Source organism: Oryctolagus cuniculus, chromosome 17, assembly GCF_964237555.1.
Source record: "Oryctolagus cuniculus chromosome 17, mOryCun1.1, whole genome shotgun sequence".
Taxonomy (NCBI): domain Eukaryota; kingdom Metazoa; phylum Chordata; class Mammalia; order Lagomorpha; family Leporidae; genus Oryctolagus; species Oryctolagus cuniculus.
In genome coordinates this window covers 43,977,146-44,211,798 of record NC_091448.1, presented here as the reverse complement: position 1 = coordinate 44,211,798, position 234,653 = coordinate 43,977,146, and the positions used below count along the sequence as shown (strand labels likewise).

The following is a 234,653-nucleotide window of genomic DNA, read 5'->3' as shown; positions in this document are numbered from 1 at the left end:
GTGTTGGTTGCTTTGGGGTTCACCAGGTGGCCCAGGAGGGGCAGGGTCCCTGGCTCTTATTCAGAAGCTGTGCTTTGAGCTAGGAGGACCTGTGTTTGACAGGAATAGCAAGAGCTCAAGGACCGGAAGTGCCCTGACTGGTCACTGATAGATGTGGAACCGTGACCGAGACCTTGGCTCCCTGTTGACACCTGACTCGGAGACATAGATTGGCCGGAAGTACCTCAGATATCTGGGCCAAAAAAGATGAACGCATGTGGTCTCCTGCCATCTGGGGAGTCCGTGGAGGACCACGATTAGGAGTGACCTGTCTGGTGCGTGCTTGGTTCCATCCTCACTCGGCCACCCCGTGCAGGAGGGCTTGGCTTTTTGCACACCTCGCTGCGGCTTCCCCTGCCTGGAGTTCCTACAGTCTACAATGCTGGGGGGGATTCAGGCAGTGGCGGGGTCTGGAGAAGAGGAAGGTTGGCATCATGGCAGCCGCGGCGGCCCCAGCAGCAAGTGTCCTCGATGGCCACACCCTTTCTCTTCTCTGTTCTTTGAGGCATGGCCGTGGCTTTGGAATCCAGCGCCAAGAGGAGCTGGGATGCCAGTGACGTGGCTGTAACTTTTTCACTATTGTTCCCATCTCTGTACCCTCACCCTGGTGTGCCCCTGGGAAGCCTGCTGTGTGGAGTGCTTGTGCTGCACGGGTGCAGGGGCCAGTGTCAGTGCCGCCAGTCATTCTGTGCGCTGTGCCCACGAGTGCATGTTGTCCTGGATCCCCGGGTGCTGGGTAGATCTTTTTGTAGTGACTTGCAACGCGCGTGCGCGGTGTTTCTCCTGTGGTTAAGGTGAAGGGTGTACTACGTACGGGGTGCCCTCTGGACAGACGGGGTGCCCTCTGGACAGACGGCACAAGCCTATGGAAACGCAAATGGACTCTTGACTGGGCACGCTTGTCTCCCGGACTGGGTGCCCCCTGAGGACTCGGGGAACCGTGGGAAGGTCGCGCAGGGGCTGCTGCCCCAGAGTGGGTGGGAGCCGGCATCACGTCCTCATCCGAGAATTCGGCCTTGGACTCCCGTGGAGAGGCCCGAGGACCGGGAGCAGGAGAGCCGGACCTCCTGCCCGAACCCGAGGGGCAGTCGGGATGGCGGCGGCGCTCCGAGGGGGTCGCTCCCGCGGGCCCGCGGCCGGGTTCGGAAGCGAAGCGAAGGGCAGCGCGGGTTAGAGAACGTGGGGTGGGCCCGCGCGGCTGGGGGCGGGGGCGGGCGTGGGACCCGGCGTGGCGGCGCGGTCCAGGGTCGGGTGCGGGCCTGGGGGTTGGACGAAGCGCCGGGTCTGGAGAGAACTAGGGATGGGAGTGAGGGCCGGGCCCATAAGGTAAAGGGGAGGCACTGGGCTCAGAAGGTGGGACGACAGGGACCTGGGACGAGCGGGGAGGCCCCGGATGAAGAACGCGGCTGACGCTTAGATCCTGCGGGAGACCACGCAGCCTAGAGCGGGGCGGGGGGCGCGGGCGGAGGCGGGCACCATGAGGCGGGGCTAGGGGCCAGCCCGGGCGGAGCCGACGGTGGAGCTGGACTTGTGCGGGGCCGAGGTTGGACTTGTGCGAGGCGGAGTCCTGTAGGAGAACTGGGCCGAGAGCGATGTGGGTCAGGACGACGCTAAGGATTGAAAGGTGGACGAAGGAAAAGACCGGGTGCAAGGCCGACGACTGGGAGGAGAGCGAGAGCGGCGGTAAGGCGGGCCCGGGGCGGAGCCGGGGCTGGGGGCGGGCTCGCCCGGGGCCGTGGGCCAATGGTTGAGGACGGGGGCCCGAGTCCACTCTGTCTGTGGGGTCAGTCCGGCTGGGGGCTGAAAGGGCCCCGCTGGGCCGCAGCCGCGGGCTCAGGCCCTCGCCCAGGAGGCGCTGGGCTTCACTGGAGCCGCGAGGGCCGGTTCCATTGACCCTGAGGGCGGGAAGGGGTCCGGGGGTTCCACGCCGTGACGTCACAATTGTCTCTAGATGGGGCAGGGGCGGATCGCCCCTCCCTCACTTCCTCCCTCCTTCCTTCCCTTCCTCGGTTCTCACCCCCTTCCTCCCTCCCTCCCTCCTCCCTCCCCTCCCTTCCTCGCGTTCGGCTACTTTGGTGCCCGCCCCTTGTGCCTTAAGGGCTGGGGGAGCTCCTTGGGCCGCGGGACGGAGAGGATCCTGTGCAAATGAGCATCACCTGTGAGTTTTGAGTTAGGCGTCCGTGCTCCGGTTAATGCCTTTACCGGGGAAAAGCCTCTCTCTTCCTTTCAAGCTGTCACCCCTCAGTCATTACGAAATGCCCACCGTGTCCAGTTTCGATCACTCCTGCCTCAGGCGCTCTGGGCTGCTGTGTGGGGAGGGGCGGGCTGCCTTTCTCAGAGCTGAGTTACTAAATCCTTGAGTTTCCCGGCTCCCCTTACAAACAGCTGATGGGCGCGGGGTTACTGAAGAATGCCAGGCTCTCACACTGCTGGGTGACACCGGAGACAGGGGTTCGGTGGAGGCGGGCAGAGCAGAGTTGGATTGCTTTCCCCGACTCAAGCCCCTGTGGAGTGACCTCAGCGTCCAGGCTGGATAAGGGAGGCTGTAGGGGCAGGGTGAGGTGAAGCCAGAGTGGGTGGAATTGAAAAGCTTGTGTAGTGGGAGGTAACGTCTGTGGCGCTCCTGACACGTGGAGGGACCTTTTCTGGGGCGCGTGTAAGCAGCACAGCCCATGGGACAAGGGAGACCCACCCCTGCCAGCCATCAGCGTGTCTTCAGGCAAGCTCTTCCCCTGAGCCCCTGTGTTCCCGTCCGTAGGACAGTGAGGGCTGTGCAGGAGCCTGGCACAGTGGCAGGTGTGACAGGCACATTCTGGGTCAGTCCTTCCCCAGAGAAGCCCCCAGGCTCGGACCCTGGCCTTGTTCAGTGACATAGCCTCTTGGTGGCTCTCATGTCTTCTCTCAGTCAACAGACACGGGCTGAGCACTCCGATGTTGCAGGCTCTGCGGATGCAGACGCACATGAGATCTGGTATTTGCTGTAAATACGTGGATGTCATGGGTCCCAGGGTAAATGTCACGGGGCAGGGTAAAGGGACACACGACAGTGCAGCCACTTCTGCTTGGATGACGTTATTTTCCAGACAAGCAGGGGTTTCTTGGGAGTGGGGGTCAGGTGAGAGGAATGGAGGCAGGAGGGGTTTGAGCAACTGACACCTGGAGGAGGAACCAGATTTTTTTTTTGACAGAGTGGACAGTGAGAGAGAGAGACAGAGAGAAAGGTCTTCCTTTGCCGTTGGTTCACCCTCCGATGGCCGCAGTGGCTGGAGCACCGCGCTGATCCGATGGCAGGAGCCAGGTACTTCTCCTGGTCTCCCATGGGGTGCAGGGCCCAAGCACCCGGGCCACCCCCCACTGCACTCCCTGGCCACAGCAGAGAGCTGGCCTGGAAGAGGGGCAACCGGGGCAGAATCCAGCGCTCCGACCAGGACCAGAACCCGGTGTGCCGGCGCCACTAGGCGGAGGATTATCCTATTGAGCCGCGGCGCCGGCCAGGAGCTTGTATTTCATCATGAAGGCAGTGGGCTGCTAATAAAAAGGATCTGTGTGGTAAACCAACTGCATTCTAGAAAACTCATTCTGGCTGCCTTGTGAGGACTGGATGAGGTTGTGAGATAGAAGGCAGGAAGGGGCAGGCGGCAGCTTTACTCACTACGCCACAACGCTGGTATCCCATATGGCCACGAGTTCGAGTCACGGCTGCTCCACTTCAGCTCCCTGCTAATGTGCCTGGGAGAGCAGCAGCAGATGGCTCAAGTCCTTGGGCCCTGCTCCCATGTAGGAGACCCAGAAGCTCCAGGCTCCTGATCGGCCCAGCTCCAGCTGTTGAGGCCATTTTGGGGAGTGAACCAGCAGATGGAAGACTCTCTCTCTGCCTTTCAAATAAATCTTTAAAGGGGGCGGGGGGGGGGGGGAAGCCAGGCAGAGGCTACTACAGCTGTCTAGGTCATAGACAGTTGGTAAAGGTCTGAACCAAGACCTAGGCACATGCTGGGCGGCAGGTGGCCACGGTCAGACTTGCTCAGCAAGTGGGTGTGGGAGGAGAAAGAGGAGCCTGCATTTCCAGCTGTGGTGTCAGTTGCTGTATGAAATGGAAGACACAAGAGCATGAGGTTCATGGGGTTGAGTAGGAAAAAGATGCAGATTCACACAGGACATGTTGATCTTAAGATGTTTGGAACCATCCAAGAGAATACAGGCTACTTGCTTGGGAAAGCAGTCTGTAATTACACACCCAGATGTACGCCATTTTATTAGTGGATGGTGAAACCATGGAAGTAGATGACATAATTTAGGGCAAGTGTGTGTCTTAATCCCTGATTTAAAGGGGTTTGGCAGAAGAGCAAAGGTGGCAGGAGAGAACCGAGGAGTTATGCAGAGGAAGGGTGAGATGAGGTCTGTGCTGGAAGGCCCAGGAGCACAGTGTACAGTAAGCCAAGACGGGTGGGATGAGAGGAACCGGCACAGCTTTTAGGGAACTGCTGGCGGCCTTTGCCGAGACTGTTCTCATAGAGGGCTGCCGTGTGGCAGGTGGCTTGCTAGAAGAAAGGCGGGGACCCAGAGCTCGCTGCAAGAGGCTGGGTCTCCTTCCCCTGCGCCTAGTGGAGCTGTCCAGGCAATGAGCAGGTAACCTTGGAAAGGAAAGGGGGGCTGTGCAGTGACAGAGGGGGGAACGGGGCTGAGTGCTTTGTTTCAAGATGTTTGTAGCCTGTAGGAAGCGGAAAAGCCAGTAAGAGGGAGAGGTGACAATTCTGGCCTGGACCTGATGTTAGATTTTTTTTTTTTTTTTTTTTTTGACAGGCAGAGTGGACAGTGAGAGAGAGAGACAGAGAGAAAGGTCTTCCTTTGCCGTTGGTTCACTCTCCAATGGCCGCCGCGGCCGGCGCGCTGCGGCCGGCGCACCGCACTGATCCGATGGCAGGAGCCAGGAACCAGGTGCTTTTCCTGGTCTCCCATGGGGTGCAGGGCCCAAGCACCTGGGCCATCCTCCACTGCACTCCCTGGCCAGAGAGCTGGCCTGGAAGAGGGGCAACCGGGACAGATTTTTTTTTAATAAGAATTTGTTTTAAAAAAAATATTTATTTACTTGAAGCCGGCGCCGCGGCTCAATAGGCTAATCCTCCGCTTAGTGGCGCCGGCATACCAGGTTCTAGTCCCGGTCGGGGCACCAGATTCTGTCCCGGTTGCCCCTCTTCCAGGCCAGCTCTCTGCTGTGGCCTGGGAGTACAGTGGAGGATGGTCCAAGTGCTTGGGCCCTGCACCCCATGGGAGACCAGGAGAAGCACCTGGCTCCTGCCATCGGATCAGCGGGGTGTGCCGGCCGCGGCCGCCATTGGAGGGTGAACCAACGGCAAAGGAAGACCTTTCTCTCTGTTTCTCTCACTGTCCACTCTGCCTGTTAAAAAAAAAAAAAAATTATTTACTTGAAAGGCCAAGAGGCAGAGGCAGAGAGAGAGAGAGAGAGAGAGGTCTTCCATCCGGTGGTTTATTTCCCAGTTGGCCACAATGGCTGGAGCTGGGCTGATCGGAAGCCAGGAGCTTCTTCCAGGTCTCCCACGTGGGTGCAGGGGCCCAAGGACTTGGGCCATCCTCCACTGCTTTCCCAGGCCATAGCAGAGAGCTAGATTGGAAATGGAGCAGCCGGGACAGGAACCAGTGCCCATATGGGCTGCCAGCACTGCAGGCGGCGGTTTTACCTGTATGCCACAGCGCCTGCCTCAAGTGTTACAGATTCTTTTGGCCACTGCTTCTCCAGGATGGAGGAGTTGGTGAGGACAGAGTATTCAGACAGAGCTGGTGAAGTGATCTGCCAGGAGGGACAGGAGCAGCAGCACAGGGGTTTCCAGGAAGTACTTGGAGTCACTCATATGAATATTACTGTGCTGTGGAAAAGAGGAGCAGGCACTGACCAGGGACTTGTGGGAGGAGGCTTGGGGTCCATTGAAGACCCTAGCAATTTAAGCAAGGCTCAAATTCAGTGCCTCAAAGGAAAGTGGCAGATTCTCCCCTGTGGGTGCTGATGGCTGGGGAGCTGCCCACCCAGTTGGAGATGTTACCCCAGGGCCACCCTCTGACCAGGTTCCACATCCCTGGGGTAATTGCTGGAACTACCCCTCCTGGCCTAGACCTAGCTCACTCAAGTTCATCAGCCCAGGTCCCATGGTGCTCCTCCCAAAAAGTCCTCCCTGCTCCCCTGTCTCCGCCCTCCCCAGTCTTGGCAGGTGGTCCTTGCCTTTACCTCCATTTCCTGAGTGTGCTGCACACTTCTGTCAAGACCTTCCCTGTATCCGCCCCCACCCCTCTCCCCAGCCACAAGAGCAGGGTCTGTTTCTTAATTCTTGGCATCTCCAGGACCTGCTGCACAGGCTCCTAGGGGAAACGTTAGGTGAATGAGTGGAGGGGCTGCTGCCCACTGCCCTCTATGCTCTCTCAGATATAAACAGGTTACCCAGCTGGGAGAGAGGACGTCCGCTGGCTGGTGTGGCATCCAGCACTGATGCGTCCATCTTCTCATCTGAAGGTGGGTCTCGGGGGGCTCTGGCCCCAGGATACCCCACCCATCTCTTGGGAGACCTGCCACGTGGTGTGAAGGAAGGAAACACGTTTGGTCCTGGGGGGCTACCCTACCGCTCCTGCCGCCACGCCTGCCAGGGAGGGAGGGCCCTTCACACCATCCTGACACCCATGAACGGAGTCCTCTCGGCACCCCTGCTGAATACATCACCACCATCCCATCTCGTGCATGAGCAAACAAAGGCTCAGTGAACGACTCCCTCTCAGGCCTGCCCCTCATCTCTGGCCACTCATCACTCTGCTGAAGAACCCCGAGGTGGTGGTGATGTCCCCGGGCCATGCTACCAGGCCGTATTTCTTCTAGGGGTAGAGAAAGGGCACAGGATGAGGAAGCAGAATCCAAAGGGGCTGGGGATGTGGTGGGGCTCTGGGCACCTCCCAGCCTTGCACTGGGGTGGGGGGAAGACAGGAGGGAGGGAGGGAGAGCCTCGGACCATGCTGCTGTCTTGTTTCTCATGTGCCTTAAGTCCTGACTGGTGGCCAGCAGAGGCTGGCCCGTGTTCCACCCTCCCTGGGCACTGGATCAAGGCATGGTCTTTGTAGCCTGTTAGAGCCCCTGCCAGGTTGCCCTGGAACTCCTCGGTGCCTGCCCACCTCCTCCCCAAGGTCCAGGGGAAGCTGTAGACGGGACCCTGTCCTCTGCCTGGGTGTGAGACCTTGGGCTCCTCACTTCAAAGAGGCTTGTGGCATCACCTATGCTGATGGGCTCACCTTTTAAAGATGGTGGCCTGGAGGGAGAGACAGTGGTGGCCAGGGACCTGAGGTTTAGAGGTTAGGCAGTGGGGGTGGACCTGGGATACTTGGCAAGAGGCTGGGGTGGGAGGCTTTCTCCAAGGCATTTACCCCACCCCCAGCAGCTTGTCCTTGTGCCTGAGGGAAGGGGATGGAAGGGAACAGTGTCTAGGCTGCTGGCAAGGAGGTAGAGGGGTGCAGGCTGCAGGAGCCCAAGTCTTTCGCTCTAGGGACTGGGGAGCGGGGAAGGGAGGGAACTGGATGAGTAGAGAGGGAGAGAACCAAGGAGGGCATGGGAAAGGGGAAACAGTGCCAAGAGGGAGAGGCAGAGGGGGAACAGTCAGAAGGAGCAACCCAGAGCATGCTGGGGGTGGGTGAGGCATCGGCTCCTCTCTAGGTCTGGGCCACTCCACACCGGGTTTGGGGTGCTTCACACGCTGTGGGGGTCAGATGGGAGCCTTCTGGGCCTATGTAGGGGTTCCTGGGGCTCCATTCTGCCAGGCCATGGGGCCTTCCAACCTAGTACCTTGTATAGTACGGTAGCTGTAGCAGGAGTCAGAGGGACTTGGGAGAAGTGGCTAGGTGTCACAGGCCAGCAAGGGGACTGAGGACCAGTAGCAGACGCTGTCCAAGGAGTGTGCAGGCATTTGAGGCAGTGGGAAGGGCAGTGCCAGGCCCTGCAGTTACTGCTGGGCTGAGCTGAAGTAGAACAGTTTGGGGAGGGGCAGGTGGCAGTGGCAGGCAGGTCAATGTGAGGCCTGACTGAGCTCTGAGGGAGACAGAGGTGGGACTCGGAACACCTCCCCACCCCCCAGGTGAGTGCAAGGAGACGGACACGTGCTGCTGCAAACACAAGCAGTGCACGGCGCACATCATCCACCCCTTCTCTGAGTACGGCCACTGCAACCTGCACCTGCACACCATCAGCCACTGTGACTGTGATTCCAGGTGAGGATCCCTCCCCAGGGACCCAGGGCAGAGCCAAAGGCCAACTGTCACTGAGGGGTCCCCCTTCAGCTTTGACCTGGCACTGTCAGGCCTCAGCTCAAAGCCTTCCTCACCCTAGAGCAGTGGGGAGGTCTCTGGGCAGCCCAGGCCCACCCCAGCAGAAGCCTGCTGTCTCAGGTTTCCGGTTGTGGGCCCTGGTGGCACCTGGGGTACAGGAGTCAGGCTGAGTCCCCTTTGTGGCAGGGTGAAGGACGGCTCAGAAAAGGCCAACAGCAGCAGTAGCAGCAGCTCCCGAGACCCAGGCCCAGCCTGTTCCCGCAGCTCGGGCTCGGGCTCGGGCCCGGGTCCAGGCTTGGGTTCGGGCTCTACCTGCTGTAACATCATCCAGACCCCTTGCTTTGAGCTCATCCCAGAGGAGGCGAGTGTGGAGAGGATCTGGTATGGCTGGTGAGTGCGGGCAGGCTGACATGGGTTTTTCTACATGAAGCATCTCCCCTCACGCCCAGTGAGCCTTCTCTGTGCCCCTGTGCCTAGGTGCAAAAGCTACAGGCCTGTGTCCGTGGCAGTGATCCACCACCCCATACACCATGAGTGTGCAGCAGATGATCTAAATGGAGAGGAAGAGGAGGAGGAGGAGGAGGAAGAAAGCAAGCCCCCCATCCCAACCCAGGTGGGGCCCACCACCACCACGCCCACTGACACGTGCACTGTCACAGTCACCGGTGCCCCGGACACGCCAGCACCCATCACCATCTGGCGGTCAGACAGCCCGACCGGGAAGAGCCTGGGAGGCAAGGTAATCAAGAAGGTAAAGAAGAAGAAAGACAAGGAGGAGGAGACGATGGACGAGAAGACGAAGTTGAAGAAAAAACCCAAGAAAGGCAAGCTGACTAAGAAGAAAAGCCCAGTGAAGTCGGAGTCTTCGCCTCCAGATCTGACGCGATCTTTAAGCCCAAGAGAATTGGCCAGGATGTCAGAGTCCAGCCCAGAGAGCCGGGAAGACCTGGAGAGTGAGGACAGTTACAACGACCGGGGCCAGGGTGAGCCCTCCAGTGAGGACGTGCTGGAGTCGTCATCGCCTAAGAAGAAAGAGAAGAACGGCACCCAGACCAGGAAGACCGGGGTGAAGACCACACAAGCCAGGAAGGTGACCAAAAGGAAATCCCCCCCTGTGTCCAACCCCAATCTTAGCTGAAGTCAGCGCAACCAGGGTGACGAATAAATGCCGTCAAGCCTGTAGCCGACCCCTGGTGCTGTCCTGTCCCTCCGAATAGGCCATCTGGGGGGATGGGGTAGGTTCTGGGCACAGCCAGAGCAAGGAGTGGCAGGGTCACCAGGGGAAGGTAGTGGTGGTAGTGGTGGTGGGGAAGGGCTACACATTTCTGTGTAGCATCTAGGACCAGGATTGGGGTGCAAGGGCTCACTGCTCCTGGAAGCCTGGTCTAACTTCTGGGACAGGCAATACCCCCAATAAACCTGAACCTTTAAGCTACTCTGCCTGGCCTTTCCCTCCTCTCAGTGGCCCTGGGGAAGGTGCTGTGCACTCTGCTGGGACACCCCAGCTGGTGCAGTCCTGCTCCTTCTAGACTCTCGCAGGCCTTCTGTGAACGGGGTGCAGCTGAGCTCCTGGCAATGGAATAGGCCCTTCCCCCAGCTCCTGCCAACACATGGCCAGTCTGGGGTGCAGTGGCCTTTTCTTTCAGTAGAGGAAAGGGAAGGGAAGCCTCCCTTTCCCCGCACTGAGCCCCCATGAAGAAGCAGGCAGATCAGGAGTCAGGGGCTGGCTGCTCCCAAGCCAGGGTGGGAAGGATATGGGAGCAGGTGAGTGTGGGGCCCACCCTGGGGCAGAAACATGATTTGCTTAGAGGTTGTCAGAGGCCAAAGCCCAGCTGGGAAAGGGGGGTGGTGCCAGGACTCACGGTGAGAAAGCCAGATGTCCCTGTGGAACCGCTTCCAGTGTGCCACAGTGACAAGTGACAGGCACTGGACTAAGCAGTTCACACGCTCCTGTCTTACCCCTTGCAGAGGCAGGCCTGGCTTGCAGATGAGAAAGCTGGCCTTAGGGCAACAGGTGCTTACAAAAGGTTAAAGGCCTGGGCTGAAGTAGAACAGGGGCGTCACTTGTGGCCGCTGTGGAGTGGAGGCGGGCAGCCCTGCAGGGTCGCACGCTGGAGAGAGGCTTCGGGGAGTGCTCTGTAGAAACACTGTTTATTCAAATGACAGGCAGGGAGCGCAGCAGCAGGCGGGTGAGGATGGCCAGGCAGGGGCTGGGCAAGTGAGCACTGTTCCCCCGCGGCCCTGCTCTGACAGTCACCCACGCTGTTGGCATCAGGGCTAGAAATACTTCCCTTCCTCTCCCTCCTGCCCCAAACTGAATAAATAGCATCCCTCTCCCCACCAGCGCCGGGGAGACACGCGTGCTGAGCTTGGTGCCTCTCGCAGCTCAGTCAGCTGAGGGCAGAAGCTCACATGGCTTGTAGGGAGTAAAATACAAAACTGCTCCCCTCTCCTTCTCTTCCCTGCCACACTTCCCCAGCCTGGTCCCTGGACAGGTGGTCAGTAAGGGTCTGGAGTGGGAGAATTGCTGCCTAGCATTTGCTGAGCTCAAGTTCACAAGGCCATCCAGCCTGTCACCCATCCAGGCTGACCATCCTGCCATACCACCTTATGGACAGAAAAGGAGGGGCAGGGAGTGAGGCAGTAGGTGGCCAGGCTCCTCTCAGCCTTGGAGGTCATCAGAGTCCAAGGAGCAGCCCCTACCGATCCATCTCATCCAGGAGCGGGGTGGCGTCGCCAGCGATGGACATGGGCGTGCTTTCGATCATGGGGCTGGGGGAGGGCCGAGGTGTCAGCCGCTGCTTCTGTTTCCTCCGTTCTGCCTCCTTCTCCTGTAGCCACTGCTCCGCCATCTTCCCCCAGTCGATGGCTGCATGGCTGTTGGACCTGAGAGGAGAAATGAACGGCCTTGGAGGCAGGCACTCTCCAGGGGCTTGCGAGACGGCAGCCTTCCCAGTGATCCCTGGTGAGTGCCCACCCTAACAGAAAGGGACCCCGCCCCAGCGGGCTGTAGCCCCTCTGCTGTGGTAGGGCAGTGTACAGAGCTCTTGGCTGACAGAGGTGGCGGAGCATCTGCCTGTGCCCAGTGTGCTAAGCCCCTCCTGCTGCCCTGCCCAGTCTGCTGTCCTGACACTTACTTTGGCTGCTGCTGCCTTTGCCGGGAGCTGGAAGAGGGCTGGGGCTGGGCCTGTGCAGTCTGTGGGGTGGTGCTGGCCTGAAGCTGGTGGTACTGTGGGGTGGTGATTGGCTGGCTTGGGGTTGTGTAGGAATAGCTGGGGGTCATTAGTGGTGTGGCCACTGGTTGCTGAGCTGGCGTTGGGAATACCTGCAAAGGATAAAACAGTTAAGTGGGGCTGGGTTTGGCTGGCCTGATCCTGTGGACTTCTGGCACATGGTAAGGGGTAGCTCAGCACTAAGTGGTTCTGAGAGCTGAGGGGAGCTGACAGAATGGTACTTGGCACACAGCAGAGCCCACCAGTCCTGACCACTGCTGCTTTCTGTGGCTTGCGGGGATCAAAGGTTCCCAAAGGACACTGAGGAGCTCAGCTCCCGAAAAATAGGCCTGAGGAAAGGGACCACATGTTGGGGACAGTTCCTGAGGCCTATCTGTAGGACGTGGTTGGTAAAGGATGCCTGTTCCCTTTGACCCCTCCACACCCTGCACAGGGAGCCCCGCCCCAGGCCACATACGTGGTAAGCGCTGCTGCCCCCTCCACTGCCGCCATAGCCATACTGGCTGGAGGCCCACTGGGCTGGGGTGGCATTAGGATTCTGTCCTTGGCCTGTCACAGCAGCAATGGCACTGAACATCTGTGAAGTCATGTTCTGGGGCAGGGCGTTCACAGCTCGCGTCAGATCTGTAAGCACGCAGAAGTGGGGATGGCATGTTATAGGCCAAAGTCCATCCAGCTTCATCCCCGCCACCCCCAGGCCCAGGCCCAAGCGCCTAACCTGCGAGGTTGATGTTGGCTGGGGTAGCGTTGATGGAGGCAGGTGTCCGGGTCCTGCTGCTGCTGCTGGGAGTGATACCTGAGGGGATGGCTATAGTTAGTTGCGTCCCTCCAGCAACCGAGTCCTGGCTTCCTGGATCAGGACTTTGGGAAGAGCTGCTGAGCTAGGTGGAGAAGGAAGCACTGCACACCAGCACACTGCGTGGAGCGCCTGCCTGAGGCAAGGCCGTGGTGGGAGCAACAAGACTGCTTAGTCAGGGCCAGTGACCACCCTTGCATGGTCCTCCAACCACAGCCTGAAAGTCAGGCGACAGTGGGGCTCACCTGGTACAGGATCCTGGTAATGATCCTTAAACCACCTGAAGAGTCCATTCACAGTGGGGAAGATCTGGCCTCGGTACCGGAATCCCTCTGGAGTCACCGTTACATACTCTATCCTGGGATTTTTAGAAGGAAACATTCATCAGACCCCACTTTGAGGCAGCTGTGAGGGTGCGACCAGAACAGATGTCCAACGTGTGCGACAGTCATACTGGGTGCTGGGGAAGCAGAGATGACAGCACCAGTCCCCAGCCCTGTGAGGGGAGGCTGCACTGAGTGGGGAGGGAAGGCGTGCATGGTCATGAGCTCAAGGCCAAGGATTCTTCGGCCCACTGGGAGCCGCACACAAGTTCCAGAGGAAGGCTTGCTGGAGGCCGCATCACAGAACAGGGCTGCAGAATGAGGGCCACACAGCAGCTGACGGGGAGGCCAGGGAGGAAGGGGCCTCCTGGGGGCAGCAAAGGCCAAGTCTAAGCAAGAGACTTCTGCAGTGGCCTTGGCAGGGGGTTAGTCTGCCCTTAATCACTTCTGAGATCAGCAGACAGTGCTTAAGAGGTTGGGATCCAGCGCAGACCTGGTTCCAGGTCTGCCATTTACCACACCAAGTTACTAAACCTGTCTTGGCTTCATTTGTAAAATGAGGAAAACCGGACCTAAACCTCCAGGGTGGTTGTGAGTATTAACTGAGACAGTGTGCACAATGCACTCCTCCCCACACCTCAGACAGGGATGTGCACAGTTAAGGACAGCTCTCAGCAGCCAACAGACAATGCAAGGTGTCTGCCACGCTCAGCCAAAACTTCCTTCCTAGAAGTCCTCTGCTCCTTCCCCCAGGAAGCTCTCGTGCTGAGTCTGCTCCTGGTTCTGGCCAACTGTTTCCCATGGAACAGGGTTTCCAGACCACATGCAACTCTGGCTGCCATCCTCTGGAAGCATTTTGGGGAGTCAGAAACAAGTACCATACTCCAGATGTGCACAGGACAGTGCAGTGTCCCCAGGGTCCACGGCTTCTTGCCGTCTGCCACTGACCCCACCGACAGTGTAGGCCATGCAGCGTGTACAGGCAGTATAGCGATGAAAACAGAAATGCAGACCTGTGGCCAAGGGCCCGGGTGAGGGTGGGGTGGGGCTTGGGCTGAGAAGGCTGGTGTGCTGATCAGTCTGTACAACAGATACAAAGAAGGCCAGCCAGCCAGTCCCACACAGAAGGGAGTACCCACCCATTTCAGCGCAGAGAGCACTGGGGCCACTTGGCAGCAGAAGCTAGCTGTCCTGGGCTGGGGGAAGCAGAGGGTGGAGTCAGCTATCCATGTGCTGACCCCTGACCTCTGGGCATGTGAAGTAGGGCAGTGCCAGGTGATTTCTGTCATGTCTGGGAGGGAGACGGAGTGCAGGGAGCTCCTCACAGGGCTGATGCAAGCACACCTCTCATGTGAACCTTTGCCTCTCAATCACCCTCTCCCCACCTCCAACCTCCACCTCTGTTCTTAACAGAGAAGAGGAGCAAGGCAATCAAGCAGACAGGATTTGGCTCCCTTCCAGCCTGGCTGTGGACCCCAGCGGCAGCACCTTGTCAGCACCAGTGCTCACCTGGGTTTACCCCGGGGCTGGTATCCCAGTAGGAACTTGCCGGGCAGTTCCTTGCAGGCACAGATGAAATAGGGGATGAAGGTGGGCTTCTCCTTCTTAGTTTTGATGAGCAGCTCCTCTAATTTCTGGGGGTAGAACGAGGGTGAGAGGTTGGGAGAGCAGCACGCCTGGTACACCATGTCTGGCATACACGATGTACACGTCCTTGACCACCTGCACGTCCCCTACACTGAATGGAAAGCATACATCCTTAAGTGACCGGATGCTGTCATTCTCAGAAGGCCCTGGGCTCACCTTGCGGTCCCCACCACTGCAGTCCTGATAATACTTGTGGTTCAGAAGGTCCCGGGCGAAGGAGGCCATCGGCTGCACATAGCGGGCAACAATCTCATCCAAGTCTTCAAATTCCTGCGGGCAGAAGGCAAAGGCCTCCGCATGTCACAGCCACAGCCAAGTGTCTGTCCCTGCCCTTTGTCAAATCCACCCTAAAGAGAAGCCATGGCTGAAGACCCTCGATGTATCTTATCTATTTGAGTCAGGCTTATAGAGTACAACTTTGATTCAACCCTGGTGCTTGTGAACACTAGGGAACTTCACTAGATTTCTCTTTACTAAAAATAGGAAGTAGAAGCTTTGTGTGTGTGTGTGTGTGTGTGTGTGTGTGTGTGTGTGTGTGCAGGCACACAGGTACATATTTATCTTCTCTTCCCCCACTGGCTTTCTAGGCTGTGTTTTTTTTTTCCCCGACAGGCAGAGTTAGAGACAGACAGAAAGGTCTTCCTTCCGTTGGTTCACTCCCCAAATGGCCGCTGCAGCCAGCGCTGTGCCGATCCAAAGCCAGGAGCCAGGTGCTTCTCCTGGTCTCCCATGCGGGTGCAGGGCCCAAGCACTTGGGCCATCCTCCACTGTACTCCCGGGCCACAGCAGAGAGCTGGCCTGGAAGAGGGGCAACGGGGACAGAATCTGGCACCCCAAGTGGGACTAGAACCTGGTGTGCCGGCGCCGCAGGTGGAGGAGCCGCAGCCCGGCCTAGGCTGTGTATTTTAAAAATTTGAGGACAGGGAAAGAGGTCAAAATACACAAAATCAGTATCAAATGATTCATTCTACCAGCAACTTTTTTGTTCTGCACAGCCACAGTACGCATGGTGCCTTGTGAGTTACTCTTCAGTGAAGAGGCAGCAGGGCCCGCCTCTGGGAACAGCAGGGCTGGCAGTGGGGAAGGCACAGGCTCTCACCTCGCTATTGATCCACAGCGTGGCTCCCAGGCTGAAGGCATTTTCCTTGCCTTCCTCCCGCACATCCACGTGCTGGTAGATGCCGTCACTGACTTTCCACGTTACGGTCAAGTGGTTCTCACCCTTGCTGCTGGGCCGGATGATCACATCACCCTGGTCCATGGTCTCCATCATCTTTTCTGCTTGTTTGAAATTGATATTATGGAAAGATGGGTGTGCGATCACTCGCTTGATGTATGCTGACAATGGGAAAAGAAAAGGCAAGACCAGGTTACGAGGTGAGAGGCAGACAGCCATGGGACATATGAGGGCTTAGTTTTTGATCTACTGGGGTTGTGAGACTCTCACGTTCCCTGGGTCTGGATTCCCTGACATGAAGGACTTGTTTGCCTGGGCTCTCAAGTCGATGAGAGAATGAGGCTTTAAGAGTCAGAATGCAATAGCCAAGTAATGACCCAGAAGGTTCTGGATTTCAGACTTCCTTTCAGGAGAGTGTCACACATACACATCCTGTGGCGTAAGTCCCGCAGCAGGAGAGCTGCCAAGACTCAGGGGGCACGGGAATGGCTGGCGGCACACTCACTGGTCCGCTGCTGCTTCCGCTTCATGTCCTCCTCCTGCTTGTGGTCTGCTGCCTCGGCATCAAAGTCATAGTAGGTGTCCTTGGGCAGTTTCCACTCGTTGTTCCGGTCCATGAGGTCTGAGGTGCGGCAGGTCAGGTCTGCACTAAACTTCTCAATGTCAATCTTCATGATGCGGCAGTGCACGGTCATTCCCACCTAGATCCATAGAACATTTGAGCTGCAAGGGACAAAGATGCTCTAGCCCGATGCCCTGCTTCACATATGGAGAAAACCAAAGTCCGGGCAGAAAGGTAGAGTGACTAGCCCAGAGCAAGCCAGCTACTGACTAGCATAGCAAGTTCAGGGTTAGGTCTGCTCTGGGGGCCATGGGCTGTGCCTTGCACCGATGCCTCCAACTCTGGGAGGGATAAGTGGCTGGTGCCTGCTGTGATCTATCTTGTCACTGGCACTCTTCCCTCTTCCTCTAGTTTCCTGGTTACGGCTTCCAGGGTACAATTGAACGCTGGCTGCCCTTTCTGGAGGGGAAGCAAAATAATAGCTGTTTTCTGTACTCCTGACTGCAGACCTTCTGTCTAATGTAATGGCAAAAGCCACTGCACGGCTCTCCTCTTTGTGAAAATCTCCCTAGGTTCATTTACCCAGGAATGTCTCTCCCCAGCCTTCCTAAGGCCCCGGCTCTCAGGGGCCTTAGAACAAGAGTTAGGCAGATTTGCTATCAGCAATGTCACTAACCGAATCATCTTGGAAGACATTTAGGTTTTTCTAAAAAAAAAAAAACCAAACAAAAAACCAAAAACCAAAAAACAACAAAAAAAGCAAACACCAAACTAAACAGGTATTTCCTTCCCCATCGGGCCTGAGAGTAGGCACAACATTTATCAGTGTCAAGTGTGCCATCAAAGGCAGCTGTGGGTGAACATGAAAACAGGAATGGAGCTTAGAGATTTACTCTCAACCTTTTCCAGAGAACAGCGAAGGTTCCTTCTGTTGTTGTCTGGTTCTGCCTATAGCTCCTGTGCACAGGGCTGGCTGTATATACTTTTGTAACTCCCACAGCAGTACCGCCTGACCTTGGAAAAACAGGGAGAGCCTTTCTGTTTCACAGCATGAACGCTAAACCCTGCTTCCTGCCCTAAACTACACCACAGGACGAGACAGCCCACCATCAAAGGGCTGGCAACTTGCTGAAATCTCACAAAGGCCGTGAATAAATGCTGCCACTCATTCAGACACTCCCGCCCCCAGCTGTGCCACTAGGAACAGAGCCTGACTTGCGATGGGAACAGCCCCAGGTTCCAGAGAGCCTGGTCTGGGCGGCTGGAAACTGTACTCCAACCGTAGGCAGTCATCCATCTACCTTCACTCGTTCCTCTGGCCGCTTGACCACTTTGTCACTGAGGAATTTGGTGGGGATGAAGCCGGTGACACCATTGTCTAGCCGTGTTTTGACACCGATGGCCTGGCCCGGGCATGAACCACTATCGAAGTGGTTCCAGACCTGAAGAAGCCAAGAGAAGAGGTTGACTATTAAGATCTTGGAGGTCCTCCTGGACAAGCATAAAGAGCTGGTTGCCAGCAGTGTTGTAATTTATTTTGTCACTGACACTTGGCACTGTGATCTGGAAACACAATGACTTAGCTAAGAGACTCCAAATATCTGCAACGTTCCCTGACTCATGGCTCACGTCTGCAGCACTGGCTATCACATGAATCTTTTGCTTACATCTGTGACCTCGTAGCTGCATCTGACACTCCTCCCCTTTTGGTCTGACCCAATGAGTACAGAAGCATCTCCATGAACCTTCTCAGAACTCATCACAGGGGCTCATCAGCACCTGACTTTCTTGGAGCCCAGGCAATGGGTGAAATGGAAAAATCATCTCTTCTACCATGTGTAGAACAAAAAAAAAAAAAAAACCGAGAGACCAAAAACCTCTTGGGGGGGGGGGGGTGTCGTCAATGATTTTTACCATCAGAAAGGCAGATGGTGTGAAAGTGGGAAATTACAAAGTATAGGGAATAGGGCAGGTGTTTGGCAGTAGTTAAGATGCCACATTCCATATAACAATGCCTGGTTCAAATGACTCTGCTTCCAATGTAGCTTCCTGCTAATGCACACGCTGTAAGGCAGCAGATGATGGCTTAAGTACTTGGGCTCCTGGCTGTTACAGGCATTTGGGGAGTAAACTGTCTTTCAAAAAATATGGGGAGAAAAAAGTGTAAGGAGAAATGTGAAAACTGAAGGGAGGTTGTGGCATAGTGGGTAAAGCCTGCAATACCAGTGTCCCATACGGGCACCAGTTCAAGTCCTGGCTGCTCCACTTCTGATCCAGCTCCCTACTAATGCACATGGGAAAGCAGTGGGAGATGGCCCAAGTGCTTGGGTCCCTATATAACGTGGGAGACTCAGATGGAGTTCCAGGCTCCTGGCTTTGGCCTGTCCAGCCCTGGTCGTTGCAGCCATTTGGGAAGTGAATCAGTAGTGAACTCTGTCTCTGTCCCTCCCTCTCTCTGTAACTCTCCCTTTCAAATAAATAGATCTTAGATAAAAAAAAAAAAAAAAATTGAAGGGAGGCTACAGGTAACTTCTAACAAGCGTGTGTAAGGACCTTGGGCCTACTCTGTAAGTAAGAAATCATGTCCCCCTTTCCCTAATCTGGTGAGGCCAGGTATCCAGATAATGGGGCACAAGGGTTAAGGCTAAGGTGACTGAGCTGGAATAAAAGCAAGCACACAGGTAACTTCTAAGTGGCATACAGGGTTACTTCACTGTATGTGTTTTATCCATCTAAATTGTCCCTGTTGCTGCTTCCTTTTTTGAAAAATACATTTTATAATAAAATAGTTACGAGTTTTTACTATGTGCTTGGTGCTACAATACATCTTTTACATACCTGTTTTACTTGATTCTCACAAGCTTATGAAGCAGGCATACATTTATTTGAAAATCAGGGAGAGAGAGAGAGAGAAAGAATCTTCCATCCTCTGGTTGCCTTCCCAAATGGCTACAAAGGCCATTATTGGGACAGGCTGAAGCCAGGAGCTGCATTTATTGAGGCTCCCATATGGGTGGCAGTGTGTCCAAGCACTTGGGCCATAGTCCACTGCTTTTTCCAGGCCATTCAGCAGGGAACTGGATTGGAAGTAGAGCAGCCAGGACATGAACTGGCACTCATATGTGGTGCTGGTATTACCTGATGCCCCAACGCCCCAACACCAGTATCTAAGTCCATTTATAAAACCGTTAAAGAGACTGTGGCTCAGGAACTCTCCCACTGCAACTAAAACCTTGTATCCCAGAGCCTATTATCTGCCTGAAGCCTATGATCTTTTCCACTGTGTTCTTTTGCTTTCTCTGATTGTAACTGGGAAACATTTACTGGGGTGGGGGGCAGAGGGAGGCTAATATGAGATCTAAAAATCTAGTCTTTAATTTAAAAAGGTCATTAAATAAAAATTACAGAAAGGCATTGTTGTGGACGAGGTTCTGCAATGGGCCCCAAAAGACCAGATTAAAAATCAGAAGGGAGGGGTGGGCATTGTGCCACAGTGGCTTAGGCCACCACGTGCGACACCTGTACCCTCTGTGGGGGAGGTCCAGTTCAAGTGCCAGCTACTATGCTTCTGGTCCAGCTTACTGCTAATATGCACCCTCTGGGGCAGCAGATGATGGCTTGGGTTCCTGCTATCCACATGGAAGATCTGGATGGAGTTCCTGGCTCCTGGCTCCAGCCTGGCCCAGCCCCAGCTGTTGTGGGCATTTGGGAAGTGAATCAGCAATGGAAGATCTTTCAATCTCAGTCTCTCCCCCCTCTCTCTGTCACTCTTTAAAATAAATGAATCTTTAAAAAATCAGACTCGAGTCGGTCACAGAGGTTCCATGTCACCAAACCAAAGCTAAGCTATTATCAGGCCTTCTAAGATATATTACAGCCAAATTTCCTAAACATGGTAGCTTCAATTGGCCTAATTCTGCTTCCTTTGGACAGAGACCATTCAATCAAGGAAACTGACTGAATACTGTAGCACATACCTCACTTAGTTCAGGAAAATTGTCTTGTTGGCAGAAGGGGCACTGCCACAGCCCTGTCTCATCGTTGCGGATCGCCTGGTCATAGCTCTCACCCTGTGGACGCCTGTGGGCAATGCCGGTGACGCTGCAGATGATGAGCTTTCCTACAGGAAGGGCAGAGAACAGGAGGGGTGACTCCCACCGGCCTTCAGTGATGAGCATCTCCACTGACCCCTCCCCAGCCCTGACTGCTGACGAGGGAAAGCGAGGCTCCAAGGAGTGAGTCCGTGGAGAGCCCACAGCAGCTTTAGAGGCACAATTTCACCTTGAACTCAGTTTTGACTTCCAACCCAGAGTCCTGCCATCTTTTGAAAAGTTCCCTTGTTTTCCCCACTGACAGTACCAAGTTGCCTTGTTCTGTTGGATCACTGTTTGGCTGGAATATAATAAATGCACCCACCCCAGCATATCCTCCTCCAGCTAAATACACAGGCCCAGTATTTACCAATATAGAAAGTCTCCGGTGTTTCTTTGGTTAACATATTGAAGATCTCCTCTGTGTTCGGAGAACGGTAGGCTGTCCGGAGGTCCTTATACCGACAGCTCAGCTCTGCCCGGATGTCATAAAGTGTGATGTGTTTGTCACCATAGCCCTGGGGAAGAAGTCCATCAAAAAGAGCCTTGCAACTGCTCCCCAACCCAAATGGGGTCGGGGTCGGGGGTCTCAATGAAAGGAGGAGGCCAGCTGGCTGCGGTCAGGGTTTCTTTTTTCTCCTTCATTTTCCAAAAGTGGCTTCTCATCTATGAACACTGTTCCATGAGAACATGCTTCACAGAACCCCGACATGCACAACAGAGAAATGCAAAGCTGCGCTGTTAGAGGGGAGCCAAGGGCGCCCAGAGGGGACTCTCCCTCGCTGTCACTGACACTCCCTCACCCTCACAGTTACAGTCGTACTCTGAGACTTGCCTGGCTCTGTAACAAGCACCCTGAACACTTCCCCATGAAACCCAGCCAAACGTGGGCGCTTGCTGCCCCCTCCTAACCAGGCCATGGGGGCTAAGATTTCCTGTCCAGCTTTGCACACTGTCACCTACCTGCCTCTCCAGCTCTTCTGCAAAGGCATCCAGGTCCAGGTCCTTGAGACGCTCTGGGTTTTCTAAGATTTCTTCGAGAGCTCCTGCAGGATTGGCATCCTCAGCTGACTCATCATATTCTAAGGCATCCACTGCCATCTTCCTGGCCCATTCATAGGTTTCCGGGTGGACACGAGAACCATCGAGCACTTCAATGTATGAGTCAGTGCTAGAGGAAAGGAAGGGGCAGATATAGAACAAGAAGCTTCTAGTAACAACCCAAATGTTCACCAATGGGGAACTGGTTAAATAAATCAGGGCACCTCCATATGATGGAATACTATACAGCCATTAAAAAGAATGAGGTAGGTCTATGTGTGCTGACATGAAAAGATGGCCACGATATACTGATACGTGAAAAATGCACTGCAAAACACTATGAACCGTATGATCCCATTTTTGCAATAAATGGGTAGTTAGTAAATGCATAGCAAAAATAAAATTTAGAAAAATTGTAGTATACATAAAATTGTTATGGTAGTTATCTCTGGGGGGTGGGATTATGGGGGACTTCCACTTTCTGCATAATATTTCTACATGTTGAATTTTATATAATGAGCTAATATGAATCTTATAATAAGATGAAACAAAGAAGGGGGAAGAAGACCTCTGAGAATTGGCTGCCAGCTGTTTTCCCCCATAAAGCCTTCCCAGGCTGGTCTTGCCCGTGCACTCACATGGACCTATGTTATTCGTGGAGTGTTACAGCAAAGCTGAGTGGAAAATGAAGTTTTAGAACTTGAAGCCTATTTCCCCACTGATTTCCATTACTGAATGAGGAGCTATGAGCCCGTGGAAAAGATCCTCCAAAGACTGAGTTGATAACTTCTGGAGAGGAAGAGGTCAATAGTGAAGTCCAAAGTCCAAATGAATAGAACTTTCTCTCAAAAAACATCATCTCAAAACAGAACAAATCTCTCCCCCTGCCTTATCTCTTCATACCCCCACACTCCTTTTCCATTGCCCCAGCCATTCCCACCCTTATCTGGCCACAGCAAATCACAGCTACAGTTGTAGTAAGTTTGTGTTCACTGAACAAAATCTGCGTTTTCTGTGCTTAATTTATAAACCAAGTTGGTTCTTTTTGTGTTTTGCTCACATGAAAAAAGCTTCACATAATTGAGCTGATCCTTTCCATAGGTCAGGGGCTTTTGATTAAACAAGGGTTCCAAACCATTTCTTTAAAACACTCCTAATTTAAGTGACTTGTGGCCCTTTGTAGCCTTGATTCCCTGATACCCCAAAGCAAAACCCCAGGGAATTCCTCCTGGCTTATCCAGGCAGAGGGCATCACCTGTCCCCCAGGGAAGCCGTGTCAATCTTGAGGAAGCCAGCACAATTCATGAAGACTTTGGGACCCATGTGACACATGGTGACCAGCTGGGTCCGGCTCTCGAGTCGGGTGTTGTTCTGCTTCAGGATCTAGGGGAGAGAGCTGGGGTGAGCCAGAGCAGTCGGCAAGTACCACCTCCCCTGTCTGCTTTCAGGTCTCTGCTACCCACCCACAACAGGAACTGCACTCCTCCCCAATATCTAACTGAGCACTGTACCACAGTATCTACCACTCAAGTAAGTTTAAAAATAAAAAAATTATTGACATGTAAAGAGAGAGAGAGACACCTTCAATTCCCTGGTTCACTCTCCAAATGCCTACAACAGTTGAGCCAGACTGAAGCCAGGAACACAGAACTCAATCTAGGTCTCTCTTGTGGGTGGCAGGGAACCAAGTATTCTTGAGCCATCCCCTGCTACCTCCCAGAGTGCACCAACAGGAAGCTGGATTGGAAGTGGAGCCAAGATGAGCTCAGGCACTCCAGTGTGAGATGCAGGTATCCCAAGTGCCATTGTAACTGACTGCTGTGCTGAAACTGCCAAATAAATTTTTCAAAAACTATTTTTATTTATTTATTTTTTTTTTTTCAAAAGAAAACCAGACATCTTATATCTGCTGGCTCACTCCCCACATGTCTGCAAGAGCCAGGGCCGTGCCAGGCCAAAGCCAGGATTCTGGAGCTTAATCTGTGTCCCACACATGGGTGGCAAGGACCCAATTACTTGAGCCATCATCTGCTGCCTCAGCACTCTAGTAGGAAGCTAAATTGGAAGCAGAGTAACAGGGACTTGAACGAGGCACTCTGATTTAGGATGCAGGAGTCCCAAGGAGGCACTTAATGGCTTGCCAAGTGCCTGGCTCCCCAATTTCTTTTTAATGAACTACATTATACTCACCAAACATTGCATTATGGCCTAAAAGTTAATGATAAGATATACACTTCTGCACTCATCTTCAAGAAGAGCATCACTGACACATCCGAAGCCCCCTGCATGCTCTTTCTCCATGAAATCCTTTTCCTTCCCATTGGAAAAAACCCCACTGTCCTTAACTCTGCACTGAACACTGCCTTGTTGTGTTCCCCAGTTTTCAGTCATGGCTGTGGGTATCTTCTTCCGAGCCCTAGACCACAGCAGTGAGGAGCACGGCCTCGGCCTAGGGGGTCTGATGCTGGATTCCTCTCACTAGTACGGTTATTCTGGACCAGCCACTCTACCTCTCTAACCTTGCTCTTCCCCATCAGTCAACCACACACTGACCAAATGTATATACAGATGCAATGAAATGGGCACATTTTTAATTTTTAGACTGAACGAAAGCCTACCTTCAGGAGGTGGGTCCCTTTTCGAGGTCCCAGGCCACAGACATACTGGATCAAGGCCTGGCTGTAAGGGTGGGCAATGGCACGGTTGACATCAACCCCGACCTCATTGACTCGGTTGATGAACTCACAGTATAAGGCGTTGAGTAGCTCTTCTTTCACAACATGCTCCTGTTGACATACAGCAGGCAGGAGTAAGGTTACTGTGCCTCTCTGCCCACCAAGGCCGAACAGTCAAATGCTACTCACCTGCAAGGGGTGAAACTTGAGACAGAGGATGTCTTCATCACTGCTGCACACTTGGGCAAATTCAATCAGAGGGTCCTGGATGCGCCGGGCCAAGGAGACTGCCTGCCGCAGGACTGGAGGGTAATCCCGGAACTCTGCCTAGAGTCAAGCAAGGGTCAGCAGGGCCTTAAAGAACCCTCAGCGCCAACATCAAGAGGAAATCCAATTCATTCTGGCTTGAAGCTATATTCTCTTTTCTGGGACCCCTTTTCCTGGAACCAAGCTAATCTCTGGGGCTCCCAACGTAAATCATAACTGGCGACATCGAAGACTTCTGCATGAGTAATGAACAGGTGCAGTCCTGAGCCCCTAATAATGTTTGTTCCCTATTAAATCTCTCTGGGATATATATAGCACTTCCTGGGCAGGCCCTCAGGGCCCCAGTATTACCTCTGATTTTTTGCTGTTCATATAAAGAATTGCCAACTCGTTGTCAACTAGCTCCACTCCAATAGAAGACAGCTGCTGGCCCTGGTCCAGCTCATGCACAATGCGCTTCACATCTTCAATCAACATCTGGGCGTCCCTGAGGGATGAGGAGTCTTGGTTAATGGATATATTTTCTTAAGGATGGGCAGTCTCATGACTGGGATGGGGGTAGGGAGGAAAGGGCTTTAAAAAAAAAAATTCTTAAAGTTTATATGAAAGGCAGAATTAGAGAGAGAGGAGGAGAGACAGAGAGATTTTTCATATGCTGATCACTCCCTAAATGGCCGCCAATGGCCAGGACTGGGCCAGGCCAAAGCCAGGAATCTAGAGCTTCTTCTGGGTCTCCCACGTTCATGCAGGGGCCCAAGCACTTGGGTCATCCTCTGCTGATTTCCCAGGCGCATTTTTTTTTAGCAGGGAGATGGAATATAAGTAGAGCAGCTGCGTCTCGAACTGGCACCCATATGGGATGCTGGTGTCACAGGCAGAGACTTAACCCGCTGTGCCACAACACTGGCCTCAGCAAAGGGCTTTAAAGACAAGGAGGAAAAACATCCTCATGGATACCCCCTGGGAATAACATCAAAATGCTACATGGGTACATGCCTGTTACAATGGGCACATGCCAGATTCAACAGTAAGACACAAGTGATTTTGGGGTCAGAGCTTTGAACCAGGCCTGGATCAATCCCCTGCCCCCCTACCTGTTCTCTCCTGCAACTGTCACCACATGAGGCTTCTTGTTCAGAAGAAATTTCTTTAGTGTTTCAATGTCTTGAGCCTGGATTGAAAGAAAATTAAAGCTGAATGGCTCTGAGGATGAGGAAGTTTTAAGCGGTTAGTGAGCTATACCCTAAGCAGCTTCAGCTCCTGCAAGACCAGAGGACAGTAAAAACTGCAAGGGTCTTAAGATACTACCTAGTCCAAGCTGCCACCAAGGACCCATTCCCCTCTGCTCTTGGACAGCTGGCTGGCCACCTTGCCTCTGCTCTGTCACTCTACTAGAGCCTCACTCCACACTACCAGCCAGCTGTGGTCTGACAGGAAACTGGTCCCTTTTACTGTGAATCAGAATATGTCTCCCTCTAATATTTAGCCACAAATCCTAGTTTTGAACAAGCAAAATAAGGAATTGGTGCCTGCCCTCTTTGGGTGAGGGCCCTTTGAAAAGGTCAACGTGCTGAGTATGTTTCCCAAAGACTTCAGCTTACGGCTTAATTTCCAGCACCTCACATCTGGACATCTGGACACCCTCACAGATTTTGTGGATGTCTATTCTCACAATAGAGTTGAGTTCTGCAGAAGACCTGAGTACAGCAAAATGAGGGAGGCAGTGGTATCACAAAAGAGTACGGCAATCAATGTATTAAGATCGAAAATCAGCCTCATCTGGGCCCAAGGGAACTTCTCACCATGGACATTCCTATAAACTTCGTGATCTCCATCCATAGTGCTGTTATGTTCTGCTTTCCCAGAAATGCTGCATATCGTTTTGCTTCTTGGGCTGTCTCCAACTTTCAAGTACTCTTAATTTTCTAAGTAGAAGGATTCAATACTTCTGTTATTCTCCTAAATCTGGCTGAGCTATGAGTAAGTGGTCTCTTGCAAAACCATATGCCCAGTGGAGTATGTACCTCAACAAAGCCTTCTCTCCTTTTCAAATATAAAGCTCAGCATTGGACACGATACAGCGCATGCTATCTAAGCAGAACACAAATCAAGGAGCCCAGCCCTCTGACATGGATATAAACACATGTCAATATTTTCTAAGATAATCTTACTTGCAGCTTACACTTAGACTGTGGTCAACCAAATACTTTGGGTCTCATTTATACAAACCATTGCCTGATAGCCCTATTCTGAGATCGTCATCTCCATTTCAAGATTTAAAAAAACTAGATGTTTGTTAAAAAGTTTTTTGGGGCTCTGCCAACAAAATTGTAAAATCCCATTAGAATAATAACATGAATCCTAACTCCTTTTCCTTGGAGAAAGAGATACAGAAAGGCCACTGCAGGCAAAAAGCTGGCGTCACGCCTCAGTGGCTTTCAGCTCCTGGAACAGTCTGACCCAGATGCTGGTAATAACAGAGGCAATAAAGGCAGGTCCAGAAGCACACAAGGCCTAGGGACTGGCCTCAATCCACAAGTAAATTCTGCACCAGATGACTTGAGCGCCACCTACTGCCCACAGTAGGGATGAGAAGTCAGTGACCACAGCAGAGATGACCAGTCTTGCATGAGACACTGCTTAGACCATAACTTTATTTCTGCTGAATAACGTGTACTCCAGATGTACACTTGGTAGCTTGTGCCAGGCACTTGCCTTTTTTTCCCGCTCTTCCTCTCTCCATGCAGTTCGCCGTTTGGTGAAATGGGGCAGCCGGAGAAAGTCTGTCACTTCTCCTTCACCATTGACCAGAGCACAAAAAACAGGGTGATCTCTGCCAGCCAGACAGAAAAAGAACAGAGCGATAATCAGCAACAGGACTGTGAATAAGAAAAGAATGAAATGAGGAAGACAGAGAAGAGATGGTGCCGGGCAGGCCAGAACAGGCAGTCTACCTGGCAGAGGAGAAAGCAATGCCTAGGACTCGGATGCCCTTCCCTTGGTTCTCATCCATGAAGTCATCATCTTCTTCTACATGCTGATCCGGTCGGTAGGGCGCCACCCTCAACCAGTTGTAGAGCTTTCGGCTGCAGGCCTAGGGAAGCAACACATCAGACACCACGGTTATCAGGCTCACCAACTATGCTAAGGAAATGCAGGCACACAGGTGCAAGGGCGTCCATTCACATGTGTACGTTCCTAGCCCCTGGCAGGCTTACAACCTGAGGGTAGCCCTTGCTTCTGAAACTGAAGAGTACACAGAAGTAAAGACCGCTTGGACGAGCAGGGGGGAAGGGGCCGGTGGAGTGAAGGCCATGGAGGCGGTCCCCGCGGCCTTGTTCGCACTGCCTCTCACATTACGCTCCTCTTCCCCCTGAGATTCTCTACTAGCTGAGATGATTCCTTAGGAATTCTTTCACTCTAGTCTGGGAAAATCACACAACTAGAGGCAACCAATCTGTTCTCACCTTTATGACATATTCCTTGGCTTCAGACAGCAGCTTGTTCTTGAGCTCCTTGGCCATCTGCACATAGAGAAACTGCTGTAAAGCTCGCTCGATGGCCATGGTGCGCTGTCTGTTCCACTCCTGCACCTGGTGGCTGAACTCATCTCGGTAGTAAAACTGTTTGATCTCTTCAAAATACGTCTGGTCACTGCCATAGCTGAGAAAAGACACAAAGCTGTGATGTCAAGGATGGAGAACAAGTGACAACCAAACGTCCATGAACACTTCAAATAAGCCAGGGACAGTGGCTTGCTCAATTCTGAAACTTGGGTTCACATTCCTGAGGAGCCTTCCCTACAGCAAGTTCCTCAACCAAGCCTTCCCCAAAGATGCCCTGGGCCAGGGCTTTCCTTACCCTTCTACTCCCTTCATATCTATGCTGATGTCGATGGTCAGCAGCCCTTCATCTTCAGCCAGGCCTATCTTGAGGAACTGGTCATCTCTCAGTTCCTTAACAGGCTTGTTCTTTAAGTACTTGAAGGAGTAAGCGTAGTGGGCCTCATCCACATCCTGTGGGCATCAAGAAGGAATTATGAGCCTATGCCCAGGCTGCACTCAGCCCTGGGGAGAAAAGCCTGCCTCTCAGCTAAGCAGAAAGCAAGAGACTCAGTTCAGAGAGCTGGGCCACACCTGGAATCCAAGCCCTTCACCCGGCTCACCTTTCTACCTTTCTTGGTGGGGGTTATATTGAGCTTGGCTCTTTCTTGGAAGGTTTGCCTTAGGACCTGCCGGACAAGGGGTTCACGGGCAATCTGTAGGGCTACCATGTAGCGGGCCCCTTCCAGCACAGCTTCTGGAGTAGGGAACTGGCTGTGGGGAAAATGGTGCAGCTGCAGGATGAGGGAGTCTTCTCAGGACCCCTCTGCCACCAGCCACCAGCTGCATGCCTACCTGCACACGTAATCCTTGGCCAGCTCGAGGGGCTCGGCAGGGAACTGCTCTGTCTCATGTCGCTGGTAGCTGTCCCGGAGGTTCTCCCCAAATTGCTCGGGAGTAAGCCCAAACTTTTTGGCTAAACCATCTAACAAAAACAGGAGAGTGAAAGGTAAGACAAGCTGGGCTGACCCACACCTCTTGGCTTTCAGAGTCTAGAGCAGCAATTTTTGGGCACTAGACTAAAGGGACCACACATGAGCGAGACCAGACTGCAGATGAGTAAGAATGGCCAACACTGTGGCCTTGTGGGGTTAAGCTGCCCTTCGCAGTTTAGCATCCCATATGGGATTACTGGCTCGAGTCCCAGTTGCTCCGCTTTCAGTCCAGCTTCCTGCTAATGTGCTTGGGAAAATAAGATAGACCAAGTATGTGAGTCCCTGCCACCCATGTGAGATATCATAAAGTGCCTGGCTCCTGGTTTCAGCTTGGCTCAACCTGGCTGTTGGGGCATGTAGGCAATAAACCCAGAAGACAGAAGATCTTGCTCTGTTTCTCCCTTCCTTTGTTGCTCTAGCTTACAAATAAGTAAATAAATTTTTTAAAAAACAAAAGCAGGGTTTACTGACTGTAAACCCCTGATGGGCTGTTACAAGGCAGAAGAAATAGGATGATTCTCTTTCCGAGCCCAAATTTTTCATTACTCCAGATATTTGGGGAAAGGCTAGACTGTTACGATGGGGCAGGGTTGAGTGGAAGAAGCACATGTGTACGAAGATCATGTATTAGGTGGTTCAGCATTGAACTGGTAATGGATCCAGACATCCTTCTGTCTTCCTATCCACAGTCCTCTTCTTGGATAACAACTCCCCTTGCTGAAGTCTAGAATGCCCAGGTTCCAAAGAAGCTGACTTTTTTTTTACCTAGCCCAGCGCTCTGGCAGATGGTGTACATGTCTCGGCGGGAGGCCTGCTTGAGCTCTGGGCCCCTCTGCTCCTCATCTTCTGCCTCCTCACCTTCACCTGAGGAGAAACCAAGTTGTGCTCTAGTTTCCACTCTCTCTCAAGCATCTGACAGAGAGGCAGCCCCAAAGGAAACCCAGCCAAGGGCATCCTGAGCAATGCCACGGCCACCAGCCTCCTGCACTTTCCCAGCACTCACCTTCTTCATCTCCCTCTTCCCTTACACGCTTCAGCTTCTTGCGGCTAGCCTTGGCAGCATTCTGCATCTTGGGGATGTCGCGGCCATAATAAAGCAGGAAGTGGTTGTAGACATCTTTCAATTCATCCATTGACTGTACATCCTTGAGTCTGAAGGAAGGGACATAAGATCTAAGTTGTCACTGGGGAAGGAGTGGACCCCAGTGTTGCCACAAGAGGTCCCAATTCCCAGGAGGCAAGATCCCAACTAAGATGGGTGCCTATATGAGAGAACTTGGAAATGTTTGTGGAGAAAAGGGTAAGTTTATTTGGGAGCCAAAAAAAATTCTTGAAATCTATGCTTAGTTTTTTCTTAAAAAAAAAAAAAAAAAAAAAAAGTATTAAAGGTTGGGGCTGGGGGCTCACTTGGTTAATCCGCCTGTGGTGCTGGCATCCCATATGGGCATGGGGTTCTAGTCCTGGTTGCTCCTCTTCCAGTCCAGCTCTCTGCTGTGGCCAGGAGGGCAGTGGAGGATGGCCCAAGTGCTTGGGTGCCTGCACCCACGTGGGAGACCAGGAAGAAGCACCTGGCTCCTGGCTTCGGATCGGCACAGCGCCGGCATAGCAGAAATTTAGGGGGTGAACCAACAGAAAGAAGACCTTTCTCTCTGTCTCCCTCATTGTCTAACTCTGTCTGTCAAATAAATAAATAAAAGAATAAAAAGGTTGGGGCTGGTGCTGTGGCATAGTGGGTAAAGATGCCACCTGCAGTGGCAGCATCCCATATGGGCTCCGGTTCAAGTCCTGGCTGCTCCATTTCTGATCCAGCTCTCAGCTCTGGCCTGGGAAAGCAGTAAAAGATGGCCCAATTCCTGGCCATTGCAGGAATTTAGGGAGTGAAACAGTAGATAGAAGACCTCTTTCTCTCTCTGCCTCTGCCTCTCTGTAACCCTACCTTTCCAATAAATCTTTTTTTTTTTTAGATTTTTAAAAATTATTTATTTATTTGAGAGGTAGAGTTACAGACATTGAGAGGGAGAGACAGACAGAAAGGTCTTCCATCCGCTGGTTCACTCCCCAAATGGCCACAACGGCTGGAGCTATGCTGATCCGAAGCCAGGAGCCAGGAGCTTCTTCCCGGTTTCCCATGTGGGTGCAGGGGCCCAAGGGCTCAGGCCATCTTCTATTGCTTTCCCAGAGAGCTGGACTGGAAGAGGAGCAGCCGGGACTAGAACCTGGCACCCATATGGGATGCAAGCACCAAAGGCAGAGGATTAACCTAGTGTGCCACGGCGCCGGCCCCTTTTAATTCATATTTTCATGACCTTTTTGAGTACCCTTGTGTTCTCCAATTACAGACATACAACAGTTCCAGACCATAAATTAACTGAAACCAAGGGATCTTAAAGCAAAGAAGGAATATGTCAAACAAAAATGGTGACTGGTGGCTGTTAGAAATGGAAGCAAAAAGGGAGAAGCCAAGGCAGCAGTTAAGTTCAAAGTCTTGAGATAATCCTTATCCCTCCTCCTCAGCTTCACCTCTCTGACCACTAAAACCCTGTGCTCCTCCCCCCGCCCCCACCTCACTGCAGGCCTACCTGATTCTAATTTTAATTTGGTTTCCCATGTAGCTTTACTACGCGGAATAAACGTATAGACCAGCAGATATGAATATCCAATCCTTTTAACAGTTAATTTCTTGTTAAATAAATCAGTGTTTGTCTTCCATAGAACAATACAGATAACTAAGGTGCATTTGTATCAGAAAAAAATTCCATTTGATGGGTTGACAAGACAGATATCTAAGGGATGAGGCCTGTGCTAACTTTGCAAGGTAGCACTGGACCTGAGGGGCCTGCCTTGGTCTGAGGGCTCCTTGTGATGGAATAAACCCTGCATGGCATGTGCTACCTACCTTTCCATGTCTGTGGTGTCCAGAGCTCGGATGCCATCAGCAAGAGGTTTGTCGGGGTCTGCAGAGATTTGCTCATACTGGTAGGCCTGCATTTTCTCAAACAGCCGTGTTAGGTTCTCTTTACGGATCCTCAGCTGGGTCCACTAGGGCAGGGTAGGGCAGGTGTGAGGCTGGCGTTCAGCTCTGGAGACCCAAGCCTGCTGTTCCTCACCAAGTGAGGAGACCAAGTGTGTAGCTGTGGTGCCCAACTCAGCCCCAGGGCCAAGGAGGCACATTACCTTTTCATCCCATTGCCACACCCTCCAGAGGTCATTGATATGCAACTCAGGCTCCACATACTCCTTTCGGTAGAAGGCTATAAAAGGCACCTAGGGTGGCAAGGAGACTACAGTCACCAGAAGAAAGATATGCACGGGTGTCCTCTGCCAGAGGCTAATAACTTCTTGGATAAAGAACTCCAGAAAATTCAATGGTCAGAAGCTCAGCCTCTCTCATGCACCTATCCAGGGCATAGTGCTGGTTCCGATAACAGATAACAATGCTGCAGCCATGGTTATATTGTCCCCTTGATTACCAGGGTTTCTTTCTGTTGCTAACACCTTGAGTAATGCTAACACCCTGAGTAATTTCTGCAGACAGGGGAAGGGATCTCCTGACCTGACTTAGGTAGCTATCTTTTCCTCCATCTCCTAAGTGAATTTGTAGTCAATGGGATACTAGAGCTCCAGGTACTACCTCAAAATGCTGATTTCGCATGAAGCCTAGGGCTTCTTTGATCTTCTGAATTGTGCTGGGCCCCTTTCGACTGAAGCTGCTGGTTGGCTGTCCTCGATCTAGGTAATCACAGCTTTCCTATGGTAGGAAAAGGACAAAGAAATGGCCACAGTGAGCTTGCTTTGTCTTACCAAACAAAACTGCTTAATACAAGAGGACTAGAAATCTAGAAAGAGTTCTCAGTCCCCCACACTCCCATTCTCTCTCTCTCTCTCTCTCACACACACACACACCCACACACACACAGTATAGGGCAGAAGATGAGTGGATCCCCATCTTGATGAGGTGGATTTATGGTTCATTTTAAAAACCAAGGATCTCTTTTGGGTACCTGTAAAGAAATGGTTGGTGTAGCAAAGGCATTCCTGTAGATCCAGTCAGCTTCTTCTTCAAGCTCATCATCTTCAGCCCCCTTGACTGGGATGGAGCGGAGCTGCAGTAGATAACACAATAGGGTTAGACTGACCTTATATCCTATCCCACTTAGGGTAAATATATACCACTTTTGGACAGAAACAGGCACTTTTTTTTTTTTTTTTTTTTGGACAGGCAGAGTTAGACAGTGAGAGAGAGAGACAGAGAGAAAGGTCCTCCTATCCGTTGGTTCACCCCCCCCAGTGGCTGGCACGGCCGGTGCCGATCCAAAGCCAGGAGCCAAACGCCTCCTCCCGGTGCAGGGCCCAAGGACCTGGGCCATCCTCCACTGCACTCCCGGGCCACAGCAGAGAGCTGGACTGGAAGAGGAGCAACCGGGACTAGAACCCGGGGTGCTGTCGCCACAGGCGGAGGATTAGCCTAGTGAGCCGCGGCGCTGGCCAGGCACACATTTCTAGTATCTAGCCATCATGCTGTGCTGGCATGAAATAATCATTTCATAGATTTGAAGTATACCATTCAAAATACTGTAAGCAACGTGGGCCCTGAGTCAAACAGAATTCAAAGCCCATCCTGGAACCGACTCCATGTCAGATTGCTGCTAGGCTGTTTTCCAGTTCCCCGATGACAGACTGGCAGAAGGCAGAGGCTGCTGTTTCTTACCTGAAACCTCTCAGGCAGGTCAGTGGCTCGGATTTCATTGTCTTGATCTGTGAGGTGGCTGCTTTCCAGCTCACTGGGTTCATACATCTCAAAGATGCTCCTGCGGCTCACCCGCTTCTTGGTGGTTTTCTTGGGGCGTACTCGGATTTCACCCTCGGCCTCGTCATCCTCATACTCATACTCTTCCTCCAGCTCTTCATCATACTCATTGTATTTCTCAAATTCGTCATAGTCAAAGTCCACGCCGAAGATCTCCTGGGCTTCTTGCAGGGCTCTGTGAGGAGAACAGGCAGTTTGGCCCACTTCAAGTGGAGAGAGAAACACAGCCCCTGCAGAGATCCTTCACTTGGCTCAGGGAAACTAAGAAGGTTTGGAGAAATAAATAAAAGTACCACCATGGAGGAAATGGCTTAGCTGGGGGATATTTCTGGGAAAACTAGTGTCTATCAGAGGCTTAAAAGCCCATCTTTGGACTTGCTGGTGACAGGACTCAAAGATGGGCCTATATCCTGCTCGGTGGATCCATCTTGGGTAAAGGCATTAGAGTTTTCCGTTTCAGAGAAAGCAGCCATTGCTTAGTACAAGTTATTTGCAACATGAAGAACAAGAACTGAAAACTGGCAATGTCCCATCTTTGGCAGAGGCCGCTGATACCCTTGACAGCCCAGTCGATGCCTTTACCACTACCGTGTAAGAGACCCCACTCACGCATCTGTGTATCCAGGAAGCTTTTTCCGCCACTTAGGTTTCTTCAGAGGCTGACCATCATCATCCACAATGAAGTCGTCGATATCTGGGAAGGGAAGAAAGGGGTTAATGCTCAGGTGTCAGGAGGCTCCTGAAAAGGTACCTCTTTGGGTCAGACGGCTGGTGGTCATAGCTGAGGGTTGGCTTCTGAGCCTGCTCCTAGGGATCAGGGAATCCCGACACCCATTAAACACTGGCTTCCCTGCCCCGCGCCACATACCTGACTCCTCATCATCTTCTTCCTCCTCCTCTGGAGGAGCCATGGGAGCCTCCACTGCCTCCTGCCCTTCTTCCCCTTCCCCATCCTGGAAGATTTCCTCAGCAATCGCCTCTTTTTCATGTTCCTCCTTTCCATACTCCTCTTCGTCATCGTCCTCATCATCTGACATTTTTTTGACACGCCGGTACTTTTGCTAGGGATGGGAAAAGCTGCCTCATCAGGGTCTGGAGGGATCTGGCACAAGGAGGCCTACTTTCCAGTCTCATTCTCGTCTTCCCAGCAAAACAATGCCAGTCAAGGGAGGGGGGAAAGAACTTGCTGAGTTCAAGGTCCACCCTTGAAACCTGACAAGCTTTCCTCTAACAGGCACCCAGATCTGGGATGCAAATTAAACCTCAATAACACAATGACACTGAACATCGCTGTTTCCAATGCTCCCCAAACTATTCTTTTGTGATGTTACTCCTCTCCCAATGAGACCATTTCAAAGGCTTCTGTTTCACCCCCAGGAACAATGAACACACTTACTCCTCGTTTAACTTTGACACCCAAATTCTCTTCAATGAGGTCGAAATCATCATCCTCCAGGCGGTCGTCAAAAGATGCTGAAGAAAACAAAGTGTTACCCATGGTAACAAGGAGGTCCTTCCCACACTCTAACTTCCACACAGCAGCCTCACCCAGGCAGAGGACAGATCACTCACTGCGTTTTCTCTTCTTATGTCCAACGTCATCTTCGGAATCACCGGAGTCACTACCCTCATCTTCCTCCCCTTCCTCTTCATCATCATCATCATTGATAAAACCTTTCAGGTTGCCTTGCTCGTCCTGATCATCTAGGTTCTCCTCTTCTTCCTCCTCATCTGGAAAACATGCAAATGTGAGACATAGAGACTGGGGAACAGGCTGGGGGTAGGGCAGAGCCACCTGTTGAACCGGCATTATCCAACTGTTATGTTCTTAATGACCTGGATGCCACATGAACTCTTCTACCTCATGGAAAGGTGCAAAATATGGCCACAACTTAGAGCAGCAGCATCTGGAAAGGATGGTTTCTTTCCTACATTCACCATCTCTCCTTAGGTAAGATGATCTTCCTAATTACTCTGGCTCCTCAAAATCATTACCAGAGGCTTCACAGCCACCGATAACCTTGCTTTCCTCAGTTTATAAACTTAGCAGCTATATTTCCTCTTTCATTGACATATTTGACTTTTTTGAGAGACAGCATCTGCTGGTTCACCTTCCAAATGCCCACAACAGTTGGGGGAACTGAAGCTGGGAGCCAGAAACTCAATCTAGGTCTCTCATGTGGGCGGCAGGAACCTAGCTACTGGATTCATCAGTGCTGCCTCCCAAGGAGTATATATTTAGTAGGAAGCTGGAATAAGAAACAGGGACTGAACCAGGCACTCTGCTGTGAAATGTGGGCCTCTTAACCAGCGGGTTAACCGCTAGACCCAACGCCTGCCCTACACCAATTCTTTTGATAAAATACACATTCCCCTTCCCTCCTTTAAAGTCAGTTCATGGTTTTACTCTGCTCATGATTCATTTTTTTTCTTAAAGATTTGGGGCCAATGCTGTGGCTCAGCGGGTTAACTCCCTGGCCTGAAGCGCCGGCATTCCACATGGAGAACGATTCGAGTCCTGGCTGCTCCTCTTTCGATCCAGCTCAATGCTATGGCCTGGGAAAGCAGTGGAAGATGGCCCATATCCTTGGGCCCCTGCACCTGCGTGGGAGACCTGGAAGAAGCTCCTGGCTTTGGATCGGTGCAGCTCCAGCCATTGCGGCCAATTGGGGAGTGAACCTTCGGACGGAAGAACTCTCTCTCTCTCTGCCTCTCTTCTTTGTGTAACTATGACTTTCAAATAAAAAAAAAGTCTTTACAAAAAAAAAAAAAAAAAGATTTATGTATTTATTTGAAAGGCAGAGAGAGAGAGAGGAAGGGAGGGAACGAGGGAGGGAGGAGGGTCTTCTATTTGCCAGTTCACTCCCCAAATTGCTGCAATGGCCAGAACTGGGACGATCTGAAGCCAGGAGCTAGGAGCCTCCTTTGGGTCTTCCACACAGGTACAGGGGCCCAAGGACTTGGGCCATCTTCTACTGCCTTCCCAGGCACATTAGCAGAGAGCTGGATTGGAAGTAGAGCAGCCAGTTGAACTGATGCCCATTTGGGATGCCAGCACTGCAGGCTGTGGCTTTACCCACTATGCTATAGCACCAACCCCTGTATTTATGATCGTAAAGGGCAGCCTTGGTAGAGAAGTTGGAAAGTAGGAGTATAAATACCAACACTGCTACGTCTGAAAGTGGGAAGCAACACATGTGGATTCCGATTTACTGTTTGTCTCCTCCACTATTGTAAATACCACAATAGCTGGGTGTCCTATTCTTAGTTCCAGGCACAGTGCCGAGCAGACAGGTGCTCAGTATTTTCAAGCTGGTGTCTCACGTGTGAGAACGTCAGTACTCAGCCTGAGCCTTTTATCAACAAAAACCCCGTCATCCAAAGCCTAGCAATAGTGGAGTGAAGCTTCAAGTTCAGGCCTCCTCACCATCATCTTCCTCTTCCACGAATTTCTTGGTGACTCGGGGCACCACTTCGCCGTCATCATTGTATTCTTCCTCTGATTCCTCAGCCTCGCTTTCCACAAAATCAGACATTGTTGCAGCTTCTCAGTCTGCCTGAAGACGACTAGGGAAAAGAGGGAGGTAGAGATAAAAAATAAGACTCATGTTTTTACAGAGGGCTCATTTTTAAACCTGCCCACAAAGAGCTTCTTAGCCATCCGCCATGGCTCTGTCCTCTCAATCATTTCCAATTTGGGAAGAGAGAAGATGGCTCCATCTCTTCCATTTTCCATCCCCTCCAGGGTTGCTCCTCCCATGTATACATACTTTTAAAAAGACGACAACTGCAGTAGACTTACAGACCTTTCAACTTTCTTTCCCAAAGAGTTTGACCTTACTTACCATGTGAGGGCAGGAATGGACAGATGAGGAAAGAAACTAATGTCGGGATAATGGTAAAGGCGGGAGTATGATAGCAGAGTAAGATTATATGACTTGCTTATAGGACATTTGGGATACAATAAATGCCAAATTTATGAAAAGTGCTTTCAAATACAATGTGTTGGGGCCGGCGCTGAGGTACAGGTTAATGCCCTGGTCTGAAGCGCCGGCATCCCCTATGGGCACTGCTTCGAGACCCGGCTGCTCCACTTCCGAACAAGTTCTCTGCTATGGCCTGGGAAAGCAGTAGAAGATGGCCCAAGTCCTTGGGGCCCTGACTCGCATGGGAGACCCAGAAGGAGCTCCTGGCTCCTGGCTTCAGACTGGCGCAGCTCCGGCCGTTGCAGCCAAATGGGGAGTGAACCAGTGGATGGAAGACCTCTCTCTCTCTGTGCCTCTCCTCTCTCTGTGTAACTCTTTCAAATAAATAAATCTTTAAAAATAATACAATGTGTCTGGTTATTAGCAGAATCAAAAGGAAAATTCCTTTTGAACGAATTCAACAATATTCATGAACTTCAGCCTGCTTGTGTGAGTATACTGCCTGGGAACCTCTGGGTGGAAAGTCGGCATCTTAGACCACGATGCTATTTTTATCATTTACCTCCTCTGCAAAAAACTCTGAAAGGCTTCCATGGCCTACACAATAAAGGCAACATAGTCAAATGCAAAGATTGCTGGGCTGGAGAGTAGAAATCAAGTCTTGGACTCATTACTGACTGGCTATGTGAAGTCAAGCCAATTACTGGATGTGTCTAACAAGTCTGCATAGTAGTTTCTTCATCTGGAAAATGGCAATAATACTACCCACCTCACAGGGCAGCTGAGAATAATACAGGACTTAGAGGAAAGAACCTACTTTTACAGTGTTGATCAAGTTTCAATTTGAATACCAGGGCTAATACTCCTTAGCATTTTGTAATTTTGTATCAACCATCTCAACCCCAACTTTATGTGTGTGTGTGTGTGTGTGTGTGTTAAGATTTAATTATTTATTTGAAAGGCAGAGTTTGAGAGAGACAGGGAGGGACGGAGAGAGTGAGAGAGGTCTTCTATCTGCTCGTTCACTCCCAGATGGCCAAGAGTCAGGAGCTTCTTCCAGGTCTCCCATGTGAATGACAGGGACCCAAGTACGCGGGCCATCTTTCGCTGCCTTCACAGGCCATTAGCAGGGAACTTGATAGAAAGTGGAAAAGCAGGGACATGAATCAGCACCTACATGGGATGCCGGTGTTGCATGCAGGACTTACCCTGCTGTGCCACAACAGTTCCCGCCTCCCAACTTTATCTTTTATTTCCTTGCTCTCAGACTCATCCAAAGCTTGGAAATGACAGTGGATAACTCCAATTATAACACAGAGTTTGATGGTCCTTGAACAGGACTTTTAAAATAAATAGCACACAGCACAACTCCATTATGGAACCTGAAGCTGGCTGCTGAATAACTCTCAGCCCTACTTCTCACTCTGTGCTTCATGATGGTCTAACGTGTTTATGTTCCCCTCTTCCATATGAGTAAAAGCTCCTGAAAGACAGAGGCCACATTCCAACTGAAGGACTAATAAAAGCCAGGAAAACACAAATGCTCAATTGGGAGGCATTATAAGGCATTTTATGTTTCTGTTCTAAAAAGGAGCATCATCCCTCTAGGTGCTCTGCACAAATTAGAAATTACTAAGTGTTAAATAAATTAAATTACCTTTTCATATTGTTACCATCTTCCCAGTTAAAGACAGCAGTGGGAGAAGAGAGGAGGGTAGCTAATGGCCCCCTGAAATGGTTTAAACTCTAGTAGGAACCCTTAAGATCTATGGCTCTCATTCTCTTGAAAATTACCCTTCCTGATATCACTCAATACCATAACTAATTAACCGAAGATTAACTGAGCGGCGCTGTGGCATAGCGGGTAAAGCTGCCACCTGTAGTACTGGCATCCCATATGGGCCCAGGGTCAAGTCCCAGCTGCACCACTTCCGGTCCCGCTCTCTGCTCTGGCAAAATAGTAGAAGATGGCCCAAGTCCATGCTCCGCACTTGCATGGGAGACCCGAAAGAAGCTCCTGGTTTAAGATTGGTGCAGCTCCAGCCGTTGTGGCCATCTGGGGAGTGAACCAGCGTATGGAAGACTCTCTCTCTCTGCCTCTGCCTCTCTGTGACTCTGTCTTATAAATAAATAAATCCTTAAAAAAAGAAAACAAAACTGAAGGTACTAGGTTATGATGGAAAGGGAGGAACAATGTTCAATTCTGGGCTGAGGTTTCAAATGTCTTTCTTTTCACAAACTCTTCTGAATGCCACCAGGTAAAAGCACTCTGCTGGGATCAGGAAATTTGAAGAGAAGCAGGTCTGTTCTCATATAGGCAACTGTCCAGCAGAGGGAGAAAGATAACTAAGGAACATAAATGAGTTTTACTCATTTTCAGAGGCATATAGAGAGGGCACATAAAGAAAAGTAGAAAAAACCACACAACACACACACAAAACCCAATCCAAACTAGTACAGATCTCTCCTGGGTACTTTAGTTTTTAAGAAAGTACCTTAAGAATGCTGATTATTGGGGCTGGCCCTGTGGCACAGCAGGTTAACGCCTGGCCTGAAGCACCAGCATCCCATATGGGCGCCGGTTCTAGTCCTGGCTGCTCCTCTTCCAATCCAGCTCTCTCTACTATGGCCTGGGAAGGCAGTAGAAGATGGCCCAAGTCCTTGGGCCCCTGGACCTTGGGAGACCCGGAAGAAGCTCCTGGCTCCAGATTGGCACAGCTCCGGCCGTTGCGGCCAACTGGGGAGTGAACCATTGGATGGAAGACCTCTCTCTACCTCTCTCTCTCTGTGTAACTCTGACTTTCAAATAAATAAATAAATCTTTAAAAAGAATGCTGATTATTACACACCTATCACATGCCAGACACTTAACCAATACTCTATTAATCCCTGCCCTGTGCTATAAGTTACAAGATGTCCCTTGCCAGTAAAGCAAGAAACAGACTGAGATATAGTCATCTGTTGAAGTCTTCCATCAACTCGAAGTGGTGAGACATCAGCTAAGATCTGACGCCAATGCCACTGCGGACGGCACTAGATCAGCAATTCTCAGGTGCTCCTTCTTCCTCTCATGAGTGTGCAGTGGAGTCTCCCAGAGCTGCATGATGTGTGGTATCACAGCAGACTGAATGCAGAAACAGATACGAGAATACAGCTATAGTCTACGAAGGCAGACATTAAAAAGTTTTGGGGGGAATAAAAACAGGAAAAGAATGCTACTAAACTATTTTTGAAAACTACCGTTTCTCATAAAAACTGTTATTTTATTAAGATGTAGGGGTTTACTATTTTAAAATTAACAATTACTTTAAAGTGTCTATTATAACTTCTCATCTGATCAGTATCAATAGATATAACTCACATAAACAGAATATCTTTGGAGTCCTAAACAATTTTTTAAGGGTAGAAAATGGATCCTGAGACCAAAATGTTTGAAAGCCACTGTAAAGGCTGTGTAGGGCTATGACACCGGAAGCTTTGGGGTCAGACTGATGCCCTTTTTATGCCAAGATCTATATCCTTAAGATCATTTAGCCTGAGCATTACCAAAAGCAAATCTGTAAATTTTTGCCACCTGAATCTGGGGATCTAACTTGACTTTTGACATTGCTCCCCCTTGGCTGGCACTGCGGCTCACTAGGCTAATCCTCTGCCTTGCGGTGCCGGCACACCGGGTTCTAGTTATGGTCGGGGCGCCGGATTCTGTCCCGGTTGCCTCTCTTCCAGGCCAGCTCTCTGCTGTGGCCAGGGAGTGCAGTGGAGGATGGCCCAAGTACTTGGGCCCTGCACCCCATGAGAGACCAGGAGAAGCACCTGGCTCCTGCCTTTGGATCAGCGTGGTGCGCCAGCTGCGCGGCCATTGGAGGGTGAACCAACGACAAAGGAAGACCTTTCTCTCTGTCTCTCTCACTATCCACTCTGCCTGTCAAACAAACAAACAAAAAACAGACATTGCTCCCCCTCAGTCCTAAATGGAACCATTAAAAATAGATATGGGGTTGGCGCCACGGCTCAACAGGCTAATCTTCTGCCTGTGGCGCCGGCACAATGGGTTCTAGTCCCGGTTGGGGCGCCGGATTCTGTCCCAGTTGCCCCTCTTCCAGTCCAGCTCTCTGCTGTGGCCCAGGAGTGCAGTGGAGGATGGCCCAAGTGCTTGGGTCCTGCACCCCATGGTAGACCAGGAGAGGCACCTGACTCCTGGCTTCGGATTAGCGCGGTGCGCCGGCTGCAGTGGCCATTGGGGAGTGAACCAATGGAAGAGGAAGACCTTTCTCTCTTGTCTCTCTCTCTCTCTGTCCACTCTACCTGTCAAAAAAAAAAAAAAATAAATATGGGCAGAGCCATCCCATGCACAGCTGGTTTTAATTAGGCTATCAGACCCATGAATTCAGTCTTCCAAGGCCTCAAGACCTTCCACTTAAGTGCCAGTCCCTGCAGCCCAAGTCACAAGACAGAAACAGCCTACTTGCTGAAAGTGACAGCCTTCTTTTGTCCCAGGGCAGCTGGCGCTCTGGGCTGCAGGCAGCTTGGGAGGAGAGCTGTTGAGCTCCATTCCCTCCCAATGCCTAGGCTGGCAAGAAGGCACACGCTGTGTGCTATGGCTGGGGAGTGCCTCCAACCTAGCTCCAAGCCAAGACTTCCAGCTGAAGGAGGTGTGCCAGGGCATCCTGACTGGCTGCAACTCGCAGGCACTTGATGTGCACAGTGTGCACAGAGGTACTGCAGCAGCACTGCAGGCTGAGGCTGACAAGCAACAGCCACTCCAGAACACCGGCACTAGCGCTTCCTTCCTCGTGATTAGTGCTAACAGATGACATTTGGGTTGAGCCTCATGGGGTCTGGGTTTCATATTTAGTATTATGCTCTTCAAATTCTCCCCATGTTCAGACTAAGTTAAATTTGCAAATGGAAGAAGTCTAGAAGGGGAGTGCGGTGGTGGAGGGAGAAGGTTTCTCCAGGAAGCAGCACAGCTGCAGTGCAAGATGCAGCTCAAAGGGAGAGGCCCGTGGTTACCATGACATTCTCAGGAAGAGGAATGGAGTCAGGATCAGACTGCCACAGGGGAGGCCCTCAGCCGGCTCTCCCTTTGAACAAGTTAAAGGAGGCAATTAAGTGGAGACTACCCGGTAAAAGACCTAGAGTCGCTTAATTCCCCTCACTTGGCAGCTGCAATTAACAATTGCTTTTTTTTTTTTTTTTGCCAGTGTGGGGGGATGGGGAGGTGTCATGCTCCATGCTGGGATTTGGGTATATAAAAATAAGTAAAATACACTTTCTACCCTGGTGAAGTTCACACCACACTTCAAGAAAACTTGTAAATAAAGCATAACTATGACAAAGGCATAACTAATATTGTATTACGTTACATACCAGGATTATGAACAATACAAAGAGGCCAAAGACCTTAGAAAAGGTGAAGCCAGAATGAAGATGCAACATGAGCAAAAGCCTGGGCTCAACAGGGCCTGGGTCCAGGAATATCCTCAGGAGTCTGGTGTGGAGATTCAACCATATGATACTCCACTGGGGCCAGCACTGTGGCACAGCTGGTTAAGCCGCTGCCTGTGACACCTGCACCCCATATCAAAGTGCTGGCTGGAGTCCCGACTGCTCCTTTTCCAATCCAGCTCCCCAGTAATGTTCCTGGGAAAGCAGCAAATAATGCCCCAAGTGTTTGGGCCTCTGCCACCCATGTGGGAGACCTGGATGGAGTTCCAGGCTCCTGAGTGTACCCTGGCCCAGAACTGGCCTTTGTGGCCATTTGGGGAATGTATCAGTGGATGAAAGATCTATCACTCTCTCTGTAGCTTTCTCAAATAAATAAATATATATGTATATATTCCAAAATGTACATCTGATAATGTTGGAATCTTAATAAACAACACTGTTAATAACTGCTCTTAATAAAATAAATAAAATGGGTAAAGCCGCTGCCTGCAGTGCCGGCATCCTATATGGGCACTGGTTTGGGTCCTGGCTGCTCCACTTCTGCTCCAGCTCTCTGCCATAGCCTAGGAAAGCAGTAGAAGATGGCCCAAGTTGCTGGATCCCTATACTCATGTAGGAGACCTAGAAGAAGCTCCTGGCTTTGGATTGGCCCAGCTCTGGCCATAGCGGCCATTTGGGGAGTGAACCAGAAGATGAAAGACTTTTCTCTCTCTGCCTTTCAAATAAATAAATACATAAATCTTAAAAAATAATTAAAACACATTGTTCATTTTCACATTTCCTTGGGGGACAAGGGCAAAAGAAGAGCAGGAACAAGTGAATTATGTAGCTAAATTCAGAACCCCCATGACACAAAGAGGTAATAACAGTTACTGAGCCCTGTACAGCACACAGAGTTGCTGCTCTAACATAGGGGTTGGTCAACTTTTTTTCTATAGGGCCTAAGTTGCCACCGTAGCATGCATGAAAGCATAGCAGGGGTTGGTGCTATGGCATAGTGGGCAAAGCCACTGCCTGCAGTGCAGGCATCCCATATGGGCACCGGTTCAAGTCCTGGCTTCTCCACTTCCGATCCAGCTCTCTGCTATGGCCTGGGAAAGCAGAAGATGGCCCAGGTCCTTTGGCCCTTGCACCCATGGGGGAGACCTGGAAGAAGCTCCAGGCTTCAGATTAGTACAGCTCCGGCTGTTGCAGTCAATGGGGATTGAACCAGCAGATGGAAGACCCGCCCACCTTCTCTGTGTAACTCTTTCAAATAAATAAATAAATTTTTTTAAAAAAAGACAACATGCAGATGAGTGAGAATGGCTTGATTCGACCACAGCTTGATAGGCTGCTTAGTGACACGCTGATAGATGCGTATAGAAGATCTTTAAAAACCTGATGACGAGGGTACCACAGGATTCCCCTAAGAAGCCAGTCTAACCTGGTTTTGAGGATGTGACCTTAAGGAACAGAGTTATGTGCAGGAGCTGCCCTCTTTGGAGGTGGAGGAGAGTGGTGGACGGGGAACAGTACAGAAGAAGCTTCCAGCACAAAGCTTGCACTGTGGCAGTACACAGAGTGTTAGTTTGGAGAGAGGGAGAACAGTTCTTAAGTAGTAGGAAAAAAAGTCATAAAGATCTTTGTAGGGTAAATGAAGCATCTGGGACTCTGTGCTAAAGGTACTGGAAAACCATTACAGCTAAAGAGCTTAATATACTTGTTAATTCAACAAATACGGATTTAATTAGTGCCTGCCACATACCAAACATACATAAGACAAAGTTCCTGCCCCTAGGACACCTGTATTCTGGTGCTCAGACAAACCACAAACAATAAAATAAAGTGCAAGGAAGGAAATGCACACCCTCACTTCGGAGAGCGTGAATTTAGTTAGAGTAAGAGGTCAAGAATGGAAAGATGTGACATGCACAGCTGGGGAGAGAGGTTCTGGTAGAAAAAGTAGACAAGAGATATGTAAGTGATGTCCTTAGGCCAATGTGACTGGAGCAACGTGAAGGCAGCAGATATGAGAGGCTAGGCTTGTTCTTCAGAGCATGAAGGCCACAGACATGATCTGACTTGACGTGATCCTGCCACGTGGAAAACAGACTATCAAGGATTTGAGAGGTAATGGGGAAAACAGAGGATACTGCTCTGGTAGTACAGGCAAAAGATGACAGTGGCTTGGAATAGGGTGGAGGCACTGGAAATGGAGAAGACAGATTCTAAATAGATTTTGAGGGTAGAAGTGGGAGGACTTACTGAGACCGAGGAATGGGGCTAGTAAGGGACAAGAGTCAAACATGACACTCAGAGGGCTGGCTTTGGTAATCACATGGATGGGTCTACCAGTGAGTTGGGGAAGATCAGGTTTGCAGTGATGGGAACATCAAAATTTTCTTTTGATTATGTTGGCTTGGGGTGCTTACGTGATATTTAGGAAGACAACATCCTGTGGCAGAGTGCCAGTTTGAGTTCCAGCTACTCTGCTCTGATTCTGCTTCCTGTTAATATGCCTGGGAAGGCAGTGGGAGTACTTGGGCCCACACCACTCACGTGGGAGATCTGTTGGAGTTCCTGGGTCCTGGCTTCAGTATAGCCTAGGCCTGGCTGTTGCAGCCATTTTGCAAGTGAACTGACAGATGTTAAGATCTCTATCTCTTCCTCTCTCTCTGTATGACTTTGCTTTTCATATAAATAAAGCTTTTTTATTAAAAAAAAAAAAAAGATACCTACATGGAGGTAACTGAATAGGCATTCTGAAGTATGATTTTGGAACTGAGAGAAAAGAGGGTTGGGCTAGAGATTTAAACTTGGGAGTTACCAGATTTCTAATGGTAATTAAAGATGGGGGACTGGATCAGCTAAAGGACGCATGTAGAATACTCAGGACTAAACTGAGAGAATCCAACATTTAGAAGTTAGGTTGGGAGCAAATGTGGTTAGCCAAGCACAGTGGGAAGGAACAGCCAGATAAATGGAGAAAACCTACCAGCTAGCAGCGAGGCCTTAGGAAAGCCAAGAGTTTCAAGAGCAACTGTGTTGAACATCCAGAAACTGAGGAAGAACAAAGTAACCACTGGATTTGGCAACACACAAATCACTGTTAACCTTGACAAGATCAAGAGAGGTCAGTCTGGTGTAGGTAGAAAACAGTAGAGGCCGGCGCTGTGGCTCACTAGGCTAATCCTCTGCCTGCAGCACCAGCATCCTGGGTTCTAGCCCCGGTTGAGGCGCCGGATTCTGTCCCAGTTGCTCTTCTTCCAGTCTAGCTCTCTGCTGTGGCCTGGGAAGGCAGTGGAGGATGGCCCAAGTACTTGGGCCCTGCACCCGCATGGGAGACCAGGAGGAAGCACCTGGCTCCTGGCTTCGGATCAGCGCAGCGTGCCAGCCATAGTGGCCATTTAGGGGGTGAACCAACGGAAAAGGAAAACCTTTCTCTCTGTCTCTCTCTCTCTCTCACTGTCTAACTCTGCCTGTCAGAAAGAAAAAAAAAAAAAAGATGAAAAAAAGAAAAAAAAGACAGAAGTCGAGTTGGCACAGGGAGAAATTTGGTTATGAAGGAAATTAAAAAAAAAATTGAGACGTAGTTTAAAGGGATATGAGGAATAACAGAACATAAATTTATATGCTCATGGGACCAGAGTTTTACAGAGATAGGATTTGGGGGCCAGCGTTGTGGTACAGCAGGGTAAGCAGCTACCTGCAACGCTGGCATCACATAGGGGCACTGGTTCAAGTCCCAGCTGCTCCACTCTCAATCCAGCTCCCTCTTCTGCCTAGAAAAGCACTGGAAGAAGGCCCAAGCACTTAGGCCCCTGCCACCCATGCAGGAGACCCAGATGGAGTTCCGGGTTCCTGGCTTCAGCTAGTTGTGGCCATTTGGGGAATGAATCAGCAGACAGACATCTCTTTCTCTAACTTTCCTTTCAAACAAATAAAATTAATCCATAAAAAAAATTAAAGAGGGAGAGTTAGGATTTGGTGATTATATTGGGGATAATGGAGAGGGGAAGGAAGCCAAGGATTATATACAGTATTGATGGTGGTGCCACTGATGTGACCGAGAACACAGAACCAAGGGCAATTTACCTCTAAAGATCTTATGTGTCCACGCCATCAGGCAGATTTTTGTTTCTTATGAAAGTGGCCTTCGGAGTAAATGTAAATGCAAAATGTGACAGAGCCTCTCCAGACCTCACCACGCGCTGACAGGATTAATTGTTTGATGAGTTTAAGACGTCTTAGAGTAATGCTGCCATGATAAACTAATCCAGCAAGCCAACTGAATATAAACGGACTTGTACTGGTAGAAGGGATGGAGTTTAGAAAGAAACCCTAAACTCACAACTGACAGGAGAGCAATCACGCGCTTGTAATCAAAATGCTCAGGACTTACACACTGGTAACCTTCAGACCAACAGTGGAACTAGGCTTTTTTCCCAGGAAATTAATCAAACCCAATACTGTCTACATTCTCCATGTCTGTTAACAGCACTGTAGCTTAATATTCCCTTATTGCTTCCAATATTACAGTGAATTTTCATCAAAGTATTTTTGAAGACTTTAGGCCATCTCCCAAAGAAAAATAAGCGTCAGTTCTTGCAAAAAGGGAAATGAACGGCTCCAGTCGATTCAAGCGAGCGCCTAGAAAGGCAGAAACCGGCAGCAAATAAAGTTTTGATTTAACCTTTTCTGATGTGCATGACAGACGTTCGGCAATGTTTGAAAAAAAAATCTACGGAAAATGAACCGCACCTCAACAAGACCTTTGATCTTTAGTAAGGGCTGAAGGATGTGACCATCTACCAAAAGTTCTAATTGTGTTACTCAACAATATGGAAAGAGCTGGAATTGGGCATAGCCCTCTAGCCTAATGGCCGAGCTGCCGAAAGCGCCACACGATTCGCATCCTCAGACCTGATCAGGCTGAGAAGCCCGGGTCCCTTCCTCCCAACCCTTTGGCGTGGCCCAGTTTTCGGAAGCTGCTGGGAGAAGGACCGGATCCCAGCAAAGCCTGTTGATTCACCAGACCAGCTGGTTCACGGGTTCTGGGTGCCACCGGGCTGGGAAAGGCCTTGAGACTCCCCAACTCCCCTGCTTTCCTGCCCCCTCCCCCTCAGAGAGCAGGGAAGGCCGGGGCCCCCTTCTTCCCGCAGACGGCTCCCCAGTGCCTCCTCTCTTAAGGGACCAGGCCCTAGCAGCCTGGTTCCCTCCTGACCTAGAGCGAGAAACACGCGCTCCACGCCGAACTTTACCTGTCCGACGGCCGCCGCTTCTCCGGTGCGCTAAGCCCCCGCTGAGGAAAATGGAGTCGGCGAACCGAGACTGGGAAAGGATAGTCCGGACCCACCGCACGGCCCCTCCGCCTCCGCCGCCGCCGCCGCCGCCGCCGCTGCGTCAACGTGCTGCGTCACTTCCGGCTCCCTGTCACCGGGAGTGGGCGGGCTGTGTCTCGCTCTCTACTCCCACCGTTCCCGGGAGTTTCGTCCCCGGGGCGCGAGGGCTGTCGGAATCGGTTCAGGAAGGTAGCTATCACACAGCCGCCGAGACAGAGCGAGAGTTGGAAGTAACCACGCCCAGAGCGTTCCGCAGGCCGCTCTAGCCAAAGGCACCATAAAGACCAGCCTAGGGCTTCTTCACTTCCTTCTCTCTGTGGTTCCTCCCCCAGCTTCCGGTTCCGGGGAGGTACCGGGGTTTCCTCAATAGGGGCTGCGCGGTCCGGCGAGGATGGCTGTCGCGTCGCTGCTGGTGTTCGGGGGTTTGTGGAGCGCTGTGGGAGCCTCCAATCTGGCTGTGGTTACTTGCGGTTCTGTGGTGAAGCTACTCAACACGCGTCACAACGTGCGGCTGCACTCCCACGACGTGCGCTACGGATCAGGTACTGCGGGCGACCCGGTTCGGGTGGGCCGGGGGCGGGGCCTGCGAAGGTTGGGGGCGCTCTGGGGAGGTTCCTGAGGGCTGGAGCAGGGCAGCTGAGGTTCTCCCTAGCGAACTAGGCAGTGCGCCCATCTTTAACGTTTTTGTGAAGTAGGTACTCTTAGTATCCTCATATTTTATAAACGAGAAAACAAATGAAGTGGCTTGCTGACAGCCTTGCAACTGGTGACTGGGAGACGGGGTTCTGTCTAATCTGTTTAGTCTTTAAGCTGCTGCGGGAGAGAAAGGCGTGTAGAAAATCTCAGTAAGTGGTGCCTCTCTGAATTCTTAAGCTCAGAGTCCACACCCCTCTGTATACCAGCTCTTTTACATCTTGTTCTTCACTTCGTATCTTTTGTCACCTCTTAAATCAAACCTTAACCTAGATCTGGCAAAGAACTTAAACTACAGCAGTCACAGGTATTGCAGAGGAGACTTCTTTTTTACCTTTTTGAAATTAAAATACTTGGGGTTCAATCATTCAGCGTAGATTTTTCTTTTTTAAGGTTTATTTATTTATTTGAAAGGCAGAGATGCAGAGAGAGAGGGAGAGAGATTTCCATCTGCTAGTTAACTCCCCAAATACCTTCAACAAGCTAGGGCCCAACAGCCTCATCAAGGCCTCCTGCTGGGTCATCACTCCCCCTCCTTGCCCAGGTGTTTCTGGATTGTATGGAGGTGGTGGCCTAACCTGCTAGGCTACAATGTGGGCCCCTCAGCATAGATTTAATGAGTTGCTGCTGTGTGCCTGGTGTTTTTCTAGATACGGGAGATGCAGTAGTGAATCCGTCAAGCAAGTTACAAGACAATAAACACAGACAAGAAAAGAGAGAAGGAAGCAAGATGAAGGCGGGATCTAAGAAAAAACTGGGATAACTGATGAGGTCTCTCAGATGGGCCAGGTGGTGCCTGAGTCCCAAAACCTGTTGGACCAGTTACACTGGGAAAGGAACTAAGTTATCATTGGGATGTTTTAATTCTAGTGACCATTAACATACTTGTGTCAAGCTGCTTTCTTTTTCATTCGACCTTGTTTCCTACTTTGGATCTACTGAATTAGAATAGAACTGGAAGGAGGCTTAGCACTGAGACTCTGTAGGTCTCAAAAACTAAAGTGGTTCTGATGGGCAGCCAGATTTGGGAACCAGGTTCAGTCTGGAACTCAGAATAGCTGTGCTGAGCCTGAGAAAGTTAAGTGCAAGACAATTAGAGATGGAATTGTTCAGAATGAACTGTGATTCTTGATCTAGGGTCAGTTGGAATCACTTGAGAAACTTGTGGGGGCCAGTATTGTGGTGTAATGGGTTAAGCTGCTGCCTGCAACACTGGCCTCCCATATGGGCGCTGGTGTGAGCCCTGGCTGCTCCACTTCTGACAGTTTTCCTGCTAATGTGCCTGGAAAGCAGTGGGCCCTTGGGCCCCTGTAACCACATGGGGAACCCAGATGGAGCTCCTGGATATAGCCCCAGCCAGCAAATGGACGATCTATCTCTCTCCTCTCTGTAACTCTGCCTTTCAAATAAATCTTTAAAAAAAAAAAAAAAAAAATGCAGGGCCAGCTTTGTGGCACGGTGGGTTAAGCCGCTGTCTGCAGGTCCTGTATCCCATAAGAACACCAGTTTTAGTCCCTGCTGCTCCACTTCCAATGTAGTTCCCTGCTAATGCACCTGGGAAGGCAGCAGAAGATGGTCCAAGAGCTTGGGTCCCTGCCACCTTCATAGTAGACCTGCATGGAGTTCCAGGCTCCTGGCTCCAGCAGCCATTTGGGGAGTGAACCAGCAGATGGAAGATCGCTCTCTTTCCCCCTCTCCCTATAACTCTGCCTTTCAAATAAATAAATACATCTTTTTGAAAAACCTACATACACAAATACTTTTGTTGTGACTCCTAATAAATATCTAAGAAGTACTCATAGAAGTAAGTAGATGAGGACCAGGTATGGAACCCTACCTCAATAGATGGCATTAAAACAAGGATGAGCATTTTGTTCAGTGGATTAAGCTGCTGGTTGGGATGCTTGCATCTCATGTTAGAGTGCCTGGTTCAAGTTCTGGATGTCTCGTTTCTGATCCAGCTTCCTGCTAATAAGCCTGGGAGGCAGCAGATGATAGCTTGAATACTTGGGTTACTGCCACTCATGTGGGAAGCCCAGATAGAATTCTTGACTCCAGGCTTTGCCCTGGCTTAGCCTTGGCTGTTGAGTATTCTGCCTTTCAAACAAAGAAATGAGTAAATTTTTTAAAGAATATTCAAATGAAGAGCTTGAATCAATGTGTGATACCTGGCTCAATGCAAATTAGCTAACAATTATTAATTGATAGCTTGTATTTTTGCATGGATTTTAATTTTTTTGCATAAAAATAATCTTTTAATTTTGCTTTCCATGAAGTCTTTTATTTTTTTAAGATATATTTATTTATTTGAAATTCAGAGTTACACAGATAGGAGAGGCAGAGAGAGAGATAAAAGGTCTTCCATCTGCTGGTTCACTTCCCAATTGGCCGCAACAGCCGGAGCTGCGCCCATCTGAAGCCAGGAGCCAGGAGCTTCTTCCAGGTCTCCCATGTGGGTGCAGGGGCCCAAGGACCTGGGCCATCTTCTGCTTTCCCAGACCATAACAGAGAGCTGGATTGGAAGTGGAACAGCCTGGTCTTGAACCGGCGCCCATATGGGATGCTTTATTTATTTATTTATTTATTTTTTGACAGGCAGAGTGGACAGTGAGAGAGAGAGACAGAGAGAAAGGTCTTCCTTTTGCCGTTGGTTCACCCTCCAATGGCCGCCGCGGCCAGGGCACTGCGGCTGGCGCACCGCGCTGATCTGATGGCAGGAGCCAGGTGCTTTTCCTGGTCTCCCATGGGGTGCAGGGCCCAAGCACCTGGGCCATCCTCCACTGCACTCCCTGGCCACAGCAGAGAGCTGGCCTGGAAGAGGGGCAACCGGGACAGAATCCGGCGCCCCAACCGGGACTAGAACCCGGTGTGCTGGCGCCGCTAGGTGGAGGATTAGCCTAGTGAGCCGCGGCGCCGGCTGGGATGCTTTATTTTTTTTATTTGACAGAGAGAAAGGTCTTCCTTCCATTGGTTCACCCCCCAGATGGCCGCTACGGCCGGCGCTGTGCCAATCTGAAGCCAGGAGCCAGCTCCTTCCTCCTGGTCTCCCAAGCGGGTGCAGGGGCCCAAGAACTGGGGCCATCCTCCACTGCCCTCCTGGTACACAGCAGATAGCTGGACTGGAAGAGGAGCAACCGGGACTAGAACCCAGTGCCCATATGGGATGCCGGCGCCGCAGGTGAGGATTAGCCAAGTGAGCCACGGTGCTGGCCCCTCCAGGAAGTCTTAAAACATGTGTTTTTGGCCGGCGCCGCGGCTCACTAGGCTAATCCTCCACCTAGCGGCACCGGCACACCGGGTTCTAGTCCCGGTCGGGGCGCCGGATTCTGTCCCGGTTGCCCCTCTTCCAGGCCAGCTCTCTGCTGTGGCCCGGGAGTGCAGTGGAGGATGGCGCAGGTGCTTGGGCCTGCACCCCATGGGAGACCAGGAGAAGCACCTGGCTCCTGGCTCCTGCCATCGGATCAGCGCGGTGCGCCGGCCGCAGCGCGCTGGCCGCGGCGGCCATTGGAGAGTGAACCAACGGCAAAGGAAGACCTTTCTCTCTGTCTCTCTCTCTCTCACTGTCCACTCTGCCTGTCAAAAAAAAAAAAAAAAACAAAAAAACAAAAAAAACATGTGTTTTTAAAGATGTATCTGTTTTAAAGGCAGTTACAGAAACAGAGATCTTCCATCTGCTAGTCACTCCAGATTGCCACAACAGCTGAGGCTGGGTTAAGCCAAAGCCAGCAGCCAGGTACTCCATCTGATCTCATGGATGACAGGGGTCCAAGCACTTGGGCCATCATCTTCTGTTTTCCTAAGTACATTAGCAGGAGCTGGATCAGAAGTGGAGCAGCCAGGATTCCCAACTGGCTTTGCTTCTGTATAGGATGCTGCCTGTGCAAGCAGTGGCTTAACCTACCAAGCCACAACATGGCACCTCCATGAAGTTTTTAAAGAACCCTCATATAATTATACACCTGACATATTCTAGGGGCTGCCCAGGCTAGTAATTCTTGATCTGTGTATGTGTAGGTAAACACTGCCTGTGCTTCAAAACACCATGTACATCTAGTGCCCTTTGATACAAATTCTTGGAATTTTCTGATATGGCACACACTCTATTATATAATAACTAATACTAGATACTAAAAGAGTATTTTTCATTAATCTTTTAATGTAAAAGAGAAAATATTGCCTTAAGTTTAGTGTTTCCTGGATACTTCTCCATACATTTTATGACACAGGGCACATTATCGGCCGCAGGAGAGAGAGGGGTCAGATGGCACTCACTGTTTTTGTTACTGCAGGTAGTGGGCAGCAGTCAGTGACAGGTGTGACCTCTGTGGATGACAGCAACAGTTACTGGAGAGTTCGGGGGAAGACTGCCACAGTGTGTGAGAGGGGAACCCCCATCAAATGTGGCCAGCTCATCCGGCTGACACATGTCAACACTGGCCGGAACCTCCACAGTCACCACTTCACTTCACCTCTTTCTGGAAACCAGGTGAGATGGCATCCAGGGCACTGTTGCTGCTCAGCATTATTCCGTTGGGTGGTTGTTCGTCGCTTGGTTCTTACACCTTTTCCCGGTGTAGATGTTCTCTTTTGTGCAGACCTGGAGAAGTGATTCTGTCTCCATGGTGTGAAGAAAATTGTTTCGGGTCCAGATGGAGAAATGGAGACTTTACATCCAGACCAAGTCAAGAAATAGGGAATGAGTACAGCACAGCTGTATGTTAGCTTACAATAAGTTCTCCTAATTCCTGCAACAAATCAAATTATTTTCCACTCTTGCAGGAGAAATGCTAATTCTCATTTTTTGAATGCTGCTAACCGTATCAGGCAAGTGAGTTGACTATTATAACACTTTTCATGGCCTTGAGCTTTCAGGCGACATAGACATCTTACTGACTCCTTCCCAGTGTGCCTGCAGTTTTCCCTGTCCTCATCTGACATGAGTAGGGTACATTTGCCAGTTATTGAAGCACTATCGGTAACATTATCAACCAAAGTCTCTCGTTTCCTTAGCTTTTACCTGATGTCCTTTTTTGCTTTCATATTACATTTAGTTGTCTTGTTTCATTTTAGACTCTTGGCTGTTGAAAGTTTTTCAGACTTTAATTGTTTTTGATGGCCTTGGCAGATTTTTTTGTTTGTTTGTTTGTTTTAAGATTTATTTATTTTTTGAAAGGCAGAGTTGCAGAAAGAGAGAGAGACAGAGATCGATCTTCCATCCACTGGTTCACTCCCCAAATGGCTGCGACAGCCAGGGCTGGGCCAGGGCAAAGCCAGGAGCCTGGAACTCCATCTGTGTCTCCCACATGGGTGCAGGGTCCTAAGCACTTGAGCCATCTTCTGTTGCCTTCCCAGGTGCATTAGCAGGCAGCTGGATTGGAAGTGGATCAGCCAGAATTTGAACTTGGACTCAGGGATGCTCATATGGGCTGCTGGTATTTCAGGCAGTGGCTTCACGTGCTGTGCCAGAATGCAAGACCCTGACTGACAGTTTTGAGGAGTGCTGGTCCAGGTGTCTTGTAGGATCCTTGCTTTGTTTGGATGTGATTTGAGTGTCCCTAAACGTTCATGTGATGGAAGCTTGGTTCCCCATGTAATAGTACTGAAATGATGGGGCCTTTAAGAGATACTTAGGTCATAGGGAGGCTGCTCCTGGAGAGGATTAATGTAGCTTCCCCAGAAGTATGTTCTCATAAGGGCAGGTTGTTATGAAAGAGTGGGTATGGCCCCTCTGCACTCTCCCTTGCCCTTACTCACACACATGCTCCCTCCTCACTCTGCCATGTTGTGATGCAGCAAAGAGGTCCTTGCCAGCTGTTGGTGCCGTGCTGTTTGGACTTTCTAGCTTTCAGAATTGTGAGCCAAGTAAACCTCTTCTTTTTTTTTTTTTTTTTTTTTTTGGACAGGCAGAGTGGACAGCGAGAGAGAGAGAGACAGAGAGAAGGGTCTTCCTTTGCCGTTGGTTCACCCTCCAATGGCTGCCACGGCCAGCGCACCGCGCTGATCCGATGGCAGGAGCCAGGAGCCAGGTGCTTCTCCTGGTCTCCCATGGGGTGCAGGGCCCAAGTACTTGGGCCATCCTCCACTGCACTCCCGGGCCACAGCAGAGAGCTGGCCTGGAAGAGTGGCACCGGGACAGAATCCGGCGCCCTGACTGGGACTAGAACCTGGTGTGCCGGCGCCACAAGGCGGAGGATTAGCCTAGTGAGCTGCAGTGCCGGCCCTAAACCTCTTTTCATTATACTTTACCAACCGGGTATTTTGTTATGAAAACACAAAGTGGACTAATACCCCTCTATTTTTTTCATGATTAGATTGGGTTTATAAAGCGTTGGGAGGAAGATTACAGTTGTAGAGCGCCATGTTTATCACATCATATCAGGGGTACTTGGTATCTACAGGATTTATGACTGTTGAGATTGATATATTTTTTTAAAGATTTATTTATTTGAAAGTCAGTTATATAGAGGAGAGGCAGAGAGAGAGAGAGGTCTTCCATTCACTGGTTCACTCCCCAATTGGCCACAATGGCCGTAGCTGCACCGATCTGAAGCCAGGAGACAGCAGCTTCTTCTGGGTCTCCCACGTGGGTGCAGGGCCAAAGGACTTGGGCCATCTTCTACCACTTTCCCAGGCCATAACAGAGAGCTAGATCGGGAGTGGAGCAGCCAGGACTTGAACTGGTGCCCCTATGGGATGCAGGCACTGCAGGCGGCGGCTTTATCCACTACGCCACAGTGCTGGTCCCAATATTGATCTTGATTACCAAAGTGAAACGGTGTGTGTTGGATTTCTCCTCTAAAGTTACTTTTTTCATTTTCCTGTTTTCCAACTGTACCATTTTGAAGGAACCGATTACATGCAGGCCACACTTACTGAGCAGGAAGTTATGTTTCTCCTACTTTAAGGTGGACTATCTACATAATTTAGGATTTTTTTGTATAAAAGATTTGTCTCAGGGCTGGTACTGTGGTGGAGTATGTTAAATTGCTGGCATCCACATGGGCACCAGTTCCAGTCCTGGCTGCTCCATTTCCAATTCAGTTCCCTGCTAACGTACCTGGGAAAAGCAGTGGAAGATGGCCCAAGTTTTTGGGTTTCTGTACCCATGTGTGAGACCCAGATGAAGTGCCTGTATTCAGCCTGGCCTAGCTCTAGCCACTAAGGCCATTTGGGGAGTGAACCAGCAGATGGAAGATTCTCTAAGTCTGCCTTTCAAATAAATAAATCTTTAAAAATGAAAAGATTTGTTTTCCCTAATTTATTTATTCATTTTTATCAGTCTGAATACCATGGGTATTGATTTTGTACTTTGAGTTCTAACCCAGTACCACTCTCCATATTTTGTTGCTTGAATTGTTCACATTTTGGCCATTGGGAGTTTTCATTTGTCTATGGTGTTCATTTGACAGAATCCCATTGTACATGTATTTTATTATATATTTGAAAGACGAGATAAAGACAGAGCTCTCCCATCTGCTAGTTCACTCTACAAAATGCCTGCAATAGCTTTAGTTGGGCCAGGCCAAAGGCAGGAACTGAGAACTCAACCTGGGGTTTCCCATGTGAGTGTCAGGGACCCAACTATTTGAGCCATCACCTGTTGCCTCCCAGGGTACTCTTTAGCAGAAAGCTGGAGTCGGAAGTGGAGCCTGAACTCAACCCTAGGCACTCCGATATGAGATACAGGCATCTCGAGTGGCATCTTAACTGCTGCACAACATGCCTGCACCAGAGTGTATGTGGGGGTGTGTGTTCACGCACTTCCTTCCTTTCTGTACTGAAAGGTAGATGATCCTGGTTCCATCTTGCTGTTTCTTGCCCCGTCCTAGAGTTGGCCATTTCTCCAAGGAGCTCGATGTCCTTCTGTTGGGAATAGTATTAGAACCAAGTTGTAGACCCTACAGAGCTTGTTGCTGTTAGGATGCTGTTTGTTTTAGGCTGTCTCACCTGACAGAACAAAGAAATGTAGTGTGTATTCTAACTCAAGTGTACATGCATATCTATAAATATTTGTAATTTTCTGTACCTGTATTAAATTACATCTGGGTTCTTACTGATGTTTTCAACTCTAATCCATTACCAGAAGGAACATTCTAGGTTCCTCACTGTTTATTTGTAAATTTCTGCTGCAGCAGTGGGTTACTTGCTTCTCACCATCCACCCATTTACTTACTTGTACAGCTGCAGTAAACAAATGTAGCAATGTAAGAATTATTAGTGGGTAACTCCATGGGAAACAAATTTATGATACAGAGTACTATGCTTATGTAGAGTTGTTTTGGCCTTTAGTTTTACAGACTACATTTCCAAATGATTTATCATTTAAAATTATATAGTTACTAGGATGTATTTAAATTATACTCTTACAAAATAATCAGTAATTTTTTGATTGCTATTGTATAGAACCTGGTTATTTTGGGACTGGCATTGTGGCACAATGGGTTGAGCCACTGCCTGTGATGCTGGCATCCCACATGAGTGCTGGTATGAGTCCTGGCTGTTCCACTTCCAATCCAGCTCCCTGCTAATGTGCCTTGAAAAGCAGCAGGTGATGGCCCAAGTACTAGGGACCCTGCCACCCATGTGGGAGACCCAGATGGAGTTCCAGGTTCCTGGCCTTGGCCTGGCAGATAAGGGCCTCTCTTTCTAACTCTGCCTTTCAAATCAATCAATCAGTCTTTGTTTTTAAACATTTTTTATTTAGTTAGTTGAAAGGGAGAGAGAGAGAAATCTTCCATCTGTTGGTTCACTCCCCAGATGGCTGCAACAGCCAGGGCTGGGTCTCACACTGGTGCCCATATGGGACACCAGCACTATAAGCAGCAGCTTAACTCTCTGCGCCACAGTGCTGGCCCTAGAATAAATCAATTTTTAAGAAAAGAAAGAAACTGAATATTTGGCATTTAAGGGCAATGGTAGGGGCTGGTGCTGTGGCATAGCAAGTAAAGCCTCCACCTGCAGTGCCGGTATCCCATATGGGCCCTGATTCAAGTCCTGGCTGCTCCACTTCTGATCCAGCTCTCTGCTATGGTCTGGGAAAGCAATAGATGGCCCAAGTTATTGAGCCCCTGCACCCACGTGGGAGACCCAGAAGAAGCTCTTGGCTTCAGATGGGCGCAGCTCCGGCCGTTGCAGCCAATTGGCAGTGAACCAGCAAATGGAAGACCTCTCTGCCTCTCCTTCTCTCTCTGTGTAACTCTGAGTTTCAAATAAATAAATCTTTTAAAAAATTTTGGAAAAAAAAAAAGGGCTATGGTATTTATGAGGAGTGGAATACAGAAAATATGTTTTGCTCAGTTAATATTTACCATCACATTTGATTCTCACAGTTGCTCTGTAAGGTAATAGGACATTATTTTATAGAGGAGAAAAGGAAGGCTCAAAGGAGGTACAAGGAAGGGACTACGCCAAGATTCAAGATCTGCCTGATTCCAGAGCCCATCTCCTTTCTCTGTTTTATTTTTTAAATGTTTTTTGTTTGAAAGGCAGAGTGACAGAGACACAGTGACTCAATGGCTGCAGTAGCTAGAGCTTAGACAGTCCAAAACCAGAAGCCAGGAATTCCATCTAAGCTTGGGTCATCATCTGCAGCCTCCCAGGGTATATACTAGCAGGAAGCTGGATTGGGAGCAGAGGGGACTTGAACCAGGTGCTTCTGGGATGTGGGCATCCCAAGTACTGCCTTAACCTGCTTGGCTACAGTGCCCAATCCAGCCTTATTTTTCTTCCCGTTACTTCTTTCCCTTTCCTGATCTGTGTGTCAGCCATGTTAACATTGTCCCTTTTGTGTTTCCAGGAAGTGAGTGCTTTTGGTGAGGAAGGTGAAGGTGATTATTTGGATGACTGGACAGTGCTCTGTAACGGGCCCTACTGGGTGAGAGACAGTGAGGTGAGGTTCAAACATTCCTCCACAGAAGTATTGCTGTCTGTCACGGGAGAACAATATGGTCGACCCATCAGTGGGCAAAAAGAAGTGCACGGCATGGCCCAGCCAAGCCAGAACAACTACTGGAAAGCCATGGAAGGCGTCTTCATGAAGCCCAGCGAGCTGCTGAGAGCAGAAGCCCACCATGCGGAGCTCTGAGTCCGGAGGCACCGAGCCACTCTCACCACACAGTGTTCATGGACACCTGCAGCCACCCCGTCTGGAATTCTGGACACAGTTCCCTGGACTGTGGCCGTGTCCCCTCTGAGATGAAGACGTTTCACAGAAAACAGCGGCTGTGCTGGGAAGCTTCAGCCCTGCACAGTTGAACTGGTCACTCGCAGACTTGGGTTGGTTCTTTCTGAGGACTTGATGGAGGGGCAGATGCTTTTTCTTCATATTGATAAAACCAAGGGGACTGTCCCTCTGGGTTGGGAAGTTTTTACTCTTCAGGAGTTGGCATCGTGTGACTTTTCCCATTTTCCTTTCCCAAAAGTGATAAAGTAAGAAATGTATTGTTAGTCACGTTGTTGTCATTTATCAGGTGTGCTGCTTCGGGCCCTGCTTAGACCTCGAGTCCCAGGAGTCTTCCACGATGCAGGGGCCTTCAGCGCGGGTCCTGCGGAAGAGCTTTCCCCTCCCACCAGGCACCTCATCTTCCTATTGTGGACTAATTATGGCTACAGACTTGAAGAACACAGCACAGTAAAGAGCTAAGGATCTGGATCTGTTACTGCAGATGAGGAGAACGGGAAGGGTAGAAGGAAGAGCTAATATTTACTGAATGCTGAGTACTAGGCCCCATGTTTCACCAATGGATAACAGAAAAGTTGAGTAACTGCCTAAATTCTTTTTTTTTTTTTTTTTTTAAGATTTATTTGTTAATTTGAGAGGCAGAGTTAGAGATAGAGAAAGGTCTTCTATCTGTTGGTTCACTCCTCAAATGGCTGCAAAGGCCAGAGCTGTGTTAATCCGGAGCCAGGAGCTTCTTCCGGATCTCCCACAAGTGTGCAGGGCCCAAGCACTTGGGCCATCTTCCACTGCTTTCCCAGGCCACAGCAGAGAGCTGGGTTGGAAGTGGAGCAGCTGCTACACAAATGGGCACCATATGGGATGCTGGCGCCAAAGGTGGAGGCTTAGCCTACTATGCCACAGTGCCAGCTCCTGCCTAAAATCTTAGACTAGTAAATTTTGAGATAGCAACCCAGCTGTGTTTGACTCACTCTTACTACAGTACGCTTCTTTTTAGCTCTTGGAAGACAACATGTTTTTCTGGACAAATGTAGGGATATTGTTTGTTGAAAACGTGGGTAGGAAACTTCTTTTGCCTCTCTGACCACATTCCTGTTCCAATCAACTGGAGAAAGTTTGCTTATATCCTTGAGCCTGGTACTGGGGAATGGGGTGACTGCCATCTGGTGGAATTTTAGTGACTACCAAGCTCTTCATTGTTGCTGTATGTATTTGTGTATTTGCTTTAATGTTGAATATTTAGAAATAACCAGTTCGGTGCCAGACATGGTCCGTGACATTAAGACTTGGTCTCTTTTATAAAGGACTTGTGATCTCAGTAAACTGAAACCACCAATGAGTTGAGCTCCATCTCTGCTTCTGCTCCCTGTATTCCAGTTCATTTGCTTGGTTTCTTGAGATCTCTCCAGAAAGAAGTAGACAGATGAGTAAAACCCACAGTTCAGACTAAGATGGTCAGGAGTAGGGGTGGTGACAGTGTAGGGAGAAGGAAGGAAGTGACAGGACTCTTAGTTGAATAAAGGAGATGGGACAAGATAAGTGAAAGTAAAGAGATGTGCTGCTGGGCTTTGCCTGGAGGTTTGGAGGACGCACACTGATGGAAGGGTTCAAGCTGTAAGAAATGAACTGCTGAACGCAGCAGTGGGGGAGGGAGGGGAGACCTGCAATAACAAGAGGGCTAGCTACTGAGGGCGACCAGTTGGAAGAGTAAACCTGGAGCAGCACACAGGTGAAAGCTGAAATTGTACTTTACAAAAGGCAGCCAAAGAGAGGGGCTCTGATTAGAATCTCGAAGGATGTTTATGCGGGTTACCACGGGACAGCCAAGGGACAAGAAGTACTCCACGAATACTGATTTTGTAATCCTCACCATTTCTTTAGCGAGTATTGTAAAGGTATTAGAGCCTTCAGATTTTAATCCACAGCATCATAGCAATTCTAAGGGACCTGTCTGGCCAGTTCCCTTGAGTTACAGAGAAGGAAGCCAGCAAAATGGACCCTGACCTGAATTGACCCTGAAGTCTCTATTTCCTGTAATTATGTTTGCGTCCCAGATAACATTGTTTGGTTGCTTCTGCAACACCTCCCCCACTCCGGTTCGTGATACATGTAATAAAACCGTTAAACCTCTCCAGTGAAGTGCCCAGAACGGTGCTGCCCCCACAGCAGGTCAGTGCGTCTTAACTGACAGAAGACTATTCATACGGTAAATAAATGAAAAACTCACAGGCTTCTCTTGTGAATGCAGCAAGCTGGGATTTTCGAGATCTGAAAATTACTTCTTGGGCCTCAATTTTCAGACTGGATCTTGAAACATGGCAATGCCGCTCAGTCTGACTCGAATCCTCAATTCCGGCCCTCAGCAGCCAGGCAGCCCGTAAACCCGCCCCCACCCCGGGAAGTGTGCTTAGAAGCCGAAATAAGCTCGGCAACCGAAGAGAGCCAGCCGGGTCTCCCTCGAGTCCAAGGAGCTGGCTCGGACTCCGACCTTTCGGGAAGTCCCAGGCTCCGCAGTTCCGGACACTGTAGGGTGCGCCCAAGGCGGGGCGTGCGTGTCAGCACGTGGTCTGCTCCCCCGCACCCCTCTCCGGCGCCACGCCCTTCCTTTGCGCAAGCAGCCAGTCGGCCCTCGGGTATTGCGGACGCCGGGCGGGGCGCCGGAGACGGACAGCTGGCTGGCTGGCGGGCTATGGGGGGGCGGGGCGCGCGCGCGTACCAACGCTTCCTCGCACAGCGTTTCCCTGCGCGCGCGGCTGGTCGGCCCGCGGCAGCCCTGCGCGGTTCCGGCGTCGGGGCCCGGCATGGCGGGGGCCGGGACCGGACCGGGCCGGGCCGGACCCGGACCTAAATGACTCTACTCTTCTCCGCGCTGCTGGTCTTGTTGCTGGTTGCGCTTAGCGCCCTCTTTCTAGGCCGGTGAGGGGCTCCCGGCCGCGGTGGAGGGAGGGGGAGAGGAAGAGAGACGGAGGAGGGGGCGCGCGCAGGACAGGGGCGCGGGAGGGGGCCGAGGAGGGGGCGCGCGACTAGGTTAGGGGGTGGTACCAGGGCCTGCGGGGAGCTGCCGGGGCGGGGGTGGGCTGTGTGTCTGGGGATGCAGGGAGAGCGGGCGGGGCCTGAGGAAATGCTGAGGCCGGAATCTGATAGATGTCTGTGAGAAAGGAGGCTGGCTCGTGGTCTCCGTTTTACCCTTCACGCGCCCCTGTGTGTCCCTTTCACCGAGCGCTAAGGGCACCTGCCGCCTCGCTCTGGGCCGCGGGGACAGGAAGAGTGGTTGTCAGAGGAGATCGGCATTTGACCTGGCCGGGTGTGACCCCGCAGTGCCTTCTCGGGGACACCTATCTGGAGGTGGGAGCGGAGGCAGAGGCCTCAGGGGAGTGTGAGATGGCCCATCTGGCAGAGGGGTTTTGGCTTCTGTTGGGGCCTCTTTTCCACCAATGACGTTCCTGACGAATTGAGAGATGGCTTCTTCGTGCCGGTCGTGGGAGGGTGGAGGTGATCACTTGGAGGCTAGGGTCCTGATCAGTGTGTGTGTGTCAGACAGAGGTACTTCGGGAGACAGGAGAGTTGTCCCGAAGATCCAGCTGCCAGATATGAACCTTTGCGATACTTTCCGTGTTCGACTATGAGGGAAGCCATAATTGGGGGAGGGTCCTGTGAACACACAGGTTTTTTTGCAGGTGGCTGGTGGTCCGATTGGCCACAAGGTGGTGTCAGAGGAAGCTGCAGGCGGAGCTAAAGATCGGCTCCTTCCGCTTTTTTTGGATCCAGAATGTCAGTCTTAAGTTTCAGCAGCACCAGCAAACAGTGGTGAGTTTTGAGAAACTCCATGTTTCTCAAAAAAAAAAAAAACAAAAAAACTCCATGTGTGTAGGTTTAATCCAGCTGAATTGTAACTTTTAATTTACTTTTTAGTATATGTGCTGCCGAAGCAAGCACAACTTTTAATTTACTTTTTAAAAAACAAATCCTAGGTAGCTTTTTCTAGTTAACCCCGAACAGATGGGTGTGAAGAAGGGGCTTTGCCATGTCTATGCCAAGATGATTACAGCCAGTTGGGAAACACTGGAATTAATGCAGCTTGTTCGGCTGAAAATGTTTATGGGGCACAGAGTGTCCAGGGTATACAAGAATGACCCAGGAGTAAAGCCCAGAAGAAAGATAACAGGACATGTAAGAGCTTAGTGTTCTAATTCAAGAGGAAGAAACAGGGCAACACAGCCATAAAAGACCATAAAAGAGAAATACTGAAGTTCAGCTAAGGTCATTGTGACAAGCAAGATAGGGAGTACTGAGCAGAGAAGCTGTGGAAATGGAATGGGGTGTGTTTAGTGGACAGGCCCACAGCACTTCTCTTCTGTGAGCCAGAACCTCTTCTGGCTTGTCAGGCTGCTCATTGCTCACTTAGAGGAGTGTTTGAAGCTTTCTTCCATACTGTTTTAGGAAATTGATAACCTGTGGATTTCCAGTAAGCTGCTTAGCCATGATCTGCCGTGAGTATCCTATATCCTTATTTCTCCTCTCGGAGAATATTTTGGGGTTGGGATTTGCAGATTGATACTCTTCTACAGAGGCCTCACAGCCCAAAGATTCTTGCTGTAATCTCCCTGTTAGCCTAGGTGCTGTTATCTTGTGAGACACTGATTACTGCTATGAGACTAGCCTGCATTTCCAGGAAGGTTGGGAGAATGACTGTGAGGGAGGGAGGAGACTGCTATGGGCAGGGTAGACTTGGTGGTAATGAGGTTTCTCTTCTGGGCAGACACTATGTGGCGTTGTGCTTTGGAGAAGTGCGAATCAGAACAGACCTACAGAAGGTTTCTGGCCTGTCTGCCCCATTCTCGCAGAGGACTGGGGTGGATCAAGAGGAGATGTCATTCAGCCCATCCTTACTAAAGATCTTCTGCCAAGTGAGACTACTTACTCCACTGTCCTTGATTGTATTCTGGGGATAGTTGGCTTTGGAGTTGTGGGTGGATTTTTCTATTTTGGGCATAATGCTAAGATCTGCCTCTCACTCTCAGCCTGAAAGGAAGGGTGATGCCTTGACATTAATTATTGTTCATCCTCGTTCCTTGCAGCTATTCTCCATTCATGTAGATGCTATAAACATCATGGTTCTCAAGGTGGCTACCTCTGAGTCTTTGTGGCATATTCAGATCAGTAGAAGCAAATTTCTGTTGGACAGTGATGGGAAAAGGTAAGCATTGGATAGAAGAGGGTTTTTGTAGTCTAATTCTTTCCTTGGAGTTGCTTTAGGATAGGTGGATGTCAAGGCCTGTTTATTAAAGTATCAAGTTCTCATCTGTGCAATTTAAGAAGAGGCTAAGATGGGGCATTTCCACTTGTCTTGTTCCTTTTAGCTAACAGAGCTTGATTGGAGGTAAATGGTAAGGAAATGGTCCAAGTGCACTTAATTTTTTTCCTTTCCCAGATTAATTTGCGAAGTGAGCTTATCTAAGATCAACAGCAAAGTTCTGAAGAGTGGTCAGCTGGTGAGTAGGCCATGGTCCTTCAAATGCGTCCTTTCCTCATGGACATAAGGTCTGAAGGGGCTCAAGATTTTGTGTCCTTTTTGGGTTACCTCAAGGCAACACTTAGTGTTCCAGATCACTACAGTTTGACTTCAAACTCCCTATATACTTCTTAGAAGTTTATTCTCCCTGCAGGAGGATACCTGCCTAGTGGAGCTCTCACTGGCCTTGGACCTATGTCTGAAGGTGGGTATCAGCAGTCGGCATCTGAAAGCGATCTCCGTGGATGTGTGGACACTGCATGCCGAACTGCATGAAGGCCTCTTCCATAGTCAGCTGCTGTGCCAGGGGTCCAGTGTGTCATCCAAGCCTGTTCTCAGTTCAGGTAAAGCCCTAGTCTTTGGGCTTCTTGGCTGCATCATTCTCTGGGGTTATTTCAGAAGCAGAAAAACAGTGATCTCACTGCTCCTTTAGGTGTAAGTTGTTAGTCACCATGGTCTTTGAACCCGAGGACAGAAGTAATAATCCTGAAGGAGTGAAAGAGGACTAATATTTAATCAGTACCTATCAAGAACTGGACCTGTATTATGTATTTTATATATGTTCTGTCACTGAATCCTCAGCATTTCACAAATAAGAAGCTGAAGCCTAAGAAAATTAGGTAACTTCACTAAAGTTGTATGCTAGACCTAATGTCTGCATTCTTTTCATTATAAAAGCCTGCTCCTACTATTTATGTTTTTAGAATCTGAGGAAGGAAGTGTAGTAGGTGCCTGGACTTCTGGGGGTATTTCCCTCCTGGCCTAAATTTGGCATGTGATTAGCCTACTTTATGTGGGAGAATTTGGCCAAAGAGGGCAGGGCACCTTGGAGGAATGAACGAGGATTGATGGCTCTCATGTTATTCATTCATGTTTCAGAGGTGACAGAGAACTTGGCTGAGCCAACTCTACCTGGCCTATACCTGCTCCAGCAGCTTCCAGATCAGGTCAAGGTGAAGATGGAAAACACAAGTGTGGTGCTGTCCATGAATAGTCAAAAGAGGTGAGGTCTCTCCTGACAATAGTGTGGAGAGTGATAAGAGCTTTATACTGGAATCTGCATAAGCAGCCTAATAGCTGTTCTGAGCTTATCCTTGGGGAAACAGGAAGAGGGAATGGTGTTCCATGTCTTTCTGAGCCATAGTCTGTCTCTGGTCCAGGCACCTGACTTGGACACTGAAGCTGCTGCATTTCCTATACCACCGAGATGAGGATCAGCTGCCACTTCGAAGCTTCACATCCAACTCTGATATGGCACAGATGAGCACTGAACTACTGCTGGAAGGTTCATGGGTGGGGGAACTGGTGCTGAGAGAGAATGAGAGGCCCAGACTCTGTGGCACATATGGTCTAAATTTAATATCAGTGTGACTGGGGAGGGGGAGGGGGAAATATACTGAGGAAATTGCCCCGACTCACACTATTGCTAACAATCTGTTCATCTCTGCCTGCCTCCGACCCTGTCCTCATTTTACCTCTTGCCCTTCCAGCGCTCTCTGATCCATCCTCTGGCCTCTTACAGATGGACTGTTGCTATCACAGAGTCGCCAGCGTATCGTCTGCCTCAACTCCCTCAAGGCTAGTGTGCAGGTGTGTGATGACCATGGGCTGCCACGGATTGTGCTTCTCTGCTCTCTCTACATCACTCTACACGAAGTTCAGGTCTACAGGTCTGGTCTTCTCATTTCTAGGTGACCACCATAGACCTCTCAGCCTCCCTGATTCTGAATACTTGTATCATTCACTACCGGCACCGGGAGTTCTCTCACTGGCTGCACATGCTTGCACTGGAGACCCAAGGGTCCAGTTTACCTGTTCAGAAGCAAAGGAAAGAAAGGTCAGTTCAGTCTTTTCTAGTCACATATTAGGGTGATTCTCTTTTGGTCTGAAGTGGCATCTCGTGTTAAATATGTGTTTGATTGTTTGCTCTTCCCAAATCGTAGTCTCAGTAGCAATTCTGTTTTATCTGTCTTCCCCATTAGATTAGATTCCTTGATGGCAGAATCGTGTTCTCTTCGTTACTGTATCCTCAGTGCCCAGCACTTGCCTTATACTAAGTAAACATTTGTTGAACTGAACTTAAAGGGTAAAGAATGTCTTGTCTGTGTTGTATTGTAAGGTTGCAGTGCCACTTCTGGTTTTGAGTGCTTGCATGTGTGGCACTGAGACCTGAAGGTTAATGCTTTGGAACTGATGCCTCTTGGTTATTAGGTTGAATCAAATGATATTTCTGATAGTCACCATATTTGATTATGAAGGTGGTAATTTCATGTTTTTACCTAGTATGTTTCTGAGGTTTCTGCACATTGTTATGGGAGTAGCAGCAAGCTGATGAGTTGAGCGTTTTTTTTCCTAGTTGTATCCCATCCTAAGAATTACAACAAAACTCTAAATTCTCACCTTGATTTTGAGAGCTTCAGGAATCTTCCATGATAGGAAGCTGCAGCAGTTTCCTTGCCAAACAATGATGTCTTATCTCTGTGCAGAACCTTTCCCCAAATCCTGGCTCCCATCATCTTTAGCACTTCCATCTCCAATGTCAACATTTCCATTCAACTTGGAGATACGCCACCTTTTGCCTTGGGATTCAATTCCATCTCTCTGGGTAAGGCTTTGTGATAGTAGAGGAACAAGAATCTTATCCATTAGTGGAACTAGGCCCAGTTAATGGCCACAGTGGCTCCATAAAACTTCCATTTCCCACCTTCATTCAGATTACCAGCACCTCAGACCACAGAGCATCCATCAGCGGGGCGTCCTAACTGTGGACCATCTCTGCTGGCGTGTGGGCAGTGACTCCCACATTCAGCGGGCACCACACCCACCTAATATGCATGTTTGGGGCGAGGCGCTTGTCCTGGACTCCTTCACATTGCAGGTAGGAGGGGACTTTGGTGAGTAGGGACCTGTACATCTTCTTTGTTTTGTCGTGCTTCCAAGCACTGAGTTCCTTGTTGGCAGCAGGTGATGCATCAGGGAGTTCTAGAGCTGCATCTGCTTGCTTCCAGTGAATCCATCTGCTTCTTTTCTAGGGTAGCTATAATCAGCCTCTGGGCCTGTCCAGCACCCAGTCAGATACCCTCTTTCTGGACTGTACTATTCGAGGACTTCAGGTAGAAACATCCGATACCTGTGCCCAATGTCTATCTCGTATCTTATCCTTGATGAGTCCGCAGTCTGGGAAGTCAGCTGTCTCTAAGGAATCTTCATTTGGGGAATCCGTGTCATTACTATGGAAGGTGGACTTGAAGGTGGAAGACATGAACTTGTTCACTCTTTCTGCTTTGGTTGGTAAGTGGGGTTAGAGGGTCTATACTGAAGTGGATAATGTTTAACTAAAGCAGATTATTCTGATTTAGTTTGTTAGTCCTCATTTAATGAAGCTGATTATCTGGGATTTTTTTAGACTTAGAGGCAAAAGGGTAGGCATTTAGCCTAGTAGTTGAGATGCCAGTTAAGATGCCCATGTTCCATATCAGAGTGTTTGGGTTTGAGACCTAGCTCTGACTCCTGAATCCAGTTTCCTGCTAATGCAGACTCAGGGAAACTCTGGTGATGGTTCAGGTGTTGGGCCCCTGTAGGTGGAGTTCCCAGCCCCTGTCTTCAGCTCAGACCAGTCCTGGTCATTGCAGGCATTTGGGGATTGAACTAGCGAGCTCTCATCTATCTAAATCTCTCTCCCTCTCAAGAAATTAAGAATATGAGATGCTGAAAAATCTTGCATAACTATTGGGCTTCTTGACATTTCTTAACAGTTTATGAAAGGCAGGTGTTAACCAAGGTAAGAAAAAAGCTTAGCTTTGATATAGTTGAGAAAATGAGATCTATTTAGCTTTCTATTTTCTGTGTGTACAGTTCTAGAGAGTAAATGATATAGCTCTGGGCAATTTGTAGGAGTTTGTTGACGTTTTTGGCTCTGCTAGATCTAGTTAGGTTCAGATGGGAAAGGAAAATTTCCTTAATACATGAGGGATAAACTTGAAGCATGGAGATTAAAGATAGCTAGTGTAAAGGGAATAAGTAAGAGGAAAGAGAGGACTTTGTTGCCATTTGAGATCTGGGGACCAATGCTGACATGACTTTTGGGTGTCAGGTGCTTCAGAGGTGCGACTGGACACGCTGACAGTCCTGGGCAGTGCCGAGACCTCCACCGTGGGGATTCAAGGGCTTGTGCTTGCACTGGTGAAGTCGGTTACAGAGAAGATGCAGCCCTGCTGCAAAGCCCCGAACATCCCCACTCCAGTGCTCAGCCTCTCCATGCTCTCTCTCACCTATCACAGCAGCGTCCGTTCTCTAGAGGTAATAAGCCTGTGGATGGCTGGACGGGGCTGAGTTTTTCCTGGCTTCCCACCTTTCTTGGTCTTTTTAACTCAGGTTGTGAACTTCATTTCATGGGAACTGTGACACCTGATTTTTTGGTTTGTTTTGGACATTTTTAACTTTTTACAGTGAAATTTAAAATACATGTAAAACTGGAGAGAAAATGTATGAGCTTCCATGTACCCAGCTTCAGTAATTATCAGTGCATGACCAACTTATTTAAGTTATACTTCATCTAATTCCCAGTCTCTAGAATTATTTTGAAGAAAACAGATATTTATTATAATTTTAGTTATAAACATTTCAGGGGGTGAGTGTTTAGCCTAGCAGTTAATACATATGCATTCTGTGTCCGAATATTACCTGGGTTCATTACTTGACTCTGGTTGCAGCTCCTGATTTCAGCTTCCTGCCAAAGCAGACTTTGCAGTGATGGCTCAATAATTGAGTTCATGCCACCTATGTGGGAGACTTGAATAGAGTTCCTGGCTTCCAGCTTAACCCTTCTCAGCCCTGGTGATTGTGAACATTTGCGGAGTGAACTAGCAAATGGGAGCTCACTTTCTCTCCCCCCCCACCAAAAAATAATTTCAATATGTATCTGAAAAATTAGGGCTTTTTTTTTTTCTAAATAATGATCTGGTATTTTTGTTCCTTTTTTTAAAGGATTTATTTATTTGAAAGGCAGAGTTAGAGAGCGTGAAAGAGAGAGAGGGAAAGGAGTCTTCCATCTGCTGGTTCACTGCCCAGATGGTTGCAGAGTCTGGAGCTGGGCCAGACCAAAGCCAGGAAACGAGCTGCTTCTAGATCTCCCATGTGGGTACAGGGGCCCAAGGACCTGGGCCATCTGCTGCTGCTTTCTCAGGCCATAGCTGAGAGCTGGATTGGAAATGGAGCATCCGAGACTTGAAATGGCACCTATATGGGATGGTGGCACTGCAGGCAGCAGCTTTACCTGCCACAACACACCTCTGGCCCCCTTGTGTTGTTTTACGGAAGCACTTGGCTCATGACATTAGACCGCTAGATGGGGCACTGGCACATTTTGAGAAGCTTCCTTATATCTTTCTTCTTTGCATGTCAGGTAGACCAGGGACCGCCTTAGGAAGAGGCTCAGCATCTTCCTGTTTTTTCAGACTTCACCCTCCTTGGGAAAATGAGGAGGTTCCTTTTCAGAAGCTGTAACTTGAATTTTCTGTCCTGGAATTTTAATTTTCTGTGTCTACCTAGATTTTCAAAATTGTGTTTTTCAAGCTGACAAGGATTCTGTTTACTTCCTTGAGGCATACTTTCACCTGTGTCAGCTGGTGTGTTGACTTGTGTAATCATCAGAACTTTTTTTTTTTTTTTTTTTTTTTTTTTGACAGGCAGAGAGACAGACAGACAGAAAGGTCTTTCTTCCATTGGTTCACCCCCAAAATGGCCGCCACGGCTGGTGCTGTGCCAGTCTGAAGCCAGGAGCCAGGCGCTTCTTCCTGGTCTCCCATGCAGGTGCAGGGTCCAAGCACTTGGGCCATCCTCCACTGCCTTCCTGGGCCACAGCAGAGAGCTGGACTGGAAGAGGAGCAACCGGGACAGAATCCGGTGCCCCAAATGGGACTAGAACCCAGGGTGCCAGCACCGCAGGCAGAGGATTAGCCTCGTGAGCCGCGGCGCCAGCTAATCAGAACTTTTTATTATACTTTTCGAGAGTTAAATTGAGGGGCTGGTGCTGTGGCATAGTGATGAAGCCACCACCCCCTACAGTGCTGGCATCCCATATAGGCACCAGTTCAAGTCCTGGCTGCTCCTCTTTTGATCCCGCTCTATGCTATGGCCTGAGAAAGCAATATAGGATGACCCAAGTCCTTGGGTCCCTGCACTTGTGTGGGAGACCTCGAAGAAGCTTCTGGCTCCTGGCTTCAGATTGGCACAGCTCTGGCCATTGTGGCCATTTAGAGAGTGAACCAGGAGATGGAAGATCTCTTTCTCTCTCTCTCTCTCCACCTCTCTGTAACTCGGCCTTTCAAATAAAGTAAATAAATCTTAAAAAAAAAAAAAAAGTTGATGTAGTCAACTCATAAGCATTTCAATTTGCAGACACTTATGGCTGTTTATAGAAAGATGATTCATGAGTGGAAACATAAAGCCAAATGAGTTATTGAGTACTTGTTGTATATACTTGATGTGCTGTGATACTAAAGAATTGAAACATATGGACAGTGTTCTCAGACAATTTAGAGTCCAGTTAAGAACTTAAAAAGTGTAAGTGCTCTTAAGTGTAAGATGAGTAACAGCTTTTAGTTCAGCATATTAGTGCTAAGGGGAACAAAGCAAGGCAGTAATTTGTGGTTACTCAAGGAATACTTCTGGGTGGAGATGGTTCTTGTGCCAGGTATGCCTAGTAATGTCTGCCTGCTTGAGACATGGTAATTGATAGGCCCTTTTCTGTTGCTTCTTGAAGGTTCAGTGTGGTGCTGGGCTGACCTTACTCTGGAGCCCCCCAGATCACATGTATCTGTACCAGCATGGCCTGGCTGCCCTGCAGTGCAGAGACCTACTAAGAACCACTCTGTTTCCCGAGACTGTTCCATCCCTTGCACTAGAGGCTCCAGAGACCACTTCAGAGCCAGAAGACCATCCGCCAGAGCCATTGCCTCCAAAGAGGCTGCTAAACCTGACACTGGAAGTGAGCACAGCCAAGCTGACTGCTTTTGTTGCTGAGGACAAGTTCATTACCCTGGCTGCAGAGAGTGTGTCAATGAGCCGCCACGGAGGTTCATTGCAGGCTTACTGCCCAGAACTGGCTGCTGGCTTTGATGGCAATAGCATCTTCAACTTCAAGGAGGTGGAAGTACAGCTGCTACCTGAACTGGAGGAGATGATCCTCCACCGGAACCCCTTTCCTGCACTGCAGACCCTTCGCAACCGTGTTTGGCTCCTTTCCCTTGGCTCAGTTTCAGTGGAGTTTCCTTATCAGTACGACTTCTCTCGAACTCTAGATGAGGCCGTGGGAGTTCAGAAATGGCTGAAGGGGCTACATCGGGGGACTCGTGCTTGGACTTCTCCAGGCCCTGCCCCGCTCCCACCTGATCTACTCTTAAAGGTTCAGCACTTCTCTTGGGTTTTCCTGGATGACATCTTTGAGGTGAAACTTCATGACAACTATGAACTAATGAAGGATGAAAGTAAGGAGAGTGCAAAGAGGCTGCAACTGCTGGATGCCAAAGTGGCTGCCCTTCGGAAGCAGCATGGAGAGTTACTGCCAGCCCGCAAAATCGAGGAGCTCTATGCCTCTTTGGAACGCAAAAACATTGAAATTTACATTCAGCGCTCCCGTCGTCTCTATGGCAACACACCCATGCGCCGGGCGTTGCTCACTTGGAGCCTGGCAGGGCTAGAAGTGGTGGCTCTGGCAGATGCCTCCTTCCACGGGCCTGAGCATGTGATAGAGCAGGTTCGAGAGCTTGATCCAGGCAGCCCTTTTCCTGCTGAAGGAATTGATCTTGTCATCCAGTGGTGTCGTATGCTCAAGTGTAATGTCAAGACCTTTCTGGGTATGTAGTGCTTCCCTTGCTTGTAGAGCCTGAAGTTTGCCCTCTGAGTTCCAGGAAACTCTCTAAGTGATTGCAGAGAGCTAGGCTATCCTGGGAACTGTGACTCTTAGGATAGGTGGGCTCCCCTTCCCTTTCTTTGTTCCTGAATTTCATGCTGAAACTGCTTGACTGACACAAAGGGACAACTGACACAGTCCTCTTTAAGACAGTTGTGGCTCTTGGAACTCAGTACTATGCCCCTCATCTTCTGTTCCAGGGTCTTTGTGTCCTTTCTCAGCTCTGACCTTGTCCTCTCAGTTGACTTTGTAAATATGGGTGGGTAAAAGTGTTGGAGAGGGAAAAAAAATGCCTGAGAGTGCTCAGCCAGCCCCAGAATAGCCGGTGTGTATCTTCTCCGTAATAGTTCGGATCAGAGACTATCCTCGGTACCTGTTTGAGATCCGTGATTGGCGGCTGATGGGTCGACTTGTGGGCACCGAGCAGAGTGGTCAGCCATGCTCCCGTCGGCGTCAAATCCTGCGCTTGGGGCTTCCATGGGGTAACGTGGCAGTAGAGAGGAACATGCCCCCCCTCAAGTTCTACCATGACTTCCGCTGTGAGTAAAGAAGACTGGTTGGTTTCGCTGAGGGATATTTATGGGAGGTGAGCTGAGGCATTCTGGAGTGAAAGAGAAAGAAATGGGTAGAGTCATGTAACATGTTGTAACCTTTGTTCTTCTACCCAGCGGAAATCTTCCAGTACACCGTGGTGTGGGGCCCTTGCTGGGATCCAGCCTGGACACTGATTGGCCAGTGTGTGGACCTCTTGACCAAGCCCTCGGCTGATCCCAGCCCACCTTTGCCCTGGTGGGACAAGAGCCGTCTTCTCTTACATGGGGACTGGCACATGGACATTGAACAAGCGAACTTGCACCAGCTGGCTACTGAGGTGAGGGGTCCTGTGGTATATTGTTGGGCCTGTCCAGCACATGGGGAAAGAGAAAATTGGGAGATAAAGATCATTCTCTGACCCATATCTCACCCAAGTTTTGGGCATGGTTATAGGATCCATATAACACAACTGAAAATATGCACTGGGAATGGAACCATCTGTCTTTTCATTGGAAACCTGGTCAGTTTATGTTCAAGGGTGACCTGGATATCAACGTGAGAACAGCTTCTAAGTGAGTAGAATGAAAGATGGGGCCCCAACTGGGTGGGGGCTTGGAGAGGGGAAGAGCCCAGGGGAAATGAGTGACCATATCACTGAGGGCTAGGGCTCCGTTGTGAGGCAGGTATGACGACTGCTGCTTCCTTCACCTGCCTGACCTCTGCATGACACTGGACCTGCAGTGGCTGTGCCATGGGAACCCTCATGATCACCACAGTGTCACTCTGAGGGCCCCAGAGTTCCTGCCTGAAGTGCCCTTGGGCCAGCTCCATGACTCCTACCGGGCCTTCCGCTCTGAGAACCTCAATCTCTCCATCAAGATGGATCTGACTCGGCACAGCGGGAGTGAGGCTTGACCTGGGACAATGGGGAGGAAGGGCTGGGTAGATGGGGTTGGACACTGAGGAATTTGGCTTGACCTGCTTGGGAGAAGATAGGAAAAAGGCAAGGGAATTTGGGTTAGGGTGTTTTTTTGGGAGAGAGGATTGGTAATGTGATAATGGTAATGGTAATAGTACCATAACAGTAATACCATAATCTGATTTGGGAGATAATCAGTATAAACTGAGTGGTTTATAAACAACAGACATTTATTTCTCATTCCTGTGGAGTTTGACAAGTCCCACATCAAGGTGCCTACAGATCTGATGTTTGGTGAGAGCTTGTCCTTCGTAGAGGGCACCTTCTTGCTGCATCACGTGGTGGAAGGAACCAGAGTGCGCCCTTGGTCCTCCTTTATAAGGGCACCAATCCTATTGAAGACTCTGTTCTTGTTTTTTAGTCACCTCCCACAGGCCCACCTCCTGGTACCATCACCTTGGGGGTTAGAATTTTAATGTATGAGTTTAATGTATGAGGCGGTGGGGACACAAACATGCACACCACAGCAGTAGGTGAAACCAAAAGCTTAGAGCCTTTAAAGTAAGAAGAGGGGGTTGGAGATGCTGATGCTGGGAGCTATTGAGTTTTTAAAATCTCTAAAACCTGAAGCTAGGGAAGGCTTTGGCTTCACCTCTGTGTTTCACCCGCAGCTAGGAAGTGTCCTTTCCTTTACAGCGATATCTCAGCCCCGGATTCTGCTATACAGTAGCACCCTGCGCTGGATGCAAAACTTCTGGGCAACCTGGACTAGTGTCACAAGGCCTATCTGCAGGGGAAAGCTCTTCAGTAACCTGAAACCCAGCAAGAAGAAACTTGGCCAGCACTACAAGCAGCTTTCCTACACTGCAATCTTTCCCCAACTTCAGGTTAGGCTCTGTGTCACTTCTGTTCCCTTTTCGTAGTTTTCTTGCTTTCTTATAATGAGTCTCTTAATGATCCCTCTCATGGCATCCTTTCTTCAGTGTTATGCATTCTCATTCCCAGGTACATTATTGGGCCTCATTTGCCCAGCAGCGGGGCATCCAGATTGAATGCAGTCAGGGCCATGTCTTCACTCGGGGGACTCAGCGCCTTATACCTCAAGGTAAGGTCACAGATTATTTCTTCTAGCCTGCTCCTTGTCCTTTTTCCCTTCTCAGTTCCATTCCCCCACCTCCCTATGTCTCACACTGTTCTGTACCATCTCCATGGGCTCTGTATCCCTCTTTCTCAGCGGGCACAGTGATGCGGCGTCTTATCTCTGAGTGGAGTGTGACCCAGATGGTGAGTGACTTAAGTCAGGTGACTGTTCACCTAATGGCCTCGCCCACTGAAGAGAATGCTGATCACTGCCTTGATCCCTTGGTAACAAAGACCCACCTGCTGAGCCTGTCCTCCCTCACCTACCAACGTCACAGCAATCGCACGGCTGAAGAGGTATTACCTGACACAGTTTTATTTCCTTATTTCTCAGTCTGCTTGGGCTGCTGTAACAAAATACTAGTCTGGGTGGCTTAAACAACAAAAATTCACTTGCCAGTTTTGGAGGATGGGAAGTCCAAGATCAGAGTGCCAGCAAGGTTGGGCTCTGGTGAGAACTGTCTTCCTGGATTGCAGACAGCTGCCCTCTCTCTGTGTCCTCATGTGGCAAAGAGAGTGTGAGGATTCTGGTGCCTCTTAATAGAATTAATCCCATCACGAGGACCTCACCCTCATGACCTCATCTAAACCTAATTATCTCCTAAAGACTTCATCTCCAACACCATCTCTTTGGGGTTAGGGTCTCAACATAAGGATTTGTGGTGAACCATCCATTGCAGTAGGTTTAGGCTAAGTGCCTGCTAAGGTTCTTAACTAATCCAAACACATTTGTCAATACTAAACCAAGTGCTCACTTGGTTTAGCTGTATCAGTTTCTGTCCCTCTCTGTCCTTTAAAAGATAGTTTCTTTGCCCTTCAGGAAATAGAGTAAAAGTTTTTTCAGAGTACCTTATTCGGGCTGACCTTTTCTTCCTCAATTAGGGAAGGATTTTCCGTTGAAATTGTCATTTAAAATACAGTAGGTATAGTTACAATGTGATATAAATGTGCAAGTTAAGACCATCTTCCTCTCTTTCCCCAGTTAAATTTCTTACTCAACAAGCATGTTCTCTTATCTCTGCATTTGTGGTCAGGCACATTGGTGGAAATTTCCATGTAACCCTGAGGTCCTTTTCCTGCTTCTTAGGAGCTTTCTACTCGAGATGGTGATCCTGCCTTTCATACACACCAGCTTTACTTGGTAGATTTGCGGATTTCCTGGACAACCACCAACCGGGACATTGCCTTTGGCCTATATGATGGCTACAAAAAGGCAGCTGTACTGAAGCGTAATCTCTCTACTGAGGCCTTGAAGGGGTTAAAGATTGATCCTCAGATATCAGCCAAGAAGCCAAAAAGGGGAGGCCTGACTAGTGCCCCAGCTGCACCTCGTGTCAACACTCCTGGCTTCAGTGGGCGTCCTGATAAGGGGTCATCAGGAGGTAGGCTGGGGCAGATGAGACTTTGGCTTTAGGATTATGACACAGACATGGACTTAGATGAGAGTGTGAGAAGGACATGGACTTAGATGGGAGTGTGAATCATGGCTGATCCATCTGTGTACAGAGATGAAACGTTTTTCCATGTTAGCTCTTAACTTTTAGGAAAAAAAAAGGCAATGTTTTAATAGCATTAAAGACTCCTGTGATCAGGAGAAGAGGATCAAAAGGAATGAGGCTAAAACAGGATAAATAACAGAAAGAAGCAAAGAATTAGAGAATTGTCTTGTGTTTTGACTAATGTGTTGAATGAGCAGATATATGTTGAGTGCTTAATAGGCACAAGAGCATTGGGTTCAGTAATGGTTACAGAATATAAGACAGTCTACCTACCTCAACAAGTTTATTATCTCTGGGTTAGCTGATTAGTTTATTCATTCACTCAGTCATTCATTTATATATATCCATTTTAGCTTTAGTAATGTATCAGACATTTAGGTTAGTAATGTATCAGACATTACCATAGAAATTGGGGACACAGAAATGAGGAGAAACTCATAGGGATAGTCCATGTAAATTATAATTTCATTGTGAAAAATGAATGAAATGTTGTTGTAAGAATGTTCAAGAGTGCTATGAAAACCCACAGAAGAAAGTGTTTAAATCTGAATGGGAAGTCTAGAAAGTCTTCACAGAGATGAAGGTAATTTAGATGAGTCTTAAAAAATGAGAAAGAGTTCAACAGAAAAGGAAAAAGGAGAGGGCATTTTAGGGAGAGGGAATAACTAATGCCAAGGGATGGAGGTGTGGTGAGTTTGAGAACACAATGAAAAGTGATACCTGTCACCAGAGAGAAATGGTACAAGAATTGTTCCTAACTGGAATGAAGGAAGGAGTATAAGCAGGGAAGGCTTTGTGAGGAAGTAGCATTTGAACTGTATCAAGAAGGCTTAGTATGGTTTAGGCATGTGAAACCTGGGAGGAGGGGTAGTCAGAGCTGAGAGAGCCATCTGAGTAGGAGTGTAGTTGGGAAAGCTCTGTATGTTCAGGAGAATGAACGGTCTGTCATGGCTGTTAGAGTAGAGGGGAGCAGTGAGAGAATAGGCTGCAAAGGAACGATGGAGATCACTCATCACAGACCTTGCATCCAGGGCGAGGAGTTTGTGGTTCTTATTCAGAAGGCAGTGATGAACTACTGAAGGATGTTTTTTTTTTTTTTTTTTTTTTTAATTCATTTTAAAGGCAGGGAAGTTACACAGAGAGAGGGAGAGAAAGGGAGAAAGAGATCTGCTACTAGTTTATTCCCCAAATGGGCAGGCCAAAACCAGATGCCTGGAACTCCATCCTGGTCTCCCACATGGGTGGCAGGAGCCCAAGTCTTCTGCTGTCTTCTACTTTTCCAGGCACATTAGCAGGGAAGTGGATCAGAAGCAGCCCATGGACCAGTACGGTGGCATAGCAGGTAAGGCCACTGCTTGCAGTGCCAGCATCCCATATAGGCACCAGTTGGGGGTCCTGGCCGCTCCATTTCTGATCCAGTTCCCTGCTGATGTGCCCGAGAAAGCAGTGGAAAATGGCGAAGTCCTTGGGTCCCGGCACCCACATGGGAGACCCAGAGGAAGGTTCTGGCTCCTGGCTTCGGATTGATGCAGTTGGTAGCCATCTGGGGAGTGAACCAGTGTATGGAAGACACTGCTCGCTCGCTTGCTCGCTCTCTCTTTCTGTAACTCTACCTTTCAGATAAAAATAAGTAAATATTAAAAAAAAAAAAAAAAAGCTGCTGGCTCCTAGCTTCAGATCAGCCCAGCTCCAGCTATTGTGGCCATTTGGGAAGTGAGCCAGCAGATGGAAGACCTCTCTCTGCCTCTGACTCTGTTACTCTGCATTTCAAGTAAATGAATAAATCTTTGTTTAAAAAGATTTACTTATCTGAAAGGCAGAGAGAGAGAGTTTACTCCCCAGATGGCCACAATGGCTGGAGCTGTACCAATCTAAAGCCAGGGGCCAGGAGTTTTTTTCCAGGTTTCCCACATGGTTGCAGGGGCCCAAGGATTTGGGCCATCTTCTACTGCTTTCTTAGGCCATAGCAGAGGCCTGGATCAGAAGAGGGTCAGCTGGGACTCAAACCAGTGCCCATATGGGATGCCAGCACTGCAGGCGGTGGCTTTACCCGCTACACCACAGCGCTGGCCCCTGAATAAATCTTTAAAAAAAAAGTTTATGGAAAATTAAAAGCTAAGTTTACTTTAAAAAAATAAGTATAGCAGCTGGGACTGGAACCTGTGCTCATGTGGAATGCTGGTATAGCAGGCAGTGTGCCACAACACTGACCTCTATTGAAGGTTTTTGTATAGGGTTTGTGTCATCATTAGGGTTTTATTTTAAGGCAGATAAATCTGGCAGAGGTGTGTAGGAGGACTGGAGAGAAGGAAAATAGAAATGGGGAGACAAATTAGGAAATTTATGATGTCTCAACAGGAGGCAGTGAGGCTGGAGGTAGGTAAAGGCAGTGGAGATGTAGATGATAAGATAGACATTATTGTGCATCCAGGCGATGCCACTGGTTGGAAGGAGTAAAACCAGAGAAAATAGGTTTTGAGCCCAGTAACTGGCATCATGGTAACAATATCAGAAATAGGAGAGCCAGAGGCCAAACAGATTTGGGGAGGTATAAAGTTTTTAGATTTGGACATGCTGAGTTTGTGGCAAAAACTAGTGGGACATCTAGTCTAACAAACACCTAGAAATTAGGGTCTAAAAGCTTTTGGCTAGAGGTAGCAGTTTGGGAATTTCAGCATACAGCTAAGAGTCAATGCTGAGGTACAAACAGTTGCTTACTGTGTGACAGGTACTCTACAAAATAGTTTTTATTGGGGCTGGCTGCTCCACTTCTGGTCTAGCTCCCTGCTGTGCCTGGGAAAGCAGCAGAAAATGGCTCAAGTACTTGGGCCCCTGCACCCAATCGGGAGACCTGGATGAAGCTCCTGGCTTCGGCCTAACCCATCCGTGGACATTGTGGCCATTTCTGCCTCTCCTTCTCTGTAACTCTACTTTTCAAATAAAATAAATAAATCTTTTTAAAAGTTATTTATTTATTTATTTATTTGAAAGGCAGAGTTACAGAGAGGCAGAGAGAGATCTTCCAAAGGCCTGAGCTGGGCCAATCCAAAGCCAGGAGCAGAAACTTCTTCCAGGTCTCCCATGTGGGTGCAGGGGCCCAAACACTTGGGCTATCTTCTACTGCCATCCCAGAGCATAGCAGAGAGCTGAATCGGAAGTGGAGCAGCTGGGTCTTGAACTGGCACCTATATAGGATGCCAGCATTGCAAATGGTGGCTTTACTCGCTATGCCACAGCGCTGGCCCCATAAATAAATATTCCACCAGATTATCTAACCACCTTATGAGGTAATTCCTATTATTTTACAAATAAGGACATTGAGGCACAAAGTGTTAAAGCAAAATTATAATCAAATGAGTGGTAGAGATAGGATCTTGAACACAGGCAGACTATTCTCATTCTGCAGACTGTTCTTTACAATGACATGTTAACCGACAAACCCATTAAGAGAAAGAGTAGGGAAGAGAAGGGGACAAGGATGCATCTTAAGAGATATTTAATCTCTAAAACCTGAGAGAAGGAGGGGGGAAGGGGTCTAGAGACATAATTGGAGGAAGCAGCAAAGCTAAGAATGCAGTGACAGTGATGACAAGGGAGTGGTTTCAGCTAGAAAGGAGTGGTCACAAATAAGTAGCATATAAAATAATTGACATGAAAAAGAACAAAATGGGAAGAGGATCTTACAGAGGTGGTTATGCCTTAGAAAAATGCCACCACTTATATAGCATTTCTGTTTTCTATTGGAAATCTGTTTCTTTAAAATTTAGGGGAAAATGAATTGGCAACCCTTATTTTGCTCTCAGGGGTGGGATGGAATGGGCTGGGTTGGGCTGGAGTTCCCAATTAAGGGATGTATTCTATCCTTTCCCTAGCCAGAGCAATTAAGGGAAGACCAGTTTGGTCTTGGCTATATTCTCTTTCCCTTTGAGACTGTGACGTTTCCCCATTTCCTGTTTCTCTACCAGGTGCCTACATGTTGCAGAAGCTAATTGAAGAGACAGATAGATTTGTAGTATTCACAGAAGAGGAGTCAGGTATGAGTGACCAGTTGTGTGGCATTGCCGCTTGCCAGACGGATGACATTTACAACCGCAACTGCCTTATTGAGCTGGTCAATTGCCAGGTACCTTTTCTTTACCAGAGTACCTCCAGCATTGAGCTAATCATATTGTCCATTGATAATCATATTGTCCATATCCCCCCACCTCTAGATAAGAATGGGTAGAGTTCCAAAATTTTTTCCTTCCTGCAAGTAGCACAAATAATCATTTCCATGTCTAAAAACCAGTAACTTCACTCAGTAAGCCAGAATTAGACTCAGCTGTGGTAGTTAGTATAGTGTTCTCACCTTCTCATCTTCCTGACGGTTTAACTGTGCTTCTGTGTCTGGTGTAGATGGTTCTTCGAGGAGCAGAGACAGAAGGTTGTGTCATTGTGTCAGCTGCCAAAGCCCAACTGCTGCAGTGCCAACACCATCCAGCCTGGTATGGTGACACATTGAAGCAAAAGACATCGTGGACTTGCCTGTTGGATGGCATGCAGTACTTTGCCACCACTGAAAGCAGCCCCTCCGAACAAGATGGCCGACAGCTCTGGCTAGAGGTTAGTCAGCAGGGCTGGGAAGGCCTCTTATATTGCTTTCCGTGGTTTTTTGCACTAGAATAGCCGAGATTCTTGACAGCACCTGTTACTACCAGCTTTGCTGAATAATGAGGCCAATAATATTGTAAATGGGCAGTCTGTTCATATGCCTGTAGTACTTTTTTTTTTAATTGCATGATATTCTATTTTATTGCAAGGGATACTTTGACCACTAGAATACAATGGGTTGGAGCATTTTTACTTTTGAAGTTGCTGAACCCTATTAATAAGGTCTTTTTTTATTGTTTGTTTGTTTTTTAGATTTATTTGAAAGCATTACAGAGAGATATAGAGAGAGGGAGAAAGAGAGTGATCTTCCATCTGCTGGTTCACTCCCCAGATGGCTGCAACAGCCAGGGCTGGGCCAAGCTGAAGCCAGGAGATTCTTCCAGGTCTCCCATGTGGGTGGCAGGGGCCCAGGTACTTCGGCCATCTTCTGCTGCTTTTCCCAGGCCGTTAGCAGGGAGCTAGATCAGAAGTGGGGCACCCATATGGGATGTCGGCATCACAGGTGGCGGTTTTATTTGCTACACTACAGTGTAACCCAAATACCCACAGTGGTTAGGGCTGGACTGGTTCTAAACCTAGGAGCTTGGAACTCAATCCAGGTCTCCCATGTGAGTGGCAGGAACCCATTACTTGAGCCATTAATGCTGCCTTCCAGGATTCACATTAGTGGGAGAATTTACACTGTAATTTTTAGGATATAATATCAGACTAATTTGGAGGGTCTAATGGTTATGAGTTATACTTAGCCAGTAGTGTGTACTGTCATTATATTTTTAATAGATATTAAATGCCCACATTGTGGTGGGCATGGTATACTCTCAAGTGAGTTATAGCATCTAGCTGCATCTGATATAAAGCAAGGCTGGAGGGGTTGGGAATTCTAGTGCAGGGAATTAAGCTGCCACTTTTGACACTGGCATCCTATAGCAGGGTGCTGGTTTGAAACCCAGCTGCTGTACTTCCATTCCAGCTCCCTGCTAATGTGCTTTGAAAGGCAGTGGAAGATGGCCCAAGTGCTTGGGCCCCTGTCACCTTTGTGGGAGACCAGGATGGAGCTTTTGGCTTTGGCCTGACCCAGTTCTGGGGTTGCTACAGCCATCTAGGGATTGAACCAATACATGGAAGATTTTCCGTCTCTCCCTCTTTTTGTCACTCTTCCTTTCAAATAAATAGATCTTAAAATGAAAGCCAAAGTGATAACTTCATTTGCCATTCCATCCATTGGGGATAAAACATCCCTTTGCCTGCCCACATCCCTGGCTGGTACTTTTTATATCAAGAACATTAGGGCTTAATCCAGGCAACCTCACATGTAATTAATAACAGGTAATGAGTATTTCCATTAGATGTCAAACCAAGTAAGGGCCAAGTTGTTGGTAATACGAGAGGACCTGCTGATAACTCATATAACAGCTGTGATTCAGGCAGGTAATGTTCTTTACCAGTTGTCTTCAGAGGTAGGAACAGAAGGTGTTAACTACCCATGCAGAGGTGGGTAGAATAAGCTCTCAGAAATGCCCTGACATTTTCTGGGCCTCTGCTGCTTTTAGGTATCCTTTTTCTTTTTTTTTCTTTTTTACGATTTATTTGTTTGAAAGAGTTAGAGAGATCTTCCATCTGCTGATTCACACCCCCTGATGGCCTCAGCAGCCAGGACTAGGACAGGCCAAAGCCAGGGGCTTCTTCCAGATCTCCCACGTGGGTAGCAGAGGCTCAAGCACTTGGGCCATCTTCTGCTGCTTTCCAAGACCCTTAGCAGGGAGCCAGATTGAAGCAGCCAGGGCAAGAATCGGTGCCCAGATGGGGATGCCAGCATCACAGGCAGTGGTTTTACCTGCTACACCAAAATGCTGGCCCCAAGCATGCCTTCTTTTGCAGTTTGACCTCATTTTTTTCCCTCAGGCTGTGATACTGGCATCAGAGTGGCTCACATAGGAGGGGCTTTTGATCCTGTCTTTCCCATAAGACTTTTTATCTTAACTTGGTAGATATGCTATACTTTTTTTTTTTTTTTAAGATTTTATTTATTTGAAAGGTAGAGTTACAGACAGTGAGAGGGAGAGAAGAGAGAAAGGTCTTCCTTCCGTTGGTTCATTCCCTGAACGGCCACAACAGCTGGAGCTACTCTGATCCGAAGCCAGGAGCCAGGAGCTTCTTCCTGGTCTCCCACGCGGGTGCAAGGACCCAAGATATGCTGTTCTTAAATCAGACTTTTTATCTTAACTTGGTAGATGTGCTGTCCTTAAATCATGATCATATGCCATGGTTTCCCCATATCACTTATTCTGTTATTCACTCTGATATCAGCTTGGCAGAGACAACCATAAGAATTTAGTTCCCTTCTCCCATGGCAACAATGTCAGAGAGATTCCCTATCTGAAGGCAAAAAACAGTAAGAGCACAAACAGAATAAAAACAAAAATGGCTTGGAAAGTAACTTTTTTAGTGAAATTTTTTTTGCCTAGGACATGATTTGATTTTAATCTAACTCATTATTATTTTCCTGGCCCCAGAATTTTGGGCCTGGGAAAGTATTCAGGTGACTCATTGGATTGGAGAATTTGGGTGGTTTGGGGCAAGGAGAAAATCAAACATGTTCTGTACTCCAGGAGAGCCTTCAAGCTAGTCAAGGCAGTAGAAGTCTAGATAATAATTGTCAGTACAGTGATGTATTGCTTAACAGGGGATATGTTGTGAGAAGTGCCTCACTGGGCAGTTTTGTCACTGTGTGAACATCACGGAATGTACTTCACAAACTAAGATGGCTGCAACATCACTAGCAATATAATCTTATGGGATCATCACCGTATACGTGGTTGCTTGTTGATGAAGATGTTATTATGCAGTATCTGACTGCACTTGAAACATGGAGCTCTGTGACCCAGTTGGCTAGAACAAATCCCTGTTTCTCCAGGAGCTAAAGGTGTCTGTATCTGTGCTTTTAGGTAAAGAATATTGAGGAGCACCGGCAACGTAGTCTGGACTCTGTGCAGGAGCTTATGGAGAGTGGGCAGGCAGTGGGAGGCATGGTTACCACAACCACAGGTCAGTTTTCCTCTTTCCTCCCTACCATGTGGTTTGGAGCAGATGTTTGTCCCAGGGGACCTCATTTTCTTTACAGCTCTTAACAACCATACATACTGGAGCAGGACCATTTTGTGCTAGACCAGGTTGAAAGCAGTGTTTCTGTAGTTCCCCAGATAGCACACATAGCTGAAAATCTCTCACAAGACCTTTACTAAGAATGTCCTTCTCTTACCTCTTTCTCACCTCTTCCCAGATTGGAATCAGCCAGCTGAAGCCCAGCAAGCCCAGCAAGTCCAGCGGATCATCTCACGTTGCAATTGCCGAATGTATTATATTAGTTACAGCCATGACATTGATCCTGAGCTAGCAACCCAGATTAAGCCACCTGAGGTTCATGAGAACCAGGAAAAGGAAGATCTCCTAAAGAAGCAGGAAGGTATTCAGGGCTTGAAAAACTTATAGCAGAGGACGGGGGAACTTGTTAAGAGTGGTTATTTCCTTAATGATTTTGAGAATATAATTATTATTATTATTAAAGATTTATTTACTTATTTTGAAAGTAAGAGTTACAGAGAGAGAAGGAGAGACAGAGAGAGAGAGAGATCTTCCATCTGTTGGTTCACTCCCCAGATGGCTGCAATGGCCACTTCTGGGCTAGGCTGAAGCCAGGAGCTTTGTCCAGGTCTCTCACATGAGTGGCAGGAGCCCAAGCACATGGGCCATCCTCCACTGCTTTCCAGGCCATTAGCAGGGAGCTAGATTGGTAGTGGAGCAACTAGGACATTAGTCAATGCCCATATTGGATCCTGGCTGCAGGTAGTGGCTTTACCCACCACACCACAACATGGGCTTCAACAGTATAATGATTAAAAGTCCCATTATGCACTGGCAATAGCATTTTACTGTGCTCTACATTTATACCTTCTGCTGTGAGAGAACAACTTGTACTCTTGGAGGAACCTGGGATGAATAGTATATATGATTCTGAAATTAGCAAACAGTTCTACCCATGAACTTTTACTACCTTTCTGAGGGGCTAATAGGAATGGTTTCATACGTGGATTAAAGACAAAATAGATGTTTAGGGAGAGATTTGAATCTCTTATTTAGATGCTAACATTTACCTAGGGGCTGTGGATACCTTTACTCTCATTCACCATGAGCTAGAAATCTCTACCAACCCAGCTCAGTATGCCATGATCCTGGACATCGTCAACAACCTGCTACTCCATGTAGAACCCAAGCGGAAGGTGAGCATGGGCCCTTATAGAATGCTATTTAGCTGACCTGTGCTTTATGTTTGGGTCTAAGAAAAGCCGTGTTGCATACTGAAAAAAGAACCTGTGGTTAATATGTCCTTTGTTAGTCAGCAGCAACGGTTGAAATTCCACCTATCTAGAAAAGGTCTGAATGTTTCTAAGACAAACTTATTTGCTTGTTTTTCCTGGTAACTTCTCCATACTGCTAAAAACAGTAACTATTCCCCACTTTGGCTTCCATCCTCTTGACTTATTGTGAAATCTGCATTGCCAAATCTGCCTTGACCTAGCCCTCACTGTTACTACCAGCAGTGACTAACAGAGGTTAGCTTTCCAGAAGAGATTGCATTTCTTATTTCTTTCTGTTTCACTTTACCATAAGACTTTATTAAAAAAAAAATCTTGTTAAGTTCCCTTTGCATTCCTGCAGGAGCACAGTGAGAAGAAGCAGCGTGTCAGATTCCAGCTTGAGATTTCTAGCAATCCTGAGGAGCAGCGCAGCAGCATATTGCACCTGCAGGAGGCTGTGCGGCAGCGTGTGGCCCAGATACGGCAACTGGAGAAGCAGATGTATTCTATCATGAAGGTAGTCACCCCATGTGATCTGAGGACAAGGAGGTCTCCTCATACAAGGGAGAACTCCTTAATTTATCTTATTCTGGTTCTGTAGTCTTTGCAGGATGACAGCAAGAATGAGAACCTGCTTGACCTGAACCAAAAACTTCAGTTGCAGCTAAACCAGGAGAAGGCCACACTGCAGCTGGAAAGTGAAGAGCTCAATATCCTCATCAGGTGCTCCAGATTTCTTTCTTTGCCCATTTCCACTGCCCCAGCTGGAGCTGTTTTCTTGCTCATATTCTTGACCGTCTTTGGGTCTAGTGTACATTATCAGAGGCACAATAGGGGATGGGTATCTGGCATAATGGTTTGATGCCTGCCTCCCATATCAGAGTACCTGAGTACCTAGGTTTGAGTCCTAGCTCTGCTCTCAATTCTAGCTCCTGTTAGTGGGTATCATGGGAGGTAGCATGTGATGGCTCAAGTAGTCACTGCCACCCACATGTGAGATGTGGATTAAGTTCCTGGCTCCTAGCGTTGGCCTGGCCCAGTCCTGGCTTTTGTGAGCATTAGGGGAGTGAACCAGTGGATGAGAGAGCTCTGTTTATCTCTCTGTGCTTTTCAAATAAATAATTTTTAAAAGACTGACGTATGGAGGGGTGCGAGTGGGAGGGAAATTATAGGGGGGGAAGCCAATGTAATCCATAAACTGTACTTTGGAAATTTATATTTACTAAATAAAAAAATTTTTTAAAAATTACTGGGAAAAAAAAAAAAGACTGATGTATGAGTAGATTCGGACACTTCTTCCTAAGAGAGCCTCATTGAACTTGGCCTAAGAAATTGAGAGCCCTTCTTTGGGATCCTCATTAGAGAATCTACTTTCTAGGAAAGGCTGCACTGTAATAAAAATTGTTGTGAAAAATCATTTTTGTGACCTTGATACTATGCATCTAAACTGAGAGTATCTTGAAGTTGATCAGTAAGAAACACAATTGTAGATACAATCATAGAGGTTATTGGTAAAAGAGACTTCTTTATCAAAAAGCTGTGAAGCTGAAAGATGAGATTTTTGCTCCATGGTCCAGGTGTCAGGAGCAATAAACCCAGTGAATAAAATGTAGGGACTAGCTACCTCAGAATAGGTCCCTATCTAGACTTACCTCCTGCATCATTCTAGAGCATTCCATCTTACCCTCAGCCCATATGCTGCTTTCCTGACTACCTTTGGCCATCCTGTCCACTTATAGGTGTTTCAAGGATTTTCAGCTACAGCGAGCTAACAAGATGGAGCTGCGAAAGCAACAAGAAGATGTGAGTGTGGTCCGTCGCACTGAGTTTTACTTTGCTCAGGCTCGATGGCGCCTGACAGAGGAAGATGGACAGCTGGGGATTGCTGAACTGGAGCTGCAAAGGTTCCTCTATAGCAAGGTATCTTGGGTATACAGTCACATAAAGGCAGTTGTATTGAGAGGCACTGACCTATCTCAGGAGTCCAACTTTAAGAGATAAACAAAAGGGCTAATTATTATATGACTGTTAATGATGGTCATCATCATGAGCAAAATTTCCTTAGGCACTTCTATTTATAATATTTAATATCAATATAGATAAACTTGGTCAAATGTTTCTTACTGAATAAGGTTATCACTAGAAGTATGACCCAAAGGAAAGTAATCTTCTCAGTCAAGCTACGAATTCTATTCTGTTCTATAATTATTATACTATATCACACTATATTATATATACTATATTACACTATATATTACACTATATTATATATAGTATATAATATATACTTACTATATATATGATATATGCAGTATAATAATACATATATAATATATATTATACTATACTTATTATATTCTATAATTCTAATACTGACATTCAGCTTTCCTGCAGTTAATGAGTGACGTGGGGTGAGAAGTCATTATTCATTGCTTTCTCCTACAAGGGGACATTTGGAAATGAATGATAACATTTTTTGTTGCCATAATGACTAGGAAATAGCATTTAGTGACCTGGCCAGTAGTACCTATGAGAAACTGGATTAGAGGTTGCACTGATTTTACAAAATGGAAAGAGATATCAAAGGGTGGAATTGGGCATATGGAGAACCTGAAAACAAGTTTATATACCAAACTCCTGAGAAAGGCTTACCTCAGTGGACGCACCAAAATCTGTCTTTATAGGTGAATAAATCTGATGACACCGCAGAACATCTCTTGGAGTTGGGCTGGTTCACTATGAACAACCTCCTCCCCAATGCTGTCTACAAGGCAAGTCTCCATTTCTGGCTCATTTACATACTTCTTAGCAGAGGGCATTTCCATATAAACCCACTATAGGAAATAATTGGATGATGTGATGTGATTAAAGCTTGCCCAGCTTGATAAGACCATTGCTTCTCTCATTCTGCAGATTAGTAGGTTGACTTACAGTAGTATAGAGGACATTGGGTTGGGCTCTTGTTCACTTTACCCCACAGGTAGTTCTGCGGCCCCAAAGCTCCTGCCAGTCTGGGCGACAGCTAGCACTTCGCCTCTTCAGCAAAGTCCGGCCGCCAGTTGGGGGTATCTCTGTTAAGGAGCATTTTGAGGTTAGTAAACTGTTCCTTGGGGGCCCAGGAACAAAGGGAAGCAGAAGCTAGCTGCGTATTACATCATAGTAGGGTTAGGAAATGGAAGGATGGGGTCTGACCTTAATTACTTCTTAAACCTTTTCTCCTTTAGGTAAATGTGGTGCCTCTCACCATCCAGCTGACACACCAGTTCTTCCATAGAATGATGGGCTTTTTCTTTCCTGGCCGAAGTGTGGAAGATGATGAAGTTGGAGATGAAGAAGATAAATCCAAACTGGTGACGACTGGTGAGAACTTTGATGGTGGAGCATCAAGAAGAATGGGGTTGGCCGGCGCCACAGCTCACTAGGCTAATCCTCCGCCTGTGGCGCAGGCACACCGGGTTCTAGTCCCGGTCGGGGCGCCGGATTCTGTCCCAGTCGCTCCTCTTCCTGTCCAGTTCTCTTCTGTGGCCCAGGAGTGCAGTGGAGGATGGCCCTAGTCCTTGGGCCCTGCACCCGCATGGGAGACCAGGAGAAGCACCTGGCTCCTGGCTTCAGATCAGCGCAGTGCGCCAGCCACAGCGCGCCGGCCACAGTGGCCATTGCGGGGTGAACCAATGGCAAAGGAAGACCTTTCTCTCTGTCTGTCTCTCTCTCACTGTCTACTCTGCCTGTCCAAAAAAAAAAAAAAAGAATAGGGTGGCACCCATAGAGACAGCTGAAGGTTCAGAAAGAGGATGAGAGCTAGTGTGCTTCTTTTTTCTGTTTCTTTAAAAAAAAAAAAAAAATTTATTTTTACTTAAAAGGCAGGGGAGGGCGGGGGAGAGTTCTACCATCTGCTGGTTCACTCCCCAAGTGCCTGCAGCAGCCAAAGCTGGGCTAGGGCAAAGCCAGAAACCCAGAATTCCATCTGTGTCTCCTGCATGGGCAGCAGGGGCCCAAGCACTTGAATTACCATATGCTACCTCCCAGAGTGCATTAACAGGAAGTTAGATCAGAAGCAGAATAACCAGGACTTGAACCAGGCACTCCAGTATGGGCTGTGGGTATCACAGTTTGCAAGCAGCAGCTTAAAACTGCTGTACCGTGTTGCCCACTCTGCACTTTCTTTTTCACAGGCATACCAGTGGTGAAACCTCGGCAGCTGATTGCCACAGATGATTCAGTACCACTGGGCCCTGGGAAGGGTGTGGCGCAGGGCTTGACTCGGAGTTCTGGGGTCAGAAGGTCATTTCGCAAATCACCTGAGGTACCAGACATGTCTTGATTACAGAAAAAGAGAGTTCTGAGAAACTGGCCTGACTGGAGATTTCTTCTGTTTCCTTTAAGTCTACTCAGGGGGTAAAAGGAAAGATGTTGAAGTTCCTGCATTTCTTCTGATGATTTTGGAGCTCATGTTCCTTTCCTGCTTTTTCTAGCACCCTGTGGATGATATTGACAAGATGAAAGAGCGAGCTGCCATGAACAACTCCTTCATCTACATAAAGATTCCACAGGTTCCACTGTGTGTCAGCTACAAGGTCTGCATCTTCTCTGTACTGTCTAGAATACAGTGGGAATGGTACCAGATAGGATCATCAGATATTATAGTCAGGGAAACAGCCAGGCTTCTTGTGATGCTGGGATATGGGTGATAGGTTCCCTCTGCTCCCTTCAGGAGTCAGCACAATTATCAGACTGAGGTAAGAAAAAATCAATATATGTAGGTTGATGTCACAGTACTCACACTAAAGTACTGGCTTAGACTCAAAATGGTAACTTAATGTGTTTTTTTTCTTTTCTTTCCTCTGCACCTCCTTTTCTTGCAGGGTGAGAAAAACAGTGTGGATTGGGGTGACCTAAACCTGGTGCTGCCCTGTCTGGAATACCACAACAACACATGGACATGGCTAGACTTTGCTATGGCTGTCAAAAGGGATAGCCGCAAAGCCCTGGTTGCCCAGGTATCCCGCCAGGGCTCATGGCTTTTTGGTTAGCAGGGGCTGGCAAGCAAATCTCCTGCTCAGGAGCCTTTCATTCTAATATATATTAACAAATAGCCTTGGGAAGGGACAGGTGAAAAGAGTGACTTCTATCCATGCCCTCTCCAGGATTTTACCCAGTTGATTAAACTGAATGTTTGCTGAAGTGTTTCTATTATTTGTTAACCACCACTGATTTTAAGGGAATTAAGGGCTTACATAACATCAGGCTTAGATTGGGTTCTATTTAGACTGTAAGCTTCTTGAAAGCAGAGACTATTTTATAATTTGAATTGTCTCATTGTGCCTTGCATGTAAGTTTAATAAATAGTTCTTGACTTGGTTCAATTTGACTTATTCTACATGTCCCACTAATATTTACCTTTCCTTCTACTCCTCTCCAACTTGCCAGGTAATCAAAGAGAAGCTAAGGCTGAAGCCTGCAACAGGGTCTGAGGTCCGGGGAAAGCTAGAAACTAAATCAGACCTGAACATGCAACAGCAGGAAGAGGAGGAGAAAGCCCGGCTCCTCATCGGTTTAAGTGTGGGCGACAAGAACCCTGGCAAGAAGTCCATCTTTGGCAGGCGCAAGTGATCTGTCAATCTGAGTGGCTACATTACAGGATCTGACTCTGGCTCAGGCCCCAGGGACTTGTGGGGTGGGAGGGGCTTCCCTTCATCCCTCAAGATTTGTGGGGGTCAGGAGCCCACAGAGGGTACAGGGGAGAAAGGCACTGTTCTTTAGTAGCTGGCCTGTTCCCTGTGGGGTATGGTAGATAATATTATGCTGAGTTCCATCTCATGCTGATCAGTTCCAGGGCCAGAGGCAACAAGAGAGCAAGACCCAGGGAATGGGCCCTGGGGATCAACTGAAAGGGTCAAGTATGATAAATTTTTATAAACACACACACACACACACACATATTTCTAAGTGTAACTGTCCTCCCTCTGCCAGGAAGCTTAGGGGAATGGGCTAATCCTTTGTCCCTCACTCCACTGCCTTGTATAAAAGGTATTATTGTCTTGGGAAGAATCAGCTTTTCCCCAGTCTATGTGCTTAGCTCATTTGGGAGGATGGTGATTGGAGCTAGGGCTGGCCATGGTTCTCCTACTCTTCCCCCTGGGATATACCCTGGAAAATGGCAAAAATGATTGAAAGAAAAAAAAATATTTTAAATTTGATGCTGTTTTTTTTTTTTTTTTGGGGGGGGGGGGTTGTATTGAGTGCATGTATTAAACCTGTGTCTTTCCCTCACCACCAACCCAAGATGTCTTACAGCTGCCACTTTAACAAGGGTCGCCTCCTCCTTCCTCTGCTCTGAAACTATAGCACAGATACTTCCCAGCTGTAATGTGCCACTGGCCTCATTCTGATGGATTTTCTACACATCAGAAGAGGCAGGGCTCATGTGTGATGCACATCAGGGGGAGGAAGTGCTTATGTAACTGGGACAGATTTAGCAGAAGGAGAGAGGAGGCAGAGGCTGGGAGGCTGGGAGGCTGGGATGGGAGCAGTGAGCTGTCGGCAGGGGCAACACACCCGGGTGGCTGCTCCTCACAAGGTAGGCTGTGGGGCTCTGGCAGCCTGTAGAGGGAGGTGAAGGAATAATGGCCCGAGTCCTGGGAAGTATCTTGTTAGGAGCACCCCCACTGTGGGATGGGCAAGGAGGCTGTAATGTGAGAAAGCATGGCCTACAGTGTGAAGAAAGCTCAGATTGTATTGCTGGTGTCTGATGGAGAAAACGTCCAGTAGTTAGATTTGAATTGTGTCCAGGAAATCCAGGCCTTAGCACAAGAGATTGGGAATTTTGCCTCATCAGAAGTGTACCTCAGGGGCTGAGACTTGAGGGGACAGAGGACCTGCTGAGTTGGGCAGAACCTGCAATGCCTCAGTGGCAGAAGGTTTAGAGTGGCTTCCTTGGTTTTTAGCAGGGTGGCAGCAACATCCAGGGCCGTTGGGCCCGAGGCTGGAAGAGCCTCTGGTCAGGTGTGGGGCCCATCAGGTCAGGTCTGGAAGAGCTGAGGGAACCCTGGGGGCATCAGTGCCGGCACCCAAAGCCCCTAGAGCCAGCCCCACTGCTAACAGAGAAGCCTCTGTCTGAATGGCCGGTGCCTCAGTTCATCAACCTCTTTTTACCGGAGTTCCCTATGAGACCCATTAGGGGGCAGCAGCATTTAAAGGTAGGTCAATGGAATCCTTGGGAGAGGTCTGTCTGGGAGAAATCTAGAAACAACAGGTTTCAATTGTCATGTTCTCCTTTTCTCAACAGATTTTATCCCTTGTAGCCAAAGGTTCCTTTGGAACTGTCCTGAAGGTGCTAGATTGTACGCAGAAAGCTGTATTTGCTGTGAAGGTAGGACCTAGGCATTTTTCCACATTATGTTTTATTCCCTGCTTCTAATCTTGGTTCCAGAGAAATTTGGAGGAATAAATGATTAAATATACTATTCTCCTCCATGAGTCATCAGTCTTTTCCTTTTATAGGTGGTACCCAAGGTAAAAGTCCTACAGAGGAACACCGTGAGGCAATGTAAAGAAGAGGTTAGCATCCAGGTATGCTGAGACCTGGAAAGGATTGTGAGAAGAGCTAAACCGTATCTGGGGGAAGCACCTTTCTTGTTGAAATTCCTTGATTTTCCTGGTTCTGCTCCTGCTGTTTGTTTCAGCCTTATTTAATAGCAGATTAAATCCTGGGAAAAGTAGCCATCAGCTATCAACATAGGTACTCAAGCTCTTGGCAGAGAAATCTCCAGCATGTCCCAGTATGTTTCTTAGTATCATGCTGGTTCCAGGATTACCAAGCTGTCAATCTCAATTATTGAGTTCCTCTAAACAGAAGTGAGGCAGCGGCTCCTTCTCAGTATAACCAGATTTTTGGGCTGCCTTTATTCTTGGTGACCTTGTTGTTCCTTAACTTCCTCTTTTCTTTGTCCCTAGCAACAGATCAGCCATCCTTTTTTACACAGCTTGGGGGATAGCTGGCAAGGAAAACGGCACCTCTTCATTAGTGAGTATCTAGCCCCTCTCCTCAACCCCAAGGGTCCTTGAATCATTCTTCCTACCTGAGATTACTTGTCTCTCTGGGCTTGTTTTACCTCTGCTCTGTTCCCTTCTCATAGCACCTCTGTATCCCAAAGGGAGAGGGAACAGCAGGTGACATCAGTTAGGGTAGGAGGCCTACAAGGCCTTGAGTCCAGACACTGTAGCCCCCAAAACATTGCCTACACTTCTGGTGCTTTGCAGTGTGTAGCTACTGCAGCACAGATCTGTACTCCCTTTGGTCTGCTGTTGGCTGCTTTCCTGAGGCTTCCATCCGTCTTTTTGCTGCCGAGCTGATCCTGGTGCTGTGTAAGTGAAATGGGTAAAGGAAATGGGGAGAGAAGAGGTAAGTTGCAGGGGATGGGAGAAATAATTGATATTAACTCTGGAAGTCTAAGGAAAAGGGTAAGGATGGGGTAGGGCCTACTAGGGAAACTGGAAAGGAGAGCTCAGCACATTCCATGCTTACTATCATTCACAGGCTATCTCCATGACTTGGGCATCATCCATCGAGATGTGAAGGTAGAGTTAAGTGCTTTTTCTCTTTGTCTGAGGATAAGCCTCAGTAAGAAGTCCCAGTAGGTCAAGAAGGCAGGTGGAGAGCTGAGAACAGCTGACCATAGGGCCCCAATGGGTGCCAGGGATTTGTGTAAGGGGCCTTTAGGTATAGACTTTTTTTTTTTTTTTTTTTTTTTTGACAGGCAGAGTTATACGGTGAGACAGAGAGAAAGGTCTTCCTTTTTCAGTTGGTTCACCCCCCAAGTGGCCGCCATGGCCGGCCGCTGCTCCAATCTGAAGCCAGGAGCCAGGTGCTTCTTCCTGGTCTCCCATGCGGGTGCAGGGCCCAAGCACTTGGGCCATCCTCCACTGCACTCCCGGGCCACAGCAGAGAGCTGGACTGGAAGAGGAGCAGCTGGGACAGAATCTGGTGCCCCGACCGGGACTAGAACCCGGTGTGCCGGTACTGCAGGCAGAGGATTAGCCTAGTGAGCCACGGCGCCGGCCTGGTATAGACTTGAATGCTGAGCAGGGCATCTTCTTCAGCTGTGGTTATCTGTGGTGAAAGAGAGTTGAAAGGAAGAAGAAGAATAATAACTTCTCACCTGTGTCTTTCAGATGGAAAATATCCTTCTGGATGAACGAGGTAAGACTTTTTTGTTTCCCAATCCCAGTATAAGAGTTATCTTAGTTTGGAAATAAATCATGGCTGATGAGGGATAGAATGGAGTGCTGCTGTTGCCTTATCTTTTTTCATAGGCCATCTGAAACTGACAGACTTTGGTCTGTCCCGCCGCCTACCCCAGGGAGCCCGAGCCTATACTATTTGTGGCACTCTTCAATACATGGGTAAGAGAGACTAAAGCTGGTGGGTAAGCATTGGGCAAGAGAGCCAAAAGATATCAGTGACAAGTATCTTTCAAATCTGTAGCCCCAGAGGTCCTGAGTGGAGGGCCTTACAACCATGCTGCTGATTGGTGGTCCTTGGGTGTCTTGCTTTTCTCTCTGGCAACTGGAAAGGTGAGAATGGTGTAGGGCAGAGAACAGGGGAGCTGTGCTCTGTGAAGAAAGACTAGGAAATTTTGCTTTATTCCCACTTCCTGCCTCTTAACTCAGTTCCCAGTGGCTGCAGGTAGAGATCATGTGGCCATGTTGGCAAATGTGACCCACTGTGACTCTGAGATCCCAGCTTCTCTTAACCAGGAGCTCTCACTCCTGCTTCATGAGGTAAGGGTAAGCATTTTTCTTCTTGACCACCAGTCCATTCACTGTATCCTTCCCTTTTCATTGAAGTTACACTTCCAGTTCCATTGATTAATTTTTTAGAGGAGCTCTAATTAACCACCTCACTACTTGCCCTCTAACCTTCAGATTTCCTTCAGTTCTTCAGATTTCATTCCTGAGTTCCTGATCTCTCCAATCTCCTCCCCATCCAGAACAGATAAATCCTGAGAGTGGACTAGTTCTGCACTCTTACCACCTGAAAATGCACACAGTTCCTTTATTCCTACCATTGCCACAAATTATCCTCTAATGCTCCCTCTTTTTCAAATCCTCAAATTTGTAGGGTCCTTCCTTCCCTCCACAGCTTCACAAACTTCTTTTCCATCTTCTCAGTTCAGCTTCTTCTCTACCTCATCCCTTATCCTTCATGCTCTATTTTCCTTCAGCTCTTATGCCAGAATCCCCTCCACCGTCTGCGTTATCTACATCACTTCCAAGTCCACCCTTTCTTTCGGGGTATGGCCTTTGACCCAGAGCTCCTACAGAAGCAGCCAGTGAATTTTATCATGGAGACACAAGCTACCCAACGTAGTCCATTGGAGTCTATGCCATTCAAGGACTTTGACTGTGATCTGGAGTCCTTCCTGGTCCACCTCAACCATGCTTGAGCCTCTACCCGTGCTTGAACTGCTACTAGATTGGAACGAGCTGAGAACCTGAGGATCTCCTCCACTGTATGACCACTTTGAAAATCCAGTTTAGCACCTTACCATTTTATTCTTCCAAGCGTTGGAGCAGAGTTCATATTCTAAGTCATTCTGCTTTTGGTATAGCCACAACTGGTTCTAGCTCTTCCTCAACATACGCCCACCTCTCAGTTCAGATCAAGGTGGTGATCTTTTCCTTTGCTTTACTTCTCCTTACTCTTATCCTCAAGCTGAAGCTGAAGGTAGCTTCTACTTTTCCCTCTCCTTCTGTCTTTGCCATGGGTCCCAAGGTACTATCTATGTGTTTAATAGGCTTACTGGAAACAATATGAATGTTTTTCAAGGATCTCAAAAGCTGGCATTTCAACCGCTAAGTATGCAGCTAACAAATGTGATATGGGATCTTGAGACCAGTCTGTAATAAATGTAATTTTTATGAATTGGAAAGTGAATCTAATAGCCTAATGTGAGGAAGAAAACAGAAACAAAAAAAGGAAAATATGGATGGGTTAAATGTGTTATCTAGGGGTGATTGGAACAGCTATCCAAATCTTTGCTAAAACTAAACCTCCTTGAAAGACATAGGATTGGGGCCAACGCTGTGGCGTGTGGGTGAAGCTGCTGCCTGCAGTACTGGCATCCCATATAGGCACTGGTTTGAGTGTGGGCTGCTCCACTTCCAATACAGCTGTCTGCTGTGGCCTGGGAAAATGAAAGATGCCCCAATTCCTTGGGCCCCTGCAACTGCGTGGGAGACCAGGAAAAAGACCCAGGCTTCTGGCTTTCGGATCACCTCAGCTCAGCTCAGCTCCAGCCGTTGCAGCCAACTGGGGAGTGAACAAGCAAATGGAAGACCTCTCTCTGCCTCTGCCTCTGCAACAAATAAATAAATCTTTAAAAAAAAAAAGAAAGAAAGAAAAAAGAAACATAGGATTATTAAATTGATCATTTCCCCTAGACTGCCCGATTCAGTTCGTAGTGGGCAAACCAAGCAACTGAGAGGTATGACATGAATGCCAAGATTGAAAGTTACAGATGTGCATCAAGAAGCATTTCCTTTTGTAAGGAAAATCATCTGGATCTTGAATTTGTATACATTTCTAGTGTTTATGACTTTTCATTTTTCTTTAACTTTTCAAAAGCTTCATTTTTGTTCTGAAATTTGAGGGGAAATACTTAAGCTCTATTTTTCCTGTATATAGCTGGCATTTTACTGGCCTCTACAGAGTTGCTTTTTCTGGATTGTGCTTTTTAGCAATCCATTTGAAAAATCTCTGTATGAAACTTATTTGCTGTGGATACTCTAAAAGGGTGCTTATCATTATAGTTAATATTTTACTTAAGGATGCATGGGAGAAGTTTTCTCTGGACCTAGTTGTGCTTTTCCTTAATTGCTGTTTTTTACTTTAGGAAAGTAAATATTCAACTGTTTACTCTTTGTACTAATGCTAGACCACTTAGAACCTGATTTGTAGTCCACCTCCAACAAGTATTTATTTGTATGCTAGTCACGTTCTTGGTTCCAGCTTCCTGTTTTTATTTTCCTTAGTCTAATTTTAAAATTTTAATCTTTTTTTAGATTACTGTTTTATCTATATCCTTATAAGCCTTTTTTGGAATAAGATTGGCATCTAAATAAATAGAATATATCTTTCACTCTTATGTCATGTGTTTTGTGACCAGAATTGCACACTGGATAAAAACCCTGAATACTAAAAATAGAAATTAATGGTTTGAAAAGAGTAGTTAAGAGCATTAGATTGGAATTTAGAATTTAGGAAAACTGGTGCCTGGATCCACCAATAACTATTTCAGTGTCTTTAAACAAGTCATTTGAATCTTTCTGGATCTTAGTTTCTGGACGTAAAAAATGAGTTACAACCACTGATTGTTAATTGTGGATATAGTTTCAGGTTTCTGTGATGCATTTTCAAAGGGCAGATGCAGAGGTTTTTATGATCCTGTGTGTCTGGCTCAGTGTTAATTAATGTTCAGTTTATCCAACATTAAATGGCTTTTGTCACAGCATAATGGGCTAAGGTCCTGAGGAAATGGTTAACAATATCATTAGGATTTCTTTCCTAGGTCCAAGTTTAAGTAAAATTTGAAAAAACACTGCTTTCTTCCTCCATTCAGAGTCACTGACCTACACATATATAATACCTATTACTTACTTCCATGAAATTCACATAGCATTTATTAATATACACTGAAATGATCTTTTAGGTTTATCCTTATGCTTTGATTTTTCATTACCTAGAATGTAAACATGGATATTTTACTGTATATTCCATCTTCTACAAAAGTTTAAGATTAGTCTTAACACTAATCCTTGTAATCTTCTAGAAAAATCTTTGTAGGGGCTGGTGCTGTGGCATAGTGGATAAAGCTGCTGCCTGTGTCACCAGCATCCCATATGGGTGCTGTTTCAAGTCCTACCTGCCCCACTTCTGATCCAGCTCCCTGCTAATTCACCTGGGAAAGCACAGAAGATGGCCCAAATACTTGGGTCTTTGTATCCACGTGGGAAACCTGGAAGAAGCTCCTGGCTCCTAGCTCCTGGCTTTGGATAGGCCCAGCTCCAGCCGATGTGGCCATTTGGGGATCGAACTAGATGAAGGATCTTTCTCTGCCTTTCAAATAAATAAATAAATCTTTAAAAGAAAAGTCTTTGTAGCTCCACTCATTGTTTTTACCTCTAACCTATATTGTTATTCATTTGTTGACTTCTTCAGTGACTTAAGAAGATTGTAATCTCAATTCCTTGGTTACTTTAGATAGTATCTTTTTTAAAGATTTATTTATAAGTCAGAATTACAGATAGGAAGAGAAGGTGCCAGTCTCTCATAGTACCAGCTGTTGTAACCATTTGGGGAGTAAATCAGTGGATAGAACTCTGTCTCTTTCTGTCACTCTGCTGTTCAAATTAAAAAAAAAAAAATACATCTCTTTTTTAAAAAAATGGAGTAGGACAGATAAACACAGGAGGAAGACCATAAAAAGGGAGAAGGTGGACATTTTTTAAGCCAGCAAGAGAGGCCTCAGAAGAAACCAATTCTGCTAGCACCTTGATCTCTGACATCTAACCTCCAGAATTAGGAGAAAATAAATATTACTTAAGGCATTCAGTCTGTGGAGCTTTGGTAAGACAGCCCCAGAAAACTAATATAGGCCGGCGCTGCGGCTCACTAGGCTAATCTTCCTGTGGCGCCGGTACCCCGGGTTCTAGTCCCGGTTGCTCCTCTTCCAGTCCAGCTCTCTGCTGTGGCCTGGGAGTGCAGTGGAGGATGGCCCAAGTCCTTGGGCCCTACACCTGTGTGGGAGACCAGGAGAAGCACCTGGCTCCTGGCTTTGGAATGGTGCAGCGCACTGGCCGTGGTGGCCATTGGGGGTGTGAACCAACGGAAGGAAGACCTTTCTCTCTCTCTCTCTCTCTCCACTCTGCCTGTCAAAAAAAAAAAAAAAAAAAAAAAAAAAAAAAAAAAAAACCTTAAAAAAACTACCGTGAAGAGTTCTAATAATCAGGATTTTTTTTTTTTTTTTTAACAGCAGACAGGCAGATTTAGACAGAGAGACAAACGTCTTCCTTCCGTTGGTTCATCCCCCAAGTGGCCGCTATGGCTGGCGCGCTGCGCAGATCCGAAGCCAGGAGCCAGGTGCTTCCTCCCGGTCTGCCATGCGGGTGCAGGGCCCAAGCACTTGGGCCATCCTCCACTGCACTCCCGGGCCACAGCAGAGAGCTGGACTGGAAGAGGAGCAACCGGGACAGAATCCAACTCTCCGACCGGGACTAGAATCCGGTGTGCTGGCGCCGCAGGCGGAGGATTAGCCTAGTGAGCCGCGGCACCGGCCAAGGAATTTTTTATTTACAAAAATAATAGGCTCTTTTCCCCCCTGAAACATACTGTTTCAGATTTCCTTGACCCCTTTGAGAGTTCTGTAGGTATATGGAGCCCCATTGATGAAAAGCTGCCACACTGCCTCCTTTATTTATCACAAATAGAACTAGGGCTAATAATTCCAGTTTCATCCTTGAGTTCACTCAAAACTGACATACTTCTCAGGGTTGCTGATTTGGATTATATAGTAGGATTTTTACAAAATTTGTAGTCCTGAGATTGGTGCTATGACATTGCAGGTAAAGCCACCCCCTGCAGTGCCAGCATCCCATATAGGCACCAGTTTTGAGTGCTGGCTGCTCCACTTCCAATCCAGCTCCCTGATAGTGTGCCTGAGAAGGCAGCAGAGGATGGCCCAAGTACCTGGGCCCCTGGCACCTACTTGGGAGACCTGTAAGAAGCTCTTGGCGCCTGTCTTCGGATCAGCCCAGCTCTAGCTATTGCAGCCATTTGGGGAGTGATCAGCGGTTTGAGGATCTCTCTTTCTCCCTCTCTAATTCTGCCTTTCAAATAAATAAATCTTTAAAAAAGCAAAACAAAATCTCTAATCCTAGAATTTAAAAATTATAGGGGCTGGTGTTGTGGTGCAGTGGGTTAAAACCCTGGCCTGAAGCAACGGCATCCCAAATGGGCATTGGTTCTAGTCCCGGCTGCTCCTTTTCCAATCCAGGTCTCTGCTGTGGCCTGGAAAAGCAGAAGATGGCCCAAGTCCTTGGGCCCCTGCACCCACATGGGAGACATGGGAGACCTGGAAGAAGCTCCTGGCTCCTGGCTTTAGATTGGCCAGCTCCGGCCATTGCAGCCATATGGGGAGTGAACCAGCAGATGGAAGACCTCTCTGTCTCTACCTCTCTCTGTAACTCTTTCAAATAAATAAAAATCTTAAAAGAATTTAAAAATTATAGCAAAAATATTTAAATACTTTATTTAAAAGGCAGAGCATCAGAGAGGACAGAGAGATCTTCTGTCTACTGGTTCAATCCCCAAATGGTCACAACAGCATCAGCTGGGCCAGGCTGAAGCAAAGAGGCAGAACAGGTCTCCCACATAGGTGGAAGGGGCCCAAGCACTTGAACCATCATCTGTTGTCGTAGTGCCTTAGCAGGAATTTAGATTGGAAGCAGAACAGCTGGGACTCAAACTAGCACTTTGATGTAGGATGTTGGCATCATAAGCAGCAGTTTAACCTGCTGTGCTACAATGCCAGCCCCACAAATTACAACTTTTTAAATAGCTGGACCTGTTTCATATCATATGCAAAACTTAATCCCAGATAAAATATTTAAATATAATTAAAACATTACAAATTTTAAAACATCTAGGAAACAAGGGAATGAGGCAATAGTTAAACCAAGAAAAAAATGAAAGTACTCTGAAACATATTTACATAAAAATTTGATGAGAGGAGCCAATGTTGTGGCACAACAAGTATAAGCCATGGCCTACGATGCTAGATCCCAACATCCCATACGAGAGTTCCAGTTTAGGTCCTGCTGCTCCAATTTAATGCACCTGGGGAAGCAGCAAAGATGGCCCAAATACTTGGGCTTCTGCCACCTACATGGAGACCTGGATGGAGTTCATGGCTTCTGGTTTTGGCCTGGCACAGCCACTCTGCTCTTCCAATAAATAAATCCTTAAATTTTTTTCTGCTGAAAGGATGACTCAAGATGAGAAACTGAGATGTTATGATAGGGAAGATCTTTGACCACATGAAAATTTTATCTTTGTATGGAAAAAGATACCATTAGTAAAATCAGTTGGTAAACATAAATATGTGCAGGGTAGGCATTGTGGTGAAGCAGGTTAAGCCACCACTTGGGATGCCTACATCTCATATCAGAGTGCCTGGTTTGAATATGCTACTCCACTTCTAATTCAGCTTCTTGCTAATGTACATGGGAAGACACCAGATGGTGGCTGAAGTACTTGGGTTCCTGCCACCCACGTAGGAGACCTTGACAGAGTTGCTTCCTGGCTGTTGGCTTCAGACTAGCCTGGCCCTGGCATTCGAAGAGTGAACCAGCATACAGATCTCTCTTTCTCCACCCCCACCCCTGTTACTCTGCCTTTCAAATAAAGCTTTAAAAAATGTGAAATATGATGACAGACAATGTCTATTACAGAACTCTCAAGTTAGAAAACTTGAAAATAAGGGACATGAAGTGACAAGTCAATCAGAACCATATCATCGGGGCTGGCATGGAGGCGTAGCAGGTAAAGCTGCCACCTGCAGTGCTGGCATCCCATATAGATGCTGGTTCGGGTCCTGGCTGCTCCATTTCCTATCTCTGCTATGGCCTAGGAAAGCAGTAGAAGGGCCTCTGCACCGGCATGGGAAACTTGGAAGAAGCTCCTGGTTCCTGGCTCCTGATAGCTCAGCTCCGGCTGTTGCAGACAATTAGGGAACCAGCGGAAGGAAGACCTCTCTCTCTCTCTTGTTCTCTCTCTCTCTCTCTCTCTCTCTCTCTCTGACTCTTCTTTTCTCTCTTTGTAAAAAATAAATAAAAAAAAATAAAAAAGAACCATATCAGCTGGCTTGGAAAGGTTTTTACAATCCACTGAATGGACCACAATACAGAAGTGTAAGAAATCCCAGTTTTGTAAAAGATTTCATCTGCCCAGTTTGTACATAAGTGGTGGTGGTGGGGGGGAGCATTGAGAAAGAATATCAGAGAAGGGCTGGCGCCGTGGCTCACTAGGCTAATCCTCCGCCTTGCGGCGCCGGCACACCAGGTTCTAGTCCTGGTCGGGGCGCCGGATTCTGTCCCAGTTGCCCCTCTTCCAGGCCAGCCCTCTGCTATGGCCCGGGAGTGCAGTGGAGGATGGCCCAAGTACTTGGGCCCTGCACCCCATGGGAGACCAGGAGAAGCACCTGGCTCCTGGCTTCGGATCAGTGCGATGCACCAGCCGCAGCGCGCCGGCCGTGGCGGCCATTGGAGGGTGAACCAATGGCAAAAGGAAGACCTTTCTCTCTCTCTCTCACTGTCCACTCTGCCTGCCCCCTCCCCCAAAAAAAAGATTATCAGAGAAAAGAACCAAGGAAGGAGAAAGTAATTCTAGTGGAAAAAAAGGGGTGGTGGGGTGGGGGTGGGGGGTAGAAGACATAACCCACAGTCCCAAACACTCCAGTGTGCTTCAATTAATTTTGGGGAAAAATAAAATCAGTGCATATGTATGTGTATGTAAGTAAATGAAATAAAACCTCTATATGTGTGTGTACATGCATGTTTTTCTAAAGGGGAATATAAAACTGGTTACTGTAGGAGGGTGGAGTGTCTTTAATACATCTTTGCATTTTATGTATTGTCTCACTTGCTCTAAGCATCTTTTTATTTGAAAAAACACTTTTTAAAAGTTATAACATTTTGCCTTTTTTGTACAAAAGCTTCAAAATCCAGTGGGTATTTTACACCTAGGGCTACTCCCAATTTAGATTAGCAACATCTGGGTGCTCAACACCACGTGTTAGGCTAGTGGCTGAGGTATTGAACAGCCCAGTTCTAGAACAGCCTATAGCCTGAGGGCCCTGCAGTTCATAACCGACTATATATAGTTCCTCCCTTTGGGACTGCTGCTTTGCCCAAGTCATTAGGACTTCCAGAGTGTAAATAAGGTGCCCTGAGGCTTCAAAAGGAACACTCGCCCACCACTGATGAACTCTGAATACCTGCCTTTCGGCTGCTTTCAAAAACCAATCCCACTTTCAATGGACAGATTTCTCAAATAGGAGGAATGCAAGAGACAGCAGAATGTAGTGGGCTGTGTCTACTATGTGGGACCTCGGACAAACGACATACTCTTTCTAGGTTTCAGTTCCTTCGTCTATAAAATGGGGATGTTTACAGCCATTCCTACTTCGTAGGTCCTTATGAGGATTGAATGAGCGAATACATAGAAAAAGGCACTGCAAGAGCCAGCGCTGTGGCATAGTGGGTAAAGTCGCTGTCTACAGTGCCAGCATCCCATATGGGCGCCAGTTTGAGTCCCGGCTGCTTCATTTCCAATCCAGCTCTCTGCTATGGCCTGGGAAAGCAGTAGAAGATGGCCCAAGTCCTTGGACCCCTGCACCCATATGGGAGACCTGGAAGAAGCTCCTGGCTTTGGATCGTCGCTGCTCCGGTCATTGCGGCCAACTGGGGAGTGAACCATCGGATGGAAGACCTCTCTCTCCCTCTCCTTCTCTCTGTGTGTAACTCTTTAAAATAAATACATACATCTTAAAAAAAAAAAAAAAGGCACCGCACCAGGTACATAAATGCTCAACACAGTACATGGTAGCTACTATTCCGGTGGACTTGTCACAGGCCCCAAGGTCAGCTCCAGGCAAAGTCCAGAAGGTTGGCACAGGCACCGGGGCCCAGGTTGAGAACTACGTCCCAGGCCCGCACGGGTGTGAGGACCTAAGCACAAACTGCCCAAGCGTCAGGAAAAAGCACCCACTCACCCATCATCCTGGTCTCCCCGGCCTGCTCTTTCCTGTCAAGGCTGAGGCGATGCGTTACTAAGGGAGACCTGACGAGACCTGACAACTTTCCTGACGGGGTGTGAGGGCGGTCCACTGGAAGCAGGAAGGATGGAGTCCCCGACTCTCCAGCTACCTGTCCGGTCCTCTCTGATGTGCGGACACAACTCCCGCCTCCGACCTGGTCCGTGTCCAGTCCTCAAGCCGGCGTCTGAGGTAGAGTTGCTCGGGAGACGGCGCGCCGCGCGTGGGCGGGTCCAGCCTGAGGGGGCGTGGCTAAGCGAGGCCCCGCCCTCCGGGCGCCGCCGGGCTCCAGCCTCGAGCGACGCACCGTTCTGACGCACTGCGTCTCCACAGCCAATCGGGAAGCGCAGAGTCGGTTCAAATAAAGACGGCGGGTGGACATGGGGTTCGCGAATCTTTCGGGCAGGTGATCGATCTGCGTCTTGTGTTAAAGATGTGGAGGGTGAAGAAACTGAACCTCGGCCTGTCGCCTTCGCCTCAGCCGGTGAGCGGGAGGGTCTGGAGGAGAGAGCGCTGGGCCGGGGTATGGGGGCGAGGGGACCGGCAGTGCCAAGGTTCCCGGGAAACTGGGTCGAGTTGGGGGCGGGGGGCCCGAGGAGTCTTTTTGTGGCTACGGCTCGATAGGAGTGGGACCCTTACTCTTCTTTTTGACTCAAGGGCTTCTCCAGAAGGAAGGAGGCCGGGCTGGCAGAACCCGAGCTTCCTCACACTCACTGACTTCTCACGTTCCTTCTCAGGGGAAACCAGCTATGAGGACTCCTCTCCGAGAGCTCATGCTGCAGCCCAGTCCCCTCAGCAACTCTGGAAAAATGTCGCCTGCGTGCTCCTCGCTGACCCCATCGCTGTGCAAGCTGGGGCTGCAGGTGAGATTCGCCTGGACAGCTTCTCGCCTGGGCTGTTTGCCCAGGCCGAGAGCTCAGAGGAGCAGAGGGCCGGGGCTGGAACGTAATTAATAACGATAATGAAGTCTTCTACCTCAGTGACTTCTATTTACAGCTATTCAGGCCAACTGAGAGGTGCCCTCGGGTAGTTAAAAGGAAATCCACCGAGAACCTGAATCTCCATTTAGCTGGTAGCTGGGAGTTTTTATTACCTCCTTTCCCATTCGACCTTTATCAAACTGTTGGGATATACTAGCACTCTGATTGGTGGTCTCCCTCTAACATGGCTTAGGTATGAAGAGGTCTATTTGCTACAAGAATGAGCTGTCTCCTTCCACTCCAGGAGGTGGCCAAGTCTCTTGGGATCAAATTACATCAATGGAAGATAGGGTGCTTGGACTCCCTAGCTTATCCCTTGCAGACTGCCCTCAGTGAGTTGTACTTTTGTCAAAGATCTTGAAAGATGTAGCCATGTACAAACTGCTCTTCATTTGTTGTAAAAACTTGCCAAGGAAGCCAAATGACCCTTCTAGAAGGTTCCTAAAAGAAATATTTTTGATTTATTACCTGGGAAAATTATCTTCCTAAAGAAATTGCTATCCTTTTTGTAATGAGAACTGTGACTTTGCCATATTTTTCCTCTTTCTCTGGCTTCCAGAAAGCTTAGGGTCAAATTTGATGATTAGTGCCAGTTACTTTTTTTTTTTTTTTTTAAGATTTATTTTTTTGGGGGCCAGCACTGTGGCATAGGTTAAGCATCCACCTGCAGCACCAATATCCCATATGGATGCCAGTTAAAGACCTGGCTGCTTCATTTCCGATCCAGCTCCCTGCTAATGGCTTGGGAAAGTGCTTGGGCTCCTGCATCTACATAGGAGACCCCTAAGACGCTTCTGGCTCCTGGCTTTGGATCATTCCAGCTCTGGCCATTATGACCATTTGGGGAGTAAACCAGCAGATGAAAGGCCTCTCTCTGTGTTTCTCCCTCTCTCTATCTGTAACTCTGCCTCTCAGACAGAACTTGGGGGTGGGGGGAGGAGAGAGAGAGAGAGAGCAAGCAAGTGACCTTCCATCTGCTGGTTCACTCTCTAAATGGCTGCAAGAACTGGGACTGGGCCAGACTGAAGCCAGGAATTCCAACCTGGTCTCACACATGGGTGTCAGGGGCCCAAGTAATTAGGCCTGGTGCACTAGCATGGAACTGGATCAAATGTGGAGCAGCCAAGACTCAAACTGCACTCCAGTGTGGGTTGCCAGCATCACAAGCAGTGGCTTAACCTGCACCACAGTGCCAGTTCCTTTCCATTTTCATATGCTGACTCAGATCTTTCTTTACCTTAGAGAAATTTTATTCTAATATTTGTTTTAAACTTTTAAAAAGATTTATTTATTTATTTGAAAAGCAGCATTAACACAGAGAGAGAGAGAGATCTTCCAGCCACTGGTTCACTCCTCAAGTGGCCTCAATGGCTGGAGCTAGCCCTATCAGAAGCCAGGAGCCGGGAGCATCTCCTGGGTATTCTACGTATGTGCAGGGGCCCAAGTTCTTAGGCCATCTTCTACTGCTTTCCCAGGTACATTAACAGGGAGCTGGATTGGAAGTGGAACTGCTAGGACTCAAACCAGTGTCCATATAACATGCCAGCACTGCAGACAGCGGCTTTACCCTCTATACCACAGCGCTGACCCCTTAAATTTTTTTTTATTTAAATTTTTTATTTATTTATGTGAAAGGCAGAGATAGTGACAGAGATCTACCAACCACTGGTTTACTCTCCAAATGCCTGCATCTGCTATGGGTGAGCCAGGATGAACCTAGGAGCGCAGAATCTAGGTCTTCCACATGGGTGGCAGGGACCTAAGTACTGACTCCCAGGCTGCACATTGGCAGGGAGCTGTAATCAGAAGCAAAATCAGGATTCAAACCCAGGCACTCTGAGGTGGGATTCAGGCATCTCAACTGGCATTTTAATACCTACACCCTAACATTTGTTAATCAGTACCTCATCTGTATTATGTTCTCTTTTCTTCTGGAATTTCTTTTATTCAAATGTTAGGTTTCCTGGGTTTATCTTCCATTTTTCCTAGCTTTTCCCTCAGATTTATGTTTTCTTTGTCCTTTATCTTTCCTTTTTTTTTTTTTTTTTTTTTTTTTAAGGCTTATTTATTTATTTGAAAGGCAGAGTTACAGAGAGGCAGAGGCAGAGAGAGAAAGAGAGGTCTTCCATCTGCTGGTTCACTCCCCAAATGGCTGCAATGGCCGGAGCTGGGCCAATTCGAAGCCAGGAGCCAGGAGCTGCTTCTGGTTCTCCCATGTGGGTGGCAGAGGCCCAAGCACTTGGACCGTCTTCTGCTTTCCCAGGCTATAGCAGAGAGTTGGATCGGAAGTAGAGCAGCTGGTACACGAACTGGCACCAATATGGGATGCCGGCACTATAGGCGGCAGCCTTATCTGCTATGCCACAGCGTCGGCCCCTTTCCAATTCATTTTACTGAGATTTTTTTCTTTAAGGTAATTATTATTTCTGTAAAGTTTGTTTTGTATGTGTTAAATTTGAATATTCTTTAAAATTTTATTTATTTGAAAGAGTTAGAGAAAGGGAGAAAGAGAGAGAAAGAGAGATTTTTCATACACTGGTTCACTACCCAAATGGCTATAACAGCTAGGGCTGGCCTAAGCTGAAGCCAGAAGCCAGGAACTTCATTCGACTCTCCCACATGGGTGGCAGGGTCCCAAATACTTGGGCCATCTTCCACTGCTTTCCCAGGCACATTAGCAGGGAGCTGAGTCAGAAGTAGAGCAGCTGGGATTTAAATCAGTTCTCAGAGGGATGCCAGTATTACAGATAGAGGCTTTGAGCCTTCACTCACACCCCATCGACCTTTCTCTCTGTTTCTCTGGATATGAGTTGGAGTTAGGTATAGGGATGAGTAGGGTCACATTCAAGCTGCATCTCCCTGTGACATGGATAGATATCCTCAGCCTGTTTTTCACTATAGCTTAGTTCACTTGGAAGGACCCAAAGTGGCTTACCTACTTATCTTCCCCTACTGTTGAATCTCTGTAGTGAGCAACAAAGCTGATTTTTACTTAAGCAGAGGTAATAACAACTCTCCTTTTTTGAGTTTTGATATTAGGAACTGAATTGACTGCCTTGGCCAAATACTTTTATTTCCTTTGGCAGGCAGGTGACAACAATTTCTCTCCACTGGATTTTGTCAATGCCAGGAGGACAGACTCCCCTTCAGAACAATTCAGCCATTCCTCACAGTGGCTAGATGCTTGTCAGTATAAATTAGATGAGCAGCTGCAAACCAATTTTATTCCCAAAACTTCTGAGGAAACAGTAGACTCAATGGACAACAGTGTGGTTAAGACCATGGTCTTTGTACCTTCTGCACCGGGGGAGCAGCAAGACATCACACTTGAGGCCCATTCAGATGCTGTGACAGAGACAAACAATACGTCTCTAGATGAGCCTGTGAGGCCAGAAGATGTGGTGAGAAAGAAGGTGGCGCCTTCCGTGGAAGACAGCTTTTTGGAAGTGGTTGCTGCTGTGCCTGAGAAACTGGCATGTCAGGATGCTGCAGCCTGTCTGGAGCATCTACCAGATCCCTGTTCCGAGCAACAACTACACTGCTCCAAGGAAGCCCTGGGGGTCAGGAGGCCTGAGGACTTGGTACCTTCTGAAAGAAATGCCTTCTTGCCTTCCAGCCTCTGCCTTTTCCCTTCAACTGCCTTGGAAACAGATTTCCCTGTTGATCAGGTCGACTCAGGGGAGGAAACTGCAGCTCACAGAGCTAGAGGGGAAAGAGAGATGAGCTTTCCCACACTCCCTGATGTGATTAAACTGGAAGATGAAGCATTTGTCTCAAATGTGGAGAATGTTCCTTCCATGTGCCTTTCACCAAATCCAGTAGAAATGGAATCCCAAGGAGCTTCAGGCCCAGCAGAAGATGCTGGTAGGATTCTTGCCTCTGATTCAGAGTCTTGGATGTCTCCATTGGCCTGGTTAGAAAAAGATATAAATACCTCAGTCATGCTGGAAAATCTCCGCCAAAGCTTATCCCTTCCCTCTGTGCTTCCGGATGCTGGGCTTGGCACTACTCCTTTCTCTACCTGTTCCGTGGGGACTTGGTTTACTCCCCCAGCACCACAGGAAAAAAAAACAGACAAATCCCAGGCAGAAGCAGTGGGTACTGAGGATAGTGCTTCTGAGACACAGCATCTCCCATGGGGGTAAGTGCCCTATATCCTTGTGAGCTCCATTACCCTGGACCTGCTACTCCCATCCTTCCCCTCCCTTTTTTTCCCTTATGTTCTCTTCCTGTTGCAGCCGTCCTCCAGATCTGACTACCTTGTCTCGACATGACCTAGAAGATAACCTGCTGAGCTCCCTTGTCCTTCTGAAGGTTCTCTCCCATCAGCTACAGGCCTGGAAGAGCCAGCTGGCTGTCCCCCGCCTAGAAGCCCAGGACAGTAGTACACAGACAGACACCTCTCCAAATGGGGTAAGAATGTTCTTCTCAAAGCTTGGAGGATCCTACTGGGCCCTGTCCTTCAGAATTTAGTCTGATAACCTGCCAGAGAACAAAATCATAGGTTCTTCAGAATGTGTGTGAAAGCTGGAAAATCTTTAAAGCTGTGGGTACTCACTATACCCCTATTCCAAGGGGATATAGTATCCAAGGGGATACTGACATTGTGGCATAGCAGGTTAGGCTACCACTGGCAACACTGGCATCCTATGTCAGAATGGCAGTTTGAATTCAGGCTGCTATACTTCCCATCCAGTTCCTTGCTAATGCGCCTGGGAAAGCAGTGGAAGATGGCCCACGTACCTGGGTCCCTGCCACCCACACTGAAAACCTGGATGGAATTCCAGGCTCCCGGCTTCAGCCTGGCCCAGCCTCGACCACTGTAACCATTTGGGGAGTGAACCAGCAGATGAAAGATAACTCTCTTTGTCTTTCCCTCTCTCTCTCTCTCACTTTGCCTTTCAATAAATAAAATAAATATTTGGGAAAATAAAATAATAAAGACTTTCCAAGGGAGCATAAGCAAGGAAAACTTAAATTTTAAAAAATATTTATTTTGGATGTTAGAGTTACAGAGAGAGGGGGAGATACAGATCTTCCATCTGCTGCCTCACTCCCCAGCTGGCTGCAATGGCCAGCCCTGGGCCAGGCCAAAGCCAGGAGCCAGGAGCCAGGAGCTTCTTCTGGGTCTCCCATGTGGATGGCAGGGGCCCAGGTACTTGGGTCACCATCTGCTGCTTTCCCAAGCCATTAGCAGGGAGCTGGACTGAAGCAACCAGGACAAGAATCAGTGCCCATATGGGATGCTAGCATTGCCGACAGCAGTTTTACCTGCTACACCACAGTGCTGGCCCCAAACAGAGATAATTTTTAAAGGAATTGGTTTTGAGGATGGTGTTGTGCAGAGGATTAGGCTGCCATTTGCAATGCCAGCATCCCATGTTGGGGTACCAGTTTGAGTTCTGGCTGCTATCTTCTAATCCAACTCCCTGCTGGTGCAACTGGAAGAGCAGCGGAGGGTGGCCTAAGTGCTTGGGCCCCACCCATGTGGAAGACTCAGGTGAGGTTCCAGGCTGCTGGCTTCAGCCTGGCTCAGCCCTAACTCTTGTGGCCATTTGGGGGGTGAACCAACAGATAGAGGATTTCTCTCTATGTCTCTCCCCTCTCTCTCCGTTACTCTGCTTTAGAGAGAGAGAGAGAGAGAGAGAGAAAAGGAATTGCTAGAACTTCATCTTCCAAATGTACTCTTTACTAATTTTTGCCTTTCCTGCTTCCTTCTTCTCGCTTGTCCTTGCCCACTGTGCTAAAAAAAAGAGCATACTTACACCCAATCCTGAATCTTTTTTTTTTTTCTTCAGATTTATTTATTTGAAAGGCAGAGTTACAGAAAGAGAGGGAGATCTTCTATCCACTGGTTTATTCCCCAAGTGGCCGTAACAGCAGGATTGGGCTAGCTGAAGCCAGGAACTCCATCCAGTCTCCTACATGGGTGGCAGGGCCCTAGTGCTCAAGCCATCTTCTGTTGCTTTCCCAGATTCATTATCAGAGAGCTGAATCAGAAGTGGAGCACCTGGGTTCTTGGGCCCCTGCACCTTTGTGGGAGACCCAGAAGAAGCTCCCAGCTCCTGGCTTCAGATTGGCCCAGCTCCAGCCATTGCAGCCATTTGGGGAATAAACCAGCAGATCGAAGATCTCTCTCTCTCTCTTTCTCTTTCTCTCCCTCTCTTTCTCTCTCTATCTCCCTCTCCCCCTCCCTCCTTCTGTGTCTCTGTAATTCCAACACATTAGGCATATATATTCAGAGGCGATCCTAGAATTGAGTTACATGTCCTTCCATTCCTACAAATTCTCATTATTTATGTGAAGAAAGATTTCTCAGAGCTTACATTAGAATGAAAAATAGTCATGAATTATTTCTGAAGACTTAATACCTTTTGAAAGTAATGACTTCTTGCCTTTTTCCGTGGTCTGACTTTTCTGTTCAGCTACCTCGGAAGCAGATTTCCCTGTTGATCATGTAACAATTTTAGCAATACACAGATACATGAACTAATAAGGGAGGGAAGCTCCATCCATTTCATTAATGGCTGAAATTTTAGGTAAAATTTAACTGGATATATTTATGATTTTATTTGAAAGTATATTATTACAATGATGAAAATATTTATGCATCCAAAAGAAAGTTTTTTCATTTAAAGTCTTCTGGAGAAAGGATTTTAAAAGAAAATTTTGTTTTAAACTTAGGTGAGCTTTTATATATATATATATTTGAAAGGTAGAGTGATACAGAAACAGGGAAGGTCAAAAAGATATCTTCCATCTGCTGGTTTACTTCCCAAATGTCCACAATAGCCAGGATTAGGCCAGGCTGAAGCCAGGAGAGAGGAACTCCATCCAGGTCTCCCACATGGATGGCAGGAATCTAAGAACTTAGGCTATCACCTGCTGCCTCCCAGGAGTATTTGCACGAAGCTGGATCAGAAGTGCCAAGTAGCCAGTACTTAAACAAAGCACTCTGATACAGATGCAGGCTCCCAGCTTAACCCATACAAACTGCTAGGCCACAACACCCACCCCAAAACATGGATGAACTTTTATTGTTATTGTAGATATTTTAGTTAATAACAGACTTTAAAGTATAAAAATATATTAATTAGGATGAAATTCTGTAATTAGGAATAAAAATATAGATTGAACCTGAAAAAGGAATCTTATAAAGTTTCTGATGATTAAAGAAGAGCTTTTTCTTATATTTTAAAAGCTATCAAGTAGATAAATAGCTATGAAATCATTATGGTATATGTAGTATTTGTACTATTGGATATATTTAAGAATGATTTAATAATTATATTCAAATTATCAGTATTTATAATATTTGGAAATTACAGCCATTGCAGCAGTTTAAACTTAAGAATACTTAGTCTTCAAAATTATTATAGAAGAAATGAGAGAAAAACAGTTCAAAGACCACTGTTCCAGAGGACTGTAGCTGTGATAACACAGGCCTAGGGAGGAAGGGAGTGGTGTCAGGAAAGAACTGAGAGCCTTACTAGTGGCAGTTGAGATAATAGGTGGCTGCTACTGAGCTGAGATGATCCCCAATGGCCAAAATCCTCCTTTGGATTGAAATATCCTCAAAGTAATGACTTGAGGATGCCAAAAATCCTGGAAACTATAGGCTCCTCATTCTTCCAGCTGCTCAATTTCTCTCCTGTGTTTTCTTATCTTTATATCCTTTCTTCTTGTCTTTGACCTTATTTCCTGTCTGTGAATCTTCCTTGTATCCCCTTCCCTTGATGCTTGCCAGGTCCCTTTAAAGGCCACTGAAGCAGAACCAAAGAGGGGAAATGACATCACCTTCAGCCATTTTCCCCATCACCAGGCCATGTCCTTGCCGCCTGGCTGCCTCCTTCATGCTAATCTCATCACCTGCCTGACTGCCCAGCTCTGAGCAGTATGTGTGTCCTATCCAGGGCTCACAAGGGACTCCGTGCCTTACTGCACGATGCAGCAGCTAATGATAACTGCTTTGCTGGGGAAGAGAGTGATGAACTAACTCCCTGAGACCTGAGGATGATGTGACTCTGCCTCCTTAAATCCAGACAGCGCAGCATCATGACTCAGCACTGCTGCTCCATCAGTGGCCTGTTTCCCAGATGGTGGCTGCTTTCAGCAGTGATGAAGACTCCTGCTTCCTCTTAGAAATGCAGTGTTCCAAGGGCTCTGCTGCCTTTGAGATCATACTTATCTACTCTATCTTGGATGCTAAGATTTTTATCAACTGCAAGATAGTTAAAAGTTAAAGAAAGTAGACATGCATCATAAATCCTTAAGAAAGCACTGAGGCCAGCACTGTAGGTAAAGCCCCAGCCTGCAGCGCCAGCATCCCATGTGGGCGGCAGTTCAGGTCCCGGCTGCTCCTCATCCGATCCAGCTCCCGCCTGATGTACCTGGGAAGGCAGCAGAGGATGGCCTGGGTCCTTGGGTCCCTGCACCCCTGTAGGGGACCTAGAAGAAGCTCCTGCTCTGGCTGTTGCAGCCGTTTGGGGAGTGAACCAGTGATGGAAGACCTCTCTCTCTGTAACTCTGTCTTTCAAATGAATAAAATAGATCTTAAAAAAAAAAGCATTACTGGTAATCAAAGAGGTACAAATTGAAACAATGAAATGTCATTTTCTTCTGACAAAATCAGAAAGAATATAATGCTGGTACACACTGTTCTTTCTTCAGTACAGTATAAACTGGATCATCCTTTTTTGAAGATAATTTAAGGAGGATCCTTTAAATAGTTCAAACTTTATGACCCACTATAGGCTGAAGCCAGGAGCCAGGAACTTCATCAGGGGTCTCCCACATGGGTGGCAGAGGCCCAAGTATTTGGACTGTCATCTACTGTCTTCCCAGGCTCATTAGCAGGAAGCTGGATATGAAGTGGAGATTCAAACCAGCACTCCAATATGTGATGATGCCATCACAAGTGGGGCCTTAATCCACTGTGCCACAATGCCAGCCCTGTTGTAATTTTTCTTAAGCCTTAACATATCACATTTAAGACATTCTGAATATTAATATACATCCCATTTCAGAGGTGTTAAAATGTTCAATGATATTCATCTTAGAATTTATTACACATGGCAATTTTTTTAAAGATTTATTTATTTATTTGAAAATCAGAGTTACAGAGAGAGAGTGAGAAACAGATATTTTATCTACTGGTTCACTCCCCAAAGGGCTGCAATGGCCAACAGTGGGCCAGGCCGAGGTCAGGAGCCAGCAGCTTCATGAGGGTCTCCCACATGGATGCAGGGGTGAAGTACTTGTGCCATCTTTCACTGCTTTTCCTAGGCTGTGAGAAGAGAGCTGGATTGGAAGTAGAGCAACCAGGACACAAACTGACACCTAAATGGGATGCTGGCATCGCAAATACTGGCTTTAATCACTATGCTGCAACACCTGCCCCTATTTTTAAATCATCGTAATCATTGGGGGTGGCTGCTGTATTATTGGTTAAGAATCACTGCTCTGAGCCGGCGCCGTGGCTCAATAGGCTAATCCTCCACCTTGCGGCGCCGGCACACCGGGTTCGAGTCCCGGTTGGGGCGCCGGATTCTGTCCCGGTTGCCCCTCTTCCAGGCCAGCTCTCTGCTATGGCCAGGGAGTGCAGTGGAGGATGGCCCAGGTGCTTGGGCCCTGCACCCCATGGGAGACCAGGAAAAGCACCTGGCTCCTGGCTCCTGCCAGGATCAGCGCGGTGCGCCGGCTGCAGCGGCAGCCATTGGAGGGTGAACCAACGGCAAAAAGGAAGACCTTTCTCTCTCTGTCTCTCTCTCTCACTGTCCACTCTGCCTGTCAAAAAAAAAAAAAAAAAAAAAAAAGAATCACTGCTCTGGGACCAGTGTTGGCATAGCAGGTAAAGCTGCTGCCTGCAATGCTCGCATCCCATGTGGGCACTGGTTTGAGACCCAGATGCTCCACTTCCCATCCAGGCCCTTGCTGATGTACCTGGGAAAGCAATGGAAGATGGTCCAAATGTTTGGATCCCTGCACTTACATGGGTGATTTGGAAGAAACACCTGTCTTGGCTTCAGCCTAGCCCAGCCCTGGCCTTTGTGGCCATTTGGGGAGTGAACCAGCAGATGAAAGATTCTCTTTCTCTCTCTCTCTCTCTTTCTCTGTGTAACTCTTTGAAATCAAATAAATAAATATTTTTTTAAAAAATCACTGCTCTAGGTATTGAAATTATTAATGATTTCTCTTTCCGTTTTTATTCATGTTTATATTTTCCAAAATGTTGCAATAAACACGTACTAGTTTTTTACGTATGTAAGAAGAAATTTTTTTTTTTACCTGTGTCTTGATTTGTCTTTCTGACTTGACTTCATCTAGCCATGAAACTCATACCTCCTTTTAACAGGAAAGGCTCCTGTAACTCACTGGGTTGGGAGGGGACTGAGGTTCCTGTGGTATATGCTGCTATCTCAAAAGGAACAACTGTGTTTCTCTACTAGATAACTAGGGAACCTCAATATCTTCAAGAGAGCCAAGAGATTGGACAGGCCTTGCAGCAGGCCAGGAATGTCATGGTAAGTGTTGATTGACCTTGTAGCATTTCTGGGTCTCCCATAAAGATAAAAAATGGAGATCTGGAGCATGGACTATGGCATAGCTGGTTAAGCTGCTTCTTGGGATGCCAGTGTCCTGTATTAGAGTGCCTGGGATTGAACACCATCTCTGCTTCCCATCCAGCTTCCTGCTAATGCCCTTGAAAAGCAGGAAGTAATGGCCCAGGTACTTGGGTTCCTGCCATCCATGGGAGACCTAGATGGAGTTCTGGGCTTCTGAGTTCCTGGCTTTGGCCTAGCCTAGCCCCAGGTTTTGCAGGCATTTGGGGACTGAACCAGTAGATGGAAGATCTGTCTCTCTGCACTCTGTGCCCCCAACCCTGTCACTTTGCCTTTCAAATAAATAAAACTTAAAAAAAAAAAAAAAAAAATGGAGAATATGGGATGGGCATTTGGCCTAGCAGTTAAGATGCATGGTCAAGATATCCATGTCCCATGTTAGAATGCCTGGGTTTGGTACCTGCCTGTGGATCCTAACTGTAATTTCCTGCTATTACAGACCCTGGGAAGCAGTGGTGTAGCTTGAGTAATTAGATTCCTGCCGTTGACATGGGAGATCTGGATAGCATCCCTGGTTCCTGGCCCTAGCCCCAACCCCAGCCCAATTCTGGCCATTGTAGGCATTTGGGGAGTGAACCAGTGGATTGGAGCGCTCTATTGATCTATCTGCCTGCCTCTCAAATAAATAAAAATTAAAAGAAAAAAAGGGTGGGGAATCCTGGTTGGTTAATAGATGGTGATACACAGCTGTGGGGGTGAAGAGAGGCTTCCAAACCTTGGTGAATGATGTCTCCTTATTGGAAACTTGGAATTGGGGCCAGTGCCTTTCCTCCCCCGTTTGCCCTGCTTCCTTCTTAGTGACTGTGCTTGCTGTAGCCTAACCATTTTCCCCTCTACAGCAATCATGGATGCTAGTTTCTAAAGAGCTGACATCCCTGCTTCACCTGTCCCTGCTGCACTTAGAGGAAGATAAACTCACTGTGAGTCAGGAGGTAAGCAGCATGGAGGTAGAGGCGTTGGTGGGATTGAAAGCCAAGAAAAGGAGCCAGACAAAGCACCTGATTCTTACTTTGTAGTCTCGACATGCAGAAACACTGGTCTCCTGCTGTTTTGATATGTTGAAGAAACTGAAGGCAAAGCTCCAGAGCCTCAGTGCAGAAAAAGAAGAGGCAAGGCACAGAGAGGAAATGGCCCTCAGAGGCAAGGATGCGGTAAGGTGCCAGGTGCCTGTCCCCGGACTGGGAGGGCTCTGCCTCACATTTCTGTAGGAATGCGCTGGAGACACAGACGAGTGGCCTACAAAGTGCCTGCCCTGGGGAATAGACTGAACTAATGGGGTGCTGGATGGCCATGGCTTTTTGTGCTGTTTCCCTCTGCTGCCCATTATGTCCTTTCAACCTCTTTCCTAAAACAGGCAGAAGCAGTGCTGGAGGCTTTCTGTGCACATTCCAGCCAACGCATCAGCCAGCTAGAACAGAACTTGACCTCCATGAAGGAATTCAGAGACCTCCTGAAGCAGACCCAGACCCAACTGGTAACTGAAAGGCATTTTCTTTCCTGGGGTTCCTGCTGGTGCACTTGTATGTTGCTGCCCCTTCGTACGCAAGCCTTCCCTTGTAGGTAGAGCTTCAGAAAGAGCAGGAAGGGCTGATCCAGCAAACAGTGAGTCTGACTTCTACCTTGCAACAGGACTGGCTATCCATGCAACTGGATGTGAGTATTTGGGGCTATCATAACCACTCACTCATAAGGCAGCCCTGTTAGGAGCCTTGCTTCAAGTGTGTTCAACTGACTTGCCTGCTTCCTCTGGTAGTACACGACATGGACAGCTTTGCTGAGTCGGTCTCAACAGCTCACAGAGAAACTCACAGCCAAGAGCCGGCAGGCTCTCCAGGAGCGTGATACTGCAATTAAGGATAAGCAGCAGGTACAAACCAGGAGTGGAGACTTCTTAGGACTGCCTTCCTCCTTTGCCGAAGGCCTTTCTGTTGTGTGACATCATTAGCCTCTTACTCTGTACCTGTCTGCTTCTTCACCCTGGGAGTTTGGAGACCAGCCAACTCCTTTAGCTGTGAGATGATGGCCTTGAGCCTAGTTGTTTGCTTTGCTCTTCAGCACCTTCCTCGCTTCAGCAGTTTTTCTCCTGTCTACGTCTTCCTAAGGATGAGCCTTATTTTCTGTAGTGTTGCTGTCTGGGATCAAGATAACTTCCCGTCTTGTCCAGAAAGAGAAGCTGGTCTAGATCCTGGGATTCTTGATTCAGGAGAAACTATAGGGGGAAACTACCTTTTCTTCCCAGGTTTCCAGGGAGCTGGAACAAGTCTCTGCTCATTTAGAGCACTGCAAAGGCCAAATAGAACAACTGGAGTTAGAAAACAGTCGCCTAGCAACAGGTGTGTATGTGTACGCGCATGTGCATGCAAGCAGCTGAGCCGTGCTAAGGGTAGGAGTGTGGCAAAGAGCAAGGAATTGTGGGTAGTTTCTGACCTGGAAACTGCATTGGTGTCATTAGGATACTTTTGGTCTAGATCTCCGAGCTCAGCTGCAGATTCTGGCCAGCGTGGACAGCCAGCTAAAAGAGCTGCAGAGTCAGCATGCCCATTGTGCTCAGGACCTGGCTACAAAGGATGAGTTGCTCTGCCAGGTTACCCAGAGCAAGGAGGAGCAGGCTGCTCAGTGAGTTCCCATCAGGTTATTGTGCAGTAGGCATCTAGCATATAGGACCACACGGGATCTAACATAAGGTCTCTGGCAGATGGCAAAAGGAAGAGGCAGCACTAAAACACATGCAGGCAGAACTGCAACAGCAACAGGCTGTTCTGGCCAAGGAGGTGCAGGACCTGAAGGAGACCCTGGAGGTAAGTAATATGGCCTGGGACAAGGGGACAAGGGAGCTGGTCAAATTCCAAGAGTGTAACTTGCCTGATGGTATTGAAGTGAGGTTTGAGACTGGGAATCCTAAGTTCTCCATTTGGAATCTACTCCCCTCCCCCAACCCCCTTCTTGCTCCTTTCCTTTCCTTCTCCTGTTTTTCCAGTTTGCAGACCAAGAGAATCAGGTTGCTCACTTGGAGCTGGGCCAGGTTGAGTGTCAGTTGAAAGCCACGCTGGAAGTGCTCCGGGAGCGCAGCCTGCAGTGTGAGAACCTCAAGGACACCGTGGAGAACCTAAAGTAAGATCTTAACCTTTTTGTGCTTTCCTGCCAAGTGCCTATTTTTCACAGGATCACTTCTAAAGAAGGCAAAGTCTCCAAGAAGAGATTAGGACATTGTCAAACTTCTTGTTTCTCTCTTTGAATGCAACTCTGTGAGGGTTTAGGAGAGGTGTTTGGCCATCCTCCATGTTCTTTGTTTCAGGGCTGACCTGGCCAACACCATAGCAGAGAACCAGGAGCAAGACCTGGAGAAGACACGCCAGTGTTCACGAGAGCTAGGGTTGCTTACTGAACAGCTGCAGAGGCTGACCCTCTTCCTACAGACAACACTAAAGGAGAAGGTGGTTCTTTTTCTTCCTTCCAGTTTTATCTGTTGTATAATATGGTCTTCTTGAAACACTGTTCTCATTCCACCTCTGTAATGTACAGGGACTTTTGGTTATCTAAATGACCTTCAACCTGTTGCTGAAACTTTTTGTCATCTGTTTCCCAGCTCCCTATTATGAACCCTTACTAGACTCTGTGCTCCTGGGCTAGGGCTAGGGCTAGGGTTAGGGTTCACACTCACACTGGAAATACTCTTTCCTTTCCTGTTAAAATCTGCATTAGTTCACATTCTTTGTAATGTTCCCAAATCAACAAAGACTCAGTGTTTCTTCTGCCATATTTGTCACCAACTTACTCTCTTTTTGTACTTGTATTAATTTTCCTTGGATGTCTGGTCTCTAACTAGACTACATTTAAAGAAAGCAGAAATTTAACCTCACTTCTTTGCTTCCCAGCAGAGTACACTAAACAGTAAATGATTACTTGTAGTCTTGAAGAATAGAGTTAGATTACCCAACAGGTAAAGGTACAAACAAGATCTTTTTTTTTTTTAATATTTATTTATTTATTTGAAAGTCAGAGTTACACAGAGAAGAGAGGCAGGGAGAGAGAGAGAGAGAGAGAGAGAGAGATCTTCCATCCGCTGGTTCACTCCCCAGTTGGCCATAACAGCCGGCCGAAACCAGGAGCCAGGAGCTTCTTCCTGGTCTCCCAAGCAAGTGCAAAGGCCCAAGGACTTGGGCCATCCTCTACTGCTTTCCCAGGCCATAGCACAGAGCTGGATTGAAAGTGGAGCAGCTGGGACTCAAACTGGCACCCATATGGGATGCTGGTGCCTCAGGCCGAGGCGTTAACCCGCTGGGCCACAGCACCAGCCCCAAGGTACAAACAAGATCTTTAAAGGTAGATCTGGGCCGGCGCCGCGGCTCACTAGGCTAATCCTCTGCCTAGCGGCGCCGGCACACCGGGTTCTAGTCCCGGTCGGGGGGCCGGATTCTGTCCCGGTTGCCCCTCTTCCAGGCCAGCCCTCTGCTGTGGCCAGGGAGTGCAGTGGAGGATGGCCCAAGTGCTTGGGCCCTGCACCCCATGGGAGACCAGAAAAAGCACCTAGCTCCTGGCTCCTGCCATTGGATCAGCGCGGTGCGCCGGCCGCAGCGCACCGGCCGCGGCGGCCATTGGAGGGTGAACCAGTGGCAAAGGAAGACCTTTCTCTCTGTCTTTCTCTCTCACTGTCCACTCTGCCTGTCAAAAAAAAAAAAAAAAAAAAAAAAGAAAGGTAGATCTGACCTTGTTTCCCAAATGTGTGCTGCTGAGCACAGGAAATGTCAAAGAATCTGCAGTCTAGCAGGGAACACAGACAGATGTAAAATTGTCACTTTGACTTAAGATCATAGTAGAGGTCTGCAGAGACCACAGAGAAAGGAGGCTTGATTCTACTTTTTCTTTTTTTAAGATGTATTTATTTATTTGAAAGTCAGAGTTAAAGAGAGAGATCTTACATCCGCTGGCTCACTCCCCAGATGGCCCCAACAGCCAGGGCTAGACTAAGCCAGGAGTGGGTGCTTCTTTTGAATCTCCCACATGCAGGGGCACATGCACTTGAACAATCTTCTGCTGCTTTCCCAGGTGCATTAGCAGGGAGCTAGATTGGAAGTGGAGCAACCAGGACTTGAACTGAAACCCATATGGGATGCCGGCATTGCAGGCAATAGCTTTACCTGCTACACCACAACACTGTCCCCTCAGTTCTACTTTTGAGAGTTAGGATTCTTCTCAAAACATGTGATCTTGGGCAGTCTTGAGGTTTAGAAGTTTGTAGGGCAGGAGTCAGCATATGGGAATACCCACCAGGCAGAGAGAATAGTACTTGAAGGTCAAAGAGAGAACCATATATAGAAGTTTCATATGACTACCAGTGAGAATCATGTAGAAAGCCATACACACATAGTATAATATGTGTACTTTTTTGTGTTTACCTTGTGACAAGACATGGGCTTGGTGCTGGGACTACAGGATGAACAAGGCAAGTTCCCCACTCATATGGAATGTGGCCAAAATTTAGGGAATGGAAAGTAGTTCTTTCTGATTGTAGTGCAGGAGTTGCATGGGGCAAGGTAGAGGACAAGACTATAGAAGTAGCAGGAGGCCAGATTTTGAAAGCTTGAACTATAACTATAGAGGGGATAGATTGAATGGATTCAATAGCTATTTAGGATGTGGAAGTAATTGAACCTGGTGATGAGATTGATGCAGAAGGTAGGATCCTTAGACTGCCAGAAACATGGTAATGCTCTTCTCTAGAACTGGGGATGGCAAATTTTTCCTAAAAGGGCCATATAATTAGTATTTTCAGCTTTGTGGGCCATATGTTATCTGTCTCAACTTCTCAACTCTACCTTTGTAAAGAGCAGTCACAGACAAATGTAAATGATGAGTGGGTTCCAATTAAACTTCACTTACAAGAGCAGTTGGCAGGCCACAGTTGACCTCAGGCTGTAATTTACTGCCTTCCAAACTTCATTCCACCATTCCCACTCTAGAATAGTAAATAGAGGAGTAAGACAGTTTTTGATGTGGTGGAACAGGGAAAATGGTGAACTCAGCTTTATACATACTAAGTTTCCAATGGACTGGAACATTCTAGTTGATTTTTCACAGGCCATTAGCCTTTGTTTCTGGAGAATGGGAAAAAATCCAGTTGAGAAAAAGAGATTGAAGAGTCATTCATGTGGAAGTGGAAGTCTGAGGGGGGTTTTTGTGGTGCTCCTGAAGCGATGCCACCCAGGAAATGGATAAGACTAAAAAGAGGGCCAAGGGCTGAGCCACGAGAGTCCAACAGTTAAGGAAGTATCTGTGGGTAGAGAGAAGAAATAGCCAAGAGTATGAGGTCCTCTTATGAGGAGTGACGGGTACCAGATGCCAGGAAAAGGAAATTTTTGCAACGACATGGTTATTAGTATCAAACAAGTCAGTTGCAACAAGAACTGAGTGTGTATTGCATTTGAAAGTAAATATCATTAGTGAGCCAAATGATGAGTTTTGGTGGAATGGTGGGTCAGATGCCCAAGTGTAGTAAACTGTGGTGTTGATAGATGGTGAGAATTATAGGCAAGAAGTGTAGGATTTTATTCCTTTTTATTTTTTCAAAGTAAAGGGAAAGAGAAAAGGTAATAGCTAAAGGGAGACTTAATGTAAGAGAAAAGTTTTTTGTTTATGTTTTAAAAATATTGTTTTAGGGGCTGGCACTGTAGCATAGCAGGTTAAGTTGCTACCCGCAGCACCGGCATCCCATATGGGCACCGGTTCATATCCCAGTTGCTCCTCTTCCGATCCAGCTCCCTACTAATATACTTGGGAAGGCAGCAGAAGATGGCTTGAGTGCTTGCACCCCTGCACCCATGTGGGAGACCCAGAAGAAGCTCCCGGCTCCTGGCTTTTGTTCGGCCCAGTTCTGACTGTTGTGGCCATTTGTGGAGTGAACCAGAGGATAGATCTCTCTCTTGCTAACTCTGCCTTTCAAATAAATAAATAAATCTTAAACAATAAAATCATTGTTTTAGTAGGAGAATTGTATAAGAAAATAAACATGTTGGGGAAAAGGTACTGTTAATGGGGGAGAAGAAGATAGAGAAGTTAGGCACTACGTGGAACAGTATTCTAGAAGAGATGACCACGAGCTTGTGGGAGCTCAGGGAATCACTCACCCTGATGAGCAGCTGACATTTTTTTCTTGTATTATTACTTTTTAAAGGTTTATTTTATTTATTTGAAAGGCAGAGTTAGAGAAAGAGAAGGGGAGAGATCTTTCATCTGTTGGTACACTCCCCAAATGGCCGCAATGGCTGCAGCTGGGGCTGGGCCAGGCCAAAGCCAGAAGCTTCTTTCAGGTCTCCCACATGGGTGGTAGGGGCCCAGACACTTGGACCATCTTCTGCTACTTTCCCAGGCACATTAGCAGGGAGCTGGATTGGAAATGGAATAGCTAGGACGTGAACAAGCACCCATATGGGATGCCGTTGTCACAAGTGGCAGTTTAATCCAGTGCACCACAACATTGCTCTCTGATTTTTTCTTTTTTCTAATTTGCTCTTAGGCTGAACCAGAGACTCCTCTGCTGAGCACAGCCCATGATCCCATGCCCAGTGACAGCACCTTCTCAGGCAGCATCATGACAGCAGTGACAGATGAAGGTTAAAGCTCCTGGGATTTGGGGGTGGGAAAGTGGTGACCCTGCTCCTTCCTGCCTTTCCCTGGGTTCCACTATGGCAGGCCCCTGAGAGGGTAACCAGAGGAGCCCTCTCTCATGCTTGGTTTTTGTTTCAGAGCCAGAATCAGCTCCTGTGCCCTTGCTTGGAAGTGAAAAGAGTGCTTTCACCCGAGTAGTGTCAGTGGTTTCCCTTCAGTCTGCAGGTTAGGATGGGCTCCAGGGATTCTGCCTCATTTCTAGAAAATCTGGTGGTGATGAGTAAAAACAAAAGCAGTGAAAAGTAATTTGCTCTAAAAACCTCAATTCTACTTGGGCTCATTTTATTTCTGCCTTTTGGGATCTAATGTTCTAGACATTCAAATCCTGTGGGTGGGAAACATGGATGAGTTGTGGAGGTGAGGAGTCTACTCTTCTTCCTTCCAGGGTAAAGGGCTCTACCCCCATGTAGGACTTTGTTTTTCAGAGACCCCCAGCATGGAGACAAGCCTGGCAGAAATGAGTACTATGATTCTCAAGCTTCAGAGCCTGTGTTCCCAAGTGCAAGAGTCAAAAGAAGAAGCCATCAGCACTCTGCAGCAAAAAATGTGAGTGGGCTGGAGTCTGGTGAGGGGGACAGTGACACAGCCCCTATTGCTGGACTAGCTGGACACTTGTGCATGAGAAGACAAGAGTGATGTTGAATTCTCTCCTCCCCTAGTTGCGATCTGCAGGCTAGGCTGCAGGCTGAGGAGGAAGAGCATCAGGAAGCCCAGAAGGCAAAGGAAGCAGACATAGAGAGGCTGAACCAGGCCCTGTGCTTGCGCTACAAGGTGAAGGAGGGGCCTAGAAGTGGGGCGATGAAGAACTGGAGCAGCTCTACTGGCCCACTGGGAGCCATTGTCTCTCCAGGAATCTGGGTGGTGGGGATTTTCCAACCACTGCCCTAGTTTTGCCCTTCCAGGGTCAAATATTTCACAAATTTGGGAATCAGCTACAGGCTGACCTGTCTTCCCAGTCAGGAACCCTAGCAGAACTCTCCCAACACTGAAATGTGCCTGGCCTGACTTGGCCCTGGAGGAAGAATTGGAGTGATAGCATCTGGCCCCACCTGGGTAGAGCATGAGTCAGGCACTCTGTCCTATCTCCTGGCAAAGGCTGCAAAGAAACCAGCTCTCCCTCTGTGCTTTCTCACTTGCTTTTCCCTCACAGAATGAAAAGGAGCTCGAGGAAGTAATACGGAAGCAGAACGAGAAGATCCTAGAGCAGATCGACAAGAGTGGCGAGCTCATAGTACGTTCACCACGATGCCCGGGCCTCTGCCTCTGCGTCACTGGTAGCCAGGATCCCAAATATGAGAATCAGATATCTTAGTCTATGTTGGTGTCAGGTGGGATGAGAGGGGTACAGAGGACCTTTGCAGGATACTAGATGCCTCTTCATTTCTTGCCTTCCAGAGTCTTAAAGAAGAGGTGACCCAGCTTACCCGCTCACTTCGGCGTGCAGAGACAGAAACTAAGGTGCTCCAGGAGACCCTGGAAGGCCAGCTGGACCCTAACTGTCAGCCCATGGCCACCAACTGGATCCAGGAGAAAGTGTGGCTCTCTCAGGAGGTGACTCAGAGTTAGAGGAGCTGGGCAGTGGGGAGCTCAGTTGGGTAGAGGAGGTGGGCAGTGGTGAGGCCCTGTTAATCTGTATATATTCATAGGTGGACAAGCTGAGAGTGATGTTTCTGGAGATGAAAAATGAGAAGGCAAAACTCGTAGTCAAGTTCCAGGGCCATGTAAGAATTTCCGTGCTGTTTAAGGTCATTTCCCACCAGCAAGTGCCCTGCATGTGTTCTTTTAAGCATGGGGCTTGTGGAACCTATTTGTTTTCTAGAGAAACATCCTAGAAGAGAACCTTCGGCGCTCTGACAAAGAGCTAAAGAAATTAGATGACATCGTTCAGCATATATATGAGGTGAAGTGTCGCGGGAGTTGGTAGGACCTTAGTCCTGGTACAGGGCCTGGCCCTAGGAAGTACTGATGTGGGCCTGACCGCCCTTTCCACTTCCCTTCCAGACTCTGTTGTCCATCCCAGAAGTAGTGAAGGGTTGCAAGGAACTGCAAGGATTGCTGGACTTTCTGAGCTAAGAAACTGAGTGCTGGAATGCGCCGTACTCCTTTTTGCCTACAGTACCCCTTACCCCTCTACCAGGACCAACTGGCCTAGAGCCGACTATATGTAATACTATTTAAATAAAGTGTATTTAATTACTTCTTCAAGATCACTGAATCTTTTTGTGTGTTTGTTTTGTTCACTGAATCTTACATTTTGGGCGGGAGGGGAGGAGCTGGATGAGATCTGGAAAGGGGCAGCTTGGCCCTCCTGCGCGGGCAGCCACCCTCCACACATCCTTCTGCACCTCCTACTGCCTCCAGAGCCAAGGCTCTGCCCTTCCTCCTTCCCTTGCTGAAGACTGGGCTCTGGACTGCTTGTTCCCTGGCGCATGGCCTGGGGGGAACAGAATAAGCTCCATTCTCTTTTCCCAATCCTCCCCAGGGGTAGGTTCTGGTAAATATTGGGCTGAGGACAGAGAAGCTCAGTTCATTACTCCCAGCCCTGAACTTGGGTACCTTGTCGAGGTCTCTGTCCCACCAACCACACCTGTTGCGGTTGTTAGATGACTTGTTTTTGCCAACAGTGCTGGGCACATACTAAAGGCCAGTGTGGCAGAAATAAAGGCAAGGCAATTTTCTGCCCCTGGGGCCCTGCTGGCCTGGCTCCACGAAGTGGGAGGGGGGACAGTCTACAACAGCCTCGGAGGTCCTGGCTCCGAAGTCACTCCACTGCGCCGCCCCGCCTCTGTGGGCGGGGCCTTGCCCCAGCAGCCTCCAAGAGGGGCGTGGCCAGGGTGGAAGTGCCGGCCCCGCCCCCCGGGGAGTCACGTAGCTCTGCGGCAGCCGCAGCCTCATTAACCGGAGCCGGGGCTGGAGCTGCAGCAGTCGCTGACTGGTGCCCGAGCGCTGCTTGTTGCTGCCGAGGATAACTGCGCGCAGGTAATGCCCGCGGCGGGGCAGGAGCCGTTCGGCGCCACGGCTTCCTCTCCTGGGTTCTTTCCCTGCCGTGCTTGCCCTGCTGTCCCGGCCCCTGGGTGTGCACTTTCTGCTGTCTCCCAACATCCTCGCTCCTTTCTGTCCCCTAGAAAGCCTATGGCTCAGCCTCTCCCTCTCCGCCCCTTTCTCTTCACTCTGCCGCTTAGGCTGCAGCTCTCCCAGCCCCGAATCCTGTGTTTTCCTTGAGGTCAGCTTCTCCTACCCTGCCTATGTTAGTCTCAGCCTGCTCCCTCTCCTCCTAAGCCAGCTTCCCTCCGCTTTCTCTTGCCTTCTCTGTCCCTTGGTCCAGGTCCCTCCCTGTGACAGGTTAGCCTGCATCACAGCACCTCCCCCAGCTCTCCTTTCTGCTCCTCCTCACTTCTCCCTCTCCTCTGCAGGCTCTCCACGTACTCCTTTGAACTCCGGCCCCTTCTCCTGGGTGTCTGGGCTGTGGAGAGTGAGTGGATGAGAGTGAGGCATGGCTTGGGAGCCCCACTGGGGCCAACCTGTGGCACTGGGGTGAGGAGTAGGCAATAGGAGTAGGCATTCAGGCTTGCAGTATGGAAATGAACAGGTTAAGGAAGACGGGCACTGTTATTTGGGCCACTGTAGTCTGCTTGCCCCATCCTCCTGACCTTTTCCCCTGGAAGCTGGAGGAGGGAGGAGGGGGCAGTGATAGGAACTTCCACCCCATTTGGAAGCCTTGGAAGTAAGTGCGTTCTCCCTGGGGCCCCTGTTGAGGATGAAGAAAAGCCAGGGTGTGTGCCTACCTCAAGAAGGGGCCACGTTTAGTGAAAGAAGGGTTTGCACCCTTGACTGGGCAGAAGTTTCATAAGAAGACCTGTAGCTTCAGGGCTGCTCGCCTCCCCACCCCCACCCTGCATCTTTACTCAGGACTGGGAAAGGTGCCCACCAGGGACAAAAGAAGATGTGGGAACTGGGGCCCTGAGCCTGCTGTCAGAGGATTGGTGCCACTCTGATGCCCAGGACCCAAGCCAAGAACTGCTGCTCTGTTCCCAGCCCCATGCTTGTGGTGACCCATTTGGCCAGGAGCGGACGCTGAGGAGGTGATGGGTAGGGTCCAGCTTTTGTATTTTGTTTCTACTCCAGAGAGCTGTCACCATGCCTCACTCTTACCCAGCCCTTTCTGCTGAGCAGAAGAAGGAACTGTCTGACATCGCTCTCCGGATTGTGGCCCCAGGCAAAGGCATTCTGGCTGCAGATGAGTCTGTAGGTAGGTGGGGGCCTGTGGCCAGGTGGGGTAGAGGTGGCGAAAGAGCCCTGGGGCCCATGTCCTTGCTGCCCCACATTGTTTGCCTCCAGGAAGCATGGCCAAGCGACTGAGCCAAATTGGGGTGGAGAACACGGAGGAGAACCGTCGGCTGTACCGCCAGGTCCTGTTCAGTGCCGACGACCGTGTGAAGAAGTGCATTGGAGGTGTCATCTTCTTCCACGAAACCCTCTACCAGAAGGACGATAATGGTGTCCCCTTCGTGCATACGATCCAGGATAAGGGCATTGTTGTGGGCATCAAGGTGCAGCCCCTGACCCTGAATTGGGAGTGAAAATAGATGCATGTAGGATGGCTGGAGGAGGGAGCCCTACTTGGGTTCAACTGTCTGCCTGTGTTTCCCCTGCAGGTAGACAAGGGTGTGGTGCCTCTGGCCGGGACTGATGGGGAAACCACCACTCAAGGTACAGGGTGGGTGGGCTTCGGGACCACGGAAGTGCCAGGTGGCTGATGCTGGCAAAGGAGGGGCAGGATGAAGAAGCTGGCGCTGTGCTTGCAGGGCTGGATGGGCTTTCGGAACGCTGTGCTCAGTACAAGAAGGATGGTGCCGACTTTGCCAAGTGGCGCTGTGTGCTGAAAATCAGTGAGCGCACGCCCTCAGCACTTGCCATTCTGGAGAATGCCAATGTGCTGGCCCGCTATGCCAGCATCTGCCAGCAGGTGCGTGTGCTGGGGGGTTGGGTGGTCAGATGGTTGCCCTGTGCCTGGTGGGGGAGGGTTACAGGACTTCCATCCCTCCTGCTACCTCCCAAGCTACTCTGCTTTGTCTGCAGAATGGCATTGTGCCTATTGTGGAACCTGAGATCCTACCTGATGGGGACCATGACCTCAAACGTTGCCAGTATGTTACGGAGAAGGTGAGTCTACACACAGGCACAGACACGTATGATAGGACACGTACTCATCCTGGCAGGGATGCTGTGTCCCATCACTCCTGGCTCATATCCAGGCCATGGTTTCCCCTAGTGCTGTTTCACCTGGCCCCAGCGCAGCCTGTGCCTATCTGAGCGCTTCCTGTGCACACCCACTTACCTGTGCAGTAGAGTAGGGCAGACCCACTGTAAACATCCTCTGCTCCCCAGGTCCTGGCTGCTGTGTACAAGGCTCTGAGTGACCATCATGTATACCTGGAGGGGACGCTGCTGAAGCCCAACATGGTGACTCCTGGCCATGCCTGTCCCATCAAGTATAGCCCAGAGGAGATTGCCATGGCAACTGTCACTGCCCTGCGTCGCACTGTGCCCCCAGCTGTCCCAGGTACTACTCTGCTCCCTGACCTCCGATCCCCAAGGCCCATCATTCTTCATTTCGTGGTCTTCTTGGATCCCTTACCCTGGACAAACAGGAAGTAACCAACCAGTTTCTCTTCTCTCCTCTCCTAGGAGTGACCTTCCTGTCTGGGGGTCAGAGTGAAGAGGAGGCATCACTCAACCTCAATGCCATCAACCGCTGCCCCCTTCCCCGGCCCTGGGCCCTCACCTTCTCCTATGGGCGTGCCTTGCAGGCCTCTGCACTCAATGCCTGGCGAGGGCAACAGGACAACGCTGGGGCTGCTACTGAGGAGTTCATCAAGCGGGCTGAGGTTGGGAGCTAGAGGTGGTGTGGTGGGATGTGTGTAGCTGGGAAGGGGCCGGTACCCACAGGCTAAAGCCTGGGCAGGATTTGACACCCGTGGGCTGGTTCCTCCACCTGCTTACCTCCCTCCCTTCTTGCCTTTTGTAGGTGAATGGTCTTGCAGCCCAGGGGAAGTATGAAGGCAGTGGGGAGGACGGTGGAGCGGCTGCACAGTCCCTCTACATTGCCAACCATGCCTACTGAGAACCTACTCCACACCACAGCCCTCGGCCCAGCCACCTGCACCCACTCTTGCCTGTAGTCTTGGCCGGGGCCAAATAGCCATACAGAGCAGAAATGCTTTCATTCAGCCACAAGTCATCTTCCTTTTCTCTCCTCCCTTTCCCTTTCCAATTGCTTACCTGGGACCATAGGATGGGAGGATGGGGAGTCCCTTATGACTGAGGGCAGGAGAACTTGGTAGAAGTCAGGGCAGGGTGCCTGGGTGTCCCCCTACCTCTGCTAGCCTCCACACTTTTCCCATGACGGTATAGCTTCTCCTTGAGCTCTCCTTGCCGGCCCTCTCTCCTGGGATCAGAGGGTAGAACATTAGTCTGACTCATGCCTTGAATACATACTGCAGAGCAAATAAATGGTAGCAAAACATGCTACTTTGTCTGTCTGATTTTCACATCAAATTCCCACCTCTCAGTGTCTGATATCTGCTGTTTCTACATCTGGGGCCTCTGACTGTGGCAGTGGAGAGGGTGGGATTTGAGTTTTGCTGGGCTTCAAGCTTATGGAGGAGGGGCACACCCAGTCAACGTTCCCAGCTCAGGGTCTTGCCTGTTGGTGTCCAAGGCTAGAGTGAGGGCAGCGGGGAGGGCTGCAAGTTTTCCAGGGACTGCCACTTCAGAGGCACTAGGCTGCCGCCTCCGAGGGTAGCAGTGAGGAGACGTCAGCATTTCCCGAAGGCCAGATTTATACAAGGCCCAAAGCTGGGAGTTAGTGCCACAAGCTGCCATAAGGGGAGGTGGGCGGCTCTCACTCTCTGAGCCCTGCTGGAGCCTGACTCGTTCCACTAGGGGGAGCCATAGGCAACCCTCCAAGGCTTGGGGCTGAGGCGGGTATTTAGGAGGTTGCCAAGAGCTATGGGTTCAGGGTGAGTACAGAGGGGGCCTGTGTGAGGGTCAGGCTAGTCCGGGGAGCCCCCTGCTGGACTTTGATCACGGGGCTGGAGTGTGAAGCAGGTTGAGAATCTGGGTTTACCTGAGCAGGTGAAAGATGGGAGAACGAGATGGTTGTGTTGTGTGAACTGAGGCCACCCATTCTCTAAGGGTGTGGCTTGACCTTATACCCAGAACAGCTAACACTTCATAGCACTTTCTATTTGCTCCTGACAGGCTTTGTTCTAATCACTTCACACGTGTTAACTCATTTACTACAACTTTAGCAGGAGGTACTGTTATTATCTCTAATGTGAGGAAACAGGCACAGAGAGAGAGCTTAAAGTCACACAGGTGATAGGCAGTGAAGCCAGAATCTGAACCGGAGTGATCAGGATCCTGTCTCTGCTCATGAATTTTCAAGATTTTTATTGGGGGAATATTATGGTTTTTCCAATGGAAATGAATCAAATAAATTGCAAAACACCAGGAGAGCCAATTATGCTAAAAGATACTAGCTTGTCCCCTCCGTGATTGAAGCTCTTCAGAGGGGGCTCTCTGGTAGGAATGATAAACTTAGATAATCAGGATAGCTGATAGTTTAAGTGCCAGACACTTAAATCAATCATCTTATTTAAGTATCTCCAGTTTTCAACTGCCTGTGGTTGCCCAAACTTAGTCCCCGGGGCTAGGACTGTGTTCTAAACGGAAACGGGATTAACCAAATGTCTCCGGCAGCACCGAAGCCCCGCAGTCCCCGGATCTCCCCCTTGAAGCCCTGGTAACCTCCTTTCAAACTTGTAGCCGGACTCCACGTGGGCCCCGCCCACCCCTCGCCGGTCGCCTTTCTCCCGCCTGCTGGTCTGGAGCGCCGCTCGGGATTGGCCGCAATTGCTGCCGTAATCCCGTCCCCTTCCTGAGGGGTTTCTGATTGGTGAAGGCTGACGCAGCTCCGCCCCTCGGCGGCCTGAGCAGCCGGAAGGCAGGATGGCGGTCGCCGCGACCTCGGCTACGGATATAGGTTCGGTGGGCTTCGGGTGGGGGCCTGCGGCTCGCGGATCTCGAGGGAGGAATGTGGGAGTGGAGACTGTGGTGTGCGAGAGGGCCTGCGGACTAGGGGTCAGGGGTCGCTTCAGACGGACCCCTGCAGATTCGGGCCGAGGCCCTCTGAGTACTCGCTGCCCGGTTTCCTCCGCATCGGGTGTGGGGCCGTCCCCCGAGCCGGTTCCCAGCGCCTCAGTCGGTCTCCCCCGTGCCCTCAGAGGTGGTTCGGGGCAGGCGCGCTGCCCTCTTCTGCGCTGCGGTGGCCATCGTGCTGGGGCTGCCGCTCTGGTGGAAGACCACGGAGACCTACCGGGCCCCTTTGCCTTACTCCCAGATCAGTGGGCTGGATGCCCTGCAGGTGAGACCCGGGTGGGGAGGACCAGGGGACAGCCCACCCGTCAAGCGGGGTCTCAGCTAAGGGCCCTGATGCGCCTTCCCACAGCTGCGGCTCATGGTGCCCGTCACCGTCGTGTTTACCCGCGATTCGGTGCCCCTGGACGACCAGGAAAAGCTGCCTTTCACCGTTGTGCATGAGAGAGAGATCCCTCTGAAATGTGAGTTCCTTCAGGGGCAGGGCTGCCTCGTGGAGCTGAGGTCGGTCCAGCGATGCGTTGAGTGCCCCACAAAGGTGGATTTAAAGATCTCTCCGAGCAGTGTGTTTGGGTGGGTGGATGGGAGGAGCCTATTCAGTGTCATTGGCAAGGCAGTAAGCGTTATCTGATCAGAAACAGTGGATGCCTAGCAGAGGATGGAGGAAGTGAGATGTCCAGGAGGCACAGGGAGTTTGAAGTTAAGTTGCATGTGTGTGTACAGAGCCCTATTCGGGTTACCATTAAACACTTCGCTGTGAGACACTTCACTTAGCTACCAGCAATTTGGGAATGAATAAGACATTGAGAAAGGTTTCAAAAGGTTCATAGGTAGGGGAGAGAGTTGCACAGATAGAAGAATATCAGAAACAGAGATTGCAGTTAAGCAAGAGCATTAAACTATCTAGGAGTAAACAAAGGCACCAAAGGTTTTGAGGAATGTAGTGTTTAAAAATGTATTTATTTGGGGCTGGTGTTGCGGCATAGGCGTAGCAGGAATATCTGGTGCCTGCAGTGCCAGATGCCAGTTTGTGTCCCGGCTGCCCCACTTCCAATCCAGCTCCCTGCTAATGGCCTGGGAAACCAGCAGAAGATGGCCCAAGTGTTTGGGTCCCTGCACCCATGTGGGAGACCCGGAAGAAGCTCCTGGCTTCAGCCTGGCTCAGCCCTGGCCATTGTGGCCATTTGGGAAGTGAACAGTGGTTGGAAGATCTTTCTCTCTCTCTCTCTCTCTCTCTCTCTCTCTCACACACACACTCTCACTCTCACTCTCTCTCTGTCCCTCTGCCTTTCAAATAAATAAAAATAAATGTAATTTAATTAATCAATTTATTTGAGCTACAGAGGGGGAGAGAGACAGACACAGAGAAGGAGCCCTTATCCAGCTCTTATCTCACTGGGGATGAGAGGAGGGTGATGAGAGGAACCCAGTTACTTGAGCCCTTACTGCTGTCTCCCAGGATCTGCATCAGCAGGAATCTGGAGTCAGGACCTGGAGCTGGGGATTGAACCCCGGTATCCTGAAATGGACGCCTATGTCTTAACTTGCGTCTTAATGGTTATGCCAGAGTCTGCCCACAGGGATGTAATTTTTATTGGATTTTTATTTTACATTTGGATTTTACATTGGATTTTTATTTTATTTATTTGTTTTTTAAAGATTTATTTATGGAGCCGGTGCTGTTGTATAATGGGTAAAGCCGCCACCTGCAGTGCCAGCATCACATATGGGCCATGGTTCGAGTCCTGACTGCTTCACTTCTGATCCAGCCCTTTACTATGGTCTGGGAAAGCAGTACAAGATGGCCCTGCACCCACGTGGGAGACCCAGAAGAAGCTCCTGGATTTGGATTGGCCCAGCTATAGCTGTTGTGGCCATTTGGGGAGTGAACCAGCGGATGGAAGACTTCTCTCTCTGCCTCTGCCTCTCTGTAACTCTTTCAAATAAATAAATAAATAAGTCTTTTAGAAACTTATTTACTTATTTGAAAGGCAGAGAGAGATTTTTCCATCCGCTGGTTCACTCCCCAACTGGCCACTACAGCTAAGGCTCAGCAAGGCCGAAACCAGGAACCAAACTCTTTATCCAGGTCTCCCATGTGGGTGTAGGGATCCAAGTACTTGGGCCACCCTCTGCTGCTTTCCCAGGAACACTAGCAGGGAACTGGATCAGAAGTGGAGCAGCCAGGACTTGAACTGGTGCCCATGTGGGAGCTGGTGCTGCAGGCAGCAGCTTAACCCACTGCACCACAGCACTGGCCCTAATGTGGATTTTTAAAGAATGTGTAGGAATTTAGGTTAACTGGAGAGGGGAAAGAGAACAATATGAGCCAGTAATGAGGGTTCATATTAGTGGTTGCCCACTGTGTGCTAGAAACTAGGTAAAACACTTTACTTGTGTTGTCCTCATTTCATCTTTTCTATTATGATTCCCACTTTATAAATGAAGAAACTGAACCTGAGTCTAACTTGTCCAATATCACATAGCTTGTCAGAAGTGGAGCTGGGAGTTAAATTAAGATTTGATAGATTCCAGTGTCCACGTTTTTAAACAGCAAACTATACTCCTCCTCTGTAAAAGCTTGGAGGGGCGGCTCAGCACGCTGCTGTGAGCAGTGTCGCCTTCCTGGAGTGTGAAGTGGAAGACTGGGAGTGACTGGAGATGGGGGCCAAGTCTAGAACGTGAAATGCCTGTAGCATCATTTTTTTTTTCTAAAGATTTATTTATTAATTCGAAAGTCAGAGTTACACAAAGAGAGGAGAGGCACAGAGAGAGAGAGAGGTCTTCCATCTGCTGGTTCACTCCCCAGTTGGCTGCAATGGCCGGAGCTGCGCTGATCTGAAGCCAGGAGCCAGAAGCTTCTTCCGGGTCTCCCACATGGGTGCAGGGGCCCAAGCACTTGGGCCATCTTCTACTGCTTTCCCCAGACCATCCACAGGGAGCTGGATGGGAAGTGGAGCAGCCAGGACTAGAACTGGCACTGTTATGGAATGTCAGCATCACAGGCAGTGGCTTAACTCACTGTGCCACAGTGCTGGCCCCAAGATATTTTTTTTTAATCACACTATATATGGTTCAGCCTAATGTACAGGCACATACTTTTGGCTTTTCTAAACAAAAATTGCTTACACCTCACATGTGTGATTGCTTTCAGGTTATCACGACCATCTTCATTCTTGGTGATAATGTAATCAATATGTGGGTGTCCTGTGGAAGCAGTGTAGTATTTATATTTCCCCAGGTATCTCAAAGGTGTACTTTTTTAAAAAAAGATTTATTTATTTCTTTGAAAGTCAGAGTTACAGAGAGAGAGAGAGAGAGAGAGAGAGAGAGAGAGAGAGGTCTTCCATCTGCTGGTTAACTCCCCAGTTGGCTGCAGCGGCCAGAGCTGAACCGATCCAAAGTCAGGATCCAGGAGTGTCCTCTGGCTCTCCCACATGGCTGCAGGGGCCCAAGGACTTGGACCATCTTCCACTGCTTTCCCAGGCCATAGCAGAGAGCTAGATTGGAAGAGGAGCAGCCGGGACTAGAACCGGCACCCATATGGGATGCCGGCACTGCAGCTGGCAGCTTTACCCACTACGCCACAGTGCTGGCCCCACAAAGGTGTACTTTTATAGTTGGTTTATTCCAATCAGAATCAATACATTGCATGTGGTTAAGTCTGTTTTATTATATATGAGTCCCCTCCAAAACCTCCCCTCAAATGCTTCTTTTCATAGCACTGATACTTGTTGTAGAAATCAGGTCATTTTTTAAGTGGAACATCTCATATTTGGGATTTGGCACATTACCCCTTGTAATTTCATTTAGTTTATTCCTCTGGTGTCCTTGTTTCTTATAAGCCAGTAATTAGATCTTGAGGCTTGATTAAAACCAGGTTCAATTTTTTGGGAAGAACACTTTGTGGTGGTGTGGTTACTTCCTGATGTGTTACATCACAAAGCAGGGAATGGCCATTGGTTTCCTTTGGGTGATTACTTAGTGAGTTCAGGTGTTGTCAACCCCGGCTGTCCCCATCAGCCTTTCACTTAATGGTTTTAGCCTCTATTTAATATTGGAATCCATTTCATTAGCAGTTGCGGAATAGTGATTTTTCAATTCTGTCATTTTGTCTACCTATGTGACCTGGAATTCTATAACAAATTTTTTTTTTCCATAGATTTTAAGTTCAGCTTGTCGAGTTTCAGGGGATAGAAAGTCCCTTTGAAATTGCCTTACATGTTTAGATTAACTTAGGCAGAATTGACACCTTACAGTATTTAGTCTTTCTATTCAGGGCCCTTGTATATTTTTTTCATTTGTTCAGATTTAAAGATTTATTTATTTGAAAGGCAGAGTTATGGAGAGAGAGGGAGAGATAGAGAGAGAGGTGTTCCATTTGCTGGTTCACTCCCCAAATGGCTGCAACAGCCAGGACTGGACTAAGCCAAAGTCAGGAGCCTGGAACTCCATCTGTGTCTCCCACATGAGCAGCAGGGGCCCAAGTATTTGGGTCATGTCTGCTGCTTTCCCACGTGCATTAGCAGGGGGTTGAATTGTAAATGGAACAGCTGGGACTCAGACTGGCATTCATGTGGGATGCCGGCATCACAGGCAGTGGCTTAACTTGCTGCGCTATGACACTGGGCCCAAGAGATTTTTTATAAATGATTACTTTTCTAATTGGATGTTGCTGCTAATTCCTATGGCTGTTGATTCTTGCATATTCTTATATCTAGTCATTTGCTGAACTGTTCTAATAGTTTTTCAGTTGATTCTCTGATTTTCTTTAAAAATAATTTACTACTTCAGAAGTGGCCATTTCATCTGTTTCTTTAAATATTTCTAAGTTTTATTTCTCTTTAGAAAGAACAATGCTGAATAGCAGTGAGAGAAGTAGAGGAGCTAGAAGACACCCTTGTCTTGCTCACTAGCTTGAATGGATGTGTTAGGTGTCTTGTCATTAAATGTGCGTTTTGTTTTTTATCAAGAGTGCTTGTTGGGTTTCTTTTCTAAGGGCAACAGTTGGAATGTCTGAATGTTTTTTCTCCTTCACCTGTTCATACAATGAATGTTGAAATAGATTTCCCAGTAGGAAGATGAATCAGGCTGAAGGAGCAGTGTGGCCCCGGCACAGGCAGGAACGAGGGCAGCTGAGGGAAGCGCGTGTCGTCCATGCAGAAAGGGCAGTGTGGCTCTTCCTCTGCAATAAACTGTCCTGTGTCTTCAGACCTTGGACAGTGTGAGTGCTGAGGAGGCGCGCAGGGGCCTGACGCTCGCACTTCTCATGCTGCTTCTTTCTCTCCCAGACAAGATGAAAATCAAATGCCGTTTCCAGAAGGCCTATCGGAGGGCTTTGGACGAAGAGGAGGAAGCCCTGTCACTGGGCAGTGTGCAAGGTATGTTTCCTTCTGATCTCTATGGGTGTAGTTTCTACAGCTTGTCTGACCTCTAGACCTCTCTGGGAAGGCTGGGAATGAGGGACTTTGGGTTTTAGCCTGGGCCACTAAGGCCCAGAGAGGTTGACTGGCATATCCAAGCTTGGCCGCAGTGTCAGCCGAGTGTGAATGGAGCAGTGGCCTAGACACTCGGGGGCCTGGAGGGGCTGGAGGTGGAGGTGGAACGATGTTTTTGTTCTGGTTGTACCACCTGTTTTTATTCCCAGAGGCCGAAGCTATGTTGGCTGAGCCCCAGGAGCAAGTGGAGGGCTCTCTGACCGTGTACGTGATCTCTGAACATTCCTCACTTCTTCCCCAGGTAGGGTAAGCAGAGCACCGAGGCCTTGCCTCGTGCCTCCAGCTCCTCCTCTCCCAATGCCGCCTTCTTGCAGCATTGTTTTCTGTTTCTTCCATTTGCAGAAAACTCCATATCTTTAAAAAAAAAAAAAAAAAAAAAAAAGTGGAGATCTGTTCATTGACTGGGTCTTTCCAAGTATAAGACTTGTATATGGTTGAAGTGCCAATAACTGTTTAAAGTGGAAAAAGTCAGTAGGATTTGGGGGTGGGTGTTTAGCAAAGTGGTTAAGTCCCTGCTCAGGATGCTTGCCGCCCATATCTCAGGTTCCAGTTCCCCATTTTGCCAGCTGCTGAAGATGTAAATGCTGCCTCTACCGGTGTCTTCTCGGAAAAAGGAGGGAATGGAGATGAATGAGAACCCTCATAGGTGCTCATGGCTCCGAAATGCTGAGTTAGCAACTCACCTTGATCCAGAGGGAGGTTCAAGGCTGTTGGTCAGGGGAAAAAGACCAGATTCTCACAGACAGGAGCCCGAGTGCTTTTCTGCGTTCTTCTCTGAGCCGTCGGCGTTCTTATCACAGGATAAGATGAGCTACATTGGGCCAGGGCGGACAGCAGTTGTGCGGGGGATAATGCACCGGGAGGCCTTGAACATCATGGGCCGCCGCATCATCCAGGTGGCCCAGGCCATGTCTCTGACGGAGGATGTGCTTGCTGCTGCTCTGGCCGACCACCTTCCGGAGGACAAGTGGAGCTCCGATAAGAGGCGGCCTCTCAAGTCCAGCTCGGGTAGGGTGTGGGGTTTTGGTGTGGGAAGGAAGGGGAGGCTGAATTGGCGGGGAGGAGGGGAATCTGCATGCAGAACTCTTAGTCCTTTCCTGGTCTCAGCCTTTTCTTAAGGCACTTATTCCAGTTTGTTCCTCCCTTTGGTTCCATGGTGGCAACCAGTCAAGTTCACCTTAGGAGAAAAAGTTCACCGTAGGCAGGGGTGGGCTGCCCTTCTTCCTGGATCCATAGGAGCCTCTAACTTCCTGACTCCTGTTTCTGTAGGCTATGAGATCACTTTCAGTTTACTCAACCCAGACCCCAAGTCCCATGACGTCCACTGGGACATCGAGGGGGCTGTCCGGCGCTATGTGCAGCCTTTCCTGAGTGCCCTCAGTGCTGCTGGCAACTTCTCTGTGGACTCTCAGGTGAGACTGGGAGCGAGTTAAGGAGGCCTTTTCAAGGTACATAGGTGCTTAGTGTTGGCAAGTACAGTCTGTTCCTCCACCTCTGAGAGCTTGTGAATTTGCTGGGAACTTCCTGCATATGTGCATACGTGCAATGTCATAGGGCAGGCATGGGGCCAGGGAATGTGTGTCTGTGTGCACCTTGAGGGTAGGTTCTGGTGCTTTCCTTTCTCTCCTTGGTGTCCTGCTCAGAGTGTCTTGTCATTCCCTCTTTTTTTTTTTTTTTAAAAAAAAATTGATTTATTTATTTGAAAGAGTTACAGAGAGAAGGAGAGACAGAAAGGTGTCGCTCCCCCTCTTCGTGGAGGAACGACACAGGACCCTGCGCTGTTCTTTCGTCTGCTCGGCCCTCCCCGGGTTTGCTGCTGGTTCTTCCCGGGTTGGCTACTATCCCTTCCACCTCCGTGGAAGGGCAGTTCCCCCTGGCCACATTCCCCACTTCCGCAGGGGAGCGGCACACCGCCGGCCGGCTCTCTCGGGGGCTGCACAGGTGTTCCTTCAGCTAGATGTTCCCCTTAGATGTTCCTGGTGCATGCCGTCTCTCTCCTCCTTCATAGTCCTCCTCCGCCAATCCCAACTCGGCTGCCCACACGCCGAGTACGCTGCTCTCCAATCAGGAGCAAGTCCTACAGTTTATTGGTTGAACTGGAGGCAGCTGTGTAAAAGCTGTTTTCTTCTCTCCCAGCGCCATATTGTGGGAGAGCAGATGCACAGAACAAGTCCCAATTCCAGTAACTTAGTCCAGTCCGAATTGCTCCCCACAGAAAGGGATCTTCCATCCACTGGTTCACTCCCCAAGTGGCCGAAATGGCCAGGGCTGTGCCAGGCCCAAGCCGGGAGCCAGGAGCATCTTCCAGGTCTTCCACATGGATGCAGAGGCCCCGGGACTTGGGCCATCTTCCACTGCTTCCCCAGGCCATAGCAGAGAGCTGGATCAGAAGTGGAACATCCGGGACCAGAACCAGTGCCCATATGGGATGCTGGTGCTTCAGGCCAGGGCTTTAACACACTGTGCCACAGCGCCAGCCCCTGTCATTCCCTCTTAAAAGACCAATTCAAAATGACTCCCTCTGGAGCTGCACTCAGCAGCTATGCCTAGACAGTGGTGCCATCAGCCATCCTTAAGGAATTGTTTAGGAGGAAAAAAAGCTTCCTGAAATGTGTTAATGTAGTAACAATAAAGACAGGAAGAATGTAGCTTTCTGTATCCCACTATGTCCTTGTAGGGAAGGCATGTGGGAGAAATTTTTATCAGGTCGTGGTGGTGGGAGTAAGGCCTCTGAATAACTGGCTTGACTTGATTTGGTCGACACTGAGTTAATGCTGTTCTTTGTTTCCGCTGTTAGAAGCCTGGCAGAATTCGTGGTTCGCAAAACAGGCATTTAGTAAATGTTAACTTTGTCCTGGGCTTCGTTGGTTTTTTTTCCTATATCTATTCTATTTCAGTCCCGATTGTTGTTTCTTATGCTTGGCCTTGCCCGGCTTATATCTTTTAAGGCACCTCCAGTCTTTTTGGGGGGAAAGTGGCGTATGAGTAAATACAGCCTCCTCCCTGTTTGCTCCACAGATCCTTTACTATGCGATGTTGGGAGTAAACCCCAGGTTTGACCCGGCTTCCTCCAGCTACTACTTGGCCATGCACAGCCTCCCCCATGTCATCAACCCAGTGGAATCCCGGCTGGGTGAGCTTCTGAAGATGGGGTCTTTCTGCCAGGCCAGGGAGGGGCCCCGAAGGCTCAGCCTGCAGTTGGATACGGGTTGTACACGGTGATGGTCCCAGGTTGGCTTAGGCTGAGAGGCCTGGGGAGATTTGGACTCCTTTTTCTTCCTTTAAAATTTTAAAAAATGTAATCAAAGGACAGTGAGAGCTTCGATTCAGTGGTTCATTTCCCAAATGCTCACAGTAGCCGGGGCTGGGCCAGGTCAAATCCAGGAGCCAGGAACTCTACCCTAGTCTCCCACATGAGCCCTCCCCTGCTGCCTTCCAGGGTCTGCGTTAGCAGGAAGCTGGAATCAGAAGTGAAGCTGGGGCTTGAACTCAGGCACTTCAACACAGGATGTAGGTGTCCCAAGCAGCATCTCACAGCCTGCCCCAGCTTCTTTTTTATGATGCTGCTAATGTCCCCATCTTCACACCTATTGTATCCAAATAAAGGCCTTTAGTAAACATGATCCCCAGCACGTTGTACAAATAAATTGCTAGGCTGGCTCTCCCTCCCTGAAATACTCATCTAGGAGAGATCTGGGTATACACATGGGAGACAGCAGACGTCTATGGTGGAGGAACCTTGAAGCCATGATAATAGTTTTCATGTGTGAAGTGGAGCTTAGGAAGAGTAGGTGTGAGCAAGAACGGTAAATCCAAGCCAACCAAAGTTGAGTGTATCTCCAACTAGAATTGCAGGCACCAGAGGCAGGCTGGAGTAAACCTGGGGCTAAGCAGGGAGTGGCGCATGAGGCATTAGGGAAATGCCTCCCCCTCGGTTCATTCATTCAGCAGACACTGACAGTACCGGAGACAGAAGGGCAGTTAGGCAAAGGGAACTATGAGCTTAGATCTAGAAGAGAAGAGAACGTAGCCATGCAGGGAGCCCAGGAAGGTTTACCCTGACTGAAATGTGTGTGAGTGCGGCTGGCAGGGCAGCTGGGTGCCAGATCATAAAGGACTGGGCTAAGGAGTTTGAACTCTAATATGACATGAGCGACTAGCCACCGAAGGGTATTAAGCAGGGAACTGACATGACATCAGATAGATCCTAGTGCATAAAAGCTATAGTAATGTAGGTCCAGTGGGACAGTGGCCAAGACAGCTATCTTAAGACAGTCAAAGAAGTCCCTTTAGATGGGGGGACATTCCAGGGGATGTCTTGAGGCTAAGGACTATGCTCCACCTGTGTGGCATGTCTCAGGAGAACATTTGGAGGTCTGTGCCACAGAAATCCTGGACTGGAGGATATCCTGGTGGTCATCGGCGGGGAAAACTCGGTCCCAGAATGAGTGACCAGCAAGGTAGAGGCTGTTCTGGAGCTGAGATCTTGGTGTTCTAACTCTCCTTCTCTCTCTGCCACAGGATCCAGCGCTGCCTCCCTGTACCCTGTGCTCAACTTTCTGCTCTACGTGCCTGAGCTTGCCCACTCGCCCCTGTACATTCAGGACAAGGATGGGGCTCCAGTGGCCACCAACGCCTTCCACAGTCCCCGCTGGGGTGGCATTATGGTAAAAGTCACACTCTGAAGACCCCAGAGCCCAGGCTTCAGGGACAGACAGACAGACATGCCCTGAAACTGCTTCTTCTGTTTTTCTTCTGGGGTCCTCATGCCTTCGGCCTCCTCTGCCAGCCCTGCTGCTGCTTATTTCTGCCCTGTAACCATCTTGCACTTACCAAGGCCATCCTGTGACCAGCTTAGATATTGGCTCTATCTTTGGGGGTCTTGTAAGATTGGGAACCTTGTCCCCTTGTGAGACTGGGAGTTTCTCATGGGTGAGAACTGTAAAATGAGATTTAAAATTTTCTTTTACAGGACTTTCCTGGGGTCATTGAGATAATTTATTTTTCCTTTTATATTATGTATTCCCCAAAAATGTCAGCTGTTTCATTGGGTTTCTAGTTTGTTTGTTTTTAAAGATTTATTTATTTATTTGAAAGTCAGAGTTATACAGAGAGAGAAAGAGAGGCAGAGAGAGAAAGGCCTTCATTCCACTGGTTTACTCCCCAAGTGGCCACAATGGCCACAGCTGCGCTGATTCGAAATCAGGAGCCAGGAGCTTCCTCTGGGTCTTCATGCAGGTGCAGGAGCCCAAGGATTTGGGCCATCTTCTACTGCCTTCCCAGGCCATAGCAGAGAGCTGGATCAGAAGTAGAGCAGCCAAGACCCGAACCAGCGCCCAAATGGGATGCTGGCACTGCAGGTGGTGGCTTTACCCACTACGCCACAGTGCCGGTCCTGGGTTTCTGGTTCTAATGAGCAGGGAATATGTCTTCCTTTTCCTTCATGGCCTCTGAATTGCCTAGGGGAGAGCTGTGCACCTGTAGGGGTGTGGCAACCTCAGGCTCCTTCTCCTTCTGCTTTCAGGTATACAATGTTGACCCCAAAGCCTACAATGGCTCCAGGCTACCAGTGAGAGTCGAGGTGGACATGGTACGAGTGATGGAGGTGTTCCTGGCGCAGTTGCGGTGAGGTCCTGGCTATCTACTTGGGGTGTCCTCTGTCTCCCTGATGACCTGAAGTTGGCCAGCTGCCCCCTGAGATCGTCTGCTGGGCTGCCGAGAAGGGGGCTGCCGAGAGCAGAGAAATCTCACTTGGCAGGAATGTCTTGGCTGTGTCTAGAGCCCCAGGGAAACTGAGAAAGGTTTCCAAGGAGCTCTGTGTCCTCCTCTTGAGGAGGATTAGCAGGTGACAAAACCTGTTTTAAGAAAAATAAGTTCATGTACTTCAGATCCCTGGGGTATGATTAGGGGTGCTTAAGAAGATAGCTGGCAATTCTTACGCGAACTGATCCACTGAGAGTGGCAGTCTGAAGTCCTGTGTTCTGAAGTTGTGTCTGGGCTCACCAGGAGAGTGTTCCGAGTGATTAGTAATGTCTGTCGTGGGTACAGCTTACAGAAGCACAGCACATGTGCCATGTCAAAGGTGGGCTTGCATCATCTCTTAACACCAAGTCCCACTGGCCCCATTTGTCCAAAGAGAGTAGAAAGAGTGAGGGAATTCAACGGAGTTGGTGTTAGAAATACTTTTATTATAGAACCTTTGTCCTTTGTTTTTCTTTCTTTTTCTTCTTTTTTTTTTTTTCCAGATTTATTTTGTCTATTTGAAAGGCCACAGTGGCTAGGGCTGGGTCAGGCTGAAGCCATGAGCCCAAGCTCCATCTGGGTCTCCCACATGGGTATTGGGTCCAAGTACTTGGGCCATCTTCCATTGCCTTCTTAGGGGCATTAGCAGAGAGCTGGATCAGAAATGGAGCAGCTAGGACTTGAACTGGCATCCATATGGGATGCCAGCATCACAGGTGTTGGCTTTATCCACTGCACCATGGAACTTTTTTTTTCCCACAAGATTTTGGAAATCTAATAAAGAAACAGTGGAAATGCAACATTCTGGTTGAAGCAGGGACTGGGGGCTCTGGATTGCTTGGCGTTGCTGCTCACCTTCCGAGACCCTGAGACACTTGCCACAACCCCTGTGGCTCTGGATACGACTGAAAATCATTGGCTTAGAGCAGGTATTACAGGAATCCTAGTCACAGCCTCCCACCTTCTGGTCTCAGCCACTTTGATCTTCTCTCCCTGTTTCTCCAGACTGCTTTTTGGGATTGCTCAGCCCCAGGTGCCTCCAAAATGCCTGCTTTCAGGGCCCAAGAGTGAAGGGCTGATGACATGGGAGCTAGACCGGCTGCTCTGGGCTCGATCGGTGGAGAACCTGGCCACAGCCACTACCACCCTCACGTCTCTGGCCCAGCTCCTGGGCAAGATCAGCAACATTGTCATCAAGGACGACGTGGCATCTGAGGTAAGCAGGCCTAGGATTGGAGTGGCCAGTGAGGCCCAGGGTGTGGCAAGACCAGAGAGCCAGCTGAGGCCTGGGATGAGTGTGGGCGTGCCACCCATGGTGCCCCTGGCTACCTGCAGACAGCCGTGCCAGCTCCCCAGCAGGAGTCACGATCGGAGAGAGGGTTCAAGCTGGACCTCAGAAAATAAGCCGCAGCCTTGTTAGCCTGACCTGCATAGATCCTTGGTGAACTCCAGGCCCCCTCCCTGATATACAGAAGGCCCAGTAAGGCCCAGTCCCCTTCCCCGCAATGGCCCAGGCCTTACTGCTAACCATCGTCCCCTCCCCTTCCTAGGTGTACAGGGCTGTAGCTGCAGTCCAGAAGGCAGCAGAAGAGTTAGCCTCTGGGCACCTGGCGTCTGCCTTCGTCGCCAGCCAGGAGGCTGTGACGTCCTCTGAGCGGGCCTTTTTTGACCCCTCGCTCCTCCACCTCCTCTATTTCCCCGATGACCAGAAGTTTGCCATCTACATCCCGCTCTTCCTCCCCATGGCCGTGCCCATCCTGCACTCCCTGGCCAAGATCTTCCTGGAGACCCGGAAAAACTGGAACAAATCTGAGAAGACAGACTGAGCAGGGCGGCATTTCAGCAGAAAGCCTCGCTTCTGGCCAAGGCGGGGAGGGTTCAACAGAGGCACGTGGATGGGGCTTCGGGGAGGGACTGACTGACTCTCCAGCAACCCAAGTACACCACTCCAAGATGGGCTCATCTTCCCTCCGCTCCCCAGTCCCTTGGCTCAGGTCCCTTCCCTACCTCCTTATCTGACTTGAAGGCCTCTGCCTGTCTCCCTGGAGGCGGGGGCAGCTCGCCTCTGCATAAAGCAGGGGAAAACCCTGGATTAGATTCTAGCCTGTTCCCCTGCGTTTCTCTCTGACCGCAGCAGAGGAGAGCGGTAGCGTTGCTGTCACGGACAGGGTATGGCACAGGTCACCTCCAGGATCTTCTGCCTGATTCCTCTCCCTTCTGGCTGACTTGTTGGGTACAGCCTGACCGGAGCCCAGGATCTGGTGCTGTGTGTAGCAGTTTCCCTTCATGCTTGCCGAGAGGCAGTGTGGTAAGTTCTAGACTCGGAATCAAACAGGCCTGAATTCATATCCTCGCTTCTGCAGTATTGTTTGGGGAGCTTTGGATAAGCCACTTAATCTCTCTGAGCCTGTTTTCCGTTTGTTCAAATGACACTGATGATACCTCCCTTCCAGGGCGGCTGTGAGGATTAAATGTGATAAGCACGTGAAAGTGTTTGCGCTCCGTTTGGCTCTTAGTACATAGTGAGTTTACTAGAAGTGGGAGCATGACTGTCGCTCTTTCTTCCTCCATGTCTAAAGGTTTTCTGATAAAGTACTCCTGCGCTCACAGGCCCACCTTGCCTCCACACGGCCATGTGCTCTTCCTGTCTCCAGGAAGTCCTGGAACAGCTCCTGCCTTTTAGTACCGTGTCTTGGAAAGAATAGCTTGTGCCAGTGTAAGCCCTCGGATACTCTTTCATCAGTTTGAAGAAAAAAAAAAAAAATGTTTTGAGCTGCCAAGAGCACTGTGCTAGGCGCTGGGGTATACAACAAAGCAGACAGGATCTCTGCTTTCACGGAGCAGGCCTGTCAGGGGCAAGAGTCTGAACACATAAAAATAATTTCATAGTGCTTTAGAAAGAAAAAACACCAGACTGATCAGATAGTGACTGGGGGAGGGAGGCCTTAGAGGCGATGACATTTGAGCAGAGTGACACCAGAAGGCTGGGATGAGAGCAGCAGTGGAAAAGGATCCCAGGCGAAGGCCCTGGGACTGGAACTCGCCAGAAGGGCAGAAAGACTGGGACACAGCAGGTAAGAGCACTTAGGACCTCCAATACTTCTGAAAAAGTACTCAAAAATGAACAAAATCCAGGGCAGCCCCCGTCCGCCCTAGGTCGTCCAGCCCTGGTGGGCGTGGCCCCACCGGGCCCGCCCTGGGGGCGGGGCGGTACCTGGGGCCCCGGCCGGGGGCGGGGCTGCGGACGCTCCCCCTTCCCCTGGCTCCAGCCAGCGCAGGCAGCGGCGGCGGCGGCAGCAGGCGAGCTGCGGCCCCGCGAGGCCATGAAGGTGAAGAAGGGCGGCGGCGGGGCCGGGACGGGGGCGGAGCCCGCTCCGGGGTCCTCGGGCCCGAGCCTGGAGCCCACGCTGGATCCGCGGGCTGAATCCGAATCCGGGTCCGAGTCGGAGCCAGAGGCAGGCCCGGGGCCCAGGCCGGGGCCGCTGCAGAGGAAGCAGCCCATCGGGCCGGAGGACGTGCTGGGGCTGCAGCGGATCACGGGCGGTGAGCGCCGGCGAGGGAGCGCCGCCCGCGGGCGGGAGGGAGAGCGAGCCGGGAGGGGGCCTGCAAGGCGCGCTGAGCCCCGGCCCCCGCCCCCTTTCTCGCCTCCCCTCCCCCACCAGGCCCCTCGCCTGTGTCCCCTACTCTACTCCTCTCCCTTCTGCCTGCAAGCCTGAGATCTCTGGGTTCCCCTTCCCTTGATCTCTCGGTACGCTCCCCCTCTTTTCTCTGGAGGTTTATTTCTAACCCATTTCTTCCCCTTTGAGAGTCTGTCGCTTTTTTTGGTGGAGGTGGGGCAGCATCTGCAACAGGGAGTCTTGGGGCTGGGAGGCCCGTCCGCACCAATGAGGGGGGTCACGTGCAGGGTGTCCGCCCACGCTGGGGGCCAGGGGGAGGCTGTTCCTGAGCCCACAAGACCCTCGGGTCTCCCTGAGCATTGGTGCCCCCATCCCATCTTCATCCCCAGGAGGGAACGAGCAGGAAGCGTCATTGCGCTGGCTGTGGGCCCTGTCATGGGAGCGGGTTAATGCCCCCCAAGCCTGTCCTCTCTGATCCCTTCCACCGTGGGTAGGAGTTTCTGAGTGTAATTGACTGGGTGACCTTGGACAAGTAGCTACACTTCCCTGAGCATGTTTCTTCATCTGTAAATTGGGGATACTGACACCGACTTCATCAGGTTGCTCTGAAAATAAAGAGCCGTCTGAATCTGAGCTCTGCTTGCACTATAAATAGGGCTCCTTTATCCATGCGTTGAGGGCCCCTCAGGGCTGCCCCTGGCTTCTGGGAGGCAGACAACTGGGCATGCAGGGCAGGGGAGAGGGCCACTCTAGGCAGAGGACAAGGGCCAGGACGCCTCCTGGCAGAGGCCACGGCTCAGCCTTGCAGAGACCATGGCCCTCCACATGGGATCGTTCAGCAGCAGCCCGGCCTGGCCCCCTTTGTGAGCAGCTCTGGGGCCTCTGTGTGGGGATGGGAGGCAGGCACTGGAGTGGACGTGAGCCCTGAGCTGCAGGAGCTGCAGGGCTGTGGAGGGACCCTGGTGGCAGGCCTGAGCATGCCTCTGGCTCCCTGGGGACCCCGCTCCCTCTGAGCTAAGCAGCGGGCATTCTTGTCTGGGCCCCCAGCGCGTGGAGCTCTCGTTCCTGTGGGTATTGAAGGTGGGAGAGGGCTGGAGCAGGCTGATGCTGGTGATGATTGGGCTGCGGTTTGCAGCAACAGCACCCAGTTCCAGCTTAGCTCTGGGACAGACTCCCTTATAGAAAATCGGAGGTCAGGCCGACCTGAGGCCCGGGCAACTTCTGGGGTTTGTTTTGTAACCATAGGAGGCTTCCAGCGCAGGTACTCCCATGTGTCTCCTAATTTGGAGGAAATGTCACAGCCCCGAGAGAAGGGGCATCCGTGGGCAGTGCAGCGGGCAGGTGTTCACTGGAGCCCTCCCTGTGCTGATCAGGAGCTACGTGCCGGTCTCTCCACCCTGCAGCCCTGGGATGGTCTCTTCTGACCCTAATCACACAGGTCTGAGGTTTGCTGTTCCAGGATTACCAGGCCCTGAATCCAGCTTAGGGAGCTATTTGTGGCTGAGGGGAAGGGAACAGTTGTGTTCCGAGCCCTAGGCCATCGTGACCCTGGGCCCCGGGCTGCATCCTCCCCTGGCAGAGGGAGGGAGCAGCCCCTGTTCCACGCTTCCTCTGCAACAGAGGGGTTGGCAGGTCGAGTCTGCAGTAGAAGAGACTGGGGCCAGGCTGCCAGAGGTTGCTCTCGAGCAAGTGGAGAGGCCCGGAGAGGTGGAAGATGAGGGAAGAGAGGGCTTCCTGGGGAGCTGGGAATTGGCTCCCAGGATCCCACTCCCAGCTCTGCCACCTCCCTTCCCTGTGGCCTGCACCGTCTCTCCATGAGGGCTCCCCATGGAGTTCATGGAAATAAGTATGATGGAGTCGCTGTGCATGGATGTCAGACTTCCAGTGCACCCAAGTAAACATTTGATTCCATTTTCCCATGGCCTTTTGAAGTACCCTTGTATACCTTGGGACTAGTGCTTACTTTCTATGAAAATCAGCATGGAGGTAAGAGTTACCCACGCCCATTCCCCCTCCTTTCCCCACCATGGGGCAGTGCTGGGCCCCATGGTCCCAAATGGCTGCCAGGGGGCTTCCTGGAGGGGGTTACCCCAGGCAAGGAGAAGAGGCAGACCTGGGGAAGAGAGAATGACTGTGTTCCCTTCCTCTTCCTGCCCTAGAGGAATAGGAGGTGACCCAGGGGCCTGGAGGGTAGTTTGCAGGCCTCTCGGGGCCACCAGGGGAGGGTGTGGTGCTGTACGGGATGGCAGCATGGGAGCCCCCCTGCACCGCTCTGCTCCTTCCTGTTCATCGGCCCCCTGAGCACCTGCAGTTGGTCAGCAAGAGCAGTGAGGGTTAGATCAGGCCCTGTATGTTCCTGAGCTTCCTCAAGCAGGGCCTGTCTCTGTTCCTGGTTCCCCTTAACCTCACCCACACCCTCTTCCTGGCCTAGACTCTCCTGTCCTCTGTGGGGTCTGGGGGTGCTTTCCCTGTGGCAAGGGGCTCAGATGGGTGGATGGGTGACGTCTCAGGGTCTTCCCTCTGTTTGCTAAGACTTCCTCCTGTTTGGAGAGCAACAGGGGATGGGAGCAAAGTTGGCTCCCTTTCCCCCAGTATCCTAGGCTCTGGGCTTGAGTCAGCAGAGCTTTGGCTAAGCTGCTTAAGAGAGCTGGGCTTGGATAAGCCGCTTATCGGAAGAGAAGGGGGGCTGGGAGAGAAGAAGAACAGAGAAAGGGTTTTGTACCTGCCTTGGCACCCCCCATTGTCAGTGAAAGTCAAATCACAACCATCCTTGCCTGACATATCTGGATGTGGTGGTGCCAGAGGTGGCCATGGACAGGGCTGTGTCGCCCCTTTTAGAGTGGAGTTCCCGAAGGTGGGGCTGTGTCTTCCCTCTTGGACCAGGGGCTCCCACTGGACTGGGCCCATTTGGCACAAAGGCATCCAGCCAGCCTGGCAGAGCTGAGGCTGAGATCTGGACCCTCAACTCCAGGGTGGAGGGGAGAGTGGGGGAAGGGCCCTGACTGTCCCTGATCCGCTGAGGCCAGTAGGATGGGGCTCTTCTTCCAGCTTAGGTCTCCGAGGCAGAGTTCTGTCTCTTCCAGGAGAAAGAGGTAGCTAATCCAGGCACCCACAAACTGGCAGCAGGGCTTTGGGGACCCATTGGTTGCTCAGCTGCCTGTCTCCCCTAGACTACCTGTGCTCCCCCGAGGAGAATATCTACAAGATCGACTTCGTCAGGTTCAAGATTCGGGACATGGACTCAGGCACTGTCCTCTTTGAAATCAAGAAGCCCCCAGCCTCAGGTGAGCAGGCCAGGTGGGCTGCTAAGAGGGGGAGGCAGGCAGGCACTGCAGAGAGCTCTGCCCAGCGACTTCTTGGGCTTCAAAGGAGTCGGAGTAGAGTTGAGGCTCGGATGCCAGGATCGTCCAGGATTTGCAGGCAGCCGGGCCTGTTTTCCTTGCCATACGTTTCTGGACTTGGACGTCTTGCCCCTTCAATCCCTGCCAGCCTGCCCTCTGCAGGCCTTTTTGGGAACTGCAGGCGGCTGCACCCTGCAGTCCACAGAACCTCATTTGAAATCTGACCTAGAACCCGCAAGTGGTATCATCATTTGACCAATGGTTCTAACCCTCCACATGTACTAGAATCTTCTGGGGAGTTGTCAAAAATTCAGACCAATGGAGCCATGGGGAGGAACCTTGGGTGGGCAAGGGCCTCAGCCTGACACCCACTGAGCCCCAGCTGGGGTACCTTGCAGAGCGGTTGCCCATCAACCGGCGGGATCTGGACCCCAATGCTGGGCGCTTTGTCCGCTACCAGTTCACCCCTGCCTTTCTCCGCCTGAGGCAGGTGGGAGCCACGTGAGTCTCTGGGCTGGGGTGCAGCAGCGGGTGAGGGGAAGGGTGGGAGGGAGCCCTTCCTGCCAGCCAGTTGGCTGGCTTGCCGGCCACACTGAGCCCTGCCCCTCCTCCTGCTTCAGGGTGGAGTTCACGGTGGGAGAGAAGCCCGTCAACAACTTCCGCATGATCGAGAGGCACTACTTCCGCAACCAGCTGCTCAAAAGCTTTGACTTCCACTTCGGCTTCTGCATCCCCAGCAGCAAGAACACCTGCGAGCACATCTACGACTTCCCCCCGCTCTCTGAAGAGCTGAGTGCGTGGGCAGGGAGTGTGGGGGGGTGCGAACAGAGACCAGGCTGGGGTGCAAGGGGTCCTGGTGGGTCTGACCCCCTCCCTCCCTCCTCTCCAGCCCCGCCCCCAAGTCTTCTGGATCAGGCACCGTTCCCACGTCACCTGTAGAGAAATGGGCAAAGTGGCTGGGAACTCAGGTGCCCCTGTCCTGCAGGGGCCCTGCTCCAGCTCCTGACCTTTGCCCTTGCCTGGCTGGGCCTCTCTTGCAGTCAGCGAGATGATCCGTCACCCGTACGAGACACAGTCTGACAGCTTCTACTTCGTGGATGACCGGCTGGTGATGCACAACAAAGCAGACTATTCCTACAGCGGGAACCCCTGACCCCAGCCGCAGCAGGCTCTGGACCCTGAGCCGGGACCTCCCCAACCCTCACCTCCCTACTCCAGGTGTTCTGCCTGGGGAGTGTTCGCGGATCCCCGGCCGTGGAGTCCGAGTCGGGAGGAAGGGTACCTGCTGTCTGCCAGCCACGCCCCTCAAGCGTGTGGGGTGGGGTGGCAGGAAGGCCTCTTGGGAGAGGAGCAGCCAGGACTTCCAGGCAGTTTCAGGATAGGTTTCCCTCCCCAGGCTGTGACTAGGTCAGGGCAGGATCCATTCCTTATTGCCTGCCCACCACCATCAGGCCATTTAGAGTCGAAAGTTCACAGACACAGATCCACAGTTGGGATCTGGCCCCATTGGCGGCTGAGACACTGCCTCAGGCCTAGGGGGGGACTGGCCCCCATTGCAGCCTATGGTAGGAGCTGGACCAACTGTACATAGTTTTCAATAAACTTTCTCCTTTTCTGTTCCCTGGTTTGGGCCATCTGCGTGGGGGGTGGGGGCAAGCAGTGCTGTCCCAAAGTAGTGAAAATCTCCCACCTCCTAGTGCCCTGTGACCCCAGTCCTCGTGCCCTCTGAGCCTCTTCGCCCGGACACCACCCTTAGCATCCAGAATCCATCTAGAAGCAATGTTTTAAGTCTGGTGGAGCCACCAAGGGTTTCTCCTGTGATGATGGAGACTGGCTGCGGGAGGGGAAGCACTGGCCTGGAACCAGCCAGTCCTGGCAGCTGAGTGGAGAGCAAAGGCCCCCAGCTGCAGCATGGGAGAAGGTGTGGGGAGACGCCCTGCCCCCGCCTCGCCCCCTGACCTCCGTGAGTCTTCACTGGAGAAGGCTACAGGGCTCAGCTGGGCCTGCCGCCATCTCTGCCCTCTGCTGTGTTGGGGAGCTCCCTAGCCTGGCCAACCCTGCCCCTAACACTGCTTTCTGCCTCTTCTCCTGTCCCAGAGCCAGAGGAGAGGGGCATGAGGTAAGCAGAGAGCTCACTTTGGGGTTCAGGCCCCCTTTGGAGGCCCCTGGTGCCGCATGCCCTCTGGGGACCTCAGAAGGGCTGGAGTTCAGCTGGTTCTGGGGAGCTCTCGCTGGGGGCCGGGATCTCTACTGACCTGGGTTCTAAAATGAGTGGGACACAGGGCAAAAAGCCTGTCCCTGGAACAAGCTGGCCTGGGTATTGTGGGAGAAGGCGCTCGTAAGCCCAGGACAGGAAGAGGCAGGAAGACAGCATTTGCACACTGAGGCTTGGAGGCAAGATTTGTCAGGTTTGTTTCAGCAGGAGTGAGTGTGACAGATCCGTGGAGCCTCTGAGCCAGGTGGGGAAGCCCCAGGAGGATTAGGTAGGAACAACTTGGTCAGATGGTCTCTGGCTGCTGGAAAGATTGAGACTAACTGAAATAGCTAAGAGCTGGGAATGCAGACCCAGCTGGGAGCTTTACACGTGCCTAGGTCATGTCTGAGAAAGGAAAGGTAGGCCCAGAGAGGTTAACTTGGCCAGCTGGTGTTGCCCAGCTGCTAATGGGCAGGGGCAGAGTTTGAATCCAGGCAGCCTGGCCCCATGCGCTACCATGCTAGAGACAGGGCAGTGTGTGTGTGTGTGAAGGGGGGGGGGGTGCTTGCAGGATTTGGGTGAGTGTTGAAGGGAACTTGAATTGGGTCAGCATCCCAATTCTGAAACGGGAAGTTGAGATTTTTGTTGTTGCTGTTCTTAATGATCTAGTCGGGTCTTTAATATATTTGAAATGGACAGAGATCTTCCATCCCCTGGTTCACTCCCCAAAGGCCCACAACAGCCAGGGCTGGACCAGGCCAAAACCAGGAGCCTGGCACTCACTCGGGGTCTCCCCCATGGGTGGAAGGGACCCAAGTACTTGAGCTGTCATTTACGGCCTCCCAGCGTGTGCATCAGCAGGAAGCTGGATTGGAAGCCAAGGTGGGACTTGATTCTAGGCTCTCTGATGTGGGATGTGGGTGTCGCATACAGAGGCTTAACCCACTGTGCCACAACACCCACCCACTGGTTGAGATCTTCAGTGAAACCCCGGGAGTGGTGGCTGATTGCCTGTGGAGTTGGAGAAGGAAAGAGTGGGGCTTAATGCCTGGGATTCAGGATGCTTGAGGTGTAGACGCTGGGCTCAGGAATCCAGGCGGGACCTGAGGAGTTCAGGGTGGGACCTGCTGTGGCGTGGCAGAGGTGTCCTGGAGGAAATGACTAGAAGACAAGAAGCTTGGTCCCTGAGACCCAGAGGGGAAGGAGACTGCTGGAGGCGGTGGCTGAGACGATGGGGTCTTCAGCTGGCACTTCAGGCCTTCAGAGAGCAGGGGCCAGGAATGCCAAGTGGCCTGCAGTTTCTAGGACTCCCCTAAACCCTGCAAAGAGCCGCCCCCCCCCCCCCCCACTGAGGGTTCTGGATGAGAGAACAGAGCAGGAGAGGAGCCAATGACGGTGACAGGGGAGCAGAAGCCTGCCTAGGAGGAGGCTGTGTGAGAAGCTACAGGAAGGCAGAATTTCACCAAGAAGCGGGGGGCCAGCAATGGTCAGTTGCCGTAAGAACGTGGGGGGGGGGGGAGTTAGCCTGCAGACGAGGCTGCAGCCGCGCTTTCGTGGCGGCTGCCGCGGTTCACGGGTTGCAAGTCCGCAGGGGCGCTCTAGTGAGGAAGAACACCCTCCCCCACCTCACTGAGCTGCCCCACCCGACTGGGCTGAGGGTCTACACTGGTCTGCACGCCTCGGGCACTGGTCTCGCTCGCCGCTCAGGGTGCCACTTGCTGCGCTGGGTTCCCGACAGGCTCCCTGGACAGTACTGGAGGAGAAAGATCGATGGAGGTGGGGCAAGTCCTGGCTCTGATGCTGGTGAGCTGTTGTCCTTGCTGGAGCTGTAACTCAGGCTCCCCTTAAGTGGGCCAGTTGTTCTTCTTTTTCTTTTCTTTTCTTTTTTTTTTTTTTTTTTAAGATTTATTTATTTATTTGAAAGGCAGAGTTACAGAGAGAGTGCACACACGCACTCTGTCAGTTCACTCCCCAGATAGCTGCAACAGCTGGAGGTGCGCCAGTCCAGATCCAGGAGCCAGGAACTTCAGTGTCCCCCACATGGGAGCAGGAACCCAAGGACCCAGGCCATCCTGCACTGCCCTCCTAAGACACAGCAGAGAGCTGGTTTGGAAGTAGAGCAGCTGGGACCCGAACCGGCACCTCAGGCGGTGGCTCCACTAGCTGTTTTCACTCTGACTTCTTAGAGGCTCATGAGGATCCTGGTGCACACGGGAAAGCCCAAATACCACAAGGAAGCCGACAGCCCATGCCCTCGGGGCTGCCTGCAGGGTGCACATTGGCACTGCCAAACCAGGTGTTAGAACTTAAAAAACAAAAAGTATTTACTTATTTGAAAAGCAATGACAGAGAAAGGGAGGAGAGAGCCCTTCCGTCTGCTGGTTCACTCCCCAGATGGCCGCAACAGCTGGGGCTGGGCCAGGCCAAAGCCAAGAACCAGGGACTCCATTCTGGATTCCCATGTGGGTGCCAGGGACCTAGCACTTGGGCTATCATCTGCTGCTTTCCCAGACTGGACGGGAGGGAAAGCAGTCGGTGCTCTGATATGGGGTCCCAGTGTTGCAGGCACTTAGCCTGCTGTCTCATGACTCCCAGCCCAGGTGTTAGAATTTTGAGGTGCTTCCCTTCTAGTTGGTAAAAGCAGCTGTCCTGAGCCCCACAGCTGTCCTGAGCCTCCACAGCCTCCCCCCCTTGCCTGGCCCCTCTCCTAGGTGTCACCCACCATTTCCCTACCTCTGATAACTAAAGCAAGGGTGCTTTCTATTTTATGTACCACTGACCCTTTTGTTGTCAATCTGCTAAAACCTGTGGATAATAAATGCTTTTTAAGAGCATAAAATACATTGTCATCCTATATACTTGCTAAAATTTATTTCAGAGAGAGAACTCTCATCATTGGTTAGCTCCTCAAATACCTGCAACAGCTGGGGTTGAAACCAGGAGCCTAGAGCTCAACCCAGGTGTCCTTCATGAGTGGTGGGGGCCCAGGTACTTGCACCATCACCACTGCCTTCCAGGGTCTGCCATAGAAGGAACCTGGAGCCAGGAACTCCAGCTATTCCAATGTGGGATGTGGCTATCAACTGCTAAGCTAAATACCTGCACATGCATTCCTACGTATTTTTTGTACTAATGACTATGTAGGCATCTCTCTGTGTGTGTGTGTACTCTGCAATACCTATGGTGTGAAAATATCTACTTCTCATGACAAATCACAGGGACTGCTGAGACTTGTGTTGCTGATTTCCATAATCACAGGAATGCCAACAAGAGGTCAGTGAAAATGAAGATGTCACTATTTTTATCCAAGTTCTTGAACCATGATTTTTTTCCCTTAAGATGTATTTGTTTGAAAAAGCAGAGTTACACACACACACACACACACACACACACACACACACACACACACAGAGTCTTCCATCTGTTAGTTCACTCCCCAAATGGCTCCAACAGCTGGGGCTGGTTGAAGCCAGGATCCTGAACTCCATCCAGGTCTCCCAAGTGAGTCCTTGGGCCATCCAAGGACTTTCCCAGGTGTGTTAGTATGGAGCTGGATCAGAAGTGGAGCAGCTGGGACTCAATCAGCACCCTTGTGAGATGTCAGCCTCTCAGGCGGTGGCTTAACCCGCTGCCCCACGATGTTGGCCCCATGAGTCTGTGAAGTTGAACCAGTTTTACCCCCACATTTAGAATCCCTGAGCAAGGCCGGCGCTGGCACTAGGCTAATCCTCTGCCTTGCGGCGCCGGCACACCGGGTTCTAGTCCCGGTTGGGGCGCCGGATTCTGTCCCGGTTGCCCCTCTTTCAGGCCACCTCTCTGCTGTGGCCCGGGAAGGCAGTGGAGGATGGCCCAAGTGCTTGGGCCCTGCACCCCATGGGAGACCAGGAGAAGCACCTGGCTCCTGCCATCGGATCAGCGCGGTGCGCCGGCCGCGGTGGCCATTGGAGGGTGAACCAACGGCAAAAGGAAGACCTTTCTCTCTGTCTCTTTCTCTCACTGTCCACTCTGCCTGTCAATAAATAAATAAATAAATAAAATAGAATCCCTGAGCATAACAATTCATTTCTCCAAACAGAACAGGGAGCTTGCAGATCCTGCTTCTGTGGAGACGGGACAGGACAGGTTGTTGCTCGCTCTGCAGCGTGGTGAAACATCTGGGTGGCCAGCAGAGGGCAGCATTGGAACAGGAGCGGAGACTGGTGTCAGGTGGTGCAGATGCTACATTTTAAGTCTGAGGGCCAGTGGGTCACCAACCAACAAACTAGATCCAAAGTCTCATCTGTTTGCCACCCGTCTTCCTCGCGCTGGGGTTCAGCTCTCTCACAGGGGTGCCGAGTGGGCCCACGAGACAGCCTGTGGGCTCCCTGGAGCAGGTGTCCTCTGCTAATCGCCTGGAGGTTCCCAGGTAGGCTTGTCTGAGCTCCCAGTGTCCAGGGCCAGCATAGGGGTTCCAGTAAAGTTCTCCCATGAAACACTTGCTCCATCCTGGAGGGGGCCTGGGCTCGAGACACAGGCCAGGGTTGGGCAGAACCGGGGTGCGACGCCATGTGAGACAGCGGAGAACCTTCATTCCCTTCCTTGACAGCCAGGGCTGGGCTGGGGCAGCTGGATCTTGCTCATGGCGCTAATGTGCACCAGCTGCCCACGTTCCCCCTCACCCTGCCACACCCAAGTCCTCTAGCCTTGGACCCAACCTTAGAGTCTGGGAGGGGAGGGTGCTGGTGTGGGCTGGGGTCCTAGCAGGGGGATGTTTTGCAGAGCTGCCCTCCCAGAGGTACGTGTTGATGACCCCCCAGGTTGGGCCCCCAGAAGAACTTTCTAAGCAGAAGCCCCACCTGTGGATGCTCAGACCTGAGCTTCATCAATGTGCTTTAGATACACTTGCTTTTTTTTTTTTTTTTTAAGACTTATTTGGGGCCGGCACCGCGGCTCACTAGGCTACTCCTCCGCCTTGTGGCACCGGCACACCGGGTTCTAGTCCCGGTTGGGGTGCCGGATTCTGTCCCGGTTGCCCCTCTTCCAGGCCAGCTCTCTGCTGTGGCCAGGGAGTGCAGTGGAGGATGGCCCAGGTGCTTGGGCCCTGCACCCCATGGGAGACCAGGATAAGTACCTGGCTCCTGCCTTCAGATCAGCATGGTGCGCCGGCCGCGGCGGCCATTGGAGGGTGAACCAACGGCAAAAGGAAGACCTTTCTCTCTGTCTCTCTCTCTCACTGTCCACTCTGCCTGTCAAAAAAAAAAAAAAAAAAAAAAAAAAACTTATTTGGGAGGCAGAGTTACAGAGACGGAGAGACAGAGAGGTCTTCCATCCGCTGGCTCACTTCTCAAATGGCTGAAATGGCCAGAGTTGGGCTGATCTGAAGCCAGGAACTTCTTCCGGGTCTCTCACATAGGTGCAGGGGCCCAAACACTTGGGCCATCCTCTGCTGCTTTCCCAGGCACATTAGCAGGGAGCTGGATTGGAAGTGGAGCAGCTGAGTCTTGAACTGGCACCCACATGGGGTGCCAGTGCTGCAGGTGGAAGCTTAGCCTACTACGCCACAGTGCTGGCCCCCCAAGAAGGACGTTCTAAACAGAGGCCCTGCCTGGGGATGCTCTGAGACCTGAGCTTCATCAGTGTGCTTTGGACACACCAGCTGTGGGCTCCTTGAGGCAGAGGCGGGCACGGGCACTTGGGGGGAGGTGGGTCTGCAGTGGGACTGAGTGAGCCCCTGACTGTCCAGAGACCCCCGTCTGGAGCCAGCAGTAGACACAGCACTAGGTCATGCTCCAGTCTCGCCCCCTGTGGAACCCACAGCCCCGGACAGACTTGGCATCTCTTCCAGGAGAGGACAGAGGGGGCTCAGGAAGGGACAGCCTGGGTGGGTGGTGAGGAGACTGTGGGGTAGATCTCAGTGGGAAGGTGGGGGCAGGGTGGTCTGCTCCTCGCATCTCTTTGGAAGTCCTCCTCCCATCTACTCCCTCAGCCCCACGCCCCCCACCCCCACCCCCCAGCCTGGTCAGAAACTCTTTGGATTTGGAAATTTCACAGTTATGGCTAGGGTGGGAATGACGTCACAGCCCAGGGCTAATATTGTCAGGTGGCCGGGCCTTTCCAGCCTGGGCCAGGAGGTGGGGAGAAGGGCCCAAAAGTAAGGCTGCGTAGGCGGGACCACAAGGCACTTGCTTTATTGTTCCGGGACAGGGGACAATGGCAGGCCACCGAGGGGTCTGCTTGTGCCTCATATGAACCAACCTCAGGAGGTTCGTGTCACCCACAGGTCCCCCCCATAGGTTGAGGCTTTCGGTGGGGGCTGGGCTCTTGAGTAGGGCATGGCTAGCACCTGGGCCACACCCCCAGGCTCCAGGGGCATCCTTTGCATTTCCCGGGTCTGCCAAGCAGAGAGAGGGGGTCGTGGGAACTCCCCGCCAGCCCAGGCAGGCGTCCCCTCCCTGAACGTCCAGGCTGCCTGAGACAGCTGGAAGTCACTAGTAAGCTGGGACCTAAACTAAAAGGACCTCTTTGCAGAGGAGGGGTGGGCCTGGTGACCTGGAGGGGTGCTCCCTGCACCAGGACTGGGAGGACTCGCTCCCGTCTCCAAGGGCAAGGGCTTTTCCCAACACTCTGGGTCGGAATTGGGCTCAGTCAGGTCCCAGGGTGGAAGCTGCCCCTCTACCTGGGTGTAACCTGGGCACAGCTGGACAGAGTGGATGCTGAGGACGGCAGAGCCTGGCAGAGCCTCCTGGTGGGGGCAGGGGTGACCACAGACACCCTGGAGAGGAGTCTCTGTCTCCTCCTCCTTGCTGGGCTCTTGGGAGGAAGATGGGAGAATAAATACAGGGGCTTTGGGGAAGACCATGACTGGGGGCGGGGCCAGGCCTGCCAAGCACATGGATGTGGGCGTGGGGTTCCAGTGATTGCCCTGACCACAGCTTGAGGGCCCCATGCGCAGCTGTACCAGGGCTCTCTGGGCCGGGGTGTCAAGTCTGGGGGTAGGTGTGTGAGCGGTGTGGATCTCAATGACCCTGGGCTGTGCCCAAGGGCTGAAGGTGGGTCAGTGTGAGCTGGGGGGCTGCTTTTTCTTCTTGCCTAGACAATGGCTCTTCAGGGGGCCCTGAGTGAGGCACTGGACTCCGCCCCCCTGCAGCAGAAATGAGTGAGGGGCAGCGTCCTAGGTGTTGTCCTCCACGGCCCCAGCCACCAGCTAACAAACTGAGTGGCATAGGGGCCGGGGTGTGTTCCTTCCTTGACCTTTAAGGTAAGCCCGATGTGGGCGACCAGCCGGGACGTCCAGGCCAGGCAGAGGCTAGAGCTGATGTCAGGTGGAGCTCACGCCAGAGCCAAGGGCTTGGAGCTGGGGCTGAGGTACATGGAAGGGCCAGCGGGGGCCGTGGGGGGTGTGGGCTCCAGCTCCATGAAGGCTGAGTAGAGGGTGGTGAGTTGCAGGTCTCCCAGGGCCCCGGAGCCCCCGCTGCCTGGTGGTGCCAAGTCACCTGCCCCATTGCCTGTCTCTGCTAAACAGGGCCCTGGAGGGAAGCCGTGGGGTGGTGGTGGCGGCTGCGGCATCGAAGATGATGTCGGGGATGAGGTCACCAGTACCAGGGGGTCAAGGGCCAAGCTGTCGTCCTTCAGCTGTTCCCACAAGTTTCCTGGTTGGGGGAGAGAACAGGTGTCACCGGAAGGTACCGGAGAAGCCCTGACGGCCACCCCTCCCAACCCCAGCTCCTCACGGGTGGCAGAGAGCAGGCTGGGGGTGGCAAGGACTGGAAACTGACCCTGCCAGCAGCTGTGTGACCCCAGGCAGATGCTGAACCTCTCTGGCCCTCAGATTCCTCCTCCCATGTGGCACAGTCTGAAAGCCATAGATCCTGATGACCTCAGTGGTGAGGGCATTGGAGGGGGTCTGTGATTAGAGAAATGCCCACCGGAAGGGTTGATGCAAATGCTATTCTACCCAGGATTAGCCTGAGGGAACCCCCAGGAACTCCTCATGCTAGTTCCTGCCTAGACTCCCAAGGAAGTGGATCTCCAGCCCAGGCCAAGGATTTTCCCACCATGCACTGCTGGACTTGATGAAGGGGATGGACATATTTCCTTGGGCATCCTCCATGGAGCACAGCCAGGAAGCACACCTGACTCTGGGGAGAAAACAGTTCTGCACCTGATCCCTCTCTGTGTCATGCGACCTGCATAACATCAGGCTGGGGCCTGGGGCTCCTGCCCTGGGTATGGGGCCGCAGGATCAGGAGGATTGCTTCGGCTGCCCGGACTCCATTCCTACCTCTCTTTCTGGCTGAGGGACGTTGAGTCTGTTCTCCCCATCTAGCAGGAGTTCCCCTGCCCAGGGCACACAGAGAGTCTGAGGCCTGGATCAGGAACACCTCTGAAACCTGCTGTGGCCAACACTGGGGCCTGGGGTTCACCAGAGTTTATTGGGGATTGAGGGCTTGGCTGCAAGCTGAGAAAGGCAGACAAGATGGCGTGGAATGAGACCCTGCCCCTGTACCCTGACCCCAAGTGCTCCAGGACCATCCCACTCTGGGGTCTCGCCTTCCTGCCCTTCATTAGAAGATGAACTCTGATAGACACAAGCGCTTCTGGGAATGTTCAGTCAGTCCCAGTCGAGAATGGAATAGAACACAGAGCCCTTTCCAGCCGAGCCAGAGCTGAGAGTGGCTTGAAGATGCGGTCAGCTGGAACATGTCCAGGGGTGCCAGGAGGAGGGCTGCAGGGGCAAGAGCGTTCCTCTTGGCCACTCCCAGCCCTCTGCTTTGGCCGACCATAAGCCAGCAGCTGGCAGGCTGCAGCCTGGAGACTTGGAGGGGCTGGGCCACACCGGCCGACCTGTCCCAACCCCCCCACTTCCCACCCCCTGCTCACCCTGGAAGTCGAAGTCGGTGAGAGAGGGGTTGATGGCATCCAGGTCAGTCCCGAGGTCTCCGTCTGGCAGGAGGGTGTCATGCACCGTCCTGGCTGGGGAAGGCTCAGCCAGAAGCTTGGTGCCGTGGCTGGGTGGGGTGTGGGCAGGTAGGGGTGAGTCCTGGGGGGTGCCTGGCTGGGCCCGCAGCTCAAGGTGCCCGTCTGGCTGTGGGAACAATGGCTGTGGGGGTCCAGGAGGGGCCAGGCCTGGTGAGAGGTGCGGGTATGTCGGCCCATAGCAGGAGGGCACGTGTCCCCCCAGTAGGTCTTGCAGGGGATTCTTGCCAGGAATGGGGCCCGGAGCTGGGTGGAGTGAGTGCAGCGGCGGAGGGAGCCCAGCAGGGGGTACCAGTGGCCGGATGGAGCTGGAGCCTGCCAGCCCAGGGGGAGGACAGCCCAGTAGCGGGGAGCCCAGCTTCTCCCTCTTGTCTCCAATGAGGCTGTCCAGCTCTTCTGTAAAGGCCCAAGAGAGGAGGAACACAGTGAGACCTCCCTCCCCCCAACCCTCCACAGCCTTGGGACCCTCAGGCCATTTCCTCCCCAGGAATTCTCTCTTTTTGGCTCACGAGTGCCTGGGTCCCTCCTGGCATGGCCCAGCAGCCTCACCTGGCTTGGCCATGCTTTTGCGCACAGCAATGGGGTCTTTCCGCTTCCACTTCTGTAGCTCCTCCTGCATCTTGTCGATCTTGGCCGGATTGAGGGCCCATAGGCAGCCCTTGCGAGAGGAACTGCCCGATTTGTTCTCCACCTTCTCGAAGCACTTGTTGAGGGAAAGGTTGTGACGGACAGAATTCTTCCAGCCATCAGGTGCCGTCTGCCAGAGCAGAGCAAAGCAAGAATTCAGGCTGCAGCAAGAGCCAGAGCTGGCTCAGGTCTGGGCTCTAGAACATTGCTTGGCCCCCTTCGGGCACAGAGCTGGCGCCCACTCTGGGCCTGTTGCCCTCTTTGGCACCCAGAATGTACTTGGTACCCTCAGTGGGGGGAATGGGGTGAGCAGGAACCTGGACCCCAAACTCTCCCTAAAATCTGCCTTTAATCCTACCCGCTTCCCTGGGGGGTGTAGGGTGATCCATACCACAGCCCCTGCTCCATGTGCCATCTGAAGTTGGGCCACTCTCAGCTGGGTGGTCAGGCCCATGCTGGACCCCTCTGGGAACAGGCAATTGGCTGCTCAGAGGTCTCCTGTGCCAGCTGCAGAAAGGGGCTTAGCAGGAGGCTCCATGAGAGGCACCCCTCCCCTGGGCCTCCTGTGGCCCCTCTGGGCCTGATTGGTAGAGGACAGGCCAGGTTGGAGGGTGTCTGGGTGTGTGCATGTGGCATGAATGTCCGTGGTCCACTGGGTGGGTGTATGTGGGGTGTGTGTTGTGAGCACGTGCCCACGTCCGCCCTAAGTGCCTCTCCCCTGTGCCAGCGGTGTCTCCTGTGAACGTGCATGGCTCTGCGTGAGAAAGTCTCTCGGGGTATGTGTGTGAGTACCCATGATTGTATGAGCGTGTAGGCGTGTGTGTTCGTGTGAGTGTGCCCAGGGGGTGTGCCCTGGTGGGGAGGCCGGCCCTCAGGCAGGAGGTGCTCGTGCCAACAGAATAAACACCCATTAGGAGGCCTGGTCATGCCACCAGTGCAGTAATTGTGCCCAGGGAGGGTTGTAAAAACCATTAGGCTGACTCAGTCGGGTGAGAGGCGGTGGTGGGGGTGCCAGTGGTGGGCCCCTGCCTCCCCCCGCCCCCAGCTCTGTTCCGCGCTCTGTGTCAGCCTTGAGCCCAGAGGGGCTGACTGAGGGCAGAGCATCTGCTCTGGCCGGGGTGGGGGGCTCCTTCCCCCTCAGCCCGTGGCCCTTCCTTTCAGCCCCAAGTCTCTGCTTAAGGAGGGGCGGCCACTCCCTCGTCCCCAGCTCACTTGCCCCGGGGAGAAGCCGAGCTGAATCACGCCCTGCAGAACCGGGCCCCGATGCCAGCGTCACTGCAAGCCGTTGGCAGGAGCTGCCAGAGCCTATCTTGGGGGCAGCTGGCGGGGAGGGGACTGGTGGTGACGACCCCCGTGGTTCCCAGGGTCACCGGGAGGGGTTCTGGAGCCACCGGAGCAGAAAGCTGGGGACCCACCTTCAGGTGCCAGGCAGCCTCCACAGGCAGCCAAAGCTCTGTCGCCCCATGGGCAGAGTTAATGGGCACTGGGGCTTTTATGGCCCCATAAATCCGTGACTTTGGGATGCCAGGGCAGCCCCCACCCCAGCCACTTCCTGTTTGGAAGAGGGATGGTCAGCACTAACAATTATGTCCAGTGGCCGGACACTTCCCTCGCCCCACGTCCCTGACTCATGCGGCTCTGGGACGCCCACATCAACTACCTTGGGCGTGACTGCTGTCCACCCCAGGTCCACTCTGCCCGGAAAAAAACAACCTGCAAATGGGAAGAGAGACCGAGGGCGCAGGGGACTTTTGAACTCATTCCTTAGGTGGGTTGGAGGGGAACTGTCGGAACGGAAGGATCTATGTGACAAGGGGTCCAACCTGACCATTTTGTAGATTGGGAAACTGAGGCCCATGGAAGAAATCGCCTAGCCCTAAGTCATACAGGAGGCAGTGCCAGATCCCAGACTCCAACACTGTCCCCTAACCAAGGTGGACAAGGGTCCTGGCAGGGTCGGCCCATCGGGCTGGCCTCTCCAGCTGGGGCCTGTCCCATCCACACGAATGCTTCCCCTCTGAAGTCCAACGTAAACTCGGGGGTGAGGCAACTGGCTAAGAACAACAACGAGAACCACAAGAGAAAAAAGCTGTTAGACCTCTTCACTCTTCAGGCCCATAAAACAGGGATTACACGGCTCCCAGGAAAAATAATTAAGCCAGGAAGATGAGCTGCAGGGAGGGGCTTGGGGGCCAGGCTGGGAGTTGTCTGGGAGGGAGTGCTGAGAGCAGTGGGCGGAGCCCTCCATCCTCTTTCTCGGGCCTGGCTCCTTGAAGACCTAGAGGAAGCCCCCAGAGCTGGAGGGGTCAGGAAGAGTTTGGCCCCCTGACACGCTGGGGGCTGGGGGCAGTCTGGATACAGGTTTTCCCCCTTCTCTTCTCCCTTCCAGAACCTCAGGCAACCAGCATTCCTGGCCAGACCACTCCACAATTTTGCCTACTCCTCAGGAGCACACACTGGCTGGCTGCCAATTACCCCTGTTTGGGACAACCCGGGAGATGGGGATGGAGGTGGCGGCAGGGGGAGGCTGGCGGTAGGAGGCTCCGGCTGGCAGGTGGAGCTGGGTTATGTGCAGCTCCTGCGCTCTGCCTGACCAGCAGACAAGACTGTAGCCATCAGAGTGCAGGTGCTAAAAAGGCACGCACAAGCTCAGCTTGTCTGTTCTACAGCCGCCCCTCCGTGTCCGGCAGTGAGGGGCAGTGGATGGTCTGTGAAGCTAAACAGCTTGACCCGCTTGCTGTGTGACCTGGGGCAGATGGATCACCGTGTCTGATGGGTTTGTCCATCTAGGAAAGAGGGCACCTGTCCTGCCTCTAGGGTTGGAGGGGGAGGAGTTGGATCGAGGTCCCCGAAGCCCTTTTTGTGGATGACTGGAACTGGTCCTGTGCAGTGGTCAAGGGAGAGGGAGGTGAGCCAGCCAGTTCCCTGGGACACTCGGAGACTGGGAAGCCCACACCCTGGTCTCTGGCAGAACTGCAGCTAAGCCTGCTGCCCACAGAGGCAGATCCTAATCTCACCCTGGAAGGCACCTGTGTCACCTGGACTGACCAGCTCCGGCCCCAAGTCTGCAGCCCCACAGCATTCTGGGGGTAGGGATGGGGACAGAGTCTCCTGCTATTTCCAGCTTCCTCTCCCCATTTGGCTTGGGTGGCCATTCCTCGAAGCCCATCGGGGCTGACTTGTCCACCTTCTCCCAGCATAAGGTCTCCCTCCAGGCTGCTCTGCAACCTTGGGGCAGCCGCTTGCACTCTCTGTTCCCCACAAAGAGCGCCTGCTTTGGGACATCTGTCCCTGCACTTGGGTAGGGGTGGGGCAAAGCCTTTCCCGGCCCAGCTTGTCCAGGACGTGGGGGCAGTGGGGTGCAGATGGAGCTCGCACTCACCTTGAAGTAAGGAAAGTGCTCCGTCATGAAGTTGTAGATCTCACTGACGGGAAGACTTCCAGTTTTACTGTTCTTCAGGGCCATGAAGATGAGGATGCTGAAGAGAGACAGAGAGCCCCTGAGAGCCCGGACGTCTGTCCAGATCCTGCGCCCGCCCGGGGTTGAGGTTGGGAGAGGGCATGGGAGTGGAGCCTGGCGTCAGGCATCACAGCTATGCAAGAGTCTCATGGGCTGTGAGAAGCCCGGGATGCCCTCCTGGCTTAGTTGCTCGGTGGCTGTGTGACCTTGGGTGAGTGTCTGAACCTCTCTGAGCTGCAGTTTCCTGGGCTTTGAGTGGTCTGTGAGCCCCTGTGATGTGCCTGGCGTGCATCTACGCTCTCTTACTGAATCCTCCCAACAGTCCGGATTGCTGTCCTCCTGACCTTTTCCTTTTTTTTAATGATGAATAATCAGAGGCTCAGAGAGATTAAGTAACTCGCCTGAGGTTTCACAGCCAGTAAATTCCAGAGCCTGGCCTTGAACCCAGTTCTCCTGGACTGCAAGGCCCACCTGTGCTCCCTTCTGCACACCATCTTCCCTCCCACAAACCCCGTCTCGGTGCTCCTGACCGATGTTTAAGTGCCTCTTCCTCCCACTGAGCTCACATTGGCTGCAAACTTGACCTCCACCTGGGTCCTGGCACACATTAGGTCAAGGGTCACCATTGGCTGGATGAACGGAAGGCCAAATGGGAGGGTCTCCCAGACAGTCCGGGTGTTGCCGGCACTTAAAATCCTGAGCAGAGATGTGCCTCCAGATCCGACAAACGGTGGCCAGTGGAGACCCATCTGCCGCCCCCATCCCTCACTGGCTCAAGGGAGAGCTTGGAGTGGGGCTTCTCTCTGCATCCAGAGAGAGAAGGGGAAGGCAGCCAGCATCCGCCCTGAGCTCTCAGCCGCAGGGCCCAGGAGCTTAGACCTCAGCAGGCTCGTCCCCAGGCCACCAGCATCTGCCCAGCTGAGCCAGACGGGACGCCCTGGGGTTGGATGAAAGCTCAGACTTGATCCAGTCTGTTCACCTGCTCCTTGCAGGAATCCTCTCTCCAGAACCCACTTCTACTTCCTGCCATTACCCTGGCACCCCAGGACTCCATGCCTCAGTTTCCCCAGGGGCCCTCCCTCCTTCCGCCCCAGGGATGCTGGGAAGGTACCTGTAGGAGTAGATGGGTTTGGGGAAGAGTGGCTGGTGCCCATCAGTGCCAGCCTGGGGTGCGATCCGCTGGTAGGGATAGTGTGACGAGCCCAGGTAGGGCACCGGGTAGCTGCCGCCACCTGGCGAGTACTGCAGAGGTCAAAGGGGCAGAGTGATCACCATGGTCCCCAGCCTTCCCGAGGACCGGGCGCCCCTCCCCTCCTTCACATAGGAGGGGACTTGAAAACGTTCACAGAAGGCGCAGTTGAGCGGTGACGCATGTTGTCCACAGACTGTCTGAAGCCCCTCCACATCCGGATTCTCCCAGCCCATGGCAGAGCATCCGAGGGGCTGGGGGAGATCCGGCCCAAGCTGTTCAGAATTGCAGAGACCTCAGAGCTGCCTCCCTCCTGCTTTCTCCTCTTGGCGCTTGCGGTGCCCTGTTGCCATGGTGATGGGAGGAGGGCCTGGCCCCTGGCACCTGGGCTGGTCCAAGGCTCCCTTACATCTCCTGGCAGAGCCAGGCCGGAAGTGGGATGTCCAGCCTAGGCGTTTGCTGGGCACTGCCACCTTTTACGAGTTTCAGTGGCTCTTTGAAAGAGCCGGTCATGGTGGTGGGCAGGTGGAGGTGGGAGGTGGTTTTACGGTGAAGGCGTGGCTGCGGTGCCAGGGACGGGGTTTTATGGAGGCAGGGGGCAGGAGACTCTCACTCCCCCAGCTGCTCCAGGCTGCAGTACTCTTTCCAGGTCACCAGAGACACTTAGTGCCTGAGTCACCCTCTCTCCAGGCTCCATAAAGCCCTGGGTGCGGCCATCTTGTTAGGGGAGGGGGTACAGACTACAGAGGGCATCAAAGCAGGGCTGGGCATGGTGAGGCCATTTGAGGACTGGTGGCCCCTCAGCCCTGCTGTAGCTCAGAGCTGGATGGGGCAGGCTGCCCCAGGGACACCTCCTACCCTGGGTCAGACAGTGAGCCTCAGGACAGCTTCAGTCAGTCCAGCCAGGCCACCTCGGGGCCAGGAGGACGTCCCCTTCCTGCGTCCCCTGTGCTTCCCTCCAAATCTTTCTTTCACTCACAAAGCAGGGCAGCTCGACCCCCCCACCCCCACCCCACCTTCTGCCTGCCTCCCTGACTTGGCCAAGATCAGGGCCAATGCCACAGAGCTGGGAGTAGAACCTGCTCCACAGGCAGGGCCTGTCTCGGTGCCAGGCTGCAGGTGGATGGAGCCGTGCACTGGGCAGTCACTTGCTCTGTCTTGCCCGGTGACTCTGGGAGCTGCTGGGCTGCTCTGGGGCTCTCTTCTTTCTCTTTTTTAAAAAGCTCCAGCGCATGCCAGTGTGGGGCAATTACTTGGCATCCTGTGCACTTGGGAGGAGCTGAAGCTGGGCAGTCGGGTGGGGAAGGGGGGAAGGCCAAAGATGATGGAGCTCGCTAATCCCCCACCTGGTGTGCACCCTCTTTAGGCTGAAGGGAAGTTTGAGGCCAAGGTCACATCTCAAGAGTGGGGCTGACCCAGGCAGGAGCCCACCACACCCGCCTTGCTTGCCTTGTGTGCCGTACACCACACAGCCATTTCTGTTCTCTCTGCCCTGACTCCGTCCAGGATGGCTCCCCTCCTTCCTCCCTTCTGGGTTCACATTATGGGCCTGCCCCGGTCTCAGCCCCACTTTCTCTCTTATTTGAGACCTCTCGGGTCCTACCAGGAGCTCAGACAAGCCTTGCCTGCCCCCTGCCCTGGGTGGCCTTGCTACCTTCACCTGTGCATCCAGACGTGTGCATGTGTGCGCACACACACAGCACTCTGAACCCCCAGGGAAGCCTCCCACTTCCCCCAGACCCACCTGGTGGAATGGGGGCTGGGAGGGGCAGTACACGTGCTGCAGGGGGGGCTGGTAGCAGTACATCCCAGGGCCATTCTCCAGGGCCGGGGGCTTGAGCTTGACCTCTGAACCCTGCTGGAAGAGAAAGCAGATGAGCAGGTTGAGTCTTATTTTTCTCCCTTCCTCTTTCCTGTGTTCTGAACCTTACGCAAAAACTACTCCACCTCCCCCAAAGCTTATCCCAAGAGAAGGAACAGAAGACAGAGGAGGGCGAGGATTTTCGCAGAGGAGCTGAGCCAGTCAGCAGTGGAGCTGAGGCTGGAACTCAAAGTGCTCCCAGCCTCCCGCCCCACTGCAGGTGCGCAGCTGAGGCTGAGCTGTCCAGAGGAGTGGGAGAAGCTTGGCAATAGGCATGCGGAGGCTGGGGTAGGGCCCGAGATGTCTGTGAGGCCCACACATGGAGCTCTACCCTGGATAGGAACAGGAGGGTGTGCAGCTAGGTCCTGGAAGGCAGACCGGCTGAGAGAGGGGTGGGCTGCTCTTCCAGGGCTTCCTAGGGGCCTTGGGAAGCCAGCATCTGGGCCCCGAGGGGCCAATCAGCTGTGACCTCTCTCTGGGTGTGCCCTGGGGTTGCTGATGCCGAGATTGCCACAATCATAGAATCTCGGGCCTGGAAGGGCTGAGAGCGCCTGTGTCCAACCCCTTCATCTGACAGATGATGGGGCTGAGCCCAAGGAGGGGAAGCGATGTGCGCAAGGTAACCCAACAAGAGGCTCCGTGAGCTGTGGGTCCCCAGCCCCAGGCTCCTCTCCGCTGTGCAGGGGTAAATGTGTGGATTCAGAGCCCAGCCTCATCCTTCACAGGCCGGGGGGACACCTGGGGTAAGTCACTTGACGTCTACCAGCCTCAGTTTCCTCATCTGAAAAATGGGGCTGGTGGGAACTCCCTGGAGGGTTGTTGTGGAGATTAAATAGGGGCACTTTAAGAAAAGCAGCTGGAGGAATGACCAGGCGCTGGTGCTGAGTGGGCACTGGGGGCAGCAGCTGATCCGATGGGGCCCTCGCTGTGCTGCTGTCCTGTTCCAGGAACCCGAAGAGGAGCTGGCAAAGGGCTCCAGAACAGAGACAGAACTCTTCAGGTCCTGTCCTGGCTGCACCTGATACATGCCCACCAGGGACTTTTGTGGGGACTGGGGAGGCAGGGGGAGCTTGGGTCTGGAATGTGCACCTGTTTGAAAGCAAGAGGTGAGGAGGGCAGGTGGGCATCAGCCTGGGCCAAACCCACTCCATCACTGCCTCAGGGACCTCCAGACCAGGGCTGAGAAGTGGGGGGAGTCAAGCTCTCCTTAACCTTCCTCTTCCCAAAGCAATAGGCGGGTCCTGTTAACCTGAATCTTCCAGGGGCTCAGAGGGGTCCAGTGATGTGTCAGAGATCACACGGCGGGGGCATGGCTTTGGAAGGACACGTGGGCCTTCCTGGTACTTTCAAGGTCTTTCCAGGGGAGCACACAGACCTTGTTCTGTGCAAAGCGTGGGGCCAGGAAGGGCCTCTTCAGTCCGCTCTCACTGCAGCTCTGAACCCTGATGCCGGAGCGGGTGACTGGGCCTCTCTGGCTCCTCCTAAACCCTTCCTCTCAGCCCCTGGGATGTTGCTGCGTCTGACGCTTGCATATGGCGGTTAGGGCTGCTTGGGCGTCCTCGCACTTAAGCAGAGAAGTCGTGCACTGGAATCCTGACTCAAGAACTTCTGGAGGTTGCCAGCATCCTTAGCCTGACCCGACTCCTCCACCTTGCTCCCTCGTGCATGGGCCAAGCCAGTATCGCCTCTCCATCAGCTGGAGGGCCCAGTACAAGGCTGAGAGGCCCCAACTCTCTGAGCCTGTGGCTTCCCTGTGCATGCTCATCTTGAGCAGGAAAGGTCTGGAAGGAGCAAGTGGGGAGTTTGAGCTCAGAGGACCCAAGACAGCTGGGAGAGGGATGCCCGCCGGCCGCTGGTACTCACCAGGACTTGGGGGCTGTGCTCCTGGCTTGGGTAGGGGAGCCCATTGCACCAGGCCTCTGCAGGGAAGCCAGGCAGGAAGGCCTCGGGCTCCCCCACATCCACCGGGATCTCCTCGAAGGCCTCCAGCGGCCCCGGGGTCTTAAAGGAGTGTCCTTGGAGGGCCAGTGCCGCCTGCGCCTCGGGGAAGACGTCCTCGTGGACATGCCGCTTGTACGGGTGGAAAGGCACGTGGCTGCCCTTGAGGAAGCGCCCGGGGCTGCTTGCTGGGCCCTCCTCAAAGCCGAAGCTGGGGTACTTGTCCGATGGTGAGAGCCGGAAGGGGCCCGGGCCGGGCCCGGGGGGGCAGTGGCCCTGGACTTGCTCGGGGCCCGGTGACGCAATGCTGGGGCTGTGCGGGGGCAGGGAGGGTGCCTCTTCTGGAGGGCCGTCGGGCATGAATGAGGAGCAGCTGAAGCCGGTGTGCTTCTGGGTGGACAGAGGGGAGACAGCCTGTGAGGGGCCGAGGGAGCAGGCCCCGGACTCTGCCGAGATGCTGCTCTGTGCTGGGGTAAGGGTCTGAGGCTGAGCTCTGGGTGCCCCTGCCTGATGGGGGGGGGACACTGCTGTGACCCTGTGATGCCCCAAGTCTACTGAGACTGCACCCCTGTTCTGGGGAAGCCCCTCCCCCACTGAAGGGATGAGCAGAGGCCTGTGTCTGGACACTTCTGGGGCCTGGGGTCGGCGAGGACTTGTTTGCTGGTGGAAGGGACAGGCAGACTCTGGGAAGTCCCTGTATGGGGTGGGGACTGGTCCTCCTGTTCCCTGCACAGCCCTCAGGCCTTGGCCGAAGCCCAGACCTCGGTGCTGGGTACTTACACTCTGCGGGGCAGGGGAGCCCGGGAGGCCCGGCGCCTGCATGACGTCCCCTCGGGGCTCGCCCTCCAGCCTGGCGGAGCCCGGCAGTGAGACGTCAGACTGTGGCGGGAGGAGCGACACCATCACCCAGTCCTGGCCTCGAAGAAAGCCGGCTGTGATGAGAGTGAGGACCGACATCCAGGAGTGACCAATTCCAAGCCACCACCTCCGCCCACTCACCCCCACTCCCGGCCTGGGACCCTGCTCCAGCCGACAGAGAAAGAGAGATGAAGACACAGGTAGAGACAGAGGGGAAGGGAATCAAGGGGCGCCTTTGGATGAGGGGCTTGGCGGTCCCTGAGATTTGCCCCTGCAGAGTTCTGAACCAGTGTCCCCACGTTCCCAGCCAGACTCTGCCTCTGGCTCCTTCTGCTAGATCCCCTGTGTCTACAACAAAGGATAGGACTGGGTGACTCTGATTGGTGGTTGGGCAGGTCCCGAGAAGACCTGGGGAGCTGGGGGAACTGTAGCTGCATCAGGCCTGGGCTGGGGGCAATCCCCACAAAGCTGGTGACACAGCCCCCTGCAGAGGCTGGGACTATGTTGTGACTCCTAGTTCCTTAGCCTGGCTGGCATGATCACAGTGGGGACTGAGGACTCAAAGGGGTCCTAGGTCCTGGTGGCCCTGTGAGCCTGGCAGACAGTGGAGGTGCTCCCAGGCCCCCCTTTCTGTTTTCACTCACATCCTCCAAGCTCTGTGACCTGAAACTGCACAGGTCCCAGCCCCTTTCTGAGCTTTCAGACTCCCCCATGAGAAACCAAGGGCTTGGACCAGATGATTGATGCCCGTGAGCTTTTTCTGCTCAGACCTTCCAGGATGAAGGAGGACCCTGTCCTCAGCACCGTGGAGTGGCTAAGAGGACTCGGGGCACAAAGCCAGGCCCGGCCCTCCACACGAGCTGTGTCAGCAACGCTCTCTGCACTTCCACAGCGCGGTCTGCACAGCAGGGGGAGTGGTGGGACCTCCCTCGTAGGGACGCTGTGCGTGTTCAAGGAAAGCATGTCTGGAGTAGCGAGCACACTCTGCGGGGCACACATCGGTGCTCAGAACGGTGTGATGTGGCTCTTAGCAGGACGAGCCTCAGCCCCTTTTTTTTGCCAGCTGCTCTTGAATCCATTCCTCCCCCTGCCCCCGCAGTGGTCTCTGATAAGTGACCATTTGCTGAGGGCTTGCTCCAAGCTGGCCCCTGGGCAAATGGCTCGGGTGCTTTTTTTCTCACTGGTTCATCAGAACAAACCCCCGAGGAAGGCACGCTATGAACCCCACTGTCCAAAGACGGCAATTGAGGCGCAGAGGCCTTATGGGACTTGCCCAAGTCACACCAATGCTCGACAGGCTCGGGGTTCTAACTCAGATCTGGGTCCGCATACCCTCGTGGTTTCCTCAGGGTCAGGGTCAGGGTGGGATAGGTTGGGGGCCAGGCAGCAAGAAAAGCCTGAGACTTATGGTTATGCCTCCTGCACCCTCTTGAGCCAGAGCAGGTGCCCTGCCGCTCCCAATCATGCCGTTCAGGGAGCCCCGGGAGGGAGAGTTGGCCCTTAGACCCACAGTGCCCATCCAGAACACGGCACATCTTTGCTTGGTAAGTCATCGCCTTCCTTTGACAGAGGAGGTAGTGGGGGCCCAAAGTCCCACAGGGGCTCGGTGGCAGAGAAGGCTGCTGGGTGGGGTCCAGATGGGGGGCCTGGAGGGAGGCTCTCCCGCCCCTTTAAGAGTCCCTACAGCCCCATCTCAAGTCCCGGTGCCTGCACACTCGGCAATGCTAAATGTGGCGTGACTGGGAAGCGCCGAGCTGGCCGTAACAGGATACGGCAAGGGAGCAGGCATGGGGCCCGAGGTGTGGGGTAGCCCATCTCTGGCTCCGCATGACTGCCTGGGTCTGGCCCTTGCTCCCTGGACAGCTCCTCCTGGACTGCTTGGGCCTGCCTGCCACGCCTCGCCCCAGCCCAGCGCTGCCTTCCCGGGAGGGGGTGTCGTTGGCTTGGCGTCTTCCCAAGGCGTCCCCTGATCCTCCAGATGTAAGGCCAGGGCTCTTCCCCCTCCCCAGGAACTCGCTCACTGGAACCCGGAGAGGGCTGGTCACCCCCTCTCAAGGTAGCACAGTGGCGAAGAGTCAGGGTTTGCACTGGGACCCACCTGAGTTTTAAGTTGCAGTTTTGCCACTTTCTGGCTGCGACTTTGGACAAACTCTCTGAATCCCACTTTCCTCACCTGAGAAATGGGGCACACGTGGACCCACCTCCCAGACCACCGTGAAGATGAAGTCTGTGGGGGCACAGAAAATGTTCAAACAGGGGCTGGTGTTGTGGTACCGCCGCTTAAACCGCTGCTTGTGCTGCCAGTATCTCATGTTGGAGGGCTGGTTTGAGTCCCTGCTGCTCAGCTTCTGATCCAGCTCCCTGCTATTGTACCCAGAAAGGCTGTGGAAGATGGCCCAAGAGCTTGTGCCTTTGCCACCGATGTCAGAGACCAGGATGGAGCCCCTGGCCTAAACCTGGGTTGTTGCAGCCATCTGGGGAGTGAACCAGCAGATGGAAGTTCCCTCTGAGTTTTTCCCTTTCTCTCTGCCACTCTACCTTCCTTCCCTCCCTCCCTCCCTCCCTCTCCCTCCCTCCCTCCCTCCCTCCCTCCCTCCCTCCCTCCCTCCCTCCCTCCCTCCCTCCTCCTTTCTTTCTTTCTTTCTTTCTTTCTTTCTTTCTTTCTTTCTTTCTTTCTTTCTTTCTTTCTTTCTTTCTTTCTTTCTTAAGATTTATTTATTTATTTGAAAGGCAGAGCTATCGAGAGGCAGAGAGAGAGGTCTTCCATATGCTGGTTCACGCCCCAGGTGGCCACATAACCAGAGCTAAGCTGATCCAGAGCCAGGAGCTTCTTCTGGGTCTCCCATGCAGGTGCAGGGGTCCAAGGACTTGGGCCATCTTCCACTGCTTTCCCAGGCCACAGCAGAGAGCTGGATCGGAGGTAGAGCAGCCAGGACACGAACCAGCGTCCATATGGATACTGGCACTACAGGCAGAGGCTTTATCCACTATGCCACAGTGCCAGCCCCAACTCTACTTTTCAAATTAATCAATCAGTCCTTAAAAAAAAAAACAAACAAAAACCACAAAGGCACAAAACCCCACATCGCCGTATATACACCTGCCCTCCATTACCCAGGTGTGGCTGGGCCAAGCAGCCTCTGGCTCCAGGCTCAACAGTTTCCCTAAAGCTCTCGCTTCTCCAGGCTGCGGGCCTGGGAAGGTTGACTGATGACCCACAGCCTCGTGGCCCTTCCTGCCTGCCCGGCCTTGGGCCCTCGCTCAGCCTAGCCGCAGGGGGCCCAGATGCAGCCCTGCTCCTTCAGAGACAGAACCTGAAGAGGCGCCCCCAGCCCTAGCGCCGGCCTGCATCCTCTCCTGAGGGCTTCAGCCGGAGGACCTCCTCCCTCCAGCCTCGTCCCAGCCCCTACTCCCCAGGCCATTATCTGTGGCCTGGCTGGGTCTTTGCATGTCATTAACTGAAGCCTTATTTCACAGCCATGACTGTCATACCCTGATGTTTGCCAAACCATCACCTTACCTCCTCCAAGGCCCCGGGGACAGGATTAGAACCAGAACTCTCCTTGGAGTTCAGAGACCTACCCCTTCCTTTGCACTGAGGAAACAGGACTGTCTCAGTGATGGCCCCTGAGGCAGTGGCCACAGCACCCCCGGGGGTCCCTCAGCTTGAGTTCCACCAATGAGGCCCAGAACAGAGGCGAAGAGACCACGGGGGGCCACAGGCAACCCTCAGCCAGCCACACTCAAAAGGGTCCTCCCGCCTCAGGGCAGTGGGGCTGGGCCGAGGGGCTCCAGTCCAGTGCACAGGGAAGGGCTCACTGTCGGGGCGGCGCCAGGTGGTTCTGGGTGGTTCTGCCCAGAACTCCTCTGAGCTGGCCAGCCCAGCTGCTGAGGCTGAATGGTCTCGAGTCAGGACTGGGTTTGCATCCCCACAACTGTGGGAATTTGGTTGGACAAGGTACTCCACTTCCTTCCCTGGGCCTCGTTTTCCTCGTCTGTAAACTGGGACTAATAATACATGCCCCTCTGGAGAATTAGATGAACGATTGCTTGTAAATAGCTGAACACATAGTTCGTGCTTAATAAATGATAGCTATTATTAATAATTAGCAGTGGGGCCGAGTTAATATCAGGCATGAGCTCTCTGGGGGAGAGGGAGGGGGAGCAGAGGGAACTCCCCTTTCCTGCCTCCGTCGCGCCGTCTCCTTGCCGTGACCCTCCCTCGCTGCCGAGGCTAGGCTGCTTTTCTCTAGGTGCTGGCCTCAGCGGTCACTCCAGCCTCTCCCCAGGGACTGGAGTGGAAGGGGAGTGGGGATGCTGTTGTCGCGGGTCTGTCGGGAGGCCTTCTGATGCCCCCAGTGTCCTGGAGCTGGCATCTGCATTCAGCAGGAATCCTTCACCGAAGCCTAACCTTTAGCCTATCTAGTTCAGGTTCAGGGAGCATGAGGGGGTGTGGGCCAGCTGTGGTCCAAGGTCAGAGGTCCAGTCAGCCCTCGTCCATCCCCAGATCACTTTGATGACCCATCACTTCCCGGGGGCTCCCCCAGCCCAAACAGGCCCTCTCCTGGGCCACAGCCAGGGCTCTCCCTGCTGGACTGTGCCCTGAGGTCCTCGGCTGTCGTCTACAGAACATTCCACAGTCTACTCTGCACTTCGATGTCTGCCATCTCACCCCGTGGGGCGAGGGAGCCAGTGGGGGCTGCTCTCCTCTCAGTTCCACGTCTGCTGCAGTCAGTCCGCATCAGCCATGATGACAGTGTTTGCTCACGGAGCTTAGTGAATAACTGCAAACCAGAGTCTTAAGAACTGCACAAGTGGGCCAGTGTGTGGCCCAGCAGGTTAAGCTGCTACCTGCAATGCCTGAATCCCATACGAACGCTTGTTGGAGTTCTGGCTGCTCCACTTCTGATCCAGCTCCCTGCTAATGCGCCTGGGAAAGCAGTGCAAGGTGGCCCGAGTGCTTTGACCCCTGCACCCATGTGGGAGACCCGAATGGAGTTCCTGGCTCCTGGCTTCAGCCTGGCCCAGCTCTGGCTGTTGCAGCCATTTGGAAGATGGAAGGTCTCCATCTCTCTGTCTCTCCCACTCTGTCTCTGTCACTCTGCCTCTCAAATAAGTAAAATAAATCTTAAAAACAGAAAAAAAAGGATTGGTAAACATTCACCAGCACAGCACTGGCAGGGGGCAAGGCTATTGACCCCATTTTCCAGGGGAGAAAATCGAGGCCCCTGAAGGAGGAAACGTCACCCCAGAGCCACACAGCTGCAGACCGGCGACTCCACCACACTGCAGGGGCTGCCCCGGCAGAGCGCCCACGCCTGCGTCTGCATTCTCTCCCCTTTTCCCGCAATCCACACGCAATGGGGCTGTCGGACAGGGGTTGGAAAAAGCAGACCACAAAGTAATGACCCCCTGGCCTGGGGAGCAGAGAGGCCTGGAACAAAGCTGCCTGCAATGCCCAACAGGGCAGCACTGCCCACCCCCTGCCCTTTGCAGAGCCAGGCCTGAGTCCCTCTGCCCTTCGACCCCTCCCCCCATCTCTCTGAGACCCTCTCCCTGGATCCTCAGGATTCCTGCCGAAGGGGTCAGAAGTCGGGCAGGGCCAGGGAACATCCTATTTGCTGTATGTGTGACCTTGGACAAGGCGCTCCTCCTTTCTGGACTTCAGTTTTGCTATGAGGGACTGGGACCATTTGCATCTTCGTGTGCTGACGCTGTCCCTGTGGCGGTGTAGACGGTGCATGGAGCTTGCCAGCTGGGCCCTCATCCCTGCTCTACCTCCAGGAAAGGCTTCCTTGAGGAAATCCTCAAGGGGACCAGGAACAGCTGGGTAAATTATACCCCAGGAGGAAGGTGCTGTGTGTTGACTCCCATTTTACAGATCAGGAAAACTGAGGCTCAGACTGCCCACGTTCACTCAGCTAGTAAATTGTGCTCCCCAGGATTCAGATCCAAGCTTCAAAGCCAGAATACTTAACCACTACACCAAATAGCCCCACCTTGGGCACACCTCAGCTGCTTTGCTCACGCCTGGAAGGTGGGTGGGGGGCAAAGTTGAAGGTTTCCTTGGGAGGGTCTGTCCCTGTGTCTCCTGCAGGCAGCTGAATCACAGAGTGAAGGCAGGCCTGGGGCACGGAGGGCTCCTGCAGGGCTCCCTCCATGCCCCGCGTGCCCCTCCCACCCCCTGCCTCCTGCCCCTTTATGAGCCAGGTGGAGCCGGCTCAGTTCCGCCTTAATGGTTTCTGTTGCCGGCTGCGGCAGCTTGTTTTACGAGGGGTGGGGCTGTGCCCAGTGCTCGCCTGCAGCCCCACCCCGGGCTCCGCCTGGCCGGCTGGACTGCCAGGAGGGGTCCCCTGGAACAGCTCGAGGGGTGGCCAGGAAGGGCGTGGGGCTGAGCCCAAGGTTTGGGCACCCCACGATATTCAGGATCCCCTCTTTGGCAACTCAGACCCCAACTCCCCTCCTCCCATCAGGGCCAGGGGTTTGGAGGGCAACAACCTGGCGCCTCAGGCTCTTGCCTCGGCCTGGGCTTCAGGAAATGGGTCAGCAGCCCCTGCCTGGAGAACTGACCACAGTGCTTTGAGAAGCAGGTGGGGACAGAATGGGCGGGGGACAGAGTGGGGAGAACAAAGGACCAGAAGCAGCCACAGCCCCGCGGGATGCTCTCCTCAAATGTGCGCCACTGACACCTGCGGCTGACTCATTCCTGGCCCTCACACCCGTCTCTGCTGAAGCCACCCCGGCCTTCCCTGCCGCTGGAAACCTGGGCCTAGAACATCACAGAGGGCCCATCCTCGGCAAGCCCTGGTGCCATCCTTTCTGGGCTGGCCTGGAAGTTCCTTCCGGTAGCTATCTTTAATTCTTATAATCCCAATCCTCTGGCCCTGTCCTCCCCAACATTCACCAGGGCACCCTCCAGAGGCTATTTCTGGGCCAGAGACTCGTCCCTCCTCCAGGGAAGGTCCCAGCTCTGCTGCACCCGACTCCATCCGCTTCCTGTTCTCTGACTCCCCTTTGCCCAGCACTCCATCCTTTCCTCCAGCCCCAAGCATCTCTGCGCATCTTCCCATCTCTCCACCCCCTGTCCACTCCCTGCCACTCAGCCCTGGCCCAAAAGGAACAGAAACTAAGCACTCACAGTGGGTTCTGGGCCATGGCCACCATCACAGCTCCTGGGAGTCATTCAGCCAGCAGCTCCCCAATAGCCTCCATCGAGGTATAAATACTCCCACACATCTGGACCGGCCCCTTGCCCCAGGGCTGGGGCGGGGCTGCTTCCCCAGGCCAGGCAGGCAGGTCACGTGCCCATAAATGCCACAGGACCACAGGCTCTTCCCAGCAGCCCTGATCTCTCTAGGCGGATGAGTGGATGGACTGATGGACGGATGGGTGGATGGGTGGGTGGGTGGGTGGATAGAAGTATAGATGGAATGGTGAACACACAGATGAACAGGCGGATGAATGGAGACATCAATGGATGGAAGACGAATGTTCAGGGGAATGGATGGATGTCCTAGACCTACCCGTGGAGGCCTGTTTTGTAGATGGAATAAAAGGATGTTTGGTTTCAAAGAATCAAGAAATGCTACCCCTCAAAGCTCCCATTCCCCCTTTCGGAGATAAACCCACTACAGCCCCTTCTCTTCTCTGCCGGGTTCTCGTGCTCCTTAGGTTTCCTTTCCAGAAACCTCCCACCCAAACCCTCCAGGCCCCCGGGGATCTTCTGCCTTTAGTCTCGGGGGTCATCCTTTCCTTCCTCTGCCCAGCTGCCCACTCTGGAGTCCGCGCTCTGGGGCTGTGAACCTGCCCTCAGATCCTGCTCCCAGAAGCAAGGCCAGCTTGCTCCCCAGGGTTAGCGTGTTCCGTGTGCGTGAGGTGGGGCGGGGGCAGGGAGGAGGCACTTGCAAATCTAAGTACATGAAACGCTTAGATGGGCAGCCTGGGGAGACCTCTCCCATGGATTTCGAAGACGTGACTGGATCTGGTAGTAAGAACTTGCTGGCAAAATTCGAGGTGCACAGGGTGACCTGGAACTATTAGGGACCTGACTGGAGCGCTGTACTTCATCCCTGCTTTATTCTGGGGGTGGGGGAGCAGTGTGCAGGAAGCCGTGGTTCGAGGTCGTGGACACTGATTTCCTCAAATCCTCAATCTGACTAGCTTGAAAGAAGTGAAGGGATGGATGACAGGATGAGGAACGATTGCAGGACCAGGAGACTTTCTCATAGATTACGAAAAACATCCTTGCTACAAGCTTCCGCCAGCCACACTGGTTGAAGCTGATGAAGAACCAGGGCAAGGAATAGCACCCTTTAGGGCTGGGTCTCCGCGGAAGTCCCGCCCCCACGCTGAAGTCACTCACGGGTGAGTCTGGTGGTCCCGCCTCCGCCCCCCACTCCTGTGGGCTGCACTGGTAGCTGACTGCGGAGGTGATTGGCTGTAGGCAGTGATTGGCAGCTGAGGCTGTGTGAGGAAGCCAGCTGGGAGGCTTCCTCACCTGGACTTATCCAAGAAGACTGTTCAGGTACCAGATTTCTCCTCCTCTTTACCCGGAGCCCGGCTGACCGAGGACCCCAGAGGGGCCTCTCCTAGCCCTGCCATCAGTGTGGGCTCCTCCCAGGAAGAACCTCATTTCCGTCTTCACAGAAGGGGAGCCTTCTCCTTGCCCTGTGCGCCCCAGCTGAGTGGAAGCCGGTGGTGTGAGGCAACGCAGTACCTCCAGGGCTGGTGCTCCTGCCTCCTCCCTCGGGTCCCGGGGCCTGTGGGGCTCAGGAGAGGAAGGGGTCTGCGCGGGAGCTTCTCCCCTTCCCGGGGGTGCTCCCCGCGCCAGTGGCTCACGTCCCAGCGGGTGGGTGGACGCCCTCTTGGCCTGCCCACCTCAGTAGGGGCACGGGATGCCCTGGATCCCACCATCCCTTGGGCCGGGGCTTCTCATTTCTGTATGTCATTACCAGGACTGCTCATTATTACCAATCTATTATTAGGGGTATTATTTCTGCCAGCACTGCTAATAACGCGGATCTGGTGGTAGAAGACAAAAACATGCCGGTGCCCCTCCCCTTCCCCGCCATTCAACACAGAGGCCAGGCTGGTGCTTACCTGCCTGAACTGCCTAAACCTTGGAGGGAGAAGTGCACTTGGAGGCCCCCCCACCGCGACCTCTCTCCATTTGACAGGTGGGGAAGGGATTGTTCCCTGGGATGCAGGTGCCTGGGCTGTGTGATGCTGGCCCTGACTCTGCCCTTGGAGGGGTGCAGGCTCTGGGGGTGTTCCCCTGGGCCCATCCAGCTCCTTGGGTCTTGCCCTCACCTCTTTCTCTCCCTTGCCACTACATTCTTTTGGCTTGGCATTGCTAGCTCAAAGAACTTTCTTCCCCAAATCCTTCTCACCTCTGGCAGATTGGACATGCTTGGGGGAAGGCCCAAAAGGCGTAGTCACCTCTCGAGAGCCTGGTGGGGCCCAGTGTGGGCTCCAGGAACCCCTCCCCGGGGAGCTGGAGAGCACTGCCCACCATGGGGGGTGAACACTGCTGCAGTCACTCGGACCCCGTCGGTGATGGGGGTGGGGAGTGCTTAGTGCAGAGTCTGATGAGCGGGTTTTCTGATCACATATCACAGTGATGTGTGTGTGTGTGTGTGTGTGTGCATCCTATACCTTCCAACGCCAGCGGGATGGTACAGTCTGGGACATGGCTGTGGAATTTACAAGTGTAGGTGGGATCTCCAACTGTCTCTAGGCAATCTGGTTCCCGGGACACGCCCCATTCTCTCTCTCTCTCTCTCTCTCTGTGTATGTGTGTGTGCGGGCAAGCATGGGTGCACACCCAGGCTGGCTGTCGTTTGCCAGAAGCAGTAGTTTCTGGCCGGGGGAGCCCTGAAGACCCCCGAAAGGTGTGAGGACGGGACTGAAGTTGCCTGCCCATGCACCCTCCCATGAGTCTGGGGGGTGGAGGGTTAGGGTCAGAGCCTCTGGGGGCATCCAGGGGGGGGGTCTTGGGAGTGTCCACCCCCTAGAACTTCCAGAGTAGCTGTGAGAGCATGGGTTCCCTTTCCTCTGTGACTCACAGCAGGCTCTCAAGTCAAGTTCCCTGAGACATCACGATTCAGCTAATTCTCGTCCTGGTCCCATTAATCTGAGCTGACTAAGCAAGAACCACAGGCGGGGTAGAGACCCACAGATGCCCATGACGGCCAGCTGCAGTCATTCTCTTTGTTTTAGGCTCTGTCCATCTCCTTGACCTGGCCTAAGCAGATCAGTCCTGCCCCTACCCTCTGGCTTTGGGGCCCTCTGGGCAGGTCTGTCCACCCTACCCCCTACACCCACAATGTGGAGGTTCTGTCTGAACACCAGACCTCAGCCGGTCTTGTTGTGCTGGGACTGTTTCACTGAGGCCCAGATGGGGTGAGGGAACGGAGGGCTTCTCCTGGGATGACCCCATCCAATCTCTTGGCCCCAGGAGCTCAGCTCTGGGCTTTCCCTCAGCCCTCAAAAAATATGCAGGACCTACCAGGACCTGGTGGGGGCGCTGGTGAGGGGAAGTGTTGGACTGTGTGGTTAGGGAGAGCTCCATGCTGGGCAGGTGGGGATGGTATGGGATGTGGGATGGGGATGGGAAGAAGGAGGAGCTGCGGAGGGGGGCACGAGGAGGATGTGCTTGTGGAGAGCAAAGAAGAACTGGGACTTGGGATGAGGAGCCGTAGGAAGAGGACTGAGCTGGGATTGACCAAGGGAGTGGGGATAGGGTTGGGCTGGGAAGGAGACGTAGATGGGGCAGAAGGGTGAGGTTGGAGATGGGCACAGGTTGGAGGAAGGGGCAGGGGATGGGGCAGGATGAGCCTGGGAAGACAGCTTATTCAGGGGCCATGGGGTGGATGCCTCTGGGATGCTGTCCCCCAGGGTCATCCTGTGCTTCCCCTGCTCTGGGCATGTCGCCAGCCACCCCACCCAGCCCGGATCAATGTCACCTCTCCACTCAGGAAACCACCTACTGTGGTCACCCAGTCCAACGCTGGCTTCAAATGCCAGCAAGTCTCTCCGTCCCTCTCGCCGCGGAAGCCGGCCTTGGCCTATGAAGTGCCCCTGTCGCCCCAGCTGTGGGCTCTTCCGCTCCTTGCTGTTCACAAGCTCCCAGGACATTTCAGCGTGACTCAGGGATAGTCCCTGGCAGTCCCGGTTCTGCTGCTCCATGCAGACCAGGACCAAACAGTGCTGGAAGGATGGAGGCTACACAGCAGGAAGGACTTCCAGGCTGGGCAGGGTGGAGCGCCCAGGGGAAGCGAGGCTCCATTGCTTTCTTAGGGGGCAGATGGGCCTCTCTGTGGGGGCTGCGCAAAGCTCTCCCAGGGGCAAAGGGTGGCTCAGGGCGAGAGCAGGTGTCAGTGGGGGACTTTTCCCCTTGCCTAACTTCCCCAGGCTTCTGGACCAAGGCGTTGTGTTGGAGGCAGTGTGGGGCTCGTGTGTGGATGAGACAAAGATGGGGAGCAGGGAGGCGCCCCAAACCCCTAGTCTTTCTCTCTCTTTGCTGAGACCCGCCTTTCCAGAGGATTCTGAGGCTCCCTGAGCCCCTGGGAAATAAAGTCCCCTGAGAACTCCCTGACATTCCTGGGAGAACAGGTTCCTGGCTCTGGGAGGTGAGCGAGGCGCCGGGCCTGGGGGGGCAGCATGCCTGGGCAGGCCTCGGAGCCGGGAGCTGAGCCGCATGGGCGGGGCGGGGCGGGGCGGGGAGCAGGGAGGACTTGTGCCTCTCCCCGCAGCACCTTCGTCCCTGAGGATTCCCAACCTGGGGCAGCCCCCATCCCCGACACCTCCCCAGGGCCCAGGTTGGCCCACCTGAGCCCCCTCACAGAGTCACGCGGGAAAAGGGCCAGGACAGTAGGTGCTGCCTTCCCACTGCCCTTCTGCTGCCTGCAGCCACGTGTCAGGAGGTGACCGAGATGGTGACCAGGACCAGGCCTAAGTGGACGGGCCTGGAGTGCCATGCTACCCTCCCCAGCCTGCCCCTGGGTCGGCCCAGATGAGCCAGGGCTCATCAGCGGAGGAAGAGTAGGCTAGAGGACAGGTAGAGCTGCCCCCTGCAGCAGTAGAGACTTCAGAGAGACTCCAGGAAGGACTCAAGACTGAGGGAGCCGACCGAGTTTCCTCTTTCAGGGATTAGGAAAACAAGGAGGGAGCAGCCCTGGCTGACCAGCGCTGAGCAGGGCGTGGAGAGCCCAGGAGACTTCTCCCAACGAGGAGCTCCGCCAGGTCCCGTCCCACTGACCAGCTGGGCTTGCCACCACCACATCCAGACCTGTGTCCCCACACCTGCGGGTGCAGGGAGCAGGCGAACACGCCCACTTGTTCGAGTCTGTTGTTAATTCCATGTGCTTCTCTGGACACTTGGGGAGGGCCGGGGGACTCCGTGGGGAATGCCAGAAGCTTATCTGACCAGGCAGGGCGTGGGGACGAGCCCCGAGAGCAGGAGGGGCTTCCTGCCGCGTGAGTCCTTTCCCTGACTGGGGGCCTTCATTCTTGGGCTTCAGGGGTCCCGACCCCTGCCTGTCCTAGGTCTCTCCAGCAGTCCTCTTTGCCTTAGGGGTCTCGTGGGAGAGAAATGTCCCTCAACCTGGGGCAGACGCTGCCTCCAGCTCAGCATCAGCCCCTGGCCGCAGCACCTGTTTGCCACCTGCTGCTTCTCTGCCAGGTGCACCATCTCCTTTCTGCAACCCTGGCCTCCCCGCTGGCCCAGGCATCTAGACCCCGGCCCAGGGGATTCCTGGATGCATCCACACCTTCAGCACCACACAGCCCCCCGAGCTGGGCTGACCGCTCTCCTCGAGGAAAGCCACAGCTAGGCTGGCCGTGTGCCTCCCCGTCTTTCAACTCTAGCTGTCTCGTTCTAGCCCTCTGAGTCCTCTCTTTTTCCCAGCACAGAGTGGGTAAGCACACCCCTCCTCCCCCACACAGAGATATACACCCCAAATCCAACAGCACAACTGGAGAGAGGACCCATGCTGCAGCAAGAAGTCTGGAAGTTGGACAGCTTGGGACAGGAGCAAGAGGGAGGGCCGGGAGATGTCCCCGTGGGTCGCCAGGCACTCACCCCAATCCCGAGTCACCCTTGAACTGCAGAAGAAGCCGAAGAGCACCCAGGTGCTCTCAGTCACCCCTGAGGCTGTTAAAAGGACAGCCCCCTCCCCAGGCCCTGGCCCAACCCTGCTGGCTTCCACGGCTGACTTGGGCCAGGTCTCTTCTTACCTGCTCAGTGAAGCAGGTCGGCGTGGGGGCCAGGGTCTGGGGGGCCGGGAGCTCCGTCCGTCTGTCAGTCCGTCAGCTCGGCTATCCTGGGTCTGTGCTGACATCAGGTGAGGGGAGGCAGCTGCTGGGTGAGCCAATAATTATGATATCAGCTTCCCCTTGCCCTGAGGGGCTGCTGCCAAAAACGGGGAGAAGAGAAAGGTGACTAAGAAGCTCGTTTGCTCCCTGGCTCTTGTTTGACAGGTACCGGCTCCTGTGCCCGCCCCGGCCGCACCCCGGCCCCCCAACCCCTCCCTCCTCCTGCGCGAGCCCAGGCCCCTTGTCCCTGCCAGCGGGCATGGCCTGTGGCTTATGGAGGATGGAGTTGTCCTGCAGCCCCCACCTGCACCCCAGAACGGGGACGCCAGCCCCCCACGGGTGGGGCACAGGCCTGCCGAGGCACGCACACGTGTGTCAGAAGAACCCGGCTGCCACATGTGTGTTCAGGGAGCTGGCAAGGAGGTTCCGGGAGCCACAGCGAGTGGTGGCCCTGGGTTTTCTGAGGCCTGACACAGATGGGTGGTGATCAGGACCCCACAAGGGCCAAGCAGCAGCACAGGTTGGCTGGGATGGCCCACGGGATCTGGCCTCTGCCTGTCTCTCCACAACCCCCCTGTACCTTCAGAGCATCTCCTTTCTCCTTGTGTGTGGGGTGCGTGTTCCTACAGGTGTCCCTCCCTGGGTCTGTGCTTTTGTCCCCTGGGCTGGTGTGCATCTGCATCTCTGTGTGGGTCCCTGTCCTTGCACCCACGCATCTGTGTGCATGTCTGCTGTGGGCCAGCAGGCTGCCCCGTGTATGTGCCTGAGCAGTTGTGTGGGTAGGCAGGGGGCTTCTGGGACCTGGGCTGGGAACCCACAGCTGTTCTCTGTGTTCTGGAGATGAAAAAGGAACCAGGGAGGTTGTAGCCCTCGCTGTGGCCTCCTGGAGTTCACACTGAGTGTGGAAGGCCTGGGGAACCCTAGGGATTGGTCCCCACTGGTTCCATGTCGGCTTCTGCCTGGTGCCTGTCCCTTTCCCTGCCAGCCCTCCTGCTGCAGCCCCAGACCCTGTCTCCACCTCCCGCTCCCTGCTTCCTTTTTCATCTTCCTTGCCCTACCCCTGTCCCCTGTTCCCAGCCATCCTTCTTCCCCTCCATCTCTCTCACCCCTGCCTTGACTGCTATGTCCTTTCATGCGCCTGTTCCTTCCTGGAGTAATTGGTTCCAGGGAGTTGGTGGTACAACTACTGGCCCGAGGACATGCACACCCTCCCACCGCCCTCTTAATCCATCTCCTTCCCAGGAGAGCTAATGTCAGCCTTGGGGGTGGGGGTGTCATCTAGTGCAGGTGTGGAATAGACGAAAGTATTTGGAGACTTCTTGGTATAAGCAAAGGATGTTCTGGGCTAAATACTTCAAAAAAGAGAGTACTGAGTGCCTAGATTCTGGACTTGGCCCCGTTCCAGATTCCAGCTTCCTGCTAATGTACTTCTTGGGAGGCAGAGGTGACGGCAGAAGTAGCTGGGTTTCAGCCACCCATGTGGGAGAGACCTGAATTCCCAGCTTCCAGCTCAGGCTGCTGTGGGCATTGGGGAGTGAACCAGTGAGTGGGAGCTCTCTAACTCTCTGTCTGTCTCTCTCTCTTTCTCAAGTGAGAAGAAGAAGAAAAGAGAAGAAGAAGAAGAAAGAAAAGAGGGGAAGAGGGTGTGGGGAGGTGACAGTGACCCCCTCAAGGATGGTTGTCTGTGTGGTCTCCCGTTCTCACCACTGGGAACCTCACTTTGCTCATCTGTTAATAAGGAATCCATGTTATTTACTCATAGTGTTCTTGTGCGCATAACATAAATGTGTATATTTAAAGTTCCCAGCACAATCCTCGGTATGTAGTGGATGTCCAATCAGCCTGTGCCCACTCTCTGTTCGCCAGGTACATCCGTGCTGGGTGAGAAGCGAGAGTGTAGTAGCCCAGGACTTGTGTTCTGGGCTGGGAAGGCAGGTCCTGACTCAGTAATCACCTCTGAGACTCAGAAGAGCGAGCAAAGCTCTGTTCCCTTTAACTCAAGAGTTAAGTTGATGGAGCTGGTGCTGTGGCGTAAAGTGGGTAAAGCTGCTGCCTGCAGTGCCGGCATCGCATATGGGCGCCGGTTTGAGTCCTGGCTGCTCCACTTCCGATCCAGCTCTCTGCTGTGGCCTGGGAAAGTGTTAGAAGATGGCCCAAGGCCTTGGGCCCCTGCGTCCACGTGGGAGACCCAGAAGAAGCTCCTGGCTTCTGCCTTTGGATCAGCACAGATCCGACCATTGTGGCCAGTTGAAGAGTGAACCAGCTGATGGAGGGCCTCTCTCTGTCTCTCTGTCTCTCTCTTTCTCAATTTGCCTCTCTGTGTAACTCTTTCAAATAAATAAATCTTAAAAAAACAAAACAAAACAAAACAGTAGAGTTTCACAGTGAAAGGGCAGCCAGGCCGGTGCCGTGGCTCACTAGGCTAATCCTCCACCTAGCGGCGCCGGCACACCGGGTTCTAGTCCTGGTCAGGGCGCCGGATTCTGTCCCGGTTGCCCCTCTTCCAGGCCAGCTCTCTGCTGTGGCCCGGGAAGGCAGTGGAGGATGGCCCAGGTGCTTGGGCCCTGCACCCCATGGGAGACCAGGATAAGTACCTGGCTCCTGCCTTCGGATCAGCGCGGTGCGCCAGCCGTGGTGGCCATTGGAGGGTGAACCAACGGCAAAAGGAAGACCTTTCTCTCTGTCTCTCACTATCCACTCTGCCTGTCCAAAAAAAAAAGGGCAGCCAGCAAGACCTCCCCAGGTGTTTGTTCCCCTCCCATCCACGCTGGACTGCTTGTTATTTCTAGGCTCACAGATGTTTCTGTGTGGATCCACCTGGCACAGAGAACCATGAACGCTGTAAACTGATGGCTGGCACCAGTAAACGTTATTCTGAAGGCCGCAACCATTGCAGGAGGATAAGGAAAAAGAAATAAGGGGGATGTAAATATGAGAGGGAAGAAGGCAGAACCTTCAAGAATTACAAACCGTGTGAGTGTTAACTTAGGAAATCTAAGAGAAAGCAACTGAAAGACTGTTAGAACTAATGAGAGGATTAGTAAGGTAGCAGAATATTTATAAAAATCACAGCCATTTCTTTTTTAAAGATTTATTTCTTTAATTAAAATGCAGGGCATGAGAAGGGGAGAGAGAGAGAGAGAGACAGAGACAGAGAGAGAATCTTGCATCTGCTGGTTCTCTCCCCAAATAGCTTCAATAACTAGGGCAATGCCGGGCCAAAGCCAGGAGCCTGGAACTCCATCTGGAGTGGGTGGCAGGGCCTCAAGTATTTCCCAGGAGCATTGGCAGGGAGCTGGATGGGAAGCAGAGCAGGCAGGACTCGACCTAGTGCTCATACGGGATGGCCAGCGCTGCAGGAGGCAGCTTAACCCTCTGCACCACAGCAAGGGGCCCACGACACATTTTTATATTATAGAGTGGAGAAGGCATTTAGAATTTTATTGATTTGTTTTTATTTGTTTGAAAGGCAGAGACACACACACAGAAAAAGAGAGAGAGAGATAGAGATCTCCCTCCAGCTGATCTCCCATCAGCAGGGGACCAATCCCTAGGGTTCGTTCACAATAGCTGGGCCAGGCTAAAACTAGGAACCAGGAACTCCATCTGAGTTGCCTACAAGGATAGCAGGGATCCACTACTTGAACCATCACCTGCTGCTTCCCAGGGAGCGCATTAGCAGGAAGCTGGAATTGGGAGCAAAGCCAGGGCTTAAACCAGGCACTCCAATAGGGGATATGGTCCTCTTAACTGCTACAGCAAATGCCCAGCCCCGAGAAGGCATTTTTATTTTATTTTTTTTAAGATTTTTTTTATTTATTTGACAGGTAGAATTACAGACAGTACAGTGAGAGGGAGAGACAGAGAGAAAGGTCTTCCTTCCGTTGGTTCACCCTCCAAATGGCCGCTATGGCAGGAGCTACCCCAATCCAAAGCCAGGAGCCAGGTGCTTCTTCCAGGTCTCCCACGCGGCTACAGGGCTCAAGCACTTGGGCCATCCTCCACTGCCTTCCTGGGCCACAGCAGAGAGCTGGACTGGAAGAGGAGCAACCGGGATTAGAACCCAGCGCCCATATGGATGCCAGCACTGCAGGCGGAGGATTAACCGAGTGAGCCACAGCGCCAGCCCCCGAGAAGGCATTTTTAAGCATGACTTACAGTCCAGACGTCACAAAGGATTCTGTTGACAGAGCTGCGTCAGTAAAAATTAAAAAATTTCTTTAGAGTGAAAATGCAACAAGAACAAAGTTAAAAGATAAAAAGTAGTCTGGGAGAAAGAGTTGTGACATAGTAACAGATAAAGGGTTAATAGCCATAATATATAAAGAGTTCCTCTGTTTACTTAAACAAGAAGATGCTCTCACTGGAAAATGGGCAAAGGACTTGAATAGGTAAAACACAAATGGGAAAAAAAAAGTAAAAAAAAAAGTCAACTTCATTAAAAATCAGGGAGGTACAAACTAATTTAGGGGCCAAGGGTTCCAGCATGGCACTGAGATGCAGGTTTGCCATGTCCTGTTGCGAGGCTCAGCTTCAGATGGGTGACATGAACTTACTCCTCCTCCAACATTGCATCCACCTCTGCCCCAGGAGTGGGCGTGGGCTTCGGCTGCCTCTTCCTCTGGGAAGCACAGCTTCCGCATAGCGTGCAGTCTGGGAGTGGAAGTAGGAGCTTGTGAAATCCTTACCGTCTGGACTGGAAGGATATTTGACAGGTCTTTCTCCTTCTCTGCCTCCGAGCAGGACCATCCCCCCTTTTTCTCATCACCCCAGCCCCTCACAGTTCTCTCCTAGGCTGGGAGGTCTGTCCTGGACTTTAGCCTCCACCCCAGCTGCTGCAGTATTGGTTCTCCCCCCGGAAAAGGGCTCCCATCCAGCAGTTTGGTCGCACTCCCTCCAGCACCTTCATTTCAGGCTCCCAGAGGGAGCTGAGTTGGGCTATGGCCTGGATGGGCTGGGGCCAGGGGCAACTCTGTACCTCTGGAGACTGGAGGTCAGGATGGCTCTGCCAGGACTGGCTGGGGCCAGTCTGACACAAGACCTTGGGGACCCAGGGAGAGGGGATAGCAGGTGTTGACCCTTGGAAGCCCCAGTGTGATGGAGGAGAGGGCGCCCCTCCCTGCACCCACACCAGGATCAGCTATTTCTTGTCCTCTTCTGCTCATGTAGGATGCACCTGTCTTCCCAAAGTGAGTTCTCTAGACTGACCCTGCGGCTTCCCAGGCCACTGACATGGAAGTCGTTTAAGAATGCCTGCAGGGGAACAGAGCCCAAGCACAGCTTCCATTAGGCTCCGAGCCCCAAAGACCCTGTGTTGAAGAAGGTTTGGAGAGACCTGGGGCTAATCAGGGTGGGCTTCCCATGGGAGGCAGCAGCTCCTCAGCTGTGGTTGATGGAGAAGCACCCAGCTAGGGCTGTGGTGGGGGAGCTGGGCTGCGAAGTCTGAGCCTGTTCCGGCTGGCTGACCCCCTAGGAAATCCAGGGAGTTTCCAAGCCCAGAGCTTGGGAGGGGGGTGTCTGGCAGGGAGGAACAGAGTTAGAGTCCCACTTGGGGGAGGGGGGAGGGCTTCTCTTCTCCCCTCTTATGCCTCGTGCTGTGGGAGGCTGGCTGTGGGGACGGGGAGAGGCAGTGCTACTGTGTGTGTGTGTGCGCTTGCACTGGCTCAGTGTGCACCTCTGTGAGTGTCTAAGTGTTTGCACTGCTGCTGTCATGTTCGTGAGCCATCGTGGGCGTGCATCCATCTGTGGAGCCGTAATGGACGCAGGAGCGTCCATGCCAGAATCTGCGGCCAAGGGGGCGAGAGCATCGTTCCACGTACTTATGAGAACACTCAGGTGTGAGTGGCTGTGTGTGTGCGCGGTGCATGTCTGAGGGTGAGTGTGTGGGGCTGTGCGCACAGGCATCTGCTGCTGTGCACGTGTCTGTCCGAGAACCTGAGGCTCTGTGTCCATATGCCCGTGGGTCTCCTCACCCTTCTTCTTTTTTAAAAAATAATGTATTTGAAAAACAATGCCTGCACTACTGGGACTGAGCCAGGCCACAACTAGGAGCCTGGAACTCAATCCCAGGGTGACAGGGACCCAGATACTTGAGCTATCGCTGCTGTCCCCAGGGTGCACATTAGCAGGAAGCTTGAATTGGAAGTGGTGCTGGGACTTGAACCCAGGCATCTGCTGTGGGGTATAAGCGACCCAAGTGGCATCCTCACTGCCCTCCATCCCCTGTCCTTAAGAGCAGTTCTGGGTCACTGTCACACTCTTTCTAGTCAGGCTGCCGAATGCCCTTCCCTCCCTCTTCCTTCCACCCCCAGGCTGGGGGCTCCCCCTGTTGAGGCCCTCCGTCTTCCTGCCTGTGGCAAAACCTCGTGGCTCTGCCAGACACAACTAATCGGGCCCAGAGTGGGTTGAGGCTGCAGGGGGCACCCCATCTAGAGAGTTATCCCACCTGTCTCAACCTCACCTGTCCCGTCCCACCCACCCCCGCCTCTGCACCCCTTGGCTGCACTGCAGCCGCCTCCCATTTGAGGAGAGGCACCTCCCCTCACCTCGGGGAGACAGGGGAGTCATGGCCCGAGCTCCCAGGGGGCCCAATCTGGGGCTGAGGACTCTGCATCTTGAAGCTGCTCTTGACCTGTGCTCAGGTCAAGGTGAACAGGAGTGGCACTGACAGCCCTGCTCCCACTGACAGCCTCAGTCTCTCTAATGAACTCCCTGGCTGAACCCTGCCAGCTTTGTCCTGGCAGCCGCTTCCTGAGCTCTCCGGTGGCAACAGCTGCCTCTGGGGCCGGTGCTGGTGGCAGGAGGAGGGGAAACAGGAGCAGCAGACTCAGAAATCTGGGCCTCTCTGCTGCGTGTAAGACCTTGGCCCAGAGAGGCCCATAGGCTGCCTCAAGGTCACACAGTGCTCCCCCCCCCCGGGGGGGGAGGCTTTGAGGGCAGCACATCCACCTTCCCTCTGGGAACAGGGAGCTCTCCCATGCTTCTGATACATTCATTCATCCAGACATGCACTGTGACAGCCTGTGTAGGAACTGGGGGCGCAGCTCCGTCACACAGGCTGTCCTCAAGTTATTCTCGCCCTGTTGGTCTTCCCCAGCAATGGAGGGCTCACTACCCACACGTTCTTGAGCCCCAGCTCTGCACAGGCTTGGATGGCTGGAGACCCCGAAGCTCCTTGCCACCTCGTGGAAGCCTTCAGTGAAGGCAGGGTGTCGGTGTCCAGGCAGGGAGGACGAAGACGGCTGTCCCTGCAGTGTCCTGTCCACCTGCCACAGCCCAGAGCGTGTGTGCAGGAGGGGCCGAGCCAGCAGGCTGCCTGTACGAGCCTGACCCGGGCTGACAGGCCCTTCCTTCAAAGGCTGGCCTGGTCCGTGCCACTTTATTGCTCGGCTAATGACGGTGATTAGGCCGACAGGTGCCGCCTGCTGCCTGTCCACCCCCTGCTGCTGAGGAGGGTGGCTTCTGGGCATCTGGGAGAGGCTTGGCCCCCTGATCTCTGCAGGGGCCCCCAACATGGCCCAGAGGCACGACCAGCTCCGGCTCCAACCCCTGGCACTACGTTCACACCTGGCCCTCTGAGCAAAACTGCGGGGGAGGCGGGGCTGAGAACAGTAGTGGGCAGGGGGTGTGCACCCCGGGGAACACACCCCACCTTCTCCCCAGCCCGGGGTGGTCTGCAGGGACCCAAGCATGGTTGGAAGAGTAGCAGAGGGGCTCCTTCCTCACAGGTGGGTCTGGGGCTGTGCCCGAGGAGCCCAGTGCATTGTGGGTAAGCCATGGGGGGAGGCCTCCCAATCTGGGGCCAGCCCACTGTCGCCTGGGGGTCCGAGTGTGGGTCAGGGTGGGAGCCGTGATTTATGGATGTGCTTCATGAGTGAGGAATGCCAGCGTAGGGGGCCGCGGGAGGGGAGAGCCCCTCACTCTCCGGGCTGTCTGCGTGTCCTGTCAGGACCCCCTGTCCCCTGGGGGCAGTCATGCTCTCCCCATCCTCTCACATGGAGCCACCCCCCCCAACCCCTGTTTCCTCCGTAAGCCCTCAGCTCCCGGAGGACTGAGCAGAAGCCAGGCCCAGGGGATCCAGAACGAAATGCTCTCTGGTTTTCTGTCTCAAAGCTTGGCCTGTCTTCCATTGGCAGGAAGAGTGAGGGTAAACATCTCTTCTCTCTCCCACTGTGGAAGAGGGAACTGAGTGAGACTCGGGGACAAGTCCATCCAGGGGAACTCCAGGCTCACAGGTTGCCGTCTGTCATGAAGGGGACTCAGGGTAGACACAAAGAGGGACTTCCAGCCAGGGAACAACGTTGCGTACCCAGAATGGGTGAGGGATGAGGGGGTCATCCTTCCCCACCCCCACCTTGCCAGATTCAGGAAAACTCCAGTCTGTGAGCCTGAGGGGTGGGGTCTGGTCCTGGCTCTGCCTGCGCTGGGCTGCTCCCGTGAGTCTCACCTGCACCCTTCTTGCTGCAGGCTGCCCTGTGGGTGAGGGTCCGTGTTTCTGGGTGCCCAGCTCGGGTCAGCCTGCCTCCCCTGTGCTGGTGGGACTGGTTTTTCCAGCTGGAGGAAGGGTCGGTGAGGAATTGGCAGGGGCAGAGGGTTTTATGTAAATGCGCAGGGAGTGCTCTGGGAACGGGGAGGCCGGTTTTCCCAAAGACACGCAGGGACTGGCAGCTCCCAATTAGCCGGGCTCAGTGATGTCAGTGCTACTTTCCTGGGTGGCTGCGCCCACTCTGGTCGGCCTTGGCAGGGGTGCCCGGCCATTACCTTCTCCCCTGAACGGGAGGGGTGCCGGGGGGGACGCCACACAGGAAAGAGGCCAACCCGCTTCCCACCACACTCCCCAACCACGTGTGGGCCAGCCTTGGAGATCGCCATGGAAAAACATCCCAGACTCTACTGAAAAAGACTTTAATGGGGTTGATATTGTAGCCCCTGGAGGCTGTGGGGACCTCAGCAGGCCGGGCCAGTCCCAGAGGCTGTTCCCATGGCAACCACTGCAGGCCCCTTCCCCCTCCCAGGCACCGCCAACCCTGAGTTTCAATAAATATAGTGCACAGTGGGGTATGGTCACTAAACTGGGGCGACAAAGCCCTGGGGAGCCAGGCGGGGCGCGTGATGCTGTCTGTGAATGCACACGTGTGTGTTGTCAGCTGTACGCATGCTGGGACCACGTGCACACACAGGGACCCCCCCCCTCAGTCATGCTTATGTCACATACCCTCCTCGCACGCATGCCCATACACATACACGGATGCACACGTTCTCCTCCAACACACGGGAGCTGAGTGCACACGCCTTCCTCAGTCACACGCCGGGGACTGCAGCTGCGGCCCCTCCCGGCTCCGAGGAGTGGGGACAGGGGCAGGTCTTTAGGGGCCTGGCCAGGTGCCCCCCCACCCCCAGGCTATGGGCTAGGTGCGGTGGGGGGGCTGGCCAGGCAGTGGGTGGTGCTGTTGGAGTGGGCCCACGAGGGGAAGGTGTGCAGCTGGAACATGGGCACGCCCCAGCTGTTGATGGCCAGCATGATGACCAGCACCCCGATGATGTTGAGCATGATTCCTGCCCGGGCCTGGGGGGGGAGAGCCGGCTTGATGGAGCAGGCACGGGGCGGGGGAGGGGGCACCCATCCCTCAATGTCCAGGGGTGCTCAGGACACCGCCCCCACCCCGCCTCCAGCAAAACTCTCCCTGGGAAGTTCTCCCATTGGCCGCCCCTTGCGCCACTCCCAGTACTAATGTTGAAAAAGGAGACTGCTCTGAGCTTCTGGGGCCCTGGCCTTGTGTCTGAGTGTGGGCACCTGGCACCCCAGAGCCCCCCCCCCCCCGCATTCACCTCTCCACCTACGCAGGCAGGGCCTGGAGACGTTCTAGCTGAGGGCTCACTTGCAGGACCCCCACCCTCCATGGGGCTTTAAGCTACTTTGGGGTCTGCCAGGATGGACACACGGGGGCAGGGAGGAGGCTGAGACACTCCGGCCTCCCTGCCACTCACCATATCAGACACTCTGAGGCCCCCAAAGGAGAAGACGATGGCATTGGGTGGGGTGGCCACGGGCAGCATGAAGGCCAGCGACGAGGCCAGGGTGCAGGGCAGCATGACGTACAGCGGGTGCAGGCAGATGGCCTGAGCCTGGAGGGCACAGCGGGCTGCGCTGGTCTCCGTCCCCATCCCATGGCAGGAGGCACAGCCCCTGGGGTCTCCCACTTCCCACCAACCCCATCGCACTCTCCGCCATGAACCCACCACTTCTGCTGGTGACCTGGGAAAGGCCCCTTGACCTCTCTGGAGGGGATGAGTGTGCGCCCTGCCCTGCGGGGCGTGGTGAGGGGAGGGGCCCATAAAACGGATCTCAAAGGGGCTCTTGGGGTGTCATCAAAGGCTGCGGGAACGCGCCTGGGGAGGAAGGGGCTGGGGACGCTCCAGGGAGCAATTTCATTCTAGCACCTCTGGCATGGCCGGAATGGGGGCTGGGGTGGGGAGGTGGGTGAGGCCACTCCAGGGGTGACTTCACCAGGGATGGGGTGAGTCAGGGGCCGGAGTACCTTGGGGCCCAAGGTAACTCAAGAGCTTGGGGGAGGGTGGATGCTGAGGGGTCATCTCTAGAAAAGACGAGGAAGTGCATAGAGGACCCATGATGGAGGTGGGCTGGAGGGCTGCCTGGAGGAGATGTTTCTGCAGGGCTGCTCACCATGGAGGCCAGGATGGGCAGTAAGAGTGTGGTGGTGGCCGCATTGCTAGTGCACTCAGTGAAGGTGGCAACCAGGAGGCAGATGATGAAGACAGTGGCAGGAGGCGGCACGTGCTGCAGTGGCATCAGCTTGTTCCCCAGCCACTGCGACAGGCCTGATTCCTGCGAGCAGAGGGGGTGGTGTGGGAGAGGCAGGGCACCCAGAGCCCTCTATGCAGGCTCTGGGAGGGTCCTGCTCCTGCCCACTTGTCCCCCAGCTCCAGAGGCAAAGCAGCTCTGAGGGGAAGAGAGGAAGCTCTACTCTCAGCAGGAGTGACAGGCAAAACTAGGAAGCAGCCTGGGAAGCCCAGGCCTGGGGGCTCTGCCCCTGCCCAGTCTCTCTCAGGACATAGGGGACAACCTCAGGCCTCTCCTCCCTCACCCACCCCAGCAGTGAGCTGGGGGCAGGGAAGGTCCTGGTAGAGGCTGGGAAGAAGCTGGCAGCGGGGGACGGGGTGGGGTAGTGGGGGGCTGCACAGGGTCGAGAGAGCTTCGCGGGCTGCCTTGCGGCTGTCAGCGCGGGCAGCAGGGACGCTAGTTCACTCAGCTCTGGCCACTGTCAATGGCTGCACCACCTACAGCCCCGAGTCCCCTGCGTCAGTCCCTGCAGGGGGCAGTTGCTTCCTGTCTGTGCAGGGATGGAGCTCAGCCAGAACGGAGGGTTTCTCTCTCTGGGATGGAGACTCCCGGAGAAAACTGTTCTCTGCCCAGAGCCTGGCTGGCCGTGATCATAGCGCCCCCTGGTGGTATCCGCGGGCAGATAGCATGAACCCAACACCAATTTTTCGCGGTGCTGAAGCTGCTTCGGGCCAGCAGGGCTTGGGCTTGGGCTTGGGCTGGGCTGAGTCTCTGGGAGCAGGCCCTGCCCCTCTGAGAAGCCCACCTTCCCTGTGGCTTTGCGAATGGATTAGTGAGGCGTCCCGAAGTCTTGTGTTTCTTTTTCCTCCCCTCTAACCAAAATCTCTCCTGCTGTTAGGGGGCTCCTAAGTGGGGATCGGGTTTCTTCTCTGTGGGGTGGCTGCTGGGCCTCCCTCAGGCAGGCTGGACAGGGGGCTGGAGGGTGTCTCTCACCTCACTGCCCTTGGCCAGGGCGTAGCCGCCACCCAGCAGGAGAACGATGTTCCAGGGCATCTTCTTGTTCACCAGCTTCCAGTTGAGGAGGGCAGGCGGGGCCTTCAGCCTCCCTGGGTTGTCTGCCCCCAGGCGGAAGGGGACAGGTCGCCAGGTCACCCGGGGGAGCAGGACTTGCTGCCCCTCCACTCTGGGCTCCTCTGTGTGGGTCTCTGCTGGAGCTCAAGGCACCCCGGTTCTACAACAGCCCAACTCCATCCCCGGGTGCTCCTGCCAGCTGTGGTCCATTGCATGCCTGAATGGGGGTGCTGCCCAGAGACCCTTCCCTGCCCCAGTCAGGCACTTACCTGGGTCCTGGGTCAGTCCTGGGATCTTGGAGGGCACCATGAACAAAAATACGCCAATGAGGATGGACGCTGATCCGTCGGACACCATGCTGTGGGGGAAGATTGGGCGGGCTTAGCGGCCCAGGGGCCCAGGGGCTCAGGGCCTCAGGCAGGAGTGGGCGGGAGGAGGGAGCCCTCCCAAGACATCCTGCAAGCCTCCCCCACGCCCCAGTGTCCCTTCTCTGGTGGGTTCCGCGGCCCCGGCAGCAAATCTCACACTCTCCCGCTGGCGTCGGAGAAAACCAGGTTGCCCCAGCCGTGGAAGAAGCCTGGCTCCCGGGTGAACCAGAGCAGCACCAGGATGACAAAGAGGATGAACACAGCCTTTTCGGCAAAGGACATGGGGCCCAGCAGCCTGTACTGGGTCTGGATGACACGGTAGGCCGCCTGCTTGCGCTGTTGCTCGTGCTCCTGCTCCCTGATGCCAAAGTTCTTCCGGAAGCTATGGGCAGAGGGGCGGGGTGGCTCGTGAGGGGCCCCCCACCATCAGAGAACTGAGGGCTCTGGACGCCCACGAAGTCAGGATCCAGGCCTGCAGAAGGTGTCTGCACTAGAGCCCTGGGTCTGCCCGAGATTCTGGAGGACAGTGGAAGCCTCTCGGGGAGCTGGGCTTCCCCATGCTTGGCCGTGCCTCCATTTGTCTCATGGACCCCCCCTTCTCCCTAGAGGTTCCCTATACTGAGTCTCACCTGCACCCCTGCATAGAACAGGCTGAAGAGGACGGGGCAGCTGGCCTCAAGCTGCCCTCTGGCTCACAGCGCCCCTCCTCCAGCAGCTTTTCAGGAAATCCTCCCTTGCCTGTCCTCCCTGCTCTATGCAGTCTCTGCCAGCCAGAGCCCCACCCCCACTGTCCTCAGAGGCGCAGGGGGCTGTGGCCCGCTTCCTCGTGCCACTCGCTTCACTCAGGTTGACATTAAACTTTTCGCTTGAGTGCATCTCGGCTTCCCTGCGGGACTGCAAGTTCCTGAAGGGCAAAGACCGTGCTCCCCACAGCGCCGAGTCCCCCACGGGGCCTGGCACTGTGCTGAGCTCTTCAACTACCGTCTTGCCTTCCGCTTGCCCCTAACCTCCATCCAACCTCACTGCATCTGCTCCAGTGATTTGTCCAAAGTACAGCAACAATGCTTAGATTTTTCCAGTGGCACCCCACAGTCTGGGAAGGAAGAGCAAACAGCAGACTGTACCACAGCTATCATCCTGTATCCATGGCAGACATCACTAATCAATCACAGACTCAATTCCAACTGAGCCTTGGCAGGGTCCCCATGATTTTTAGCTCAGAACTCCAAACAGTGACTACCAGTGACCCAGGGAAATAAGAATGAAATATGTAGTCCATGCTTGGCCTCAAGGACAGGGTTCACGCTCTCTGTGTGGTGCACGAGAGCCTGTGTATTCTTCCTCACCTACTTCTTGGCCTACATGCTGTGATATTCTCTTTGCTCTTTGTGTGTCAGCCTCACAGAACTGGAGTTCCCCCAAACATACCATGTTTTTTCTTGCCTCTGAGCATTGTGCAAGCTTTTCCTGCTACCTGGAATGCCTGTACCCCATTCTCCAGCCCTGCAAGCTTCATCTCAGGCATCAGCTATACCAGGAACATTCTGGAATCCCCACCACCCTGGGCTGACTCAGATACTCCCCCTCTGTGCTGCCACAGCACCTGGACTTTCCTCTGTCGTGGTCCTCACCGTGTCATCACCTATCAGAAGGGGAGCTACGAGGACAGGGACAGAGCCTGATGCCTCCTAGTGTTCTTCTAGTATGCACACGGCCAGGCATACTGTAGGAGCTCAGCAAATGCTTCTGTAAGTGACTACACTCAGTATGTGCTCTTTAAGAACTTACCCAAGGATTTGGAGCAGCCTAGCAAGGGGCTAGCCTGGGCATCAGCTCTGTGTTTCAACCCAGCACTGAGAAGTCTAGCTATGCTTCTTAGGCCTCTGCTTGTCTGCTAAATGGGGTAGCACTCTCCAGCTAGTAATTCTCTCCAGCGGGAGGGCAAGTGTGCAGGGACGTTGGGAGGGAGAGGCTTTCTCAGTGGCACGGTCATTTTCCACATCTCGACCCCACTGGAGGCGCCCAGGGGTGCAGGGAGGGACTGGGCTTCTCTTACCCACTCCACCACTCACTTGATGCCCAGGAAGAGGATCTGCAGCCACAGCCATGACAGCAGCAGCAAGATCACCATGATGGGGAAGGCAAAGCCGAACCAGGAGGCAAAGTTCACCACATTGGGGTTTTGGGGGAACAGCCTGTGGGGGACGCAGTGGGCCGCTGTGTGAGGGTGCCTGGTGACTGTCCAGTTCACCTGCCCCCTCCCTGGGGCGGGGGGGACGTGGAGGACCCATTTCCATCACTCACGAGGTCATCTGGCCTTGCAGCACCAGGTTGGGTGTGGTGCCAGTCAGTGTGGCAATGCCCCCAATGCTGGCTGAGTAGCACACGCACAGGCTCATGCCCTGGGAGAACCGGAGCTGCTCCTGGGTCATGTGCTCCCCTGACTCCAAAGGAACAGCTGGGAGGGGCTGGGCTTGCCCGTTATCTGGGAAGAAAGGAGGGCTCAGGTGGGCGTGGCCTCAGGGTGACCATGGAGGAGCACCACTGCCAAGGGCTGCTGCCAGTGAACAGCCCGGATCTGGGCTGGCAGCAGGGCAGAGGCTGTCTCCAGATCTGAGGGGGCCCAGCATCCCCCTGGGGCTTCCCTGGGGCAAACTCTGGGGCACCATGAGAGAGAGAGAGAGAGAGAGAGAGAGAGAGAGAAACTCTTCTCCTGGTCGGGTGACCCTGTACCTTGGTGTGCCCAGAACCCAGCAGATCCCTAGCACAAGAGCCTTGGCATTTTATGTATTTGAGAGACAGAGGCAAATAAACACAAACAAAAATCTCCCTTAGGGGCTCCCTGCAGTGCCAACACCCCATATGCATGCTAGTTGGAATCTTGGCTACTCCACTTCCAACTCAGCTCCTTGCTAATATGCCTGGGAGAGTGATGAAAGGTGGCCCAAGTGCTTGGCCCCTGCCAACTGTGAAGTAGCTCCTGGCTCCTGGCTTTGGACAGGCACAGCTCCGGAGCTGTTGCAGCTTTTTGGGGAGTGAACCAGCGGATGGAAGATTCTCCCTCTCTCTTTCTCTGTAACTCTGCCTTCCAAATAAAAATAAAAATAAAATAAAATAGAAGAAGAAAAGAAAGAAAGAAGAGAGAAAGGAAGGAAGGAAGGGAGGGAGGGAGGAAGGGAAGAAAAGAAAAGAAATCTCCCTCCCACCAGCTAATTCCCCAGATGTCCTCAACAGCCGGGAGCTGGGCCGGGGCTAAAGCTGGGAACCAGGAGCTCAATCCAGGTCTTGCACATGGGTGGCAGGAACCCAAGTACTGGAGTCATCACTAATATCTCCTGGGGTTTGCATTAGTAGGAAGCTGGAATGTGGAGCCAGAGCCAAGCACGGAACCCAGGTTCTCTGCTGTGGGATGCAGGTGTCCTAACTGCTAGGCTAGATACCTGCCCCGGTCTTGGCATTCTAGAATCAGGAGTTCCAGGTCGACCAGGACAGACTGGCACCTCTGCCTCCTCTCTCCCCAGGCTCCAGGATGACACCTCTGGGAACGGACAATCTCTCGGAGGCTCCCCTAAGAACCAAGGGCTGGAGGCAGGGGCTGGCCTCACCTTTCTCGTCCACCTTGCTTGTTTCCTTCTGGGGACTTGGTTCCTGGAGCTCGAAGGTGGGGTTGTCACTGCCCTCCTCCACGTTACTCTGTGTGTTGTTCAGCTCCTGCAGCACGGCGTGCGCGATGGGCACCATCATGGCCGTGCTGGCCGTGTTGCTGATCCACATGGACAGGAAGGCCGTGACCACCATGAAGCCGAGGATCAGCCTGGGGAAGGACAGACAGACACACGCGCCGCTGTTCCAGCTCCCTTCCGGGCCTCTGGTCCCGGAGCACCACCTCAGCCCAGGCTCTCCCCGCCTGGTTTGTGGGGACTCACAGGGCAGGCCGCACCCCAGTGAGGAGGAGCACCCGCAGGGCGATCCGCTTGTGCAGGTTCCAGTGTTCCACGGCGATGGCTAGCAGCAGGCCCCCGATGAACAGGACGTTGGTGTCCTTAAGGTACTCAAGGCCGACCTGGAGGCAGGGACACTCCTGAGAGGCGGCCTGACCCTGGGGTCTCCCACTGTGTGCCAGCCACCTGCACTCCACAGACTGGAATCTCCCTGGGCTCTTGGCACCAAGTGGGAATGGCCTTTGAATTGTCTGCCGTTTGGTATTCACCTTGTTCCTTTTTTTTTTTTTTTTTTTTTTTTGCCAGACTGAGCCTTTCTCCCTTCCGGAACAACTGAGAAGCGCTGTAGCTGATTCCAGTCATGCTTCGCTCCTTGGACTGAGAGTGAGAACATTCAGAGGTGTTCCTAAGCTACGAGAGCAGTGGTCCTCAAACTGTGGTCCCTGGGCTGGCATCTTGGCTGCTGTCCGGAATGTGTTAGAAATGAATTGCTTGAGCCGTGCCCTAGATCTGCTAAATCAGAAACTTCAGGGTAGGGGCTAGCCATCAGTGCTTCAGCCGGCCCTCCTGGTCATTGATGTTTCTTCAAGTTCACGAGCCACCGGATTCAAGCACTCAGGTTCTGGGTCAACAGGCCTCCACTTCCATAGCCCAAGGGTGCTCACTCCCACTTTGAGTTAACTCAGAACCATTTGCACACTCAGCCTTTCTAGAGTGGCTTCCCCCTTGTCCTGACCCCTCTCTCAGTGCTCTCCGTGTGCCCCGCCGAGGGTGAGGCCTCCTTGTCTGCCGATGCCAAGGGAAAGTCGCCTTCCCGTCCCTGGGGGCTTACCTCAGAAGCTTCCATGATACCCATCATGGGGAACAGGCAGAGGGGCAGGAGGGCAGTGACGGCCAAGGGCAGAGCATCAGTGCACCAGAACAGTGCCATGAGGATGATGGCGTAGGCACAGTAGGCTTCCTGTGGGCGAGGGCAGTGTCACAGGTGCCAGAGGGGTGGGACTGTGTCCTCGAGTCACGTCCCCTCCTGCCACCCAGAAAACCCAGGCCACTCGTAACAGCATCGGGAGAACCTGTGAACCCCATGGCCAGTGACTCTCAAGCCCAGGGGCCCATCTCATGGGTTGGGCCACCACCTGCAACACCGGCATCCCATATCAGAGCATTGGTTCAAGTCCTAGCCACTCCTCTTCCAATCCAGCTTCCTGCTGATATGCCTAGGAAAGAAGCGGAAGATGGCCCAAGGGCTCGGACCCCTGCCACCCACGTGGGAGACCCTGATGGAGTTCCAGGCTGCTGGCCTCTGCCTGACCTAGCCCTAGCCACTGGAGCCATTTGAGGAGTGAACCCGCGGATGGATCTCTTTCTCTCTGTCTCTCCTTTTCTTTCTGTCACTCTCCCTTTCAAATAAGTGAAATAAGTGTTTAAAAAATAAACAGCAACAACAAAACAAAGCAAGGCATTCACAGCCTCGCCCTTGACCTTGGGGCCACAGACATTATCAGGGTGAGTCTGGATGGAGTGGGCTGTCAGACCCCATCCAGCCTGAAGGCCTGCAGGGGATGTAGGCGAGGGTCCCGGTGGGATGGGTGCAGCCAGTGGAAGAAGTGCCACTCAGTCTATCCAGCTCTTACTGCCCGCAGGAGTGAGTTTACTTGTGGCCGTGAGCTGCAAGAGGTTGGAGTCCGCTCTGCGGCATCTGGATCCTTGGAGCTCAGGACCCAGAGGACTTTAGAGCAAATCCTGTCTGGGAAGTTTTGGGAGCCGAGCCTGGTGGTTACACTGCACAGCTGCACAAGCGCCGGTCACAGCTCTGGACTCCGTGAGAGGTTCCCAGGCCTGGGCGGGGCAGGGAATTGGGTCTTTGGGTAGCAGGTCCCACTGTCCTTTCCCTCACCAGAAGTCCACAGGAGCCTGACCTCAGGGCTGGGAGGGAGCTGGCATGGAGGCCAGACAGTGGACCCCAGACGGCAGGGGTCCAACCTTTGTAGCAGAGCAGCTCCCAGGGCTGGGGAATCATTAACCAGCAGGAGGGCTCCGGGGAGGGGGCACCCGCATCCCAGGTCGTCCAGGGCTAGGCGCTTGCCCATTCTTTGCACGCAGGATTAGTGGGCAGCAGGGCTGGAGGGCTGCTCCTTTCCTCCCCACCCAGCTGCCCTGCCCTTTCCCCCTCTCTCTGCAGGGCACGGGCTGGGAGCACCCCTCACACCCTCAGCACCCTGAAACCTGGAGCAGATCCCCTGGGGTGGGAATGGGAGGTCAGGAAGAGGAAATTGCTGTGGATTGAGCAACTCCTGGAAAAACTCACAGCCATTAAGGTGGGTGTGGTGGTCCCACTTTATAGATGAGCTCAGAGAGTTAAGTGGCTGTCAAGGGCGCACAACGAGGGAGGGGCTGAGCGGGATGGAAACGCGGTGAGGAGTCTGGATTGTACCCAGGAGCAGTCCCTGCGTGTACAGGGCAAAGGGGCTGCTGAGCCCGCAGCACCCTTTCCTCTCAGCCGTCACAGCCTCCCCTCAACCAGGACTCATCATCGGACCCAGGGGTGGGGCCACCTTGACCCTCGACCAGAGACCCGCCCCTCCTCCCCCAGCCACATTCCGCATTCTGCTGATGCTGGGGTTTCTTCATCCCCTCTTACCTGCCTCGGGCTAAGGGCAGGCCAGCCCCTCTGCACCCTGGCTCTGCACAACAGGAATGCTCTGGGACAAAGGGGTGGGGTGGGAGGGGGGCAGCTGGGGCACTGCTGATCCAGGCACTGTGCTGTGTGTGTCTCAAATGCTTGAAAACCTCCCCACTGAATTGCTCTGCCAGACGGTGACTACTGTCCTCATTTCACAGAGGAGAAAGAAAGGGGAATAAATGAGATAAGCGTCTGGAGTCACACAACCTCAGAGGAGAAGCCAGGCTCTCTGGTTTCCTGGGCCCTAGCTTTTCTCTTCTACTTTGAGCTTAGTCCTTCACACTGCTGGAGGCATGAGGGGCTCAGAATCCATAGCCATAGGCCCTGACGCTGCCCGTCCCCTGGGCTCTGTGCAGGGGCTTGGCTTTTTACATTTTTAAAAAAATCTGTTTACATTTTATTTGAAAGGCAGCGAGGGGCCCTGGTGTCCCCCGTCCTGTTGGCGCTGTTGTTGGTGGCTCTGTCACAGAGATCTGGCTGCGGCCATCAGACACTGGGTCTCTGCCTGGATCAGTTCTTGGAGCTGTCTCATGACACATCTCAACATGCTGATTGCGTCTGTCATGATTTTGAAATTATAGTAGTTACTTTACCAGTGCCAGACCTTGTTTATTACATTAGAAAATGGGCACATGTGTTCCTGGATTGTAATTTATTTTTTCATATTCTGATAACTCTATTTCAGAATAATTGGTTTCCTTCACAATTCTACACATTTTACCTTGTGCATTTCAAAGCAATATTCTGAGAAGGGCAGGAATGGAGACCCAGGGAGGCCTGGCACTGCCTTGTTGTCACTCCCCGACCCTGAGAAGCTCTGAGCAGGGGGTGCTGTTCCTGTTCTGAGAGAGCCCTGGGTCAGCTAGCAGCCCCTTGGGTGCCACCTGAGAGCGGAGCACGGGGGACCCTTTCTCCTGAGCCCCACTGGCAAGGTCAGGATCCCCACATCCAGCAGCAGGGATTCGGGGATCAGACCTCTCTCCCTGGCATCCTCTCTGCCTTGCAGCCAGCTCTGTGCAACTCGAGCTGGCCCAGCTCAGCCGCAGCCTATGGCACGGGACCCAGCTGGCCCACATGCTGGACCCTGGCTCACAAGCCTTCCCAGGGGTGGGCCCTGGGCCTCTCCGTGTTCCCCAGCCCCTCATCCCACAAACGCCCTCTCTGAGCCAGGCCTCCATCCCGCTGCCTACCCCTCACCTGCTCCCTCTGACTTCTCTCCAGCTCTGGGCCACTAAACTGGTCCAAGCCTCAGCAGTTGTCACCAAGCTTCCTGCAACAGCTTCTTTGTCTCTCAGCTCCCTCTCTTGCCCCTGAAATCCCTTCTCCTTGCTGTAGTCAGACCTAATTTGTACACCTGCCTCCCAACACAGGTCTACACAGCTCAGACCCCTCAGTGGCTTCCCGCTGTTCTTAGGCCCCTAAGCTCAGGTCTGGTCTGAGCCTAGTGTCTTAATGCTCTCCTCCCTTGCCCTCTTAGCTCCAGTCACAGAGGCCCCTCTTCAGGCTCCTAAAGCATTCTCCCCACACTCCAGCCACAGGGCCTTTGTACCTGATTTCCCCGTTCTGGACCTCTCTTCCCTTCCCCCTTTCCCTAGTTGATGTCTTTTTCTTGAAATCCCAGCTCAAACATTCCTTTTTCAGTGAAGCTGGGGTAGAGCCCCCATTTTCACACGTGAAGCCCCAAGCCACTTCTGCACAGCATTCACTGCAGTTTTAGGAACTAAGTGATGAGTGTCAGGCTTTGTCCTCAGGGAGCAAAGGCCATAAGTCTGGTTCTGCTCACCCGCACAACAGAGCTGACACTGAGTGGAGGAGGGAGTGAACCCAGGCCCTGAGGAGGCACAGGAAGGAAGTCTGCGAGCCCTGTGGGATGCCCAGTGATCAGCAAAGGACAGAAGACAGGAACCGGCAGAGGGGCTTCCAAACCCGAAAGCTGGCACCCGGCTTCCTCTGTCATGTGGAAGCTCACGTGCAGGGCTCAAGAAACCCAATGCCCAGTGCTGTTGCTGTGTGTCCAGGGGCAATACACTTAACTACCCTCAGCTTTTTAATGTTGCGGGGAGGGGGAAATCCTTCATCTACAGCATCCCCAGCTGCGCGGTTGGGAGGGTGAGGAGGGCTGACAGAGGTGAGTATGTAGGAATAAGCTGTAAGCAGATGGGCAGATGGCAGGGTTGGCGTAGGGACAGAAAGGTTCTCCTGGCCTGCCAGGGAGCCAGGGTGCATGCATGAGGCACAAGTGCAAATGTAGCATGTGGCAGGGCATCCAGGGCAGACTCTGGACCCCAGGCGAGTGGCAGGTGTGGGCCAGGTGAGCGACTGTGGTTTTTCACCCACTGTGGGCACGGCACAGCCTCCAGGTGTCAGGCAATAGCAAATTTGCCCACATTCTCAGAGGTGTCACAGCTCCTCCCTTCTAGTGACTGAAGGATAACCCAGGGGCGGGGATGGGTTGACATGCAAGGGGCCACTCTGCTGTCCCTGGCAGGCGGGGATGCAGCTGGAATGAGGTGAGGCATGAGGTGGCAGCCTGCCAATGCCACTGCGGAGGACAGACCAGAAGCGCAGGGGCCCCTTCCCGGAGCCTCCTGTCTGGGTTGAGGGAGCCCCAAATAGAGGGGCCACTGAGCAGGTTCTTGAGGATCCAGCAGGAGTTCAGTGAGCGGGCACAAGGCGTTGCAGCAAAGGAGTAAGTATAGAGGGAACAGATGAGCAGTGTTCTCAGAGGGACGGACACTTGGGAAGAAGCTTGTGTGCCCTGAGAGGGATCTAGGTCCTCCCTGGAGGACTGGAGTGAAAGCGGGAGGCCCTTGAAGGGTTTTAAGAACAGAGTGTCACAGTCAGGCTGGTGTTTTATTAGACAATTCCACCAATGCTGCCTTATGTGACATAAAAAAAGTATGTACATGAGTGTTAATATATACTTAGGGAAATCTTGGAGTTAGTTCTTACCCCTTCCCTTTTTAAAAAAAATGTATTTGAGAGAGAGAGAGAGAGCAAGAGAGCAAGCTCCTATCTGCCGGTTCACTTCTCAACTTGGCACATGCATGCAAAGCTGCAATGGTCCAAGCTGAGCTGGGGCCAAAGCTAGGAGCTGGGAACTCAATCCAGGTCACACGGGTGGCAGGAAGCCAGTTACTTGAGCCATCACGCGCTGCCTCCCATGGTGTGCATGAGCAGGAAGCTGGCAAGTGGAGCTGCAGCCAGCAGTCCTGCCCCTGCATTCCAGTGCGGGATGGGGGCTTTTTAACTGCTAGGCTAAACACCCTTCCCTCACCCTTTGTTTTATACCAGGCACCCCTTTCAAATGCCCTAAATAAGATGCCAGGGTCTTCAAACAGTCTGTGGATAATAGAACTAAAAGGTAGGTTTCTTTGGGTGCAAAAAAAAAGTTGAGATCTGTGCAAGGAATAGGGGGGTGCTCCAAAAAGTTCATGGGGAATGGGTACTGTGAAAAAGCCACGCATGGATTTCCAAGTGTTTTGCACCAAAATAAACTTACCTTTTAGTTCCATTTTCCACAAACTTTTTGAAGCATCCTCATACATAGGACAACAAAGGAAATCAAATGCATGGAAATACAGTGATGAAAATACGAAAAAATGCTGGGGGATGAAACCATCCCAGGAATAACAGACGGTTGTCGAATGCCTGGCACTTGGCTGAGGCCACGCGAAGGGGACAGTGGTCAGTCTCCGAATAGAACCCGGGCCAGAAGCCACGCGGCCACCTCAGCAACAACGACCGCCAACTTTCCTACGTTTGGGTCCCGCCCTCTACCCCCACTTCCGGCCCAGAGCCAGTCCGACAAAGGCAAATTCGCGCCCCAAACCAATCCCTCTGGGCGCCTCCTGCCCACGGCCTCAGCCGCGCTCTCCCCCTGTCCTGGGCCCGGTCTCCTTGAGGTGAGCTTTTCACTTCGGCTTCTTTATGTAAATGGCCTCATTGCATCACCTCCTGCTCTAAGCGGCCTTTGGGAGGGAGACAATGGATTCTGAGTGTCAGAGAAGGAGGAAGTGGGCGGAAGAGCCCTGACATCACGCTCTGGGCCGGGGCCAGGCCCGCCGCTGCCCACTGAAGAGCATACACGCCAGCCGGAACAGCGAGGAACAAAGCATTCCCACACTCCTCCAGGAATTTCTTCCTCACAACAGCCCTGGGCCTGGCGGCTGGACGGAGTCCAAGAAACCAGACTGCGAAGACTACCTGGCTTGCCAGTTCCTGGCCTAAGAGGTGCTCATCACAAGGGCCAGGATTTAGTAACTAACGGGGAGGGGGCAAAGCTGCTCTCTAGTCCAGAGGTCTCCCCCAGCCTCTGAGGCGGGCTTCTCCTTTAGTCCTAGTCCTACTTCCGGTCCACCCCGAGGCCAGCAAATCGGCCTCCACACACCCTCAGGGTTGGTCCTGTACACACAGTGACCACAGTGCCTTTCTCTGGTGGGACACCAGACACAACTTCCTGTTTCCTAGGTGGGAACATCCGGGGCCTTCCTGGCCACAGCAGCTGCGCGTACAGGGCCATGGAGAAGTGGGGTGTTCATGTGGTGCCTGGAGCCAGCTGGGATGTTCCAGGGGTCCAGGAACCAGGCTAAGAGACAGAGGATGAAAGGAGCGAGTGTTTCCACACTGGGTACTCCACGTGTGAGTGGCATTTCCAGAAGTTTGAGGAGAAACCCAGTTTGTTTTGGTGCACAAAATAATATTGAAATCTGTGCATAATTTTTTCATAATACACATTTTACATGAACTTTTTGAAGACTGCTCATGTAAAAATTTCAAAGTTTTTCGCACCAAAATAAACTTATTTTTAAACTCCATTTTCCATGAAATTAAACAAAAAGATTTATTTGTTTGAAAGGCAGAGTGGTATAGAGAGAGGAAGAAAGAGAAATCTTCCATTCACTGTTTCACTCTCCAAATGCTCACAATAGCCAGGGCTGGGCCAAGCCAAGGCCAGGAGCCTGGAACTGCATCCTGGCCTCCCAGGTGGGTGGCAGGGGCCCAAGCTTTTGAACCATCACCTGCATTAGCAGAAAGCTGGATTGGAAGCGGAATAGCCTGGACTCAGTACTAGGCACTGCGATATGGGATGCAGGCATCCAAGCGTCAGCTTAGCCTGCCACTCCTTAACGCCAGCCCCTTCCGTGAACTCCTTGGAGTGGAGCCCTGTGTGTTATCTCATAGCATGTCATCTACCTGACAGCTCTTTGGAGAGGAGAGGACTTGGAGCAGCTCAGTGAGGTCACATACTGTACATGCTTCCCCATAGCTTTGAATTCATATCTATCTGGCTCCAAAATCCATGTTTTGTTCCTTGAACTCTGCTTTCTCGACTGGATACTCAGGAAATATCAACAGATAAAGGGTCCAAACTCCTTGTCCAGTCTTCCTGTCCACAGTGAATCACTGTCTTAGGGCTCAGGAGTAGCTTGCCTTAGAGGAAAATTATGCACATTTCACTTCTATTTTTACATTATTTATGTAATTTGAGAAGGAGAGAGAATTCTTCCATGCACTGGTTTACTCCCTACATGCCCCCAGGGGGCCAGGAGGGAACAAGGAGGTAGGAACTCAGTATGGCTCTCCCATGTGACTAATAGGGATCCAAACACTGGAGCCATCACCCGCTGCTCCCAAGGTGTGCATTAGTAAGAAGCCGGAAATGGGAGCAGAACTGGGACTTGAACCCAGGCACCCTGATATGGGAATATGGGCGTTCCAAGGGTTGTCTTAATTGATAGGCCAAAGGCCTGCCCCATCACCGAGATTTTAAAGGGTACATGCACTGTTCTTGTGTTCTAGAAGTACTCATGATTGCAATTAAGGACTTCTCCTTCTGCTCTGACTGTAAATACAATATATTGATTTTACTGGGCTCTGTCCCGGCTGACATTGCGTCATGGGGAGGCTGGTTTTACAAAACTTCCCTTTGGGTTCCGGGAATCATTTGCTTTTTTTACTCTAAAGTGTTAACTGTTTGACCTCTTAGCAAGTTATTTACCCCTCATTGCCCTGAGCATACAATCCCCACTCCCCCACCTTGGCCTTGTAGGACTAACACTGGCTGACCTGCAATCTTGGCCTTACTTGGGCCAAGGCCCTGGCCCTGGTCCTTTGCACTCGCTACATGTTTTGCCTGGGTGGCTCTTCACCTAGAGCTGTGCTTGACTGGCCCTTACCAGTGAGGTCCGGGGGTAAATACCACCTCTGGGTGGCCTTCTCTGAGCACCCTGCTAGAGCAGCCCTGCCCCAGGCCTGTCAGACAACCTGCTGGACTATGTGCACAGCTTCAAGAAATGTGTGGAAGAATGGAATTAAAAGGTAAGTTTACTTACGTGCAAAAGTTATTTGAAATTCCTCTCCTTGTCTATTTTTTTCTCCTCTGCCTATCTCGAAAGAGAACAGAAAGGGGGGCAGGGAGGGGAGGGGAGGAAGAGAGGTGTTGGCATTTAGCCTAGTTGTTAACATGCCTGCGCACCTCATCGGATCACCTGGGTTCAACTCCTGACTCCAGCTTCCTGCTATGTAGACCCTGAGAGGCAGCAGGTGATGGCTCTAGTAGTTGGGTCCCTGCCACCCATGTGGAAGGCCCCAGCCCTGGCCCAGCTCATCCATTGCAGGCATTTGGGGGAGTAAGCCAGTGAATGGGAGCTTTCTCTGTCTCTCTCAAATAAATAAGACTCAAATGCATTCAAATCCACATATATGGAACAGCAGCATTGTGGTATAGTTGGTTAAACTGCTGCCACTGATGCTGGCATCCCATGTGAATGCCAGTTCGAGTCCTGGCTGCTCCACTTTCCATCTAGCTCCCTGCTGGTGTGCCTTGGAGAGCAGCGGAGGGTTGCCAGGTGTTTGGGTCCCTGCACCCATTTGGAAGACTTTGCTCCATCCTTGGAACTTTGCAAAGGGAACAGATGAGCAGTGTTCTGGCTGCCCTCTGGATGACATAGCACCCGTCTCCTCCTCCAGATTGTAAGCAGCTTGAGGACAGAACCTTCCTGATCATTGTCAGCAATGCCTGTCACAGGGCAGGAGCTCAACAGATGCCTGGAACTGCAGAGTGGTCAAAGGATTAAGAGATTAGCTGACAGCTAGATGGAGGAGAGGAGGATAGCTTGAGGGGAGGGGGTCCCGATAAGGGGGTATCACCCTGGACAGCCTCAGGCAGAGACCCAAGGCCAGCTTCTAGTCTAAACTTTTTGTTCTAGCTGAGCCTTTAAGCAAATTATTTTACCACTCTGAACCTCAGTTTACCTGTCTGTAAAATGGAGAAAATGCTAGGAGCCTCACAGTAACACAGAAGCTTTTGTGAGAAATAAATGAGCTAATGCTTTGAAGTGGTTGGCACAATGCCTAGACCATAAAATAAACTTAATAAATGTGAACTATTAAATATTATGGACCCTGCTCTGAGCCTAACCTGGGTTCCGCCTTCTCTGGGACACAGAACCATATGCTAAGTGCAGGGCTTATCAAAGTCCTCTTGTTCATGTGCCTTCCTTCAGGCATACAACAAGTATTTTTTGAAGCATTTTCTATGTGCCATGGCACAAAACACAGTCCTTGAGCTCACGGAGCCTACGTTCCTGTGCATGAAATCAGAGAATAAGAATTCTAGAAGCAAACAGATAAGTAATTTCAGAGAGCAGGGACAGGCATCTGGTGCAGTGGTTAAGATGTCGTGCTATTCCCTAGTGAAGTACCTGGGTTCAATACCGATTCTCTGCCCCTGACTCCAGCTTCCTGCTAATGCAAACCCCAAGAGGCAGCAGGGACGGCTCTCATGATTGAGTCGCTGCCTCCCACGAGGGAGACCTACATTGACTCTGGGCTCCCGTTTTTGGCCTGGCCCAACCCCAGCTGGTGTGGACATTTGGAGAGCAAACCAACAGGTGAAAGCTCTGTTTGTTTCTCTGCCTCTCAAAAAGTAAATAAATTTTAAAAAATAAAAATAATTTCTGAGAGCGGTCACCCTATACAAAATAAGAGTTACGTAATAAAGAATGATGGCATGGTCAGAGGAGGCTTTGTTGAAGCTGAAACTAATGAACGAGATGGGGGCACGTTGGAGAAGTCCGTGGGGGTGGGAGCAAGGCTGGGGAAAAGCTGCCACCGAGGCGGGAGGCAGAGCGTGAGATCTGAACCTCAGAGACTCGCGGCTGCTCCGGTTTTACTGAGTTTCATTCTAAGTCTGATAGGAAGCCGGTGCTGGGTTTTAAGCAAGGCTGTGGCCTGCCCCTGTGTGCTGGAAGGGTCACCCTGGCTGTCAGATGAAGAACAGCCTGTGGAGGGGAGAAGCTGGTGGAGACAATGAGGGGTGGGGTGAACCTGTTGAGAGCACCAACGGCCCCAACGTAGAGCTCGGTTGTCTGGCTTATGATTTTCCGACTTAATGATGGTGTGAAAGTGATATGCATTTGGTAGGAGTTGTACTTCGGATTTTGAATTTTGATCTTTTCCTAGGTCACTGATATGCACCCTGATTGTCCCCTGTGGTGCTGTGCAGTCAGAAGAGTAAACACCCCACACCCTGCAGCGGGCTGTGTCGCTGAGCAGGGGTGCCGTGGGTCACATGTACTGAACACATCTCCACTGAGAGATTTTCAACTTACTGTGGGCTTCTCTGGCTGTAACCCCAGCAGAAGACAAGGCGCATACATCTATCTTGTTTTGGGGACACCTGCTGGTGTAGGAGGCAATGAAGGAAAGAGAGGAGTAGAGAGTGACTCTGGGTTTCCATCTGGCCCAGCAAGGGAGCTAACTGGAGCCTTTCTCAACAAGGAAGACTTTGGGAAGAGCCGGCTGGAGGTGGACAGTCAGTATGTTGATGTCCACATCAGCATGTCCACGTGGGAAAGGGCATGCCGCTTACAAAGCGAAGGTTTGAGTGGAGGAGGTGCCCAGTGCAAGTTGGTTAGTATGTTTAGAGGTTGGGGCTGGGGTGCAGACTGGGGACCCATGAGCATAGAGATACTTTTCAAAGAGAGAATAAAATGCCCAGAGGGGAGACCCTGGGAAACGTGGACCTTCAGAGGAGGAGCTAGGAGAGGCGAGAAGACAACGAGAAGAAGGGGTCAGCAAGGCGGAGAAGAGGGGTGAGGGGCTGGGCTGCGTCAGATGCAGGAACCGGGCAGACTGGTGACGTGGAAGTTGATGGGGGTTTTGGTCTCAGGAAGAGGAGAGAAAGTGTGGGCGCAGTGCAGCATTCTTCCTAGCGGCTCTGTTGTGAGAAAACAGAGGAAGAAGCAACTGGAGGGGCAGTGGATGAAGGGATGGCTCTTGTTTCTCCAAGAGGAGGTTATTACAGCACCATCACAGGCTGCTGGCAGAGGTCAGAGCAAAGCGCTCCAGAGGGGCTGGCCTCCCGCAGGTAAGACCAGGGGAGATTGTCCGCTGGGTCAGGATGGGGCAGGCATCGAGTGTGCGCTAGAGACAGGTGCAGCACCAGAGACAGGTGCAGCACCAGAGACAGGTGCAGCACCAGAAGCAGGTGCACCACCAGGTGCACCAGAGGTGAGGCGGGGGCCACACACTGGCTGTGCTCCACCAAAAGCCCTGGCTTCTAGCACTGACTTGGGTTTTTCTGTGTGGGCTTAGACAGGTATCCAATGTTTCTGGGTTGTGCTTCTCCAGAATTAGTGGTGGGGGTGGGGGTGAGGGTGGGGTGACAGTTAAAATCACAGCCCCTGTCTGGCTTCCTTCTCGGGTTTAACACGCCCACCCCAGCCTGTTTGAAGATCCATGTGATGTGGCCCCAGTGCAGGGATAACATTAGTTTTGGTCTGAGATGAAGGTCATCACAAAAATCAGCCAGGCCTTGTCACTCACCAGGTATCAGGGCCCCGGGGGCTGTGCCACTACCGCCCCAGCCCTTCAGGCTTTTGCGGACAACATGAACAAAATCCTGACTCAATTTCCCTACCTGTGACAAAAGGAAGAAAATGGCTGCTTGGGCCTTTCGGGGGTGTGGGTGGGGCCGGGGTGATGATTCTGTGCCAGCCTTCAGGAGGTGGGGGTGGAGAAAAGACAGCCCCAACTTTGGCGCCAGGCCACGCCCCACTCTGCTACTTCCCAGCCATGCCTTTGCCAGAGGCAGGTTTCCTGTAGGGCTTAAGCTTTAAGACCCTCCTCTCGGAGCCACCCTTCCCAAGCCTCTGCTAGTTCTTGAGCTATACTTTTGCGTTCTTTTCCCATAAAGGAGGCCCCAAAGGTATATAATGCCCAAGCTCCACATCAGGATCTGTCCTATAGCTTCGAGTAAGTGACTCAGCCTCACTTTCCCCACCTGTAAAATGGGACTATCAGCTGTGCCTCGGGAGATGGGTGAAAAGGATATACAGTGAAGGCTCAAATAAATGAGAGATGAAGTTATGACTGCTGTAGTGGGTGGGGAAAGGAGGCACACCTGGCTGTGCCCAGCTCTCCCTCCCTCCGGTGCACAGCCTTTGCACTGCCCACTGGCAGGGTCCCCCTGCTCGGCAGACTTAGCCTGGAGGTCACAGGTATGTCTGCACTCAGACTCACAACCTGCTGGCAGCCTGCTTTCTCCACTCGCCTTCCAACTGTCTCCAAAGCCTGCCACCAGCCACCCCCTCGTCTCCCACAGAGCCAGGCCAGGGCAGATCAACCCCACCTGCCGCCTCCTGCATCTCCTTCATGGGCCTGACTTCCTGTTTCCCACGCAGCTTATTTCAGATGTACCTAAGCCATTTCTACCGGCCGAGCAGAAGCCGCCTTTGATGTCTTAACCCTCAGCCCCCAGAAGGCCCAGGATGTTACAGCCTCTCTTTCAGAGTGGGGGGATGAAGAGGTTGCGGGGTCCTAAGGATACCCCATCCTGGCCCATACCGTCCTTCCTCTGTGCCTGCTGGAGTTGTCCACATCCAGAACCCTAAGTCCTTACCTTTCTGGGGACGAGGATGGGCAGAGGTAGCAGGGAAATGGGCAGAAGGAACACGAGCAGGTACATGCGATAGGCCCACAGGCCCTGCCAGCAGGTGGCCATGGTGTGGACAGCCTCCAGGAGCCGGGAACTGCAGGACCACAGGCACAGCAGAGCCAGCAGGTAGCCCAGGGCAGGCTTATATAAAGCCAAGCCAGTGTTAACCATTGACCCACCCTGGCAATCAGAGAGGTTTTGGAGATTGGGAGGTGAGAGTAAGGAGGAGGGACTGCAGGCGGAGTAAAGATCAGGAAGACTTTGCAAAGGGAGGAGGAAAGACCGGGAGCAACGGCTTCAGGTTCCTTGAAGAAGCTAAGCCCAGAGTTAACTCTGTCTGCGCACAGACTGCCGAGGGCAGCTGCTGGGGGAGTGGCGAGGGAAGAGCTGAGGAGTGCAGGGCTGCCCCACAGGGGTGCGCCCACGCCCTCCTCCCAGCCCGGCCCAGCCCAGCCCAGCCCATCCGGCCCCTCTCCTTTGAGCTTCCCAAAGCCAAGTTCTTAGTAGGGCCCTACGTACAGGGCCCTGGGAGGGGTGTCCCCCGCTCTGCCCACAAGGACATCCTGCCCTCTAGGGGTTTCCAATCTAAAAATCAATATCAGCAGGAATCAAGAAATCTGTCAAAGTCACCTGGTCTGGCTGATTTGTGCTCACTGTGCGACCCCAGGTCACTGACTTGACTTCTCAAAAATAGCTTTGTTGCTGAACAACGCCCCCCACCCAACTAGGCAGAGGCATTGCTGCAGAACCCCCAAATGGATCCACTTGCCCACCGCACAGAAAGCCAATCCTTGACATCGCGATGGTGGAAGAAAGTGGGTGTTCACTGCACGGCACAGAGCAAGGAGCCGTGCAGCTGTGGCCTGCTTCCCGGGCTCCCTGTGGAGTGAGGGGTGAAGGTTCTTATAGAATGAAACTGAGGCCGAGAGGTGCGTGATCAGCTCGTGTCCAAGCTCCTGGTTGGTCAGTGGTGCTCGTGACCTTCCCCCTGATTGGTCGGTGATGCCGTGCTCTGTAGGGAATTTATGGTGGCCAGGTGGGCTGCATTTGTCTGGGGGTTACGTGAAGGTGTCAGTGACATTCTGCCAGGACCTGGACCTCCCCTACACAAACCTCCCCGGACAGCACTGGCCATCAAGGTTCTTATCTGTTGGAGAAGTGAATGACTCCTTGAGTTGGGTGATTAGAGCCTTGTAGGGCCAGCTGGACCACTCCCTCAAGTCAGTGAATTCCTTGTGATAAGAGACGGGCAAGGACACCTTGGGCCAAGGGGGACAGAGGAGAGGCTGGGTCCTCTTTATGTTATAGGGGTTCAGTTTCAGCCCCCTCTATTTCTTGTTACTTCTCAATTCTGAGGGAGTAGGGGTGAGGACTGCTCTGTCTGCTTCATACTGTTTATGGGGTGAAGTGGGGGTGTTTTCAGGATCAGAAGAGAGGAAGTTGCGAAGAAACTTCCTAGCCTGTCCCAGGTTTAGCTGTGGAGACCCCCTGCATACACTAGCGTTGGCCCAGCCAGTCTCTGCACAGCTTTATCTTGGGTATGTGTCACCGTTCCACAGCAGCAGTAAAGGCACCCACATACCAGCATTCCTAGACCCATGATGACAGCCAGAGGAATCAGTCATTTTTCCCACCAGGAAGCTCTCAGTCCCAAGGAGGACAGAACCATTGATTAAGACTTGGTGTGTAGCACTGTTTCAGGACAGCGTGAATAGCATTTGTCAGTGTCTTAATGAGCAAAATCACACTCTCCAGCCCTGTCTCTAGAACAGAGATAGCAAGTCATCCCACCCACGGAGGACAGACCTGGTCGAGCTGTAACGTATGCTTGGGAAGATGTCAGACTTCTGTATACTTTCTCTATCTTCCTTGAACCCAATGAAGGCCCAGAATACATCTTTTTCTCTATCCCAGGGGAAGCCAAGGCCACCAACATTTCTTATTTACTTCAAATCAGTGTGGCTTTTTACCTTCTTACTTCTTCCCAGGCTTAAGGCATGGGTGAGGACTTTGGAGTTCAGCTTGCAGAGCTAAAATACCTGGTGGCAACGCTATTGTTTCTAGTTTCCTAGGGAGTAATCACTGCATACCCACCCCTTCATTCTTCTGGTCCAGGAAGCTGTTTCCATCCATGAACGTTTCAGTCACACCTGTTCAATAATCTGTAATCAGTTATGTACACGTTCCCCAGAGAGATCTGGGGGCAAGGTGGCTGGATTGAAAGATGATACAGTTTTAGAGTAACAGTTCGGTTTTTAACGTGGCTTCGTAGCTCCCAAATATCCAGAAATGAGCCAGTAATCTCCTGTTGCTCCTGAAGTGGCAGCGCACAGTGAGCTGTGTGCACTGTGGTAGGCTGCCCGAAAGTGAACTGCACAAGCAGCCGGTATTCTGAGATGTACCAGCTAGCCTTAGGTGGCAATGTCCAGATCTCAGAACATCATTTTATTTTTTCCAAAATTTGAATCATTACTTCTAATGGTAGCCCGCCCTTCTCAGGTAAAGGGAGGTTGGAGAGCTCCCTCAGCGCTGCACTGTGGGTGCTGTTTATAAATTCTAGTATTGGGTGTGAGAATGTCGAATCTCATAGCTCGTTTCTGTCTCTCTTTGGAATGGGGTCCCTCTCGGGAGAGTATAGTTTGGGCAGAGTCTTTTGCAACAGTTACTATCAACAGTCACACACAAGAACCCTTCTTTTTTTTTTTTTTGGACAGGCAGAGTGGACAGTGAGAGAGAGAGACAGAGAGAAAGGTCTTCCTTTTGCCGTTGGTTTACCCTCCAATGGCCGCCGCGGCCGGCGTGCTGCGGCCGGCGCACCACACTGATCCGAAGGCAGGAGCCAGGTGCTTCTCCTGGTCTCCCATGGGGTGCAGGGCCCAAGGACTTGGGCTATCCTCCACTGCACTCCCGGGCCACAGCAGAGAGCTGGCCTGGAAGAGGGGCAACCGGGACAGAATCTGGCGCCCCAACCGGGACTATAACCCAGTGTGCTGGCGCCGCAAGGCGGAGGATTAGCCTATTGAGCCACGGAGCCGGCCAAGAACCCTTCTTTTACAATCTCTCAGCTTTAATTTGATTTAGAATTGACACCAGTGACTCCATCTTGATTTTTTTTTAAGAGTTATTTTATTTATTTGAAAGTCAGAGTTACAGAGAAAAGTAGAGCCAGAGAGAGGTCTTCCATTTCGCTGGTTCACTCCCCAAATGACTGCAATGACCAGAGCTGAGCTGATCCGAAGCCAGGAGCCAGGAGCTTCTTCCGGGTCTCCCATGCAGGTGCAGGGGCCCAAGGAGTTGATCCATCTTCCACTGCTTTCCCTGGCTATAGCAGAGAGCTGGATTGGAAGTGGAGCTGCCAGGACTCAAACTGCAGGCTGGGGATTTAACCTGCTGTGCCACAGCACCGGCCCCCTCCATCTTGATTTTTATGCCCTCCTTGCAATGAAGATCCATTCCCAAAATGAAGGCTGATCAGTCATGTTTGTCCCTTGTTGCCAGGTTGGATTTGACCTGGCTGTTGATGCAGTCTTGTATCAGGAGGAAACTGATGACAAGGAGCTGATGTCAAGTGGTCTTTATGCTACCTTCACCTGAAGTTTATTCTCAAACTTAGTTTTATTTGTTGTGCAGGCATGAGTCATCATCTAAAAGTGCCAGGCCAGTGTTGTCTTGCCAGGAATTGTACTTCTGTAGAATTCTGACAGCCAGTAGGCACAAAGCTCAAATAGAAAAAAAATAGATAGCAAAGCCAAGAGGGGCCAACGCTGTGGCACAGTGGTTTGACGCCCTGGCCTGAAGCGCCGGCATCCCATATGGGCACTGGTTCGAGGCCTGGCTGCTCCACTTCCCATCCAGCTCTCTGCTATGGCCTGGGAGGGCAGTGGAAGATGGCCCAAGTCCTTAGGCCCCTGCGCCCACATGGAAAACTCGGAGGAAGCTCCTAGCTCCTGGCTTCGGATCAGCACAGCTCCAGCCATTGTGGCCAATTGGGGAGTGAACCATCGGATAGAAGACCTCTCTCTCTCTCTCTACCTCTCCTTTCTCTGTTTAACTCTGCCTTTCCAATAAATAAATAAATCTTAAAAAAAAAAAAGCCAACAAGAACATAACAAAGCAAGTTTGTATCTAAATAAACAGGATTACAGTTTCATAGCAAAAATATTATAATTGACTATTCATGTAAATATAGAATGGAAGATTGACTAAACATAAAGTAATCAGACCCAGAAAACTCTTAAGTTAGCAAGCCTCAAATCAATGAACAGAAATTTTAACCTAAAAATAGGTATACATAAAATTTCAGATTTACAAACTCTTAAAGATAAAAGGTCAATCCAAGACAAACAGATTTTTTTAAAACTATAGTACCTAATCTTTTGAAATTTTAGGGCCCACTAAGAAGTTCTGTCTCCATTCTCTAACTTCAAGACTAGGAATCTTCAAAGCCAGGTATCCTGTATTTAATTTTAGATATGCCAGTGTTTCCAGCTCTGTCCTGTTGGGACAAGAAAAGGTTCTAGCTGAACTCATGCAAATAATCACATTGCCACAAAGAAACCAAAAATCCTCAGAAAAGTTTTTGAATTTTAAAGGAATTAGATGGGGGAGAGGTAAGCCCTTTCATCCATTTACCAAACAATCCCAAAACACTGAAAATGACAGAAATCACAGGAAAAACTTGTCCTGAACTTAGAAAACATTCAAATACAGAACCAACATTATTTTAAATAAAAAATAGAAATCCACAATTATATGAATTCATTCAGTCTCATGTAACTGATTTTTGTTTGGTCTCCATTGGCAGTTTTATGGATTTCAGAGCTCTTTTTTTTTTTTTTTTCAGAGTTCTGGAACTTCTTATCTAGTCCGTTGGTCTTAAAGCTGCCAGAAGCCTATATTCAAGAACATTTGTTAGGGTCTTTTCCATACATATGACTGCAAATGTTTTTAGAGAATACAAAACTGTGGATGACAAAAGACTTCAAAGAACCATGGTTAAAATCATACAACTCAGGCCGGCACCGCAGCTCACTAGTAGGCTAATCCTCCGCTTGCAGCACTGGCACTCCAGGTTCTAGTCCCGGTCAGGGCACCGGATTCTGTCCCGGTTCCCCTCTTCCAGTCCAGCTCTCTGCTGTGGCCCAGGAAGGCAGTGGAGGATGGCCCAAGTGCTTGGGCCCTGCACCCACATGGGAGACCAGGAGAAGCACCTGGCTCCTGGCTTCGGATCAGTGCAGCGTGCTGGCCGTAGCGACCATTTAGGGGGTGAACCAACGGAAGGAAGACCTTTCTCTCTGTTTCTCTCTCTCACTAATTCTGCCTGTCAAAAAAAAAAAAAAAAAAAAAGATAAAAAATCATAAAACTCATTAATTGACAAGGAAAGACATTTATATTCATTCCATAAAACACCAGAGAGGTTTTATAAAACTGTTGTCCTTTTTTAGCCTCAGGGTCTCCTTTTTATCAAGGTATCTATCTTGACTGATAACAGCAAGCAGGACCATCAGACTTTTCTGTTAAATAACTTCTAGGATATTTATACCAATAACATTTCTATATTAACATAACTTAAGGTTTAGCATAATTTCATATCTTGACAATACCTCACATATAACCCAAAAAGCCGAATTAGTTACCACTTCTACAAGATGAGAACATTTCCAGGGGTCCAGCCAGAAATCTCAAAATCAGAAACATTTAGAACCTTTATTCTCAGAAAACCTGTCAGAATTGCCAAGAGGCCTTAAAATATATCGTCAAAATAATATTCCTCAACATCGAGAAATAACATCTATCCATTTAGTCAGGGTCATTCAAGAAGTTATAGATCAGATTTATTCATTGTTATAAAGTGATCACTCAAATATTTCCAATTCAGTACGTATCCAGAAACAACCTAACTCTTTTAAAAGTCAGCTCTTTTCAAGCAATCAGAACTTAAGAAAGAACACAAGAGGTTACCTTAATAAAACATAAAGTGAGTTTCCTTGATCAGTCACTAAAAAGGAAAATAAAACCTTGAATAGAAGGATGAACACGTAAAGTCATCTTATAACTTGGAACAATTTAACAGATTCAGAACTAGGGAACAGAAGAGAACTTACAGGAGCTGGCTAGAAAATTGCCAGAGTCACCAATTAAATAAACTATTAAGGAGATGATGAAGTTGTTTTTAAAAAGGGTTTTAAAATTAGAGATCAAGACTATTTTGCAGTATTTACTGCATTTCTAAAACGTGTTGCTTTAGCAGAGGATCAGATTCTAATTCTTTTTTTTTTTTTAATTTTTTTTTTATTTTTTGACAGGCAGAGTGGACAGTGAGAGAGAGAGACAGAGAGAAAGGTCTTCCTTTTGCCGTTGGTTCACCCTCCAATGGCCGCCGCGGCCGGCGCACCGCGCTGATCCGATGGCAGGAGCCAGGAGCCAGGTGCTTTTCCTGGTCTCCCATGGGGTGCAGGGCCCAAGCACCTGGGCCATCCCCCACTGCACTCCCGGGCCACAGCAGAGAGCTGGCCTGGAAAAGGGGCAACCGGGACAGAATCTGGCGCCCCAACCGGGACTAGAACATGGTGTGCCGGCGCCACTAGGCAGAGGATTAGCCTAGTGAGCCGCGGCGAGATTCTAATTCTATGTCACTCTACCTTTGGTATTAAGGATACATTTTTAGAAAACCCTGTAAACAATATTTTAAGAATCATAGTTGGGCCGGCGCCGTGGCTCACTAGGCTAATCCTCCGCCTTGCGGCTCCGGCACACCGGGTTCTAGTCCTGGTCGGGGCGCTGGATTCTGTCCTGGTTGCCCTTCTTCCAGGCCAACTCTCTGCTGTGGCCAGGGAGTGCAGTGGAGGATGGCCCAAGTCCTTGGGCCCTGCACCCCATGGGAGACCAGGAGAAGTACCTGGCTCCTGGCCTCAGATCAGCGCGATGCGCCGGCCGCAGTGCGCTGTCCGCGGCGGCCATTGGAGGGTGAACCAACGGCAAAAAGGAAGACCTCTCTCTCTCTCTCTCACTGTCCACTCTGCCTGTCAAAAAAAAAAAAAAATCATAGTCAATTTTATCACATACAAATCTTACAAGATTTATTCCTCCCACCTCCTATGACCTCCCCACACCTTCTGTAACTTACTTAAACCTTTAGGTATTTTGTCCTTTCTCCCTTTCCAGTAACTATTCTCCTGTAGGACAACAATTTTTACAAGCAATGCCCTTTCTTTTCTTTTTTTCTTTTCTTTTTTCTTTCTTTTTTTTTTTTTTTTTTTTTTTTTTGACAGGCAGAGTGGACAGTGAGAGAGAGAGACACAGAGAAAGGTCTTCCTTTGCCGTTGGTTCACCGCTGCGGCCAGCGCGCTGCGGCCGGCACACCGCGCTGATCTGATGGCAGGAGCCAGGTGCTTCCTCCTGGTCTCCCATGGGGTGCAGGGCTTAAGCACTTGGGCCATCCTCCACTGCACTCCCTGGCCACAGCAGAGAGCTGGCCTGGAAGAGGGGCAACCTGGACAGAATCCGGCGCCCCGACCGGGACTGGAACCCGGTGTGCCGGAGCCGCAAGGCGGAGGATTAGCCTAGTGAGCTGCGGTGCCTGCCAATGCCCTTTCTTTATTCCTAAAATTCTCTTTCTTTCATAACCTTCTTCGCAAGAACACATTTTCAGGCTTGGGATTTTTTTCTTGTTCCCATCCACTGATTTTCTTGCTTTACATTTTGAAATAATCCTTGAAAAATTTCCAAATTAAGACATTTTCTAAATAAAAACATTAAATTTCAACTTTGGTCATTTTCAGGCAGTCTTGAATTAGTTGTCATATACAACTTATGAAAACATATTTGTTAACAAGCTGAGATAGTTTTTTTTTTTTTCATAGACTTTAAGATGCTGAGAGTATTTAAGTTTACATTTAGAGCCGGCGCCACGGCTCACTAGGCTAATCCTCCGCCTGTGGCGTCGGCACACCGGGTTCTAGTCCTGGTCGGGGCGCCGGATTCTGTCCCGGTTGCCCCTCTTCCAGGCCAGCTCTCTGCTATGGCCCGGGAGTGCAGTGGAGGATGGCCCAAGTGCTTGGGCCCTGCACCCCATGGGAGACCAGGAGAAGCACCTGGCTCTTGCCTTCGGATCAGCGCGGTGTGCCAGCCGCAGTGCGCTGGCCGCGGCAAAAAAAAAAAAAAAGAAAGAAAGAAAGAAAGAAAAGCAGTGCTCTCTAGGTTAATCCTCTGCCTACGGTGCCAGCATCCCATATGGGCACCAGTTCCGGTCCCGGTTGCTCCTCTTCCAGTCCTGCTCTCTGCTGTGGCCTTGGAGGGGAGGCAGTGGAGGATGGCCCAAGTGCCTGGACCCCTGCACCTGGGTGGGAGACCAAGGGGAGGCATCTGGCTCCTGGCTTCGGATTGGCGTAGCTCCAGCCATTGCAGCCATTTGGGGAATGAACCAGCGGAAGGAAGATCTTTCTCTCTCTCTCTCTCTCACTGTCTGTAACTCTGCCTGTCAAATAAATAAATAAAAATCTTAAAAAAAAAAAAAAAAAAGGTAGTGCTCTTTCTAACTCCACAAGAGGGAGAAATCCCTGGGGGCTGGCACTGTGGTGCAGTGGCTTAAGCCATAGCCTGCAATGTCAGCATCCCATATGGGCACCATTTCAAGTCTTGGCTGCTTCATTTCCAATCCAGCTCCTTGCTAATGTGCCTGGGGAGGCAGCAGAAGATGGCTCAAGTGCTTGGGCCCCTGTCACATGGGTGCTCCCACATATTGCTCCAACATGGGTGGGGGAGGGGCAAGATGCTCCTGGCTCCTGGCTTCAGCCTGGCCCAGCCCTGGTTGTTGCGGCCATTTGGGGAGTGAACCAGCCAATGGAGGACCTCTCTCTCTCTCTCTCTCTCTCTGTAACTCTGCCTTTCAAATAAATAAATAATTAAATCCAAAAAAGGGAAAAATCCCTTTAAAACCCGTGTGCAGTCATAGCTGAACCAAATTAGCACGAGAGATACTATCCTGGAACACAAGAGAGATTACCTTGGCATGCACATGATTGCTACCCACTAAAGATGTCTCTCTAGATCTCAAGCTGAATTTAAGCCTAGTTTCTGCCACCCAACAAGTACTTTAGGCCAACGATACCTGGTCAATCATCAGCTACTTGAGCCTGTCTCTGAAACACATGTTCAGGCAGCTGTGAGACAGGCCCCAGGGGTGACTATGGGCCAGGCGGCAAGCAGCTGATGATTGCTCTATAGGGAATTTATGGAGGCTGGGTGGGCTCCAGTTGGTATGGGGGTTATATGAAGGTGGCAGTGACGTTCTGCCAGGACCTGGACCCCCTACACAAACCACCCAGGATAATACTGGCCATCAAGGTTCTTATCTATAGGAGGAGCAAATGACTCCTTGAATTCAGTGATTAGAACCTTGTAGAGCCAGGTGGACCACTCCCTCAAGTCAGTGAATTCTTTGTGATAAGGGACAGGCAAGGACAACTTGGGCCAAGGGGGACAAGATGCTAGGTCCTGTTTACATGATAAGGGTTTGGTTTCAGCTTCTGCATCCTGCAAGCTCTTTCTCTCGTGAGGCTCGCCTTACGTATGTTTAAGTGTGGATATGCGGCAGGTATACAGTTAGGATTAGTTTCTTTCAGACCTTTCCTGGTTTCCCCACGCTCATAGAAAACCCACAAGGATGGTCTCATATCTGGAAACGGCCTCTCCATCCATCCAACCGCCACCAAACAAGTTTTGGGCATGAGTTACATATTCAGCCATAGGCTCAGTGACAAGCTTGCAGAGATGGAAAAGTTGTTAACAGCTAACATTTATTCAGCATTTAGTACAAGCTAGTGAGAATACTATTTCTTTTTAAGATTTTATTTATTTGAGCCGGCGCCGCGGCTCAATAGGCTAATCCTCCACCTGCAGCGCCAGCACACCAGGTTCTAGTCCTGGTCGGGGCGCCGGATTCTTTCCCGGTTGCCCCTCTTCCAGGCCAGCTCTCTGCTGTGGCCCGGGAGGGCGGTGGAGGATGGCCCAAGTGCTTGGGCCCTGCACCCCATGGGAGACCAGGAGGAAGCACCTGGTTCCTGCCTTCGGATCATCTCAGTGTGCCGGCTGCAGTGCACCGGCCGTGGTGGCCACTGGAGGGTGAACCAACAGCCAAAGGAAGACCTTTCTCTGTGTCTCTCTCTCTCACTGTCCACTCTGCCTGTCAAAAAAAAAAAAAAAAGATTTTATTTATTTGAGAGGCAGAGTTACAGACAGAGGGAGAGACAGAGAGATAGGTCTTCCATCTGCTGGTTCACTCCCCAAACTGGCCGCAATGGCTGGAGCTGGGCTGATCTGCAGCCAGGAGCCAGGAGCTTCTTCCAGGTCTCGCACATGGGTGCAGAGACCCGAGCACTTAGGTCATCTTCCACTGTTTCCCAGGCCATAAGCAAAGAGCTGGATTGGAAGAGCAGCTGGGACATGAACCGGTGTCCAAACGGGATGGAGCACCTCAGGTGGAGATTTAGCTCCCTTCATCACAGCGCCAGCCCCAAGAGTGCTGTTTCATTGACTGTACAGCTATACCCATGAGTCAGTGTCATTGTTTTATTTTACAGATGGAAAACTGAGGCCTAAAGACAGAACCAGCCAGAATTCAAGTGCTCTGTGAGTGCTCTGAGGAAGGTCCAAACTCCAGTTGGGAGTTCTGGGTGAGAGGAGAGAGGGTGGGGCAACCCAGCAGGGCCCTAGAGCATCCAACTGAGACCTGGGTGTGGAGCCTAAATATGGCCATGGCTGGCGCCGCAGCTCACTTGGCTAATCCTCTGCCTGCGGCGCCAGCACCCTGGGTTATAGTCCTGGTTGGGGCGCCAGATTCTGTCCCGGTTGCTCCTCTTCCAGTCCAGCTCCCTGCTGTGGCCCGGGAGTGCAGTGGAGGATGGCCCAAGTGCTTGGGAGACCACATGGGAGACCTGGCTCCTGGCTTCTGATCGGCACGGCGCACCGGCCGTAGCGGCCATTTCAGGGGTGAACCAACAGAAAAGGAAGATCTCTCTCTCTCTCTCTCTCTCTCTCTCTCTCTCACTGTCTAACTATATATGGCCTCAAGGTGATGGGGAAGGAGCACAAGCAAAGGGAAGAGAGCTGGGCCTCACCTCTATCTCTAGGGGCCTCACCCCTGCCCACTGCTCACAGTAGGGGCTCGACCCATGCCTCTCCTCCGTCTCTGGGTACCTCACCCCTGCCCACTGACCATCAGCATTTGATAGTCTGCATGAGTCAGGAGGAAAAGGCAGGGGAGCAGGCAGACTGTTTTCAACTGGGGATACCATCTGGCAAAGACATGGAATGTGGCCAAGTCTTCAATAGGAGATTCTGTGTGGATGGAACATGGGTTTGTGGATGGCACGCCTGAGGTCTAATAACCACATTTCCAAGGTGTATATAGCAGCACCTGGGCTGTTGTGCCCCTGAGACACTCCTGGAAGCAGTGGGGTCTGTGTGAGACCCCCCCCCCCCCCAGTGCTCTCTTCTCGGTGCTCCTAGGGGCTTGGGTGGACTCTGGGGCTCCTGGTGCCAGGACAGGCTGAATGGGAAGCTCCTGAAACCCAGGACAGAATGGCCACTCCCAATCCCCTCCAGCCAACCTGCCGCCTTGCTCAGGGCAAGGTGAGCAGAGCCAGGAAGCACCAGGTAGACAAAGGGTTTCAGATGCCCAAGACAATACCCCGATTCTGTCTCACTTGAAGGAGCCTCTCCCTGGGCCTGGGGCTCTGGCTGAGCTGCAGGAGGAGCCAGGCTGGGCCTCACTCCCAGGAATAACAGCCACCGTGTGTGAAGTCGGCACCCCACTCTCCCTTACCCTGTACACCAAGCCCTGGGTGTAGGCTCACAGCGGGGAACTTCCTTGTCCAGGGTCACAAGTGAGGAAGTGAGAGTCCCAGGTTCACTTCCAGACTGCCTGTGCCTTTGGTTGAGCCCTCCATGCTCTGGGCTCCTTTGGCAGAGCTGGGACATTAGCTCATTGTTCCCAAATTAGGTAGCTGTGACTTTACCCTCTTCAGCTTTGGGAACTTTGCTGATTTTCTTTGGAGGCCCAGTGTTGGGGGACTACTGCATCCCCAGCAGCGAGGGCCTGTCAGTGATGAACTCGTCTCACAGCCAGGGTCCCAAGGCCAGTGGAAAGCCCTCAGCTCTCACCCTCTTTGCAAGAACCTACCCCATGCCCTGCAGTTCCTCCCCATGGCCCATTCTGCCATGTCTGTTTAATTCTCCTTCAATTCATGTTGTAAATAGTTGTGGGGGCCAGCGCCATGGCTCACTTGGTTCATCCTCCGCCTGCGGCGCTGGCATCCCATATGGGTGCCGGGTTCTAGTCCTGGTTGCTCCTCTTCTAGTCCAGCTCTCTGCTGTGCCTGGGAAGGCAGTGGAGGATGGCCCAAGTGCTTGGGTCCCTGCACCCGCGTGGGAGACCTGGAGGAAGCACCTAGCTCCTGGCTTCAGATCGGCACATTGTGCCAGCCATTGCAGCCATCTGGGGAGTGAACCAACAGAAGGAAGACCTTTCTCTCTCTCTCTTTCTCACTGTCTAACTCTATCTGTCAAATTAAAAAAAAAAAAAGTAAATAGTTGTGCTTCATTTTATGGTCCCCTAGATGTCTGGGAATAACTCGTGGCAGAAGCGTGGCAGTCCTTGTCGGTCCCTTTCTTGGGACAGCCTGTGCTATCTCAGGGAGGAACTTCTCCTGGGAAATACCTACCTTGTACTTTGCCTGTTGAACCTCCCGCACAGGACCATGGGAGCAACTGGAAGTCCTCGGGGAGACAGGTGCCCAACTTGCAGGAGTCAGCAGAGTTCTCAGAAGCAGCTGGCTGATATGCTGGAGCGGAGGTAACAGCCAAGCCTGGGGCACAAAGTGGACCTGTGGGGCCCCCAAGGCAGCCTGGGACGGAGTATATCCTGAGTGGTCCTGGAAAGGCAGGGATGTCTGGATGCACTGGGAGCACCGGGAGAGATTGATGAAGACCAGGAGAGAGGAGAGGGAGGACCAGGTGGGGACAGGCGTCAAACCCAGCTTGCAGAAGAAAGCCGAAGTGTCCTCAATGACACCGAGGACCCCAGGAGCGCAGGGCCCGGGCAGCACGCAGGGCTCTTTCTTCCCTCTGGTAGCTGGCTGGCTGCAAGACAGCCAGGAGTGGTGGAGTGGGAGAGCTGGTGCCCTCTTCCGGCTCTGAGAATCCTGGACCCAGGATCTGACCCAGGAGCCCTGACTGCTCTCCCCATCTCCTGCTGCCTCTCCAACTGGGCCCACACACTTTGTCTTACACAGGTTCCCTGCCTGGCAAGGTACTCAGAAGATATGAAAAAAAAATAGAAAAACAACAACAACAAGAAAGAAGATATGGAAATGTCCCTTCCTTTGTTCAACTCAGCTGTTCTCAGATGCTTAGGTAGCCCGGCACTTCCTAAGACCTCCGGGGAGTGACCACGCACCTGCTTCTCCTGGAGGAAACTTGCCTGCTGCCCCCTCCCCGCTTTGCTGGTTAAGTCTTGTTTATCTTCTTCTTTTTAGTGAAGTCCTCATTTGATGAGGATGTGAAAGATCTAAGATTTTCTAGGTACCTTACTTTTCTGGAAAACTCTTTTCTCTTGCAATACAATTTTTTCCTTAAACATCATAATTCTCTTTTCTACTCTTTCTTTGGCTCCAGAAGGGACTGGTTGCCTGGGGTCTATATTCTGAAGATGGATGATTTCTAGTTAGGACCACAGACCCAGGGGGAAGAGACCGCCTGGCTGTTTGGGTTCCAGGATGGTTGGTGCGTGTTTCTGACTGACACCTTGAAATTACCTTCGAGATGTGATGTACTGCTTCCTCCTAAAAGCCAGAGAGAGAAACACCCAGGAAAGAAAGGATGCACAGAGATAACTCTAAGAGGTAAAAATGCATGAATGTGTTTTGCAAAGTGTTTAGTGAAACAAACATTTAACTAAATACTGACTCCAGGGTGCTCTGGTTACATGTGAAAGTGCTTTGAGGAAATGAGGAAATGCCATTATTAGTTGATACTATTCGTGGTCCACCTAACTGAAGGTTCTTCCCAGCAGCACCAAAGGAAGCTGTAGGAGAAGATAAAGGCCGGCGCCGCGGCTCACTAGGCTAATCCTCCGCCTGCGGCGCCGGCACACCGGGTTCTAGTCCTGGTCGGGGCGCCGGATTCTGTCCCAGTTGCTCCTCTTCCAGTCCAGCTCTCTGCTGTGGCCTGGGAAGGCAGTGGAGGATGGCCCAAGTGCTTGGGCCCTGCACCCCATGGGAGACCAGGAGAAGCACCTGGCTCCTGGCTTTGGATCAGCGTGGTGCGCCGGCCGTGGCGGCCATTGGAGGGTGAACCAACAGCAAAGGAAAACCTTTCTCTCTGTCTCTCTCTCTCACTGTCCACTCTGCCTGTCAAAAAAAAAAAAAATTTAGAAAAAAAAAAAAGGAGAAGATAGACACTTTTTAAATCTGTAAATTAATCCAAAATTTGAAAATAACACAGGGAGCTTCAGAGTCTCAGTAAGCAGGGCATGAGAGATCTGTGTAGCCCTGACAGCTGTAGGCCAAATGCCCTCAGAGCGCTTCTCCAAGTGGGGAGCCAGAAGTTGGGAGCTGTCCTGATGCCTGGCTTCCTCCTTTTTTTAATCACCAGCATCACAGAAAACGTGTAAGTGGGTGGGAAGCGTCACGCTTTGACAGTGAAGCAAAACCAGAGAGAAAGGTAAATGTTGGTGCAATCATGATCAGACACGAGCTAGTTCCAGGGGTAAGGAGCCAGACCGTCTGCGTTCCTGAGACACCCCAGTGTCTCGTGCACTGAGCACTTCGCTCCACACGCCAGGCGGGTGCGCGACTTGGAGTGCTGATTTCCCACCGATCTGACTCAGGAGACTGAGAGAAAATGTTGTGTATGTGTGTATTCTTAACAAACCCGTCATGAGAGGGAGCTAAGCATCAGCTTCCGACGGGGGCACGTTCTCGTGCAAGTACGGTAGGGCTAGGTCTGTCCACCTCGTTCTTGTTCTTTGGCAGACTCTGTGGTGCCACCGTTGTCTTGCTCAGGCTCAGGCAGCGCACTCAGTGGTATCGCGACATCCTCGTAAGGCAGCTTGTCTTCCCGCCAAGCATCATCGATCAAACCAAGATCCTTCCATCCCGCTGGACCTCACTGTCCACGTCCCGCTGCTTTGGTCCCGGCAGATCAGCACCCGGTCCGCAGCAGCAGCACCTTGTGTATCTTCTGAGTCTCACCTAAGACTGGAGTTTCTCTGTGGACTCTCATCATCACCATCTGGACGCGTCAGGTGCCCTGCTCAGGGGCCAGGAGACCCCTGGCCAGTGGCCCCTTCTGATAAACCACCTGTGTGCATAAGATACGGCAGGGCAGGGACCAGCTGCGTGGACCTGGGACAGAGCTGTTGCCTAACAAATAGGTGTGAAAGAATGGAAGGGGATGGATGGTAGACGGGTGATTTGTAAGGTTCATTCCAGAGAGCCACGCCCTCCTTCCAGCATGTTCTGCAGCTGGTCCTGGGAGTTTCAGGTAGGACACGTGGGGGCCACTGCTGAGACAAGGAGGCAAAGAAGTGAGTGAGTCTCTACCACCATCAAGACAGAAATGAGACAGGCAGCAGCCTTCCCAGAACCAGACCCACAGCTCTGCTACAGCTGCTGGGGCTGGGCGGCCATCTGGGGGGCATTCTGATCCTACAGGGACCTGACGTTCACCCATCACTGCAAAAGCCACTCCCTGCTTCACCGCGTGGCAAGCCCCAGGCCCTCTTGAAGGGCCCATGTCCAGCTCTTTCTTAAAACCATGGTAGAACATGCCTAGGGAGCCGGCGTTGTGGCGAAGCCCTGGCTAGTACAGCAGATGGAAGATCCCTCTGTCTCTGTAACACTGACTTTTTAAATAAATAAATAAATCTTAAAAAATAAACTTCCTTTGATATTTATTGGAACCTGATTTCACATATCTCCACATGAGGAGGCTGTAAAGGTCGGAGGAGGCAGCAAAATTAATGCTGCCTTCCACTCTTGGAGTGCCTGGGCCTAAGCCCATCCACTCTACCCATATGTTCATTCATTCATTCATTCATTCGCAGAGAGGCAAAGCTGAGTTTTGGAGTCCGACAGACGTTGCTTTTAAGCTTGGTTTTGTGATCTTATTACCTACACGAACGTAGACAAGACAATCTCGTAGAGCTGAGAAGGCACTGGAAATATGGTCAGAAGGGAAGCCTAGAAACTTCCCTGCCTGATTGTTGGAAGAACCAGCACCCCGACTCTGGAGAAACAGGAGCAATGGCTCTCTCCCAGTGGCCTGCGCTGGGTGGGTGCAGTCCTTCTCCAGGGCCCCTTGAGCCTCAGAATTAAGAAACCAATGCTCTCCGGGAGTTCGCATGGTTCGCCTAAGGACTCATCAGCTGTGAACTCTGTCTGGGGGAGACCGTGCGGTGATGAAGTGTCCTTCCTGTCCTATGTCCTGGCCTTGAAGGTCTGGGTCGTGAAGAGCAGGGGCTTTTGTGAAACCTCCTGCCCCCAACAGGATTTAATCAGATTGTCCTGCAGTGGGGTGTGTCGAGGCTAATGGAGCTGGACACAGTGTGGGATCGTGGCTGTCTCAGGTTAGGAGAGCAGCTGACACACTGTCTGGAAGAGGAGCGAGGCTGTCCTGGTCCTTCCCGGGAGGGAAATGCATCCTTCCATGCTACCAAAGAATCCTCTGTCCTGTGTGGACGAGGCAGGGAGAGGGACCTGGGGTTCTGTGTCCTCCTCCTCCTCCTCCTCCTCCTCCTCCTCCTCCTTCTTCTTCTTCTTCTTCTTCTCCTCCTCCTCCTTCTCCTCCTTCTCCTCCTTCTCCTCCTTCTCCTCCTTCTCCTCCTTCTCCTCCTTCTCCTCCTTCTCCTCCTTCTCCTCCTCCTTCTTCTTCTTCTTCTTCTTCTTCTTCTCCTTCTTCTTCTTCTTCTTCTTCTTCTTCTTTTTTTTGTTGTTGTAAGATCTAAAAACTTTTCAATTCAAAGAGCATGTCTTTTTTTTTTTTTAAGATTATTTATTTGAAAGGCAGAATTACAGAGAGAGGGAGAAAAGAGAGATCCATCCACTGGTTCATTCCCCAATGGCTGCAATGGCTGGAGCTGAGGTGATCCAAAGCCAGGAGTCAGGAGCTTCCTCCAGGTCTCCCATGTGGCTCCCACATGGGTACAGGGTCCCAAGCACTTGGGTCATCCTCCACTGCCCTCCCAGGGCACGTTAGCAGGGAACTGGATAGGAAGTGGAACAGCCGGGACTCGAAGCAGTTGGGCTGCCGGCACCACAAGCAGCGGCTTTACACGCTACGCCACGGTGCCGGCCCCGTAACCCTCTTCTAATCCTGGGTCTCTTCCTTTCCAGTTACGCCACCTGCTCTTGGGCTTTCTGAGCCTCATTCACCACATCTGTAAAATGGGCACGAGAACAACACCTGGGAGATGGGCAGTTGCTGTGAGAGGATAAATGAAGAGCACTGGGCACCCTCCGGTAGGTGCTGGAGCAGAGACCTGCCCCCTCTTCCTTCCTCGCCAGCCTTCACCTGTGCGGGTGTGCGGGCTCCTCCCTCGGGCACGCTGAACAGCGCCTTGACTCCTGGAATACGTTGCCCACCTCTTTCCACGCCACAAAAATTTGCTGCATCCCTCAGGAGCAGATCACACCTGCACCCTAGCCGGACCTTGAGCCCCCTTGACTACCCTGTGCCCAGAACCTCTTTAGGATATACCGGCTGCCCTGATTCTGGCACAAACTGTCTTTTTGCTGGTCACACGTGTCCCTGGCATGTCCCGTGACTAGACGGAAAGCCTGGGTCGCAGAGCTGGTTCCCATTCACCTCCTCGGATGGGTGGCTCAGTGTGCACCAAAGCCCAGCACTCTTCCCAGAACAGGGATCTGAATGATGGTGCTGACTGACAGGTGGACCCAGTACTCCATCCCTGCACCTCATACACATAGACCCGCCTATGTCCCTCAGGAAGATGTCAGTGCAGAACCCCTCACCCTTTAGTGTTTATATTTTGATTTTATTAATTTGAAAGCCAGAGTCACAGAGACAGACAGGAAGACACATATACATGTACACACACACACACACACACACACACACATTTTTCATCCACTTTCATCCAGGCCAAAGTGAAGAACCTGGAACTCCATCCTGGTCTCCCCATGGGTGATTGGAACTCAAGCACTTGAGCCAGCACCTGCTGCCTCCCAGGATATGCGTTAGCAGGAAGCTGGATCAGAAGCAGAGGGAAGACTGGAACTCAGGCACTCCGATATGGTATGTGGCATCCTTTTTTTTTTTTTTTAACTTACTCTAAAGAGAAGAGATTTCTTGTATTTCCTAGGTGGTATATGGGCATCTTAACTGCTGCACCAAACTCCTGCCTCAACCCCTTACCATTTAATTTGCAAAGCATACAGGTCTCCAGGGCTGGCTCCAGGTGTCTCTTCCTCTGAACACTCCGTCAGTGTGCCCTCGGGGGAGCAGAGGAAGACAGCTGCGGGCTGCCATCACAGAGTTCTCGAGTAGCAGAGCTGACAAAGAGGCTAGAGCTTACCCACGTCAGCTTCCTCCTTTCTTGCACAGAAACTGCTGCTTGGAGCAGATCTCTGAAGGTCACCCTCATCTGGCACTCCCTGCGCTAGAGTTCAGTGCTCTTGCTCTATTGATCTCACGTTTGTTATTCAGTCAACATGGCAGAGTCCCCACTGCCGGCAAAGCCCCAGTGAAGGGTGTGCATACTCATTCCTACATTAAACTCTCACCTAATTGCCCCACATTGATATTGTCATGAACACTGGGGCAAACGCAACCCTCAGAGAAGGGAAACAGTTGGCCCAAGGCCTCACCCTCATAAATGGCCATGCTGGGACTTGCACCTAATCCTTCAACTGCCAGTTCAGCACCCTTTCTACCCTCCCTGCAGTCTCTCCTTGGAAATTCTGCAAGGCTGCACCCACACCCATTGAGAGGAAAGAGTCAAGGTTAAGGCCCGTTGGAGTGAGTGGCCCAGATGATGGCGAGCGGCCAGAAGAATGGGCTCCTGGAAGAACATGGTCCTGCTTGCATAACATGCAAATCAGCTGCTGTACTGCCTGGAATGCTGCAGGGAGGCCCAGCGAGGCTGAGGCCTGGCACCCCCTGGCCTGGAGCACACCCCCTGCTGGACGCCTCCTGCAATGCAGGCATCATAAGAGACGATGATCAGAGAGAGAGAAGCTGAGCTTCTACCTGCTGGTTCCCTCCTAAATGACCTGAGCTGTCACTGCTGCCTTCCAGGGTTTGCAGTAACAGCAAGCTGGAGTCTGCAGCCCGAGGCCAGTATCAAACCCGGGCATTCCAACATGGGCTGTGGGCCTCTTAACCACTGGAGTTAACACCTGCCCCCCACCCTGGTTTCCTGGCCTAGAATGGGTGGTGATTGATGGTGAATACACAGGGTTTTGTTTTTCCTCTGAAACATCACTTTATGGAGGTCAAGTCTCCATTAAAATACCTTTGGTCTCCACAGATGCTTCGTGGTAACAACAGTTGAGGAGCTTAATTACATCCTTGAAACTTCCCATTTTACAGATAGCAAGACTGTGGCCCAGAGAGCTATGGCAGTTACGTATGTCACACAGCCAGTAAATGGCAGAGCTATGATTAATCTCAAGATCATCCAATTCCAAATCCAGGGTCCTTTCCATGACATCACAGCGCCTTTGTTACTTGCTATCATTCAAGTTCTTCCTCCCTAAGATGCCTCAGTTTCCCTTTCTGTCTCAGTGTGTTTCTGTTGCTACAGTTGAATACTACAGATTGAGTAATTCACAAAGAATAAAAGTTGCCTCATCTCATGTTCCTTTTTAAAATATTTATTTATTTATTTTAAAGGAGAGTCAGGGAGAGATTTCTTTTTCTTTAAAGATGTATTTATTTGATTTGTTTGAAAGGCAGAGTAAGAGAGAGAGAGAGAGGGAGAGAGAGAGGTCTTCCATTCTCTGGCTTACTCCCCGGATGGCTACAATGGCCAGCGCTGGGCCAGATGGAAGCCAGGAGCCAGGAGCTTCTTCCTGGTCTTCCACATGTGTGACAGGGGCCTAAGCACCTGGGCCATCTTCTGCTGCTTTTACCAGGCCATTAGCAGGGAGCTGGATCAGAAGTGGAGCAGCCGGGACTTGAACTGGCGCCTATATGGGATGCCAGTCAGTATCGCTTTGCCTGCTACGCCACAATGCCCACCCCTCTTGTCTTCTTATGAAGCCAGGGCCCTGTTGGATTTGGTCCCTACCCTAATGGCCTTATTTTATTGTAGTCACCTCCCTAAGGTGTCACCTCC

At 51.6% G+C, this 234,653-nt stretch overlaps 11 protein-coding genes, 1 long non-coding RNA gene and 1 pseudogene across 43 annotated transcripts; 9 read left to right on the top strand and 4 right to left on the bottom strand.

Annotated features, from left to right (window-relative positions):
• Positions 1-1,405: 1,405 nt before the first annotated feature.
• On the top strand, positions 1,406-9,784 carry PROCA1 (protein interacting with cyclin A1). 6 transcript variants are annotated; one of them, XM_051825418.2, is made up of 5 exons: positions 1,406-1,722; positions 6,473-6,559; positions 8,160-8,292; positions 8,536-8,739; positions 8,827-9,784. In XM_051825418.2, exons 1-5 carry the CDS (start codon positions 1,632-1,634, stop codon positions 9,485-9,487), a joined length of 1,176 nt encoding a protein of 391 aa, XP_051681378.2. In that variant the 5' UTR covers positions 1,406-1,631; the 3' UTR covers positions 9,488-9,784. The 6 variants fall into 6 exon arrangements, with proteins under 6 accessions (XP_051681378.2, XP_051681380.2, XP_051681382.2 ...); XM_051825420.2 differs by having other exon boundaries at positions 1,489-1,722; positions 8,536-8,730; XM_017348954.3 differs by lacking the exon at positions 1,406-1,722 and adding an exon at positions 2,036-2,197.
• Positions 9,785-10,481: 697 nt separating this feature from the next.
• Positions 10,482-61,558, bottom strand: SUPT6H (SPT6 homolog, histone chaperone and transcription elongation factor). Of its 2 annotated transcripts, none has more exons than XM_051825412.2 (37): positions 61,301-61,558; positions 36,933-37,072; positions 35,078-35,236; positions 34,902-34,978; positions 34,374-34,566; positions 34,115-34,199; positions 33,407-33,680; positions 32,700-32,801; positions 32,330-32,446; positions 31,873-31,962; positions 31,595-31,737; positions 29,702-29,850; positions 29,464-29,562; positions 28,559-28,688; positions 28,327-28,477; positions 28,023-28,177; positions 27,629-27,824; positions 27,116-27,255; positions 26,877-26,994; positions 25,256-25,332; positions 24,513-24,648; positions 24,084-24,221; positions 23,838-24,005; positions 22,475-22,602; positions 21,142-21,349; positions 20,549-20,696; positions 20,065-20,207; positions 17,389-17,529; positions 16,031-16,226; positions 15,448-15,686; positions 14,505-14,618; positions 14,211-14,335; positions 12,624-12,736; positions 12,301-12,378; positions 12,040-12,206; positions 11,487-11,674; positions 10,482-11,235 (listed from the first exon to the last, which is right to left on the bottom strand). In XM_051825412.2, exons 2-37 carry the CDS (start codon positions 37,039-37,041, stop codon positions 11,049-11,051), a joined length of 5,181 nt encoding a protein of 1,726 aa, XP_051681372.1. In that variant the 5' UTR covers positions 37,042-37,072; positions 61,301-61,558; the 3' UTR covers positions 10,482-11,048. The 2 variants fall into 2 exon arrangements, with proteins under 2 accessions (XP_051681372.1, XP_008269246.2); XM_008271024.4 differs by lacking the exon at positions 61,301-61,558 and adding an exon at positions 48,123-48,540.
• SDF2 (stromal cell derived factor 2) lies at positions 48,534-59,342 on the top strand. Its single transcript, XM_002718923.5, has 3 exons — positions 48,534-48,745; positions 53,186-53,382; positions 58,693-59,342. Exons 1-3 carry the CDS (start codon positions 48,595-48,597, stop codon positions 58,978-58,980), a joined length of 636 nt encoding a protein of 211 aa, XP_002718969.1. The 5' UTR covers positions 48,534-48,594; the 3' UTR covers positions 58,981-59,342.
• Positions 61,559-61,786: 228 nt separating the features above from the next.
• On the top strand, positions 61,787-91,791 carry BLTP2 (bridge-like lipid transfer protein family member 2). 5 transcript variants are annotated; one of them, XM_070061120.1, is made up of 39 exons: positions 61,787-61,989; positions 62,751-62,880; positions 63,514-63,563; positions 63,833-63,980; positions 64,152-64,270; positions 64,505-64,565; positions 64,740-64,929; positions 65,465-65,588; positions 65,746-65,870; positions 66,108-66,175; positions 66,277-66,422; positions 67,072-67,190; positions 67,300-67,463; positions 67,618-67,876; positions 68,679-68,884; positions 71,349-72,441; positions 72,845-73,036; positions 73,166-73,368; positions 73,485-73,603; positions 73,715-73,935; positions 74,647-74,837; positions 74,956-75,055; positions 75,185-75,387; positions 76,178-76,472; positions 80,555-80,712; positions 80,985-81,191; positions 84,185-84,284; positions 84,520-84,702; positions 85,395-85,516; positions 85,956-86,111; positions 86,196-86,317; positions 87,334-87,514; positions 88,279-88,365; positions 88,575-88,685; positions 88,819-88,954; positions 89,767-89,897; positions 90,067-90,168; positions 90,457-90,591; positions 91,022-91,791. In XM_070061120.1, the coding sequence occupies exons 1-39, from the start codon at positions 61,922-61,924 to the stop codon at positions 91,202-91,204; spliced, it is 6,708 nt and encodes a 2,235-aa protein (XP_069917221.1). In that variant the 5' UTR covers positions 61,787-61,921; the 3' UTR covers positions 91,205-91,791. The 5 variants fall into 5 exon arrangements, 4 of the variants coding, with proteins under 4 accessions (XP_069917221.1, XP_051681368.1, XP_069917222.1 ...); XM_051825408.2 differs by having other exon boundaries at positions 88,279-88,369; positions 88,579-88,685; XM_070061122.1 differs by lacking the exon at positions 61,787-61,989 and adding an exon at positions 62,170-62,418.
• Positions 91,792-91,962: 171 nt separating this feature from the next.
• RSKR (ribosomal protein S6 kinase related) lies at positions 91,963-97,734 on the top strand. Of its 6 annotated transcripts, none has more exons than XM_070061138.1 (12): positions 91,963-92,171; positions 92,539-92,790; positions 92,880-92,963; positions 93,095-93,163; positions 93,548-93,617; positions 93,854-93,958; positions 94,131-94,171; positions 94,766-94,793; positions 94,907-94,996; positions 95,079-95,167; positions 95,264-95,374; positions 96,767-97,734. In XM_070061138.1, the coding sequence occupies exons 1-12, from the start codon at positions 92,115-92,117 to the stop codon at positions 96,914-96,916; spliced, it is 1,146 nt and encodes a 381-aa protein (XP_069917239.1). In that variant the 5' UTR covers positions 91,963-92,114; the 3' UTR covers positions 96,917-97,734. The 6 variants fall into 6 exon arrangements, with proteins under 6 accessions (XP_069917239.1, XP_069917238.1, XP_069917243.1 ...); XM_070061137.1 differs by having other exon boundaries at positions 95,818-97,734; XM_070061142.1 differs by lacking the exon at positions 92,539-92,790 and having other exon boundaries at positions 95,818-97,734.
• A 7,023-nt stretch (positions 97,735-104,757) lies between these two features.
• SPAG5 (sperm associated antigen 5) lies at positions 104,758-125,948 on the top strand. 4 transcript variants are annotated; one of them, XM_002718925.5, is made up of 24 exons: positions 104,758-104,950; positions 105,204-105,329; positions 108,533-109,587; positions 109,685-109,859; positions 115,895-115,969; positions 116,908-117,000; positions 117,085-117,219; positions 117,423-117,542; positions 117,629-117,721; positions 117,822-117,935; positions 118,308-118,401; positions 118,537-118,684; positions 118,764-118,866; positions 119,046-119,179; positions 119,364-119,502; positions 123,582-123,678; positions 123,812-123,898; positions 124,159-124,279; positions 124,393-124,504; positions 124,884-124,964; positions 125,129-125,284; positions 125,380-125,454; positions 125,553-125,633; positions 125,735-125,948. In XM_002718925.5, the coding sequence occupies exons 1-24, from the start codon at positions 104,900-104,902 to the stop codon at positions 125,804-125,806; spliced, it is 3,537 nt and encodes a 1,178-aa protein (XP_002718971.1). In that variant the 5' UTR covers positions 104,758-104,899; the 3' UTR covers positions 125,807-125,948. The 4 variants fall into 4 exon arrangements, with proteins under 4 accessions (XP_002718971.1, XP_008269254.1, XP_069917226.1 ...); XM_008271032.4 differs by having other exon boundaries at positions 124,144-124,279; XM_070061125.1 differs by having other exon boundaries at positions 119,364-119,505.
• Positions 125,949-126,548: 600 nt separating this feature from the next.
• Positions 126,549-130,259, top strand: ALDOC (aldolase, fructose-bisphosphate C). The gene is made up of 9 exons (XM_002718926.5): positions 126,549-126,712; positions 127,859-127,982; positions 128,072-128,283; positions 128,389-128,443; positions 128,539-128,699; positions 128,813-128,896; positions 129,122-129,296; positions 129,422-129,621; positions 129,762-130,259. The coding sequence occupies exons 2-9, from the start codon at positions 127,871-127,873 to the stop codon at positions 129,855-129,857; spliced, it is 1,095 nt and encodes a 364-aa protein (XP_002718972.1). The 5' UTR covers positions 126,549-126,712; positions 127,859-127,870; the 3' UTR covers positions 129,858-130,259.
• Positions 130,260-131,654: 1,395 nt separating this feature from the next.
• On the top strand, positions 131,655-145,623 carry PIGS (phosphatidylinositol glycan anchor biosynthesis class S). Of its 2 annotated transcripts, none has more exons than XM_051825417.2 (12): positions 131,655-131,780; positions 132,022-132,161; positions 132,246-132,357; positions 137,185-137,274; positions 137,541-137,632; positions 138,288-138,399; positions 138,661-138,803; positions 140,410-140,524; positions 141,913-142,058; positions 142,916-143,016; positions 144,139-144,349; positions 144,684-145,623. In XM_051825417.2, the coding sequence occupies exons 1-12, from the start codon at positions 131,747-131,749 to the stop codon at positions 144,957-144,959; spliced, it is 1,572 nt and encodes a 523-aa protein (XP_051681377.1). In that variant the 5' UTR covers positions 131,655-131,746; the 3' UTR covers positions 144,960-145,623. The 2 variants fall into 2 exon arrangements, with proteins under 2 accessions (XP_051681377.1, XP_051681376.1); XM_051825416.2 differs by having other exon boundaries at positions 138,192-138,399.
• A 755-nt stretch (positions 145,624-146,378) lies between these two features.
• Positions 146,379-151,710, top strand: UNC119 (unc-119 lipid binding chaperone). 2 transcript variants are annotated; one of them, XM_051825924.2, is made up of 5 exons: positions 146,379-146,676; positions 149,921-150,034; positions 150,490-150,592; positions 150,712-150,884; positions 151,132-151,710. In XM_051825924.2, the coding sequence occupies exons 1-5, from the start codon at positions 146,457-146,459 to the stop codon at positions 151,242-151,244; spliced, it is 723 nt and encodes a 240-aa protein (XP_051681884.2). In that variant the 5' UTR covers positions 146,379-146,456; the 3' UTR covers positions 151,245-151,710. The 2 variants fall into 2 exon arrangements, with proteins under 2 accessions (XP_051681884.2, XP_069917220.1); XM_070061119.1 differs by lacking the exon at positions 146,379-146,676 and adding an exon at positions 148,713-148,736.
• Positions 151,711-158,430: 6,720 nt separating this feature from the next.
• Positions 158,431-184,618, bottom strand: FOXN1 (forkhead box N1). 8 transcript variants are annotated; one of them, XM_008271035.4, is made up of 9 exons: positions 184,410-184,618; positions 171,096-171,247; positions 170,241-170,705; positions 168,261-168,374; positions 166,439-166,569; positions 165,250-165,346; positions 161,790-161,997; positions 161,145-161,636; positions 158,431-159,913 (listed from the first exon to the last, which is right to left on the bottom strand). In XM_008271035.4, exons 2-9 carry the CDS (start codon positions 171,216-171,218, stop codon positions 159,594-159,596), a joined length of 1,950 nt encoding a protein of 649 aa, XP_008269257.2. In that variant the 5' UTR covers positions 171,219-171,247; positions 184,410-184,618; the 3' UTR covers positions 158,431-159,593. The 8 variants fall into 8 exon arrangements, with proteins under 8 accessions (XP_008269257.2, XP_051681391.2, XP_051681390.2 ...); XM_051825431.2 differs by having other exon boundaries at positions 171,096-171,232; XM_051825430.2 differs by having other exon boundaries at positions 171,096-171,227.
• Positions 184,619-193,375: 8,757 nt separating this feature from the next.
• On the bottom strand, positions 193,376-214,399 carry SLC13A2 (solute carrier family 13 member 2). Its single transcript, NM_001177592.2, is given in 12 exon segments — positions 193,376-194,052; positions 194,475-194,612; positions 195,172-195,333; positions 196,282-196,403; positions 196,629-196,717; positions 196,885-197,109; positions 198,800-198,922; positions 199,032-199,212; positions 200,333-200,541; positions 200,654-200,790; positions 201,501-201,629; positions 214,258-214,399. Coding segments are annotated over 12 exon segments (1,782 nt in total). The 5' UTR covers positions 214,360-214,399; the 3' UTR covers positions 193,376-193,887.
• On the top strand, positions 207,099-234,171 carry LOC138846170 (uncharacterized). 5 transcript variants are annotated; one of them, XR_011383608.1, is made up of 7 exons: positions 207,099-207,584; positions 224,875-224,923; positions 227,049-227,147; positions 227,587-228,195; positions 231,688-231,813; positions 232,456-232,609; positions 233,259-234,171. It is a non-coding gene; the product is annotated as an uncharacterized lncRNA (long non-coding RNA). The 5 variants fall into 5 exon arrangements; XR_011383606.1 differs by having other exon boundaries at positions 207,099-209,672; XR_011383609.1 differs by having other exon boundaries at positions 207,099-207,256; positions 224,875-227,147.
• On the bottom strand, positions 229,242-230,122 carry LOC127484502 (anaphase-promoting complex subunit 13 pseudogene; annotated as a pseudogene).
• Positions 234,172-234,653: the final 482 nt, after the last annotated feature.

Bases quoted from the DNA above. Each gene is read 5' to 3' on its own strand.
- PROCA1 (XM_051825418.2), top strand. From the start codon at position 1,632: ATGTGGGTCAGGACGACGCTAAGGATTGAAAGGTGGACGAAGGAAAAG. The intron at 1,723-6,472 runs GTAAGGCGGGCC...ATGCTCTCTCAG, and splicing joins GGAGGAGAGCGAGAGCGGCG to ATATAAACAGGTTACCCAGC. The intron at 8,293-8,535 runs GTGAGGATCCCT...CCTTTGTGGCAG, and splicing joins CACTGTGACTGTGATTCCAG to GGTGAAGGACGGCTCAGAAA.
- SUPT6H (XM_051825412.2), bottom strand. From the start codon at position 37,041: ATGTCTGATTTTGTGGAAAGCGAGGCTGAGGAATCAGAGGAAGAATAC. The intron at 26,995-27,115 runs GTAGACTGCCTG...TCTGGCTGGCAG, and splicing joins ATTGCTTTCTCCTCTGCCAG to AGATCACCCTGTTTTTTGTG. The intron at 17,530-20,064 runs GTATGTGCTACA...TGGCTTCTTCAG, and splicing joins ATTTTCCTGAACTAAGTGAG to GTCTGGAACCACTTCGATAG.
- SDF2 (XM_002718923.5), top strand. From the start codon at position 48,595: ATGGCTGTCGCGTCGCTGCTGGTGTTCGGGGGTTTGTGGAGCGCTGTG. The intron at 48,746-53,185 runs GTACTGCGGGCG...TTGTTACTGCAG, and splicing joins CGACGTGCGCTACGGATCAG to GTAGTGGGCAGCAGTCAGTG. The intron at 53,383-58,692 runs GTGAGATGGCAT...TTGTGTTTCCAG, and splicing joins CACCTCTTTCTGGAAACCAG to GAAGTGAGTGCTTTTGGTGA.
- BLTP2 (XM_070061120.1), top strand. From the start codon at position 61,922: ATGACTCTACTCTTCTCCGCGCTGCTGGTCTTGTTGCTGGTTGCGCTT. The intron at 67,191-67,299 runs GTAAGGCTTTGT...ACCTTCATTCAG, and splicing joins ATTCAATTCCATCTCTCTGG to ATTACCAGCACCTCAGACCA. The intron at 75,056-75,184 runs GTAAGGTCACAG...CCTCTTTCTCAG, and splicing joins TCAGCGCCTTATACCTCAAG to CGGGCACAGTGATGCGGCGT.
- RSKR (XM_070061137.1), top strand. From the start codon at position 92,115: ATGGGAGCAGTGAGCTGTCGGCAGGGGCAACACACCCGGGTGGCTGCT. The intron at 94,172-94,765 runs GTAGAGTTAAGT...TGTGTCTTTCAG, and splicing joins TCATCCATCGAGATGTGAAG to ATGGAAAATATCCTTCTGGA. The intron at 95,375-95,817 runs GTAAGGGTAAGC...ATTTTCCTTCAG, and splicing joins TCTCACTCCTGCTTCATGAG to CTCTTATGCCAGAATCCCCT.
- SPAG5 (XM_070061124.1), top strand. From the start codon at position 104,900: ATGTGGAGGGTGAAGAAACTGAACCTCGGCCTGTCGCCTTCGCCTCAG. The intron at 118,402-118,536 runs GTGTGTATGTGT...CTTTTGGTCTAG, and splicing joins AAACAGTCGCCTAGCAACAG to ATCTCCGAGCTCAGCTGCAG. The intron at 123,679-123,811 runs GTTAAAGCTCCT...TTTTTGTTTCAG, and splicing joins GACAGCAGTGACAGATGAAG to AGCCAGAATCAGCTCCTGTG.
- ALDOC (XM_002718926.5), top strand. From the start codon at position 127,871: ATGCCTCACTCTTACCCAGCCCTTTCTGCTGAGCAGAAGAAGGAACTG. The intron at 128,444-128,538 runs GTACAGGGTGGG...CTGTGCTTGCAG, and splicing joins TGGGGAAACCACCACTCAAG to GGCTGGATGGGCTTTCGGAA. The intron at 128,700-128,812 runs GTGCGTGTGCTG...CTTTGTCTGCAG, and splicing joins ATGCCAGCATCTGCCAGCAG to AATGGCATTGTGCCTATTGT.
- PIGS (XM_051825416.2), top strand. From the start codon at position 131,747: ATGGCGGTCGCCGCGACCTCGGCTACGGATATAG. The intron at 138,804-140,409 runs GTGAGACTGGGA...TTTGCTCCACAG, and splicing joins ACTTCTCTGTGGACTCTCAG to ATCCTTTACTATGCGATGTT. The intron at 144,350-144,683 runs GTAAGCAGGCCT...TCCCCTTCCTAG, and splicing joins AGGACGACGTGGCATCTGAG to GTGTACAGGGCTGTAGCTGC.
- UNC119 (XM_051825924.2), top strand. From the start codon at position 146,457: ATGAAGGTGAAGAAGGGCGGCGGCGGGGCCGGGACGGGGGCGGAGCCC. The intron at 146,677-149,920 runs GTGAGCGCCGGC...TGTCTCCCCTAG, and splicing joins GCTGCAGCGGATCACGGGCG to ACTACCTGTGCTCCCCCGAG. The intron at 150,593-150,711 runs GTGAGTCTCTGG...CTCCTGCTTCAG, and splicing joins CTGAGGCAGGTGGGAGCCAC to GGTGGAGTTCACGGTGGGAG.
- FOXN1 (XM_051825428.2), bottom strand. From the start codon at position 178,356: ATGACTCCCAGGAGCTGTGATGGTGGCCATGGCCCAGAACCCACT. The intron at 168,375-170,240 runs GTGAGTACCAGC...TTTCTCTTCCAG, and splicing joins AGCACAGCCCCCAAGTCCTG to CAGGGTTCAGAGGTCAAGCT. The intron at 165,347-166,438 runs GTACCTTCCCAG...GTCTCTCTTCAG, and splicing joins AAACCCATCTACTCCTACAG to CATCCTCATCTTCATGGCCC.